Below are 288,358 nucleotides of genomic sequence, written 5' to 3' on the forward strand. Positions count from 1 at the left end.
TCCTTATTCAGAAAAAGATAACTGCATGTATCAGTACAGGTTGCGGGATGCTTGACAGGAGCCCTTCAGAGAAGGACCTGGGTGTTCTGGTGGACAGCAGATCAGCCATGCAGCCAGCAGTGTGCCCTGGTGGCCAAGGAGACCCAATGGCACCTTCAGGTGAATTGAAAGGAGTGAGCTAGCAGGTCAAGGGAAGTGATCTTCACCCTCTACTCTGCCCTGGTCAAGCCTCACCTGGAGTGCTGTGTCCAGTTCTCGGCTTCCTGGTACAAAAAAGACAGGGATCTCCTGGAAAGAGTCCATCAGAGAGCCGCAAAAATGATAATGGTCCTGGAGCATCTCCCGTGTAAGGTTCCTCAGCCTTTCCTGGGTCTTTCTGCCTTGAGAAGACTAAGAGGGGATCTTACTAATGTTTATAAATAATTTAAGTGTGGGAGTCAGAGACATGGCCAACTTCTTTTCAGTGGTCTGTGGAGTCAGGACAAGGGGAAACAGCCAAAAACTGGAACATAGGAAGCTCCACACAAATATGCAAAGGAGCCTCTTCACAGTGAGGGTAATGAAGCACTGGAACAGGCTGCCCAGGGAGGTTGTGGAATCTCCTTCTCTGGAGATATTCTAGACTTACCTGGATGCCCACCTTTGCAGCTTGCTTTAGGGAGCCTGCTTTGCAAGGGGGTTGGATTCAATGATCTCTGGAGCTCCCTTCCAACCCCTACAATTCTGTGATTCTGTAGCAGTTGGTATCATTGAAGAAATAGAGAGGTTTTGGCACATTCATTTTTCCCAAACCTTGAAATCTTTCCTTGCTGAGAAAATGTTGAATTTAAATTTGAAAGGAATTAAAATTTTGAATCTTTTCTTGATATAACTGCTTTAACAGAGTTGGCTGCTTAGAAAAATAATGAAAAGAATCATATGAAGCTGTGTCATAAACTGAAACAACTTCAGGAGCAAAATTCTTCATGTTCAAAATGCCCGTAGGCTGAGATTGTCAACAGGGATCCTAAAACAGCCTAGAACTTGATAACTTTGCATTCTGAAGATTTCTGGAAGCTTCTAATTTTACTAAAATGGACATGAATTTGGTCACCCTTACGGCAGACCGCTTTGTGTGCTGGGCCTACCAACATCACGGGCCTGACAAAACTACTGCTGTGGCTGCAGCTCCTCTTTCTTGGCAGGATGCTGTGTCAAGGGAGCACAAAAAGCATCGTACATTGGCAGAGAAATATGAGAAAATGCTCTGTGGTACAGGCAAGGCTTTCAGCACTGCTCTCATCAAAACTTCTGGAAGGTAATGGTTGTATTGACTTCAGACTCTTGGACTAGAGCCTGAAATGTCCTTCACGTGCCCTTGGAGGGTCTCCTCATAGGAAGACAAGCAAGATGTTTTGCCAGAAATGGTACCGCTGACTTTTGCAGATGTTTGGGAAATACAGAGTGATAGAGGCAAGTGTATATAATACATGAAATTCAAAAACACTTGATTGCACTGTGCTGTTCCTTGAGCCAGCTTTGGACCAGGTCTTCTTCTGCCCCTCCAAGTCTAACCAGAAGGGACACTGTTGCCTAAAACCTACAGACAGTGAAGATTTTGTAATTCTACTGTGTATTCCAGTGAGGAAGAAAGCAAAGTAAAATGTCCTTGGTAGGATATGATGAGACTTCTAGGAGAAGGTCTGAAATTTTCTAACTTCACCATGGTCAAAGACAAAACAGGGAGACAAGAAATGCATATGCTTACTGATTTGTGTGAAGAAACTAAACAGTAAAGGCACGTGTGTACACGGTTTGGGTTTTTGTACTTTTTAAATAAGAAGGCCTGATCCAGAGAAAACAAACAAATCTCTTTTTCCATGTTCATAATCTCTCAATATGATATAAATACCATGCCACAATTCAGCCTTGTTAATTAATATGTACTTTCCATTACCTTCCTTCTGGAGAGTTCATTATCTTGAGGAATGTAACTCTTCATTCAAACATTTCATTCTGTTGAAGGAGAAAGAGACAGAGGCGCAAAAGAAGTGCTTTAACTGGATTGTGTAACAATGACTGTGATAATAATTGTCTGGGAGAATTATATGGAGGTAACAAAAGGCCTCACAAAATGAGTACATTACAAAGACTTTTACGACTGAAAAATACTGATGTCCTTAAAAAAAGGAGAGAGAAAGGGAGGGAGGGAGAAGTAGGAGTTGGGCGATTTTGCAGAGAAATGCAAGGATTACACTGAAGTTTCTCTTTGCACAGGGAAAGACATATCCTCAGGATTTATAGAGGAATTATCACATTTTTCTGTTTCCCCACCCTTGTTTCCACAGTTCATTTTTTCACATTCTCTTACTGTACTCTCACACTTCTCTAACACTAGCGAGAGGCTGATGTGGTCAGCCTGACCCGGTCTCCATCAATTTTGCATCCACTATATGTGCATTAAGCTGAGCACCTATGAGACTTTGGTTACTATGCCAGTGTTATTTATCTCTGCACAGACAACCTGTGCTCAGTGTATTTTGATAATCTAGACTCAGTGTTGGTATGTCACTCTTTAGGATCTGGTTATGCAAATAGTGCCAAACAAGGTAGTTTGGTCTGAACCGAATCCCATTGAGTTTAATGAGGAGAGAATGGGGGGATGTATATGGAAAATGCAAGGGAGACTGAGAAGAAAGCAGAGGGAGACAGAGGGGGTATGCTAGTTATTCTGGTCACCTATCTCCATGACAGCTACCTATTATTAGATCTGTCATATACACACTTATTTCCACAGCATGCAGAGGGCTGGTCTACTAGCTGAAAGATGGTTTTCTGCCCCTTTAAAAAAATGTCAGAGACTCTTTACAGGACCCAGATGACAAGTGGATTCAAGCTTGTTAGTTTTTTCTTATCTATAAGTTATAATCACGAGAACTCTGTTTTTCTTATTTTTGCTAAAAGGTTGCACTTGCTGTCACCATTTGGAATGCTGTAGATGTGTGTACTGAACACTGTGTTCAGAAATTCTTATTTTTGTCACCAAAGTACAGCTGTATCTTTAGAATGGTACAGAATTAGAATAAGGTACAATGAAGTACTGTAGGTAGCTAATACATATTACACTTAGCAGCTCTTTGGTAACGTGAAAATGTGTTACCCTACACATCTGGATAAAAGGATCAAACAAGGAAGAGATTGAAATTTCTTTAAAACTAGCAAGAAAAGTGTCTTCTTCAATGTAACAAGTAGTTTCTTCGTGGGTAACTCCTCAGATGGCCATGTTTCCATAGCTCGTATTCATGATAAGTACTTCAAAGAAATGCAAAGGCAGTGGGGAGATCTGCTTTGAAAAACAGTGTTCTTGTTTCGCTGGGAGGATAGCTGTTGGTGGGATCAGCTCTCTGAACTGACTGACCACAAAACCACAAGTACCAGGGCTGCAGAGGAGGTGGTGGTGGAAAACTAGCAAGTGTGTACATATGTGGCAAAGCTTGGCACTCTCAGCCCATGATACCACGATGGAACACTGTTGTCTTACTGCAATATCCTTTTTCCTGAAGGGAAAGAACATCCCAGTTGTGTGCTGCTTCTTGCAGCTTTCTCCTGACCAAAGACCGTGGTTGCAAACAGCGTGTGGAGTGTTTCTGTAGCCCATGGACTTCTGTAGCCCATGCCTTGGGTTTGCACCTCTAAGTGAAACTGTCACTGGAGCTAACTGAGAAACAGGAAGAGAGAGACTAATGATACTGGCTAACAGGAAAACACCTCGTTTAAAGTACACATTAAAAATGACAGCAGTGTTTCTTGATGTATGTGAGGGGGAGAAATCAGGCAGCATAACCTTATTTTTTACTACATGGTTTATAATTCATGTACAATTGGGGCAGTCCTGAGCTGAAGATGGAGCTGGTATCCTCCATCCCTGGAGGTAATGAGACTGGTGGCAGCAGGGCTCTGTGACAAAGTCAGTGGTGGTCCTGATGGCTTCTTCTATGCTCAAGATCTGGGACCTCTGTGATGGTATGGGCTCTCAGTTTCTCAAAAACTGTGGCTGAAAGGGGAGGCTAGTACAGCCCCCACTCGGATAACACAGGGCAGAGATTTTCCAGGGCTGCCTGTTCGTGTTGGCAGATGCTGCTTCGTTAACCCTTCTTTGCTCTCCCTTCCCCCAAGAGCCCCTTTCCCGTCAGAGCGTGTTTTCCCCAGTCCGTCACTAAATCAGGCGGATGTGTCTCCCTTCCCCCCACTGACACAACCATGATGAGTGCCTGCTGATCAGTCCTTTCATGTACTCTCTGCCATTCACTGCTTTGGTTATTAAAAGAAAATAGGGGAAGGGGTTGGAAGATAAAGAAAAAAAAAAAAAAAAAGTAAAGAAAAGAAAGAAAATCCAGCCCCGCTGCTGCTAACACCTTTATGATCGGAGTGGTATTGCCAGGTGCACAAATAGCAGGGATCTGGCGGCACTGCAATGTTTAACCAGCCAATCCGTGCCAGATTGAAGGTTGGAGAGGGGTTGTAAAATTATTCCTGGTGATCTGTAGGAGTGAAGCTTTTCTTTCTCTGCTTGCATTGAGTTACAGCAGTTCTGGGCAAGCCCAGGTCTGCAGTGCTTGTAAAAGAGAGGATTAAATTGGCTGTACTTTGCCAGCCCATTTTTGGGGAGAGAGGGTCCTGAGGAGCGGCAGCCATGAGCCCCCTCCTCTCTTAGTGCCCAGAGTAAGGCAGGAGGCACGGTCCACTCACTGTTCTCACTGTCCAATGTACAATACACATCCTGCCCTCACTGCGCTGCAGTGTCTATGGAGCATCTGTGCCCTAGTGAACAAGCACGACGTCCCTGTGATAAGGGATGAGACCTTGAGAAAAGTCAAAAGCATCTGGGGGAAGAAAGCAGCTTGGACATGTAAAGAGAAAAGAGTTCAAGAGTTTCACCACTGAGCCATGAAATGAAAAGTAACAGCTGATGTGCTGGAGGAAAGGAGCAGGGAGTAATCAGCAGAAACTATGGATCCAAGGTTAACGGAAAGGGGGAGGGGGGGAGAAGCTGAAACTTCATGTAATTATCTAGGCAAAAGAGAAAGCAAGGGAAAGAGATCTGGGCTATTGCCTTACATGTGCTACACTCGCTGTGAAAGAATCACCAGGAAAACTCCCATCTGCACACTAGCAAAAGCTTTTGCACTGTCAAGAGCGAATAATCTCTGCTTTAAAAGCACAAGGCTGAGCACTTGATTTCCTTAAAAATAAAATAAAATAATCTCAGAAGACTTCCAAGAATTTCCATTTTCTACCCCATGGTTGCTTGCTCAGGATGCTAAAAGGAAGAAATTAACTTCACCTTTTTTTCCTTTTTCCTTTCTTTCCCCCTAGATAGGAAATAAATAAATTAAGAGATGATGTGTGATAGTGGTGGTGCACAATGTAACCATGCAACTGGCTGTGTGCTGAAAATACCAACAATAATTAGGAAGACCTCCCACCCTCATAATTTTTTATTGAGAAATATGAATGGCTGCATAAATAAATGTATGTGATGTGTTAAAAGCTGTATTCCTGTTGAGATGCAAAGCTGAAGGCAGATCCAAGAGACAGTTTGTCTTGTTCTTGTGAAAATAAAATCTCTTTAAAAGAAAAAAACAGTGGGAAAGTTTTTCCATTAGGCAGCCCTGTGCTGCCAGATGAAGCAGCCAGAGAAGCAGTTCCTGCTGCTCAAGGCCTCACCCTGTTCCTTGTCCGAGCCCTGGCACCCCACTGTGCCCAGCCCAGGCATCTGTCCACATGTATGCTAAAGGCTCTCTCCATGAAATTGCCCCAAATCCAAGAATAATGAAGCCAAGGTGACCTGAGGAGATGGGCTGTTTGTGGAATCGCTCTAGATCCCCGTGGTCCCCTTGGCCATAACCCCTGCCCACACACTGTGCACAGGGCTCGTATGGTTACACAGAGCTCTGCTCTCTTTTGTTCTAACACAGCTGCAGCTGGACTACACTTCCCAGCAGGCTTTTCTAGCCTTCTTCCTCCCCCATCAGATTCCTTTTTAGAGGAGGAAAAAAAAAAAAAAAAAAAAAAAAAAAAAAAAAAAAAAAAGCCAACACAAAAAAACAAGTGAAACAAATGGTGAAAAAAATACTCATTTTGCTGAGACATCATATGCATTCAGCATGCAAGACGGGCAGGGCTGTGAGAGACAGAGGGCTGAAAATAAGGAGCAATGTTACTTCCTCCAAAATCAAACTCCAAGGACACATTCAGGGGAAAAAAAAAAAAAAAAAAAGAAAAAAAAGAAAGAAAGAAAGAAAAAGGTAAAAGGAAGCCAAAATAATCAAATCCTGGAATAGCAAGAAGGTAGCCCTGAGCTTGGAAATCTTAATATAAATGCACAGAAGAGAGACGATCCTCTCTTCTTTTGTGTGCAGGGATGAGCACTATTGTTGCCAGTCAGTCCAGATACACAACTTACGCAACTATTTCCCCCTCACGATCTAAAACCAGTATATGTCTTGCATAATGCTGTTTGCCATCAGACAAATGCTCCTTTTCTGGCCCCTGTAGAGCGTGCAGATTGCGTTACTGATCTTCTGCATCAGATTGGTTAAACCTTCTGGTAACACATATATTCAGATCTGAGATCTATGTAAATATGTATAAACAAAACGCATATTTTGTAACAGGTTTATTTTTAGTCCCTGTGTTTTTACAGTGGGGAGAAAGAGGTCTGTTTAATTAATATTGAATCCTTTGGTTTGAGAGGAGTTAGTGCTAGCAGAGATTTGGTGGAAGCTGAAACCTTATCGGGGCTTTACAGAACAGAAATGTTAAAAATTGTTGGCATTAAGAGGTCTTCCAAGAAACATTGCCCTCTCAATTATATCTTTGACTTGGGCTAAGTGACACTAGCTTAAATGAAGAGCCGTTGGCCTCGGGTTTCTGAAGAATCTCAGTGACAGAGTTTCTCTGTAATGAGAGATTGAAAGCAGTGATTATAATGAACTAAGGAATCCGTGAGCCAAGCCTCTGCTCCTTAGGGAGCTGATTCAACTTGCACTTGTGCTGCAGCTGTGCATGTGTTTAGCAGCCAGATTTGAATAACTGAAGCAAAACTTTGTAGTAAACCTTACATGCTAGCAATGTGAGGGTGCGCATATATGTCTGTATAGATATGTACGGGTGCATGCGCATGCTTGTAGACATGGAAGATACACAGGTATTTAAATAACAAGTATCCACAGTGCATCAATTGTCTGTGTGATAAAAGACAAATACAAATATAGATGAAATATAGCATTTTATTTTACATGATAATTTCGAAAGATTAACTTCTCTGGCAGAGAAAATTATTCCTCCTCAGCTATAGCTTTCAGTATTTTGCTCTCAACCCTATCATACCTTGTCAAGATTACTTTATTTTAAAGATCATTATATGTATGTATTTAAAAAATAATTGTCTGTGCTGCTGACAGCATGTAAACCATTCTAGAGGGAGTAGTTTTAAATCTATGGTTTTCTCAATAATGTTTTCTCTTTGTTTTTATATTGTAGCAGCTCGCACAAAGGCAACAGTCAAACTTGTGTCACTGTTATACTGTCACTTTTGTTGACTTCAGCCTTACAGAGGATTGTTAAAATATATTAACAAACAGCATCATTTTTACTAAAACCAAAACCCATATGAAAGTACTATTTTGATATGAACTATGCAGGGCTTAGATAGTTGTTATATTTATTACACTTGTTCTAACAGTTTTGAGTCAGCTCTGTGACTTCAAGCACAAACCTGAAAAAGAAGTGGTAAGGAGTCACAGATGGGGCCCTTGGAATCTTTTTTTTGAAAAGCATGTTGTTACCTCCTGCCTTATCCAAATCCTTCCTGGCCTCATCCATTGAGTAGTGAAGGGATGGTAGCAGGTTCTGTTTATTGCCCCATCCCCACTTTTCCACCTACTCCAGTACAGCTGAGCTTCCTATCTGATTTCTAAGCTGCACTGTGTTTGGTGGTTATGTGTTTGCTCAGATTCCTGTGTTTGAGCTGAGTCACAGTCAACTCACCTAGTAGTGACAAAGCTCCATCATGATATTCTCTTCAAGGGCAAGTCTTTATTTCTGAGGTTAGAATCAGGCACACCTCCTCTGTAGGTCCAACCTTAGGGCTTCTTCAACTCTGCTGTAGGAACTGTGGATTGGAGTCAAATGAGAACATTTGTTCACATTTGCTAGAAGATGTTTAGATATTCAAATGCCTTCAGATTAAGTCTAAGTTAATGTATTTATGAGGTTACATTTGCTGATTAGGTAATCCTCAGATTTCCCAGGATGTGGAATTGAGTGGAAGTAGTTTCTCCACTGGAGCTTTCTATACTGAAAGAGGAATTAGATTAGCTTGGCTTACACGTTCTTTTATAGCCTCCTGTTTAACTCCTTTGGCACAAATGTTCTTCCTGTAGCTCCTCTTTCCATATAGCTTCCTCCTATCAAGACATCCATTTTGTTTTTTGCTCATCTAACTCCTTTTGAGCTCCCTGGAAATATGATGTTTCTATGGCATTCAGTACTGGATCCAAATAGAACTTTTTCCATTTCAATTTGTGGCTAAGGAAAACGTTATTCTTCTTGCCTTTTCCTGATGAATTTATCACTTGTTCTGCTATTATTTCATTAATAATTCTCATTATTATGTAGTTAAAAAGGTAATTTTACTGTCTTGTTGGTGCAATGAGTCCAGATCTGACATTGATGAAAATGAAGATCTCCTAGGTTTCAGAAGGATCAGGACTACTGTTTTCATGAAAGGCAAGCTGTAAACCAGATCTTGTTCAAACAAGCTGGACCACTGAAACAGACTCTGCATGTCCTTAGGCAAACCTCATTGAAGTCAGTGTTGTTATGGCTGAATAAAGGAATTCATTGATTTCACTGGTTCTAATCTCATGTGTCAAAATTTATTCCTGTGAGTAGCAGGATTGTGTCTCAAAACCAATGGCATTTCATACTGTAAAGCAGATGTCCAAAGCTGCAGCTAGATCTTTGGTTGCTATTCTGCTTACTGCTTACATACTGCTATGCTGCTGTGCTCCTGACCGCAGTTTATGCTTACCATTTCAGCCAATAACTGAGGATGTACAACATTAGGTAGATAGAAAAATATTGCTAGTGGCAAATCTACTTTGTATTTTCCTTTCACTTCAGAGCAGATGAGTGTGGAACACATTTAGAAAGGTAAGTCATGTGTTTCAGCACCTAACACAATTAATAAAAAAAGATTAACACAAAGTCTTGTATCACTAACACTGCAACAAATCAATGGAAGTTGAGAAATGAATGAGAGGAGTAGAGACCAACAGGTTCATTTCCATTCCCAGAGAACCAAGTGAGAGAACAATCGGATCCCAAGCACACTTGTTTGTTGTTTAACTTGGGAAGCCTTCAGGAACAGCAGTCAGCCGTATCAGAAAAGACCTCTCCAAGTTGTGTTATTTTGCTCCAAATTATTTTTCATAACTCTCTTAATTTTTGTAATCCTCTGCTTGCCTAGCAATGCAAATCAGCTGAGGTTGAGATGTAAGACCATAATGGAACAAAGGATGGAACTTTCTGACAGTGAAAGCAGTATTGCTGAGCCAGGGCACTCAAATGTTATGAGTCAGCCTGTTCCTACCTAATCATGAGACTGAATAAAAAAGTAATGAGATGCTCTCTAAGTAAATTTGGGCTTCCTTTTGCTAACTTTCTGATTCTGATTTTGTCATATGCCTGGGCTATGCTTCCAAGGTTTTCCTTGTAAATAAAAGGACAAAAAGTAGATTTAAGACCACAATAAAGGACATTAAAAAAAATAAAAAAGCTAAATGCTAATCTTAGAATAATAACCAAAGCAAAAGGGAAAAAAGGGGATATGCAGAGATATAAGCAGAGTAAAACAGACATTACAGAATGTTGTCATGTGAATTGCTTGGCATCCTTACACAACTCACCTAGTATTTAACTGGGACAAGGCCAGGGAAGCTGACATTTAGCCCAGAAAAAGACAGGAGAAGCATTTAGACTGGGAATTTACAGTGGAAAATACATAAGAAGTATCAGCACACTGGTACCAGCTTTTTGCTCAACTTGGGTGAGCTGCAGCTCAGAGATTTGCATCAGCAAGGTTGTGTGTACTTCAATCCGTATGTTCTTATGTATGCTGCATGGTCCTGGCTGGGGAAGTATATTCCCATAGAAGACACATCTATATCTAAGACTTACAAAGGTACTTAAGGCTTTTTTATGTTCACCTGGGAAAGGACAGTGAGCATCCTCATGTATCTACTCCCTGCTTTATTTTGACAGCCCTGGTGACTTTTAAAAGCTTTTTCTTTCCTCAGCCTTTGAGTGAGATGAGAGCACCTGAATACCCTTGCAGAACACTGGTGGTCAAGATAGAAAGACTCTTAAACACAAGTGTTTAAATCTATTTTTTTTCTGGTGCTCTGTTGTGTTTTGCAGTCATTGCATATTTTTTGTTGCACTCGTGCTTAGTGCAGAGAGAACTATTTAAAGAACCTCCATATGTTTATTTAAAGAAGAGAAGAAAACCTTGAGAATGCAGACCGTATATTTTAATATTCTTTGGAGGTGTTTCCTGTGATTATGTGTTAAGTAAAACATAAAGAAGAATAATTTCACTGGACATGGGGTCTTTGTGGGGTCACAAAAACGGAACAGGTCCAGAGGAGGGCCACTAAGATGATCAAAGGGCTGGAGCACCTCTCCTAACAAGAAAGGTTGAGGGAACTGGGCTTGTTAAGCTTGGAGAAGAGAAGGCTCTGGGGAGACCTCATTGTGGCCTTCCAGTACTAGAAAGGAGGATATGAACAGGGATGGGAACAGCTGTATACGAGGGTGGATAGTGATAGAACAAGGGGGAACAACGGGGAATGGTTTTAAACTGAGACAGGAGAAGCTTAGGTTAGATATTAGGAAGAAGTTTTTCACAGAGGGTGGTGACACAGTGGAACAGGTTGCCCAAGGAGGTTGTGGATGCCCCATCCCTGCAGGCATGCAAGGCCAGGCTGGATGTGGCTCTGGGTAGCCTGGTCTGGTGGTTGGCAACCCTGCACATAGCAGGAGGGTTGAAATTAGGTGATCTTCGAGGTCCTTTTCAACCCAGGCCATTCTATGAATCTATGATTCTATGATTCTATGAAAAAATTATTTTATTTTTTTAAGTTCAGAGTGTACAGCTCCTGGATCTGGGGAGGCTAGGTTTTGCACTGCTGCGATACTAGGAGATAATTAGTATCCCCTGCTTCTGAGAATGAGTGCATGGACTGCATGTACAAATATCCTGTTGCTCAGTGCTTCTCATTTGGCTTTCTCAGACTCCCTATTTTGAAGATGATACTCCCAGAGCCTTTCTGTGGTGCTGTGCAGCGTTACTTTCAAGTGATATTAACAGGGATGATATTGATCTGAATATATTCCCAGAGTGATCCTTGGAGCAAAATTTGTTGAACGAGTGTTATTTACAAATTCACCCCAATGTACAAAAGAAATTCAATTCTTTTTTCAAAGCAGAGTGATAAAAGGATTCTGGCAGTGGGATCAGCCTTGCAAATCAGAGCGAGGCTGTAAGTGCAGGACAGTAGTACCAACAACAAAATTGAAAGAGGAGGTGGGGAGGTAGATAGAAAACGAAATACAATATCTAGGAGAATCCTATAATTAAAATCAGATAGAATATTCGTGCTTTGCAAATGATACAAACTGAGACAGTTTTAAAAAGCCATTCCTGGTACTGTACTACAGGAGTTCAATGTATTTTCTGCCCTAAGGCTCTGTTCAGCAGAAATGTTAAGCAGGACTTCTCTGTACAGGAGCCTGAATACAGTGGAATGGGCTTCTTCATCTTTTCATCCTATTCAGCAGAAATTTGACTGTCCCATGAAAATGTTTCTCAGCACTGCTGGGAACTTTTGCACAGAGCCAAAGAGAGGTGAAGCCTTCATTATACTACTCCTCTCAATCCCCGCTGGATCATCATCTATTCATTTCACTACAAAGCCCTGTTGCATCCTGCCACAGAAATTAATTTAATATTTTCATCTGAAGTGAAAGTGGCATTGAATGAAATCACCAGCAGTGCACGGGAAAAAAGCCTAGAGAATACATTTACAGGCACTTTGCGTAAGAGCAAAATATGGCATCAGGCAGCTACATCAATTGGGATGAAGCCAAGATGACAGGTGTCAGTGTGCTTTTTCTTCACTGACCACGAGAAGAAGATAAAGATCAGAAAATCTGAGGTCCCTGCCAGAGCCAAGTCTGGTTCCTTTGGTAGCAGGACAAGCACAAAATTTCCCCCATGGCAGATGATTCATTTGGTAGATGGAAGACCCTAGTGGTACGCGTACCTCTGCCATAAACAACATGGTTGCAATATGAGTAGGTTTGGTCTGATACTTGGTCATTCTCTCCTATCCTTCCCTGCTAGAGAGCTTAAAGAAAAGATTTTTCGGGCTGCCCGAGACATTTAAACTCATAACTATTGTTGGAAAGAGGCCTTAAAATCTCCTTGGTAGGCTGGGAAACCCCAGGCATAGTGTGAGACATTCTTTGTATTACTGTGACTTTCAGCCAGGCTTATGTATCAAGCTGCCCAAGTTTTCCCATGTGCTAATGGGAGTTGAACCTGTTCAGAAAGCATTTCGTAGAAACAGTTGGCTCATTACCTCCTGCCTGGAAAGGAGGTCAAGGCACACTCTAGATAGTGATCTGGAAGGTATGGTCTGCTTGTTCCTGGGAAAGGAGAAAGATCAACTGTAAGTGAGGAGAGGACTTCAATAGCCTGTTAATTTCTTCACTAATTTGAAACTTCAGGGAGCATATGATATTCAGCAGAAGTAGGATTCTTTTCTCAAAGGTGATTTGAAGCCCAAAGCTCACTGAAGGTCAATGGGACTCAAGTGTGAATATACACATCCTGAAAAGGATGGAGCATCACAAGTTCAAGTTACTTGGAAGTTGTAAATTCCTTTTCTAAATCCTTCCAATTTTTTTTTCCTGCTTTACCAACTATACATCCATATTTTTATGCCTGTAGATTAATTTAGAAAAAAAATTGCTAGAGAATATTACTGAACATTATTTTCAGGTGTGTAACTTTATATGCCTCGAAGTGATTTGATCCCTGCTTGCCCACCCCCAACCCTAAAAGCACTCATTTCAATATGAGAAGTGACCAGAATTTGCTGATCAAATTTTAACGTATTTCTTGAGCCTCAAGGTCATGGGAGGGATTTTCAGAAGTGCTCAGCACTAGCATTATTATACCTCATTTGAATTTTACCCTTCACTTCAAAGTTAGTGATGCTAGCTCAGTATGAGAGCTTTTGAAAATCACACTGCATTGATTTAAATCTCTCAGCCAGTGATTATACTTTGCACTGACACCACAGGAGTAAATCAGGGGTGTGTTACAATCTCAGGACTTGCTTCAGCAGTTCAGCCCAGGCACATCTTTTCAGAGAAAGATGCTAGACATACTTTCTGCCCTGGTTACACTGTACAACTCCTTGACATAGCAGTAGTCTCTTTCAGAAAGAATGTTTTCTTTACCACCTTTTTCTGAATGCCTGGTTGCTTTATAATATAGAAACAGTAATAGGGGTTTAGTTTCTGTAGTTTTACACTACGTAGAGTTGTTAACATGAGTATTAAAGTTTATTTAGTGACATTCAAAATGCTGTTCTTTCTAAACAAAGAAATCAAGAGAGAAAATAACTTTAATTCTTCCCAGTGAAAATGAATACCAAAATCTCCAGTGAGTAATCTTGCTTCCAAAAAGTAGCTCATTTACTTTACCAACCACTGTAGAGTATGTGACATATGAGAAGTGGCACACAATAGCTTAAATTTGATATTTATAATAATAAGGAATTGGGCAAAGAATGGAATTGACCTCTTTGCCCCCAGATAAAGAATGTGTACTGAGCTTCTGATTTCAGGGGGAAGATCAGTATAACTTAAGTCAACTCTTTATGATCATGCCTGACAAAAGAGGAAATATATTTTTATTCTTCTTACCTGGAGTTACACTTATTGATACAGTTATTTTCCATTAAAAAAAAAAAAAGACAGAATTGTTGAGAACTGCAAATGTACCATTTTAAAATTTTAATAGATTTTTCTTGCATCAAGTTATCTGCATTTTTCAGAAGTCCTTTCGTATGAAAATATGACAGCACAAGGAGGGACTTTCCAAGGACTGAAGTGAAAGTAAAAGACCAGTTGTTGAATTAGTGTTATGTAACCCATTGATAGTTTGCCCAATGCCCTAAAGACTGATGGCATTTTGCATTTAGGTAGCCAAATATTTTCTGCAGTTGTGATCTGGCTCTTTCTTCTGAAGTCAGTAAGTGCTGTGTGCATATCAAACAGAATTTAGGTCTTTCTTGTGATTCAGTGTGTTTGATTGACTTGATCCTTTGATCCAAATAGAAGGCTAAAATGAGATAGGTGGGAAAAATAGGGGGAAATATATGGAGATACAGAAGGGCAGGAAGAAAGGCAGAAGAGGAATGTGCTTATAACATATCAGGAGAACAAGGGAGAGTGATATAACTGGAAAAAAGCTTTGAGCTGAAAATGGAAAGAACACCATTTAATTGCAAGCAATGGACTTGAGACTCCCAGAAGAGCTCCTTCCTCGGGAGAAAAGTCAGAATCTAAAGGTGTACAGGCTCCTAATGCCTTTTTAAGTCAAATAAATCTGTGCTTTGCAGGATGAGTCAAATATATAAATGTGTTTGGGATCCAAGTCAGAGATACAGGTATATTTACAAACCTAGCTTTCTGGGCTCTTGAGCCATATGTGTTGAGTAAATCAGTGTTCCAGAACAGAGACATGCTTGATGAACGCAGCAATAGGGAAAACTTCCATAAACCAAATATTGAATACACTGCTAGAGCAAGGAGAAGCGATTTTGCTCTTATAATGATACAGTAAGAATCAGGAAAAGCCTCAACATCCTGTCTTCCATTATATTGATACTGTACCTTCTGCAGTTTTTTGATGTGATCCTTGTCTTGCTAAGAAAGCCATGAGAGTGTACTTATACCTACTGTTTGCACATCTTCACTGATATTAAGCATATTTCTGAGGCAGTGTAAATCCTTTCTGTTCATGAGGGAGAAGGAAAGCAAGAAATAAACATTTTCAGAAAAATTTTGATATTTCTCTAAAGTATGAGGACTGCTCCGAAAGTAATGCCTCCTATTTTATTACGTTGGCCTACGACATCAGAGGCAGATGTTGGAAGCATTACAGTAGAGGCTGAACCTTCCCACCAATATTGTTACATTTTGTTGCTGTGCAACAGATGGGAGCAGAGGGGCAGTCTGACAAAATGATGTCTGACATGGAAGTGCATATGAAGCAAAGGTGTATCACTGAATTCCTCCATGAAGAAAAAACGGCATTCAATGACATACATCAACACTTGCTGAACATTTATGGAAGCCAACCAGCGTATGTGAGCACAGTGAGGCAGTGGGTTATGTATTTCAGAGGTGACAACAGTGATGTGAAAGACAAGTCATGTTCTGGATGGCCATTCACAGCTGTCACACAAAGAAATTAAAAGCATCTTGACCATCTCATCCACAACAATCAGCCAGTGCTGTTGACTGTGTTGAAAAACACTGCTTTCTAGCTGAGAATTTGTTCTAACAAATAGTGTTATTGTGCTTTTCATATCCGATGTAGTTTCCATGGAAATAAATAAGAAGCATTACTTTTGGAGTGACCTACTCATTTTAGATTTCTTCAAGTTGTGCTACTTTCTGAATCAGAGGGATAAATGTATATTGGTCCAGAAAAGGTCTCAGAAGGTTGTTTGTCTGTTCAGTTCTTCCAAGAGAGTATCAAACTGTACTCATGTCCTATTGGTAGGTTATTTAACCTCTTCCTAGAGATCTTCAGTAACTTTGTCTCCAAAAGGAACATATATGATCGTCACCTGCTTTCACCTTTAGATACGTTTTTCCCAGTGTCTAGTCTAAATCTTTATTGCTGTAATGTAAATCCAACCCTTTCTGTTCTCTCGCTTTTGATGAGAAGGAACAGTTATTCCTTTCTTCTTTTATATGGATGAGGACTGTTACATCTCTCCACAGTCCTCCTGTTAGCCTAAGTAACTCCAAGCATTTATTTAACTCTTTCCCTTCAGATAAAACATTCTCCAGACCTCTGATTGTTCTTAGTAGTGCTCTTTGTCTTCTCTCCAATTCAGCCAAGTTTCTGGAGGTGTGGTACTCCAAACTAAACTTAGGAGTCCAGCTAAGGCTTTGGGAGTGCTGAGTGTTGCACAAGGGATCATTTTGTCTATCTTAATGTCTTCACCCTTACTCATAGATCTCAGCCTTTTTTACAATAAAGTAAAGGTTTTGACTCTTATTAAACTAGTGATTCATGGTAAACTCAAAACTCTTTCCTGCAGAATCATTATCTAAGCAGCTAGTATCTATCCCTCTGTTTTTAAAGTTAATCATATCTACCTAAATTTAATCCCTCACAATTGTTCATATGGAATCACAGATTACTTTGTTAGAGCATTTTTTTCCAATTTGTCACAGTCATTCTGAACTCTCATTCAAAACACACATTGCCTTCCAAAGCTAAGATTATCTCCAAATTTAATACTCCCCATTTCATCACATAGTTCATAAATGAGAATATCATACAGTCATAAATGACAGTGTGAGAAATCTGGCAAGATGCTGATTTGCTGCTTCTTTTCCCTTCAACCTTTAGAGTAATAAATGTTATTTGGAGTCAAAGATTTTCTAGCAGGAGACAGGAAAGAGAGTAGGTGGAAGGATTTGTCTGTATTGACAGAAGATCACTAGATGTCAGACTGCCATTGGAGACACACTGAAGAATCTTAAATTGTTGCCTCATCTGCAGGCACCTGATGTTGCTGTACCATTGTACTTCCAGAACAACCTGAGTGAGCAGGATCAGACTGGATAAAGTTATGTGAGTTGAGCAACAAGGGAAATGAAAGAGCGATGGAAAAAAAAAAAAAGAGACAAAGAAAACAAGATGAGGAAGATAGTTGCACATGGGGAACAATAGCCTGAGGAATTCCAGTTAAGCGAGGGCTGCCAAAGTTCAGCCACAGTCTTTGTCTTGATAGGTAGGGTAAGCTCTTTTTTCCCCACAGCGGATCTCCAAAGGGATTAAAATGCCTTCTGATATTGCTGTTGTCTATTGACACATCACTAATAGTTAGAATCCCCTCAACTTTGGGGTGCATGATGTAGAAAGGATCAAAGGAGAGTAAATTCTGCTCCTGTGGTACTCAAGAAAAGGAAAGGAAAGGACACAATTTATCTTGCAGTTGCATAGAAGAGGTAACGTACAAACTCAGGCAAAGGAGTTTTTGGAATTTTGGTAGTCTGGTTAATGAGGATGCCAAAGACTTAGAAATGTGCTGAGAGGATCATGTTGCAGCCACCTGCAAATATTAGACAACAGTATTTCATCATTCTTCATGTTCCTCCCCTCTAATAATCAGAGGGAAATTATTAATTTCCTGATTCATTTTGCCTTTCCTGAAAGTTTTTCCACCATAGCCAAGAACTAAATACATCTCAGTCTCACTGAGACAGACATTGTCTCTAAGCCTCCATTAACATGACTTTGTGATGAGAAAAAATGTTACTTCCGTACAATTGATTCCAGTTCTCCAAAGCATCTTCCCAGTTGAGCTGGAGAGATGGTCTTAAAAGGGGAAGGAACAGATTGTAAGATGACAGTATTCAGAAAACACAGGACAAGCTATGTCTTTCAATGTGGCTTCAAGCTCTGCTCTCTTTTCTTACGTGGTCTGCTCCACTGGGTTGTTACCATTGTCTTATCCCACGTGCATCAAGAGGCCTTGCTCTTGCATGAAAGTCAGTATTGGATTGTATGAAGATGGACCTCCATGGCATATTGCTATTCACTCCAAGTACTCTTCCAGCTGCATTGAGCAGCTGCTCCCTTCTTGCTGGGCTGCCCATGATCTTATTATTAGACACCTTTCCTTGTCAGATTGGAAAGAAGAATTTGAAGTGCATGAAATTCACAATCGAGCCATTGGTTGTCTTTAGAAATCACTTTATTCCTCCACATATTTGTAGCACTCTTTGTAGGAAAGAAAGGGAACATATTACACAAAGGTATGTGGGAAGTGGATTTTCCAAGTTAATTGTAATAGAAATACAGCATTGCCAGAAGCAATTAGATATCTTGTTCTCCTCCGTAGCTTTGCAAATCTCTTCTTGAATTAGTGATCTTGGTGAGGGAAGAACATCGTCACCTCTTGTCGAGACTTCAAGTGTGAGATTTTACTCCTTGGTATCGGATTCCTGTCAACCTGTAATTAGATACATTAGAAGTAAGATCTTTGGGATGTTTTGGGTTCTGGGGTCAATGGTCAGGAGTGTCTGTATGCAGGAAATATTGCTACAAAAAGTGCCATGTACTGGTTTTTAATGATACAGCATGTTCTGATAATCCTACAAAGTATGGCAATTTGGCAAATACATTTCTGTAATAATTTTTGCAGAGTCTGATTTGCAGACACATGTTGCATATATAACTTTGTTACCAAGAAATATCAAACTGAATCACAAGCATAAAGTTCTTCACTAGCAAAAGTGTTTGTGAAACTGGCCTCTTTGCTCCTATTCACCTGAAAAACAATAAATAAGTAATATACAGAAGCCAACAACACTTTTGGCAGTAGAGAGGTAATATATTTCACTGTCAAACACACACCTTTACTCCAGGATTGCAGAGTATCTTTGAATATGAAAGTAGCCTTGCAGGTTCTAAACACGATCTCCAATGCAAGGAGAAAGGAAGGGTACAATTTCTTCAGGAGTTCTGAAGTTCCAAAATTTGTATGAATTACATAATATTTGTATAAGCTGTATAATCACAGAATGGCTTAGGTTGGAAGGGACCTAAAAGACCATCTAGTTCCAACTCCCCAGCCATAGGCAGGGTTGCCAAACACTAGATCAGGCTGCCCAGGACCCAACTCAACCTGGCCTTCAGAGATGAGGCATCCACAACTTCTCTGGGCAACCTGTTCCAGTTCCAGCTTTTTACCCTCTGGGTAAGAAATTTCTTTCTAACATCTAACCTAAATCTACCCTCTTTTAGTTTAAAGCCATTTCTCCTTGTCCTTTTACCATCAGGCCATGTAAAATGCTGTACCCTTCCTGCTTGTAAGCTCCATTCAGGTACTGGAAGGCTGCAATGAGCTCTTCCCAGAGTCTTGTCTTCCCACAGCTAAACAAGTCCAGCTCAACCTTTCTTCATAGGAGACGCACTCCAGCTCTTTGTGGAACCAGCTCCAACAGCTCTGCATCCTTCCTGTACTGAGGGCCCCAGGCTTGGAAACATTATTCCATACAGGGCCTCACAAGGGCAGAGTAGAGGAGGAAAATCACCTCCCTCTACATCCAACCCCCAGGTTGTTTTCCTCAGAACTTCTCTCAATGAGTTCCTCTCCCATTCGATACTCATACCTGGGATTGCCTCAGCCCAGGTGTAACACTTTCCACTTGGCCTTGTTAAACCTCACTGGATTCTCATATGCCTACTTTTCAAGTGTCCAGGTCCTTCTGTATGGTGTCCCTTCCATCTATTACATCAGCTGCACCCCTCAGCTTATTGTCATCAGTATGAGTAATGACAACCTTCCCAAGATACAACAAAAAATGTGCTTAATCATACGATAAAATATACTACATGTAACATGGCATTTTTTTTCTAGTTAGCACTGGCTTTCCACATTTAAGTAGATCCCTCTGTCACACTGTATGCAGTTCCACTTGGTCTCCCATTTCCTTTGCGTTCTCCAACTAAACTGTAAGTGTCTCATTTACAGACGCATAAATGGAAGGGAAGCTCACTGAGCTCTAACATCCCTCCAGAAAGAAGGATGACTTTTGCCACTGTAATCTTCGAGTAAATTGCATAAAGCTGTTAACATTTTTATAGGTGACTGCATAATATTATTGCATAAATGAATTTGACAGATTAATGTATTTTACACAACTTCCCTAGGAAACAATATAAGTAGTATCAATAGATGAAAAGCAAAGTACTTCATTATGTTTTATAATTTATAATTTATATTTATATTAAAATCTGTGACCCATCATAGTGTTGTAGACGTATAAACCAATTTTGAATGGCAAGCAGGTTGAAATAAATTTCTAAAAACTTTTCTCCTGGCATCTCACTGAAGTGGGAAGGACGACACAATAATCCTTGCCCCTTGGAGGTAATATCATGAATTGTACATTTCTTGAAACTGTACCCTGGTTTTTTTTGGGTTTTTTTTTGTGTTTTTTTTTTGTGGTTTTTTTTTTTCCCAAGAACGTCAATGAATTAACAATACATAAATAAATCTTCCTTGAATAATTTAGTCAGCTTTAGTTGATGGCCTGATTCCAAACTCACAGAAGTTTTGCACTGATATAAGCAAAGGTTACAAAGGTAATGTTCCCAATTTACAAAAACCTTCAGGTCTCATCTGGTATTTATTTACCTCGCAAAGCCTTACTCTTTTGGGTCTAGCACTACAAAACACTTCTGTACAGAAGGCATGGGAAGTTACTCTGATTTAACACTGAAACATTTTGATATTCATCACTGTCTGTGGGATTCACCTATTTGTCCTTACTCATGCAAGGAGAGTTTTTTTTTTAAAAATCCCCTATGCAGTTAAGCCATTTTTACTGAGCGGGAATTAAACACCTCTCTCCAATATTTTCAATCCAGAGAACAATACACTGACAAAATAAACTGCCTTAAAAATTATCTTTAGAAAAAAATGAAACTAACTTCTTGGTTTTTACTTGTTCAAGTACTTAGGCAATGCTAAACAATGCTGAAAATATGTCCTGTTTATAACTATAATGTAGTCTGTCAACCATTACTATTTCACTACTAACTTAAGTAAGGTCACTGTTATAGCTGTTGTTGCTTATATATATACAGTTTATTTAATCAGGAGGTTAATAGAAATCTTCTGCTTAATTTAAGCTTTATTCCTGATTTCTTCATGTTGTTGTGAATCTTTGTATCATTCATTTAGAGAGGAAGTAGCTTGGGATGTGAATGAGAGGAGGTAGTTGTCATCTGTAATGCAACTTGTCTCCTTCTAGCTGAAAGACTTTTTCTGGAGTTCCTGCTTTTGGGAGTTTGTTGAGCCAAACCTCTGGTTAGTGAAGCAGGAAGTCCTAACTTGACACTTTAAAATCAGGAATTTTACTTATGATCTTGATCAATGTAAGAGTTGCTTCAAAGCTAAGCATTTAAACCCTGAAAACCCTGAAAATCATTATGATTTTGATTTTTTTTATTATTATTTTTTATTTTTTTTAATTTTTTTTTTAATACTGACTGTTGGATTTGCCTTTTAATCCTCAGATAGTATTGCTTCTTTTCATTACTTCATACAGTGGACTCCCCTCCCAGGTTACTAGTGATAGAACCAGAATTAATGGCTTCAAGTTACACCAGAGGAGATTCTGGTTGTATGTTGGGAAAAATGTATTCCCTGAAAGAGTAGCCAAGCTTTGGAACAGGCTGCCTAGGGAAGTGTTGGAGTCACCATCACTAAAGATGTTAAAAAAGAGTGTAGATGTGGCACTGAGGGACATAGATTAGTGGATACGGTGGTGATGGATTGATGGTTGGACTTGATCATCTTTGAGGTCTTTTTAATGGTTTTAAGACTTTAACGGTTTTATGACTCTATGATTTAAATGTAAGAAGTTATTCATGTTTGGACAAAATACGTTTGAGAAATTGAATGTAAATCGAGTTCAATGTTTTGGACTCCCGGCATGTTATACTTCAGTATAGCTTTAATTACAGTATACTTGATGTAAGTTTGGTGTGCACTGGTGTCTTTAATTAGTATTGACATTAATTTGTTATTAAAATTGGCATCCATGCACATCTGGAGTACAGTGGTGTTTTAAATAATTACTAATTACTTAGGGTGAGTTTCAACATCATGTTTTCCTGCTGCTTAAATAAAACACCAGCAGGCAATCACTGCAGGTATGGGAGTAGCTGTGCATTGAGGCTCTTGTCCCCAGCACTCTGCCATCAACATGCATGTTAAGATATGCCCTCAATTTTGAGTGTTATCAGTAAAATTATCCTGAGCACTACTTTTGGCTTCCAACCCCACTCCAACAATGCATCAATGAGACAGTAAACCCAATTCCAGGACTCCAATTACTACTTTAAAAAAAAAATAATAAAAAATACTGCAGCTACACGGCCAAACACTGACATGCTAAAAACTTATACTGCTCGCTTAAGATGTACTTAAAAAGTTGTCAGCAGGCTTGATGCTGGGATCAGGTGTTGACCTGACACTGGCTCATGCATCAACATGATGCATGAACAACGGCATGCGTACGGATCTGTGGAACAAAAGTGTCACAGAGGCGATGCACCCCCTTCCACACAGACCCAGATGGCACTTGTGGTGCTCAGTGGGTTGGTAGCACATGTAACTCCTGCACGGCCTGACTGAATTGGGTGGAATATCGCCTAACACCGACCCTTCCATGTCGGTTTAAAGCTTTATTTAGTCGCCGAGCAGAGGCCGTGGTGCTATCCCGTGGCAGCAGACCTGCTGCAACACGGGTGGGCAGGGAGCACCGTGCCCCAGAAGTTGCGCTCCTCTCTCTGCTGCGCTCCCACTGGGACACGGGGCCCGCACTGAGGGGATCCTTCACAGCCGCTTCCAACGGCTGTCCCGGCGGCTGAGGGAGAGGCGGGGAGAGAGAAAATGGCGGGAGAAAGCGGGGAGAAAAGTCTTCCTCCCCAGCAGCGAAGAGCCGCGTACCCCTCAGCCCCGGGGGACTCCCGGGAGGCGGAGAGAGAAGCTGCCCCACCGATAGCAGCCCAACCCCATCCCCCACACGCAGGCCCTCGCACTTCGTCGTTGCCTCCCCCACCGCGGCGGCGGCGGCGGGGCGGACAGAGCGCATGCGCGGTTCCGAAGCCACCACCCCCCCCGTCCTCTCCTGTTCCATCCGGGTACCGCGGCATTAGCATGAAGAGCCGCCGCACAACTTTTTTTCCCCAGGCAAAGTGAAATCAAGGCGCGCGCGCGCCGCGAGGAAATATAGTCCCTCCCGTTCGCAGCCCCTCCTCTCCCCATTGGCGGCGGGGCGGCGGGGGGCGGTGGCACGGCGCGGGGCGGAGCGGGGGCGGTGGGAGGAAGGGGGGTGGGGGGGGGTCGGGGGGAGCGGGCGGGGGCGGCGGGGGAGGGGCCCCCCTAGTTTGGCAGAAAGTGAGTGATGAGTCTGTGTCCCCAGCAAAGAAGCAACGAACTTGCTTTGCAGCCTGAGTAGTAGTTGTTTCTTTCGGTTGTTGTTGTCGCTTTTTTTTTTTTTTTTTTTTAAATAGATTTTATTTTTATTTTGCATTTTTTTCTGTTTTTTTTTTTGTTGTTGTTGTTCCTTTTTTTTTGGGGGGGGGGGGGGGGGGAGGAGGGAGGAGGTGGCTGCCTGGTTGCAAAAAGAGAGAGAAAAAAAAAAGCCAAAAAAAAAAAAAAAAAAAAAAAAGGAGCCAAAAAAAAAAAAACCAAAAAAAAAAAAAAAAAAAAGCGAGCCAAACAAAACAAAACAACACAAGCAAACCCAACAAACAAACAAAACAACTTCATTCGGAGCTGAAAGTGGCAGGAAAGTGCCCGGCAAGTTGCGGGGATGGAGCTGCACAGCTTGCAAGAGGCGTTAAAAGTGGAAATCCAATGTCATCAGGTAAAAAACGCCACGAGCTGCCCGTGAGCCGCTCCTCGCCCGGCGGCCGGGTCGGGCCGCCCGTGTTGCATGCTGCAGGCAGCGGCGGGGGGCTGCGGGACCGGGGTTGCGGTTGGGGGACCCTCGGCCCCGCGGCAATGACGAGCAGTCGGGCAAAGTAGTTTGGCGGTTTGTTGGCCCGAGTTGCGGGGTGCTTCGGGGGTTGCGCCGTTGTTGTTTTGTCCTCTCCCTGCGTGCCGTGGAGCCGGAGTTAGCATTGCGGCTGGGGCTCGTGTGAGTGTGTGCGGGTGTGAGCGGGTGTGCGTGTGCGTGTGTGTGCTGGAGAGATTAGGACGAGACTTGAATATTTATGAGCTTTGCTTGAAACTGACTCGCAGTGTTTACTTGCCTCTTTGTTCCTTACCCCCCTCCCTCCCCCGTCCACACAAATACATACATTTAAAAAAATCCATTAAACTTGAAACAGTTTCTAATTCCTCCTTTTTCGGGGGCGATTTTTTTTTTTTTTTTAATAGAAACTAATTGCACAGATGAAGCAAGATCCACAGGTAAATGCAGATCCTTTTTTTTCTCTTCTTCAGTATTTTATCCCTGCCGTAATCAGCGCAGTTATGCTGGGACAGCAGGATGAGAAACTTTATCAGTAAGAGATCTCATTTTGTAGTCTGTGCTGAGCTTTCTTACTAAGGTTGTATGTTGTGTGTGTGCATGCTTTTGTACGGCTGTGATGGAACGGTTTTGCCTTTGAACAATTTCTAGATCGTAAGTTTATTCATTACAGGGCTTAGTTTCCACTTTGCCTTTAATATGCGTCTTATTGCCGTTTTTGCAGAACGGGGATCTTAAGAAACAAATCCATGAAAGGCAATCAAGGATAGCAGCTCTTAATGAGAAACAAGTAAGGAACAGATCGATTCAGTTCTGTTTGGTTTTTCTTCTTGTTTGTACGATGCACTTTCTAAACATCCAAAAAGTGTCTGCGTTAGCTGAAAAATACCAACAGCAGTGAATATAGCGTCCATTTTCCTAAGCGTAAAGTAAGAAAATGCATGTTTTCAAAATGAGATTTGATTCTTGCATGTCTTGCTGGGGGAAAGGATGATTTTAGTACTAGTAGTAAAAAGATAAGCAGTAGTTAAAGCTTTAAAAAAAAAAAAAAAAAAAGAGGCGTCCATTTTGAGTTGGTCGACATGTTTTAGGAATATGGATAATTCTCCTGTCTTGGGCTACTTTGTGCACTTACGGGTAATGTGCAGAGCAAGAGTTGGGAGCAAGGAGGCTGGAGCCCAGTTTGGAGCCATTTCTGGGTTTGATTACAAAACTGATTGTTATTGATCACTTTATTTTATTTCTTTTCTTCTTCTTTATTTTTTCCTCCCCACTTGCCTTTCTCTTTCCTTGGTCTGATCTGACGTGTTAGCTTTTGATTCGAGTTCACTTAGGCACTTTCACTCCCCCCCTTCCCCCCCCCCCCCCCCCCCCCCCCCCTCCCCCCTTCCCTCCCTTTTCAAAAATAGGAATAAAAACAGATTAACCTGTTTCAGCTACTGGGGGAAGAAAAATCCGGAGGAAGGGAACAAAACAAACTGGCAACCTGTCTTCCTGCCTCCCCCCACCACTCCCCCCCGCCTCCCCAAACTTTCCGGTCCCCTCGTTGTGCCGAGTGACCCCTGGCGCCGCGGGTTCCCACCCCGCCAGGGAACTTGCTGGGGGCGGAGGGCATTCAGCACCGCGGACAGCGGCCCCGCCGCCGGGAGCGCGCTCACGCTTTCACACTCACACTCACATAACTCGTCTCTTCAACCTCCCCCCTCCTTTACCCCCCCCCCGCTCCCCCCAAGCCCTTTCCCCACTTTCAGCACTTCCAGTGCTTGAAAGGGCACTTGACAAAGGCAGTATGAGATCTGCTGGCTTGATCTGCTGGCTTAACCCCCCTACTCCCCCAGGGGTGAACTTTCCTCCTCCACACGCCCCCCCCCCCCTCCCCACCCTCCCTTCGGCTCTCCCCGCTCTCCTCCCGGCTCCCATGGCTCGGTGCGGCTGTGTTGAGCTCCTCGGGCAGCACAGGGCCAGATCCCCTCCCCATCCCTCGTCTCCCGGTGGCGGGAGGGAGCGAAAGCCGTTCCTCCGGAATGCAGCAGCTCTTTCAGCACCACTGCTGCGGACAGCGCCCGAGGGGGGGAGAGGGGGGGGGGGAGCCTTCCCGGCAGGGGGCTGAGGCAGGGGGCACGTGTGCGACCTCACGGGCTTTTTCTTTTCTTTCTTTCCTTGTTTATCTCTCTTTCTGTCTTTCTTTCTTTCTTTCTCTTTTTCCCTTTCTCTCTTTCTTTTTCTCTCCTTCTCTCTTTCTCTTTCTTTTTCTCTCTTTTTTTTCTTTCTTTCTTTCTTTTCTTCTCCCCCCTTCCCCCCCCCCCCCCAACCCCCTCCTCCTCGTTGTTTTTTTTTTTTTTTTTTTTTTTGTTTGTTTGTTTGTTTTTTTCCCCTGGAGTTTTTCTTAAAGTTGCAAAGTGATCCACGGGTATCTAATCCATGCCCGTAGGTTATGGTGATTATATGACACCCTTTTCCTCCCAGTTTATTGTAATCAGAATTTGTCAGCACTCTCAATTTGGTAGTGGAAGCTTCCATTTTGTGAGGAAGGGGTGTTGGTTTCTTCTAACATGGAGAAAAGTCTGCAGAGTTTGAAGGTGGGGGATGGGGCCCCATTCATGCTGAACATTACCATTTTGATTGCTTTGATGCCATTTTTGGAGGGGGGAGGGGATAGAATACCCTACTCAGCAGAGCACAAAGATGTTTAATCACTGTATAGAATCAAATCAGATACTTTCTTTTTTAAAGCAAATCTGACACTACATGATAGCTAAGGGCTGTTAGTCTTTTTTTTTTTTTTTTTTTTTTTTTTTTTTGGCAGTGTAAAACAGTGAGTTGTTGACTCTAATACAACTATACTGAGTAGAAGATTTTTTTCTAAACAAGGTAACAGTCTTTACTGCAACAATGCATCTTTATGTGTTCTTTCTTCAATATGGAAATAGTTTTACTGTTCTAAGTGGGTATTTAGAACATACATTTGATCATTTTCCCCTGTATTGTAGCAACTGTTTCAAGGCTGTTTAAATTTTTATGATGATAGTAAATGAGAAGCTATTTATTATGTGTCATGTTGGAATTTAGATAAGGCAGAGAGAGACATTTGAAAATACAGTTTGAATGTTCTGATTCAGCTTGGTGAAAGGTTTTTTGCTAAGCTTGCACAATCTATTTATGCTTAATCCAACTAACTAGTAAACAATTGCTATGTTTATGGCTTTACTTTCTCATAGCCTTATAAGTAAATCAATAATCTATGTAGTAATTAAACATAAAATACTGAAATTCTATAAACAGCAGATTTGACCTAGCAGGAAACATGCTATGTTTAGGCAAACCCCTAGTTTTAGATTTCTTTGACTGATTTCAGTATCTTGTGCAACAAGAGCTTATAAATAGAGCCTTGCTGGTGACGTGATGTTCTCTTGCTCCAGACTGCCACCTCTGGAGGTCTAAAATGGAATCTTTCTTAGCTCACAAGTGAAATGAGTTTGGAGATCTTAGCTTTCAACCAAATCACAAAACCGTCATGCAACTTTGCAGATTTGGTATAATTAGTAGTTTCTTCTTGGGTACTGGCTTACAAATGAACTGTCAATCCTTGAGGGTCTGAAGGACTGAGACAACAAATTGGCTACTATTGGAGCTGTTTAGCAGATTCAGGCTCACAGATTTGTGTGGGTGTCAAAAAACTAAGGTAACGAAGAAGGCTGTGTAAGGAGGGAGGCTGTTTTTACATGTTTTTTATGTGTTTATATTCCTTCCCTTCTTGCCCCACCCTTTTCTTCCTTCCCCCCAGTTTGTTTAGGCACAATTAATTCATAACTCAATAATGTATATCTTTGATTGTGCATGCGCTGAATACAAAAGATTCTCAAATTACGCTTCAATTAAAATGCATGTGTGGATGGTGAAACAGACAGTAAAATGAATGGATGATCGCATCATCCACATCTGTTAGAAATATAGCAGGGCTGAGCGATACCTTTCAGTACCACTACTTATCAAATTTTCATTGTAGCTGTTAGCATTTGTAGCAATATTACTTCTCCTTAAAACTTAAATTAAAACCAGAAAGACTCGAATGAGAAAGTCAAATTTTGACCTGAGGTAAATGTATGAAGTAAACTCATGTGCAGAATTGGTTTTTAAGTTGCAGCCTAGTTCAAGATCCCTGATGTATCACTGTTTTTTGTTTGTTTGGTTGGTTTTTAATTGTGATTGTTTAGAGAAGTATGGGATTAAAAATGTGTTTTCATGTTTTCAAGGAATTTTGGAAGCATTATTCTTATTATTGAAAAGTCATGGTCTAAATCAGTACATAACTTGGCATTTTACTCAGAAAGACAGAATTTAGATTTTTGTTCAGAGTCTATTCTTAATATACTATAGATTTGATGAATTGTAATAGCATTTGAGAGTGGGTTACCTTTTCTTTAACAAGATACGATGTGTGAAGACTCCATTAGTTGGTCCAGTGGTTTTACACCTTCAATCTACAGCACATGCAGAGCAGCAGTAACATTTTTATCTAAATTGTCAAGCAACAAGCATTTATGTGTAAATAAAAGGCTATCATAAGAGCCAGCACTGGTCTTAAAATGACACAAGAGGTGCTCTGCTGCATGCGTTTCTTGCTTTCTTTATGTCCTTACAGAGTCATTAAGTGTCTTTTAATTTTAGAAAGTTGTCTCTTACTAATTAATAGGTCAAGATAAACAAATAAATATACCTTTAACCTCCAGTCGGAAGTTAATTGTTACTGACATAAGTAGTAGGTAGGGAGCCAGGTCTTCAAAATTAACAATGAGCGCACAAGGGCTGCTATATTTTCAACTATGATGAACTCTGAATTCAGTCGGCCTATCCTGGAGCACAGTAATAAAAATATGTCTTCCTGAAAGACATTATGTATGTGCCATTCACTTGTGCACTGCCTCATTTCTTTACGATAATTTACTATCTATGCAGAAAATCAACATTAGTTTCAGGCAGACTGTCTCAACCTGTGCTATTGCTGGGCTGTATTTTTGGGTGGTATATCTGAAATTAAATCACTAACTGTATTTTGCCTGTGGTGATCACCACAAAGCCTGTTTGTAGAAAGTGTTGTACTTCTTAAAATTAAAATACAGTTCTTATATGAGTTGTTGGAAAGGATTTAGCTCAAGATGTCTAATTTTACTGATGTTGTATCTCTGTTTTGGGGAAAAGGAGGAAGTAGGTTTTTGTTTGGTTTTGTTTTTAAATTCATGCTGTGCTGTGTGTGGAAATGGCAGCATTGTTTACATGTGTTAGAGGGGAAATTATTGACATTTGCCAAAGCTCAGTATTTCATATGGTTGGGTACCTTCAAAATTGTTGAAATATAATAGGGGTTATAAGCATCACTGAAAACAGATAAGACCTGAAAGACATTTCCAAATCGAGTTGTGCCTAATGTAAAACTGTCCCAAAACACTGCTATTCATTGTGCCATGAATTCTGTCTGCATACGTTAATCCTAGCAGAATTTAGTTTGAAGAGCCTTACCGACCACCTGCCAAAGGTGAGATAGGCAACATGAGGAGCCCCAGGTGAAATATTCTTCAATCACAAGTATTAGACGTAGGCAGTTCTTCTGCATGTTGAGGTCCTTCTAACTTTGCAAGGAAACCCAAACAACTTCAGAATCAAACACACTTACTATATCAAAGTAAGAATTAGCTCTGGATCTTGATTTAGAAAGCTTCAGTTACTTGTTTTCTCCTTCCCTCCCTCCTTCTTTCCTTCTTTCCTTCTTTCCTGCTTTCCTTCTAGAACCAACTAGTAATCTACTGATTGCTTTGCCATCTGTTGAAGAAGGCATGAAACTAGGAAAGAATTCACCTTCAGCTCCTTGGAGGATAAATGTGGGAATACAGTTAGCATAATGGCAAACTTAGCATTCTGCTTTTGCTTTCACTAATACTATGTTGTCATTCCATGTTCACATTGGCTAAAAGGATAATAAGGAACGTTTTCTTAGAGGTGAAGCACAATGGAAGTATGTATACTTCTGGCTTTCTGCCTTCCATTAGGTTACCCTTCTAAGATTCATGGAAATTGCACATCTGTAATGAAAATGTGTACTGGAGGGAGTTAGAATCACCTTTTGTTTGGTAGCTGCTTGACAAGCATGTGAAATGCTATTTTATTCCAGCATTTTTCTTTGCACACTTTTCTGTAGTTGTACAGTATATCACTTGGCATGGCTAAGAGTTGAAAAGTGAACGTTACATTCATTCTAACCATTTTAAAGAGTTCACTTTGATATTTTAGCCACTTAAAACACCTGCTGTCAGAACAGTACAATTGATTTCAATGAACTTTGAATTTCTTCAATAAGATGACTCTTATAATAACTCCAGTAATCCCATGATGCCTCATTAGAGGAGCTGGCTATGATGATTATCCCTGTGATTTGGCAATTTTTTTTTCCTTACAATGCCTTTGTCTATTCAGAAAAAGGAATTATGGCAACAATACCTTCTTATTTCACTTTTGATTTAACACTAACAGTATTTTCTACCTGTTACACAGTGTAAAATATCTTATATATACTTGTAGCAAGCAGGTATTTGTTCAGATGTACAAGGTACATTGGTAGGCAGACCTTTTCAAGGAAACTTTAGTTCTATGTAGGAATTCTGTATTGGAGTTAGAATTTGTTTTAGTTTTCTAGTAGACACTTGGGCAGTTAAAAGCTATATGTCCAAGGGAGTCTTTGTCTAGAGCTCTGGTTTAATGGGAAAAATTCTCAACTTGTTCATGCCTTGTGTACAGCTGATCCAGAAAAGTGTTATCTCGTTGGATATTCGTATCAGTTCACTTTGTTTCAGTATCTAGCCCACTGGACCCTTCTGCTTGTGCAGTAGAAGCAGAATATGGCTCCAAATGTCTCCCCTATGTATCGTGATGCTAGAGAAGGTTTTTTGAATCACATTTCCAATAGGATACTGCATCAATCTAAACACTTCTGGTATGTTCAAGTAAAGAAAATCCCTTTTCATCTCATTCCAGATTTGATTTTCAAGTTGAAAGCGTGAAGGCATATAAAAGCATGTTAATACAGAGTTACTTTTAACTTTTCCTTCTAATCCTTTCTCTTTGTGATCAAAGATAAAAATATGCAGTATTTTTTTACTCGATTATAAAATGATACCTCGCTTTCCTCTCCACCCCTAAAACAAAATGTGAAGTATCAACACAATTTCTAATCAATAGAGTTAAAAGATAGAAGTTTGCAAATCAATAAGACAAGGCTGTGGTAAATGGTGTATGTGTGACCATGATGTCAAAGAGGGCAATTTGTACATGCACGGTAGTTGGAGAGAAGTACAAAAATGGACTGCAAGTTTAAGATAAGAACAAAGAAGAACAAAAAAAGAATTGGACTAATTGAAATGCAAATTTGTCTTTCTGCCATTAAAGTAGACAGTTATTTCAGCCTAACAGGATCATATTTGGTCTATCCACTCCTCGTTAAGTGACTTAAACACACTTCCCCTATGTGCACATATATAAATGTACATATATATTTATTGTTATTATTATTGTTATTATTCACTTAAGGTTTTGTTACTTTGCTCTTTGGAAATGTTTTTCTTGAGCTAAAATGTACTTCCTTTTGCATGCTTTCTCCCTCTCTCTCTTTTTGAATCAGCTACTTATTGTTATGTAGTAGCAATTTCCAAGTGTCATGTGAAATTGCTGATGCGGCTTAGTTCCAGCTACAACCTGCGACTGCCAATGGTAGGCATGTATTGAAATCTAATATGTACTGCAGGGTTCTTTTGCACATGTACAAACAGACCCTTCTGGCTAATATACAGAAACAGTGGAAAAAATAGGAAAATGTATTTTATTTTTTTTTTTTAACCTTGAGGGGTTAAGTGTATGCCTGAGTTTGAAGTGTGAAGTAACTCATTTGACTGAATGGAAGTGAACCAGAGAACTTGCTCTAAATGTGACTTCAGTAAAATCAAAACAAGAAGTATTTGGAACTCTGGAGATATGATGTGTGTTATTAACTAGGGTTTTTTGTGAGGCAGTCTTATTTTCAGAGTTGGATTTTAGCCCTAAGAGGTTGGGCATTGAGGCTGTGGTAAGAACAGTGCATTCATCTGAAAATTTGTCTGATTGCTTACATTTCATCAAGAGAAGGATATAATTGGTCTTGAAACATAAATTAAATCTATACAGTGTTTAAGTTGTTTGCCTTTCCACATTGATTTAACTTGGTCTTGAAGGTACTTTATGATGTAGCTTACTTCTTAGCCAGTGAGAAGGAATGGAATAGCCTTTCTGAGCAAACTCAGGTATTGCTGACAAATCTTATATGGTTACAGAAAGTAAAAATGTGTATTACATTTTGATTAACATGAGCCAAGTGATAATCATTGATACTTTTGACATGCAGCAGAGATTAACCTGCATCTTCTGTGATTTTACATTTTTCTAAAGCGCTTTGAATGAGCTAAGATTGCCTAAAGATTTATTGGCGAGCTGAAGCTTTTCTAAGAATGAAAAAGATTCCATTCTCAGAAATGTACAGACTCGAGCATCTCTGTGTATAAATGTGCTTGTGTGTGTGTGTGTGTTGGTTGAGTGTGAGCATAAGGTCTTTCTCTTTGATATCATTCAGGCAGAAAGCCAATATGCGCATGTAAATGAGCCTGAAAATATAATTAAAAATATATACATACTGGGGACTGTGATACAGAATTTTATGAGATGCAGGTTACAAAGTGACAAGTAACATTTCCTATATAATCACTGATACTAACTCTCATCTGTGATTTATATGTCTCTTGTTATTAAGTGCTGAACAGATAAATGCTGGAATTATTTCTTAAGATATAATTTCACCACAGTGAGTGAATGCAAAATATGCCTCGCCCATTCTTCTCCTCTCAGCCTAAACAAAAGCCAAAATACCATGAAAATGTTACTAGAGAGACTTAAATCGTATTCAAGGTCAGATAAAGACCTCTTTGCTAAAATAACTTTCCTGGATATAAACTGTGACAAAGCAGACTTCCTTTGTCATTATTATGTTAAGATCAAGGAAATTTTGCACTCATTAACGCACATCTAGGAGCTCAGATACAGGTGGAAAAGGATAAAGATTGCCGTGTGAAAAAGCATAAACAATCTTGGCCTTTATTTTAGTGTAGGTAACGAAGGCTTGTACATAAAAGCTTACACAAGAGACGTCTCAGAAAGTCCAAACTTTAGGCAAGAAGCCAGTTTTCTTTGCTGTCTGTTCTAAAAGTTAGGTTAGAGTGCCGGACACAGAAACTGACATTTCTGCTTTCCAGCCTAGAGAGAAGCTACTTTGAAAAGCTTTATTTCTTGTTTAAAAAATACAAGTGGAATCCAGATGTATTTCTATCAGCAGTTCTGTAGCCCATAAATATATACCACCTAAGCCAGTGTCTTATGTACGTTATTTTATTAACATTCTTTGCTGAGTGGGCTTGAATGGAGCACAATCTCTCATATAGAGGATCTAATTATAAACACAAGGGACAGAACCAAATAAGCAATCTTTAAAGGGAAAAGAGTCTGGCAGCTTTGTTTAAAGTGTCCTTTAATGAACTTCTTTAGCAGCTTGTATCTTAGCAACACATTTTATTACATACCAGTGCGGGAGAAGCAGTTTGCAGATGGAGTTGCACACAGTAATTTATTTCCCCCCTTTTTTTTTCCTTTTTTTTTCTTTTTTTTCTTGCTTCTCTGTGGTGACTCAACTGAAATGTGCAAACTAGCTTTTCTAACAGTGATAGCTCACTCGAAATCCCTGATTGGTTCATTTGTATCTTTTCTATTTTGTTAGTTGATAAAAAGGCATTTAGTATGGTAAATGCACAGTGATTTTTGCATGCTCTTAGAAATTCAGATATGACTGTTTTGAATAGGCATGGATTTAAATTAAAAACAATCCAATCTCCTTTCAATGCACTTTTTATTTTATTTTATTTTTTTTTTGCTTGTACGTGTTCTGTGTGGTTCTGGTCCTCATCACACACACAGAATAGTTTCCAGATTTGTAGGTTATTTACTCTCCACTGTTACACGGAGTTGTTTTAATCTGTCACCTTTTGCTCCTCTGAAACTAATTGGAATATGGCAGTGACAGGAACATTTGCAAGCATTTTCTTTCTTCTTAGACAAAACTTGGCACTTAAAATGCAAATACATCAAGAAATAACTGCTGTTTTAAAACCAATTAAAACAGTGCACTCTTGTCACTCTTTCAGATGACCTGAAAGAGTTGAGATTTTCATTGTTGAAATGAATACTTTTTGTGCTTTTCCATTACTAATTGCAGACCAAGTTTTACTTGTATGTTTTGAGTGAAAAACACTTTTCTCAATATATGCTGTTAAGGAATGAGATACTACTGGAGATGTGCATGAGCAGTGGAATCTAGACTTTTTTCTTATAAATAAAAGAGACAAATGAGCAAACTAAATACCATTCGGCTCAATTTGCATTTTCTGCCAGCTAGGCAGGTGTAAATTGAGACACATATTTCTCTGGAGATCACTGAAGTTACCCAGTTTTCACTGATATAATGAAAATCAGAATCTGGCCAGGGGAGGAAAAAAGCAGCCGAGAAGAGGTGAGGGAGGAAGATAATGCAAGTGTTAGAGGAACCTAGAGAAGAGGGAAAAGCTTGTTGGCTTAATGATACTGCTCTTGGGAAAGGTTTCCTTAAACTTCTTTTAGCATATTTCCCTTATGTTAGGGATTGATATTAAAAAGTCAAAAAACATCAATTTCTTAAAGTCAAGCAGTATTTGCCAGTGGACAGGAGTTGGCTTTCGAAAAAGATGGAATTGTTTCTTTGCTTAACATTGGTTAAACAATTGTATGTGCATTAACTGGGCAAACTGATACACTTTTTGAGTCTATAGTACCAAACACAGGTTCCTCTTCATTCCAGAGTATGGATAGATGGAACTGACTCCAGTTTTCTGTTTCCAGTATTTTAGGTGTCAGTCTATCAGTTGACAGCTTTGGATTTACAATATCTCAACCTTAACAGGACACATAAAAGAAGTCCTCTAAGCTAAAAAACAAAGAATCATGTGAGGAGGAGTAAAAGAACACTGCAGCTATCTTTAAAATAGTGTGACGTTAAACCTCAACAGCAGGGTGTCCTCTGGAGCCAAAAGTATTTAAGTTGCTGTGTGACTGACTTACTTTTTTTCTTTTGCAATTCAGCCTATTGTTTATTAAGTTAAATTGGATTGAAAACAAACTCTAAGCTGGGGAATGCATCAGAATCTTGTGCAGTCACAGGATTAATGATGACAGCCTGAACTGTTGAACAAGCTAAATCATGAAATTCACAGTGTCGCTAGACAAAGGTGTTACATGGTTTTCTGCAGCTGTATTGGACGTAACAGAAGGGAGCAGCAATTTCTGGCACGTTTCATGTCCTGTAATGAGAAATAGTATTTGCACCATGCACAACATTTCAAGTCTGTGTCTCAGGGTCATTTTTTTTTTTTCTTTTCTTTTTTTTTTTTTTTTAATGTGTCAGTGCTGGGAATGTTTAAGTGAGATGTAAAAGCAAGAATCTTAACATATTTAGAAATTTCTTCTGCAAGCGCTGCAGTAATGAGGAACAAAATGAAGCATTTAATTACTTTCTGAAACATTTAGGAAACAATTAAGAAACTGTGTCTCTGTTGGCCAAAACAAAATGATCAGTTTAGTTGTTCGTTTTTGTTTCAATAAAGCAAGGAAATATTGCTTTCCAGAAACACAAGCATTTCCAGAAACTTCCTTAACCTCTGAGTGATAGTACTGCACCTTGTTACAGAAGTAATTTTACTAAGAGAAACTTAAAAGAACTTCCATCCCCAGATGTAGCAACGACTCATTTATAAACAATGAGAGCAGGAACAATAGAAAGCTGAGTGCATTCTGCATGAATAATATAACTGAGGGTTGTGAAAAGCCTATGATTTTAGTATGCCAAACTCAGTGTGGGAGTGCAGCATTCAGCTGATTTTTTCGACACTGGAGATTCATCCCTTCTCTCCCCCACGTGTATGTGCCAACACACACAGACAGAGGACTAGCAGTGATGATTAAAGACAGAAGTAAATTCATAAAACTGATGAAACTCAGGTTGAAATCTAGGCCAACATTTAGCTGTAATGCTTGCCTTAGGTGGGTGCAGGAAAGGCCGAAGACCTGATTTAAGAATGGAGCCTGTGTTCTTGGCCTTGAGTCTGATTTCCTTTGCATTCAAGAGTTTTAATTCAGAGAGCTTACGAGGCCTTCAATGTGAACTCACTCATGTTTCTGGTACCTTTAAATATATTTTTATTTATGAGGCTAAATCAGGATTTAAGCTCAGGATTTCAAGGCTCTCTGTTTAAAAAAAAGGAAAAAAAAAAAAAAGCTATAGTTGGTTATTTTCTCTGTACTTCTTATTGCATTTATTTAGTTAAAGTCTTTCTTCTAAAGGTGCTGAACTGTAAGCTCTCTGGATATAATTCTGTCTTTGTCCTGTGTATGTTCAGTGTTTGGCTTAATGAGATTCTTTTCTAAGACACCCAAACAATAAGGTAACGCAAACAGTGAGTAATAAATTGAAGGCAAAAGTGGCTGTAGTTTATCCATACACAGTGATGGGCTAAATGTTCCCCCAAACTCATCTTTGAGTGTCTTTGTCAAGGTTGTTACAAATGCAGAGTAAGCAAGTCTGAATTTTTCTGGCATAAGTTCGCTGGGACAGTTCAATGAATCTACAGTTATGGATTTGTTATCATATGAAGAAGTTCATAGTTTCACAGAAAACAGTGTATGTATTGTTATCTTCCTAAAGTTGAAGGGGGGTTTTCTTTCCGCTTCAGTGCCTTGTTATACTTTTAGTTGCCACCTATTAAAGTGAGCGTTGTCAGATGATAAAGATGGATTTTGTTATATGGTTCAATATCCTGAAATCCATTTGAGTGTTTCTTAAGGAACTTTCTACTGTGTGACACCTTTTAGTTTTACTAGCGTTAGCTGAGCTTTTGTTGTTGTTTGTTTGTTTGCTTGTTTTAAAGAATGAGGAAGAGAAGATATCACTGTTTAATTGGCTGGATTAAGATCTAGTTTTATTCTGTTTGGCTCAGTTGAATCTGTTACTCCCACCAAACCCAAACTACTCTTCATAAAAACATAAAATCTAGATAGACCAACCAAATGTATGATGTATGACTTGATCCTTAAAATCTTACATTCTTACCTTTTTATTTAAGGTAATTTCCACTGAAACCACTGTTAGTTTGCTAGCTTGTAATTTCTCTAAATACTGTAAAGAATAAGTCTAAACCTTCAGATTTTAGTGTCAATTTGATTATTTCTTTTAAAAATAACTTTAGAAATGCTGTTCTTCCAGAAGAAACTTCAAATCATAGCTAACTAAACATTACTACATATTTACTTAACAATTCACTATCACATAAAAAAGATCTTTCAGTCATCAGCTAGCTTTCCAGCTTTACAAACTATGATGTAAATACATTGTTATGAAGTTTTTAAAATGCATATTTCTCACCGGATTGGTCAAATACATGACCTGAGGTTTATTAAGATGCAGATTCTTGACATGACAGAGCTCTTACAGTCCGTTGGGTTACGACTCACTGAAGAAATTTTACCTTCCAGGGTCAAGGATCTATTAGGTAGAAACAATTGCTCCAAAATCATTATGCTATTAGCAGCTTGGAAAGACTTGAAATTAGCATTAATGAAGTACTAGAATTCTATGAGAATTTGGTTTGATATACTGAATGTGCAATGAATCAGTTGTAAACAAATTTATGTGGCTGCTTTACAAGCCCATCCAACCTTACAACCTTATTCTGAACGAATAGCACTTGTTTTAACAGCCAAATATATATAAATTTTTGATTACTGTTGTTTTGGTTTGCTTTTAGTGAAAATGGCGTAGAAGAAGTAAAAACACATTTATGTTTAAGGGCCAGCTTCTGTCAAACTCAAGGGCTTTGGCATAAACATCCTCCTTGTTTTTTAAGGAGAGAAAATCTTCTCTGCCTGACAAAAGAAGTTTCCACACTTCAGAGACATTAAAACACCCTGTGAACTTGATAAACAAGGGTAAGAAATGATGTCAGAGTGAAGATAATAAAGTTTAAGCTTGTAGGTTCCTTGTGAACAAAACAGAAAGGCTCCATTACTGCCGACCCTGTGCATATCAGGGGGGTTAAAAGTAGATGATCATTGTAGTCCTTTTCAACCCAGGCCATTCTATGATTCTATGATTCTATTGTGACAGGGAATTGAGAAGGACAGGTAAAAGTTTGAGCAGACGATTATCTTTCTCAGTTACCAGCTATAACTGGAGGTGCAATTGATTTTCTTTACTGGAGTGTCGTTACTAGCCATTATATATTCAGATGCCTATGTTAAAATGTTTGATTAACACTCTAGTTAGGGTTATGATGTGTCTGCTCAGTGTGGTGATTTAAAGCTAAGTCAATTCATTTACACTTGTTTGTAATTCCCAGATGGGATGAGTTGATTTTCTTTCCCTACCAATGTACCAAGAGATAATAAAAAAGCTGATCTAGCAAAACGAGTAAGAAACCCCTCTTTCTCTTAGTTTATGTAGGAAAAGCTACAGAAAACTCATCCTGGGCTTTCATTGGGCAAGCAAGAAAATATTTCAGTGTTGTCTTGAGAGATTATCTCATCTGATGCTATCCCTTGCCATGACTAAGACAATCTGATTCTTCCATGGATATTTGGAATGCTCTCTGAATAGTGTGAATAATCACATAGTGAAATCTGAATTTCATCTAGTCTCTAGAAGTTGCATTGGCTCCCAAATGGCTTTGTACCTTTCTTGAATGGCTTTGGCTCTTTCACTCTGAAAGATCTTTATGTGGAAACATGACCCTTTTCTTTATCTGAAAGAAATCCACTTGGTCTGCTCCAAGATGATTTTGTGATGTCAAACAAAGCACAGAAAGCATTGAGAACTGAATGATTTGCTTCAGAAGTGAGCTCTTGATTTGGAACTGATAATTAATGTTTATTCAGCCTGTGTGAATTCTGTGCTGATGGGTTCCTCTGACATTTAGCACGTCACCACTCAACTCCTGCTCTTCTGTCTTTATCAATAATGATATCACAGGTCTTGAATGGAGAGGAGAAAGGAAGACAGTTACTCCCTTGTGGGCACGGGTGTATCAACTGTATTCCTCTGTACTCTGAATGCTAGAGGGAAATTGAATGAAGAATTGGGTCCTATAATCTTTTCCCACATCCTTGAGCTCTGGAGCATCTTAGAGCTAATGGACTTCTGAAATTCCACTAAAAACTTTATTTAATTTTATTATTATTATTTTTTCAGACTTAAGGCCTGTACTTCAGTCTGGCAGGGAAAACCCTCCCTCAAGGTGAAAGTCACTTCTTCTATGGAAGCTAGTATTTTGGGCTGCAGTCTGCAATCAATTTACCCATGTTAAGGGCAGTTAGCAGCTATGAATTTTGTTACCTTGCTTGGATATAACATTAGAAGGATGCTTTAGAACTTCTTACATTTCTTGAAGAAAATATCAACAATGCACTTTTCAGTAGAATATGTTGTCTTTTTTTTTTCCAGATTCCTAATGTTTGTATCATTATATAATGAAATTCAGGAGGAAAAAAAAAAAGTGATTCATAAACACAGTTAAAAATTCTTTGGCTTGGTTTGCTTTTCACATTTTGCTTGCTGTAGAAAAGTAGGCAAACAACATAAGTGGAAGAAAGCACACTAGCGCCTTGATTGCTTTAATGTTAAATAATAGCGGCTTTTATAAAACAAAGGAGCAGATGGCAAGTAACCTGGGTTTCCTTTCAAAAAACCGTAACGTTCTTTCAGCCAAAACTTTACTGGTGCAGACCTTCGGTACTGACAGGAGCTGTGTAGCCTGGTCGGGGATCAGAATTTCAGTGGTAATTCTTCATGCCAGGCTGGGGCCTGCGTGGATTGGTTTAGGGTACGCACCAACCTTATGATGCCAAGATTGTGCCATCGTGTAACTGATCACACATTTGCATTTGCTCAGAAGCCAAGGTAAGGATAGGGAAGCATGACTTTATACTATTCTTGCCTGATACACAGTCATGATTTCATCCTGTCAGGGTGTTTTTCAGTGTCGTGACACTCCTCCTCCACAGTAATGAGTCTGCATGGGAACACATGACTATTTCTCACAATTAAGTGGATAATTGTGTATGCCAAGGGATGAGGGTATACTGATGTGTAGCAAATGTTTAATGTTCAATGTGTAACAAATGTTTCTTTAAAACTCTTTGAGATACATAATGTGTAAAGGTATATTGCCTATTGCTGTAGATAGAAGATTGGAACTTCTGTAAGCCTCAAAGATGTGAAAAATGATGCTCTGGAACAACTTTCTAGCAGAGAAAGTTGAAAGAATCAACCAGACTCTTAAAATTGAGGGGAATCTGTAACATGCAAAGATATTGAGGAGATTTGTCTGGCTGTAGGGGGAGATAACATGTACCCACTTGTTTATAAGCTGTAATGTTTGGAAATATTTCTGAAGAATATAGGATAAAAATGTTAAGGGATAAAAGAGTAAATCAGCATGTTAGCCAATCTCTCTTTAGTACGTATGGAGAGTCAGTTCCAGCTGCAATAAGTTTCCTGATGCCCGGGTACTTTTATCATATTAGAAAACTGATTCCAAAATTATTTTCTGGACACTAAAGCATTACTCATAGGAATGTCTTTTATTATAACCTGAACGCGGAGTTTTTTCCAAAATGGATATTGCTGTCTTAGTTTGTAGGATAGATTTGGTATTATGGTAAGTCAGAATGTTTCTGGCGTTTCATTTTTCACTGTCATTTTGATACCTGGTAGAGTCCTGAGGCATTTTTCTGAACTGCAGTGTTGCACTCAATCACAGAAGAGTAAACACGTGGCTCTCTATACATTCAGAGATAGGAGTGACAGTGTAAGTTCTGACACTGGTATTTCTTTTTTTTGCTGCAAGGAAGCACCAGAAGATGGCATGGTTTGTACAGATGTATGCTTGAAAGTGAATGAGCGAGCCTGTGAACATGCTATTAATAATCTTGAGTAGGATGTTAAACACTATCATAGAGAAATAAGCAGCGACATACAGTATTTTAATCCTTACTTTTTTTCTGCCACTGAGGGACAACAGTGAAGTCTAACCTGTCATATCTTTTTCTGGGTTTGGATGGCACAGAAAAGGGGAGGGGGAAGTGAAAAGAAAGAAAATGTGATGTAATCATGGTGCAACAAACTCAGCAAGGTCAACCTGACAAAAAGAGTATTGGTGGTAATAGGTAGAGATGGCAACTTATCACAGTAATTTAGGCAACTTTTTATATCTCCTTAGGAATCTATTGGTCAACCCTGAAAGATGCAGGTTTATCTCCTCATTTCCCTTCCACTCCTGTCAGTTCCCGAAAAACATGCTGTTAGGTAGTAAGGCAGTGCCAGGGCCTGCTAGCTTTTGGGGTTCAGAGCATAAAAGTCAGGTGTTGGTTTCATTTTAGCAGCAATTCTAATGTATTTTAATTGTATTTTCATAAAGTATTTTGGGGGGGATTCTGCAGAGCTCCCCAGTGTTTCAACTGAAGCTTTGCCATCTTGAGCTGCCCTTCTTCATGCAGGACATTCAGCTGTCATCCAAGGGGAGAACTGGTGGAGCCTCGGCTCTTTGAATCACTGTAGCCTGACCGATGCAAATAATCTTTTTACAAACAGAGGCAGAAGTGTATTTGTTTTCTCCCCTGGGAGGAAGAGCAGAACATGAGAGAAGCTGTGTGTAATGTGAAGGGACAATCTGCTGTTAATTTGACATCAATGAACTGAGCAAGCAGATAAATGCTTACATTATTTTTCAGTGCTTGAAAATCTTAAACAGGGAGGCTGCCAGGATGCAGTAATACCTATGGACCTGTTTGAAAGAGGAAATTTTTCTTTTTATCAGATATGGGGAAAAAAAGGATTGCCTGCACTTTACTGGACCCAAGGTTTGCTTTCACACAGCTGCAAATGTATGTTATATAGGTTTTTACCTGTTTAATGCAGGGGATTTCAGTGTAGCAGTTCGCTGGAATTGTGGACTATTTATTTAATATTTATCTTGCCTACAACAAAAAGAAAGCATCATACCAGACACTCTGAAGAAAACAATTCTGTCCCAGTTGAAAATAAGACAGTGAGTACAGGTGGGATGCATAAGCATTCTGTGTTTCAGAAGTGTGTAGTTTAGGTTTTCACAGTAAAGCCAAGTGTGTCTTTATTTTAAGAAGAATCTGTATGTATGTAGAAGCATAAAGAGGCAGTGATTTCTCTATGTTGTTGACTACAGCTTTCAAACGTTGGATGCTTATTCCAAACTTCTTTGGAAAATCTCATCTCAATTGGGATCTCAGAATATCTGCTAAGGGAGCTGAAACTCCATGTTAGATGGCAGGTTAGACATCTGTCCATGCATTTTTGCAGACAGAAGAAACTGTAGAAAGTTTTGCATCAGGCTTTTATTATTAATTGTTTTATTTTTTTCCTCCCCCCTGGCTTTATTGGATAGTTAGTAGTCAGAAGTAAATGTTGTGTTGCATCATTCTACTATTTTATATCGCTGCAGTATAGTCTGAGTCATTTTGTAGATGACATGCTTCCAAGTGTAAGGAATTTATAGATGATGTAACAGAATGTAATTTTCAAACTGAAACTATGCTAACTGCAATGTGGAGAGGAAACACTGTGCATAAAGCTAACATTAGAATTGCTGCCAGGAACTTTGAAGGAGTGCAGGTTCAGTAGTTTTAAATGTAGCTCTATATCCATAGGTGCATTGCCTCTCCAGTGTAGTTTTTGGTGAATTCCTTATGGTGTTCTGCTCTGAGAAGTGTGTGCAGCTAGACTTTGCTTGCCCAACCAATCTGCTTTTTTGCTGTGTAGCATCGAATTTTCAAAAGCTCTCAACAGCGGCCCATACTATCTCTTACTGAAGTCAACAGGAGTTTCACTGTTGACTTCAGCTGAAGCAGACTACTATAGCAAGAGCTTTTGTTGAAACCTCTCTGTAAGTACAGTCCTGTGTGTAGGTTGTCCCAGGAGAGACTGATCACAGCAGCATTTCTGATCCCTGTCCCTGAGTCCTTGATCACTGAAGTTTCTATCAACCCTTGTCCAACAGCCCCTGGGGTTTTCTGACTGCAAAAGGACAATAGATAGTAGGACTGATGCTCATTAAACTTGGCTAAGTTTGTAGGAATCGCTCAAGGAACATGTTCAGAAGAGACATTTTCGCTAATTCAAATATACCACTCTTTCCTCCCCACATTTACTATTAGTTCTTGCTGCCTTCAGGGGACTACGGATAGTTTTGCTGTCCATGAGTGCTGGATACAATAGGAGATTAAAATGGGGAAAACATTTATATTCACTCCTGAAACACCTGAAAGGGTTTGGATTAGTTTAAGAAAAAAGCCTCAGTGCTAATGCAAAAACAAACAGTGATCAGTGATCAAACAGTGATCAAACAGTGACACAGAAAGTTTCAGGTGAGGTGAAGCACAAACCAAAGGGAAGCTGATCTGGGAACCTGGAGTCAGAATTCATTCCACAAACAGATGTTTCTAAAACCATGCATGTGTGGAAATGGAATTGTAATAGGTGTTGTTTTGCTTTTGTAACAGACACTGCAGGAAGCTTTCTGTAATACTGTTGACTTTCAAAACACTTCAGAAACATTGCTTGATTAAGTAAAGCTACCAAAATGGTGTGGATCTCAACTTGCTGTGAATATACAGCTGTGTTTATGTAGGCCTACTGGTCCTATGACATTTTTATGCTATTAAATCTGTTGTTCTGTTAGGATAAACGCTTTGAAAAACTTTTTTTGATTGCTCTATTCCTGATCCTGATACTTTTGGAAGTGCAAACTCAAATTCAAGTCTGGAAGGTGATAGAAGCATATGAAGGTGCTCTCAAATATGGATTTTGTGGTGCCTTGCCTTCAGTTACATCAAATACTACGTCTCATGTTTATACGAAGTTTGCTAGTAACTTAAAACTACTGGATCTCTACCTTCCTGCCTCTTCTTTTTTGAAATTGCAAAGTAGGTTCAAAGTAACACACTTTCTTTTGGTAATTTTAATTTTGTAAGTATAATTTCCTTAGGAAATTAACTTTCAAATGTTTTTATTAAAAAAATTTTGATACGAATTCTTTTTTTTTTTTCATTTTCTTCTCAGTGTTATCTAAGAGTTTCATCTGCCATCCAGTAGGAGCAGTGGACTTTTTGAGCTGAAATTTGTCTGGTTGTTAAGACTGTATGGTGTTCTTTCCTGCTTAGCAAGTCCATGGGAACGGCTGAGGACCTTGTAGGACGATACTTTGTCCAGCATACCTGCTACAGAATGTGTTTCTTCTCATCCTTAGAAGAAGTATAGCTTGTGTTTTGTTCTGTCTATGTTACTGCCTCCAGACTGTGCTAATCAAATTGCATTTTGCACCCTGAATAAGAATTTGTACAAATGGTACAATTTTAAAGTGGAACAGAATGGCTGTAGGGACCTCCTTGCATTGCATTGGCCTAGAACCTTACTCCTCAATGGAGATCCAGGTGTGCTTTGCTTCTCAAAGGCCACTCTAAGACTCTTAAGAATGAGGAAAATGTCTTCTGGAAAGTGTAGGATTTTGGTTTAACGTTACTGTTTACAGGCAGAGTGATGTACTAGCCAAAGTTAGGTCACAGCTGCAATGTGCTGGGGATAAAGGTCTAAACGACAGTTCTCCAGATTTTACTATCTTAGTCCTCTATCTAGCAACTAATTCTGATAAAAGGCAGCAGAACAGCTGACCACATGGTCAGGTAAAACCTTAGTTTAATTGTGACAGTGACAAAGAAAGGGAGTAACAGGAAGGTAAAGATAGGCTCCAGATTTGGCATGTCTTGGAAATAAAATTCTAGCAGCTGCCTTGTTGGCTTGAGTCTTTGGAGGTGTAAGTTCATTCCTTGTTGTGGTGGTTTCTTCCTGTGTGGAATTTAGTAGGTCTCTTAAAGTACATGGGCCTCCTTTCACTTTTCTAAAATGGAAGCAGTAAATCACTCTTTTTCACGTAATCACTATGGTACTTTCAGAATAAATACTTTCAAGATTGCTGCATAACTGAATGTATATACACATATATAAGTACGCATGTAAATGATGCAGCTGTAATTTTGCCATGGTCATATAAGTGTCTGAATTAAAAAATATTCAAATATCTAAATTCAAAGTTGCACAACATAGAAATCACAGAGAAAGTGAGAATATTCTCTCTGTAAAATACAAAGCAAAACACAAACTACATCTTTCCTTCAGTAAGCTGCAACCACACTTGTTCATTGATTTGTTTCTGTTAATGGTCTTGAGAAAAGATTTCAGGATCTGAAAATCTTATGGACTAATTCAGGCCAAAAGAGGTCTGAATTGTCAAGAGGTCTTTATACGCTTGTGAACCTGAAAAGGGCCAAATGTTGCTAGGCTAATTTTTTTTTTTTCATGGCATTGAAAATTCGTTTGTTCTAGAAGCCCTAGAAGAAACCTTGCTTTCATGGTAATTACAATTCTTGCTGTCACTGGAGTTCAGTGGCAAGATTTTATTTTTCTTATACAGTGGTGCAGTTTTTATTAGAAGCATTCGTATTTTTGGGTAATATTTTAAGTGAGAATATGCCCTGTTTCTACCTTTCAGTTGCATGACGCTCTTGCAGTGAGGTGATTAGCCAGCTGAGGAAGCTGATTCAGCCCACATCTAACCTTACACCCCTGAAAATACTGTTATTTATTTCCCCCAGGTTACAGATTGATTGGCAAGACCTCTGTACAGGATTATGTCTGCAAATTGGCACAAACTGTACTTTACGAAAGCAGAATTGGACTGTTCTATTTTATGGTACATGACAGACTATATCACATATAATGCGATGGCAACATTTTACAACTAGGAAACATGTGACATGCTTGATATTATCACTGGTAGGTTTGCAGACTGCCGCATAGTGGATTAATCCCCACAGACCTGTCATGTAAAATCTTTCCATTTGGTTGTTTTCTTTCATACAATGTTCTGTAGCAGTTAACTGAATCTTATTTATACCTGTGTTACTGAAATTATGCTTAATTTTTACGTAATCACAGAAAATTCAAATGAAGTATATTATCCATAGTCTATCTCCTCAGGAGAAAGTTTTTAATGTATACATTGATGCAATCAACATGATAATCATCAATTGCAAAGCACTTCAGTAGGTCATGCAAAATCCAGGGATGTCTCTTGGCACTCCAGTTGTAGCTGAAAATCTGTTAGAGCTGACAAATGTGTATTGTGCAGGTTCATGCTCCTTCCCACACGACTTCTTTGTACTTACACATCTCTGAACCTCTTATCCACAGTCCTGATTCCTTCTGAAAGCCCAATCTAATAGCTTCAATTGCATAGCACCATACGTTAAATACATTCCTGATGTAGTGCAGGATCCTGTACCAGAGAAAGTTTTTACTTCAATTCGGAATTTATATTGTTGAAATGTTACTTGATGCATATTTTGTTGGTGTTGAAACACAGAGACTATGTAAAAAAGCATACGTTGCCTGAAAGTTATGTGATTTGCTGAAGTATAGTATTGGTCTTGTGCCTTGGTTCATAGACTTTAAATGATCTTGCTGAGCTGGAAGCAAGAACTTTATGACTTGATGGAAAGTTTGGTGAAGTTCTGTCTTTGCTTCTTTAGTTCTGGGAAGAAGCTTGTCCACAGCGTTGATCACACACCCTAGTACCTCTCAGCTTTAATTTCCTTCCAAGCATATTCTGGTGATAGCCTGAGAACTTGAATTTTTTGCTTCCTAAGTGGGACCAGCAGGTAAGTGTAGTTGGTAGGTTGAGCAATACACTCAAACTGTTTGGCATTAATCTTGCCATTCAGAAAGCCTCTTAGATACCTTTTTTTCTTCCCTGCAGCTCCTCAAGTTTGTCTGAGACTTCCTTCAGGCATTCCAAAATGCTGAGTTGTAGAATCACAGAATGGTCTCGGTTGGAAGAGCATCTGATTCCAATCTCCTATACTATGGGCAGGGACACCTCCCAATAGACAAGGTTGCTCAAACCCCATCAAACCCTGCCTTGAACACTTCCAGGGCTGGGGCATGGATAACATGTTAGTAAGATATTACTGTGAATAGGATAATAGTATGAGTTGTCACAACTGTCCACAGCCACAGGTTTTATTTTGTTCTTGTCAGTCATGACAATGCTGCATGCCTTATACTCCTGCTGAAAAAGAGGGCATTGAAGATGTGTAGTATCTCCTAGGAAGTGCAGTTAAGCACTTTACAGAATTAGTCTGCAACTTGCCAGGCAATTTCTGCTAGATGGTCTGCATGACTTTTATTTAGTGGAGTGACAGTGCCTCTTGCAGCAGAGACTTGGGCTTCCTCAGATATTTCTAACTCCAAAAGAATCATTTTAAAATAATGTAGGCTCTGATTTTTAAGAGTTCTTACTTATTCTCAGCCAGATCAGTATTTTTTAATGTCTATATGCAGATAATTTTTCATCTCTATTTTTAATGTCTGTGTTCAGCTATTTTTGATCGTGTTATCATGATTTTTACCTCCCCCATCCTCATAACTGTTCCTTCAGTAGCCTCCAGGTGCTTCATCTTGTGTGTGGAAAACAGCATTTAGGAATGTTTATTCCTAATGAGTTGCCTTTGTGAAGATGCATTGATTTCTAGATCAACATCACGATTTTAAATGGCCTTGGTAAACTCTGCTATAAGTAGCTGTTTCCAAAGTTCAAAGACAAAAAATTAATTAAAATCTGAGGCACTCTTCAGTATGAAATATTAAGTTGTTTTCTTTCTTCATTGTTAGGAATGTCAAACGTTAGTGCTAAATTGGCAACTAATGTTAGCTGCAAGTTAATTTGGTTATTGCTTTTTGAGGAGCTGCTTAATATTCAAAGGCAGTTCCATTGTTATAATAACTGTGGTATTTTCTGCATTTACATATATGAAAATAGTGGCTAACGTTTTGCAGTGAAAGCTAAGTGAGTGCATAGTTACAGATGATAGCATTTTGAGAACATTTATTTCTGTTATGACATAATGGAAAAAGTTGTTTTCCCCTCCAAAAGCTAATGGCTTCACACATAGGAGTAGGTGGACTTCCATGCGTGTTCCAAAGTTCCATTAATTTTTATCAGGGTGAAGAAGAATCATATAATTTGCAAATGTAGTTTCACTCCTGAAAATCATATTTTAATTATTTTTTATTAAAAGAGCTTCCAGAAGCCTGCTAGGGTTCTCTTTATGTTAATCCAGGCACAGAAAGACACTGGAGAACAATTTCTATCTTGAAGAGCTTTCAGTTCAGACAAAAACATTTTACAATCCCGCTTCCTTGGATAAGCAACTGAGGCACAGAGGTATTTAGCAAGGCAGACAAAGTTGCACTCAAAAGTTTGCAGCAGAGCTGGCAACTGAATCAAGGGTTTTTATGTCTATTTTAAGAGTTACCCGGAACACCTCCCTTTCTTTCTGTGCTGTTGCCCTTCCTTTGGGCCAAAAGCAGTGGAGGCTGCCAGGCAGTGCAGGGCTGTGCATGTGGCTGCTCACCTGTGCTCTGCTTCTTAAACCAGCCCTCTCACTGTACCAAGTTGTCTTCCTGATGGCATTCCTACTACTTTTGTCGCTGCGTGAAATAAATGAAAAAAGCCACTGGCCTCTCCAGACAGCCATAACAACAACAACAAAAGAGAACAAAGCTTCATTTTTTATCCTTGCTGAAATGTTTATTTGAAAGCAGCACAGCAAGGTGGAATGGTTTGATTTGATTAGCAAGTCTAAATGTATTAGCAGCAAGACAGAAACTATATTACAATTAGTGATAATTAGTTGCACTGATTACTTCGGTCTGCACTACTGTTTGACAGATGTTTTTCTGCGGTACAGTATTGAAATAGGAGGGTGCTTTACCCTTGTGAGGCTTCTTAGTTCTCCTTCTGGTGATATCTTCCTTGTGGCATTATTTGCTAATGAAGTCTCTGCTGTGGCTAGTGTAATTTGTGGCTTTGCAAGACTTTTGCAGTGAAGTTTAAAGTGGTAAAATATATATCTTACTGTAGCTGATGCCTGACAACCCTATAGTAGGCCTCTCATTTCCCCTGGAAATGGTTACAGTTCAGCTCATCATCCCTGGTTCCGCCAATCAGCTCTGTCTTTAAAGTCTGATTCAACTCTCATTACATACCACCAGTCCCTCCCTTGACTTTAGAAGGCTCTGACTGTGGTGAGAGGCAAACCTGGCTTCCCTGTCTGGCCAGCCTCTGATCTCTGTAAAACTTGAGGGGGAGGGCTGGTAGTGTCAGGATTAGTAGCAAAAGGATGCTACTAATCGGGTTGGATTAGCTGCAATAGAACCCTTTGGGGAACTGTGACCCACAGGGAGGAAATGACCTACCCAGATGTGATGCACAGGCCCACCCCACCTGTGCAGAAAAAACACAGAAACTCAGTTGCCATTTGCAGACAGAGTAGGAAGTAGGGAGGGGAGTGAGCATTCAGGAGCTACCATTTATGTGTCAATAAACCACCTCGTATTCCCTGCTTTGTTAGTTAGAAGATTATGAAACGTTCCTGTAAATTACAGGTACCGTTCCAAAGAGAATCACTTTTCATGTTGGGTGTCCTTTTTTATAGGCAGTTGCTGTATCAAACACTGACTGTGAATCCTGTGACACAATCATATCCTCTCATTTTCAGGCACTGTATAGAGCTAACCCTGCTGGTTCAGCCTCATGACAATAAACATATTAGGCTGTGACAATCATTCTGTTCCTTAGGAATAAACCGATACAATTTTGGATGTCTTCCTTTTGGTATGAACAGTAATCCCATTATCAGTCATCCAGAATAAACTGAATTATGATATGTATTAATATAGACCTGTGCACCGTCTGTGGGCTGTTTGGGGACAGATAAGCTAGAAATATGAATTTGTACAAGCCAAATGTTTTGGGGCTTCTCCTAAATGTGCACTGTATGCTATTGTACATGTGTTTTATTTGTTTCAAAATGGGGGTTTGCAGTCTCTACAAAGCGCTTCTATCAGTTGGCGGACATGATAGGCTGCAGCAAAAGGGATCATTTAAAGGTGTAGCACAGTTGCTGACTATTAGAATAGATAGCAAAAGCCAGCAAATTCCAGGGTTGAACCTTTGGAATTGCCCATGAAAAACATTAGATTTCTGGACAGCTAGCTCTGTAAGAAAGGACTTAGTAGCTAATACTGCGTGACCAGTCACTTTATGCCTATCAAGTCTTTTAGGAACGTGTATGTATTTCCAGCCGGCTGGAGTTGTGAGTCAAATATTAATTAGAAAAAAATAGAACGCGGGCACTGGTTTGTCGCTCTGGAGATGAGATGTTTTGTGTCCTGTACCAATAAAGCTGTGTTTGAGGATGTTTCATTTGGCAGATCGCACATCCCTTGCGGCTGCTTTGCTAACATTGAGCGCCGTAGGATTTTTCTGTACTGCGATGTCCCTGAGAGCCTGCTGAGTGACTTGTACCTTGTACAGTTCTCCAGGTCAGCTGTTAGGTTGCAGAGTAAGATGAGGGGAACTGCACAGCAGGTAAGGAAGTATCAGCTAACCTGTGTTGTCAGGAGTGATTTGTTTGCTGAGTTTCTTCTCTGAGGGTGGGATTCTGCCCTTCTGCAGAGCTTGGAACATTCTCAGAGTTTGCTGACTTTTGTGGCCATAGAGCTCAGCACCAGGCAGGACTAGAGCCTGCAATGAACTGCAGCAGGAGCAGCCCTGGCTCTCATCTTCTTCAAGGAAAAAGCAATTACAGAGTTTGGGAGAAGTACACAGAGTATGAAATGAAATAGATCTGAGTAGTACCTGAGATACAGGGAATGTGCAGCAGGAAGGAATAAAAGAAGAAGGCTGAATACTTGCAAGCCTGATGGCAGCTCTGCACAGTGCTGCCTCCCCTTGTGCTCCCTTTCCCAGCTGGGATCCTTCCTTCAGGATTACAGGAGTTGTCCCACTTTTTGTCTTCCAAATGCCGTTAATAAAATGGCACTTGATTTTATGCTTCCCTCTCTTCCTCAGCTCTCCAAGCAATTAATAAAAACAAATTAATACCAAACTCCCCAAGCCCTTGTTGTAGAGAATGCTTGTCCCCCTTTCCTCTGCTCACAGGTAGGTGAGATAAACGATGAGGCTAAGTGATGTGACCAAGGTCATGTGAAGTCTTGGTGTCATAGGTGGGAAAAGCTCTCCTGACTTGTGTGCAGATCCACAGGGACATTTTGCAGCTAATAGCCCCTTGAAATCAAAGGCTTATGGATGTGTTTATGGATCTGGACCTTATTTCTAACAGCTGCACTGTCTCTGTGGTATCTACCTAGTCAGCAGAAGAGATTTCATTGAAATAATTATGCATGTGGCTTCGCAGCTGTAGTGAACAGGAACTGCACAGTGTATCTTTAAATAGTATATAAGCTTTCCTGCATGTTCCCTATGCAAACAGATTATTTTTCTCCAGCTTGAGCCTAACATGCCTATAGTTAGCTGGTCGACATAATGAGTTGAAAGCCATCTGTGAATGCATGGTTTCCTCGGAGCATTAGCATGTAAACTACGTCAGGACAGCAGCCCATAGAAAATTTCCTGGAATTGTAGAAGGTGGGATGTTTATTGATCAGCTGAAACATAAAGTTATAATGAAGGAGAAAAGGGATAGGTGGTGTAAATCTTGTTACGAAGAGCTGAAAATATGGAAAAATTGGATTTGGAGAATTAAAGGTAACTTAAAATGAGACATTAGAAAAGACATACGGCTATGCTGTTGTATCTGTCTTGATTTTGGCAATGCACCTGCATAGACTATTAAACTGATTGTCTCAGAACATAAGCTTGAATTGGAGTAAACTGCCTGGTATTAATTTAAGAAGAGGTGATAATGGTGTCATGCTGACAGTGTACATTTGTAGTGGCAACACTGGCAACTCTTTCTTTGAAAGCTCTCAGATATAAGAGCATAGGTTTTCATTACTGAGAAAGAAATACGAAATGAGGGACATGCCTAAAATTTGAAATTAGAGGCAGCCTCATGCCAAGCTATTTAAAAATGCATTTTTTAAAAACATTACTTGTATTCCAGATTTTTTTGTATTAAGGGCCTGCCATGGCCTGCAGTATTCATTACAGAGAACTGGTGGAATGCTTGGAGAAACCAAACCAGCTCAGTCCATCTTCACAATTATATCTTCTCTTAGTTACTTTGCCAAATGACAGCCCCTCTGCCACCCAGGGCAGTATCTTGGTTGAAGTCTGAAGTTGGATCTGGATTTCATAGCTGAATTATGTATATTAATTTTTGCTTGTATACATGCCTGTGTGTAGGTGTACATAGGCATACATATATTTGTTCTTTATATGTATATAATCTCAGCATGAATATAAAGCACAGTCACCAGAAATTTCTAAGTCTTTGGTACTGATTTATAGAACCTCCTGATAGAATCGTCCTTAAAAATAGAGGCTCCACTTGAGTTAAAATACATACTTCTAAAATGTAAAAGCTTTATTCTTTATCTCCAGCGATGCTTCTAAGAGTCATTTGCCAAGAGGAAGTAAATGGATATGAGCGTAGCAACCAGAGATAGCTGCTGTCTGAGACAACTAATCACAAGTAAAGCTCTGAACTCATCTAGATGCAAACTGCTGTCAAATGTACAGTGGAGCTAACTTAAAAAAAAATACAGGGAATGGTTTTTCTTTTGCTAGTGTAGTTCAGTTTTAACAGAGCTAGTCATCATTTGTAGCTATAATAGATAAAGTAATTTCACTGTTTTTTGAAGCTGATAATATTTCTTTAACTACAGTGTTACAGGTCGTACAGTCTTTTACACAGCTGGTCACCCTCAATAAATCTGTTTTTAAAAATCATTTGGCAGTTGTGGAATATATGACAAGTGTCTTATTACATCTAATCTTTATATAAAGCATACTTAGCAGTGCTCACTGTGCAATACTTGCCCTGTTAAATTTCAATTACTATTGTAGTTAGGAAACACTGATTTAAAATGTCCTTCTCCATGGAATGGAATGGTGCCTAGCATTTAAAAGAACCATTTTTCTCTTTTCCTCTTCCACCTTCTAGTGCTGTTGGATACACAGCGTCCTATGCAAGGTCACACTGAGTGGTACCTTAGATCACATAGAAAGGACGTAGGCTGATGCAGTCAGATGCGTTACGGTATCTGTATGCAGTTGCAGTGGAAGATTGAATGAGGGCTATGTTCAGTGTAGGTTTATCTACCTAATCTCAAAAGAGTAAAAATCTGGAAGTGTCTGGAAGTAGCTGTTGGTAGCAGGCATTTGCTACTGTTCTGGAATAACAAATATTCTGCTGGTGATTATTTTCTAATGCTAGTTACTTCCAGGCTAGTTACTTCATACTTGTGGTTATGAACCCAAAGTCATTAGAAATGATGTAGTTGTGTTTTAACACTGAGAACATCCACGTGCATATCCAAAAGACTGAGTATATTAAAACATTCGCAAAACATAGATGTGTTCTAATATATTACACCTGAGAAGGTGCTTGTTAGAAGTTGTGCACTGAAAACTTTTGCAAATTCTTCCATTTTCTAGGACAACAAATCTGTCAGCTTGCTTTCTCTTATAGCATAGCTACATAGAGTATCGCTGGCTTCAGTTTCTTCCTCTTTAACTTTTATCTTGCAGCCTCCTGCCCTCTCTTGCACTGTTTCCCAGTTACCAAGCAAGAGCACAGGGTCTCCTGGCTTCCCTGAATTTGATTAGTGTCATTGTTATGAATCATTCAGTTTTTTTCATAGCAGCTAAAATGATGCAAGTAGCAATTTGCAAAATCTGATTTAGGATTTAACATCACTTTAAAAAAAATTAATTAATGCCACTGATGAGGGGTCTCAACTTTCTACTTCCATGCTGATGAATTTAGTGCCAGTAAAAAGCAAGATATAAACAATTCTGCCACAAGTCTTTCTGTGTTTTTCTGTGACACAGAGCCCATATTCCCTTTTAGACACCCGATGCTGCAGCACATACATTCCTTCCTCTTATGTTTAAATCTGTCTGTCTTACTGTGTACATGTTTCCTTCTGGAGAGTGAGTTCCTCAAAATGGAAGCTGCTGATAATGGTAGTTGTTGCACTGGCAATCACACATCCATAATTCTTCTGTGGATATATTGTTCTGTAATCCTACCATAAAGTAATTCAGAGGACATTTTGCTTCCTTGAATCTGTAAGAATTTGAATCCTCAAAATTTACCTAATTTGTGACCAGAGCTTAGCTAATGACAGGGGCCTCTGGTATAAAGCAGTGAATTTAACTTAGACAGGAATTTGACACAAGTTTTTTCCAATACTTCACAAGACCTTTGCATGTTTAAGTCAGGTTTGCACTAATTTCAATAAAGAAATGGTTGTAAAAGTGGGACCTTACTGCAGTTGCTGCCCCCCTTCTCCATTTCTATGTCTGCGCTTTTTGGCCACCCATGCATAAAAATCCTCAGAGTTGGAAGGGACCTTTAAGGGTCACCTAAGTCCAACTCCCCTGCAATGAACAGAGATATCCACTGTTAGATCAGGTTGCTTTAAACCTGGTCCAGCCTACACTGAAAGCCTTCAGGGATGGTGTTTCCACCACATCTCTGGGCAAAAGATGGTCCTGCTTTGTGTACACTGAGGATAGATGAATTTTCAAAAATGCAAATTTTTGTTTTTCCTTCACTTTTCTCTTTGGAAACCCCTGAGCGCTCTGGAAGCAGAAGCTTTCTGGCAGAGGTGAGCACAGCACAATCATCTTGAGTCCCAGTTAATGTTAACCAGCATCCATGGGCCTCGATTAAGATGCAGTCAGAAATTTCAATTCCTTGAAAACCTACCAAAAAACAATCGGTAGATCTCTTTTGAAACATAAAGCATCCGTCTGCTGCCAGTGTGCCGTATCTCATGTCTCCAGCAGTTTTAGCAGGCCTACTCGAGAGAGGCCCATCATTGCAGGGCCTCCCACCCAAAGGAGCAGCAGAAGAAGGAAACTATTGGCCAGACATTTCAGAGTTCCAACTCAGATTCTTTTCAGTCACCAAGTTAGGGAGCCACAAGAGCATTTCTAGCTTTCTGCACAGGGCTCGCACTCTGCTGAGCAGTGATCATTTGCTGTGCCCCTTTTCATTCGGTCAGCTGTCAAGCTGACATCTGCTGAGAAAGCCTCTAATCTTGGTCTGTGCTGGTCAGCCATTTGCTCTGCGCTGCAACGAATCTGCCTGTGCAGTGCACATCAAGCAGTGTGCCAGTCTTTATCCTTGTCAGCGTTATGCAAATCCTCAGTGCTGATGTTAATGCCAGTTTGGTTTTTATAGCCTGGTGACAGCAACGGCCCTCAATATTAAACACAAATATACGTACACAGTTACGGCAATGATTACTTTAGATGTTCAGCTAGTCATAATATTTGCACTTGGCGTGATAAGGAGCTTTGAATGATAATAGCACTATAGTAGAAGCTTGTTAAAGTGACAGTAACCCTGGTGTCATTATTGAGTGGTGCACTTGTGCTTGCTTTCCTATAGTGTTCTCAGAGACTGTCCCTCTTCATTTGTATGTGTGTATCACATGAACATGCTCTAATTGTGCTTGAGGATAGCATGTGAAGTCCTCTAAGCCTCATTTAGTTTGGTCTTCTGTAAGATAGCACTGGGGTCGCAAGAATTATCTTAGTTTTTTGGAATCCATTTCTATGAAGTATGGTTCATTAAAACAGCCCACTCCTGATGCAGGATGATCCAGGCCCAGTTGGTGCTGCTTTTATTCACTAACAGAAAGAAGGATCCTGGTCTCCATCTAATTTCTTCAGACAGTACTAGCTGCAGAAGGGAGTGAGTTAGAGGTACGTTGTCACATCATGACAACATTTTGTGCTTCATCTTTCTCTTTTGGCTGAAATGATAATATATCAGAAGGATAGCAGCACCCAAAACATTGTGTCTTTTTCCAAAATGCAGCCATGCTGGCTGGATTCTACTCTGGGAATTCCTGGGACCCCACACTGCAGATAGGTTGAGAAGGCCCAGGACACTTCTGCTCCACATGAATAGAGGCAAGGTGATGGGATCTCACAGAATCACAGAATGGCCAGGGTTGGAAGGGACCTCAAGGATCATGAATCTCCAAGCCCCTTGCCACAGGCAGGGCCACCAACCTCCCCATTTAATGCTAGACCAGGCTGCCCAGGGCCCCATCCAACCTGGCCTTGAACACCTCCAGGGATGGGGCATCCACAACCTCTCTGGGCAGCCTGTTCCAGCACCTCACCACTCTCTCTGTAAAGAACTTCCCCCTGACATCCAACCTAAATCTCCCCCACCAACTTAAAACCATTTCTCCTTGTCCTGCAGTTATCTATCCTTTCGAAGAGTTGATTCCCCTCCTGTTTGTAGGCTCCCTTTATGTACTGAAAAGCTGCAATGAGGTCACCCTACAGCCTTCTTTTCTCCAGGAAAATAATCTCCAGGATTTGTTGGCGGGGACACTTTTTGGGTGCTATCGCCTAGGAGGTTGTTCAGTACAACTGAACCAACAGTTTCCACTTCCCCAAATCCTGTTCTCCTACATATGGATGGTCAGTCACACTTACATGTTTTGTGAGCTTGTATAATGTTTATTGTAAATACAGGTCTAGCCCTATGCACTTACAGTGTTTAGACCAAGAGTGTGACTACGTGAATGCCGCTCTTTGCAGGTAGTTGTACTCCTTTATTTGTTTGGTTTTGCATATGGCTGTAAAAGCATGCCGTACTTGGGGAAGTTGGTTTACAATCTCACCCCTGGGATTTTGGAAAGGGATTAAACATTTCAGAGGCTGAAATATTTTAGTAGCTATGCTGTTGCATCCACAGCATGAGGTCAGTGTGGACACGATCTGAGGAAGCACTGAGTTTTAGGATGCTCAGCTTTTGCATGTTGTGTACAATACTCATGCGTGCTGGCCATAAGGTTGACTGACTGCAGTGCTTGGCAAGGAAGAGAGAGGAACATGGAGTGATGGGAGGAGATGGGCTACATTGGCTGGATAGTAGGCTGTCACTGCAGTGTGAGCTGGTTAGTAGAAATCTGTTTGTATGCTTAATCTTGAAAGGGTAGATACTTGATAGTTTATAAAACTCAGGCCCTGTAATCTTACACCCAAAATAAAGTCACTGAGTAAATATTATTATGTATAGCTTTTGCATGACAGTCCATACAAAGCTTGCATCTTTCCCGTATTTATTGTACATAGCAAGTCTGCACCGGAAGAATCAGGTGAGGTCTAACAAAAGATCTGTCTTTTCAAGCTTCTGCTTCAAGTTCTGACCAGCAATGGTGTAGAGAATGCTCCCTGAATGAAGAATTTAGATGTAGTCCTGGAAACATGTAAATAACAATAACAATACAATTATGTATGTGTACGATTATGTGAAAGACTGGTAACCAACCACACTTGAATTGTTAAATAAAGGTTTTTTCCATTTGACATCCAAGAGACTACACTGGTAAATAACAGGCACTTTCAAATTAGTCTTTAATTTGACCCATCTTCAATAAGATTCACTGGGCACAGGAAGGAAAGCTCTCCCTATATATTAGGAGACGCATATGGAGCACCCAAGCTATTTGCCAGGTATTGTACTACTCATGCCTCCTCTGTGACTACAGCCTCTCAGATGCTTTTAAGAACAAGAGGGATGGAGGCGTCCTGTGTAACTGACTTATGGCAGAACAAACACTAATGAAAAAAGTCTAGTGATTTCAAATGGGTTTCTTGTTAAAGCTGATGTTCTACAAGTAATAATCACATTTGGAGCAGGCTGTGTTGGCAGATAATGTGCCTTTAATGCCATTTTATGACTTTGCCTTCTTTTCATCGCGAATAACTGAGATTAGAGTCCATTATTTGCCCAGGAAGTCCACAAAATTCCCTAACTAAGCATAGTTACATCAGTGTTCTCATCTTGGAGACAGGAGTTGTTGTTATAAAGCCATTCTGTTGAGCATTTAATGTGTATTTTATTTCTATTTCTTCTGTGTTTAATACGCAGTTTCCGTATATATTATATCTATGCTTCTTCTAAAAGATTGGAATAGCTCCTTTTTTAATTGAGTTTCAGTTTTGTTTTACTTTTGCAAACTTAATGCCACTAGAAATCCATTTATGTAAAAATAAACAAAAAACAGAATATGTGAGAGTTTGGGGCGATTTGTCACAAGACAGGGTATTCAGATTTGAGAAAATGATTTGCATTTTTTGTTGTGAAATTTGAAAAACATGGAACAGTTGAACTCTGAACCAACAGATATTTCTTTTTCTAGGGCAGACTGAAATGAAACACTGACAAGATTTCTATTTTATAATCCTTTACTATCTTGAGTGCAGCTACTTAGCTAACGCTAAAGGCTGTGGATGCCGATTCAAATGTTACATAGCTCATTGTGTTCACGCAAATTAATGTTAGGATTCAAGTTAATGTACATTGTTATCTATCTACTGTACATTTCAAAATACATAAAACATTGCATAGTTGTTGCAATTATCCCAGAAATAGCTATTATGCATACACAAAAGTAAAGCTAAAAGATTAAAGTTTAAAAGTGTATGAAGCATGTTTTAGAATATAGTTGCAATATTTAGCCACATAGGTGTTCTGAATTCTACATCCATGAAATTCCTGGCTTTCATCATACTGCTAAGATTATTGCATTTAACTGTTTTCATTGTTACTTCTGATTAATCTAATTTGTTTCAAAACACATGAAGGCATTTGTCCTTTGTTTATTTTTATTTTTGTGTTTGTGTTATCTCTTCAGATAGGAGGAAGAGTGAATTCATTTCCTGTGATATATCTTGTTAGACTATAGCAGTGATACGCAATAGCGTTGACTATGGCATTTAAACACAAATAATGGAAGCTCAGAACTGCTACTTTTTGGTTGTTACTTCATGAATACTGGGGCAACTCCTGTGAATCTTAGTCACAGCCCAGAGTTGAAAAGAAACACAGAATAGAAAGGATACTTCCAGTCCCAAGATGTTACAGTTTAAGTTACCTAAATTTATAATAAGAATTAGCACACACTTTTATTATAACCTGAAATAATGCAGTTAGCTACTTTTATAATGAAATGACTTCTAGACAAGTCTGATAATATACTTTTACATGAATAATAAAATGAATTTTAAACAAAGAAAAATGAACCATATTCTTAGCCACCCTGAAAATACCAATACTGCAACTCCAGTAAAGCCTTAGGTATTCAGGAATCCTTTGTCAGGGAGTGAATGCTTGTACTGAAACCCCCAACTGGTAATTGTGCTGTGTGACATTTTATCATGCCATTTTTTCATTGCGGTGTTTGTAGCCAGGGTGTACTACAGCAATGAATAGGTGGGTCAACTTAGTTGAAACAGTGCATTTTAAGCAAATGAAACTTAATGTCACAAACGTTACCTGAGCACGATGTTAATTAATGCATTTTTGAATAAATGAATAATAGATTAAAAGAGGTACTATGCTGGATGTGTAAGATACAGGGCGTGGGGAGGCCAATCCTATTGATCCCAGAGGTTTTCAGCTCACATTTCGTATCTTTTTTGTCTCTTACTTAGTCAGAAGTCTCACAGAGTTTACCTCTTATTTCATTTTCGTGCTCTGTTGGTCAGCTGGCTAGGGTGGGAGGTGGTAGAGCTGGAAAGAGCTTGACTAGGGGGTGCTAGTGGAAAATGCACAGCCTGACAGAAGGCCTTCTCTTAGGTGCTTTTTTCTCCTAGCTTGTGATACAAAATGATGCTGAAACACAAAAAGTTATGTTCAGTTAGTTTTTGAAAGTCTTTTTTGGTCCTGTTAGAGAACTGTAGGGCTCGAAATGAATGCTAGGAGGCTGGAGAGTGGTTCTGTGATATCTCTAGAGGTACTGTGAGCTGTATGTAGGTTAAGAAGGAGGTCAAGAAAATTAGGGATGGACTTGGGAACTGTATGTAGAAGCATCTCTGTCTTTCAGAGTCTGCAACTGCCAACATCCCTTGAAGATCTGTAGCTTTTTGTTTTCTGCTGGTTTTGTATTGATCTTTTGGTTATTTCTGACACTTGCTCACAGTCAGCCCAGTGAGAGCAGTCCATAGCTTTAATTATTACAACACATCTTATCTTCTTTAGATACTCTTATACTGGTAGGAGCCAGAGTAGAAGATCCTGATTTCCTTACTCTCTTCCCAGAGGGATCGCGCTCAGATTTTGTGAGCAAAGCTCAAATCTGGCTCTGGCTTAAGCTCTAGAAAGTGTGCAGGTATAGATGCGTGTAAGCAAAAGAGAGGGCTCTCAGTGACTTCAGTGGCTCTTATTGAAATACTACCATAAGTGAAACACTGTGCAGTACAACCCAGAGTCCAACTGTGGAACTTCCAGTCTCTCCTCTGTAATTGTATGCAAATTATCACATGTCTCTGGCCTCAGTTTCCCCACCTGTAGTTGAGGGTGGTCCATTTGAGCTTTAGTATAAGAGGTAATATGCAAATGCACTGGGATGCATGCTTGGAAAAGGCTGTCATGTCATTTCCACATGAGTTATTGCATACATTATTTTATTTTTAAATATTTTTTCTGGCCAGAATTTTTCTGGTGGCAAAAAATCTATTGGGAGCAAGGCAATGAATGCCATCATTTATATAGAAGAAAAAGAATAAATGAGAAACAATAAAATATTCTGACCGGGAACACTAGCTGCGCCCACTGAAATCTATTGATTGAAAGTGGAGCAAGATCAGACCGCTTACACTTTTATTAATGATACTGACAGTTTAGTATGAGTGGAGAATGGCTTGTAATTAGGTTTAGAAGCATTATTGATTATTGTCATATTTGGTATCGATTATCTCACTGCTTGGAAAAAAAATAATCCTGAGCCTCTTTAGCAATGCAGAGCAGGGCCTTTTTGGCTTGCCTTTCTGCTGTTGCAGTGATGATTAATCTGCTGCTCAAGATCACATGAAGTCCCGTCAGCCTTGTGGGCTGGGCTTTTAGTTCAATAATGCTGGCAATGCTCTCCTCCTCCTGCTTCGGATCTTCATTCATTGGCTGCCCTGCAAGGAAGGATACACCCATTTTTTTCTGTAATGCCTTCCAATAGACATTTTTGAAGAAAACGAGGGCTAAGTCCTTATGTCTAAGATGGAGAACCAAGATTAATAGTAGTTATTTGTCAGCTGATAACCTCCAAAAAGAAAAGGTATTTGTCACCCACCCCTACAGTCAGTGTTGTATAAAGCCATGCATATAATGACTTGGAACAAATGAGAATATCCATGACATGAGCTGACAGAATGGAGGTGCAAAATATGCACAACTTCTATGAAAAGTCTCTGTGATCCAAATGATGCCTCAAGAAATCACTGTCAGCCCGGAAGAACAGACGCTAACATTAAGCAGCTCCAAAGCCGCTTGATTTCAAAGGCCAGCAGTGCCGACCACTCACAAATCTGTGTGACCAAGGCTGTATAAAAATGGGCTCTGGACTAAAGAAAGGACATGCTTTTAAAATAGTAGCAATGCCTGAATTTCTCTTCAGTTACGTTGACACAGCTTAAAGGAGTTTTTTGGATGGCTGTTTCAAAGCAGAAGAAAACCTGTGTGGCTGAGGTCTGCTGAGGTCACTGCACCTCTATCAGCACTCCCAGAGAGCAAAGCTGCCTGCAGCAGAGGCTCTGGGTTGCGGTAAGGGTTAGAGGGCATTCCAGTGATTGGGCACTATCCTTCATTTGTCTCTTGCATTCAAACCAAACAATAAGATTTCTGAGGGTGAACAAATTCCTCAAATGCCTAGGATTCCTTCCAAACCTTCTAAGCAAGGTCTTTTTTTTTTTTTTTTTTTTTTTTTTGGTAGTGTCAGTTATTGAATTTTTGCCAAATGGAAATTTCTTTGAGTCCAAGAAGATAAAGTGTTTCCAGTGAATGACAAGAGACACAAAGGTGTGCTATTTCCCTGTTGGTTAACTTCTGCTAGATCTTAAGGTTTTGGTTTTTCTACCACTTCTGTTTTTATTAGTATGGAACATCTCATTCTGCAGTGAATGCATTTATGTATTTTGGAAGAATAAAGCCCGCCATTGACCTGGATTTGGATGCATCTGTGACAGCCTACTTCACTGACTGCCAGCTGAGCATAGTGCATTTAATTGATGAAATAATAATGATGAACCGTGCCTGAACTTGCTTTGACGACCACTTGAAGCAGAAGCCGTAGTAAATCAGGCCAGTGAAGCAGCACCCCAGTGGTCATAGTCCATCCTCAGGCTTGGTGCATAGAAGGGATCATGGGATCATTTAAGCACTGCGTTCTGTGTCCCAAGCATGTCCCCACAGGCTTACTTTTTTTCACACCTAAGAACTCACTTCTCCTTGCTTTAATAAAATCTAAGAGAAAAGGATTCATAACTCCTTTTTGTTTTCTTTTTTTTTTCCTTCTTTTTAAATTATTATTATTACTTTTAAAGAGCAACATTTTAATGCACTCTGTTAACTGCACACTGCATTAAGCTGATTAAAAGAGGGCTTCCCATTTCTGAACTGTCTTAATGTAGAGACAGGCTAGGGTAGGACTGCTAAATAGATACAATGGCAAGGCAATATATCTGCCTCCCTTAACAGTTCTTTAGTGTGATTACTGTTGCATGCTCCCTCTAGCAGCCCAAGTCTGCAGCATCTCATTAGCTTCCAGAATGGGACTTCTGATAACTGGGACTACAGTCCTGCAGTTTTTATATGGGTAGTATAATATATAGGTTTGCTGAAAGTGTCAGCAAACTTTGTATGAAGACTTGCAGCCTTTTTTGTGTACGTTCTTAAAGAGCAGCAGTATGTACCAGTGGCTTGTTGATGTAGTTCTTTAATGACGGGGATAGGTTTGGAAGGTTTTTGTGCAGCTTAATTAACATTACCCATTGGTTTGAATTTGTGAAAGAAGACTTTAAGAAGATAAATACTTTGCCTATAATGTCCCCCTAGGTGCTCTTTGCCTAGAAAATTGGCCTTTTGTTTTCAGGACCAGTGTGGAAAGAATAAGTACAGGATGTAAAGACAGAAAGGATTTTCTTAGGCCTCTGTTAGAATTTCAGGTTGATTATCCTTGCTTTTCCCCCTCTGGTGCTCTGACATGGCAAAATGTATCAATTAACTATAGCAAAGAGATCAAAGAAATTTTTTCTTTCCAAAAGGAATATTTGTGCTCAAATATTGTCTTTTAGGGCATGGGATACTGGAAAGGTTGTTTTAAAAAGCAGTAAAATACTTTTCTTTTTAATCCCACATACTGATGGATTATTTTGTTTTCAACACGAGACACTTGATAAAATAATAGCATGGAGTCCGAAAACCATTTACATGTATCCCTAATAAAAGTCACTGTTATGTTTGCAATGAATTTCCAAATTGACTGGAAGTGGAAGAACTTGAGCAGGTAAACTGTAGTCCTTGATTCTTCACCATGATGGTCAACTGATGTAAGACTGTAGAACATAAGGAATTTTGCAAGCAATGTGAGATGTGGTATCCTAGGAGTTTCAGGGGATATCAAGATCAGTGAGAAGTTGATTTGGCCATCTATGGAAAGACCTTCTTTTGCTAGATAACATAGGTAAGATTTGCAAATTTTATTTCATAGCATATTATCTGCTCTTGACCCAACCACGTAAAAGTTATCTTCTGAAAGTCAAGGAAAGACTACAATGAGATTGAGAGAGACCTACCTTGCTATGATTTTGTGCAATGTTTTACTGTGAACTGTTTTTAGTATCTAGTCTTACCGGAGTATGTGCCCATTGACCCTGAATACTTTAAATCCTCTGCACATAAATACTTATAGAAAATGTGTAAGTAGAAGAACACAGCGCTGGGAACCATGTCTCTAAGGCTCTCTGTTACAGCCTTGTGTCTTTTTCACTGTGGACATAAGCTGGTTCCCAGTAAGGGCTTTCTATTGTCTTTAGGGAGAGGACATATATGGCCTTAGCTGCGTCATTCAATATATTGTTTATTAAAAGGAGATCTCAAGCATTGAAAGCACTGATTTGCATTTGTAGAGAGACGAAGAACAACGTGTTGTAGCTATAATGCATTTTTCTCTCTCAAAGGGGAGATGTTTTGCTTCTTCCACAAGATCTTTTGGTCAAGAGACACTGTCACATTTTCAACTTTGAAGTTGTTGATTTGACTGTGGTCCAAGTGTGCTAAACCTGTGGTGCTGCTGTGGAAACAAAAGTTCCAGCTGTATGAATAACCCTATAACTTCTGATCTCTTTCTAACTTTGAAAATCTCCTCTCCAAATCGTTCGTTAGAGCTTAATACTGATTCTTCTGGAGATCTTCATTAGCATTAACAATTGGAAGCACATGCCAATCTAACATTTCATGAATAGGAACTGACTTTGTCTTCTTTTGGTTCACCATATGAGATCTCTTCACAACTTAAGCATAGTGTATTAGAATCATAGTATAAGGAATGATTCTGGTTTCAATTTTCTTTAAGTTAGGAAAAGCTCTATTGATAACAGCAATTTTACCCGTGCAAACCAAATGTTGTGAAGTTGGATTTGCAATCTTAGAATTCCTTCTCCAGCTCTATAAATCTTCAGGAGAAATGGGCATGAATTATATATTGTGGGTGGACATTAATTATTTCAAGGTAGACAAGTATAGGGAGTCAAGGCTTTGTTATCCCTTCAGCTTATATCTGTTTTACTAATCTGGAAGTGAAATGTCGCTAACTACTAGGATTGACATTTCTTCACCTGTTCCAGTGTCCAGCAGCATTATGACAACCTGTCTATAAATGGAAACTGATCAGTCAGTGCCTAAGCTGAGTGAAATAGAAGCAAACAGTAGAATAGTGAATGTTATTGACTTAAAATTACCTTCTTATTGGCCTTGTTATCCTACATGTTGCATTAGGATGAATGAGACATTCGCTATAGTCACGCAGCTTTCAGCTTGCAGCATTTGTTTTGAAAAACATAATTTTACAATACAAATAAATAACTTTGTTCCTCCACTATTTTTAGTTTGCTTCAGATCCTGTAAAAATGCTGACAGCACTCCATTAGGGACGATGTCTCTAATAGCGCTGAGCCTTGACCCTCACACAAAACCCCGAATAGTTTAAGAGCACTTTCCTTATTTGTTATTCCCTTCTTAACATGGTGGTTCTCTAAGCGCACAGAAAGAAACCAAAGGATTTGAGATCCTGCCTCAAGCCTGGATGGTTTTCTGTTAAGCTCAGAAATTCGGAGCTGAAATGTAGGTCACTTGGGCATCTTGCTTATCTGTCTTTTCAGGCTTTGGTGCAAGTTCAAGGAATTACTGGGCCAATGGCCCAGCTGGAAATTGGGAAGCCCACAATATAAAGGCTCTAAGTTTGTCCAGGACATGTCTCACTGAGTTTCCTTGTGAGCTGGAACTGTTGTAGAGTGCTTTCTTTTCAGTACAAAATATGGTATTAATTGGTGGATGAAAATACTATAGGATTGATATCATTTCCCATGTTTTCAGATCAGCAATCTGGTTTTAAATCACCTATAAGAAAAGTCTGAGATTAAAATAAAGGATTAAAAATGGAGAGTTTGGAATGGAAGGGCTGGCAATGGTCTGTGTTGGGTGTGGAGTGGAGCTTCAGCTCCTACAAAAAAGACCATGAAAGTAAGAAGTATGTATGGGAGCAGAAGTGCCAGGATGGGATAGTGACTAGTGAGGTATAAACACCCCACTCTCTTGAGAGGGCTGCCTGATGCTGAAGGAGTTTCACATTTCACATACCCAAGATATGGAACTATCTGCCTGGAACTGAGGACCTGAAAATGTCAGTTTTTGAGTTTTCTGTATAGAGTTCATGCTATGTTGTTGACTAATGGAGGATCTTGGAGAGCAGCGAGGTCTCTTTAAAATCCTTCCATGGTACCTGAAGAGATTGGTTCCCACTTCTCCCCCTGTTAAGCAGGGACGTGCTCTGCAGTGAATGAGCAGCCTTGCAGCCTTCTAAAAATGTACCTCATGGCTTAAAATGCCAAAGAGGTAGGAAAAGTACAGCAAAGCAGATAGTTTAGTCAGATTGAGATAACACAGGAGAGGCAGGGGGAAAAAAAAAAGAAAAGAAAAGCTCCTACTAAAATTGTACCTTAAATGTGAAGAAACGGTGCTTATATGAAGTGACAAGGAGCTAGTTAATGGGATCCATATCCACAAGTTACAATAATGCAGCTTTTAAATTGAGTTTTTGTGGCAGACCGGCTGAATAAAATTGCTCAGCTGTGCTTCAGTTGTGTAGTAAGTGGTGCATGTGGTGTGAAAGACAAGCTGCAGCGTGATAACAGGCTATCTCCTCCATGCACAAAGACTTCTGTATTCTGATCAACTCAACAGCATGCGCCGGTAAATATTGGTCCAAACCATTTGGTCATTAGAATTTATTGTGTTGGTTTAATCACACTGAGTTTAGGCACTTTTTCTGTCAGAATTTACTGATTTGATTTTGAAGAAAATCCTGTGCAATGATTACCATGTCCTGCTGGCACGAGATTCAGGATCAGTGGGGAGTCTGATGGGACGTAGTGGCACATGCAAGAGATTGGGGTCAGTGGGAGTGGAATCAGCCTTTTCTTCTCTTTGGTTTTTCAGGGTCAATTCCAGAAGTGAGTGTCTCTAATCTGAGTTTTTGGCAGGAGCAGAAACAGAACAAATACCTCCATGGTTCACTGACCCCCCTAAAATTTATTTGGAGGGGTTTCAGCTCACATTTGCTAGCAGTGGAGTGGCTCACCCATGCCTCCCTCACCTCCTTCTCTGTGGTAGAGTTGCTGTCTTATAAAAAGATTTTCAGACATTTTCCCCAGTGGTTTTTACCCTTGTAATCTGCAGATGTCAACAACGCCTTCATATTTTTTATTTCAATTTGCTTTTCTGTTTTTTGTAAGATTGGTGAAGTGAAACCCTGGCAAAACCCACATTTACTTCAGAGAGGTTCCTAGCAAGTGTCCTTCCATCTTGGCTGATGTGAGTGCGGAGATGCTGTCACTGTGATTTCAGGAGGCTATTGGAGAGCACTGCTTGTTGTCCCTCTATGGTTTGTGATGTGGGGATACTGATGAACAGGGATTAGGGGGAGATGAAACACATTTTTTACTGCTTGTGACTTAACCCAGGCTTCACAACCAGCTCAATGCTCTCATTTAGAATGCTTGGACTCTTTGAGGTACATGTTGCTGGCAATCATGGTTTTATCACTGGTCTCACAGTGGTGAACACTGTTCAGATTAAGGCTCGGCTCTTGTCAGCGGATGTTAAGCTTTCATTCTAAAAACAGAAGTTTTTAGCTCACTTGATGGTTGAGAGAAATTTGAAAACTCAATTCATTTAAAGAAGCTCATCCATACTATTTTATCCCATCTAATTTCTATTCTTGTGTGTTTTGGAAGGGAACTAAGTCTTGAGTTTCTGAATGTTTGAAGCTGCCAGCGTTGCTTTTTCTGTAGCACTGCAAGGTTGTAGGCCCAGGTTTTCAGATGTGATAGCTTTTAACTCTTGTTGATATCAAAGGGAGCAAATGCACCTAAGTACCTTTTAAAGTTTGATCTCCAACTTTATACTAGCTAGTTCCCACACAGTCCAGGTTATTATTTCTTTGAAAGTAGTCTAGGGATCAGGTACTGTTGGAGAGAAGAAAAGTTTCTAACATCCCTGAAAGAACTTAGAATTATCTGTGTTATCTATTCTGCAGGCTTCCCAGAAATGGGAGTAAGTTAGAGAGAAAACTAAAGGCTTTTATTTTCAAATTGCAGCCACAGCCACAGCAATATACTGGATCCAGCTTGCTATTTTTGCCTGTGATGTTTGAAGAAATAAACTCCTTTTAAGATGTAATTTCCACAGCACTCTTTGTGGAAGAACAGTCCTGTGATCGTTCTGGCTCTGGAAATGCCAGGAAATATTGGACAACGAAGTTTAGGCATTCTTTCTGGTGTTAGTCAACTAGACACCCAGTGTTGGAGTTTGTTGTGTGCCTACCAAATTTGTATTTCTTATTCTGTGTATGGTAACTTGAAACAGTGCTTATGTTGAAAATGCTCAGTGCTCATTTCTTACCAATGCTGGCTTTTTAATAGCAAAAATATCCATGAGAACTTAAGGAGTGGTTTATGAGGTCAAACCAAAGCTCCACTTATCCCAGTATACCATGTCTGATAGTGGAATAGTTGGTAACAGGTGCACATAAAGGCATTAGAGTGGGGCAAGCAAACAGGGATGCTTTCCTCAATCTTCCACAATTTGTGGCTCAGGGACTCCCCAAGCCAGAGATGGTCTTTTCCTAATGTCTCTGTAATGGTCCTGAGCAATGCCTTTATTAGAAATTTGAGTAATCATTTGCCTACTTGGACTTGAAATAATTTTCGAGGCATATTTATATGGAAGACCAGGGGCCCATTGGATAGCCCAGAATATATTTCTAAGTGTGAATCACCACAGGCAGCTCATCTAGCTGTGCTCAGAAACATGAACCCCTATCAGCTGCTTTCATTACAGTATTACACTTGAGGGGAGAAAGTGAGAGGAAGAAATTAAACCCCACAGCCAATTAAGGAAACAAAAGGAGTGGACTGTGGATTTACAGCCAGATTTTCCAAAGTGAAAACCTGAATCTCTCACTAAGGGACAATAGATGGGTTTTCCAAGCCGCTCTGTGCCCAACGTGTGAAGTCCATTCAAAAATCTTTCTTGGACTGAGAGATTTCTGAATTTGGCCTTTAGGTTTGTATCCTTGGGAGCCTGCCCTGGTAGAAACATAGGAGTCATTCCTACTGCTTTTGAGTTCCTTACAGGAGCCCCAAACTGCTTTGGTGGCAGGGAAGGAGTGCTCTCTTGCCCAAGTGTTTTTTCTCTTCCTCCATCTCTGTTCTCCATTCGTGGACTCACTGAGGCATTTGTGTGCCAGCAGGACCATTCTGAAAGCATGAGGACGTCTTGGAGCATTTTAAGGTCACAGAGCAAGGCCTGAGATAAAGTAAACATAAACACTCAACCTGTAGGGTGGCGTGAGGTCAGGCTGCAAATGTGTGTGTGGTAAATGTAGATGGAACTCTTGCTAAATCATCACTTGACCTACAAATTCCCCAGAGCAGTGCCTCTCTCCAGCCATGCAGGTGCAGCATACCTCCTGCATCTTCCCACATCCTCATCCACGGTGAGCTAGATGGAGAAGGGGTGGGAGATTTAACTCGGTCACCTGAGGGCAACAGCGAGTTCTGCTGAGTTGGTGCACTGTAATTTACTGCCACCGTAGATCAGCAGCGAATTACTATCCCTTGAAGCAAAAGGGAGGCAGAGATTTGATTCCTTTCTGATGCCGAGGAGTCAGAGTTAGCCACGGCGCTCGGGGCAAAGATGCAATCTGGCTCTCCTTTTGTTAGCGGTGCGCAGGGGATCATTAACACACATATAAATGTAAACAACGCACCCACGGTTTGCCGGGACTTGCATTCAAAGTTCAGATAAATAAAAATTGATCTCCAGGCGAAAAGAAGGCTCTTTGGCTGTGGGCACGGTTTTATTTTCAAACAGCTACAAATACAAAATTATTCAACTCATTAATTGACTGTGCAGCTTTATGAGAACGAGCATATGGCCGCAAAAATCTTTTTCTCCCTTCTTCTGCTGCACTGCCTCCCCTCCCCGAATGATAATCTGTCTGTGTTTAGACCTGGAAATCCAACGCACCATAAAAACTATTAAAATTTCCTGGCTTTGTGAAGCATAAAAATCTTTGTGGTATCAAGCTTGTTATTCCATTATGTCAATTTAATAAAGATTAGAAATACTTCTGGTCCGGTACAAAAATTTGAAAAGAGAAATTTCTAAATGAAAACCAGAAGGTTTTTTTTGTGCAAATGCTTATGGCAGGACCAACCAGTGGAAGTGTTTGCGATAGAAAATAGGGACAAAATTTCAGAGATATTTTTCTGAAACGCTCTTGTTTCTCAACCAGATCTTTACACATTCACAGAAGGTAAAGTATGATAACTGTGCGTTCCGTAATAACACACACAACACATGGATTTCTAAACAAGTATATGCAAACACATGATTAGCAAAGCAGATTGTTACCCAAATTAATCCCAAAGCAGACTTTTAGCTAAATCACTTACAGGAAACAAAAGCATATTTCCTGAAACTTTCTTTATCAACTATCTAATTGCACAGGTTGCAGTGTTGTTGTAGGGCCAAGCTGTTTCTTGCTTAGCAGGCAGATACAGGGGACAGCTCTTTACCCGCTAGCATCATGGTTTGGGAAGTCTTGCCTGCGAGTGGCTGCTGTCAGCGGAAGGTTTCACGCTTCAAGCTAGTGGGAAGAAACGAGCACTGGATGTGCAAGGACTCCTCCCTCCTATGTGCATTCCTGCAGCTGAGCCCATGTATGGGGGGAAACAGCACACTGCCACTGTTGGCAGTGCAGAAGGGACCCAGTGGCAGGCAGTGCTGGAGAAACTCAGCTGGATTTTTATGCAGGCAGAAATTCACTGGGGAGTGGGGTGGTGGAAGCAATCTTCAGGCAGCCCCCCATAAAGCTCCCTTGACCCAAAGCACAGATGAGCTTCTTTGGGCTTTTCAGGGGCAGAAGGACTGCAGTCTTGTGCTTGTTTGCTGGTGCTCTATACCCACTTTTAGCTGGTGCTTGCTGGCTTCTCCTTCAATAACCTCCTTGCTCAACTCTAGAGTGTGCACAAGCAGATACTCCTGTGAGATGTCCGGAGTAAGGCAAACTTGATCCACTGTATCCTTTCAGCTAGAAAGAGAAAGAAAGTTGAATGCTTAGCCCAGCTGTGCCGTCTTTCTAATTTCTGATCTTTAAACAAACACCAAACTGTTCATAGTGATGAGGTGTGATGAGGTTTTCTATGTTGCATTAGTTGATACATGAAGGACTCTCATTTGTCAGAGTTTCGGTATACAGTCTGTCTCATCAGAGAGCTGGAGCATTTTGATACACCCAAAACAGAGCAAAAAGCAAAAGAATTGTAGCATGCTCATTACAAGGGAGCAACACATGGCTGTTTGTTTTCTCCTCTTGAAAAACCCAAACTGATGAACTTTTGAGTGGTCAAAAGAACAGTAATGAATGTCACCAAAATGTTTCTGGTTGAACTCTCCTTACTTGGGTAGTGGCTTTTATGTGACTAAGCCAGCAAGGTCAAAAGAGTAGAAATTAACCTGAGTAATCCCTGAACTGTCATTGGAATATAAGGCTCTTATAAACCCAACTATTGTGTGCCACTATCTAATCAATGGGAGCTCTTAACCAAAGTATAGGTGCTGCCAGGATGAGTGTGCCAAGCTCCTTCCGATCCGCAGTAGCGCTCTTACTCCACTGACAGTGAAGTGGGGAAAATGAACAAACCCTCTGCATTCAAAACCCACTCTCATAAAGAGTGACACGTAACTTAAAGCTGCATGGACATTTTGTCTAATAAAAGAACCCCATATCTACTGAAGACTCATAAAAAGTGATAAACACCAATATTTCTGTCATTAAATGATATCGTAACTGGAGCTAAATCGCCACCTGCAATGAGTAAATTAAATATTGACTATTTCATTGACTGTTAGATTTAATTTGAGGCAATCATGCAGGAGCTATAATGGCACAGAAGATGAGTGACTATTTAATCTTGGCTGTCATCCCTGTTAAGTGTTGAATAATGAGAAAAATATGCACTTGACAGAGTAAGGGAGTTGACTTCATCTTGGGTTTCTGTGTCAGGACTTCCACTTCATAAATTTGTAACAAAGCTGTTAGGAACAGCTGTTATGGCAGCACTCACCTCCCTTTTAGCGTGGCAGGATCTGGTAACTTCAGTACCCTGTCTACACATGCTCCAGCTTGACTTAGTTCTCAGCAGAACTGTTTGTATGAGCTAGCAAAGGGAATGAGTGCCTTTCTGAGAGCAGCTTGTGCTCTGCTGCAGCACACAGCTGTGCCCAGTGACCAGATCTAGATCTTGTTAACCACATTGAGCTTCTGCAAGCTTATCTTCGGAACTAATGCAGCATTCCATGTTCTGCCTGGGATAGTGTTGTGCAAATCAGATGTGAGTTCTTCTCCTTTTTCTTTTCAGAGATGTTTTCTGCTTACTACTTTGCAACTCAGTGAGAATCCATACCTCTTTAGCAGAAAACTTTGCTATCTCTTGGGGAATGCTGACTCATTTAAGAAGAAAAAAGCCTGGATCCATGGCATGCTGAGCACCCTCATCTCCCATTATAGTCAGCGGCACCAAAAAAGTCATATATACAGCAACACCGTACTTGCATTTTCCAGTTTTTGCTTTCCCAGGATTGTTGCATTTCTAAGGGACAGCAGAGGATGCTCTTTACAAAGAATGGGAAATTGATCTCATACCATGCTTAAAACCCAGAGATCACGTAGAATTAAATCTTGCTTTCCAACATCTCCCTGTCTTTCTCATTTGACTGGATGTTTCTGATGTGCAGAACAGGCAAAGGTTCTTGTTTGCACAGTGCTGACATTTTCCCCTCTTGCATTCACATTTCTTCATGAAATAGAAGTCTCGCAGCAGCTCATGCAAACTAGTAGCTCTGCAGGTGAACACCACCATTACTATGAATGATGAAGAAGTCTGCACTGTGATGATTAAATTTAAAAAGCAGCTGTCATGTACAGGCAAGCACAGAAAAAGCTATTAAAATGACTCTGTTTGCCTTTAATGCCTTCTGGGTTTTCAACTTTGCGTATTATTACTTATTTAATTGTTTTCTCCTGCAAGTAAGGTCTTCAACTGTAGGTAGTTAGCTCCTGACCTCTCTTTCCATGCAAACCACTCTTCAGCTATACAGAAAAAATTGGGATGAATTTAATGCAGCAAATGAGGTCTCTGCTAAACAACCTATGATCTGACTTTGTAATTACAGAGAGTCTGCATTGCTATGCACTGTCTACAGGCTTTCAAGCCTACGCCGTTAGGTCTGTAGTGTGGTTGTTTGTTTTTTTTCGGAATGGGCTCACTGTCTATGAGAAATGACAGTAAAAATAAAGGACAGCTGTCTTGTGAGAGGACAGTGACACTGATATTCCTTGGAACTGGCGTTGCATTAAACTTGGCAGCTGAGGCTACACCTGGTTCCTGGGGTTAGCTCTAGGTGGTTATGCGAAGAGGAGTAATGCCAGGCACAGGCTTTCCATCTCCTGCAGCTAGATGCAGAGGAGCAAGCTGATTTAAAGAAAGTTTTCTGCTTTGCTGTTCCGAGGGGATGAGAGGAATAGAAAAAATCTTTTGTTGGGTTTTGCAGCATTATTGTGGCTGATCACACCTGCTATCCAGAGCTTTGCAGAAGGCTGAGATGCCTTCAGGTCTCACCACAGCATGGCAGACCTGACTCAGATCACTTTGTGCAGTTTGTTGATGGCAGACAGTTAGCTAGCCACCAGCACAAACCTTTGTTCACATGGCTGGATCTGGTAGAGCCAGTACAAGGTGATAGGTGCAACCAAAACAGCCACTCTGACACTGTGCTTGAATGGTTACCTGCCCATGGTGTGTCCCATGAAGGAAGTTCTGGCTTGAAGTTGACTTGAAACTATTTTCCACATGGAAATAGTGGGAAGTGGTAGGTCTGGTAGAACTTAGGCATGTTGATCCATCACTGGGTCTCAGCTTCCAAATTTGCTGCATCCAGCAGCTGTGAGCCTGGTCATTGGGATAGCTTTGGGAAATCATTTGTACCCCACTACCTGAGGGATGGTCCTTCATGTAACCACACATCCTGAACAGTGATTTCAGCAGAATTTTGCCTGCTTTACACAGTGTCAAGCAGCTCAAATTTTGGCCCCGCATGTGCTGGAACAACTCCCTGCATCCTCCTTGGATTGAAATTTATGCTGTAAACAGTAGATTATTTAATACATCCTACTACTTAAAACTGAACTATTTTACATTATCTAGTTGTGTCAATTAAACTAGCGCGTTCACTGAGGTACCATGCTGCAAACTTCTGCGTGTTCCATTGGGAATACTGCAGAGTCCAGTGTGTGAGCCCCATCCTGGTCAGTGGGCAAAGGTGTGAAATGATGTTTGTACTTCTGGGAGATACTTGCTTTGCCAGGCTTTGCTTGCACAGGTGGATTAAGAAATGAAGAATGTGGATCTGAGATCATCCCATCACCACCACCATCCATGTGGTGTGCTTTCTGTGAAGAGGCTTCTAGCAAATGTTTAACAAGCCTTGAGGGGAAAAAAGATTAAAAAAAAAAAAAACACTAAGTAATTTGCTAATTAAATGAATTGTATTTGCAAAGGTAAGTATTAGAGATGACAGCTCTAATGGAACTTAGTGATGACTACAGGAATAAAAGAGAAAGATTGAAAGTTCCTAACTGTAGCAGTTAAATAATTATTCCATGTGTCCAGGTCAAGGTGGGCCAGATTTCTCATTTTTTTTTCCTCCCCAAATTTCACATTTCTACACAAATCTTAAGCATATTGGGCATTTTTGGAATTTGACTGCAATGACATAGTTTAGATTTCTTTTTTTAAGATGATAGTCACACTAATTCAGAGAAATAAGCAACTAGTAAAGTGAGTGGCTGCAAAACTAATTTAGAATCCATACCCGTGACAATCTAGAAATGCTTTCTTTCTTACAGCTTTCTTACCTATATTACAATTCAGTGCAATTTGAAATGCAGTAGTTTTATGACTTAGTGCCTGGGAATTAAAAGATTTGCCATTGCAGAAATGCAGCTATTAGATGACAAGAAGAAAAGTGTGGCCCTGGCAACTATTTGTTTCCAGAGCTGGTGACAACTATGCAGGCCCTGATTTGGAGCAGAAAATTGCTCATCTCCAGTTTCCTACAAGGTGGTACCAGAGGTGAATTTTTATGGACCCATTCTTGATCTCAGATAAAAATTCAACTCAGTGTTGGCCTACCTGCTTGCTGCAGATTATATGCACACTGGCAGTTACATGCTAACTAAAAAGACTTGCTTTTGAGAGACAATTTCACCTAGAGTTTGTGTATGTGTGTCTGGTGACTCATTATATGCAAGTAACAGGCAAAAGAAATACACACAGTACACAACCAGCATATCTTTCCCTTTTCTTTTCACGATTGCTGAACCAACGTGATCCTCATGGGATTGAAATGCTGGACCTGACCTTTGCATGCTAAAGTCAGAAGGAAGTCATAAGAGCTTTGCATGTGGATCAGCAACATCATTAAATTTAGAGTTACTGACTACTGTGAAAGCCTTCCTGAGCCCTCAGTCATGTTGATATATCTGATAAAACATGGGAAGGATTTAATGCCTTGTTGCCTTTTCTTATTCTTAAATACTTTACAATTTAATCCTAATGATTATTATTGTACCACTGAGGCCTTAATCCTCTGCTTGTGACATAATCTCAACACTGTCAGTAATTGTAATATCACAGTATGCTGCTGTACTGATGATTCTTCTAACAGCCACTGGTTTTGTTTGGATGAACATACAGTTTTTTCTTTAAGTTTTGTTTAATCATGGTTCTTCAGGTAAGGAAGCATAATGACATGTATTTATTCTGTCTTTAACACAAGAGTCAAATTCACACTCAGTTCAAATTAAAGTAAAATCTGTGATCAGAAAGTAGACTGATGAAGTAGATTGAAATTGGTGATGGTCTTTTGCACAGGGTGAATTTCACTATTTCCTTACTTATTCAGTTGAAATCCCTTTGAACTCCCTGAGAATTTATTCGAATGTAAATTAAGAGGAAAACGTGAGTACCAAGACTGTGGGAACAAGTTCAGTGAAAGAGCTACTCAGTCACTGAGTAAAGATTTCTGAATTTTATCTATCCCAGAAATGAGTTTCTGTATGGGAAAAGTATCAACGAAAAAAAATTACTCATCAGTGAGGATGGTTTTCTCTGGATTACATTACTCTGAATTGTTTGGCAGTTCCCAGAGGGAAGACCTACTCCATTTGAAAAACATTCCCTCCAGAAAACTTTCAGGGTTTTTAATTGCATTAAAGGAAATATGCTATGGCTGGATTATACTTCAAGACAGCTGATTAATTAATAAATTAGAATGGCTAAAAGGAAATGAAAGTGAAAATGAAACAAAGCATAAAAATGTGAACTTATCATACAATTAGAACATAATGAAATACATTTGCAGTCTTCATTTGAATAAAGTGAGAATGGTGGGTGAGTTTTGTCACTAGCCTGAAATATGTGGATTGCTAAAAGTCATAACATTGTTCCATACATGGGGGCAGCTAGTTCATGACCATGGTTGGGAAGCAAGAGAATGACTGGGAGTATATGAGAACCTTTACATGGAATGTTTCAAACAGCTCCGGCAAATTCCATTTTCTGTTTTTTAGTGAGCAAAGACTTCTTTCTCTTTGGGATATACAGGATAAAGCATTTACATCCCTTAATGCTGCTCCTCGAGTCTGACTACCTTTATAAAAATAACTCTCCTCAGCATTCCCCATACCTTATTGAACCACCTGCCTTGATGATGAGCCCTGAACATTTTGGGGCTTCAGCAGACAGTGCTATTTCCAGACTTCCAGTTGTTTTCAGGATGAAAACAGGTTTCAGGTGTATGGATTCCAAAGCAGCTATGGATTGCTGGTCAATTAGTTGTCCTTTAATTTGGACCAATTTTTAGCGAGCTAGCAACTCAATCAGAAGTTACTGAGCAAATGTGACTTGGTGTCTGCTCTGGAGGTACAAAGCAAGACTAAACAATACCTGCTGATCATTAGCTCTTTGAACCTCAGACATCTTATTTCTAATTCTGTTAAGACTATGATTTCAGCAGTAGGATGAACAGTTGCATATTTGGAAGGAGCTCTGGTATGATTTGTTACGACCAAGCAAACAGAGCAATCTGCAGGAAGAGAAACTAGTTACTAGAGCCTGGTGGGTTGTTGTTTTTTTATTATTATTATTATTTTAAAGGTTGAGGGCACAAACCAGCAAACATAAGACTTTGTAAAGGTAGCCTTCTCTTAAACAGCTCTTTAAGAAATTCTGCCTTTATTTCTGTTAGAGAATGAATTACAAACAATTTGTCTTCAGGGTAAAGGTAGAACTGGCTCTCAGTCCTTTCTGAGCATTTCAAAGCTGATTGTATGTTAAGACACTCCTTAAGAATCACACTTCGTGTGAAATGCTGAAAATGCCAGAGATTATCAAATTCCACAGAAAGCATCCTATTGAGGAAAAACACTGATATATTCCTAAGAGACCTATTTAAAGAGATTAATATTCCAACTCCTTTCAGACATTCCCGGCAGGAAGTAATAACTTTAGACCTAAGCAGGTTTTAAGATTTTAACTGTGGTGGTTGAAGCTGTTTTAAGCAAACATGCTTATCTGTAAACAGATAAAAGTGAAGACAGGCTGGCTTTGGGGTTTCACAGCTCTGCGAAAACATATTAAATAAATCAAGGTCCTAATTTATAAGAGTGAGCCACATCCAGAGCTGATGTAAATTATTCAATTCCTTCTGAGTGAGTGGAATTACACTGATTAACACCATCTGAAGACTTATCTTCCTGTTTCAGAGACTGAACAGATATATTTTTTAAGTCTGTAGCAATTCTTTGCATTTTGATAATCAGCTAGATATGAATAATAATTTAAAAAAAACACGTGTTTTTTCAAAATTGTGAATTAAACTCCTAGTTCCAGAAAGAAAATGTAAGATAGCTTCACTAGAGAGAGAATGGAAAGATAATAATTACAATATTTGATGGCTGTTGTTATTGTCAGTATTCATTTCTTCATGCAAGATAGTGGAAATCAGAACCTCTGAACTGATTGGTTACAATAAATTCATTTTCATTTTAAGATCCTCTTACAGAGTATTTTCCTTTTTCTTTGTGGTTGAATGTTGCTTTTTTTTTTTTTTTTTTTTTTTTTTTTTAGTTCTTCACGTTGAATACTTTTATTAAATTGCTTTCATTTCATAAATTGGTCCAAACCCCAAAATTTCATTGGTAATAGAAAAGTTGAAAACCTTCTGAGCAATTTCCAGAATAGCAGGAATACCTGTTCTGCATGAAGCCTGGTTTAGAAATAATACCTGTTTGAACCGAGTAACCTCTACAGATGCCCGACACGAGATGTCAAATCCATAATCCAAAGAAAGGCAAGCAGTAGCAGGACAGGTTGCAGTGGTGTTATTGCTTTGGAGTGGTTTCTCAGCAAAGCAGAGTTGAAAGTACTGCCCTCTATGAAATGGCTGGAGTTGTGTGAACACCCCTCAGTCTCCAGGATCTGAAGTCCAAAATTTCATTCCTACTAATGATCAAATTTGGTTTTATTTCTTTTATTTTGCATTAAAATAATTAGTGGGAATACCCATATACCTTTCAACACCAATGGAATGGAAGACCTGGGAGAGGACAAGTGAGCACAATGAAGTGTTTGGCTACTAAAGCTGGAGTCACCAGGCTATGCCAGTGCTAATGGCATTCCTCACCTGAGGGTTTAGATGAAGCCAACAAAAGGTGAAGAAAATTTTACCCAAGTCCCCATTTTACTTGGGAAAATGAAGCAGAGAGGTGTGATTTACATTTCAAAAAAGTGATAACACTTAATCCAGATTTCCAGCAAGAGCTCAGCCTACCAGACCTTTAATTAAGATGGAATTTTTTTTTATCTAAATCTGAGTAATTATACACCAGTTGCATGAATTAGACTGACACAAAGTTCCTTCTCTATTCTTGTGATAGTGAGAATTAACTGTGAAATGATAGAGATATTTATACTAATGGTTTTGAATCACAGAAAATGTTTCTCTGTGTGTGAATTGGGAGTGAGCAAACAACACAGCTGAGTCTTGAAGCTCAGGTCCAAATCACATACACTGTTATCACAAAATGCTCTTTTTTTTCTTTGTTTTGGGAGGGGTAGTGACTAGAATGGTGAAAGGTCATGAGCATAAAGTTCTAAAATCCTATGTGCTTGATAGTTACGTCATGATAAATGATACCTCAGGGTAGAAGTGCAAATAAAGAGATACTTGGAGAACAGTTGCCTGTGGATTAGAGATTCAAGACCTGTTCCTCATCTGTGTTACACTGGAATAAACTACTGTGGGACATGATTAGAGGCAACAGAATTGCACAGCTATAGCTTTGGTATATGGGGTGGAGAATCAGTATCTTGCATTTTTAGAGGGCTACAAGTTGCTGAAGTATGCTTGTGTCATAAACTGCTGATAATTTTGAATAAGGTACCCTTCAAAGTATCCATAAAGCCTCTTTTGTTCCCATTGATTTTAGCAGGGGATGAGGATGCTCAGGGTACTGTAGCAGGAGGCCTGATCTGTGCTTATCTACAGGCATTACTTATGCCTAGCTTATGCTTGAAGGGCCTGATCCTGCTGCCCCTGTGTGCATTCTCAACAGCAACAGTACAACCACTGTTGTGTGAAAGGGCTGCAGAATCAATTCCCATCTCCTTCGCTGGTTGCTAATTTTTTAAAATATGCTGGAGGAAAAATAATGTGACTAATTAATTATGCTTTTTTTCCTCACAGCTCTTTAAATGTAAGGTCAGATTTCTAATGATGAGCATTTCCATTGGGAATTGCTCATGAAAACCCAACCAAATGATTTACCCCACTACAAGAAATTACTCTTAAAAGAAACATTAGAAACAATTAAAACATTTTAAAAGTTAATAAAGAGAACTCTGAAGTGGGGAAAGGAAAGCTATGCTCATCTATTGAAGTATTCAGAAAGAATTGTTCTTATAGTATCTTCCAGGGCGTCTTTTAATATTAATATAATTAAAAGCAGAATTTTGCAGCAATTCATTCTGGGGAGGTTTCTCATTGGGATTTCTATATTTTCTTTCTCTTCACCCATTTTATCCTTCTTCTGCCCAGAGGATGGATTTCCAGACTGGGCAGCTCTAGAAGGAATAATCAGAAGGGGAAGGGGAGATATATGAGGAAAAAAGCCCCGAAGACTGCACTTTTCTACAGCAGACCCCAGTGCCGAATGTGACTTTGCTGACTAGTGATGTCCTCACTGAAACAATGCTCGTTTGTGTTGTCAGTGCAGTGCCTTCTTGTCCTCTCTCATGGCTACACATTCATAGATGTGGATATGCATACGGGGTTTTCTCCCCTGTCCTGTTCTCTCCTAAGTGATAATTGGACGAAGAGTCATAGAAAGAAACAGCTGGCAGGTTATACAAATGATTTTAGGGAGAGGTCACCCAGGAGAATGTATACATTCTTGCTCATAAAATGGCAACCTGCAAAGAGATTTACCAAACACATTCTGACAGATGGACTTCTGGTTCCAATTACTGAAGACAGATGCAACTCTAAACAACAAATCTGCAAGTGCTTGTCATTAAAGAATTGCACTTCAGTCATAACCAAACAAAAAAGTCTTTAAATGCTTGCATTCTCATTCGCTTCTGCAGATGGAAGTCTAAATTTCATGTATGTTGTATGAAACTACTTAAACAACAGTTGAATGTAATGGTTCAATACCTCTCCTTCTCTAGTAGGGAGTTTTAACTGATTTCTTTAAAAATTCATTGGGAACATGGCTTTCCATCTGATTTGGAAGAAGCAATTGTGGAGTACTACAAACTGAAACTTGCTGAACTTTAATTGTGAAGCTTCTCAGAGGCAGTCAAGGACTATCTGCAGTGTGTTTCCACAGCTCTGACTCTATGTGTGGTGTCAGAGGAGTGATTTATGGCTCAAATAGGTAAGGCTTTTGCCTCGAGGCAAGTTGAATGTGCATTGCATGTGCAGTCATTCCAAACTTCTTTGTATATCCATCAGTTCTTTCTTATAATTGAGCTCAGCAAGAGCAATTCTACCTGTTTGCAGCTAATCACATCTTACGCTTATCGTTAAGCTGTGTAGCAGTCAGCACCTTATAATATGAAAACAGTATTTCTTTCACTTATTGCCAGTGCTGGCACCTGTGTCTCAGTCTGCTGTGTAGTTGGAATCGGTTTGTTATTGTTTTCTCTCTTTTTAAAATCAAATTTGACATTTTCCCACTCATTCAGTAGCTATCAGGAGATTTACAATGGTCCCCAAGAGAGCCAGTGGGTATGCCAAGCTGCCTGGAAATCTCAGAGCTGAGCTGGGTCAAGGAAGTTCTCATTTACAGCCTCAAAGAAAGTGTATATTTTGCAAGGGACAGAATCTCTCTCTAAACCTATGCTTGGAAAGCCTCAGATTAAGGCTGAAATGTGGAGAAAGCATAATTCCCAGCATTTAGTATACTGAATACGTAATTTACTTCAGATCAAAAGTATCCTGAGTTTTCTTTCTTAACACAAGTGTGCTAAAGCCAGCATGGCAATTATCCAGAACTTTCTGCAACTGGTGTAGATTGCAGGCTGGTCAACTGCACTAGCTTTTCTGGGGGAAAGTGTGAGTGTTTTTGAGTAGAGGGCTTTCAAATACCTCTGGTATTTATTTAATACTATCTGTAGTGGTTCACAGTGTTGCCACGTAAGTGAGAGCTCCTCTAAGTTCATCTTATAAGTTCTTCCTTTGTCTTTCACATCATTTTGGTTTTTCTCCCTTCTTGGTGACAGTATGTTTGCATTGCATTTTCTTGACTTAGCCCCAAGTTTTTCAAGTTGTTGCTTTGAAAGCTTCTTGGACCAAGGCCTACTTGTGTGTGCTTACATGGACCTTGTATCCTCCTTGAACAGCCTCTGAAGAGCTGAAAATTAGTTCTTGTCTTCAGTCAAGTGAGAAAACAATACCTATAAGAACAGCAACAATATTCAGTTTTAAAATAAATGGGACTGGAGTATTCTGCCTGTCTGGAAGCAATCTGGACCATCACATGAACGTGCAATGACGGAAGTTAATTGTGTGTCTCTGGTTTGACAACGCAGAGAACATGTGTGTCATGTACTGCTGAATTCCACAGGCCAAGCACAATTTTTTTTTGTCACCAGATTTTCTGTACTAGGATAAAGAGAGGGAAGCCAGAAGAGTAAATAATCATGGTACTTCCCATTGATATGGTGGCTCCTTTTGCATTCAAAGTGCTTTGAGAATGTGAGGCAGCTAATCTAATTCTGAACATGTCCTTGAAAGGCAGCCAGATAGTCACGTATGGCAAGCACCTGAGGCATGGCAGTGACAAGGCTATGGATATTGGCATGGGTGCTGCAGGATGAAGGGGAATGCTGTGTATCTGCCCTACAAGGGTAGGAGTCTTTGCTAAGGATGTGGTGCTGGGGAAGTCTGGGGAAAAGGAGAGGGCTAATATCATGGCTGATGGGACACATCTTTGGATCTAAGAGCCTCTTACCGTTTGTCAGGAAATCCTCGTGTTTTCTAAATGTAGTGATCCAGAAAAGCACCCGCAAGAGGTGCAAGCATCCTGAACAGGGAACAAGACCTTTTTATATCTCTGAACCTGAAAGGTGTAAGGCAAGCATGTCCAAGCTGTAACCCGCTGGCCACATGTGGCCCTGCACAGCCCATCCTGTAGCCACTCTGCACCCCTCGACATCACTGTAGTGGCTCTTCCTCAACGAGCAGCCCAGCCTAGCCTCCATTGTGCACCCATCACTCACCAACAACCACACATCTGTGTGCAATGAACATTGTGTCAAATAAAGCCAGAATTGGGGAAGGCTCAGTGCAGTGATAACTCAAGTTACGATTGGTCACCTCTGTTGGTGCAGATTTTTATGAGCATGGCATGTATGCTGTTGTAGTTTCCATGGAAATAAATATGAGGCATTGCTTTTGGTGCCACCTACATATATGCGGCCCAAGGCAATTCCTCTTCACTCAGTGTGTCCTGAGCAAGCCAAAAGATTGGACACCCATGGCATATGGTATTACATGTGCTGCCGTATATGCACAAAAGTCTTGCTGCCTCTCTCCCTAGGACATATTGCCATAGTCTAATCTCTCCATGAACAGACCCATCTGTCCAGGCTATTCAAGTGACATTTACACTTCAATGGCTTGCAATCATCACTGTGTAGTGGCTTCCTGTATACTATGAAGAAAGAGGTACAAAATTAGTTTTTCTGCCCTCATTTCCAATTGCTTAGCGTGAAATGATTTTAAGGCCTGTGGAACATGAGGCACTCTTTCACAGAAATGTCTTCTTTCTCTGAGGTGACATCTTGATTGCATCCCTGCTTCTGAGAAAGAAGAGAAGGGGTTTCTGATCTGGCTGGTTTTCTGATATCATCCAGATCAAAAGGTGCTTGACCTCTCTTCAAACTCAGGTCACTATTACTGAGGGGACTGCTCTGATGTTAGTAAAATTCACTTCTGCCTTTAGCCTTGGAGTTAGCACCAAAAGCATTGCAGTACGGATTAATTTACATACATCTTCAACCACTGCTCAGGAGCTTTTAGCTGACTATAAACAATTACAGTGGATCGGGAATCACCTAGATCTTTTATCATCACAGCATTAAATGACACTAATCTCTCAACAGATCAATTGAAATAAATTAATATTAAATTCTTCAGGCATTAGTTTATTCAAAACCTAAAAGAAGGGGGGAGGGAGGAAATAATGCCATCAGTGAAAAGTTAAGGCTTTTTTTCATCTGTATGCAATATAAGTAAAAATTAGAAATAATCACAATAGCTCCAAGAAGTTGAAATATATTTATATTTTAATCTTTTTTACGCTATAGCTGTAGCATAACAAGATGTGACTTTTAATTACTAATGGCACATAAGCCAAGCTGCCAAGAGGAAAAGTGTCCTATGAACAAAACATTGTTTGTTAGCTTTAGTGTGGCACATGTGTTGTTCATTAACAAAAGAAGTTAAAACTTTATTCCAACTCATTTCTTCTTTAGTTCTTGGGAGCAGTAATACTGGCAATTAGTGTTACATCTTACAGTTGGAACTAGACTCTGGCTTAGCCTACAACCAAACAGTACTGATTGAAATAATTTTGTTTCTAAATCAATTTAATAAAATCATTGCAGCCTCCTTGTGTGGACATTCTTAAAACTGAATTAAGCTAATACGATATTAGCTGTTCTTAAACCGATTTATGCGTCCTTGCCTGGGAGCTGCTCCAATTTAACTAAATTGATTTAGAAACTGATTTAAATTGGTGTAATTTCAGTGTGTGTAGACCAGACCTTAAATTCTTAATAAATTACTCAAAGAATCAGTTTATCTAATCAGAATGCATTATAAAATGTTAATGATTGTGAAAATAGACCAGAACAAGGGGCAAAAATTGTAGGTGAGAAGTTTCTAAGAGATAGTTGGTCAAAAGTATCCATACCTACTGGGCAATTACAGCTATCATCCGCTGTCTCAGTAGGGTTGTACTGATTTATTCCAGGCTGAAGAGCTAGCAAGATATCCTAGAAAGTACCAGATATCCTTAAATGGTGATAACCTAATTCTATTCCTTGATAGTATATCATAGAATCATAGAATCATAGAATCATAGAATCATAGAATGGCCTGGGTTGAAAAGGACCATAATGATAGTTTCAACCCCCCTGCTATGTGCAGGGTCACCAACTACCAGACCAGGCTGCCCAGAGCCACATCCAGCCTGGTCTTGAATGCCTCTAGGAATGGGGCATCCACAGCCTCCTTGGGCAACCTGTTCCAGTGTGTCACCACTCTCTGTGTGAAGAGGGTATATGTAAAGTATATGGTTGACTTTCTTTGAATCAGATCTGATAAAGGCAGATTTCCTCATGTTATACCCTTGGTTGACATGATGGCTGGGGATATGTCTGTCCTATCTAAGAATGCAAAGTACAAGTGTGAGAGTTCTGTTTCTTATGCTTGATTTCTGAGGTACTCATGCCAAAATATCCCAAAGGGGAAGTGAGTCTTTAGATCTTCAGAATTCAAATAAAACCATTATACAGGCAGTGTGGCAGCAATGTTCTACATCAGCAACTAGAAAAAAGCATGGTCAGACATTTATTGTTGGGTAGTCATCACTCAAAAGTAGAAATTATGCAATGAACTATGAGAGCCTCCTTTCCAAACCTTGATTTGCTAGGAAGATGAATATATTTCCAGATACTTCATGGCATTCTCTCTATTCTTTCTGTATTGAGTGCTATAGATCCATGTTTTCTTCGGTTAAAAAAATTGTGAATCTATGTGCCAGTAGTCTGAAATAGAAGCCAGTGATATTTTGGTCATGGATATAATTACTACAGTGGGAGTAGGCGCTTACTGCTGTCACTTGGAAAAATAACTTACAAATGGCTGTGATTTTCACTAATATCATCAGGGATTTAGTTTTACCACAAATGGACCTGAATGTGATACTATGATCAACACTTAAGAGTACAGGCATTCAGACCAAGGGAAGTTTTCAATGACGATCAGAAGTTTTTCATTTAAAAAAAATGTTCTGAAATAGTGTTTCTGTTAGAACCATTTTTACTAAAGCCCTTGACCTTGGAGAATGTGCACAAATTCCACCTGCCATTGACTATAGCTGGCTTTTACAGTATGTTAGGCCCTTGCTTTGTTGTAATGCTTGAAACGGGGCTTGCTATGGAAAAAATCCTGCAGGTTTTACAGCATAGCCCTGAGGCTGGTTGCCAGAGTCCTGATGGGCTTGTCCAGAGGTAAGGATCTTTGCTAACTCAGCTATGGCTTGCTATCCCATTGGCAGACACTGGAGAGTCAAGAGCCTGACTCCTAATTTGCTATGGTCCTCCTGAGAACACAACTAACAACTAAGTACTACTGCTCCTCTTTATGTACATTAGAAACAGAAAAGCAAGTGCAAAAGAAATGCCTCAAAAGTAGCTTGTCAACACTTTTTTTTTTTTTTCTGTGAAGGTAAAGTATTTCTTTCATAAGATGAAACAGTGAAAAAGGTAACAATAAGTTTATCTTTTAAATCTTGTAGATGTTTATTTTGTTTCTTAATTGGAAAAAGATTTTTATTTCTTTTTCTTTTTTCTTTTTCTCTAGCAAGAGAGAAGACTTCTTAAGAAAGAACTAATTTAGCATAAAATTTGTTTAGTGTTAGTGCTTAATAGATTGAGTAAATAATAATCTAATACAATAATATCTTAGGCTAGTTAGAAAAATTGTCAGAACAAGCAGTAAGCATTGGTGCTGCAAAATCCCAGCAGAACGCATCAAACATGAAAAGCTGACTAATAAAATGTCTAGCTTGGCTAATAATTTTTCAAAGCATTAATACTGCTGCTAGTATGTGAAATCTTCCACCTTTAGCACCATGAATTATTGGAATTCTGAAAACACATTGTAAATAAGTTATAAATGTGAGCATGTTCACAAAGATCTTTATGTTTCCTTTCATTACAATGAAAAATTTCACATAATTAAGAACCTGACTTCTACTGTCAAGAAGGAATAATGGTTAAAGGTGGATATGAAAAATGATGTTGAGTATGTAAACATGGAAACATACTTTGAGATAAATCTTACTTCCAAATCTATTCCTGTCAGCTACCATTTGAATTCATATTGCACAGGGAACATATGTAGAATGCTGCATTCGTCTCTCTGGAAAAGAGGGAATATAAAGTACCAGCAAACCCAAACCTCATTAGCTATTATAATTTCTTCTGAAGGTATGTAGTTTGCAGTGTTTTAGCAAAGTGCATTAGCTGTCATGCTTTTTAAATGCCTCATAATAAAAGTGCCAGCTGCCGACAAGCTAGCCTTCTCTCCTCCCCCTTCCAGTGCATACTTGTTTTATGGCTGCTAACACGGTTTTTATTAGATATTCTGATTTAACTAGCAGAAATTGAAGTGTGTAAGTTTCGAAAATCTGACACTGAGAGACAAAGAAGGCTGAAGGTTGCATGCTGCCCTGTGTCTTACATTTGGAACATGAAGAAATGAGTGCAGTCATGGAGGGTCTCAAACGCATGCAGAGCAGTGTAGATACACTTTATAGAAAGCAACGAGCGAGCAGGAAAATTACATAAGATGCTTTACTTTTTAAAAATGATTGTGTGTTAGTCCAGCCATAATTTTGAACATCTTAAGCAAAAGATCTTCCACTGGTATTGTTTTGCTTGTAGCTATTGAAGGCACTGGATTTACATGACCTTATACTGGCTGAAGAAAACACTCTCCTTTTTGAAGCTCATTTGTGTTTCTAGCGATGTTAATAAGAGCTGGGTTGTTAAGCATGTGAATGAGAACAAAGCTTTTGTAATTAATACACTTTTATCTCCAACTAGAATCCAAAGTCAGCTCTAATTTAACATAACAGTAGAAAAAATCAGCTTTCACTTGTATTACTTTTTGAATTTTAGTGCAGGGAGAGCACAGATGCTTGCAGATCCTTTTTGGACAATATGTAAATAACTGCAAAACAGCTAGAAAAGAGGTTTAAGTGGGGCTTTCTATGGATAATGTCTTTTTCTCCTTTGCTTTTGTTAAGATGCATTGAAGTGTTGACAGAATTTGCCCCCCTACCCCCACCCCCTTCCCAGCCATAAATTCCAAGAGTTTTGTAATTCCCAAATCAGAGCAGAAGAGTGAAACAGTTTTGTGAGGTGTCTTGAGTTCAGTATGTTTTTCACTGGACATGGGTTTTACAGGTCCATTTTCTGCATTGGATGTATCTTACAAATCATCCTCTTGGCAATGTTACCTCAGTTCCTGACCCAGCTCTTTTTACTAGATGGGAAACAACATGTATGGCTACACAGTGCCAAGCATCCTTAGTTTTGTTTCATCTCATTAGCTATTCAGAGGCTATTCAGGGGTGTCTAGGAAACACATATCATCCGACAGATTCTCTGCTGATAATCCTAAACCTAGTACTCTGTCTCTTCCATAGAACTAATAATCAGTAATATATGGATGTTTTATAAAGGATGAGAAGAGATGCAATTCATCAGTGTTTGAGAAATTCTTTGGGATCCCAGAAAAAATTGGCCTCATTAGGACTCTGTTTATTACAAGTGCTTTATTGTGACTGGTGCTTCTGCTTCCCCGTGGAAAAGGTTATAACTAGATCAATGGTTTTCAGCATGACCTGAGGGGCCTGGGAGAGGTAACAAAAGGCTCAGAAGGTCTGGGGAAAACCAATTGTATTATTGCTATGCTTAAATTTATTGTCCTGCTATTAACATTTGCTCTGGCAAATTTCAAGGAGTACACAAAGTGGAAATGCTCTGTTGATTTTTATTAAGACTGCTCACTGATATTACAAGTACTGTTAGTTAAACTGAGCACTTAGATGATTCTTTTCTACGAAGGTCCATGCTCAGAAAGGTCTCAAAACTGTTGGAAAATTACATTACATTGCATTTCAAGCCTCTTTTCAGTAACAGAGCAAAGTGCAGGAGAATTCAGCTCAGAAAGGCCTTGCATGGGTTTTGGAAGCTGCCTGTGAGCCAGGCGGCTCAGTCTTTGGGATCATTTCTTTAGGATGAGAGAGAAGAATTATCTGAGCCAATCTAAGTGGCACTTGAGTAAGCAGTAGACTTTGCAGCAGACCTCACTACATAGAACCCCACTGCTTTACTGCCATCCTTACTGCCTCCAGTCATGTCCCACTGGGTTTCAGCGTGCCCAGCCTCTCTGCACATGCAGAACAAAAGGCTGAGCTGAAGTGGGAAAGGGAAGGGAGAAGAGGAATATATCAGGGGAAGACAATGCAGTTTAAATGGTGAACAGTGGCATCCGTGAGACTCCTAAATATCATTTGGTGGGAAACAAACAAAAATCCACCTACATAATAGGTAGTGAAACTGCCAGTGAAAATCAAGCTCATTTGGAAGATGATTTGTTAGCATTCTTTGTAAAGGATGATTTGCAACTGCTGTGTACTTTTTTCTTTGCGTTCCTTGAGCTGCTTTTGTTTGCATGAGCTTGAATATGTTATGTTATATATCTGTGATAGTGTTAGTTTTCCCAGGCAGAGGAAAGAAATGAGATACGGGACAGGAGGGACACCAGTAGATTTTATTAATAATATTGGTTAGAAAATAGGAGATGGAATTTGAACACATTCAATATTTTTTTTCAAGATTTTTGAAGTGTACGTATTCTCCCTCTGTTATTCCATTACAGGTGGGAATAGTAAATTGGTTAAAGCCTTGAAAGCATGTGTAAGTAATCTTAAAGTAAAAATTATTACAGTTTGTAGGTCTTAAAGAACAAACCCAGTAAAATCAGCAGAAATCCAAGATTGTCCCAGAGAATACCAAAAGCTTTATTTAGTTGTGAAGATGCACAATTAAAGCAAGCCAAAACAACCATACTTTCTCTCCTCCAATGACATCGCTTAGTAATCATATATTACAGGATATGTGAGAACAATTAAATTAAATGACTTTTTTTTTTTTCTCTTCAATTTTTCCTCCTCCTGATAGCAGCAGTGATCATGTTTATAGTCTTCTGGACTGACCTTTTTGTCTCAGATTGTCAATGACACAATGAGTGGTCCATTAAACCATCCATCCACACCAGCAACCGTGGTTAGATTGAGAATGAGGCCTAAGGACTGAAGTGCATAAAGCTGCTTCAGTGGCTGAACATGCCGTGCCAGCAGAAGCAGCCATGTCAGTGGGGTCAGAAGAGGGGACGTGGATGTGTTTTGATCCAGTGTTCCCTGTCCCCAGACGCGACTGCTTTGCTTGCATGCTACAAGTGACGGGGACAGCTCTGTTCACACCAGCCTGCTGCAATGCGGAGTCACCACAGGAACCGATGGTTCCCCACCTGACAAAGCAGGCCCGCATCAAAGGGAGCAGGCATTTCTCTCTTATTGATGATAGAGGATTTGGCCAGTTCCTTCCACAGAATCTCTTCTTTTCCCCTCTGAAGGATGATCTTATTGTTATATGGCCTTTCAAAGCTGACTTTGATCAGTGCTGTGTACAGTCTGGTTCATGGATGTATGCTGAGAAGCTGTTATGCTTGCCACTCAGTGCAGCGTTCTGACCTTAATAATTTTGTCACTCCAAATCTACAGCCCAGCATAGACAAATTAAGCTTTTTTTTTTTTTCCTGGAAGGCTGACTTTACTCATGTGAACTATAATTTTCTGCTGCTCCTCTTCCCCACTGTAGAGATTTTCAGCTTTTATAGATTTAAGAACTCGCCATGGTGTGGCTTATTTCAGAAGGGATGTTGAGATGTAATGAAAGGAGCTCATCAAGGTAAAAAGGAACAAAATGACTCGGCCTGTTTGTTTTAGGAAGAACATTAACAGTTCACTGCAATAAATTCAGCCAGGGATTAACTGTGTAATAACATTAATATTCCCCCTGCAGTTATACTCTATTGATTTGTACCAGAATTATATTGCCTTTCCTTATTGCATTTTCATATTTGGATTCATACCATAAGGCTTTATTGCCACAAATTCCAGAACAATTTTATGCTTTGTGTCCCTCATCACTTCAGTGTCTGTGGTGCTTAGGAGTGCCCATACGGTAAATGTGTGTGTGTCCTGGATGGTACAGTGGTACAGTTCATGTTCTTCATGGAGTGATCAAGAAACATTATTTTTTTTTTTCCTAATGTCTCCCTCATCTCCCTCATTGGTACAAATCAATAGAGTATTACTAGAAAACCCAAAATTTAAAATTAAAATGTATTATCATCCTACTCAGACCTACTGCTATCCCCCCGTTTCATTATTCTAGTTTACTAACATTAGAAGGCCTGAGAAGAATGCAGCAAGACAGTAGAGGACCTTGTAAAGTGATGGATCCAGTGCAGACACAGCAGGAATAGCTTCAGAAGATTTGAAATGGTAATACTTGTAATTAGAAATTCTGCAATTACTACGTCAAGTAGTATTAGTTAGGAACTCACAGGAAGAATTTAAGCACTCAGGTAATTATTTTCACACCATATAGATAAAAGTCAAGCCAAGAGCTGCACCATCAGTTGAGTAAGGAGACATCAGTGAGTAGAGTGTAGAGTGCACTCACTGATAAAAGATGTACCTGCTCTTCCGCAACTGGAAAGGAAGCAAAACTTCTGAATGCTGGAATTATGGAGTACAGTAACACAGGCAGCCTACCTGTGCTCAAAGTGTAGCAGCACCATAAAACACCATGTGGGTTAAAGAAGTTTTCAGTAGGTACAGGTGAATACCCATTCTTTTCTAGCTGGTTAGTACATGTCATCACCATTAGAAAACTATCAGTTGATTTTCTTCAGTGCTCAGTACATACATTACCTATTCATGTCTCCAAGAGATTTGTGGGCATCGAATACCTTGTTTACGATTTTCTTTTTAGGGAATTTGTCATTGTATAAATCAGTGAACATTGATTTTTGCAAGGATCACAAAAGCAATCACCCTTTAACTAGCACTAGAAATATACAGATTTTGACAAAATCTTAAATGTAAGTAAGTAAGTGAATACTCACTTTTTTTTTTTCCCCTGCTTCAGTTCTCTCTCTGCTCTTAGAAGTTTGGGATCTCTGGACCTGAGTAGGACTTGCTGTCTGACTGCTGGTTTTTTTTCTTTCTCTCAGAATTTTGAAGCATGATTTTGTTCCTCATGCTCATGCTACATGTGTTTCTCAGACTGTTTTTTTTTTTTTTTTTTTTTTTGAGCTCTTAAGACTACAGACAACCCCCACTCAATTCCCATCTGTCAATCCCCACAGATATGGCCAGACTGGTTTTCTCAGTCTTCAGCCACTCCATTGTCCCATGAACCCATGTGAGTTGGGACCACCATGATGTAGCAGCAACTTCTTGTCTGCAAGCAGGCTGGGGCATGAAAAAGTGCTGCGGAGTAGACAGATCATCATGCACAGAAAATACTTCCTTATACTTCAACATTTAGGAATCAAGGGTTTCTTATGTTCTGGCAATTAAAAAAGGCTGCTAAACAACATCAATTCAAAAAAAACAAAAAAAAAAAAACAAAAAAAACCCTCTGTTTTTTGTAAACCATAGGAAACTAGGAGTATGAATTCAGAAGCTGAGGTGGAAAAGGTGGCATATTTGTTTTAATGAGCATTAAAAAGCGTCAGTCATTTAAATTCGACTTGTAGAATCAATCTCTCTAGCTGGGTTAAACAAACATCTGTGGGGGAATGTCTGGCTATGCTCCAATGCATTGGAACCCGCCTTGGAGCAGAAGTGCAGAATGACTGCCTAAAGTCCAGGGGAACAACATTTTCTGTGTTTCTGTTTGTTTGCATAGACAATGTATATTAATCTGAAAACTGTGTTCTAACAGAGCGTATCCAGAATTCTATGCTGGATTATATCCTGGTTTCACTTCCATTGAAGATCGTTATTTTTTTAATACAGTAATTGACATAATTAGAATTATTGATTCAATTTCAAATGAAGCAATTTAACTGTAAATGTGCCAAGAGACAAAAATTAATCAATCTACAGTTGCTTTGCTTGCATGAATGAATCTTGATCCAGAATCAGCAGCATTGTCTTTTTTTTTTTGTTGGTGGTGGTGGTTGATGGTTATTTTAATCCTTTGGGTTGAATGAGTTCCCACTGAGTACTATTGTCAAGGTTTTTTCATTTGTTTGTTTATATGTTTGGTTTTTGATTGCTTGATGTCAAAGAGAAGCCAAAAGTTATAAAATGAGTTCATTAAAATAATCTCGATAATATCCTTGGAGGGGCAGAGCACACTTAAATGGTAGAACAATTTTCTTTTTTTAGTTTTAGTTCATTCTTCCCCAGTAGGTGGTCATCTGGTAGAATTTAAAATACCGTGAGTGTAATGTGAATCACTGAAAGTGAAGTAGAAAGACATTCTGTGTGGGAAAATAAAAATACAAGTTACATTACTTTTTGCCTAAGTGAAGCAGAAAAGTGTGGAACTTATATGGCATCATTTGCAAAGAAGAATACTTCATATGAGTATATGCACATGTTCATGAAACAAGGGCTTTGAATAACTCAATAATATAGAAGGAAAATCTTGGTCTCCAAGCAGAAGGGAAAACATTAAGCCTACAGGTTTAAAAGAATTTAAAAATAATCCACTAGAAACATTTTAATCAGCATATTGATTACCAAACTCTTTTTTTGTACCTGTAGCACAGCAGTATGATTTTTTTCACATAAAGCTTTAGGAAAGTTCCTGGATGACATTTCTGTGTAATACCTGAAAGGAATGGAAGCAGCAGCCAGTGTTACTGTGGGTCTCCCTGGGGAAAATGCTCAATCAATTCATTCTGGCTGTGGAAAAACAGCAGAGGTTCTTTCAGTACAGCTCATATTGTAAAAGTAATTTTTAACTATATAGCAAGGAAAGAATTTTTTCCTTGGTACATTTTAACTGAAAGTCTGAAGCTCATTTTCAACTTGCTACACGTTTCCAGTAGAATTTACTGTTCTTTCTAAAAATACTGGATTGGAGAAGAACAGAGTGTTTAGTACTACTCAACTAGGAGTCAGCTGTGTGCATAATTTAAGCTACAGATCTCTTTCTGAGACTGAGAGCTGCTTGAAGCTGGTGATGTAGCTGGATTCATGGCTCAATAAAGGTTCTGGATGGAATGGTAAACAAGCTCCTGCTTTTTTATGGGGTTAGGCTTCAAGTAATGGATGAATGCTAAAGGAGAAAGGTGAAGTGTGCTAGGATACTTGGTTTCTGTGTCACTGCCACTGCTGCATCACATCTTCTATTGTAATGCTGTCATATACGAACTTGGCATTTCTCTTGGCATGACATTTGGAGGCAGCCTCCCCACCTCCCCTGCTAAATTCATATGGATGTATGGCCAAGGAGAGATTTAAAAGGCCAGAGATACGCTTTGTCATTCTTTAAAATCAAATACTTTTGTTGTGTTATACTGACAGCAGTGTTCAAAGGAAGATTGAGAAGGATAATGACATGCTGCATTGCCTATTTTATGGCTGATGTTTTCCTCAAATTGAATGTTCTTGAAATAGAAACAAGTAGTCCATTTTCAAAACTGTATAAAATCTGGATCAGAAGTTGCATATATGTTGGGTCTTTTAGAAAGGTGGTAGTTGACAAAGAGAAGTGTCAAAAGTTTGTCCGTCCTCAATGGATTTCTGCTTGTCTGTGTTTTGTTTTTCTGCTATCTGTTAAAGGTACTATAGAAACATGGAACATTTTTTTTTTCATGAGTCTCACTGCTTTACTGCACAGATCCAAAGTTCTAACTACTGCAAGACTAAACTAGTAAAAAAGATTTGTATTTGAAGACCAGTTTTTGGTTTTAATTAATAGTATTTAATTAATATAACTACATCAGTTAAAGACAAAAGTGAGGAGATATCTATTGAAGAGCATTGGGGAGCTGATGTATTTATTACTTAATTACAAAAATTACACTTAATGTGTCAGGCTCCATTGTACAATTTACACAATCAAAAGTACTAAAAATAAGAAGGAAATAATCCCTGTCCTAGTACACATCAGTTAAGTGGTTCGTTTTTGCATGTACATGGGTATATGCATATACATGCATACAAATACATGCATATGTGTATTCACAAATGTATGTATGTTTTTCTATGTGTATTCATCTCCTTGCTTTCATTATTTGATATCTGTTACAGTTTTTCAGCTTGTTTATATTTGTGTGAGTTAGAATGCAAATTTCAATTGCAATAGCTAGCAGGAATGTGTAGACAAGAGTTTTGTTTCCTATAGAAATGTTTATGAGAAATGTAATGCAGACTTTTTCACACTTTTCCTTGAATTTCTATACTTTCTGAAAGTCATTTTACTTCACAGATATATACTGATGTTTTTTTAGAAATGTGTCAAGAGAAAATTGATGTGTTGCATGCGTCTGTATAGGATGAGCACAGCAGATGCTGCTAACTTGTTGCTTCTTAGTATGCCTTTTAATATTTATGTTAGGTGAAACCAAGAAATTTTGAGAGTATTTAACTACTAGCCAATGCTGTAGGGATAATATACCTTTGCTATTTCATATATACTCCCTGTATATTTTAATAGTAGACCTAATAATCTAATATGAATTTGTTAGCTTTTTAATGGAATAAGAACTGCCCCTGAAATGTTGCAGTTTTAACCACCCCAATGGCAGAGTAGTGGAACCCTGTCTAGTGTCCTTTGAATGATCGCATCTGTCGCTCTATGGGAGAAAAAAAGCAGACGTAGCTGGTGAGCTTCCCATCTGATTGCAGTAGTTGGTGAAATTCTGACTTCAGAAGAAGCAGAACAGTGTCCAATGGCAGGATATAAAAAATAGCCAGCACTTTAATTGATTACAACCTCCCAATTCAGCTCAAGTCAAACATTTCAGTCTTCCCTGAGCTTGATTTAATTTGTTTAAATGTCGTGTGTGGAAGCGGTGGGGGCTGTTGGCTTCTTGACAATCTCTCTGGCATTTGATCAAAGTCAAATGTTGCTTGCTCTCACTGTGGAAAAAAATGAGGAAAAAATGGAATATTGAAAGGTAGGACTGGTACAGAAAATGTTAACATTTACTGTGTAATTACAAAAGTTTCCCCCCATCTCCTCTGTGCCTCTTAACCCCAATTTAGATGAGGAAGAAATTTGATGTCTGCCAGCTGTATAGTTCAGGAAAGATACTCAGTATTTCTGCTCAAAGACTGTGGACAGCCTACTATGATTTTGACTTCAGTTTCTATCAGAAACAGGAGAGTCTAGTGGGAGAGAAAATGATAACCCCAGTTGAACTGCAGAAGATGGAGGAAAGTCTTCCGAACTTTTGCCTGCATGCAATTACTTTCCCACTCTCAGAGATCTCAGAGAGCAAAAGCTTGAAGCATGGTCTGCTCTCCTACCAAACTCTTGCTGTGTTTTTTCTTTCCAGTCTTGCTCACTGAGGTTAGGTGGAAAGCAGCACAGTAACCACTGAGACAAAATACAGGTTGCTCAGCATTTAGGTGAAAGGAAGGGTTTGGGTTTATTTATTTATTTATTTATTTTCTCCACAAGGAAAAGAACACTGATAATTATATATATATAAGTATTCTAATATATTTTTTTTTTCCTGATTGACTTTATTCAGAAATAAGCCCTTCTGAAAATTTCAGCTGTTGTTCCATTGATTCCAAAATATTTTTAATTTTCATCATCGGTGAGGATTGAACTCTTCCTTCTTCTCGTATGTTTTTTAAATAATCACATTGTTATCCTCAGACAATGATACAGAGTAGTTGGCACCATGAGGTCCTGTTCTTATCTGCTCATGTTGACTGAAAATCAATTTTGCATTTGAAAGAACAAAACAAAACAAAACAAAACACAATGGTGTTCTTAAACATTATAACTTCAAAACTATCTAGCTTTCTGCACATCAAATTGAGTTATTCTCATTTACATGCCATCCACAAAATCAAGTTAAAAGCCAAAGGCTCAATTACTGTTGCTAGAACATAACAATGGTTGCACTGACTCAGAGTTGACATCATCCGTTCTGCATTAGCTGCCAGACATGAGCATGTAGGAACCCAAAGAACATCAGGACGTATATGGAATACTTTCTCTAAGACTCTTCAATCACCAACTATTTAATCTTAGTCTCCATGTTTTTAGCCACCGTCAGTGGCTTTCTGTACCATGAATTTGTCTCTTTTTCCCTGAGCCCATATGAGTTTTCAGCACCAATGGTGTCCTTTCCCAGAGCCCCTTCATTTTGAAGCTGGGTCCCACAGGTTTTGTTTGACAGCTCATACTAGTTGAGACACAAACAATGAATCTTTGCATCCCTTCTCCAAGCTACTCAAGACTTAGTAAACCCTGATCATATTAAGCTCCTTTCCGAACTGTCAGCTCCTTTCCAAACAAGAACCATAATTTTAGTAATTCTTTACACAAACTTTATTCCTTGCTTCTGGTCATGATATCAAACTGTTTTAGTACTGTGTTGATCTCTGATTTTTTTTCTTATCCTGACAGTAACCTTTTGTGATGATAGGATCAAAGCATTGTGCAGTACCTGAGTGCAAGTCTTGCTTCTCCAATCTTGTGTTCTCCTTCATTTGTATTGTACTAATGTACAGAGAATGAAATCTATTACAGAAGAACATTTCCCTTCAATTGGTTTTCTAATTCAGAAAAAAAAATCAGGTAGGAAACATGGAGAACTTTAGAATTCAAATTGTGATTCAAGGAGGAAGAGATTCAAGGTTTCCTAGGAGGAAGACAGAGATATCTGTTGAGAAGAAAGTCACGGTATAAAAATGGGAAAAGTGAAAAACGGAGTTTGTAGATTGCTTACTGTTGCTTACTAAGAAAAGAATACTTTTTCTCTTGTTTACACCTTGCAAAACTTACCTTTGGAACATAAATAGTCTAAAAGCTTTTCTTGAGCATTTAGACTTGTTCCCTTTAAGAACACTCCCCCCCCACCCCCCTTTTTTTTTTAATATGGAGGAACTTTTTTTTTACATCTAGATATTCACAAACGGGAATCTGTGGTTTTTTTCCTAATAGGCAACTGGAAGAACCAGTGGAAATACCCACTAGATAATATGAAATTTAGAAAGTTAGAATTGGAGTGGTTTATTAAAAGAGGAAATAAGCTGAAGAAAAACCTCATAATGTCCAAATTTGTTAGTATGCTAAGATGGCCTCAGTGACAGAAGGAGGCAATCAAATGAAAAAAAAGATCTTCAGATGTGCACAGGTATTAAACATGGGCATATCGGGATTCTCCAGAGTATCTGTTAAAACATAGCTCCCCTGAGCAAAGCCATGGCTCTGTTCTTTGAAAGATAACCATATAGCCAAATCTCCTATTGAATGGATAAACCCTCAAAGATAAAGACATACCTCTAGGTTGGTCTTGCTGAGCTTATTATTTTTCAATTCCACTCTATGTCCTTGTTTGACATATTTAGTCATGTGAGATGCTTTTCCTGATGTCTGGCCTTCCCTGCCAAGTTTTCAGAATTAGGACCACAGTTGGAAGCCTTACGAATAATTTCATTTTATCAACAGCAGTTCCACAGAGCCAATCCACAGCAGAGACATGGTAATCTAAAAGATCCAGTTTACTGTAATTTGTTTTTACGTGCACTTGTCCAACTTTTTCTAAAAGGTATTGAGAACCTGTCACCCAACACAAAAGCACCATGTGCTGTTTGTTAACTGATTCGGCATTTCTGACAAAGTCTGGACCTTATGCACTGAGTCTGAAGTTCGGCTTAGCTGTTCCCACTAGAACAGTGCTTGGAGTGTACCCAACAGAAGTTCTTTCCCTCGTTATTGTTCAGAAGCTGATGCTATTTTTGATGCCTACAAAGATGAGAGAGAGAAATAGAGAGCCCAAAGTATCATTAAGCTGGATATAGTAGGGCGTTTGCTCCTCTACCCTGATTCAAGCATCCAGATACTTTCTAAAATGTGGTATTATGCATGGTGTTAGCTAATTCACTGTATGTCAGATCCACAAATCTTATTTTATGTTCAGATGTGGGAGCTTTTCAGTCCCAACAGTTACTTCTACTGGTGAAAACAATGACACCCAGCAAGAGTCTTGCCGGTCTGCTCCTTTCAGAGAGCAGCACTGAGTGCTGAATGTCACCACTGTGGCATGTAATTCAAGGAGCGTATTGATGACTTTAGTCTATAGTCCTTGAAATAGTCATAGTGAGGAGAAGAGGGAGAGCTTGAAGATCATTACAAGAGTGTTGTAAGCTGTCAAAGTTAACTACTTAAAAAAACCCCACTGAAACAAAAGAACAACACCATAAAGACCCCAGGAGACCGTATAGTGACTTGTAACTCTCTGAAAGACAGTGCTCATATTTATGATGTGATTTGCATTTGAGCACGAATTACATTGTGAAGCAGCCCAGAGAGTTAAAGTATTTCATTAGAGGCCAATCATTAAGACAGAAAGACCTACATGGAGGCAGTCAGGGGTGGTTATTAAACACGCATTTGTGTATGCATGGACTGACACTGGGACATACGAGTTAGTTCTAGTAGCTGAAAAATAAAAGAGCAGTAACAAAGCCAGTGCTTTCTTTCCTGGTGGTTCTAAGTTCATTGTAGAGGACATTAGCTAAGGTTGGGATTTTTGCAGGTTTTATGGAGAGAAATTTTAAAAACTGGTTTGTATTCTTTCTGAGTTGTACTGCAACTAAGAAAAATGGAAAAATAACAACTCTATAATCAAAATGTCATTACTACTTATATTTTTATTGCTGCAGTTCTATTTAATCAAACATACAAAAGTCCCGCAAATAAACATAAGCATGCCTCTACATTATGCTTAGTTGCTGGTAAGAAAAACATTATAATGGTGCATGGATATCTTATAACAACTGGTGATTTGTTGCTTTTGGTGGTTTTGGTTTTGTTTGTTTGTTTTATTGTATACTGTTAGTATTTTATAATGGCATTAACAGTTAATTCTGTGTAGTAAGCACTGTAAGAAAACTTGGACCCCGCATCATGAAAAAGGACTATGAAGTTCCCCTGTTAATCCAGGGCATAGTGTCGTTGCTGTAATGTCATAAGCCAACAAACATGGATAGGCATCGTCTCTAAAACTGTGAGCAGTGTAGGAGTTTTGACTCATAAGGAGTCCAGATTAGCCTTAGTTTACTGAAGTCACCTGAATTTCAACAGATATAGACCATTAACCACATGCATAATCCTTCAAATTTGCACGTGACTGCTGATGATCCAGAGAAACATCAGTCACTGTTACTACTTGCAGTAATTGAAGCCCTGCTCCATTTTGACACGCAGATGTTAGAAGGGTGAAATGCATAAGCCTGAAAAGCTCGTGACTCACCAAGAATGAGTAAGGACTGAAATCCAGGTTTGGAGCAGCAGTGTCAGATAAATGCTGCTGCTGGTAAGTTTAGCTTCATTGTCCACTTTGAATATGCAGCAAATAATTGAAGCGCTGCCAACTGTAGCGCAGTACTGTGTGTCACACAGTGCTTGGCTTTATTTTTAAAGCTCTAGCTTTTGGAGTTGTGTGACTGTGTAAATTCTGCAATCCAGTTTGTGTGTCTTATATTTTTAAAGCTGTTTATGTAATTAGTTGGAGGTACAATATCTGAGCACATGAGCTTTGTCAATATTCTGAATTTATATGAGGTGACCTAAAGACATAGAGTATTTTGGGTGTTTTGTTGTTGTCTGGTTTTTTTATGTGCTCTTTATTATTCACATAGATATTAGCGGTGGAGTCCTCTTAGAAATCTTTTGCAGTCTTTACACTGCAGTATGTGAAGGTGTTTTGAGATGCATCCCGTGCAACAGTGTCTGATAAAATAGAGGGAAGGCTGCAGGTTTCTTTTGCATCCCTATCTCATGCGGAATGACACAGCTGTAGAACCTGATCTCTAGTTTCCACTACGATTCCAGTTACATTAGCACAGCAGTAGGAGGGCATGGAATAATAACAGCTGAACTTCCAACTGTTCCAGGAATACCTGAAATAACCGTATTTATTCACTGAAACATTCACATCAGATTAGAAATTATTAATTAGAAAACTCTGTCTCCTGCCTTTAGGTTCACAGAAGCAATCCTCCAGGGTTAGTGCAGAGTTTTGCCTATTTGTTGAGCATCTTTCCTAGTTTGTGTCTGTACAAATGCAAAAAAGTAGGGGAGGAATATGCAACGTGGCTCATCTTATTCATGCAGGAACACGGGATGATGTTCTCTCAGATTAAAAGCAGACTAGAGCGAGAGTTTGACACTGGATGTGTTTTTTAAAACTTGTTATTTTTTAAAAAGGGTTTGACGGGGACAGCTCATCAGAGCTGACACCAGAACTGATTTAAGGCTGAAAAAAGTGAGGCAATGTGTAAATGTGTGTTTGTGTCAGAGAGTTAGCAAGAGAGCCTCTGGACCTTGAAAGGACAAATAAGTTTTGGTTGCAGTCTCTCTGGAGAGCCCCAGTTTATTTAAAGACTGAAGTGAGCTGTTGGGACTGCTTAGCTTGTTTTTGACTTCAGAGAGCTGAAAGAAGTGCTGAAGGAGTAGGATTTCTCTGTGTGTAGCAATGAACCATATGGAGAGTTTGTGTCATACCTCCTTGCAGGGAAAGGAACAAAACAAGATCGTGATTCGCTGTTCCCTCTTTAGAAAGCCCCTCATTGTAAGACCTCTGCTCCTGGGAAGATTCCACCCTCTGACTTCCAGCATCAACCACCTTCTTAATAGCAGGTACTTCGTTATAGTGCGCACACACACACACACACTACGCCTGGCTTTTTGCCAGGCTGTAATTTGTTTTTGACATCTATCTACTGACTAATGTGACAACCCACACAAGTATTTATTTCCAGGAGGAATGCATAATGAAAGCTGTAGCTCTCCCAACTTCTGAAGAACTGGTTAATGAAAAGGAGGGGGAAAGTGCAGCCTCCCACCCTTCCTCCCAAATGACAGGTTTTTCAAAGCCCGAGCACCAAATTCAACAACTTTGAAGTTGGCCTTTTTTTTTTTTTTTTCTTTTTTTTTTTAGCTAGCTACCATTTTTTTCTCTGCAGTACCTTCAGAGAAGCTGGTATTAGTTCTTTGTCGAATTTGGGGTATTTGGGGACTTAAAAGAGCTATGTTTCCAGAATGTGAATGGCTGAGAGCTAGGTGAAGGGATGGATTGTATGCTGCATTGCACACAAATACCACATGCTCCCACACACTCAACCTGCTTTGGCTTTCTGCACCTGATTAAAATACAAAAATCCTGCAGGAACAGGGCAACTGTCAGAAATTTCAGCCATACCAGAGGGCTGATAGCCGTAGCAACCTAGCAGCCAAAATTCCAAGTAATTCACATTAGAAACCTAGCTGAAGACTTTAAGAGGGGTAGAGAAGAAGGGGGAGATTTAACTGTTTGAAGGGATGACCAAAGGAAATGGGATTTCCTGTTTCGTGAGTGCTTTATACCAAGGCAGGATGCCTTTTCTGGAAGGTCAAGCTTTACCTGAAAATGAGTTATTAGTCTCTAATTGGTTGAATGCTATGGTGGTGTGATGTGAGACTGACTCATCCTTTATAGCTTCAGTATCTGTGAATGGGAATATATTGCGTATTTTTTCCTTTAGCAGTGCTGGGTTTTTGCCTGGAAAGCGTATTGTTAAATCTTCAAAGTCTGGATATCATGCATGTAGCAGGTATCTGGCTGATGTGCTTATATTCTTTTAATTTGCTCCTAGTTATTATTATTACATTAGTAGATTTGAAAGCAAATTCAGTGACCAAAAGGTTTGCAAAGCTATCTTACCAAAGAGTAATGCATCTTACTGGAAGGTTTTAACATGGTGCCACAGGCAAGCTTCCCCCTGACTCAGCTCTCTATTATGAATAACTGTTACCTGAATATAGATTTAGTGTAACTGAAATGGGTTTTATTTGCACACCATTGATTAATATAATGGGTAATTTTTTTTATGAAGCAACCATCTCCTAGGAAAATCTCTGGAATCAAGAAAATTTGGGATCCATATGCAGAATTCTGAAGGCAAAAGGTAACTTTGCTGTTGGGCCCTGTTCATTTTTGTATTGAACCAGTTTTGGGGACTGGTAGAGCAAGCATTGTACTTCCCATGAATGAAAAGAATTGGTTTAGCCCCAAAGCAAGGTAGAAACAATCAAAAGTGACCCTCCCTTTCCACCCAGCTACACTGCCTTCTATGGGTATCAGTGGTGAAGAAAAACAAAATAATCATCTTCTCTCAAAAAGAACTTCTGGGTTAGTAGGTAACTCTTTGTAGCCAAGAAAAGGTATAAGTGGCTAGAAGCTATAGCTAGAAAACAAGATGAGGATTTTTAACAGCGAAAGTCATTAACCTAGTGAAGCAATAGATGCTATTACATGAAATCCTTAAGTTGAAGTTTAACTGTGAGTTCTGGGAAGAAATTGTCAGCTTTGTGCAAGAGTTCTTGAGTTACGCTTTCTGGATAACACTACATGACAGATTAGTTAGATGGTCCTAAAGATTCCTTAATGCATTGCCCTGCACATTTAACAGCATGGAATTGTGTTCAGACCATCATGTGATAACCTGTAAGAAGAGAGCCTGTAAGGTAGAAGCCAATGCTGGTCCAGAGGAGTTTTGGTGTCCACCTATACCAATGACTTCTGTCAGTTTAACAGATTTTCTAGTAGCCATGCCTTCCTGGACACATTTAGTTAAGCCATTTGGGGCTGGAACCTGTCTTGCTTCCTGTGGATTGAGGCATTGATGAACAATGTATGAGTAATTAATGCCCTAAGCATCTGTTATGTTTCTAGCAGTTGTTGTAAACGTTTATTCAGTGGGGCTTGTCCCAAGGAAAGTGGAAGCAGCTCTGGAGTGCAAATGTGACTGCTTTTCAGGAACAACACTTTCTCAAGGTATTAATGAGGGTTGCAGTCTCCCTTCACTCTTGACCATGTATTTTGAGAGAAAGAAATATAGTGAGAGACCGAGGAAAATAAGAATGCTCCTGTCACTTCCTGTGGTCTCCTGTTTTGAAAGCCAGGTGAGATGGCCAGCAGTGGATAAAAGCATTCATATTCCTGCAGACAGACTGTGGAAAGTTTGTTATTGCTCTTGAAAGACTTTTCTGTGTAAGACTGTACTAAATATACTCCTATTGACTGCCTTTAGAAAGAAACAAATCTAATAGTAATAAAAAAAAGAGGTTTCTAATTATAGCTTAGTCATGATCATGTGAGAATAGATTTTTGTTGCCATGAGCCAGCTTTTTCTTGATTATGTCTTCTTGTTGTGCTCTTTGCCAGAACACCACATTTGTCTAAATCATTTTCCTCCATCTCTCCTGCAGTTGTTGAAGTCTTCATTGGTAAAGTCCCAGACAAGCTTTATTACTCAGCATGGGCAACTTTGACAACATCAACCTTCCTCCTAACCAAAATAATTTCCATATTACATTGCAGCTTCTTGAGAAAGGCCAGAGCTTTCCAAGGTTTCTACCTTCCAAGGTTTCTTTCCAAGCCAGGTTGTACCAGAATGCACATGCATACTGCCTGCATTCTGAAGGGAACACATCTCAGACCTATTTTGTCCCTGCCTCAGGGAATGCTGGCTGGTGAGCAGCCCATCTGTGTAGGGGAGATCGTTGCTGCAGGTGCGTGGTGACAGCAGATCCAAACTGGGGATGGAAGGACTGTTTGTGTCAGAGGATGAGATGTGCACTGTCATGGCTGGATCCTGATCACCAGTCTGGATCCTAAGCACCTGGGCTCAGTTGATGTACATACCCAAATTACCTGTCCCACATGTTGTGTTTGGGTTGTCAGGGTCAAAAGCCTGCTTTTGTTTTCCCCTGCATTCCATAAACCACATGAATGTTTAGATGTGTTTATGCACCAGAGCAAGTTGGAGCATGTGTTGCTGAAGCACTAGCTAGAATAAGCAGTTGTTCTGGACAGATTTTCTTGCCCTATTTTCCTTCAACTCCTGCATGAGTATCACTGCAAGTCCTATTACATTCACGGGGTGGTTGTTAACCAGCAATCCTTCTTAGGGAATCAATCAGGTTTTTTGAACAGACAGAAAAGTCTCTCATCTAAGAATATGTGCAACCTGATTTAATATATGTGTCATCTTTTGTTCATCCTCACCCTCCCCATATGAGCAATCAACTAATAAACTTGTATCCTGTTGAGTTTTTGAATGGAAGTGCTGATAAACTCTGAAGTGCAGAGATGCTAATGGATATGTTGAAATAATAAATAGGAGGAGATTCAGTCATGTTCATCACTAGAATACTTAGCCTCATTTTCTTTCCAGCTTGGAAAAGTTTCCATTTACAGATTACTTTTCCTGTTTATAGATTTAGCCACTGCTGAATTCAGCAATCTTTGCCTCTTGCTACTTTGTCGACTCTTGCATTAAGAAAGCATCCCTGAAGTTGTACTTCTTCCTGAAACCTTTGGTTAAAAAAATTGAATGCATTTCCCTTCAGCCTCACATAGCACTGCATTCCAGCATATTGTGCTTTTGGTTCCTGGAAAGAATGCTGTCAAAAATTCTGAGGTTTGAATACCTTTCCCTTAATGTTTCTTGGAAATGGATCTTTCCTTGTCTGCTCTCTCTCTTTCCATACAAATGTGTGGGTTTTTAAAAATCCTTTTTGAAAAGTTGTTTTTTTGGTGGCTTCACTTCTTCTGGTTTGTTTCTGATTTCTCATGTCAGCATAAGACTTGGGGTGGGTCTTGTCTAGTCTATTTATTATTACCTTTATTAGGTCTTGTCTGTATGGGAATGTTGATGCATATTAAGCTGAGGTGTGAATTTGGAGTACACTTTCTACTTTGGAATAGGTTGTCTGTAGGAAGAAATTGTTAGTAGAATTATTAAATATGATTTTATAATCAAAAGATTTATTTTCTTTGAAATGGCTGTTGAGGATAAGGAGTGTATTCCCTAGCAAGCTGTAAATGCTTTAAGACAGGTCAGATTTTAGATCAGAACGACTTGACAGAGACCTATAATCCTCCAAGGGTTGAAAGGGTAATTTACTCATTGTGTCTATGCAGTCTTTAGCCTCTCTGCTGAGTCTGCCTATTAGTGTTGGTTATGTTATAGGCAGCTGTCTGCTGAAAACTGGGCTGTTTCCACACAAGCTGCCAAACAGCCAGCTGAAGAAAGTGAGTGCTGATTACTGCTGGAAGGAACTTGTTGGCCTAGTGGTGAAAGGCATGTGGCTTTTTCCTTTGCACCTTTAGCTAGGTGTACTCTCCTAATGAGCAGTTCTGTGTGCGCAGTATGCTTTCTTTTATTCTTTAATCCCTTCTTTGCTATTTTCCAGTTTTCTCACAGCTGACTGTAAAGTTACCAATGCTCATAGCTGCCCAAACACCACACCGGCTTTTCCCTTCTGCTTCCTGCAGCTGGAGTGTGAGCTGCAGTGGATAACTGTTCTGGATTAAAACCTGTAGTATTTCTTTGCCAGGCTAGCTCTAATTAGTAGGAACTCTTGCTACTGCATGACTACCTGAGTGTTAGTGTAGTTACACAGGAGGAAGATGAAGAAGCTAGAAGATTGCTTCCTTTGGAAAAACTGCCACTTTATATTGGTAAAACAAAGCCTGTACCTCTTAGCTCCTGAAGAAGGCAGTCATTATTGGGCTGTATTTTACTTTTCCACAGTTCTCTTAAAGTTGTTTAGAAAATAAAGGAATTAAAGCAGGGATGAGAGCAGGAGTAGCATGATGTAGTATTGATGGAGAACTGGGCAGAGAGCTATTTCTTCTATGTGCAATGTTATTAGCATTCTCACTTCCCACTCAGCTGGAATCCACTGCAATGAGCAAAGCTTCATTTTGTCCCTTATATGCCCCATTCCTTTTCTACATCACATCTTTGCAATTCACACATCTGCAGGCTAATCTGATCCCAGGAGGGAGGGTTACACCCAAGATGATTCTGGGGCTTGGGAACTGGAACAAGGCCCTCCTTTTTCTTTCCCGCTTAGGGCTTGACCTGTATTTGAACTCAGGTCTCTAGGGGCTGCTGCATAAACCTACATAGAACTCTGTGGAGTGTCCTAACCCTTGCTGTCTGCTCTGAGGAGATGTAAAGTGCTCCAGAAGAAAAGGATAGCTCAAATGGAAATGAAAAAAAGAAAAAAGAAAAAAGAAAAAAGAAAAAAAAAGAGGGTGCACCGCAGAACTGGAGAGCAGAGCTGCAGTTTGTTACTGACCAGCTTGTGAGTTTTTTGTGTTTGGCTTCTTTGCACAATGGTTTTTATCATAAGAAAAGCTATCAGCCATGATAAATGTTCCAGGCAAAGGATCTGAGTGGTTCATTGAGGCAGAGGTTGTAATAAGTTGCTATGATGTTTTGTACTCTGTAGCACACAATGGGAAATAAGGCCAGAAGGATGTTGTTTATTCTTATCCTCAAATGTAGCAAAGTTGTGAAAAAGTTTACAAAGCTTCTTTTCTTGCTTTTTGTGCCCTTGAATCCTGGTACACGCACAGATCTGTGTCACTGTACAGTCTCCTGTCTAGCCCTTGCAATTGAAGTATCTAAGTGCTTTCCACTGCCGTGCCACAAAAATCATACAAAATGTCTTTCTTTCTCATGTCTCTGTTCGTGGGTGCAGTTTAGAAACTAGTTCAGATGCTCTCAACTGCAGACTAACGTTGACATTTTCCAGATAATCTTCGTTTTATCTACGTGTTGTATAATCATCTCTCTTTATTTGTGAAGGTAAATACAGAGTTACTGTGTAGCGTGTCCTTGCCTTCTCCTTACCTATTGTGTTCATGTCCTATTGTTTTGAAGTGGGCCTGGCCTGTTCTTTCTTGTTCTCTCTTCTAAGTTCCGTTTTATTTACTGCCATTGGCATGATCTGCATTATTTATTGCTCGTTACTCTCTCTTTGGCCTCTGGAATAATGGTTGTGAAGGGCCTTAGTTTCATCATAGGATCTACACAGTCCTTCATTAGCAGACTCTTTGTCTCTTTTTAATATTCTTTCCCAACACTGCAGCCATGTACCTTTCTTTCTCTTTAAACATTATCATTTGCATTTCCATTAAGTTAGAGTGAAAGCATATCATTCCCTTGTTTCTTAAATTCACCCAATATTTTCAACATCTGCTAATATATTTGTACAATTCAGTCTTTCTGAATACTTTTTTCATGCATTCTCTGAAGTCTCATTAAAAGAAAAATATTACATGCTGCATCCCCCTCCTATTATGACTAATCAATTGCCCGTATCTACTCAAGAGATATTATTTATGATTCTCAAACTGGAAAAGTTTGCTTTTGATTTTTCAGATATGTACTCATACCACAGTTGCTTTTTGTTTCTTTTTTATCAGACTGGGGGGATTAGGGAGGGGAAGTTAATTTTTTTTTTTTAATCTGTCTAAACCACCCATGTCCCTAAAGGAACTAGGTCATTGTATTTTCCCTATTAAAAAAGTAGAGCGCTGCATAGTGGTCTAAGCACATGACAGATGACCGAGTTCCTCTGTCATAATTTTCAGCATCCTCTACTTCAGTAAGGGGTGATATTCAATCAGGTGATCTCCATTCAGATGGTTTTGAAAATTACCATCTGGTTTTGATAACCTGTTTTCTAATAGTCTGACTATTTTAACATCCACTTCTTGCAAAATAGGAAAAAACAAAACTCACTGCTGCCTCAAAATGCACAGCAGCCCTGTGCCTCTCCATTCATCTGTAAGGCTGGGTAAATGAGTAAATGGGGCAGGGCAGTTTGAGTGTTTGTACCACAAATGAGTGGTGCAACCCAAGCAAAGATTAAGGGTGGAGTGAGGAAGTTGTCTTGATGACTGAAGTTTTGAGTTTATGACATCAAGGTTCAGTTTCCATATTTGACCTGTTATGTTGTGTCAGTGTTCTGTCTTGCTTCTGTTTTAACTCTTGCAGCTTCCTTCCTGGGTGCACTCCGAGCTGCTGCCTCTAAGGCGTTTGTTGGAGGAAAGAGGTTGCTATGAATGTTGTCAGGCTTCCCATAGATCACGGGAAAGGACAGAGAAAGGCATTGAGACTGTCATCCTTTTGTACTGACGTGTGTTAGAAAGTAGAAGGCCTTGGTAATGAAAGTCCATTTTCTGTCTTCCAGTTTATACCTGCAAAGCACCTGCGTGATCCCTCATCATTTTCATTCATAATTTGTCATCTTGACAATTTATTAAGTATTTTCACCTTACCAGTGCAGGAGGAAGATCTCTCAGACTTGCCACTCCAACCCTTTTCTGACCACTGACAGAGCTCTGGAAGAGCTCAACTGTGAGAAATTTTGTTCCGTTTTTCTCCTCTTTCATTTCTTCCATCTTCCCCTAAGCACATTCCCTTCTCACACTTGTAGCACCTCTCTTTATCAGTTGCGTGCTTGTCTTCTCTGGTTCTGAGCTTTTCTGCATTTCTGGATTTCTTTTTATGCACCATATGGGAAGGAAAAGGCATGGAATGAACGTCATGTCTTCCACTTAGTTCAACATGAGGCCAGGCCTGCACAGATGGACACCCTGGAGCTGTGAAGGCTTATCTTTGTCTCCACTGGCATTCCTTGGGAGGTCATTAGGAGTGGTGAACTTCCTTTGGTGAATACAGTTGGATTATAATGGCACTGTATGACTTAATGTGTCTGTAATATCAAACAAGAAGCACTGAATAGATTCTAGTTGGTGACTTTTCACAGTATCTTTGTGAGGAAGACATTATGAAGTTGGGAAACTGAGACGAAGTTTCTAAGTAATCTAAGAAGAGGCTTCCAGTTAGATTTTATGTCTGATGTGCTGAAGGCTAGAGAGAAATGACACAGTGTGTGGCCAAGTCTTATGGGTTCTTTGTTTGCAAGGTGAGAACAACAGCTCTGGAATTAGCCCCCTATGCTTTCCACAAAACCTCTTCATAACACTATCTTCACCTCCAGTTTCCTCAACTAAATGCTCTCTCCTAGGCTTTGCACCAAAATCTAGAGGTTGGTGCTGGCCACTTATCAGCACTTGCTTCTTATCACCACTGTCCCAGGCCAGCCAGCAGCCCTGTGTGTTCGGCTTTGCATTGAGATATCCAAACATGGGCACTCAGTTTGGGCTCATCTTGTGGATGTGCTCTGATTTCACCAAAGCTGTACTTTGAAGTGTTGGAAAATTGAAAGGTTGCTCTAAGCATTTTTGGAAGGAACGTGCAAATTACTGGAAAACAATAATCACTCCTGAGTAATACAGCAGTGCTAAAAGCTTGGATTGTCAGTTTGAAATGTACATATGTGCAAGTCCAGGGGAAATGTCTATATGAGTTCTAGAGATTAGGCAGGGATTTTTTTTTTTTTCTTTTTTCTTTTCTTTGCAACTTATCCAGAATTTCTAATGGGAATACTTCATAACTGACGGGCTGCCTTCCCCTGGGGGAAGTGCAACCATTTAACTTTTTTCTTCTTTATATGTATACTGAGGAACTGATGGGTTAATCCCATGGGAAGTCTATATCTGTTCACAGTTACATTTGCTCATTTGAAGAGGATTCTATGTTATCTGGGAAAAAAAGAGGGGAAAAAAAGGATTTGGCTTAGTTTATTGTTTGACCAGTTCTTTCTGCCACACAAAGAGATATGCATTTCCAAATTTGATTTTAAGAGGGTCTGAAGGAGGGAGAAATCAAAGAAATGGTGATCAGGTCTGGGGTGGGAAGGATTGGGGGAGGGGGATGGAGGAGGGAATGTAGATCAGGAGAAGAAACGGCTTTGAAACTGGATGTAATAAATTACTTGAATTTATTGTTTATTTTTTCTGATTGCATGTAGTTGCATTTCTTTTTGCCTTGCTTGATCATAAGAAGTAGCGCATGCTTAAGCTGAAACAAGAGTCCTCGAGTTCACATCTTGGTCTGCAGACATACTAGTATGCAAACTTAAATGGCATTCATACAGAGGAAAAGAGTGAGTGAGAGTACTGAAACAAAGGGAAATAGGATACCAAGAAATGTAACCATTGAAAAGGGCCTGGGCCCCGTGATTTATCTAAAAATGACAAGATGCCCCTCTAAAAATGCAAATGTCTGCACTGCATCTTGTAGCTGTAATGAATGACTCTTTCACACAATGGAAACATTCAACTTGTTCTGGGGCACTTACTGTGGCTCCATATGCTAAGCTGCATGCTCCTGGCCTTTAATCACACTGCCTTTGTTTTTACAAAACTTAAATTAGAAGCACATTAGTGTTTATATGGTGTGCACTCTGGGTTTGTTTTTTGTGTGTGTTTGTTTGGCAAGGCTTGTTTTTGTGGGTTTTTTTTCCTGTTGTTCTGCTGTGCTTTTGTTTGTTTTTTTTTTTTTTTTTAACATTAAATACTCTGAATGAATACAATCGTCATGAAAACATGGGACATGGCAAATCATGGGAAACTTGAGCTGGAAACTTACAGCAAAAGGATGTAAATTTTGAGCTGCTAATGGCAAGCAGGATTCCAGCGTTGGGGCTAGGGGAGAACCCATGTTACGCAGCGGGGAGCCATTTAAATCCCCCTGTGACCTGCCAGGAGGATGCCTGCATGCTTTCTGCTTTATTCGAAGTGAGATCAAGACTGAGTTCTCCTTTGTTGTAAGTTTGGGTTCAAAAGAAGCGTTCCATAGATCCGCAGGCTGAGCTGAAGTCTCGCTGCTGCAGTCCTGATCCTAAGCACAGTGCACCCATCCTGTCATTAATGGGGCTGCTCATCTCACTATTAGCGGTGTACGGTACAATTGTTCCTGGGAGTAAGGCAAAGAATAGAGGTTTATCTGTCAAATAAAATCTGAAACGAGCCACTATTTTCTTGAAGATTTTTCAGGACAGGTTTCTCCCACATGCAAAATATTAAATTTTCTGTATGTCTGTATGTAAGCTGGCATACATGCATGTGTAGGTAACACCAGTGCAAGTTTTAAAAGCTCTTTTTTTCTGACAGAAAAGCAGGCTAATTAATAGGAGTAGGAAACAAAATGCCAGCTTGTAGATTTGTTTCCCCTGCAGAAATCACCCCCCCTGTTAGACTGCTCCTTCTTGATCTGATGTAACAAGAAGAGAGAGTCAGCTGTGAATCAAGCGCCTTGTTCTCATTTCCTTGATCATTGACATGGTTTGAGAGAGAGAAAGGAGGAGGGATTATTTGTGAGGTTATTAAAAAAAAAAATCCCGCTCCCCCTCCTCCACTTCTTCGAGATGCAGAGACACTTCCAGAATGTTCCATGGCACAAATCTGACTTTTCTCATTAAATATTGGCCTCTCTCCCCCCTACCCCTAGTTAGTTAAAAAGTGCTGTTTACAAGTCACTAAGCGGATAATTCAGAGCTCTGACGAGTGGATTGCCAGTTAGCAATACGCGTTGTTTTTTTCAGTCAGCAAGCTGTTTAATGGCTTCAGAAATTAAAGGATAATTGCACTTGAGTGAGTATGTGCTTTTATAAGCCCACCGTTACCATTATTAGGATTTTGCCATTCTTGAAAATTCTCCCTTTGCATAAATCTGCTAATTCTTCATTCCTGCCCTGCCCTGGAAGGCAGCCACCCGAGGGCTGGGCTTTGTGCAGCTCAGCTGTTGCCTGGGTTTGCGTTTCTTCACGGGATAAGGAACTCGATTGTCTTCAGAGAATAACCAGAAGATGCAAGGGGAGATTGGTAGTGGGAAAAGTTTAGCTCTTGTGCACTGCAGTGTGCTTCTGCAGTGTGTAACATTACTGATGGGTAAAAGAGCTCGGTGAGGCTTCTAAAACAGTTTTTTTTTTAATACTAATAGTGTTAATGGAAGCTTTCCTGAAGAGTGTGCATAGACTGAGAATCCAGAGCCATTGCACTTTAATAGAAAGACTGATTATTATTGCCCGGCATTTGCTTTCTTTCTAATTACTGTCATACGCAGAAGAGGTAATCATACAGCCATCTTTTTAGCTTAGAAAGAGTCAAAGATTAAAAACCAAACAATTACCCCACATAATTAATTGGCGAGAGGATTTTGGGGGGTATGCTGTGGAGGGAGGGCTGTTCTCCCTTCCCGGCAGCATTCGTGGTTCTTTGGCAGCAGTGAGGGATTTATTGTCTGGCTCCTGTCTGGATCCATCGGGGGGGCTTTCATTGCCTCCCTGCCGCCCAAACTCTTCTGATGTGCTGTGTATTTGTTTGGGAGGGGGAAGGGGGAAGGTTAGATGTTTCTGACCTGCTTTTCTGCTTTTCAACTGAAAGTAAATTAATGCACACACTAGATTCCCCTCTGCTGCGCTGATTGGATCCTTGTGCCGATTAAATATTTCACACTGATAGAGGGATGCTGAAAGCACTCAGCTGGTAACATGGGATGTGTATCAGCGGTACAATAACTGACTTTCAAACAAAAGTCAAACAAAACCCCCAGTTTGCTGCAGTTTTGATTAGAATGAGTTTCACTTTGAATTTAAATCCTTGAGCCTGCTGCAACAATGGCTAATTAACTGTGATCTGATAGAGAAAAATGAACATGTTCTTACTTCTAATGACAGGCAGGCAGTAAGTTGTCAAAAAAAAAAAAAAAAAAAAAAAAAAAAAAAGAAGGAAAGGAAAAGAATAAACCAACAGATAAAGCAGCTTTAAAAAAGTAATGCAGTGATTTAAGTTCAGCAAATGCAAACCTCCCTGTCCATGTGTTATGTTCTGTCTGACTTAAACCAGAGTTGGTTGCTGATGGGTAGTAGAACTGGCAACAGGAACTACTCCACCATCTCCTCCTTCTTCTCCTTCTCTCTCTCCTCTGTCTCCTTCTCCACTTTCTCCTCCTCCTCTTCTTCTTCCTCCATGCCCACCCCCAGTTGCAACACCTGCACATTCCTACACAGGAAAACAGCATTTCAGGAATGGTGCATAAAACTTTTCCCTGCCAGTGTCTCCATCCTTGGTTTCAGGGAAACACACCTTAATGTCCTCTCCTTGGGACAGGCAGCCTCTCACTCAAGGGCTGTATGCAAAAGGGAGCATTTCTGAGGGGAACCTTGGGATAAAGAATACCCCACAAGGCCCTTCTCCTCCATTTACACCCACCAGGCTCCTTTCAGTACCCATATATATGTCCACCTGCATGCTCGGCCCCATATCTTTATGCCTTGGTGCTTAAGGCTGGGTAGTTGTTAAATCCTCAGATCAAGCAGCACCAGTAAGTAGCAGCTTGGATGTGTATAGTAAACCAAAATCCTAAGACACGATACCAAAGTGCTATGGCTGGTGGCCATAGGGCCTTTATGTGTTCTCACTCTTGGAATATTAAATATCCCGTTGTTCAAGTGACTGTTGATGTGACAAAGGAGTAAATTAACAGAGGTCATCGCCCATGTGGCCAGAGGAGTCTGCTCAGCTGTTTGGCATGCAGGGTTTTACATTAGTGACCAGTGCTAAATTACTAATTGAGAAGCCGTAATTTCAGTTTGGAAGTGGAGAGCTGCTCTTCTGCGAGCAAACTGTCAGGGTTGTGTGGAGGGTTTTCTCTCATCCATGAGGCTGCTAAGAAGAACCCATATTGCTTTGAAAACAACTGCAATTTTTCACAGCAAAACCACTTTGTCAGGAGAGCATCATTCTAGAGAGATTAATGGACTGAAGTCTCTATCTCCAGCATGGGCGTTAAAGTATAAACATGATGGACAGTGTGTTTTAGGACCTTTCTGAGCATCTCGTATTCTGCTCTGAAAACATGAGGGGCTGTTGGGAGGCACGTGCCTGGGTTAAAAACCCTGCTATGGGGAGGAGCAGCCAAAAGCAGGGCATTCCCCATTGAGGAACAAGAGCAGATTCTTACTTCTCATGTGCATGCGTGTGTGGGAAAGGAGGGCCAGGACTATGTTGGTACAAATAGAAAAAAAGATTCTCTCTGCTTTGAATAGTTGAGAGCATTCCACGTCCAAGATGGAAAGTCATAAACAAGAAGCAGCCTTCTTACACATTGGGGTGGGCTTGCGTGTGACCGGCATACATATTGCAAACTCTGTTTTGCCTGTGGCATCCTGTGGTGAAAATGAAAGTTGTGCTGCTATTGAAAAGGCGCGGCTTCAAAATTGGTGTATTGTGAGGGCTGGGGTGCTGTGGATGGGAAGCTGCAACCTGATTTCCAGCACGTAGAGCCAATCAGTTTTTCCTTTTTCTCCCCCCCACCCCCCCTTCCTTTTTTGACTCTTCCATTTTATCAGCACATTCGCTGCAGCAGTGTCCAAAGCGTGCTTCGTTTCTTATTATCCATTATTCCAAAAATGAAAGAGACTATGTTGTAGCAACTGATTCTCAAAATGCAGATTTTGCCTTGCTTTAAAACACAAGACTATTCTCTTAATTAATCTGGCAGAAATAGAGTGTGGATTTGGAATGCAGGTTGTGTGGAAGATTTCTTCTCATATTGTAACCTTTACATTGACCAATGCATCTTTATCATTGCCTTATTGGGGCCAAGGAATAAAAATGATCATTATAAAGAAAACAGCATAAGATCTCTTCTCCTACTTGCCCAATCTAACTAAAAGGGGCTTTTCTGAACTTTTGGAAGGCACACTTTCAGAAGATTTTTAAATGAGATACAAGAAGAGGCTTTGTAGCTGCATTTCATCAGATAGATGATCTTTCTGTAACTCTTTTGGAAACAAAATTGAAAGACCTGATCTGTTGCCCATGCTTTCATAGACAGTTTCTAAAATGTGCAGTTATTTAAATAAGATCTGCATTGCATGGTTCCCTGTGGAGGTGACTGGCACAGGCTGATATGTCCTTTTAAGCCCATCGCAAGGACAGAACTCTTTCAGTATTTTCTTTATTTCCTTCAAAATGCTCCAAAACCTAAGTAGGTTTTGGAATGGTCAACATTAAAAACATTTAATATTCATCTCAAGCTAGATTTTGAAACAACCAGTAGCCCCATATTATTTCCTCCAGTTTTTTTGTTCTTGTTGTGCACAGATAGACACTTCCGTCAGTTTATTGGGAAAACATTGACACATTACATGCAAAGATGTGCAAAAATAATTCATGGTTAATACATGTAGGGAGAACAGCAGAAAAAGGAAGGATGATAGCTCGAGTAGTGAATTATTCTTTTTTTCCTTTCAAAATTTCTGCTTTGGTACTTCTCATGATGCTTTCCTATTACATTCTGTCAGGCAAGCAGTAACCAACCCCCTACTTATTTACTTGCCTTTTCCACTGAGCTAGCACAAATTGTATCTTTTGTATCTTTTGGGATCATGGAGTTTTGTTTTCTTGGATGTTTTCTGCTTCTGAAAAAAAAAAAAAAAGAAAGAAGTGAAGTTGTATTAATGCCCGTAGGATATTATGCAGTAGAAGTTTTATTGAAATGAAAATATGAATTCAGTGTGGTATGACCAGGCATTTGTCATAAGTTTTTCACTCATTCAGTAATTAAACATTCACATTTCTGGGGACAAACATTAAAAAACACTTTAGTAATATAGGAACTACTCAATGATAGTGAATGGTTTCACTGTTAACATAAGAAGAAATCGTTGGGCCACTGCTGTCAGCAGCAAAACTCTGATGGTACGCGGCAGAGCTGGGATTGCACTCCTAGGCTAACTCTGTTAGCTTCCAGATAATGGGTTTACATCACTGGAACAAGGAGAGTGTTTTTCTTCCATCTGTGAACCTTTAGTGGTGTGCATATGACATAAATCACAGCAAAAACATAACCACAAAACTGAAATATTAACCTGAGAGCTTTGCATTGGCGCTGCAGATTCGTGAGGCGCTGTGCAGGGAAGTTCTCAGTAGGTGGGATGAGGCATCACTCAGCTCTCCTGCACACAGCAGTGCTGCACCTGTAACAACACACCACTCACATGGAACAGATAAACAGTTTTATAGAATTTTGTCATAAGCAACGTTTCCCACGTACCAGTGGAATAGTAGAGGAAACAAATATGAAAGCAAAAGTAAGCAAAATTTAAAATGATTTATATGAAGCCACCACAATCAGTAGAATAATGCTGATATATTAAAAGGAAGATCAGTGTTCCTTTACATTAAAATATGAAGCAGGTATCTGTAATAACGCGATTTCATAAAAATATACTGGCAGTCCCCAGAGCAAGCATATTACACCATTGGGCTTTTAAAGCATGTAGTGAGTTTAAAGATAAGGAGGCAGCAATTTCTGTAAAAGTCAGTTTGGAACTACAGGGCTTCTGCGTTATTCCTAGAAGTGTTGTTTTCAGTCGTGATTCTGAAAGGAACCGAGAATGTCTGTGACTTGGTATCTGCTGGTATACACAGTGTATTTAAAACAGGCTACAAACAAAACTCTAACTGGCATTGCTGGTACAGCAGCAGCCCTAGAAATGTGGGGAGCCCTACTGAAAGGCTGCACACACATCAGATGCAGCCTCTAGCCAACAGCACTATCAAGTGCATAAAGTCAAACATCGGCAGAGGTCTTCACAGGACTTACCTTTACTTCCAACTCTAGAAGAAATGAGATGCTTAGTACTTCTGAGTATCAGATGAGGCTGGGAACAGTCTATATCTGTACGCAGCCTACCTAAAACAGCATTTCTAAGAACAGCTCCTGGGGTCACTCCAAGTGCAACAGCTCCATAAAGCTTTTGCTTTTCAGAATCGAGCATTTGACACAAACACAGACACGTATGGTGTGGCCCCTCCACACGGCTGCACAGACCTCCGACACCGCTCTTAGGTACCATACCTGGGTGCTACAGGTGAGGGCAGCTGCTCTGCTGTGATCTCAGAGCTGTGAAGAGAAACAACGAGACTGAGAGTTAGGACGGATGCTTTAGATAAGAGGTTGCTTGAAACACCTGAAAGGAAGAAGAAAAAAAATTAAAAAACGTAGTTTAAAGGTAAGAAAACATGACTCGCAAGTAAGAGCAAGGTGAAAGAACGAGCACTCAGCGAGCGTTCAGAGTGAGGCAGTGGGTGAGAGAGGCAGGCACAGTTGAGAAGCGGTGCTCCGGGAGTCTGAGAAGCCGCGTTTTGCTGTTTCTCACGCACACCGCAGCACCACGAGCCCCGTGCTGCGGGCCGGAGCGGGGCAGGAACGGGATGGGCAGTGTGAAGACCGCAGCGTCCCTGCAGCTCCCGGGATCCCCGCACCGCGACCCGGCGCCCACCGCCTCCCAGCGGCGAGGCTGCGGGCGGGAGCGCCGCGGGCCATGGGGTGACGACGCTCCTCTCTCTGCTTCCCTCCCGCAGAAGCTGGCGGTGCGGAGCTGCCCCGCGGCCGTGCTGGTTGGCGGCGGCTCCGGCGGCAGCGCCAAGCCCGGCGGCGTCCCGGCGCTCCTCAAGGCACCCGGCGGCGGCGGCGGGAGTCCCGGCGGCGGACCCGCGCAGAACCTGGCCATCTCCGTCGTGCCGGCCAAGGCGCCCATCGCGATGGTGACGGCGCACCTGAACGGCGGGCTGGGCGGCGGCGGCGGCGAGCCCCCACAGAGCGCGCCCATCAACCTGCAGACCACGGGCACTCGCCGCCCGCCCGAGCTCGGCGCCCGCGCCCAGGTAACGGCGGAGGGCGGGCGGGGCGGGCCGCGGGGTGGGGCGGGCAGGGAGGCGGGCGGGGCCGGGTCGCCCCGGGCCGGGGGGGCGCCTGGGTGGGAGGGGGGAGAGCGGCGTGAGGGAGCGCGGCGGGAGGGGATCGCTGTCTGCGGTCAGCGCACCGTCGCAGTGGGTGTTCCTGGGTGTGCTGTGCTGAGAGAGGGAAGTGGTGCTGACGGAGTTAAAAGGGACGTCTGAAACTTTACAGTTTAGAGTGTGGTTGCTAACGTCTTTCCTACTTTCTGCACGTAGGGGCAGTGGTGACGTGCTTTTTGCATCCCAGTGCCTCTCCATAAGCTCAGGATAAGAGTCCCTGATCATAGGATGGCCTGGGTTGGAAAGGACCACAGTGATCATCTAGTTTCAACCCCCCTGCTATGTGCGGGGTAATCAGTACCGAAGAACACAGGGATTGTGTGTGGCACCAGGCAAGCAGTAACTGAACTGTCCATAAGTTAAGGCTGGGCTGGAACCTGTGGGGCTGTTGGATACCCGGGGAGATCCTTCCTCAGTGGCAGAGTGAGGAAGCAGCTCACCTTCACGCAGCTAGCAGAAGGGAAGTGTGCCCAGCTGCTGGGAAACAAGTGCTGTCCCCCTTCTGGGAGGGCACTGCTGTCTGTGCACTTACATTGATGCAGCTGCTTGGGGAATTCAGCTTTGAATCTCTGGTCTGTAACCATGCTGGGTCATTTCCTTTACTGAAGGTGTTGCTTGTACTTCATTAAAAAGATGGTTGAAGCTCTTCCAGTCGATCTTTCTTAGACTTTTGGAGAGTAATCATAAAAGTGGTAAGTGCATAAGTGATGAAAGTTTCAGTATTTCAGTGATCTGTCATTTTATGAAAGACTGTCTTTTCCCATCACTGTTGCATTCTATAGAAAGTAAAGAATGAAAACAGGAGGAGGAAGCTTGAAACACCATGCAATGTAGTTAGGCTGAGCCATCATCTGTAGTTAGGAGTAGCTGCAGACATGGAACTAAAGATTTCCTAACTTGGTTAGCTGGCCTGCTGCTGAATTGCCCTTGGTGCTGTGCTTTCCATTTATCTCTTCCTCAGGGCAAGTAGGTCTCACTGCTGCCGTCCGCCTTCCTGGCACACTGTATTTAGCCCTGTAGGGCAGTGCCCCAGTGATGCTGTGGTGTTTTGCCCCAGTATTGTGTCTTTTTTCACAAAGAAGAGTTTTACTTTAAGCTGAAGCTTGTCGTTATTGAAATAGCATGGGAATATCATCCAACATTTGGGGTTTGCCTTAATTTTGCTGGAAGAAATGCTCCAGTGTTTTTCTTTAGAAATCTCTTCACATTCCCAACTTTTCAACAACTTTAATTTTGTGGTGCAGTATCTCTCATTATTTAGGCAGTGTATGCAGAGTCACGTTAATGATGCAGAGAACTACAGCAGCCTTTGTCTTTTTGAGAACAGTCAGCAGGCATGGATAAAAACAATTAGAAATATTGAATTTTAAGTGTATAGAAACACAGGCTGACCTCTGTCCCTAAGCTGTCAGGGAGCTTAGTGCTGGATTGCATGTTAATTATCACCCTTCTACCCAAATTAAATTTGTTTTGCAAGGCTTCTTATTCTGATCCAAAGGAAAAAAAATAAATCTGTACTTTCTTCATGCTAATATCTTGATTGTATCCTGAGTACTGGTTACAAATCAGTAGCAGTCACTCTTTAGCTACAAGCACTGCAATGTCAGATAGAAATTTCATTGTTGACATTTATCAATAAGCATTTATTTTTTTATTTGTGGCATTGTTGTGGCTCAGAAAAGTATTTTTTTTTCTACTTCACTGTATGAAGTTTGTGAGATGGAGGATAATGACAGCCTTCTGCAAACTGGGTTTAAGGTGGTAAGCTGATAGTAGTAAATTAGATTACTGGTGTAGTATAGCCTATCCCTCTGCATCTGCAAAGTGAGGGCAAAGGCATAAAATGTTATGAGTAATGTTATGAGTTTCTGAACAGTGGTTTCTGCTTGAAAGTATTTAGGGGAATCAGGATGTGCATACAGTCATCTCAAGTGGTATCTAGTAAAAAGAATGGTGTGCTAAATGAAACTCAGTGGAAAAAAAAGGGCATCAAACACTGTCATCTAAATGCATAACTTTTACATGTAGATAGGATGAAATGTCAGTTTGTTAGAGAATTTTCCTTTGGACAGCTGCATGTCAGCACTTTCATTTCAGACTGTTGTTCACCTAGCAGATTTTTAAAGTGATTTTGAAATGCTGGCTGTAATTGAAGCCTTATCTGCATTGAAAAAGTATCTAAATAAATCTGTGTGTAACGGATACTGGAGGATTGTTTAGATATTTATCACATCTTTTATTAGAAACAGGAAATGTTGTGATATTAACCATGATTGAAATCTGTAAGCGTCAGAAATCATGAGCTCCAGAAGCCAACGCTAGGTCTACACTTTTCCTTGGCAGCCTTTCAGTGTTAATCCCATGTATGAAGACATAACTGATAGAGCTACACTGATTAAAGCGTATGTGTGGGTATGTCACAATTACAGCTCTTTATCCAGCACAGAGAAATGAAGCTTGGAGCTTCATTTGGATGAGCTGGAGCAAGTTATGCTGGCAAAAGCTGAATTTTGCTGGCATAAGCTGAATTTTGCTGGCATATGCTGCACACACACTAGGAGTGCTTTGCCTTCAGAGAACAGCTATAGCTGTTCTGTGGAGATTGCCCTAGAGCTATGGAAGAGTTGTAGGATAGCACCATTCCTGCACCTACAAAGTGCTCTTACTGTAAAGAGATTTTAATATAACCTCGCAAATTACATTTTTATTGTATTTGTGTGGTATTTGCTAGTTCCTATCCTAGCCATCATTTCCTCTCTAAAAGCAGGATGAGGTTGCTTTGCTGAAGGGCGGAGTCCCATCTGCTGTACTGGAACAACACACTGGGTAAAGAAAATGCCCCTCTGCTACCTCATCTTTCTCTTCTAAATAGCAAAACTGAGGGCCAGCAGGCATCCCAGAACCTAGTTTGGGAGAAGCAGAAAGCCTTTTGGCTGTTCGAATGCCAGTTGGATCAGCCAGCTCTTGGGAGAGCAAGTAAAGAGGGGGGGAATGCAGCTGTCAGCCCTGTTTTTCTGCTTTTTGAGAGCAGTAGAAGAGAAGAAAGCCCTGGATGAGTGTATCTGTACTGGGCCATGGAGCACCAGTGTGCAGGTACATAGCATTGCTCTGCAGAGGTGCTCTGCAAAGGAGTGATTCCCTGTCCATCAGGACTCCAAATTTGACAGCATAAAGTCTGCCTTCTACTACTTTCCATTCTTCCCTTCTGACACTTGTATTCTTTGAGTCAGCTGGAGGAAAGTTTGGCAAGCTTCCACATGCACATGTGCTGTTGCACCTTGGGGCTTGTGCATACAGGGAGGTTATTTCAAAGTAAAATACAGCACGAGGATTTATGGAGCTATAAATTCTTGGCAGGATGGTAAACTGTTCTCCACAAATGCTTCATTAACTACACAGCTCAAAGAACTTCTTGTATCCTTGTATAGATTGAGAAGGCTACATGGGTATCAATATTTTTTTTTGTGGGTGCTTTATTTTTTTTTCAGGAAAAGGTAGCTTTTATATGTGTTGGAGGAAGCTCATATATACTTCTTACCTGTCTTTTTATTCAATTTACTAGAAAAAACTGCATTCCAGAAGTTTAAGAACATACATTTGACTGTGATGGCCATTTTTCAGAATAATTTATTTGTACAGTGATTTATTACCTTTCTCTTCTCCATCCCACTTAATGTGCTCCACTCTGCTTTCTGTAAAAGTGCTTCCTCCATAATTGGAAATCCACCTGCATGTATGACTAAGTCTTTTTGCCTTTTATTTATTATTTGTATTGAAGGAGTACTTAGAGGCTTTATTTATAGATTTATTTATCTCTAGTGGTTATGTGGCAATATATAGCTTTCTTCTCTGATCCATGTTACCATAATTTCTGAGCATAAGCCAGTTGTTAATATATTTTCCCAGTATGGAATTATTGTGACTAAGGTACTATTTTTCCACATTTTCCCAATGGAAAACTGAAAAATAAAGGATTAATTTATGCTTCATCACAAGAAAATCCCAAGGACTGTGTAGGATCACTGTGTTGGCATCCACACTACTGAACTTTTTGCTCATTTTAAGAATGACTTAGATGCATCCATATTGCACAAGGCACCCTTGGGAATATGAACTGTCCCATGCATCCTTGCTGCATGCCACAGCCCTTTTTTTGTTCTTGACATGAGTCTGTATCCATCTAGGGATCTGTGCCCATCTGGATCTGTATCCATATGCTTCACGCAGGCAGAAATCATAGAATCATGGAATATCACAAGTTGGAAGAGACCTTCAAGCATCACCACTCCTGACTCCGCAGGGGACCACCCAAAATTTAAACCCTATGTCAGAGTGCATCATCCAAATGCTTCTTGAACTCTGGCAGCTCAGTGCCATGACCACCTCTGAGCATCCTGTTCTAGGGCCTGACCAACTTTTCCTAATTCCCCCAACCTGACCCTCCCCTGACGCATCTCTGTGCCATTCCCTCAGGTACTGTCACTGTAACCAGGAGCAGAGACCAGCACTGCCCATTCACTCTCTTACTCCCATTCCAAGGAAGCTGTAGGCTGCTGCGAGGCCTTCGCTCAGACTCCATTTCTCTGGGTTGAATAAACTAAGGGACTTCAACTAGTCCTCATAGTTCTTCTGTTCTAGACCCATTCTCATCTTCACAGCCCTCCTTTGGATGCTCTCTAATAATTTTACGTCCTTCTTATTTTGTGGCACCCAAACTTTCACGCAGTGCTTGAGGTCAGCAGAGCAGCTCCTGATTACAGGCTCCTTTTAAGTACCAGAAGTCTGCAATGAGGTCTCCCCGGAGCCTTCTCTTCTCCAGACTGAATAAGCTCAGCTCCCTCAGCCTGTTTTCATAGGAGAGATGCTCCAGCCCTCTTAGCATTTTCATGGCCCTCCTCTGGACCCGCTCCAACAGTTCCACATCTTTACTGTGTTGGGGGCCTCACATTTGGACACAGTACTCCAGAAGGGGCCTCGTGATGGCAGAGGGAGAGGAACTATCACCTTCCTTGGCTTGCTGGCCACATGTCTTTCAATGCAGCCTCGGTTAAGCTGGCCTTTCTAGCCACAAACACACACTGCTGGCTCATGTCCAGCTTTTTGTCCACCAAGGCCCTCAAGTCCGTTTTGGCAGGACTGTTCTTAATGAGTTCTTCTCCCAGTCTGTACACATATCTGGGATTGCCCTGACCCAAGTGGAGCGCCTTGCATTTGGCCTTATTGAATCACATTCATTTCACATGGGACCACTTCTCAAACTTGGCTAGGTCCCTTTGGATGACATCATTTCTTTTTGTCTTATCAGCTGCACCCCTGACCTTGGTATCATCAGCAAACTTTCTGAGGGTGCTCTCGATCCATCTGTCTATGTTATTGATAAACAAGTTAGAGAGCACAGCTCCCAAGACAGACTCCTGGGGGATACCACTTGTAACCAGCCTTCACCAGACATAGAGCTGTTGACTATAAGACTCTGGTTGCAACCTGACCATTCTGGTTGCAACCTGACTAATTCTTTATCCACTGAACAGCCCAGCCTTCAAATCCATCTCTCTCCAATTTAGAGATAAGGATGTAATGGAGGATCACGTCAAAGGCCTTTCTCAAGTCCATCTAGATGGCATCAGTTGCCCTTCTTTTGTCCACTGATGCCGTTGCTCCATCATAGAAGGCAGTCAGATTGACCAGGAATATCAGCTGCCTAAGTGGGTAAAAGCTAAGTTAACATCTACCTTGTCCTAAATGTCCTAAATTAAAGGCTTTCCTTTCATGAACCCAAGTTGACTGTGACCTATAATTTCATCATCTTTCATATTTTTCAGGTGTTTTTCGGTAACTACCAGAATGATGACTAGTGAGCACAGGGAAGGACAAAAGAAAGACCTAGATGCTCCACATACGTCTAGGCAAGGGGTAAAATGAGGACTTACCATTATGGGTTATGAACACCACAGACATTCTTACAGCCTATGTGAGGACCATGATTCTTGCTGACATCAGAATTATATAAGTCTGTCTATAATACTAAAAAGTGTAGTTACATGTCTGTAATCCATGTCTTCTAGTCTTATCATCATAACTTTTATATTTTTCTTCAAGTACGGGTTGATCAGCAACAGCTAATTTGTTTCAACATGTTGAAGGGTTTTGTTGGGAGCTTCCTTGAGATTCATTTGTTTAGCATTGTGCTGATCTCTGGCTGTCTGTCCATTGGGTAATGTTCATGTGTGGGTAACAGTTCCTTCTGCCTGACCCCATACTATGCTGGTTTTTTTAGAATCTCCTCAAATATGAACAGGAGTTTGGTCTTCTGCTAGGAACAAATTATGTTTGGTGTACAATGTACAATGTACAAACAAATGTATGTTTGGTGGCCCTGCAAGGCAGGGGGGTTGGAACTACATGATCCTTGAGGTCCCTTCCAACCCGGGTGATTCTGTGATTCTGTGTGTGTGTGTGAAATTAGCACCCTGAACTATCTGTTTCTGCTAGTTTATGTGGAGAACTTGATATGGTATTACAAATAACAATACGTGAGAGAACTGCATAAAAAGCCTGACAGTAGGATTTTGAACAGGCTAGCCCAACAGTGAAGTTATGGTGCTGCCCTTGCCATCATGAGCTGTGAACACAGGTTCATGAAGAATTATTGTAGGTAGAGGAATTTGACATACAGGCTAACTAGACAGAGCTAGAAGAACCTGTCAAAAGTGCCTAAGGATCAAAATCCTTCTCTGGGATTCCAGTTCGTAGAGTCATAGAATATTCTGAGTTGAAAAGGACCCACAAGCATCACTGAGTCCAACTCCTGGCTTCATGCAGTACTGCTCTAAGATCCAACCCGTTGTCTGAGAGCTTTGTCCAAATGCTTCCTGAACTCCAGCAGACTTGGTACCATGTTCTGAAGGACAAACACATGGACAGGGAATTTTGCATCACGGCTTTGCTGAGAGAGTTAAGTTCTCTGAAGTATTCACTGTCCTGAATTCCATCGGCAAATCTGCTCACTGTATTTGAGCCCAAATGTCGTGCCTATGGTCACATGGACACCCTGATGGAGCAGAGAATTGAAGGAGAGTCTTAAAATCCTGTTTACCACTTGCTTTGACTTCCTTCTTGGTCTCCATCTGTTGTAAAGCATGTCTCCTAAGGAGCATGTGATGTAAACAGGCAAGGCAAACTTCGAGGAGGAATCAGAGTGTAGAGAGATGAAGCTACTTCCCAAGGCACACAACAGGAGAGAGTCCAGGTTCATCCATCACCATCCTGTGTTTAGGCCACTGCACCACAGCTCTCATGCTTTCATAGCGGTGTTGGACACATTGTGAATACGATTAGGACAAAGACATTGCAATGCTTTTTGTATGGGACCTCAAAAAGTTCAATATCACAAATTCAGTCTCTTTGATAGCTTTAAGGCATGTTATTGTTCGGCTTAAGGCACAACTAATCTTTTCGTAGCTCTAAAGCATTTAATGTTTGAGATGTCTTTGTAAATGTAAAAAAGGAGAGGTAGTTCAACCAAATTAAATTATTAATAAAAGGCAAAATGATGGGAAACTCCAAGAATTCAAAGCCCCACACAACATCTATTGATACACATTCTGTTGTACAGCTTTACTAACTTCCAGCTCTGCCATTAGAATGTTGTAAAAAGCATGGTAGTTTTAGGAAATGAATTATAGAGAGAGTGTGACACATTCTGCTTGCATTTACACCATCTTAGCTGCAAGTTTATTAAGATAGATATGTAAGGAGGCACATGAATTTACTCCATATTTAAATATGGGTAGCCTAAAAGCAGGATTTGGCCTTACTACTCCAATATATACTGTGTAAAAGCACTTTAAAATTCGTATTTCTTGCTAAATAGCATAAAATTACATCCTTTCAGGTTAATTAAACTGTATTTCAGTGCTGGTTGCTGTTGATGGGATATGTAAATGTCAGATTCAGAATAAGCACTTAAGCTTCCTGATTATAAATGGCTTCCTTTCAAATATCCCAGACATATGTATATGGTCACTATATCTAAAGTACATGAATTTCTGCATTTTTCAGTTTGCAATGGGATCAAACACCTACCAGTGTGAAAGACTGAATAAAGACAATCAGCAGCCAAATAAAACTCTATTAGCCACAACGTGGTATTCCTTACCTAGCCAAAAATGTCTAGGGAAGCCATTGTAGTATTCAGCAGGAAAGGATAAGCAGGAATGGACAGACTTTCTGATTGTTTTAAGAATCTAGGAGTAACCTTTCCCAGTTTATTTCTGTGGGGACCAGCAAGCAAACAACACTGCTTTAGACCAAACCAGGAAACAGAGGAAACTCCCAGTTTTGGAGTGTGTACTGCAGTTCTGTTCTCTGCAACATGCATGTCACTGAACATCTCCTCTGCAGGTTCATGTGAACAGGGATGTAGATCTGGATGTGCTGCTCTAGGGTTTTTGGAATAGATTTCCCTCCTGCAAATGACTGGGAAGAGTGCCTGCTGAAGAACATAAGCAGGAAGAGGCAGCTAAAGGTGCTTTCATTCTGTCAGTGATTCCTGATACTGGAGAAAAGCTTTTCAGCCTCTTTGTGTATCATCTAGGGCCTTATATACAGTTCTGAAGTAATTATAGAATTAACCAAAAGAGATCAGGAGAAAGGAGGGAAATGCATTTGCTTGAATTTCATGCTTTTTCCTGGAAGCTGCTTTAACTTCCTAATATAAAGCATAGAACTGCATAGGCAACCCTGTAATGAAAGTTTCTGTGATGTTTTTACACACTGCTGCGTATCATCCAAATAAACAAAGTCCATAGTCCTCTATTCTAGTGCAAAGAGTTTATAGGACATTATTGTTTTGATGCTAATCAGAGTAGTTCCCGTGGAGAGCGTTGATTCGCACCAGAAAACCAAAGAATGCTCTAAAAATTGTAATACACTATAGCTATTTCATTGTAATTGGAGGCTGTCTATGCCTCATAGAAATTACCAGGCAAGCATTCTTGAAAATGTCAGAATTTTTGAGTTCTATTTAAAATGGGGAATCAAGAATGCAAGGGGATGGATAGCAAATTTGAGGGCTGTGTGATTCAAACTTTAAGTGCAGTTCGTAATAATGAAAGATGATCAACTTTGGGGGTGAGGAAATCATCTCTTAGGCTTTCCAAATTACAGGATGCATAAAAACATTCACTTATTCTACATGTACTACTACTTTAATAAAAGGCAGCACTTGAGGGAAATGAAAGGCTTTGGAATACAGCCAAATGTCTTAGTTCTGTTTATCGTCAAAAGATGTTTTTGTTTCATAATCCATGGAGTTTGCAGGGTAGTTGAATGATTTGCAGGAATTTGAGTGTCTGATACCAGACTAAAAACTCTATTTATCTTCTTTCAATGTTTATATTGTAAATACAAACATTATAATATTTCCTGTTGGTGTTGCAACGTATCAGGATTTGGCAATAGGTCAGCTGTTAATCTCATAACGTGTATCTGAGTCTATATTTAAATTAATTGGAAAACTATAACAGAAAATACTGCTTTTAAATTATTTTATGTATAACTAGCAGAGGAAGAGACAGAAAGAGAGAGAGCATAGATGCTGTAAATACAGAATGCTGATGAATACTCAAGTAGTAAATAGAAATATCTTAGAAGTCATTCCTGACAGTAATAAAGGCAGCAATTTGATTTCATCTGTGGATAATAAACTGGTTTCACATTGCAATAAAAGTGGTGCTTATGTTTTATTAATATTTATTAGCACTTATTGATGTTAGGGTTTAGTTGTTATCTTTTCTTCACATCACAGCCATTTTATAAAAAAAATCAAGTTAAATTGCTACACAATAAGCAATTAAAAGTGTTAGTATATGTGTGAGAGAGAAAAATAAAATCTGTTTATGGAGATACATCTATGTGGAAGGCCAGACCTTCACTGTCTAGGAATCTAGAGTTGTGCTCAAAGAAATGGAGTTATGTAGGTTTATAGTAGCTAGAATACTTGCCCCCTGAATGCCTATAAGCATTGTTTTGCTTTTCATGTCATAATTATTTGTATGGGCTTCCTGTTGTTTAACTATATATTTTTGAATTCATTGCTTTGACTCTATGCAGTGCCTGAGATTATGCTCAGCATTCAGTGCTCTTGTGTGACGTGTGAAGGATTGCTACCTTGAAGGATATTGTGAGTCAGAGAGGGATCTGATCCAAATTTAACCAAATTTGTTCTCCTCTAAATTTAGAGATCAGCTGAATGGCAAGACAGATATACTTTAGATTCCATCGGTGACAAGGACAGTGTTGGCGGATTGCTGTTAACAGCTATATTGTGTATTTTTGATACTCATATATGTGTATGTGTGGGAAAAGACTATATACTAACTTTTATTTATCATGAGCCTGTTTCTTCTTTGGCTGCTTTAAATCATTCGTAGGTTTGATCTTGCTTCAGTACAGATAATTCTTGTGCAGAAGGTGTTCTGTAGACTGGCGTCATATTTTTTTGCCCTTCAAGTAGAAAGGTTTGCATTGGACTTGGATTTTTATTAGTATGAAATGTAAATGCTTTTTAAGTAGGCCAGGTACCAGACAAGGTAAGAGAAGCTAAAATTGTTTTTCTTAATGTTACAATCAGGTTTCAATATCCTAATTTCAGAGAATAGGTTCAAATCTTGTTCTGCAGCTGAGCATGACCCCAAGTTTAACTTTACCTTGTGCATAATTTGCATCTTCAGTAGAATTAATCCTGTGCTTGTAACTGAGTTTGTATTTTCCTGCTTTTCTCTGCTGAGATCTTAATCTTTTTGATTATTTTAATTCTTTGCCCAAATATTGTGCTTGGAGATTTGGCCAGCAAAAACAAAAGCCTGTCTCCTTTGCTTTTATACAAGATATTTAGTTAATGGGGATAACTGTTTTTAACTCAGTCAGGTCCTTATTATAGACTTCAGTTTAGCCTGAACTGATTTTATTAAGACTCCAGCAACTGTCATCAAATTTGCACGTACAATGTTGGATTGTGATATTACAAACAATTCGATTGCTGTGTCCCTCACTGAATCAAAGAGGACTGGCTGCATTAGTTAGTTTTTTTACTGAACTAGCGGTGATTGAATTGGTAAATACTAGGAAGAGGCTGACAACTTTGATAAAATTAAAGTAACATTGTATTTCCTGTAGTTTGCTGAAGCAGCAATGATGATTTGAGGATCTTATCTGCGTGTTTACCCCTTATGTGTGTAAAATGATCACACCAGTCATCCGTACTTAATTTAATGTGATACACTCTTCTCTTTCAGGAGTGAGTTTGCCAGAATATTCAAAAAGACAGCTATTTTAGCATAATAATAATGAGAATCTGACAGAAATTTGGCAGGGATACTACAAGATATGACCAGACAAGACTATGTGGTGATTAATTAGCAGTTGCTCTAGTAAAATCCCACTACCCTATTTACTGATTTCAATGTGTTTTCTTCAGAGTGAACCATTACATCACTCTCTTTTCCCTGCCCTTATCTTTTCAAAATATCCAGCCAATAATCTGTGATCTACTGGCTTGTACATCTTCTTAACATTTCTTGTTTTGTGGGATATTGGACACTACATTTGTTAGTATTGCTGGAAAAGTCCAACCTTCCTACGAAGTACAAGCAGTTAAGCAGCTGCAGGTCTCTGCTGTATCTGTATTCTTAATGTGACTTAAAAGCCAGAGTAAGTGGCTTTCAATGACACCATGATGTTCAGAGTGCTTATTCTTAGTTCTCAGGTCTTGAGGAATATGAGATCAAACTGGTTCCTTGTCCAAAATTTTCCTGAATTTAGAAATTATTATGTAGTATCAAAAATCAACATCAATGTGTGTCTTGATAGGCAATCTTTTCTCATTACATACATTAATAAGTTGGAGTTCATAAGTCTGTTCAAGGAAAAAGTATGATTCCACAAAATCTATGAGTGAAGGAGTGTGAATTTGAAATGTCTCCACTGAAGTCAAATAGAGTAGTACCAGATTTGTACCAGAAATCATTCAAAAATTTTCATTGCTATAGGCAAGATTACACGGCTAGCACATTTCTAACCATTTTCCTAATAGCAGTAAAATAGGCTTAGTATATCATTAATAATTATTACATTTTCTTTGAAAAGAAACTTCTCATTAAAAGAAAAATAAGTCTTTGTGACCCGTTCATCCTAATTTTCATGATTTTCAATTTACAGTGTCAGGGTTTAGACTGCACAGAACTTTCTTATCTGCAAATAGAATGTAGACCCACATACGTACCATCCTTTGTCAGCATTTTGCTTTTGGGGTCAAGACCATTATATAAGTAAACTTTTTTTGTTACAGACAGTCATTCTGAAAAATTAAAAGAAAAGATAGTAAAGTTAGCTCCCTGGCAGTTTATGTGGATTTGAGATACCATTGTCCAATTAAAAAAAGAAGTTTTTCCCCTTTCGTTTCTGGGAATGATTATGGATTGATATCCTGATCTTTGCGATGATCTCAGTGTGGATATACACACAGACCTGTGTTGAACTGAATCATGGTTTGTAACGGTTCATGGTGCTGCCTTTATGAAGACTTTATTAGCTAAGTACATAAGCTGAAAACACAGGACTTACTTTCTTCCTTCGTCTTTTATTTTTAGCAAAAAGTTTATACGGGATCTTCAAAAATATTGCACTGCTGAAGTAAATTTAACTATCTAGAGCTCAAAACTCTCATATGTACAGATATATATATCTATCTCATATATATATAACGATATATATATGTATCTATATGTATACATATTAATTCAAGTATAATTTGCCAAATCCTATTGCTATCTGACAAATCGATATAGAAGATCAGGCTTTCTGTTTGGATCCTTGAAGTATCATTTACATTTTTACGTGCTTTCTGTAGAGTGTATCGCCTTCCAAAACTAAAAAATGTGCTGTATTCAGAGTATTTTCTTTTAATTAGAAGAAGGCACCTAAATAACATTACAAAGATTTTGCACAGCTGCAATCCCAGAACTGTGGAATGCTGAAGTTAAGAATTCAATAAGAACGGTAATTCAGCCGTGTTGTACTAAGGCAGTATTTCCCACTGGGTTTGTTGATGGGCAGGTGGCTCAATATTGCTGAGTAGCCTGCCTAAAAAATAAATACAGCAAGCTTATGGGATGTTATGTACATTCAGATGAACATTTCTTGGTAAAATTATTGCTTCCTTTCTTCTATTTTAACAGTAAAATTATAAGTCAAATTTAAACATGCTTAATGTGAATTTTTGGCAAAGACTTCATGCTCCTTCCCCAGGCTTATGCTCAAAGAAGCTGCTTTCGGTAACAACAAGCAGTCATGAGAGCTGAGTTCATCAAATAAATTGCTTTCTCCATGGAGGTTGGCACCATCAGGCCATTTTTCTTTTCCCCTGCTTTTGTGTTTTTCGTCCCCCTTCTCCATCCCTGGCTACGAAACATTGCTCTTCCCCTTGCCTTTATTTTGTTGCTTTCTTCCTCACATATTTCAACCAGCAGAAAACTTTCTTCGTGCTGGTTAGCAAGTTGAATTAGCTCTGCTATGTGTCTGACAAAAAGAACTGTGTGACAGTGAGCAATAAGATCGTCTCAAGCTGTCACTCCCCTCACGTTTCCAGAGTGACTGAAGAATGCATAATAAAAATCAGAGCCTGAACTGCTAAACCAGCTCTGAGCCCTTTGGGCAGAATGATGTGGAAGGCACTCTTCATTTCTTGTAGCTGATGGGAGCCTGTGTGGGCCATTCCAGCAGGCAAGGGTTCCTCAGTCGGTACAGAACAATGGTCATTTCTCCCATTATTTTTCTTCCCACCACCTTCTCATCCCAGCCTTCATATCCTGCAGTAGGGATGCAGCAGCAGTGCCTTTACTGCCATGCCTCTGCTGGAGGTTTTGCTCCTGCTCGATCTAGCTTGAGAGAGTCAAGGCTCTGCTGTACATACACTTTCCCCTTAACTGAAATATGCTTTCAGAGACAGTAAACAGAGAATAAGTAATTTGAAGGCATTAGTCATTAAAAACAACATCGACCTGGAAGAGCTTAGGAGTTTAACAGTAAACCCTATGAATAAGCTGTGTAACAGACTCTAGGTGTGATCACAGTTGCAGAGCAGTGTTGTGCAGCTCAGTGAGACCGTACTCATTTGTGCAGGAGGTGGAGATCATTAATTGGGTTTGATTTTTGAATAAAGCTTCAAGCCGCAGAACAGGTATCTTCATCTTAATGCAGTTTGCATAGCTGAACTTTTTTCTTAAAGAAACTTAGAGTGTGATCTAATGACTGAAGAAAAATGCTGACTCTTTCTTTTGATAAAAATAACAGGGTCTTAAAAAAAGATACTAACCAGTAAATAAGGTGATGGAAGCTGTGTTTAAGGATAGGTATTTGGCGCAGCTCTTCATCCTCTTGTGGAAGGAGGCATGGATCTTCTAAAGCAAGAAAGTCATTAATTTCATGCAACATTCCATTGCCAGAATACTTGTCCACAGTGTCATCAAACTGTGTTTGTGTATCCAAGGTTGCCCAGATGGGGATGCGCAAGCAGCAAGAAGTAAAGACAGTTCTCTGAAAAGTCTGAATGCTGTGAGATAGCATTATATTAAGTGGTGCCCTGAAAAGCCTTGGAGCTGTGGTGACAGCAGAAAATTCTGCTTTCCTTCTGCTTATTCCTCTCTGATACGTCCAACTAGCTTTGCTACCACATGTGGACTTCCTTGTCAATGAGGATGAATAACACAGAAGCAGTGAAGAATTTGGTTGCAGGGTTGTGTTCACAACAGATTTGAGATTTAGAAAGGTGCCTTTTTTTGGTACAAGTTTGGCACAGGGGGGGAAAGAAAAAATACATATGCATATGTCTTGCAGAAACTTCAGTTACATCCATGCACACTGTGATTTTACTGGGTGATTATATGGAAAAATAAAAGCGTTCCACTGTTTAGGTTAGCTAGAGAGCAGTAACTATCCAGGATTATTGAGCTAAGGCGCAGCAAGTTTGAAGTCAAATGAACTTGGAGGTTGCATACAGTGCTTGGCTTTTATATAAAGCAAGCTCAAGGTTGAATGCAGCATTCAAGTTGTAAAATGGATGTAGAACGGGTAAAAAAACCTGCAATTACTTCAGTGACGATCCATTCAGGTTAAGAATTTTCATCTTTGCTGTTGCCATAGCAATCTGTTCCCCTGTCACTACCACATTAAAAATCCATTCTGTAAAACTGTTGTTGCCAATATTGAACACATAACAGACAAAAACATTTTTTTAATAGCTTAGATATCTTATTTGCAGTGGGAAGAAGACCTAGATCTTAAAGAGATGCATGTGTACTTAAAAAGAAAAAAAAGATTAGTATTTCTGTAGTACATTGAAGGAACACAATGTTTGCGCTGCATTATTTATGTCAGTGTAAAATAGTTTGCAAATAATACAGCAATGCAGTGTCAGTTGAACTCAAATAATTTGAACTCTTCTGCTAAGCTACAACAAACCCATATGTTCCCAAGTTAAGTATTTATTTTGGTAACATGCTGTAGGAGCAGGCTTGTGAAACTACATGGCTATTTAACCTTCTGCAAGGTTCAGATCACTGAGTCTGATTCTCTACAGGGATTGATTTTGGAGGTTTCACCTGTACTGGAATAATTAGAGAATGGGAGAGGAGTTGTGGCTGCTTACAGTTCTATGTATGTGATCTAAGCTGAAATTACTCGTCTACCAAGCTCATCAATGACTTCAGATGGGCGTTGAATTGTAGGAACAGGTCCTTAAGCTTTTATTAGTGCATCTAAATGAGGGGTGATGGAGAAGAATTTGTAATTCAAAGCTAACATAGGAAGAGATGGTCTGACAAATCTATTTATTAAAGCTGATTAATATTCAATTATCTTTCAGTAAAAAAAGAGATACATACCTGTGTGCGCATGTACAGATACATGTTTATATGTATTTACTCAGGGCTGAGATGCAGAAGTTCTCTAAAATCACAAATAATAAATGATATAAAATAATAAAAACTCAGGAATTGACTAATGAAGTCGTAAGATAGCAAGCAGTAGAAAATTGAACATACAGCCTTTAGTCTGATCACCAACAATGTAAATCTCATCCCTATTTGTGGCTCAGCATCTCTGGTCTTTGTCCTTTAAATTTTTATGTTCTGTCCATGTTCTTTGTTTCATGTTTTATGTCTTACACTTGCCAATGTCCCCACACACTTCTGCTTCTCAGTTAACTCTGAGAGCTTGGATCAAGGGAGAGTGTTGATTTTATTCAGAAGAAGCATTGGAGAAGATAAAGCCAATAGTTGCAATGCTATTGAGCATTAATAGAATTAATGGTGAGAAATGATTCTATTTTTTTAGCTGCATTTAGCAGGATCTTCTAAACTTTCCCCCTTTTTTTTTAACACAAGCTTAACTATTTTTTGTTCTTTAATGCAACTGTATCCTTCACTTTTGAGGTGTCAGGATTAGTTTTCTTTTAAGATATTATTAATTGTTACATATTGTAGCACTACTCGTTGGGGCTGTCTGAACAAGATGCTTCCTATTTTATTATGTTGGCCCATGACATCTGAGGGTGATGCTGGTGGTATGACAGTAGAAGTTGAACCCTCCCATCAATATTTCATTACATTTTGTTGTTGTGTGACAGATGGCAGCAGAGGGGCAGTCTGGCAAAATGGTGTCTGAGATGGAAGTGCATATGAAGCAAAGGTATGCAACTGAATTCCTCCATGTGGAAAAAATGGCATCCTTTGATATTCATCAATGCTTGCTCAGTGCTGATGGAGACCAAACCATGGATCTTAGCACAGAGAGGTGGTGGGGATTGCATTTCAGTAGTGGTGACAGCAGCATGAAATCCATATCCCAGACAGCCATGGAGATTTTTATGAGCGCAGCATGCAGGCTCCTGTTCATTGTTGGCAAAAATGCATAACTAATGATGGAGAGTATGTTGAAAAATAGTTTTCTGTAGCTGAGAATGTGCTCTATCAAATAGTGTTATTGTGCTCTTCGTATCTGATGTAGTTTCCTTGGAAATAAACAGAAAGTATTACTTTTGGAGCAACCTACATCCATATTATTTAACTTGCTTCTCTTCACCTGTTTTTGCAATTCAAAATGTGACCCTTCAGAACATGCTACTGGGTGACATTTACTCAAGGGCTTAAACTGCAGATCTCGTACACAGTGAACTTGCTTGTTTGTAGGCAAACAGAAACTTGGCTCTTAATTTCCCCCTGTCACTTCTCATTTTGGTTCTCTTTCCACACTGTAGGTATTTCAGGGGGTCAGCAGAAAAACCCAAGCAGACTTAGATAGAAGAAAGATTTGAAGTTATCTTTGACTTTTATAGACCTTTTTTATTAAAATGCTCAGAGCTGTAAATGTAGTAATAAGAAACTCATTTATCTTGACAAAAGTGCTGCCATAAACTATTCAGCACTCATAAAATAACCTTTTAAATTATTGTTTCTGCTGGTATCGATAAATTCATACAAAGTGCTTAAAGGTCAGGCATTGCCAGAAAAATGTCTTTTCAGCTTGTTAATTAAAGGTTTATAAGAATGTGCACCAGCTTGCTCTTTGGACAAATTGGAAAAAGGGAAGGAGAAAATAAAACCCTGCACGGGTGGAAATTAAGGTGTGGGATTAGTGAGTGATGAGTGTTTGATCCTTCAGGCTCACCACGGCAAGCCTGGACAGTTTGGGAGTGAAAATAGTTGTCACTGACCTAAAAGTTGGCTGAGTCAAATGTGGCTCTACATCAACAGACAAGATGACATTAATCAACAGTGTGGATCAGACACTTGAAATAGGAAGTCTGTCTTGCTTTTCCACCTGTACAGAAGTTTAGCCCTTACAACGTTATTTTGCCTCCAAATGTCAGTTTTTTCATCACTGAAATGGAGACAGTAGTACTGAGTTCTCTGAGATAAAAGACGAGATGTGTTCTAGGAACAGTTCAGAGTTTTCTGTTGCTGAATTCTGCTTGTACAACATCTTGACCTATTTATTTTCCATGCTGAGAGACAATAACAAACTAACACAAAGAGTGAATATTAAAATAGATTCTTAAATAGACTCCTGTCTGAATGTACTACAGTGCCATTATTACTGAGTGAGATCAAAATTTTGAATTTTCCCTCAGCCATGTGATTTATGCGCTGACACTGCTTGAATATTAAACAACAGATCCTTACCATAAAAACATTTGTAAACAGTAGGCTGCATCTTTGTCACTGAAAATTTCATAACCCGAGAATGCCGTAATTTGTTTTTGCTCTCTTGAGATGGCTGCAGAACTCCTACTTCAGGAAAATAAATCTGAAGAATTTTTTCAGGGCGCAGGTTACAGAACTAATGATAGTTCATTTCTCTGATACCCACAGACAATACATCCTGCCTTTGTTTTCAGGTGAAGCCAAGAGAACGGCATAGAGCAGTTTTATGGCTTTTTTTTTGGTTTCTTATCATTCATGTTCACAGCTCCAGCGCTGTGTGTTTTTAAACATAACAGAACTGGCACAGCAATGCACCTAGAGGCTGAGATGAGCTCCTTTCTCAGAGGATAGAGGCATTCTATTCCAGACACATTTTTTTTTTCTCCTCGTGATTGATATTTGAAGTAGTACAAAAAAGGAGATTTGTTACTCACGTGAAGTTTCTGTGCATCCTAACAGTTGATAACCACATCTTATCTAACTTCTGAGTAATTTGATTCTTATCTTTATAGTCAATTCCCAATTTCATTCAGTGTCAGCACTTCTGATTTTGATACATGGTATTCTGTTGGACGGTGTGAAAATCCTTGCAAATCCAGTCATATCTGCAGGAATATGAATATCTGAATATGAGTTTTCAAGGTCTGTGGTGGCATGTATAGAAAAGGTAAGAAGCCACACTTTAAGCATGACCTTCCTGAAGGAGGAACTTCTTGTTACAGTTTGCAGTTGTGGGTTATGTGCAGTCCATGAGAAGTTGTGATGTTTGCAGGGAAAACCTGGGCTCACTGCATTACCAAAGAAATCTCATTTTATTAATTAATAGTGCTGGGATGCAGAGAAAATGTACATCATATTGCATGAAATATGTAAATTTTCAGATTATCTGAGTTTGTAAATTCCTTTTTGTTGTCCATTGTAAAAGGCAAAACAACTGAGCTGAGTTAACGTAGCTCATGATAATACAAAACAGGGAGTAGTACTACATCTACTAGGTGGCCATACAGCAAGTGGCTTCTCAAGTTCTCCTTCCCTTCAGGAATTCCTTGTGTCATCCTCCCCAGCGTGTAAGACCATCATATGGTAGAGAGGGCAAACAAGCCATTCACGCAGATAGTTTTTTGTATCCTTCCTGTTTCTATTCTATATGTCCCTCTATAGGGAACGCTGCAGTGGAAACACCCCATTCACTTCCTCACTTTGCTGACAGTACTCATGTGGGAAGGTAAAACTTGCTAATTCCTGTGTCTTGAGGTAGAAATGGTGTTGGTTTTTTTTTTTCTCTCTTTGGTCAAGACAAATTTTGGGGTATATTTTTACTTGGGCAATCCAGGCGGGTACTGATAATCTATGAGCACTCAGGAAAAATGATCTTGCATGCTTACAGATATACAACTCTCCTTGGTGATTGACTCTGGCAATTTTTAAACTTTCTTGAAGATACAAAACCACACAACCAAGTATCTCAAAGAAAAGCGGCGGTGTTGAAACATAAGCTCTGTATGACAGGTTTATTAAAAATATTATGCATGAAAATGCATGGCATTCTTATCAAACACTGTAGTTAAAATGAAGCAGACTATTTTATGACTCTGATTTTGAAGTCTGAGAAGAACACATCAACACGGACCTAACACAGTCTTTCTTTGCTTGAACTGACTTAATTATACTTTCATTTTTATTGACAAATTTCATTATCAGTTTGGGGTAACATCAGCATATTTTATTTTGCTGTCCATGATCCAATATCTTTGTTCTGAGGAGACTTAAGTTCAGAGAAATTCACTGGAACCTGTTTTTCTTTTGTTATTAGTCGTTTCTAGCAACCAAATACATTTTTTCAGGTTTGTTTTGTGTGTTTTTTTTTTTTTCCAGTGACTATGTCTCCCATGCTCTTATAATGGCAGTCATGTTCTTGCATATATTGCCACATTATTCCAACAGCAATTAGGAAACATTAGATAGAAGTTATACAAACTTGTCTTAAGAATACTGGCCAGTTAACTAAAATATGAACTGCATAACAGGGTGAATGAGTGGAAGAAGGTAAAGGGGAAAAGCTAGAAATATTCTTTAGATGTAGGACCCACTGAGTTATCTATCTTTTTTTTTTGGAGGAAAGAAGTACAAGCTATTTACAACATCTCAGATTCAGTATTTCAGAAGCATCTGTGGGTGTCTTGAAAAAGATCTACCATTCAGACTGTCTGAAATAAATGTCATACCTCTATCTACATCACTATAGATGGATGAAAAGCCAGCAAAGTAGTGAGGCTGAACAGTCACTGAGATTTTTTTAGGGGGAGAGGGGGAATTTAAATGTATTTGACAGTATTACAAAAGCATGTTTTACTTGTTCTGTTGATGTCCTTCTGTATTCATAAGTGAGAAAGACATTACTGGGTTAACAGGCTCTCTGCTTAGAAAAGTATCTTTATGAGAAAGACATTTACTCATTGAAGGAACTATATCAGATCTCTTAAATAAGTTTTTAATCAAATTCTTATTTGAGGGAAGGGTGAATACAGTTAGATGGTAATAGCTGCTGCATTGGCCCAAATGGATGCTGTCATGGAATCAAAGAATGGACTGGGTTGAAAAGGACCACAATGATCATGTAGTGTCAGCCCTCCTACCATATGCAGGGTCGCCAACCACCAGACCAGGCTGCCCAGAGCCACATCCAGCCTGGCCTTGAATGCCTCCAGGGATGGGGCATCCACAGCCTCCTTGGGCAACCTGTTCCAGTGTGTCACCACCCTCTGGGTGAACAACTTCCTCCTAATATCTAACCTAAAGGTCCCCATCTCAGTTTAAGACCATTCCCCACCCTCATAAACAGCTGTCCTAGATGAATGTTATGCTACAGTGCGTTAAAGCACATTTATAAGTAGCTTCCCATTTTAATAATTCAGTATTTAATGTTTACTAAACACAGTGAACTTCTCTTATGACCCTGGCAACCATGCAATGCATCACCTTCTAGTGCACATTTTGAAGTCTTGTGATGGTGCATTTCACCTTTCTTTTGAAAACAAGCCTAGACAGTCTTCTGTTGTTGCCACATGATTGTTTGCTGTGTGTACCAAAAAAAATACACCCAATGCACAATAATGAGGCACATCCTTCGCACTCATAGTTAGGAGGTGCTCTAAGAAGGCACTGGCTTTAATGAACAGTTCTTTTAAGTTAAGGAGAAGGGAAAGTAACTCTTTAGTCCAAGTGGATTGGGAAGGGAAGCTCTGTGTAGAGTAGAGCCTGGGCAAGCTATGCCTGTATTTTAATCCTTGTTCTATTGTTTTGTGTTTGTTGGTTTTTTTTCAACAGACTTTGGGAACTATCACTGCAGTGCCCATTAAGGTTCCTCAGGTCAGCTCCTTGCAGAGGTTGGCAGGACAAGGACCAGCAGTGCTACCTCAGGTACGAAATACAGTTCCATGTGTTGTTTAATATGCATTCAGCTGTGTTCCCATCTAGTGCCAAAGTCTGTGTAGGTTTGCACACCCATTTGACTGAACAAATTTAGTAGATCTTGTATGTTACTGGGCAACTCACCTTCAGTGAGTTGAAAAGCAGAGCTATGATTTTCTCCAATTTGTGAAGAAAAGAAATATCAGATATATTTTTGGGAGTATACTGTTAGCACAATGAAAAGTCATAAGAAAAAAAACAACTCAGATGCATTGTGAAAGAACAAAATACATATGGCAAACTGTAAATTTAGGCTTTGTAAAATGAATCACAAATCATGGATGCAAAAATCTGCAAATCTGTAATTAAAAAAGGGAGGTGGAAGTATTAACCTTTCTGTTCAGGATTTAGACTCAAACATTCTTTTTCTAACTTACTTACTTTATCTCTGTTTATCCCAGTATAGAGTTTTGTCTCAACTAACCCAGATGCCAGACTGAGAGTCTGTGTAGACGTGAAAGTATTAGGTCATCTATGCTCACACTTTGAGACCTGAATTTTCTTTTCTGAATATCCAGCATAGTTTCCCTAATCATACACTTTGTTCCCCATTTCAGCCCTTCTTCTCAAAAGCTTTAGATGTCATTTTCAACATGTGTAGTGGTTATTCTTTCTGAGTCATGATTATTAAGTGCAGATGTATTGCTCTTTGTGTAGCCCTCAGAGGTCTATTTTTCATATTTGAACATTTTTCTAACATTGAATTCAATGTTAGGTCTTCCTATTGTTCCTTTATTTATTTTTTTTTCTAATATTTTCTTAGTGGCAGAATCTAGTAGCAGATCTATGAACTAAATCTGCCTGGAGGAAGGAGTATTTGTATTTCCAAGATAAAGTTCTTAAATTCTCTCTTTAAATTACATTTTGTAGAAAACAAAGCTGTGAACATAAAGTGAAGGTCATAGTTTTCTTATCAAGTTCAAGTCTTTGCTTTTCAGCTGTTCTTATGGCATAATGACACATTGATTCTTTGCCATTTTGGGGTGTCAAAGATGAGCAGATTGTTCCTGGAAATAGATGAAGTTCAAGAGCATTGGAAAGACCTGTAACAGGGACTTAAATTATTGTTAAGGTTATGTTTTAGCAGTGATGATGGCATTGCAAATGCTGCACTTAGTGAAGCATCGATGTTCTTATACTTGTGTTTAACAGAAAAATTTTCCTTGTGTTAGATTCAATTTTGAAGAGTTGAAAAAAGTGGAATAACATGTTTTTTTATCTATCTTTCTCTTGAGCTCATGGCAGTATTTGTATTTGTATTTCTCTTTTTTGTTTGTGTTCTAGAACAGTCTTTAATTTCAAGCCTGTTTTTGCAATTGTACTTGGTATTAATGAAATATCAATGTTTCTGCAGCCGCCTTGCACCATAGTTTACTAAATTTTCTATTTCATACAGACAACATTGGAAATAACCACACAGCAATCTCACTTCTATCAGAACTACAACTAAAGTATGCAGCTACATGTAAGACCTCATTATCAGGAGTACTTATGTTCTATGTGTTTTCTGAGTTTTCACAGGCCTAGATCTCCTTCAGCAATAGCCTCCCCCACTTGCAAGCTGTCTCCTCTGCAGCTCATTCTGGTCTGTATGTTCATCTCCTGCTCAAAGCCTGCAGAGAACTTTAAAATTTCCATACCATTTCCTGGAGAAGAACTCTCCCACCCTCCAAAACTTTCTGCTTGATGTTTAACAAAGATCAAGTTTTCATTCTGAAATTATTTTGGAAATGAAGGGATGTTTAGTATCTTCCAGGAGGAGCTGGAAAACATGCTTTACTGAGTCCTGTCACAATCCATGTTCTCTTAGCTATTGTGCATCAGTTTTGGTTACAGGGCAGGCTGGCTACTAACCTTATTTTGTCCCCCCTGGGTGACCTCCATAGCTTGCGTACCTTGTTCTGAGTTGGTGGTGCAATGCCACTATTCCAGGACTGATTTTCTGAGAGGCAGCTTTGTCACTGTTGCCCAAACATATTAACAAGTAGGGCTTGAATGAGTTTGGCATTTGCTAAAACCTTACTCCAGTGCCCTCGTAGCAGCAAATTAAAGGGACAGCTTTTTCACAACAAACCAGAATTCATTACACCTCTAGAATACAACCTATCACACAAAAGGCTGAAGCAGTACAATGTCCATATTCATGCATATTATCCAAGGCTGAACATTGTTCTGCATCCTAACCTTCCCCAACCTCCACCTGTGCAACGTCTGGCTTTACTAATGAAGAGCCCTAAGAGCAATGAAATCATTGCAGCAAAGGTTTCAGTAAACCCAAAGCCCACCACCATGCCTACCTTCTTACTCAAGCAGCTAAGTTTAACTGCAGTTTGTGCTACTGTAGTATCAGGTACAGGGACAATCTCTTGGACTGGCTTAATCATGTCTATATGTTCCTCTCTTCTTATCTATGGAGTGGTTTAAGGCCTGATATGGCCCTTTGTATTTATATTTTGATGCTTTCATTGTTCCTCATCAAGACTCTTGATTTACCTCAATGCAGTCAACCAGAAAATCACCATACAAGTAAACCGAGGCACTTAGCTATACTTACAGGAAACAATACATGCAGCTTTCTCATTCTCCACATTTGTATGGATACAAATTACAAATTTATTTTGATCATTTGAATGGGTTTATGATATGGCCCCCTGGGAGCTCTTCCATATGGGGAATAAAGATTCAAAATTTGCATATTCACAAATGATAGCAAAATCCCATCACTTTTTGCAGTACTGCTATTAAAGAGAGCACAAACAAACATTAATTACAAGTTCATTGCATAATACAAACAATATTTCTTTAGGCATTCATTATTTGCCAAAACAAGATTCTTTGGCAGACTTTTTTCTAAATTTTTTTTTCCAGAATATGCGGTTATTTTTGTTTTCATCAAATAAATACAATTTCTGCTATGGGCTGCAATGTTTGGGATTTTAATTCTATAGAATAATAGAATATTTCAATTTGAAAGGGATTCACAGTGGATCGACAAGCCCAACTCATGATCCCACCCAGTACCACCCAAAGCAAAACTCCTCTGCTCTGGGCTCAAGAGGGACCAAGGAACCTCAGCTGATTCTCATACATCTTCCTCTCCAGACCTTTCACCATCTTTGCAGCCCTCCTTTGGATGCTCTCTAATAGTTTTATGTTCTTCTTGTATTGTGATGCCCAAACCTGCACACAGGACTTGAGATGAGTACATTAAAGTGTAGAGCAGAGCAGGACAATCCAGATTTAATTTTTCATCTTACATTGGCCTTTGAGGCTTTCAGTTGAGTGAGATATTTTTAAACTGCAGACTCTCCACTTCACTCTCAGAAACAACTTGTGGAGTTCTTATACTGAAACACACAGGTGATGCGCTCTAATTCTCAAGCTGTTCCTCTGCTCGATGGCACTCATTAACTGTAAGGAGGGGTGGCCCCTTTGCAGGCTGGGGCTCCAGATTCCAGCTGAGGTGCAGAAGATCTGTTTGTTTGAACCTTTTTACATAGAAATGTCACTCAGTGTATCCACTTGAAGGCACATGAAAAAAAAATCTTAGTTTCAGTTCTTCCAGCGGAGCATTTTCAATAAAGCAGTCAAGGTATTAAAATAAACCTCCCATTTTGTTGTCTGTAATTTGGGCCCAATCCAGTTCTTGTTGAAATTAATAGAGAGATTGTGATGATTTGAAGAGCAGTTAAATCAGATTATAATGCTATTTCCCTGACCTATTTTTCCACTCTTGGTTGAAGGCAGGGCTTGAGATTGCTTTGCTCATGACATTCCTGACTAGAATAGTGCAGAGCTGTGTGGCAGAAGCACATGGTGGAACTATCACATAGATTAATGGTGAACAGAAACAGGAACTGTTTTACATAACATGTGCATGTTTTTCAATAGACCCTAGCCAATTCTGCTGTCAAGTGCTGCCTATTTTCTCTCTTCAGGAGTGATTTTATTGCATGTCATTCAGTAGCATCTGCATTCAGTCACTAGACTGTAGGCTGCATTGGGGCAGAAATGGCTTTGTTACCATACTTTTTTTCTTTGCAGGTACAGCATGAGCCCAACCAGAGGCTGTGGTCTCTACATGTTCCCATAACCTAAAAGCACATTTGCATTTATAACACTTCTTGTCATAGTTATCATCCGCACAGTTCCACTAGCAGCTGCTACTTCTCTTCACATGTGTACCCAAACCAACTCCTGGCTTCCTTGGTGACAGTACTTGTGGAAAATTTCTTGAAAGGAAAACAACCCTTCTAGCCAGCACCTGCGCTGTGCAATAGCAGGAAAAGTGCTCTCACAGACTGGTCTGTGGCAAAGCACCTCACTGTTTGTATCCTAAGTCTAAAACAATCATTACTTTCTAATGTAATATGTGAAGACTGGGCATAGGCATAAAAAAATGGAAAAAATATTATTACTATATGTGAGTTGGCCTTTGTAAAGCTGGGAAAGAAGCTGTCTGATGTGCATGTCTGTATCAGAAGTTAAACTGAATTGTTCAAGAGAGACAAAAGTGTTTTATTGTTTGTTTGAGTATGGAACAATGGAATTGGGCAAAGTCATTATTACAGTGTCAGAGGAGAAAAGGACTATAATCCCCTAAGTCATGTCGTGCACCTTTCTGCTACATAACCTACTGCACTTCAAAAGGGATGTGTTGGAATGCTAGTGGAGAAGGAGGCATAATCTAATTCAAGGTATCTTAATCAGCATGGTGTATAACCTAGCAAAGGGTTTTCCAATAATATTTAATATTCATTGCCTGTATGCATGCAGAAAGCATGGAAACAAAATTGCAAAAAGCAAAGGGAAAGGTTTGCATAGGTCTGGCTGAAAAATGTAGCCCTTAAAAAATATACTGTTAAGCTGTTTTATTCTATATAAGGTTTTATACTGTGCTTGTCACTGTATTTGGAACGCCTTCCAGTAAGCAGAAAGATTAACATCTGTTGTAAGCTATTTCTTCTCTCATGCTTTCCCTTTGGGAAGAAGCATGTGCAGCTGAGTGTTCTGGTTAGCGTTTCTTTTTATCAGTTTGCTGATTTTTAATAGGCATGTTACTATTAATTACATGCCTCTGTATATTTCTGTCAAAGGAGGGTAACACAGAAAATATTTATTGTCAAAATGATACAGTTTATGTTCTGTGCTCTTAGAGAAGAAGGTTGAGTCCTCTCCCTGTGTAAGCATCAGTCTGGCTGAAGAGATTCACTGCACCATGGATGCATGACCTCTTCCGCTTTTCATACAGAGTTTCATGGGAAGATAGAATGGGGGAGGGTGGGATGGTATGGAATAGAATAAAACAGAACAGATCAGAACAGAATGGAATGGAATGTTTGAAGGGACCTTCAGAGATCATGGAGTCGGACTGCCTGACCACTTTGGGATTAGCCCAGTCAAAGTATGTTTTTGAGGGCATTGCTAAAATACTCCTTGAACACTGACAGACATGGGCACCAACCACCTCTATAGGAAGTCTGCTCCAGTGCTTGAGCACCCTCATTATGAAAAAATGGCAATTTGTGGGAATCTTGGTGACCTGCTTATGGATAGGTCTGATAGGCAGGCTGCGTTGCTGATAGAATCATGGGTTTTCTGGAGCATACAGAGTGCTTCATGCTAGGTATTTTGCATTGCTCTAGTGCAGCCAAGATGGAAGAAGATGTGAATAAGGTGCTGTGATTATAACTGTTCCTTGTAGATGAGACTGTGCTGGCAGTTGGCCCTGGCAAGAAATCCAGTTTGCTGGAAAAAGTTGAGTATGTACATGAAGTAAAATGGGCTGTACCCAGATACAAACTTTCCAAAATACCTCCCTCTGTTTTCTCTATCTGATTTTCTGTTCATTATGAGGGAACCGATCTGTGGTAGTTGTGAAGGAGAAGAACTGGATGTTACTTGTCCTTGACTTCTTTAGAGCTAACCAGTGTCATGAGCATTTTGAAAAGAATCTGGAAAAGACCGATCTCCACGATAGTCTGCAAATAAGAACCAAAAATATCCATACAACCTCCAGGAAAGATTGAAGCAGTTCTAACATTCAACATTGTGCCTTCTCCGCTGTTAAAGTCTCATGCTTCTCCAGATAAAGTTTTTTTGGTTTTGACAAGTCAGGGCTGGTCAGATTATTATAACGTGCCATTATTATCTAGAATCACAAAAAGATTTTAATGTGATGGGCAACATTAAACTGTGACATTCCCATCTTTAAAGTGACAGCAGAATGCCACTTAGGGAAACGCAGCTGTGTGGGATGGTCCAGAGCCCAACCCTAAATGTATAAGGATAGGAAGAAAGTGGACAGATGTTCACTGGGTTGTGCCTAAAGTCTTCATGGACACCTTGTAGATAAATTAAAGCAAGTTAATCACAGATGAGTATCTGAGAGAGAAGCAAGCTGGCTTGTGATACTGAAGAGAGTAGAAATAGAAGTGAGTTATTGACTGGTGTGTTTAATCACAGTCTAGCTTTTATATTTCTATTGTAATGCTAAACAATAAGGATTACATTCTTTTCTCAGAGGCACACAGATAACTGTATATTCAAGAACAGGATCACTGTGCAGAAGGAAAAAGCAGAAATCCTTGTCAACTTCAATCCGTACTTGTTAATTTTTTTTTAAATTATATTGATTTTAATTTGCTGGTTTAATAGTAGTTTTCCCCTTTGTAAATGGATAAGAGCTACTTTATGAATCATCATCTCAATAGCTCCAATGCCAAACTAGAAAATACAGTCAGTATAATTGAGGAGAAAATGTGGGTTTCATTAGCAAAAGTCAGTTAAGTTCCTGTGAAAATGCAGTTTGTGTTTGAAATGCTGATAATGTTTTTAATAAAGAACTCCCACCTGACTGCCTCCCACCAACATCTGCAGAAAGCAGAGATGGCAGATTCCAGCACGAACAACACTCTCAGTTTCTCTTTCTGTAGCATCAAGCAAGGCTGAAGGAGAAGAAAAAAATGAGATGAAATACTTTAATTAACCCAAAAATTATGCAGGGGTTATGTTACCTGGGTGTTCCCTTGTCACTAAAGTTGTCTATCCACGACTAACAAGTTGAAATACCAATAAACAGTAGGTGTGTGATCCAGAGGAAAATATCTAGTGTAGAGCATATGATTTGGAAAAAAAAAAAAAAGTCAAAATATAACAGAATGATTCTTCATTTGCATGGCAGGTAGAATGAGAGACTAAGTTTCATTCTCGGGTGCTAACTGTGGTTCTGGCCAACATGAATTTCTGTTGATTTCAGTGAAGAAAAAGACTTCTTCCCTGTTTCAGCCTTTCCAGAGCAGCAAGGATTGGAAATGTGGGCTGCAGAACTTGCTAGAGTTTCACCCTTCATTTCATACGATTCTTCTCCTATCTCAGGGACAGATGAAGACACTAAAGAGAGTCTGATATTTTGTGGGGGTGGGGTTCATTGAGCAGAGTCATCTTGCTCAGCATTTTTTCATAGTACACACTGAAGATAAAACTTTTTTTTTGTGAGGCTCCATCAATGGGAAGGAAGAAAAGTCCATGTGGATCTGCAGTCACTTGTGTTTTTGAATCTTGCCATTGTGGCAAGAAAATAATCTGTGTTTATTTTGACTGTGATCAGACCAATCTGATGACAACAGAAGCTAATCAAGAAAGATACTAAAAATCAATAAAACTAGAAATGCTTTTATTTGGGGCTGCTGGATGTTAGGGTATGTCATTACTGTGAAGTTATGAAGAACCTGTTTTTCTGCCCAATTTTTATTGATTTAAAAAAAAGATGGAGAAAGTCAGTCCTCAGCTGACATAAATAGATACAGCTTTACTGAAGTCACTGTGCATCTGTTCATTCTGGTGAAGGTTATAATTACCCCATATTGCAATCATTTTATCAGCCATAGCTAATGTTTTCTGTGTGATCCTCTAAAGCTTTTCAAGAATGAAAGCTCTGTCTGCTGCTCCCAGCACTTTGCCTCTGTGACATATGAATTGTGCCAAATACATTTTGAGTTTTTGTTTTTAAGCTCCGAGTACAAGGGTGAAGTGAAAATAAAGTGTGAATAATGGTCTTTCTCTCAAAGGCAATGTGATATTGCGTTGAGCTGAAAAATTTGCTCTCATACATATCGCCCCTGCCAGTATGAAGGGCTGATTGATGCTGAGCACGATCCAGCTTATATCTAGTACTGGGAAGGGGGAGGGCTTTTCAGTGCTGCTGACAAAGCTATAGCAACATCCAGGACTGGAGGCTGAACTTAGGCAAAATTCAACCTTGCAATAAAATGCCACTTGCAAGCATGATAAAATATTAGAAGTTTTTGGGGCTGACAATGAATTCATCATTAAGAAGTCCTTCGTATTTTCTGTTAAAATCAAATTTCAGTTTCTGGGATAAATTGCATGGCCATTTCGTGACTTGGAGGATCATGATGATCTCTTTTGGTTTTTGTAATTGAAGTTCTCTTGATATCTTTCCTTTCTCACTGGGCCACAAAGACATTGTATTTGCCAGAATTCTCAGAGAACCTGCAGATCTGCACAGAGATAACAATTCTCATTAAGTCCCGTCCTAAAGGACTACAAATCATTGCCCACAGAGATGTGAATAATTGTGTTTTCATTCTCATCTCTCCCGTACTTGCTTGGGTTGGGTCTTGACGACTTGTTTTGTAAGGGTTTTTCTTTTTTACCTTTTTCTTTACTACAGCACAGGAGTGGTTTACCTGATAGGACATAGATTGCCCATAATCACAGTTGATTCTGTCAGTGGTGACGCATATCAGGCTCTGCCACTGCAGCCACTTAGCCATACGTGCACCTTGTGGTATGCAACAATTTCTGCACTTGAGAACTGGAATGATGTTTCAGTGTAATGGAAGCCTTTGGCTTCACATAGGGGCATCTAAATGGAGTTTAATGATATGGGATGCTCAAGAAGGCATGCTAGTCACAAGAGCTGATTCCCTTCTGATCTCAAACTCTTTAAAATACATGAAATTAGAGGTTGCTGAACAAAAGAGCACTCTGCATCTCTCACTGGATCTGGCTCCCTGTTTTTTGCCAGTCTGAAAAGCCACCTAATGAATTCCCAGGTCTGGAAATATCTGCTCTTGCAGGTTACTTGAGAAGTACCATGGTTGTCTGAATAATGCTGCCTAAAATAAAATGTTGTTATTGAGGTTATTGATCAAACTTGAGAACAACGTGACATTGTGAAATCACTGTATTCAAGCATCAGCTCTTCCTCTACTACATTTATAGCCCTGGTAGTATCACATTCTGTTTTGACAGCTGTCAGAAGTTAAATGAAAGATATTTGAGGAGAGGAAGTGTTGAGCTACAGGAGAAACAGTTGCAGTTTCTCTTTGTGACACACATGCTGTCTGTTACTCTTCCTCTTCCCTTCTCCTCTTCCAAACTTAGGCCCCTTTTATTTGCCATGACTTCTGGTGGGGGCTGGTACCATGCAACCTGTGCTACTTGCAGTGGAAGAGGATTTTCATCATCTTGTATGTAAAAGACAGTCCATACTCTGCTCCTATATTTTCTCCTGTTCCTTGGTGACTCTTAGACGACTGCTTTGCAGTGCAGGGAAGCAATCTGTTAGCTCACTCTTTATCTTTTTTCTTCCCAATTGACACAGTTTATTCTTATTACTGTAGCAGGTAATGTGAAACTCTGTTAGAGATCTTCCCCTTAGCACTACTGCACACTTAACACTCAGTGCTACGATTCATAGGTGTTAGAGCACTGTGGATAGGAAGGGGTTTCTACGCATGTTTTCTTTTTTTGGATCCATGTCTGTGGGCTGTGGAAAGAAATATTGTTTAAACTTTAACTTATTTTTGCTTTAATTTGTGCTAGGAGCACCTTAAACTTTCCCGATATCAACTCTTAATTGCTCTGTAATAAGTGTGCTTTCACAACTATGAATTTGTCAGAGAATTTGCGGAGCCTTGGAATAGGAAGAGCGCTATACCTTCTTTGTATCACAAGGTGGCAGAAAATGCCCGGCTTATCTTCTTCATAGTCTCATAGAGTAGCTTGGATTCTTGTGCTGTACCACTGAGAAATTGTATTGGATACATCAATACACAGACCTTTTTAGGGAATAAGTTACTTTGAAATATTAAGTCTGCATAAGCGGGCAGGAAGATCTTATTATATAGGAAAGTCATATGCAGACATCCACAACTTGCAGAATTTGCATAATTGCATAAAAAGCCTGTATAAAATCTGTTGAAGTATTACACTCAACAATATATATATAGGTAATGGTGTAGAAAAGATAGCTATAGAGTTAGAGTATATATAGGAACTTAATTTTCAGTAGACTTTTGATTAAATGTAAACATGCAAGTGACAGTGACAGATAACAGTAGATCTACATAGACTGCCTGACAGTTTTTGGCTAAAAAAACTACTGAGACGATTTGTTATCAGACTTGATTATTTCTCAGGGACTGTTACATCGAGTCTTTGATCTGAGAGCTACTATTTATTTTCTCTCTCTCACCCTCTGTGTATGTGAGCTTATCTGTTTGTGTGCTTGCAATATTTCTGCTGGTAACTGGTGTTGCATTAATTTACAATTAAAAAACATTGAAGAAGAAATAGAAACATTTAGAAGTTTGCCAGACAGCTTAGAATTAAATTTCGATTTTTTTTTGGCGGAGAGAATACATTTTAACTGTATTTTGCCAAGCGTCTCAGACTTCTTCTGAATAATGGCACTATTTCTGTGATTGTGTCTCTGAGCACATGGGCTTGAACAGCTTGTTAAAGGCTTACATATGAGAGACTTACATAAGGTATAGGAGGGAAAATGGTATTATTATGAAAGTGTAAAAATAGATATTACAATATCTGCTTGTGTAATTGACTGATCCAGACATGAACAAGGTGCATTAAGTGTCTGTCTCTGCTTCATGCTGCGATTGCACTGGGCGGTTTTTCATGTAAGAAGCATTAGTTTTGTGAAATGCCTGAGTGAGGATGGTTTTAAACCAAACCTCTGGGCATTGCTTTTGAAAATTAGATCATTACCAAGTTGTCATAATGAAGTTAAATATAAACTCCTGTCTAAAATATCTTGGACAAGATATTTGTCTGGTATCTTAACTAAGTAAATTAAGTAATCCCTATGTTAAATGTGTGAATGTGAACTCACTGAATAGAGGAAAAATAGAAAAAAAAAATAAAATTGGGTTCTTGTCAGAATATCTTGACTGTGGTTTGTCCTAGTTTAGTGTAGTTTTGAGACATTTTGCATCTGAAAGTCCTTTCAGTGTCAATCCAAAGCTGTGAGTGAACATCCTGGCTTCCAGCTTTGTTGCTTATCTATTGCCACACCTTGGGCATAGCCTCCAGCCTGGCTCGACTTACTTTTTCACTTTCCATTTGCCTTAATTGCTTGTAGTTCATACACCCCTAAGATGGACTGTAATTCTGATGCATATTTGTACTGTTCATTGAATTTAGGACCAAGTGGTAACTGAGGGCTAAGCTACTGAAACACAAAGAGCTGAAATACATATGTCACAAGTATTCTTCTTGAGATATGGGTATGGCTCCTCCTTGACTGAGGCTGATGGCCAGCCCTGAGAGGTGATTTTCCCTACATCAGTACATCCCTGTCTTTTCATTCAGTGGTGTATTAAGGCTGGAGGATGGATGCAGCAGAACTGGAAGGGCACAGGCAGCTGTTTCCAGTGCCTGTCTGCTGCAGCTTGTCATTTTGTTTCACAGTATGGAGGGTGCGAGAAGTGACAGGATGAAATAAGCACACAAGGAGCCAGCTGCTTTATGTGGCCATGTTAACGAATAAGCCAGGAGTGAAGTTAACTTCATGTGAAGCAGTTTAAATTATTTATTTTCAATTCTAGAACTGTAGTTACCACGTTGTTCAGTCAGAGCCCTGTTGACAGGCTGACATTAATTACTCCACTGGAAACACATCACATTAGCTGGAAACTATTGTTTTCAGCTATCATTCATTGTTCCATGTAAAGGTGCAGCCTGCACAAACACTGGCAAATGGCTTCCCCTCCATCCGTGGAAGTGCCTTCTGTGCTCACCCACAACAGTGAATCAACTCTTTACTTACAGCAACAAAATATTAAGTTCAGCAGTTGTGGGCATTTTTTTTTCTCCCTTTCTGCTTTGGATGGAACATCCTTACTGAGAACCAAATGTGGCTCAAGTAACTTGTATGGATGTGTGCTAATAAAAGGGTGGGACTGACTTTTTTCTCCCTTCTTGTTCAGCATTGCAATGAGTTAGGGACTACAGAGTGGCTCAGTTGAGGAGTGGAGGGAATACATCTACAGGCAAATGAATAGCTGTCAACCTGGAGTTGCAGTGTTACGTTTTTGTAGATGCTCTTGTTGCATGGCTAACACAATTTTAGTCTATGGGCAGAGTTTATCCCATATGTTGGATTATGCCCAATAACATCTAATTTTTTTTTCAGGTTAGGCCAAAGACCCTGATTCCAGACAGCCTCCCTATTTCCCCATGCAGAGACCAACCATCCAAGCAGCCTCCAACCTTCCAAAAGGCGACCGTCGTCAGCATCAAAAATCCCAGCCCTGCCCTCCCCACTGCCAACAACACCGTCAGCCATGTAGAGACGCCTAACAGCCAGGCACAGAGCGTCACCGATCCTACCCCTCTCTCATCGCCTCTGAGCAGTGCCGGTGTGGCCTACGCCATCATCTCCACCTCCCCCAGCAATGCAGCCCCTATCAGCACCAGCGCTACTGTCTCTGTGGTCAATGACAGCATCAAAGTGCAGCCACTCCTCATCAGCACCGATAGCAAGGTAGGTTCAGTTTCTTGCTGCCTTCAAGTTGCCAAACAAGAGAATTATGATGCAGATGTGAGCAGGATGTTCACAGAATCACTGAGGTGGGAAGGGATTTCTGCTGTGTCCCAGCTCAAGCTGGGACACCGTGAGCAGTGTGCTCAGGACCACATCCATGTGGCTTCTGGAGATTTCTGAGGAGACTTCACAACCTCTGGGCAACCTGTGCCAATGCTCTGACACCTGCACAGCAGAGAATTGCTTCCTGGTATTCAGAGGGAACCTCCTCTGCTCCAATTTGTGCCCATTGGCTCTGATTCTGGCACTGGGCACCATTGAGAAGAGCCCACTTCCTTCTTCTGTCTACCTTCTCTTCATGGATTTGTGCATGTTGAATAGATCCCCTGAAGCGTCCTCTTCTCCAGGCTGACAAGGCCCGCTGTTTCAGCCTTTCCTCACGAAACTGCTTGAGTTTATTGATAGCCTGTAATTGGACTCTTTCCAGTAAGTGCCTGTCCCCCTCGTCCTGCACAGCTCTGTATGGAATAGTGCCAGTGGTTTCTGAGAAAGGAAATATTCAGAAAGCAATGAGAAAATCCTTAGCAGGACACATGGATGCCAGTAAACATTTATCAGTGTAAATAGCTTGTTTTTAGTGGGATTAAAATGCATCAGTATGTAACTTGACGTTATGATCTTCCCTTTTCTTAAACCATTTCTTATTAATATTTCTGATTTCTGTGCAGGTTCAAATGTCCTATGGACTCCTTCTTCAATTATATGGTGATATCAGTTATATCAACTGGTCCCAGGGGAGTGTATCAAATAATCAAGCATTCCCTTCTACTTTTCCAAGGGCAAGCCGAATGAAATGAGAGATTAGACTTTCAAAACTGATCAACAAATCAGTAGGAAAAAATCAAGTTATAAATTTATTGTTTCCTGTTTGTACAGTTTTTCAGCTTTGAAATACAACAACTTCACCACTCGTGTCCCAGAAATAGATTCAATAAAGTCTGCCAATATAACCAGCAGACATTCATTGTAATTTGCTGCTAGGATCCTGCTGCTCTGGATATTATTGGCAGCACAGGTTCTCATAGAGAACTAACAAAGAATACAGGATGCAGTATGGTTTGTGAATAAATAAAACTAAGCATCTCTTCCATACTTCTCTAAAATTATTTGTTTTTCTTTCTCAAACTAGCTACTGGTTAAAAAAAAATACCTTTTCATGCTATTGAGTCTTTTAGAGTAACTGAGTGGAAATCAAGTATTCATATATGACAGTTAAATAAATTGGTTGAAGGTTAGCAATTAGATGGAAGAGACTCCGTGTTGAAATCCAATAGCTTTCATCAAGAAGGTGACCTTGGGAAACTTCCATACTCCTCTATGAAGCTTTGATTATGGGTGTAAAGTCACATGGGTAGTTCTGGCATCAAAAATTGTCTTTCTTTCCTTTTAATTTAATGCCTTGCGAGGTAATGTTATTTGTAACTGTGAATCTTTATGTAGTAAATCAGACAGTATTAGATGCATGCACAAGAAATCTGTGTAGTAATTCCTATAGCAAAGGTTCTAAAACTCAATTAATTCTAATTTAAAAAGTATATTTTACTTTGTCTATGCAAAACTGGATGTCCACCACTCATAATCCATAAATACTAAGGACTCAACTCTGATCTCAGTTACAACAGTATTATTGAGGTGAGGAGCACCTTCCCTCCACTCCATGTGTACTTACTCTGAAATAACACTGAGATGACTGAGGTCAGGCTTTACTTTGAATGTGTAGTAGTTCCATCTCTTCTATGTGTATGTGAAGTGAATTAAAGGAAACAATTTAGAATCACTGACAACCTGGATAGTAAATTTAGGCCACTAAAACATCTTCAGTAGCCCTCTGAATACAGTGTCCTGATTTGCAGAGATGTTCATGTCAAATGGCTCCCTTAGGCTGCTGCTAGTTTATGATGCATCTATAAAGATTAATTTGTGGAAAGTTTAGTAGAGATTTAGAGACCTAAGCTAGGTATCTAGTTCTTGATACTATTGACTTGTGATTTGCATTTATTATATACATAGGTATCAACTAACCATTCCGTGAAGAATCAAGTTTTAGGCAGAAAATTCCAGTTTCGTGTAGTGAATTCTGTTCTTTTATTTGTATGTTGTCTTTTAGGTTATCATTATTCAGCCTCAAGTCCAAACCCAGACAGAAAGTAAAGTGGAGACAAAGAAACCTCCTGAAGAGTCAGCTCAGGGACCCCCTGCTACCAAAAAGAAAAAGGAGGAAAATCCAGAGGTGATTTATTTTATTATTATTATTGTAATAAATGTGTTACAGTATGGTTGAATTCTAGAGACCATTTCTAAACACTTTTCTGCATGCATATATAATTACTGTATTTGTGCTTGTGATTCATTGCAAATGGAGTGATTCCTGCCCAAGAGAGCTGCTCTGACAGTTTTGGTTTGCATCATTCAAATCTTCCATTGTCACAGAATGTAAGAATTGTAGGTCTTACAATGATCCAGGCACCTTGTATGAATATAGTTGTATTTCTTCTAAAAGACATATACAAGCTGATAATATTTTATTTTATGCTAGCAAATAACTAACGCCAGCTTTACAGGCTGTATATGAGATCAAATTAATATTTCTTTCTGTAAGCTGATCTTTTATGTGTTTGTTCTCTTTGTAATGAATTTTACAATCTAGATTGCACGTAGCAACATATTTCCTTGCATTTGCTGTGTGCTTGCCATCCGACGTGCATGTTCTCTCTCTGAATAAAAGGCAGGCTATAGGGTTAAAACTCTTTCATGAACTGTATTTACTATGTAAATGAAAAATACAAATCAGAAGATGTAGAAATGGAGACTATGTTTAATAGGCATTTTGGTTTTACTAGATATATTCAAATTAGATTGTGTGTACTTCTGAGGCAATTTGAGAAATTATGCAATCTGAATTTACTTCTGATGTTGAAATGCTCAGATCACATGACATCCTAACCTTGTTAGTCTAATATGCTTGTAGCAAGAAGGCATCCTTGGAGCTGTAGGTATAAGAGGACTATTGCAATGTAAGTTTTTAATGTTATGTGAGCAGTGTGAGTGGTAGTTCGTTTTGCCATTTTGAGAGGCTTGTATACTTAAAAGACTGTTAAGGAATAAATATTGTGACTTCTGGCCTGCAATGTCACAGCTTTATGCAGAAGCCCTGCTGAACAACACTTACAAAATCTCCCCAGCTTAAAATCTGGCTTTTTGTATGAATCTTCATTGTTACTGAATGATGGGACCACATGAATCTATTTTCTTTAGAGAAGTGTTTCCAAATTATTATTATTGTGCAGCACCTGGTAGGCAGAAAAATTCAAGCAGAATCTACCTAGTGGGTAGATTCTGCTTTGAAAAAGAATCTACCTGAAGGAAAAACTTCATCTTTTCTTTGCCCATAACTTATCCCCTGCAAAAGTATATTGAGCAAATATCTTCCAGAGGGATGCAGGAAGAGACCACCTGACACATGTTGATATATAGCATTTTTAAATGTAATGAGCTTTCTGTTAAATTGCTAACAAGTATGTCCTGGTGTCAATGGTCTCTTTAGTTGCCTTTTTGTAACCAAGATCACTGTTCCTATAGTACATACAGGAGGCCTCAGCAAACACGTTTTTCTGGTAGGATGCTGAAGCCATGCCCTTAAGTATGACTTTTTTTTTTTCTTTTCTTAGATTTGTTTTAGAGTCATAAATATGTAGGTCTAGAGTTACTTTCTTTTGTTCTTTGAAAGTAAACTTTAGTTGATTATAATGTATTTGAGCAATTAGTGTAATTAGAGCTAACAACATAATTAGTGTAAACACATGTAATGACATAAATAGAACACGCAATTATCAAATGAAATGGTTTTGTAAAAATCTTTGTTTTGCTTTGTGAAAAGACATAATACTGCATATTTCTAAAAGCAGTCGTGGCTATTTAACAGATGATTAAATTTGAGACAAAGAGATACTGTGATCTTTTCTTAAGGAAAACAAGCAATCTAGGCATTTCTCTCCGCACCTTTGTCTTCAAAGCACAAAACTGAGGCAGGAACTCAAGTATGTCTCAATATAAATGTCCGTTGTGAGAGACTGGGATTGAACAAATTGCATTTAAAATTCAAAATAAATAATCCAGAAATAACCAGACCTTCCAGTAGCCAGGAGTTCCATCTGCAATTCCTGAGTTCCTAAGCAAACAAGAGATCGAGGATGCTGGCTGTCTTTTGTTCTTGCCTTGAACTTTCTGCTGGGAAGCCGACCCCAGCTAGAAATTAAGGAATTATTCTAGGGAGCAGTTCTGTTATTTTTGTGTCATTAGTGTGTGGTTGTTGTTGTTTTACTGAGTTTAGTACAGAAAGAGACGGTCAGAATTGCACAAAACATTTTGCATTTCATTTTGTGTGTCAGTAAAATGTTACATTTCTGGTAGATTTCTAGCATTTTTTTATTTAAAAGAAAAATTAATGCCAGAAATGCTGGTTGTTTAGCTAACGGTGATTTTAATTCTATCTAACAAGGACAAAGAGATACTCATTGCTATTTTGGACTAAATGCTAGTGATTAAAAAGCTGAAAAAACTAAAGGATCACTTTAGTGGATTCCTGCGCAGAGAAAAAACAGCATTGCATTGCCATTACTCTGTGGTACTTGAAAGCAAAGCTCTGCAGTGGAAGCAGTATTTTGAATTTAATCCAATGGGCTGCATGAGCATGAAATAGCAAAACCCATTTTAAAGATGCTGTTAATATAATATGCTTGTTAAAATGAATGCAGCTTTTACTGAATCCTTTAAAAAAAATCCATCTTTCAAACAACTATAAAAGCTAATGCTTCCTTTCTTTAATAGTGAGATAATTATCAAGTCCATTTATGAAAGCTCTTCATATGTTAAGCAAGTATGCTGTCATTACTTTTAATTAGATATATATTTGAATATTGTTAGTATAAAGAGAGAAAATTGTTTAGCAAGCATTCCTGTACACAAATAATGTTAGTTTAGATGTCAGAAAATACATGCTCCCTTTACAGCCTGATCTTTGGGTAAGATAGACAATCTATGCTCCATTGGGAAAATACAATTTCACATTAACCATTTCAACACTCTAATTCTGTATTGAAACGTTGCTATCACTTCTGTTCAGAGTGCGGACGTATCCTGCCACAAAGTTACTTTCAGTAGGGGTGAAGAGAAGCTTGTAATTCTACTCAATTGACAAATTTTCTTCTCAGATCTTCACAGTGGGTCTCAGATCAAATATTCATCTTTCCCTTCACATGTGGAATCCCCACTGTGTGTAGCTGGTGTTTTAGACATGTAAGGAGTGAGCATTAATGAAATCAGGGTGTGACATGCATATGTACATGTGCTTGTCATTACCAGAGTTATGGAAGGCAGAAATATAGCATGCGTCCCATCTAAATTGCTGGTGATTAGGTTTTAAATTGTCATTTATTTAATCTACAGGAGGAATTACATACTAGGGGATCATGGAATGACAGTATTCCTCTTATGGCTTTGTTAGTTCATCTCCTGAATGTAGATATTTTCATAGATGGAAGAACAGTATGGATATCCAATCCTCACCCTCTAATTTTTGAAGAACCCACTCCTTAGCTAGATCCTTCATTTCCAAAATGAGAATGTGCTTCCTTATACTGATGCATGAAAGTGACTTACTAGTTGATTTTATCCTGGGTTGAAAGTTGAATCATTGTACTTTTCATCAACAAGATGGTCAAATTAATTTTGACTTGGGACGGTTGAAATGTGTTTTTCTGACATTTCTCTGGTTGAAACAGAACGTTTTGACCTTGTGCTACTTAAACATTCCAGTTAATTCAACCTAAACCTATTCATTTTATTTTGGGTGAGCACAATGATTAAATCCTCCAATGATCTTTGAGTTCTTTGCCATAGTTGGATTGTGAGTTTTGCTTGCCTGTGCTCCTAATAGCTTGGGTTTTCAAGTTAGATCATCTCTGCTGTGGAATAGCACCTGGTGAAAATACCACCTGTGTAACATGCCCAACAAGGCTGTTCAGAACAGCACAGAAAGGAGGCTTTGTGTTATCCTGGGTCTGACTAGAAACCAAGAGTTCAATTCAGTTTGGGCTAGGAACTACATAGCAGAATTTCAGTTTTCCATTTAAGAAAACAGAATGGACAAAAAGGAATTTCTGATTCAGCAGAACTTTTTCTGCCAGGAAGAATTTCCCAATGAGAAATCAGTGACACAAAATGTAAGTCTGTTCTACTACTTGCCCTATTACTGCACAGCTATGTTTTGAAATTTTGTTGGTATTCAAATGTGTTTTGTTTGTATACAATGTACAAGAATTTTAGATCACATGCCCTGCTGTCAAGTGAGTTCACCACTGTTAGTGCAAGGTATTTGTTCACTCCCCAGTGGGGGAAGGTATCAGAGTGTGTATTTGTATTTCATTCATGTTATATTTTTTCTGTAACTTGGGAAGAGCTATTTCTGAACTGTTCTGTTCACAGAATCACAGAATGGCCAGGGTTGGAAGGGACCTCAAGGATCATGAATCTCCAACCTCCCTGCCACAGGCAGGGCCACCAAAACTCCCCATTTAATACTAGACCAGGCTGCCCAGGGCCCCATCCAACCTGGCCTTGAACACCTCCAGGGACGGGGCATCCACAGCCTCTCTGGGCAGCCTGTTCCAGCACCTCACCACTCTCTCTGTAAAGAATTTCCCCCTGACATCCAACCTAAATCTTCCCTCCCTCAACTTAAAACCATTTCCCCTTGTCCTGCTGTTATCTACCCTTTCAAAGAGTTGATTCCCCTCCTGTTTGTAGGCTCTCTTTATGTACTGAAAGGCTGCAATTAGGAAAGACTAATTAGGAGAGTCTCTGTTGGGAAACTGTGCTTCTAATGTCTTCTTGATTATTAACAGATGTACAGTATTGTAAAGTTCAATGAAAGTGTGTGTCATATTTTCTTAGTACAGTTTGCTCATATCCAGTAAAAACAGTGCCAGGTCCAGACAGTGACAATAATACACAATCACTTCTCAAAAGTGTGGAGTAACAATGCAACTAGCAATATGAAATTGAATTGACTGGATTTTGTGCAGCATTAGCACTCATACAGCACTGGCCTTATGTCTCTGAACACTACTTACAGTTCTACAAGTAGAGCATGATTGACCAGGCATATCTAAAGCAAATCTTGAATTGCTTTTTCATATGCATTTAGGTAATAGACATTTCCAAAAGACCTTTATTAGTCTTATTCTATCAGTGCTAGATTACTTACTTCTACCAGGATTGTCACAGTAGCAAATCTAACCCCCGTTTATTTTTTCCATAGAAAATTGCCTTCATGGTAGCATTAGGACTGGTTACCACAGAACATTTGGAAGGTAAGATGGCATGTGTTGTTTCACGTTTCAGATTTTGAGTGATATTTTTTCTCTCTGCTGCTCCACAGCTGAAAGAAATGTATGGTTTGGTCCTCAGAAGGGCAATTAAAGATCAGGTAAAATGTTGCTTGTGCACAGTAGTGCTTTTCAGCCTCAAACTAATGGGTGTCTGTGTTTTGCTCTGTCTCCCATCACACAGGTGTGACAACTGGCTCTGCAGCCAGCAGCAGCATGCCTGGCATAACCTGGTGTTGGGGCTCACTCTGTCAAAGTGGTCTTTTAAAGGCAATTACTTGCCAAGGAAGATAGTGAAGCTAGGCTTTGGCCAACGCTGGTCTGCCTGAAGTGTCAGCAAGGATCATTCAAAGATTGAGGGTTTATCCCAGTCTTCTGTAGTGAGCATGCGCTCCCTTGTTTCCTTGTTGAGAAGGACATGCTGTCATTTCTTGAATTAACTATCTGTCATCTTTAGAGTTCCACAGAATAATGTCTATGACAGTAATGAAATTCTGCTTTTGCTTTACGTGTTTTTAGGTGAATTTAAAAACTACCTCTCCCAAGGTCTTCCTTTTCCCACGCCTTTTTATTTAGCCAAAATAAGCAGATTTTCATGAGCCTGATCTTGCTCTTGTGTGAGAGTTGCTAGTACACCTTCCTATGCCTCTAAATATGTGTTCAGACAGATATTGCATATAATCTAAAAGCAGCCGTCACCTACTGTTTGCTTTTTTTTTCCATCCTTCCAAAAAAGCCTTGCAGAAGTTAGCAGATTTGTACCATTCTTTGTTCTACCTTTGTCTTTCTGAATCAGGTTATAGATGAGAGCAAAAAAACCTGTTCAGCAAATTTGCCAGTTGTGTTAAATGGGTATGGGGGTTTCTTGGTGGAATGGGCACATTCTCATGGAGAGAGGAGTTATTATTAAGAAAAAATCTATAGATTGGTGTATTTTGGTTATGTGCTCAGCCAGTTCAAGTTGGTGAGATTCCACTGATACATGGAGTGCTAATCTGGTGTCTAGCGAAAGAGTGAATCCTGATAACAAAAATGTTAATGATAATTGACACTGCTTATGACTGTTGATGTGCTTTTAAGTTAGCCACATTCTTAGATACCTTGCTGACTCAAGAGTCCAACTTATTTACAGCTTTTTTCAATAAGGTACTTTTTTCTTCTCTTCTCTTGTTTTAAGAGTGGCTGTGAATTCTGGAGAAAATAGTGTGTTAATTATAAAGGCTTCTCCATACATGCGGCAGGTTTTCTGAGCTTTCTTTTTTTCTTTGCTTCTTTTCTGTCTCTTTCCTCTTTAAAACTGCATTTTAGAAAATCATTTGATGTCCCAGTGACTGAGAATTTGAAAGCATTTTAGAGAAACTTTAAGCCATCAGCCTTTTTAATGCCTTAATGATAATGGATTGAAATGGAAATTAAAAAGCCACAGCAATTTTGAGAGAAGATTTTTAATCCAAAAAGTGCAAATGATGACTGGTTCTTGTTTTCTTTGTCTAGAGAAAATAGGACAGCATTGGAAATTATGCTGAAGTGGAAATTATGCTTGCAATAGAGGGAACTTTTCTTTGCTCTTTGATTTTATTGGAACTAATAAATTGTTCACATGGATTTAATGCTTATGTTCAAAATGACAAGAACTGCTCTGCTCTGTTTGTTGTACAGAACACTAAGTGCAGAGATGCACATTTTGAACCTAACTACTAGAATATTTATCCTCCAGAATCAGTTCTTTCAGATATATTCAATTTTTATATTCCCACTATCTTGAAATAAACGGCTCTCACCAAGAGCTATTTACTATGGAAAGGGTATTTTGTCATGATTGTTGGTGATTACAGCTCCCAAAAATACCTTCATAGCTTTCACAGGCGAAAGGTTGTTGTTTCAGTGCTGTGTCATATTTATGGTTAGCAGCCACTGTGATTTACCAAGAAGTTGTGGTCATTACGCGGTTCCGTTTCTCTCAGTACTTCTAATGTATTCCTCAGTTTTACATTTTTTGAATTAGGCTGTGTCAGGATTGAGTCATTAAAAGCCTATTCCCTCAGTAACATCATCTCACGTTACTGATTTTCTTTGTTATATTCATTGATTTTGTGATGAGGAGCTGTGACGCCTTTCTTATAAGGATTTCTCTACCAGCCCAGTCTTTCCACCTGACTTCCAGAGGAAGTTCTTTCCTCTTACTGGAAAAAGAACTCTGTTCTGCAGATTGCCAGTCCTCAACAGTAAATGATCATCAGAGCCCCTTCCTCTAGTGTTTTACAGGATACAGATTGCATTGAAGAGGAAGAGGAATTGTCATTACAGGCCTTATTCAATAACCATACAGTGCTTTTGATGATGAAGGCAGTAGCTTGTGGAAACTTTGCCTCCAACATAAAGCTGTCTTCAACTTTATTTATCTCTGACAAATGCATTACCACTCAGGTTTTTTTCTTTCTGTTTGGTTTATATTTTTGAAAATTAACAAACTAAAGAATAAATCTGTGATGCAGCGTATGGTTGTGACATTGAAAGTTCCAAGAATACTTCTCAGCATTGGCACTGTGTTAAAATAAATAAATAAAATTAAAATCTAGATAGAAAAAAAAAAAAGAAAACATTCTAAATAATTCTTTACTTCAGGTCTTGCTAAAGAAAAAAAAAAAACTGAAATATTTCAATTTATATTATTGGATTGTTTTAATAAATTAAAACAAATTGTTTAGTTTTACTTCTTTAAGCCCTGCTGTGAAAGAGGTGGCAGAGAAAACATGCTCAGTACTTTTTAGCAGAAGTAGCAAGCAGCAAGCAACAAAAAATTGTATCCTACTCTTTGCCTCTGGTCTAACGGGGTGTGATTACTTACAGATATGTTCCTGGGTGTATGCACAAGGAGTTCTGTAAATGAAGTGCTGACATTGTGCCCTTCCTCCCTGGTGGCAGTATAGGGTAGAGTACATCCAGTGCCATTTCAGTTCATTAGTCTCTCTCTATTTCCTTCTATTTCCACTATGATTACGTTTCCCCCCCGGCCAGCTTTTATCTCTTCGCCACACTGATGCCTCTTCCAAAGCTGCGTTCCAGGTCTCTACCACCACATGTGTCGGTCAGGCTCCAGCAAATATTTCTGTTGCCTTGGTGAGAGCATGTATCAAATAAATTCTCTCTTAATCCTGGGACCCAAAAGGGCGGAGAGCTACAGATCCATCATGGGCTTCTCACGAAGACACTCAGCCTACCTGTGCACTCTGACACATGGAAATCTCTGCCATGTTGGGTCCTTTGTTTCTTTTCCCAAACCAGTGATCTTGCATCCCTGTGACAACCTTTGAGAAGCAGTAAGTATGGGCAGCCCTTGTTCCAGCTTTTTACCTACACTGCCATGCAGATACTGAGGTGCTGCAGCCCCTGGATTCACTGACTGGCTTGGAGCTGGCTGCAGAAACTACAGCTCGCTCACACTGCTGGAACCAAAGCCCGAAGTCAGTGGTTGCCTACTTCCTCTCTCTCTACTAGCATCAAGACACACAAGTTCTTCTTCTATTACATCCCTGGCACTTTTGACCTGGAGTGCATTCCCTTTCTAAGACTGAGACCGTCTTTCTTCCCGCAGCTCTGTGGCAGATTAGTGGATCCACATGTAGCACTCAAGCAGCTGCTGACATCATATTCCCATCATGATGTAGGGTTTGGAAGCTTCAGGATGGTGATTTCTTCAAAGCCTGATAATACTTTAATGGTAGGACAGAGCCATTACCTACACAAAAGCCTCCTCTTCGCAGGTGTCACAATGGTGGGAATGTTAACAACATTCTGACAGTGGTTGCAACCAGGGAGTGTGTTGCACATTGCTGTACAGTCTTGCATCACATGTTTCTTATAATGAAATGCTTCATAGTTTCAGGAGGCACGTGGCAACATTTGTCTATCCCATGACATTCTAGGAATCAGACCTGTCTTGAACTGTCCTAGAAAAAGACACCCGAGTGTGAGAGATGATACTCCCATGCCAGTGAGAAAACCCAGCCAGAATATGCAAGTGGTTGTTCCTCTGTTTTTCTTTTCTATATGATTTTCTTCTGCTACATCCATCACCCCAAGAAGTGTCAACTTAGCCAATAGCCCTTTGGGAATGAGAAGTTTCAAATCAATATCCTGGAACTCAGAGCCATAAAAAATCCATGTAGACTGTTGGCCTCATTCCTATTGACACTATGTTCAGGATGTGACCAGTAATACTCATACCATACACGTCCCTTTTTTTACTCAGGGGGAAGGTGCTTGCAAGCCAGAACTGTATGTCAAGAATCATCATAAGCATCCTGAAAGATGGACTGTATCACACTGTTGGGTTGCAAATGAGAGCTAGAATTCAATATTCCGAATTTTGTGGGAATTCTGAGATGGGACTCTTTACCTCAAATATTTACAGGAAAGACCAGACCTTCTGCAGAACCAGATGGTGTCTTGAGTTTTTGTAGGGTGTGCTCCTGGTGCTTTGATGGGCTGCTGGGTTAGTGTTCCTGCCAGTTCCTCTTCTTGGAAAAGTGCTCAAAGCAACACAATGGAAGTGACTACAGGAACATATAGCCTAACAGGATCTCTCAGTGCAGAGTATGAACTTTGCTATAAGATATCATTTGGTAAACATTTTGAAATGGAGCATCAAGCTAGCTGCGCACATAGAATCATAGAATCATGGAATCTTTTGAGTTGGAAGGGACCTTTAAAGGTCATCTACTCCAACACCTATGCAGTGAGCAGGGACATCTACAACTACATCAGGTTGCTCAGAGCCCCATCCAGCCCAACCTTCCACGTCTCCAAGAACGAGGCATCCACCACCTCTCTGGGAAACCTGTTCCTTGCCTTACTACCCTTATTGTAAAGTACTTCTTTGTATCCAATCTAACTCTCCCTTCTTTTATTTTGAAACCATTTTCCCTCGTCTTTTTGCAACAGACCCTGCTAAAGAATCTGTCCTCTTCTTTCCTACAGCAACCCTTTAGATACTGAAAGTCCACTCTGAGGTCTCCTTGGAGCCTTCCCTTCTCCAGGCTTAACAGCCCCAGCTCTCTCAGCTTGTCCGTGTGGGGAAAGTGTTCCATGCCTTGCATACTTTTTGTGGCCCTCTTCTGGACACACTCTAATAGGTCCACTTCCCTCCTGTACTGAGGGCTCAACATCTGGATGTAGGTGCTGGTGAGGTGTCACCAGCACAGAGGAGAGGGGCAGAATTATCTCCCTTGACCTGTTGACCACGCTTCTTTTGATGCAGCCCAGCACACGGGTTGGCTTTTCATGTCACGGAGTGGATGTTGGCCGGTTCTCCTTGTTAATATCTGCTCTTTCTTTATTAGTGAATTTTACTAAAAGTAGGCTTTAAAATACACTCTTATAATCTCGCTGTTCTGAGCTGACGTAAAGAGCTGGAAGAAGAAATTCCATGTGACAGAAATGAAATCCTAGTTCAGATAAAAGCAGCAATAAGCTTGCAGATTTCAGTGGGTCAGGAATTCACTCTTCCTTTCTGTACATGTTTCCAGAAGCGTACACACGACTGATTTTAACTAAGTGCAGTCCTGAGTAAGTGCCGTCTTCAATAGGTGTTGCCCTTTAGTGGGAGAGAGTTATGTATTTCCTCCTTTTCAAGACAGGACTGCAGCTCAGTGAGACCAACTATGTGCTGCTGTTTCCAGTGGTGCAGTGCCATGTATGGCTCACAGCAACATTTTGCTCGGGATTGTGAAGTTGTGTATTTTGGATGAATAAGTCATAGTGCCCTAGTTAGAGCTGAGTCTAGCCATGCAATTCTGACTACTTTTTCTAGCCTCCATGGAGAAAAAGTAATGTCAACAAAACTTAAAAGGATTTCTGTTCTCTCATCTGATATAACTTTCAAGGTTTAACTGCTTTATATATTCTGTTTTGTTAATAGCAGACATTGATAGTATTTTGAAAGCTTGATGATTGCTAAATGTGCGTGTTGAGGGAGCATCATAAAAATCTTGTAGGGAAGCACAAGTCCACTGTGAAGGAGGGGAAAAATAAAAAATGACACGTTCTGAATCTTACAAGGCAAAACTTATTAACGTCAGGCCTTGAACTGCAGCAAGTGTCAGTGCTGCTGCAACCCAATTAACACTTTAGAAACTGAAACTGAACATAAAACCCAAGGGATTGAGGATAAAAGCAGTTTGCTTAACAAGTTAAATTTGAATTTTTCCCCGATGAATGAGAAATACACAATTTATGCTTCTTTCTATGTCCACAGAAATTCAGAGCAAACGTCAGGAAAGGAAGAGAAGAAGCACAGCAAATCCAGCCTACAGTGGACTCTTGGAAACAGAGGTACTTGATCATTCACTTCTTTTTTTTTTTTTTTTTCTTTTGCCACTGTTTTCGTGTCAATAAAATGTTTAAAAGTGCTTCTTATTACAAACATAGATGTGAATACAGAACCACACATTCACTTGTAAAGGGGTATTGATGTGAAGAAAAAAAACACAGATTTTCATCTCAGTAGCTAAGCAACAGATTTTCTCCCCATAACATCATTTGCTTCAGACTTGAACTCAAGTTGATTTTAGTAAAGGCCAAAAGGACCAATTTTTTGTGGGATCTAATTACTCCTTTACCTATACAGACGGTCCTTTTAGATCATACCTGGAGAACAGAAGTGTTTTCAAACTTGCATTTTGTTTTTGAACTGAGAAATACAGATTTATTCAGCACATTAAAATTCCACCTTTAACGTTTCACCGCAGCTCGGGGTTGCTATGTGAGCTTCCTATAAAAATAAAACTGATTCACAGGCAGCTCTCTATTTAATTAAGATCCCTTTGTGTTCTAAGTTCTTAAAGCCTAAATAAAGTGATTTTTTTGTATGTGGTATCAGCAATGTGAAATTTTTGGCATGCCAAAATTTCAGATTTCTGTGTTTGTTGGCAGGCAGCAGACACATAAGACTAAGAAGAAGCCTATCAGTATTAGTCAAGCTTCTTAGTGAACTGACTGTTCTTTTTTGAAAACATTGGAGATTTTTATTCTCCAGAACATCTCTGGGAATTTGAATTATTCAAAACTCCTCAGTTTTTCTCCAGCCACCTCTTCATTGCAAATACTGATGTTCATACATCCGGTGTTTAACACAGCAGAAATTGTAGGCTTGCTAGCACTACATTTGTAGTGTCTTCTCATAAGACTTTTTCTCCCAACAAGTTTATTAAGAAGCAGCAGTTTTGTGATTGTATTCTGATCAGTGTTCAAGAGAAGTTCAATTGTCTTGGAGGAGGGATAGAAGGGGTGATGGAAGAGGCCTGCTACACCCTTAGATTGTACTTCTCATTGTATCTATTCTCAAAAGCATATCCTGAAGTGAGAGATAGCATGGAAAAAAAATGTCTGTGAAAGAGTCCTATATCTGATCAGCGGTATCCTCATTAGGAGCTATCATTAAATACTGACCAGGGGGAATGCTGTTTAAGTAAAATGGAGGCAGATGGTTTTCCTCTGATCAATTAGCTGCTCAGATTGATACGCTAATCAGTGAGTTGAGATATTTTGTGGCATTTCAGGCATTTTGGTGCGGTTTAATTTACGGTTAGTCTACTGAATGATCTTTAATTCATGATTGTTTAAATTGGAATTGCGTATAAATTAGACTTCCTATTTGCCAACGCCCCTCAAAACGGCAGGAGCTCAGCCTCTGTAGTGGTGATGTTGACTTCCTTGATTACAAAAGTGTGATCACAATTTTCAGTTGAATGTTGTGCATATCATTTTTGAGGCTTTCTTTCTTTCCCTAAAAATGTTTTTGAGACATTGCTTTCCCACTGTCAACACCTAGGTTTGTTTGTTTGTTTGTTTCTTGGTTGATTGATTGATTTGGTTTATGTCTTTGTTGTGTTGTTTTGTTGGTGGTGTTGGTTTTGTTTGGTTGGGTGCTTTTTTTTTCTTTTTCTTTTTTTGCATTGGAAAGAGTTAACATTTCAGGCTGGATATTTTGAAGAAATAAACATTAATTTAGAATTCATTAAGAGGCTGCCAGGCATCTGTGTATAAAAGAACAGTTTACTCACCACAGAATAAAACATTTATTAGCAAAAACCTTCTAATTTTCCTTCAAGCAGACTATAACAACATCTAATGGTACTGTTTGCAGTCCTCCTGTACAAGGATGGTGGAGAGGAACAATTAGGTGTTATGTAGACTGTTAATGAAGCCCGAGTAGCTATTGACCAACAGCTTTTACAATCTGATAAGTTGGTGATGGACTGCATTACATCTCTGTTAACATCTCAGTCATGTTTCCAGTGGGCTGTGTTTGCAAATTTGAAGTTCTTTGGTGACCTCAGTAATTGAAAACAACTACCGACTCCTAAAGGACATACATGTTAACTTCTGAAAGAGAAATATTTAACTTGGACAGTAATGCATTGCTTGCAAACAAAATATATTCCAGCTAACTGTGAGCAAGTGTCATAGAAGGTAGTGATGTGTTTCTGCAGCTGGGAAGTCCATCACCGTTTCACCACCTGCAAATAAAGATGTCATCTCACAGCAAGAATTTATTATGCAGTTTTTCCTTTATAGACATTGTTTATTTGTTAGGTTTGGAGTTACTGTTGCTGTTGCCTTGAGCCTCTGCAACATAACCTGAAACGCAATCAATAATATTTGCAATTTGCATTTATCTTGTTAATAAAATCTAATGTACATGAAACTGCTCTGTGAGGAAACTGTTAGAGAGGTAAATAAGGCAACCGTTTATATGGCCATGTTAGGGGTTAGCAATGAATAATCTAAAACACTAACCTGGCTTTTGGATACTTCGTTATGTATGAGAGAGCGCGTGGAAATAATCTGTATGTGACAGTAAGAGACAACTAGAGCACTTTTCAATAATGCTATGATACTGTGTTTTTTTTCCCATCCAGCGGAAACGTCTTGCATCAAATTTTTTGAATAACCCCTTGTTCCTTTCAACAAGAGGTAAGCATATTTTTAAGTCAATATACTACTATTCTAATTACATGTTAAATATTGTTAAATATTAATTACATATTAAATATTTAAATACATGTAGGATTTCATATGAATTGCTACTGGGATACTATAGGGTATTACTTTATGTAAGAACCCTGAACTTTTTAGTGTGGAGTGAATTTAGATGCTCTTCCTGCAAAATAAATAAATAAATGAAATAATAATTATAAAGAATAAAGCTAAAGGTCACAACTGTGTAGAAATGGATCCAAAGTCTCTGCAATCAATGGTAAATCTGGTCTCTAGCACTGTAAGCACCATCCAGTGAGAGGACTGATTCAAGAAGATAGCATTGCCAGCCCCAAATGCTTAAAAACATGTATTGAAAATTGGATCTAAATGTAATTGCTATTCTGGAGTTTTCATTTGCTTCTTTTTGTCAGCTTTAAGAAACTGCTATCTACTTTCAAAGGCTAGAAATTTACCTTACCATTTGCCTTAAAAACAGTGGCCAAAACACACAGTTTTTCTCACTCCAAGAGCTGGAGCAATTAAACTAGATTTGATGGCCTTGAAGATGCCTGCCAATCTTGTACTTAGGAGAACTTCAGATGCTGAAAGTTTCATGCTAAAATCTTTGAGAATGATCAACTGAGAGGAACCACTTGAGATGATAATTAGTTTATGTGAAGAAGCTAATTCCTGGAGAAATGTGCAATATGCAGAGTATTGAGAGGTGGGAGTTGAAACAAAGAGAACGCACAGTACAATTTAATTCTTTAGATGAGGCCCAAATAGGATTTTAAAAGACAAAGAAGCTTGAGCTGCATGTCAAAAAGGAGAGAAAGCCAGTGGAAGCATTTTCGTATTTCCTTGCCCTTGTTTTGCCTTCATAACTTAAGTTTTATTGTGGTGCATTAACGGTAAGGGACAGCATTTTTTTTCTGATCCAATTATTTCAGATTTTGGAGCATTTACGGTAGTAATTTCAATCAAGACATTCAATTAAGACATTTTTTCAGGGTTTTCTTGGTATACCTGTCAAGTGTCATGTTTAGAGCCACCTTTTTGGCACTGCCTTGAATTCCTGCTCCATGAGATCACCAACTAAAATGCTATGGTGCTTCTCTATATCCAAAATGTAATGTTCTAGATGCAGACAATTATATAATTGTTTTATTTTTTTAAATTAAATACTTACCATATGCCTCTAGTGCCTGGGGTCTCAGAGGACAAGAGAGGTTATTATACAGTAAGCTACCATGATGACATGCCTCTTAGAGGACCCATGCTCATGTGAATCCAAGTTGAAAGAATGTTATCCCTTGCTCAGTTTTATTGAAAAATCAACATTATTATTTGTCTTATCCTGGTACTTACTTTTCCCTTGTAAACATGCATCTGGAGAGAACAACAGTGTTAGCACTGGGTGCCGTTGTGCAAGATGAGGTGTAAGCTCTGATCTGAAGTCAGTCACTGTCCCCAGACAGCTCGCAATAACAGAGGTGTAGATGTCTGCCCATAGTGGACTGCTGATTTCCCCTTCTCCTATAATAAACCACTCCTTTAGAACATTTGTCTTCAGTTTAATTGGACATATTTTAAAATGTCAGAAACTTTACATCAAAACTGAACTGAAAAGAGAAATAAACAAATGAAAAAAATCCCTATGAAGTACAGGAAACAACTGTCATTTCCAGAAATGCAGAAGAGAACAATTCTTGTAAATTTCCAGCGAAATGTCAATTAATCAAGATTCATTTATCTGAAAATGTCTTACCTGAAATGAGGTCGCATCCCCTGACATACATCATTTGTAGAAGAGACTCTTCAATTACCAAGCCCTTGTTTGTCTGAATAACATTTATGTCCCCTGAGTAATCATAGTGTCATATAACGAAGGATCTGTGTGTGTGTTTTTGCATATGTGTAGTGACATCTGCAGATTTTATGGAACTCATTGCCAAAGGATGCGACAATTGTTGGAAAAAGCTGACAAATTTATGGAAGAACCCTTCTAAGGTTGTTGAATATAAAGGTGAAGATGCAAATTCCAGTTTAAGGAAAGCCTTAAACTGCTGTTAGTCTCTGGAAGGATACCTCTGGAGAAAAGCAATTTATGCTGTGCATGCCCAGTTCCTGCACTCTAAGCCTGGGCACCAGCAACATGGGATGCTGTTAGCAAAGGATTTTGGTCTCTGTAGGCTAACTGAGATGAAGCTGTTCCTTTGTTCTTATGTTCTTGTTTTTACATATCTGTGAGCATACTGCGTACATGTCTTCACCTGTACATGTACAGCTTCTAAGCTGCTTGGTACATGTGAGTGCACACTGGGGCAGCTGTGTTCCCAGCTGTGATCAGAGAGGGAGCTGAAGAAATTAAGGACAAAATTCTAGTTTGGCTGTCACCTCGTCAATCTGAAGGAAAGCCATCAGCTGCTTGTCACTGAAACACCGCATCAGTTCTCTTATGAGTCAGCAGCAAAAATCACGAAACCACTGCACTTCTCATAAAGCTATTAAAAATGTCTCAAACTTTATTTTTGGATTAAAGCATAATGAATTTCACAAATATTTTTTAATGAAAACTTGGCCTGTTTTCTAGTGAGCTCTGGTGGTTCTTTTTCCTATCAGCCTGTGAATACAGTTCATCCAAAGGTCAAAAAAATCACAGGGATTTGGGTGGAAGCAGATTGATGATAAAGAGCTGATGAAGACACAGAGCTCACTCCCACAAGTGGCTGAGCATTTTGGCTGTGAATCAGCTGAACACCTATATATTTAACAGTAAGTCAGTAGCACCACTTCTGTTTCCCAAGATAAGCAACTGTATAAGTGCCTTGCTGGTGCATGGCCAAGCAGTTCATCACCCAGCAGGCTGAGGTCCTTAAGGAAGGCTTCCATATTGATGACATGTGGAGAAGAGTTCCACAGGAAACTTCTTGAAAATTTCAGGTAGACTCTGTGCTTCTCATACAGTGGCATGTTAGTATCAGACCTTTGGGCACAGGGCTGCTATGGTGTAAATTTGAAAATTTTAATTTGAAAAATACTCACTGGTGCTGAATTGTGACAGTGCCCTGATCTCCCGCCTCTCAGCTTGACTAAAATTCTTTCCTTCCTATAGCTGAGAACTAGCATTCATTTCAGCAACATATTTCCCACTAATCTGTTCTCTGTCCTTTTTCCATATGCTAGCAAATGAGGATCCATTCTGGAAGGTAGGTGTAGCAAACTTTGTGTATTACAGGTGTCTTTTTTCATCACTGTGTAACTCAGTGCTTTCTTCTGATTACTGTAGTCTCCATCAAGGTACAGGATTGCAGGATGCTCTTTGCCTTTCATACTATTTTTGTGAAACATTCCTCACTTGACTAAATCTTTGAGCCTCTGAGTTAGAATTTCAGAGGCAGGATTTTGTGGGCTTGCATGAGCAAGGCTGGAGTTTCATCCCTTTGTAGAATCCCCCCTGAGAAACTGCTGGTCCAGATTTGTGCTTTTAATGACCATTTTAAGAAAAAATGAGTGACCATTATATGTTGTATAGATTAAATCTCTCAATCTTGAGTTCAAACTTTTTGAGAAGATAATTCTAAAATGTTAGTACTTTGGAGAGATGTTTTTTGACAGGACTGATTTAGAATTCGGGATGTAAGTCTAACTAAAATTATCATGAAACATTATAAGGAATATCCCTAAAAATGAAAAAAGTATGCTTTTGGAATTAACAAAGGTGCAATATTATTATTCTTCCTTCTGGAAAAGTACTAGGAAAAATTAGATTTTTTAATATAAAGATTCACAAACCACCAGAGTTTCAAAATCAGCCTCTCCTTTATTAAAATGCACTTAATTATACAAAGAGTAATTAACGTTGCTGCTACATTAGCATTGCAATTTACTACATGACATTGTAACTTTGTTGATGAGTCTTAGTTCATGTTATATATTGCTTCAGACAAAGTGTTAATCAGTCTTGTTGGAGAAAGGTTGTCAGATTCTGAACAGAAAGCAATTGACAACAGGGAGAATAGAGGGCTGGGGGAGCCCTCTAGAGGAGTTCACAAAAGAAGGGTATGTAGGAAAAAGCTGTTCTCAAGCATACAATTTTCCTAGCTGCTCTTCGAGGCAATGTGCATAAAACATGGAACTGTGCTTTTTCCCCAGAAACTTCTGCTTTCTTGCTTCCTTTTGTTTTGGACTTGAAGGACAAGTGAATCACACTTTGACCCATGCTTCAAAATAGAGCTACACGTGGTGATATATGAGTCAGATACACATTATCAAGAACAAGTGAAATAATTCCTGCACTACAATCTGGCTATATTAGTTCATTCTCTGCTCTGTTTGATAATTTGATTCTTATTTTTTCTGTTATAATGTATGGAACTTGCTGCTGGCTCATTTGTTTGTATTTGCTTTCGTACACCATTATTTCTCTTGTATTCTACAGTGCCCAGGGTGTTTCTGATAAACAGATATGTCTTTGAATGAGACTGGCTGCTGTAGTAGTGTCTGTGATTGCTGCCCAGGGAGAAGGCCCTGATGGGTTGACTTGATCCAAGCCATCCTTGCTTTTCTCTTGCAGAATGAGATCCACCATGATGAATACTGCACTGCTTGCAAGCGTGGCGTTAACTTGCAGCCCTGTGGCACGTGTCCTAGGGCGTATCACCTCAACTGCTTGGACCCACCCCTCAAAACTGCCCCCAAGGGGGTCTGGGTCTGTCCAAAGTGCCAACAGAAGGTAAGGTGCATGAAGCATAGTGCACCAAGAAGAGAAAATAGGAGAAACATCAAATTTGTGTACCACTAAGCTAAATTAACCTACATCACAGTTTTGGGGACCACGTTTGATAGAGTAATACTGAGAGTTTTAGTACAGTTTGCAGCATTTATTTCTGGTATTTTTATTGTACCAGACTTAAAACATACAGTGAATGCCTAGACTCACCATAATTACATCTGCTGAGATTTGTCCTGGAAAAAGATTAGAAATGTCTCTTCATTTTCTTTGTTTCTCTTTGTTACCAGAATGCCAGCAACATGTATGTTGCAAAACAAAAAATATAAACATTGTGGGTGAGGGAGACATTGCCAGAAGCATAGGCTTCACCAGTAGATCTGAAAGCTATACGGAGATCACATCATATTCTTTAAATCGTGTTTATTATATGATATTGATCATAGCTATGATCAGGAGTGCTAATTTATCTAATTGCTGTGAATAATGCTGATTGTAAGAAGAGTAAAATAATTACTAAAACAGTACAGTGTCACTAAATTGTAGAGTGGAGGCTTAGATTTTGTGCCTTAGATTTCTTTCTGTTTTGCCCTGGGATTACTGTTTGTTACTTTTTGAAAATATTGAGAGGAAATTCTAGCATGAAGCTGTAGAGAACAGAGCTGTCCTGTGTTAGATCTAAGCCCCCAAACTCTCCCACGAAACTCCCGACAGCATGAAGATCTGCTGATCAGGGGCTGAGAGATGTTTTCTGGTCATGGCAACAAGAAGCAGAGGCTTTGTTACCCTCTTTAGTCCTGGTTGATCAGTTTAGAGAGATATGGAAAGAAGTAAGGCCCAATGGAGATTGCTACACAAGTTTCTACTTCATTATTTTTCATCTTGTGAATTCTGAGACAGGAACTCTAGAGCTGGTCCTGCAGACCTGTGAGGCTGAAGGAATGAAAATATTAATGTGTGCGTTTGTGAAGTCCTAACTTTTTGTTGTTTCCTGGGCTTACAGGTGTTAAAGAAGGATGACAATGTGCCATGGTCTGGAACTCTAGCTATTGTTCACTCCTACGTCACTCACAAAACAGGTAGGGATTGATATGGCTTTTGAGAAGGGATTCTTTGCTCGTGATGGTCGATACCATTTGAATCCTTCATGGCACTGATATTAAAGCAGTGTTGCAATGTGGCTATTTTTCAAAGCGCCATAAGGAGCTGTGGCTGAGAACAGGAGGTGGCTTTCTGTTGCCTTCTCTGTCTCTGCTCCTTCTCTGTCTACTCTGAGGAATCTGAGATCAATCTCTGAGGAATTTCACTCAGTGAAATTTCACTCAGGCTGTCATGAAAGCGGTGACTTCCTGGTAAAAGAAAATGGGATTTTGAGGCACAATTATATACCAAGCTGGGAGGCAGAAAGGCACGATCAGGCTAGGGAGGGGCATACAGCTGGGTCTGCAACACTTTGCAAGATTAATATCTCAGATTCTGTAGTAATATCAGTCTCTAATTACATTGGTATTATTTGGTATCAAAGTCATTTGTATCAAATAATGTATGTGCATTGACTCATTTCCTGCTGCACTCTTACAATGGGCTGTTTAGGGCATTACAGTGTATTTGAGAGGAGCTTTGCAGAATCTGACACTGTTATGGTCTCTGCTTTTCACCCAGAATCACTGAACCTGAGTGATTACAGTTGGCTGACCTGTTCCTAAATATCTTTCACCTTTTTCTTGGCGACTTCAGGGCCATATGTGGTCCAATCATTAATTCTAGCACATTGTAGCTTTTTGGATCATCCCGTGTGCTAGCCTTTGATACAGACACATCCATGCAAACAGAAATTCTAGGTTTATTCAGCTGTATCTGCAGACAAAAAGCTACTGATATCAGAAACTTGCCTTTCAAAATGCATGCTTGGTATTGTCAAGCACACAGTTTTGTTATATTACCTTTTCTTAACTTGTACATCCTTAATGTTGTTGTTCCAGTCAAAGAAGAAGAGAAACGAAAGTTATTGAAGAGAAGCAGCGAGCTGAAGAGTGAGCACAGACAGTTAGAAGAAAAAGATCGACTTCTTAACAATGCAGTGAAGGTAGGACTCCTGACTGGGGACTTAGTCTCCTGCTGAGATGTTTATAAAGACTTTATGGTTGAAAAACTGGTAGTTCGTGGCTAGAAGATTATTTATGCTCCCAAGCTACAAAAGTTCAAGTGTGTTTGTTCTTCTGTCTGAGGAAAAACGTGGGCCTTCTTTATGTGCAAAAGCAAGTTCCCTGGGCAACCTGAGGAGAAGAAATCACCAGTGACTGAATTCCTGTTGTAGGCATAAAAACACAAAATAGGTTTCCCTGTCTTCTTGTGGTGCTGTACACAGCTCTGATCTGTCTGATGACAGTAACATACTTCCATCCCTCAGATGAAAAGATCAGTGTGTGCTCCAGTGGTAGCTGCTCCAGAACTCCTGAGATCAGGTAGAAGTAGCAATCCTGATTTGCCTTTGAGGTTGAATGGTGTAACAACCTCTCCATGAGTGAAAATGGATTCCCAATCATTTCCTCTGTGATTTCATTTCAAACTTAATGTAGGCTGGCGATGTCTCCTGTATGTACTGTGCTATGAGGGCCAGTGTCTGGCAGTAATGACAGGCCTGATCCCTGACTTCCATAGATGAAGGAGCTTATTTGGTATTAGCTCACCTCATGCCCACTCTTAAGGGATAGCTGTTAGTTTGTGTGGCAGGCTCAATAAATATTTGAAACTTCTTTCCCCTGGAAGAATCAAAGTGGCAGCTGCAGGAGTGACTGGTCACTCCTTGTTTTACCACTGCAGTTACCCAGAGGAAGCATGCTAAAATATTTATCACATTCAAAACAGAATGGAAAGGAAAGCAATAACTTATTAAAAGACATTGCAGTGTGGGATATTCCCTCTAAGTGTGCACAGCCACCGTCAGCGCTAATGGAAACAAACATATGTATGGAGAAGTGACCGGGGTAAGAAAGATCTTCAGTGGTTAGGAGAGTACAGTGGCATGAGGTGATCATACAAAGAAAGGCATTTGGGATGGATTCAGTTATTGGGTTTATGTCGGTACTGTCAAAGTAAAAAAATTTCTACATAAGCAGAACTGAGTTCTTTCAGTGGGAAAGAATCTTTTTTAAATAGTAAAATTAGCTGATGATTATATTTACTGGAGATATGCCCACTTGAAAGGAGAAAAACAATTAGAGGCGTTCCAGTGCAGAGTAATTAATTCCTGACATTTTCCTTGATAGAGATTTACATTAAAGAGAGAAGTTGTAAACATATCCCAGGTGAAATGGTTTTATTTGTTCAAAGCAGAATGTGGTGTATCTTTCACCTGAGATTTCATTTGTCTAACCCAATCACTGAGCAGCTCTCACAGTGTCTTTTTGAACTACTTGACTTTCAGGTGAGCGTTTCTCACTTTCCTTGAGCTGTAGGCTCCCACGCTCCAGGTAGTCAAAGGAAAGGAGTATGCAGATGAGTCGCAGCCAGGTCAAGACCAATGGGAGAAGGAAACCAGGAGGTGTCAGATGTTAGAGGCCATCCCCTTCCACCTAGCAGACAGACTCAAGTGTTTGATCAATCACTTAGTCCCTTGCAGGCCAGATGATGTTTAGCGGATGCGATAGCAGCTGCAGCAGTACAGAACTGGAGAGAGAAGGGAGGCTTACGGATTCTTCTTTACTCCCTCTTGGAGATTCAAAATGCTTTTGTTTAGCTCCTACTCTCATTCTCATTTTTATGTAGATTTGCGTGAAATGTTTCAAGTGATGGTGGGGTGCAGTTTGATCACCCTGCAGGTAAAAGAATTTCTTGTGACTGTTGTGGTACAACGTTAGGGTCTTAGATTAAGTTTTCTGCCAAAATATTGACATAATGTTTGAAAAGAACAACTTATCTTCGCAGTACTGGCTCCCTAATATCTGGGCAGGGGCCAAGTGCATGGGACCAGGCTCTTTTTGGTAGTGCTCAATGACAGTGGGCACAAACTGGAACACAGGAAGTTCCATATGAACATGAAGGAAAGCTTCTTTACTTTGAGGGTGACAGAGCAATAGAACAGGCTGCCCAGAGAGGTTGTGGAGTTTCCTTCTTTGAAGATCATAGAATCATAGAATCATAGAATCACTAAGGTTGGAAAAGACCTAAAAGATCACCCAGTCCAACCGTTCACCTACTCCCAATAGCTCCTACTAAACCATGTCCCTCAACGCAACATCCAGTCTTTCCTTGAACACCCCCAGGGTCGGTGATTCCACCACCTCCCTGGGCAGTCCATTCCAGTGCCTGACCACCCTTTCTGAAAAGTAATACTTCCTCATGTCCAGCCTGAATTTCCCCTGGCGTAGCTTGAAACCATTCCCCCTGGTCCTATCACTAATGACACGAGAGAAGAGGCCGACCCCCAGCTCACTACAACCTCCCTTCAGGAAGTTATAGAGAGCAATAAGGTCTCCCCTGAGCCTCCTCTTCTCCAGGCTGAACATTCCCAGCTCCTTCAGCCTCTCCTCATATGGCCTGTGTTCCAGACCCCTCACCAGCTTCGTTGCCCTCCTTTGAACACGTTCCAGGGCCTCAATATCTTTCTTGCAGTGAGGGGCCCAAAACTGGACACAGTACTCGAGGTGCGGCCTGACGAGTGCTGAATATAGGGGAACAATCACCTCTCTGCTCCTGCTTGCAACACTGTTTTTGATGCAAGCCAGGATGCCATTGGCCTTCTTGGCCACCTGGGCACACTGTCGGCTCATGTTCAGCCGCGCATCAATCAATACCCCCAGGTCCATTTCCTCTACGCAGTCCTCCAGCCACACCGCCCCAAGCCTGTAGCGTCGCCTGGGGTTGTTGTGGCCGAAGTGCAGGACCCGGCATTTGGCCTTGTTGAAACTCATCCCATTGGCTCCAGCCCAGCTCTCCAGCCTGTCCAGATCCCTCTGTAGGGCGTCGCTACCCCCAGGCAGATCCACACTTCCAGCCAATTTGGTGTCATCTGCGAATTTACTGAGGGTGCACTCGATGCCCTCATCGAGGTCATCTATAAAGATATTGAAGAGGACAGGCCCCAGCACCGACCCCTGCGGAACACCACTCACGACCGGTCGCCAGCTGGATTTGACTCCATTCACCACCACGATATTCAAAATCCACCTGGACGCTTTCCTGTGTAACCTGCTGCAGGGAACCATCTTTAGCAAGTGGTTGGACTTGGTGATCTCCAGTTGTCCCTTCTAACCCTTTTGACTCTGTTTCTGTGAATCCTGTGCCAATGACATCTCTGAATGCAGGAAGCTTGTTACAGAGCGCAGTCAGAAATGTTCTCTGAATGCACGTGGACATGGGTGAAGGCTGTTAGCTCAGACAGCTGCTGCTATGGCTGCAGTGTGTGTGATCGCCCTGTTCGTTTTGCTTTTGTTATCCTCACAGGAGAATATAACTTCATTTGAGGAGGACGTGCACTCAGGACACAAAAGGATGTTTTGAGAGATGTTTGACACCAATCTGAATGCATTCTCAGCCTTCCCTTCTCTCTCTTTGTTTGACAGAAATGCTTAGAGCTAAAAAGCAGCCTGTTAGCCCAGCAGAAGGGGACTCAGTCATCGCTGGAACGTCTCCGAACCCTCATTAGACTGATACAAAACGAGCAGATGATTCAGGTTACCATGACGACCACCACCACCTCGTCCCTGCTCACCATGCCCTGGATCAAGCCCTCTTCGGCCTCCGCCGCCATGCACCAGACCTTGCAGCACTCGCAGGGCCACAACTGACCGGGCCGCCACAGGACAGCCATGGAAGGGGGACAGACTTTGCACCCGGGCACGAAGAGAAAGGGGACAGACGCAGAAGGAAAGAGCGGTCTCGGGGTTTATACGCATTGCAACTTGCAGGCCCGTCGGTCCCACTTGTAGTCGCTGTGGCGGCAGCTTCCCAGGGAGCGCAGCGCACTGCAGCGTTGTTTGCCGAGACCTTCAGTGCTTATGAGATTTTTTTTGTTGTTGTTATGTTGGCCTTAATGTACTTATGGCAGGATGAGCAGGAAGAGCATGGCCGATAGAAAGGAAGTGGAATATCCTTTTAGCGGGGAGCAGGCGGTTTTGCAGTTCTGCTCTAAGGGGGGAGATTAAAATGCAAAGAGTTAGTGAGCTAGTGGGTATGTAGTTGGGCTGAGAGCTGTTTGTGGGAGGGAAAACGGTGACGTCAAAGGAAACTGAGCTACTTAGGACCTGACATGGATTCTTTATCAGAGGAACGAGGTTGGCCCCATTGACTCGGGCGAGCTGAAGCTGGGGCCGCTTTGACCAGAACGGACACTCACAGAGCCTTCGAAACAAAAGATCCTTTTTTTCAGTATTATTAAAGTTGAGAATTGCAGATATTTAAATAAAGAAACTGTATGAAGTTAGCATTTCTAGTAAAATATTGAAGTATTTTCATGCTGATGCTTCTGTATATGCGTTCCGAAGTATTTAAAAAAGTATGACTGTAAAACTCCTTACTTTTTTGCAGGTCCTTTTTACTTATTTTGCTATTGGTGTATTTTTCTCATGGAGTTTTTGTGCAAGATTTAGCATAAACCATAATAGTGGATATCTTTGGCAGATTGGGTTTCGTTTTTTAAACAGATTGTTTTGGGGTATTTTGTTAGTATTTGATTTTTTTTTTTTTTTTAATTTCAAGAAAAAAGCAAATAAATATTCTGCTTTTTTTGTTTCTTACCAGTACAGATAAAATGCCAAAAAGATAACTTCACTTTTTTGTACTGCGTTTTTATTGTTAAAAATATGTTTGTTTTTTTTAATTATTATGATTTTCCTTTTTGCTTGCGGAACTATCTGCCAAAATGGTACAGGAAAAAAAAAAAAATAACTGCCTCATGGGGTTGTTTCTCATACTGAGTAATATCAAGAGCTTTGGGGGAGGGACGGGCTGTGGCAAATTATAAGAGTTTGTTGGTTGTTTTTTTCCTCTTTTTTTGGAAACTTGACTCCTATTTAAGGTTCTGTTGGCTCTTAGCACACTGGGAAGTGCGTGGCATTGGCCTGGCAAGCCTCGCACGCCTGCTGTTTCACCTGTAGTCTTCCTGACCCCACGGGTCCACCCGTCTTCCCCAGCCTCGTGCTGGACGGGGAGTGAAACGGGCACCCGGTTGTCTCAGCATCACCCCCACCAGTTGCCATCGCCTCTGTTGCTTATGAGTTCTTCATCAATGGGTGCAACAGGTACTTGAGGAAAGCAGGAAGCCACCAGAGCACGGCACAAGGCTAGTCTCTCACATCAGCATATCACATGGTGCCGAATATCTTTTTTATTTTTAGAAAAGCAAAACAAAAAAAAAACAAAAAAAATAAAACAACAACAAAAAAAAACCCCACACGCGAGGGACTGGCTTTTTCCATCGCCCATCACTAGGCAGCACATGGTCCCTTCAACCATTTTCACAACTCCGGGAGAAACTGTGCAGTACTATACAAATCTATTTTAATACACAACACTCGGTTGAACAAGATTTTTATATTCTTTTATCGATGAACAAAGTGAACTAAGTAAAACACAATTGTTATACATTGGTTATTGTATGCCTATTATGCATTCTAACGTGGCTTGCAATGTAAATGTTTTCAGGTTTAATGATTTTTTTTTTTCTTCCTTCTCAGACAAATTAAAAAAATGAAAAGTGCGAATGGTTGAGTATGTGAAGAATTTCTGAAGAAGTGTCTTGGACTGTTAAAAGTAGTTATTTTGAGAAAGGGACTGTCCAGTGGATAGTGTGCATAGAAAAAAAGTGTTTGTCTTAAATATGCCAATGTAGTTTTTCTTCTTTATGATGCATTAAACTTGATTGACAATTTAATAGTCAATGATGTGCTGATTTTCCCGTCCTTCTCCCCTCCCTGGTGCACGTGGCAGGCAGCACAGCCCTTGCTCCTTGCAGGCTGCTGGAAGGAGACATGCTGCGGAACAAGGACATGTCACAGCTCTAATGGCAGCTTGGCAGCTTTGGGCTTGGACCTGTGCTTTTAGAGCGAATGCTCAGATGAGAGAAACAAGCCCATTCTGCCAAGCCATTTCTAAATCCCTGTGTAAATACAGTAATTAAAGAATGATAGATTAAATCCCTTGCAAGAGTTGTCTGGCATCTGGCAGATGAAAGGGGCAGAATTTCAGCAGAACAAACAAAATGAAAGGAAGCCAATGTTAAAGTCCCACAAAACCCACCATGGTGGATAATGCTTACGTAGAGCAGCAGGCACAGCGCTGACACTTGTGCCTGTTGGGTAGGGTTGGGTTTTGCAATAGGAATTGTCATCATCATCATCCTGCCACCATCTTAACCCATAAACCCTGCTCTGTGCTATAGGACAGGAGCCAATTACAGAGCTCTGCGTGTTGCCACAATAATTAATGCAGTTGCAAAGACTTGTAGGCTAATGCCAGCCTTTAATGTTCGAGAGTAATTTAAATTAAGGTTTTGGGGGAGATTTGTACAAGTGCTGATGGCTGCCATGCTCCTTGCTGTGGCCTTGGTCTCCAGCTTTGACAAGAATTAGGAGCTGTGGGGTTTCCGCTCCCTCCTTCCGAGTACAGGTTATTTCTGAAGATACACAACACTTCAAAGCTTCAGAACTCTTTATTTTAACATGATAGACTGTTTTCTGTGCATGGGACCTTTTCATTAGTTATCCTGCAGAGAAGCTGTTCTGCAAATAGCTGTTGGAATGAAACTTGTTGTCGCTGAACTTGTTGCTTTTATATTTGCACCTCTTCAAATGTAATTTTGCCCAATCTTCCCTCTCTCACTGCTGCCCTTTCCTCAGAAATGAGAGGAAAAGGAACTCTCGGGAAGCAGCACAGAGCAGCGCTAGTCCTTTCTGGAGAGCAGAACGATGAGCATCAGCAATTTTAGGCCATGCCAGGATCTTCAAGCTTTGTCATTGCAGGAGAAGCCGCTGTACACCTGGATGCCCCAAGCCATCAAAAATTACGGGGCAAGGATCACTGAGCCAAGCTGTATAGGAGTTCATTTTGCATAGGAATTTGTCCTATATAGTTTATTCTACACTTTGACTTACTGACTTATACACGTTGATTTATCATTGCGTACTGGCTTCTGAGCAGCTTGATGGCCTATTAGTAACACTTAAACTTCTGGAAGGGTGCATTATAAGCTGATGCATGCTTTTTGTTCTGTCTTCGGCAGGTCCTCTGTAGTTAAAGTGAGACGTTATGGTGAAGTGAGTGGCAACAGCCACATCAGATGAAACTCTGCTCACTTTAATCAGATTTTGCCAGCTGCAAAGCTCATTTCCAAGCTTATTTTGCTTAGAAAATGAAGCCTGGCTCCCAAGATCAATCACTAGCAACTGACTGGTGCATACAGAAATGCCAGCCTCTGTTTCTGTAAGCCTCTTTCAAGTTCATCATGGTGCATATCATTAAAGCAAAAGTTTTGTGTTTCTTTTTTCTTCTCCTTTAAAAAAGCAAACAAAAATTAAATTGTCAAGATGGAAAAAAGTACTACAAAGCGTACACAGGCATGTAGTGATGCTAGCCAGGGAGAAGAAAGCAAAAAGCTGCCATTGCTCTTTGAAGTTGTTGTTTGCATTTGTATGGCGCCTTGCAGATAACTTCCATGTTGTTTAAACGCAGCAGAAATGCTACACCCCAACATTTGATTATCAGCCTTGCTCATTAAGCATTTACCACAGAAATTTTAATTTACTTTTGCATTTCATCTCCAGGATGGAGGTGTGGCAATAGCCTTTTCCCTTCAATATCCGTACAGGGAAAGGACTGACTGCTGCCAGCAGTCCGGTTGCCATTGATGAAGCAATCTGCTGAGCTGTGAGCTCTGACATGAAGCTGGTGCTTCATCCACTCTGTGTGGAGACAGTGCTGTCTCATTTGTTCTCATGCCGCTGTTGCCTGCCAGGATGCCGGGCTGAAATCGTGGCCAAGGCACTGCCCTGAAAATTAGTGCCGCACGTGATTTTGTTACTTTTCATTTGAGGAGTTCTGCAGCAATCATTTCACCAGTGAGCCCAACGGATCATCAAGAATTACATCTGTCCCTCCCTCTGCCTATGCGCACTGAAGTACTGAAACCCAAGGCTGCAGCTTAAGCTGTGTCTGCTTGAGAAGAAAGGGCTGTGCCACAGCCTGATACAGGACTGAGCATCCTTCACCTGGCGGCTGCACATCCCCATATGTTGCACGTCTGTTGGCTCCATCTCCCTGCTGGAGCCACTCCTGCTTCGTTTGGTTAGGGACATTTTATTGCTTTATCTGTGCTAAAAGAAAACAAACACACGGGTGGTGGCAACAAACAGAACAACAAAGGCCTGACTTGAATTTAGTGTTGTTTGAAATGCACGTGTGTAACAGAAATTTTCTCGTTGTTTGAAATTGCCTTATAAATAAATGTGTTGAGCCACTGGCTTTGTTTTACACTTTTCTCCTCTTTTTTGATTGCTTCATGTCTCCAAAAATGAACTGAAAGGGTCCCACGGCGGGCTAGCAAAGGTACTCCACCACCATCACCTGTGGAATCATTTGGCGATGTCCAACAGCAAAGATCATTGAAACTGCACAGAATTGAAATAACAGTGAAACAAGAAGACAAATCAGAGCTTTTAATTTCACTCTGTGTGCTTTGCTCTCACACCCAGCCAGCCAGATGTCGTTGCCCTTGGAGGCGTGACATGGTGCTCTCTGATTTGCATTAACTCCACAGAACCCCCTGCAAAGCTGAAGCTCCCAGTGCAGACAGAGAAGTGTGTTCACTGTGGCCATAGCTGGAATTCAACCAGCTGTGTAACAAGAGTTAAGAGCAGCTCAGACTTTATGTCTGTTCCCAGAGCTCTCTGCTGTTTTGGATGACTCGACGTGTGTGGCTTTGCAGCCCTTTCTTATCAGTCTTCTTTTCCTGCTGGCAGTAGACTCAGCCTCTGCACTGCTGTACCTATCCTGTGCCCTTCTTATTTATAAAGAAAAAAAAAGAGGAAAAAAAAGAAAAAAAAAGAAAAAAAATCATTTCAACTAAATACATCTGGAGGAAGAAAAACACTAAAAATGAGAAAATGAGACATGCTCCCACTGTGCTTTTTCTTTCTCCCTACTCTAAAAAAGCTCATAAAGGGGATACCTTGAGGTTTTGCTTTGGTCTGAGGGGCCCAGTCAGGTTAGTGGTTATTTTGCTGTGGAGAGGAGATGGTTGTCAGGCTGTGATCAACACTGCAGTGGCCTTCTGAAGTCACTCTGAAATAAAAACTAATGATAGTTGGCTTCGATAACTCACTTCTGATAGTGCAGCTGGAGAAGATCCAACCACAAGGGGAATACAATTATTTTTTTTTTAATAATGAATTTGATTCTTTACTATGTGATTTCTCAGTATTTTGGTCATCTTTTTAATTTCTCTCTTTACAACAAGGAGGAGGAAGTCTGGCAAATAAAATGCTTGTCAAAATCTTAGGTGAGGGAAAACATGGGAATGAAACGTACCAATGTGTTGATACTAACTTATGAGCCAGCCTTACTTGGGAATGGATCAAAGAGGATTAGGCACAGATGAAATGCCTGGTACAAAGATCAAGACCTGTCTCACAAGGAGGATGCTGGCAATGCCTGCTGTGAAGACCATCAGTGGGGTGTTCTGGGACCACCACATGGTAAGTTGGTCATTCACTCATGAAAATCCAGGCAGCTGTTGATTTTTACTTGGCAATGACTGTGTGCACAGAGGCATCCGGAGGTGTGGGTATCTGAAAGCGGGTGGGATATATTCTGCTGCGTGCTGTTAGCTCAACTGTGACTTTCCTTTACAACTTTGGGACCCCAAGTGGCACGATCCAATCAGGTGTGATATGAGGTGAGCTTATGAAGAGCTTGACACACCTAATGCCACATTAGCCCACTCATACATAGAATCATAGAATAGTTTGACTTGGAAAGGGATTCTTAAAGGTCATGTAGTCCAACTGCCCTGCAATGAACAGGGACATCTACAGCTAGATCAGATCACTCAGAGCCCTGTCCAACTTGACCTTCAGTGTTGCCAGGGATGGGGACTCCACCGCCTCTCTGGACAACCTGTGCCAGTGCATCACTACTTATCATAAAAAACATTTTCCTTATATCTAATCTAAGTCTCTCCTGTCTTTTGTTTGAAACCATTTCCTGTTGCCCTGTCACAACAGAATAAAACCTGGTAAATTCTCGTATTTGGAGATACTAGACTCTAGCTTTGGTTGCCGCTGTGAGGGAAATGCACTTACATTTATCTGTGCGCTCAGTCCAGTGATTGAGTTTGAACACAAGAAATATGAAGAATTTAATGCATTATTGTTGAACTAGTTCTGCACAGATCATGTTTAATCCCAAATTTCCCCACCCCACAACACAGTGATCATGAAGCACAAGGTGTATGACAGGCATAATCTCCAGGTGCTTCCATCTCTATTACAGCACTATCTTCTGTAGTACAGCTGCTTCCTATAGGAAATCTGCATTGTCTCTGCAGCAGCCTCCCACCACTCATTCTCCCAGCTTGCACTTCCAGGCCCAGTGATGGCTGTGGACACCAGGCACGCTTGACTGCTAAAATACCGTCGAGCGGGGAGTAGGGGCCTATTAACTTTCAAGTAGTAATTATACTGAGAAGTTGAGATACTGTGACACTCACAGATTGGGGTGTTTATTGCCCTTCTGGCAGGAGCATGCTGAGTGCCATGGTGGGTGAGTGAGAGCTACAAAGATTCTGATTATGTTCATTCTCTCATTTACATTATTTTGTAAAATCTCTTTTGGTGCAGAAGACAGTGATGTTATCTTCCTGAATTTAAATTGATTTTGAAATGGAACAAATTCATTTTGTTCTTGTACTGAGGCCTTTTACTTACCCATCTGGGCTGCTCACGAGCTTTCTTCTGTAATACTGCCCAGAGTTCAACCACAAGCCAGAGTAAAAAGATTTTATTCAGACATCATAGAGTCATGGAATCATTTAGGTTGGAAAAGACCTTCCAGATCACCAAGTCCAATCATCAATCTGATTTACTGACTCCAGTCAATAAACTAAGTCCCTCAGAGCCACTTCCACACATCTCTTGAATAGGACCAGGAATGCAGACTCCATCACCTTCCTGGGCAGCCCATTCCAACACTTGATCATTTTCTCTGTGAATGAATTCTTCCTAATGTCCAACCTAAACCTTCCCCGGCAAGACTTGAGACTACTTCATCATGTCCTATCACTTGTTGCTTAAGAAAATAGACTAACAACCTCCTTGCTGAAGCCTCCTTTCAGACAGTTGTAGCGAGTGAGTTCTCCTTTCAGCCTCTTCTCCAGACCAAAAAGTACATTTCCCTCAGCCACTCTTCAGAAGGCTGGTTTTCTAGTCCATTTACCAGCTTTCTTTGCTCTTCTTTAAAGAGGACTTTCCTCTCACAAACTCATGTTGGCTGTGACCAATAACTGCATTGTCTTTCATGCATTTTTCAGTAGCTCCCAGAAAAACCATCTCCATAATTTTGCCAGGCACTGAGATGAGACTGACAGGCCTGTAATTACCAGTATCTTATTTTCCTTCCTGAAAATTGGAACTTTGGCCAGCTTCCAGTTGACTGGGACCTCTCCAGATTTCCAAGACTCTTGAAAAATAATTGAGAGAGGTTGCACAATGACATCAGCCATTAGACATTTAGTCCTTCAATCCTTCTGCAAAGGTGGATGTGGTTTGTGATGTTCCATATATGTTTTGTATATTTGTTCTGTGGCAGCAATCAAGCACTTTGTGTAGAAGAGACCATGTGAAGGCTTCTTGGGGGTGCTGGCTGGTGCTGTTTGATATCCCAGTTAGCTGGGGGAGCTCCTGTACTGAGACAGATGACTCTAACTATTCCCCAGATGGCTTTTGTGTTCACAAAAACACAACAAAGACCACATACATGAGGGTAAAGAATGACATCCAATATACGTAGACTGCTTCCACAGACTGATGATGGACAAAAATGGGAATAAGGAGACGGATGCAGCTTCAAGGAATGGGAAAAATATTACAAAAAAGAAGACGACTTTGGCAGGTGAAGTTAAAGAGAATGTGGGATCTTTGGAAGCTCTTTAAATAGGAAATTAATTAATGGTATTATTTCTATATTTCTGGGTCAGGTGAAGTGACAAACACCCACCCGCTAAAGACTCTTATATGAGTGTATCAGAAATTCAGTTCAGAAATTAAAGATGATACAGTTTGCTGTGTTTTACAATCACTTTTTATTGTCTCATTAATTAAGTGGATAATTTTCATGGCAGAAGAGTTATGGGCTGTAAAGTGCTTTCTTGGGTGATTAAACGGGGAAGTGAAAAAATCATCACCGGAGAGCCCAGTCCATGTAATAGAAAGAAAAACCAGAAATCCTGATTTCTAATTAGGTTTGAGAAGGTTGATGTTGGCGTTTGGGCTAACAGTAGCTTAAAATGTGTCAGTTTGGGGCCTGAAGCAGAATAAAACAAACTGGCTGGCACATGGGGCTCAGTTTCTGAGGGGTTCACTTCCCTTTGGCAGAAGAAGCAGCTTTGCCACCTAAGCATTCAGGTCAGGTAGCAGACCTAGACACTGCAAACTGTAGGCACAAATCCTCACCCTGTGACTCATGCTGTGAGGACAGCAGGCAGACCAACAGTCATTAAGGCAGTTTCCATAAGATAATTACACCATGGAGAAATCAGGACCACAAAACTACTTAGCTTTAATGCTCACTCAACTGTGTGTGCCATCTCTCCTGGCTCCAGAGAGCTCCCTCCTTGCTTCTGAGCAGTGACTGCAACACTGTGCACAGCCAAGTGATGCTATCCCAAAAGAGATGGTGATGGAAAGTAGCAGTGCACAAAAAATAAGCCTTGGAAGAAAAACTGCCTTTGTTTCTGTTGAGTTGGTTTTATCTTTGTTGAGTTGGCATTTTTTACTTTTTTTCCATCAGTTCATTATTTTTGTGACAGAACTTCTGCCAGTTGTTCTGGAGAGGAACTGGGGTGGGTAGGAGTCAGGGCAATTCTATGTGCAATTACCGTGGCTTTCCCAATGCTAAAGACAACAGATCCCAGTTAGGAGTAGGAGGTAGGAGAACTTACGTGCCATTTCCACCATGGGTTTGTGCATCTCCACCTCTGAAAGGCAAACCACGACTCTTTCCACAATGTGACAATTCTGGGAAATGCCAACAGGACCATTATGGAAAAGGTTATAGTCTCTGGTTGTATTTGGAAGTTTAGTTCTTTGTCTCCAGGACAATTCGTTGTTGAAGCCACCAAAGACCTAAGAAATCTCCTTGGTGAGTGGAGTGCTTTCACAGGCTTTCCAGTTTGAGAGCAAGAAGGGAACATTTGTGGCACCCCAGTTTTAGATCCCCGACTGTTCTTAGATGATGCTGAAAGACATTGGAATGTTTTGATAAATTAGGTGCAATAAACTGAAGCAGTTTTCCTGTGTGTGCACAGATAAAGACAGAAATCAAACCCCTCTGATGGTGACAGTGAGTATTACTCCAGTGGGAAAGGCAGAATGCCAACTTTCGTATGCCAGCCTCACATTTAATTGGACACATGTGACTCTTACACATCTTCAATGGAGATGCACCTACATAAAGCCAGATGCATCGGCTTCTAGCTTCTGTTTTGTGGGTAAAAATATTTGGAAATGAATAGAGTAAGGGCAGGAATGTGAGCTTCCTGTAGATCTTCCACTTAACATGAGCTTCTGATTTAAGAAATCACAGGTAACTCTGATTTCTCCCTCCAGCACCCCTGTTGCCATTTGAAAAGTGACACATCTGCCAGGGTAATGAAGACAAACTATTCAGGCAATAAAAGGGGAAGATTACACCTTCAATCCCACTGTAAATTCAACTGGCTCTCTTAATTAAGCACAGATTTGACATTAACAAAATATTGGGCTTGTCTATTATCAATATCATCATGACTGGATGAGTATGTTCATGGTTGCAAGGCTCCAAGAGGTTCTCTGATGCTCACAGAGTGCAGTGTGCACTTGCAGATCATTTGCACACATGTCAGGGATATTTATGTACAGAAGTTTTTTGTAAGAACCTAAGGACACCCCTGGTTAACGACATATTGTTCAATCTTGCTACACTTCTTTATAGATCCAGGATAGAAAAGTACACCCTTCCCCCTTCAGTGCTCATTGCTAAAGGCACCATGATAATCAGACTAATCTTGGGACCAATTTTCAGCTCCTAGCAGCTCACTAAACTAAAATGCTTCGGCAATTTATTTTCTGTATATTGTCAGCTAGGTAACACTTGATTTCTCATTCCATGACTGCATTTTATTGTTTTAAGCTGAAATCCAGCGTGTGTGTTTCCAACAGATTATCTCCATAATCACTTCCTTTTTGCTATGGAAATGATCTGAAAATTATTCTTTGATATGAGAGAAGAGTTCAGAAGGCCACACAGTACAAAACCTTGCATCGTGCAATTATCATTTGTAAAGAGAAACTGTTATCAAAGTAACTGCAGGGGACACCTCCAGGACTCCTCTTAGAGTCAGGAAATTTGAAACATATATTTCTCTAACATGAATTTCACTCCAAACCCTGCTGAATAATTCATGAGAGCTGATTTAATGTTGTAGTTATATCTGGCTCTCAGGACAGAGACTGGGGGCTTCTGCAGCAGACGAAGGATATTGCCATTTCCTTTGGGCTTGGAGGGATGGAGTTGGGGCCCCATTGGGAGGGTTTGGTACTTGATTTGGAAAAGTTCCTCCTCTGGATGGACAAGCTGGCAGGGTGGAAGCCACTGCCCTACTCGTTGCTTCTCACTGCTGCCTGCCAGGGAGGCAAGAAGGTGATGTGAAGCAGGGGCACCCAGTCCCCTGGCTCTACTTTGTTCCACCAGGGCTATGGCCTCTATTTTTCCTGAGCAGCATCAAGTTACCTACACCAAGGGATAACAGATGTTATCCGTTCTTTAAAGAAAGAAGGAACTTTAAAATGAGAAATCGTGGCTTTGCTATTTGTTTGGTAAATGAGAGGAACCACAAATCGCTAGGAAATGGTGGTTTACAAGCTGCCCAAAGAAAGACTGACAGTTTGGCATGTGTGGGGCCAATACCCAGGAGGTGACTCTGGTGCTATCACTTAGCATGTCTGCAGGCAGGCACATTTTCTGAAGGGATGTTTACTGCTCACAGTCTCTGCTCTTTCCCTACCTAGGGTAAATTGGAGAATTATGAGGTGCACCCATCTTTCCCACCAAGCAAAGCTGGCTTCCAGGACCTCAGGATTTCATACCACAGGGTGTGTTAAAACTATCCAGTACATACATTCATGTAATGCAGCATAACATGAAGACTGCTACATTCAAAATGACATTTGATATTGCTGGAATTTTGAAAGAGAACATGGGAAATAACCATTTTATGGCGTTTATCAGCATTTCATCCCAAAGCACTTTTCTAATGCCAAGTTTTACCTCCTTTTACAAACAGCAAAACAATGTGTTGCGCATATGTATTTTTACCAAGGCCAGAGAGTGGCAAAATGCTGAAGTTTTGTTGATTCTGGGCCTCAGTCACTGGTTCAAGGCCAAATTCCTCCTCGGTAAGAACACACTGCTTGTTCACAGAGCTGTGCTGCCAAGCCATTGTACAGCACCAAGCAGAACTGTGTCTCTTTTCCATAATACAAGCTATGATGCTGTCACTGATAACTCAGGTATAAAAGAGAGATTAGTTGTGATACAAAACTCAAGGTAGTTCTGTCCTTTGCAATATTCTCTGGCTGAAATGCAACAAGCATGAATACATGTTAATTATTCTTGCATGGCGCAGTATTTTAGATTTAAGTAGAGTCATGCGTGGTTATTACTCACAGATATTCAAAACCCCAAAAAATTGCCTTTGAGAGCACCTGAGGACATGGGAAAATACACAAATGCGATGTGAAATTTAGCCCTCACATCTTGTTCTAAAGCCTGTGCATTTTTCAGTTTTTAATAATTGTCTAATGCTATAGATGACACCCACTGAACAGAAGAAGGCCTGGCAGATCCAGCATGCCACAGCCTTCTGGATGCTTGGTTATTTCCCCAAATTTCTAACAAGAACAAATAATCTTCACCCAGTGTAATAAGGTCTTGTTGCATCTGCTACACAGGGAGGCAACTCATAATGGTTGAGAGGATGGCCAAACCCTCAGCTAGCAACTAGAACCTTCAGGATAAAGACAGGCTTTGTGTTTGCAGAGAAGGGGACGGCTAAATTGTTCTCCAGAGACGATTAGTTTTATTGAAGTCCCACTATTTCTGTAGTTCTATACAGAAGTAGGAAGATCTGAACCCTAGGGAAAATACTGTTTGCCTTTTTCATACCATTGGTTAATTTGCTTTTGCTTTGCACGCAAATATGATGATAACTTCATTACACCAATCCACTACTAACCAATAATGAAAGAGTAGTGTTTTAGAGTTCATAAAATACAAGCAATATTAATGGCACTGTTAGAAAGGAAACACTGCCTTTTTGTTAGCTAATTATTCACATTGAGACTAAGAACAGACTTTAAAGGCATTCAATTGGCATTAGGTATGTTACCCAAGTTGCTGTTGTTATTGCTTTGTACAGAAATCAATGTGAAGAACAAATTTCCATTAACTTAAACAGCAGAAGCAAGCAGCCCAAACATTGGGAGTATTCCTGCGAAAAACAAGACACTTAAATATAGGGAAAAGTAGCTCTAGAAATTTTGGTATCTTAAAAATCAATTCCATCTTTATTAAGTTATTACAGAAATCTCTAACAAACTTGTATTCAAATAATAATATTAATAATAGAAAACTGTACAGACAGGAGTGGTCCAGAACAAAGTTCCGCGTGATCCCAGTAAATAATGCCATATAGTGAGGTGTTCAGATCCTTACACAAATAACAGCATCACCTACTGTCACAACTGTTTTTGTTTGTTTGTTTGTTTGTTTGTTTGTTTGTTTGTTTTAATGTATCAGAACTGCTGAAGTTGAATAAGGGGTTTCACTTTAACTTCTCATATTTAACCTGTACATGGTTCTTTTATGAGAGGAGAATATCTGCAATAGAGTACTTCCCTCACTATCTGAAGATACTTGGAAAGGTATAGAACCGAAAATGTCTTTTGCAGGAACTGCTCTGGCAGTTGAGATGCTCAGACCTTCCCTTCAGGCAGACAAACTTCACCTCCCTTTCTGGGAGCATTAAGGTAAGATCTCACCAGGCACTGTTCGGGAGTTGAATATATTCATGTAGAAATCTATTAGTAGTTCAGTGAAGAGATTCAGAGGCACCAGAGCACTCAGAGAGGCTGTTCCTTTAGATGGCCAGATCAAATTCAAGCCAAAGACACAGGCCAAGCTGGATGCTGTCATTCTATTATATATGCTCTCCTGTGAAACCTGAAAAATAAAAACATAAACTAGTACATTGCAGGCACACACCCTGTGACTGAGAGACAAAAGAGCCTACCATATCAAGAATGAGCCAACGATGAACACAGATGCTAACGACAGGTACATCACTGGCTTCCTAACTGCCTGAGGACTGACCATGCAGCTGAGAGGTAATGGGGCCACCAGGGTCTGTATCCCTCAAGTACAAGAAAAGATGTCAGTAAGTCAAGCAAAAAGCCTGCACTGATTCCTTTTGCTAGGAAAATTAATTGTGTTGGGTTTTCTATATGGAATATTGTTGTTATTTCTGCTAGAGGGCAGGGAAGGATGGCAGAAACAGCTACTCCATCTGCTTGTGCTATGTTCTTTACAGAATAAAACTCCAGAATTCTGAAACTGTTTGCAAGGATTTAGAAATATTTTTTTTTTTTTCCAATGATGCATGACTTTCACTTCTAAGTACCTCCACATCTTCCTAGTTTCCCTGATGCAATGGAGGTGAAAACGGATTGTAGAGAAGACATGCAGCACTGAACTCTGCTCTCTATCTAGGTGATGTGCCCTAAACATATCTGTAGACTTGAACTCTAAAGTGGGCAGCAGAAATAATTTTATTTTCTGTATAAAGTTGGCAGGGCATTTGTGCATGTTTTGCCTCTCCTGCACTGCGTGGTTGGTATCTATGGTCTGGGTGATAAGCTCCCTGTTACTGCAAACAGTCAGCAATTTGAATGTGCTTTTATTCTTCCTGACATTCCTCCTGACATCCTCCTTGATTATTAGGTGGATAAGAATTGGTTGAGTGGTCATAGCCAGAAGGTTGTTGTCAATGGCTCTGTACCTAGGCAGAAGCCAGTCATGAGTGGTGTCCTCCAGGGATCTGTCTTGGGACAAGTGCTCTTCAGCATCTTTATCAATGAGATAGACAGTGGGATCAAGGGTACCCTCTGCAAATTTGCTGATGACACCAAGCTGAGTAGTACAGTTGACACAATGACACAATGAAAGGGAGGGATATCATCCAAAGGGAGCTGGACATGTTCAAAAAGCAGGCACAAGAATCTATTAAGATTTAACAAGGCCAATTGCAAGGTGTTGCACTTGGATCAAGGCAATCCCAGATATAGGTACAGACTGAGAGAAGGACTCCCAGCGAGCAGCCCTGCAGAGAAGGCTTGGGTGTCACACAGAATCACAGAATGGCCAGGGTTGGACAGGACCTCAAGGATCATGAATCTCCAACCCCCCTGCCACAGGCAGGGCCACCAAACTTCTCATTTAATACTAGACCAGGCTGCCCAGGGCTCCATCCAACCTGGCCTTGAACACCTCCAGGGACGGGGCATCCACAGCCTCTCTGGGCAGCCTGTTCCAGCACCTCACCAATCTCTGTAAAGAACTTCCCCCTGACATCCAACCCAAATCTTCCCTTCCTCAACTTAAAACCATTTCCCCTTGTCCTGCTGTTATCTACCCTCTCAAAGAGTTGACTCCCCTCCTGTTTGTAGGCTCCCTTTAGGTACTGAAAGGCTGCAATGAGGTCACCCTGCAGTCTTCTTTTCTCCAAGCTGAACAAGCCCAGCTCCCTCAGCCTGTCTTCGCGGGGGAGGTGCTCCAGTCCCTCATCATCTTCGTGGCTCGCATCTGGACCCTCTCCAACAGCTCTCTGTCTTTTTTGATGGGTCCTGATGGATGAAAAGCTGGACAAGAACCAGCAGTGTGTGCTTGCAGCCCAGAAAGCTAACAGTATCCTGGGCTGCATCAAAGAGAGGGGTGAACAACAGGGAGAGAGAGGTGATTGCCACCCTCCCTCTGCTCTTGTGCAGCCCCATCTGGAGTACTGTATCCAAGTCTGCTGTTCCCAGTAAAGATGCAGAGCGGTTGGAGCAGACACAGAGGAAAGATGAACAAAATCTGGAGCACCTCTTCTATGAAGGAAGGCTGAGGGAATTGGGCTTTTTTAAGTTGGAGAAGAGAAGATTCCAGTGAGACCTTCATGTGGCCTTCCAGTACTTAAAGGGAAATTACAAGAAGAAAGGGAAATAAGTTTTTCCAGGATCTGATAGTGGTAGGACAAAGGGGCATTACTTAAAACTAAAAGAGGGGAAAATTAGGTTAGATGTTAGGAAGAAATTTTTTATTCAGAGTGGTGGTGGTGAGGTGCTTGAACAGGTTGCCCAGACAGGCTGTGGATGCCCCATCTCTGAAGGCATTCAAGGACAGATTGGATGGGTCCTGGCAGCCTGATCTAGTGGCTGGCAAAGTCGCCCATAGCAGGAGAGTTGCAACTAGATGATCTTTAGGGTCCTCTCCTCTAAAGTCTAAGTTACTCCATGATTCTATGACATTATTAGTTCAGCCACTTCTTCCCAGACTGATAGCTGCAGTTTTTCATCGGCAATAAGAATATGGTCTGTAACTGTAATATTGTCTAAACTGTGATGTACAGATTGCTCTGAAGTTGTCAACCTGGAATAGAATGGGGAAGTATCAATTAAATATTCCTGTGTACTACTATTTCAAGTGGAACAGGAAACCAAGAATCCGTGCTTCTCAGCATCTCTCCATTTCTGGCTTTCCCATAGGGTCTCCTGAAAAGACAGCTTAGTAGTATTATGGAAACTCTGATGGTACAAGAGAAAAAAAAAATCTAAGGAATGCTACAATCATGTGAGCAGATATATAAACTTCCCTCTACTCAGTAACACAGGTTTCTTTTCCCTCTGTCTCTGGCTCCTCGGTGTTCTACCTAGCAAGAAGCCTGCTTGGTCAGCCATGAAGGGATATAAAATCCTTCAGACATGCATGCAGGATGCTTTTTTTTTCCTTGGGAGACATGAAGAAACACATATGTGCCAAAAGGTTAGCATTTTCTTCCTAACCACTTTTTTTTGTTGCAGTGAAAGGTATTATTTTTCCTTCCAATCTTTGCCTTAACCACCTAGGCCATTAGAGATACAACAGTGCTACAAATATTAAAGGATTCAATTGATTCTAAGGTCATGAAGCAGGGCTGGATAAAGGAAGGGAGTTTTAATAAGGGCATACTGTTGCCATAATCACCTTTTCAGAGGATTGAGTTCACAACGTGAGAATAAGGGTCATCAGATTAAACAGCGATGCCTGCTCCATGACCTTATGCAAAACCCACATCATTCTCTCTTGAGTGTGAACTGCATAGAGCTTGCTGACCTTCACATAATACTCTCAACACACTATTTAACTATACAGAAAAAAAAAAAAAGCAAACCAGCAAGCTATTTTCATTCCTTTAATATGCTTCAGATGAGATCAGCTTAAAGAAGAGTTCATTGTACTACAGCAGTGTAGCAAACACTAAACTGCTACCAAAGTAACTGATAAGGAAAAATAATTAGGATGATGATAATCATTCTGTTAACAAGCACACACAGACATAAGTGTAATCCTGATGAAAATGGTCTTTGAATAAAGCTAAATGTGATAAGGTTAAGCACTGATGCTTTGGCTTTAAGGTCAAGTGACCCATCCTGACTACATCCATAGAGGGTAATGTTGTGCCAAGCAGTCTCTATGACTTAGAACAAATTATTTTTGGCAGTTCTTTCACCAGGAAGTCTCAAAAATAACATGAGAGCTCTGCTGCAGCCCCTCACATTGGTGTTTTTTATAGCATGAAAACAGACACATTTGCTGCATATCCCGGGGAGGTACTTTAGGTATAGATAAGATAAGTACCTTTGATAGCACAAAAGCTATCTGTATAGTACTGGAGGACAGAAAAAGGTGAAAGGAGCTACACCTGTTGCAGTTGTGTTTTTCCTGGTTTATAGGGGTGTTCCTGGCACACTATCCTGCTGGCTGTGTGCAGGCACTGTCTTGGAGTGCTAGCTGAAACACATTCAGCTCAAATTTACTGTTTCCTTCAAATGCCAGTTCTTCAGCCCAAAGCAACAGCACTGCAACTTGCTGACAGAACTAGTTTTGTGGGGTTTTTTTTTTTTTTGTTAATTCTCAGTCAGCTGTCACATAGAATATTTCTAATCCCAAGATGAAACCACCTCTTTCAGTCCAATATAACTTCATGAACATTTCAAGGAGGCAGACAATGTTGAAACAATCAAGAAAAATACCCATGACACAGCCTCTCCCCTGAGAGTGAAAATACATAACATAAAATGAAACAGTGATTATATCTGAGGCAGAGCTACACTGTCTTTTCTGTGAGTCATCAATTAGCCTGACACTCAGCAATTCAAGGAAGACATAGCATGTTGTTTTATTACAAATTGCAGAGCAATCCTTTCCTCAGCAGATTAGAGAAAAAGCCTGCAACTGAAACCTACTCTCTCTCCACAATAATCTTGCTGGCTCAACAAGAACTGCAAGCAAGGAAGCCCTTTCAAAGAATGATAGAAATCCTGAGTTGGAAAGGATTCACAAGGATAATCAATTCCAGCTCCTAGCTGCAAGTAGGACCACTCAAAATTCAAACCCTACACTGAGAACACAATCCAAATGCTTCTTGAACTCTGGCCAGACTGAGGCCATGATCACTGCCCTGAGGCGCCTGTCCCATCAACAATCACTCCCTGGTGAACTTCTTAATTTCCAAACTGACCATCTCCTGTTGCATCTCCATGCCTTTCCCTCAAGTCCTGTCACTGTCAACAGAGAGAAGGTCTGAAGCATCTCGCCTATGAAGAAAGATTGAGGGAGCTGGGTTTGTTCAGCTTGGAGAAGGCTCCAGGGAGTTTTCACTGCAATCCTCAAATATTTGAAGGGAGCTTATAAGCAGGAGAGAGACCAAATTTTCACATGGTTCAATAATTATAGGATGAGCAGGAATGGCTTTAAACTAAAAGAGGGGAAAAATAGATTACATGCTAGGAAGAAATTATTTACTCAGAGACTGTTGAGGCACTGCAACAGGTTGCCCAGAGAAGTTATAGATGCCCCATCCACAGTGGTATTCAAGGTCAGGTTGGATGGGGTCCTGTCCATGATGGTGGCTGGAACTAGAAGATCTCTAAGGTCCCTTCCAACCTAAGCAATTCCATGATTTAATGATTCCAAAAGATCAGCGCCTGCCCCTCCACTCCCCCTCTCCTGAGAAAGCTGTAGGCCACCATGAGGCCCCCCATCAGCCTCCTCTTCTCAAGGCTGAAGAAAACAAGGGCCTCAGCCAGTCCTCATACATCCTGTCCTCTAAACACTTCACCAGCTTTGTAGGCCTCCTTTGGACACCCTGTAATAGTTTGAAGCCCTTCTTGTATTGTTGTGCCCAAAACTGCACACAGTGCAGAGCAGAGCAGAGCCTGACCAGCTAGTAGTGCTGTGCCTGATGCACCACAGGATATAGTTGGCCTTTTTGGCTGCCAGGGCATGCTGTTGACTCATGTTCAACTCACTGACAACCAGAATCCCCAGATCCCTTTCAGCAGAGTTGCTTTCCAGTTTCTCATCACCCGTTCACAACAATGGTAATGGCTTTATCCCTCCCTGAGGGAATCTGGCTTCAAGCTACTTCAACTCCTCCAGTACTCCAATGCCAGATTTCTTTCTCAAACATCACAATCAAATCTACTTCACTGACAGCACTATCATGAGCAATTAGTATTTTCTTCCCACACAAGACCATCCAGTATCAGCACTTTTTGGTGTCTTCTAAGTAGCTTATAGCCCAGAGATGTGCTCTAAGAAGTACAAATGACATATTTAACATTTGGATTAACCCCCTAGACTCTTTCTTTGATTCCATCACAAAACTACTGTCACCATTTCAAGTAAGAATACGCTTGCTCTATCAATTTCAGAAACTAATAAAAGACAATTCTCTAAGGACCTACATTTTGTCTTTGAAGACATCTGAACATCACAGAAAAGTGACAAGAAAGACCTACACAGTTCCAGCTCGTTGTTCTCTTTAACTAGGACATGTATAGAAAAATCATTAAGTAGCAACAGATTATATTGAAAATAAGTCATCTAGAAATCTTTTTCCTAGCCTTCAGATAAAATCTGCAAATTCCTATGCTAATAATTGGAAGTAAACACTGAAGATTTAGTGCCACATCAACAAATGTAAAAATACATGTCCATCATGCAAGAGTCAGCTTCCTGCAGCAAAAATTGTATCAGTATTTCAATTCCACATACATTCATTCCAGCACCCTCATGAACACTGCAGGAGTAACACTAGTCTGCCACTATTTTACATAATGAAATTAAATAGTGAAATGATAGAAGGTGGAAACATCCAATTGCTATACATTTTAAAATTGTAAGGAAATCATCACCTTTGATTTGAACTTTGTACTCACAATCATCAACAGAACCCCAAAAAACATTTTCAGAAGAAAACTGCTAGATATTAAATATCCCCCAAAACTTACTGGAAATGCAAGTTTCTATCCCCGCTCCCTGCTTGCCTCGTAGAGATGCCAGCTGCTCGTGTCTGCTTCATCACGCTCAGTCATCTAATCTTTCCCAGCGTGACCCATCCCCCAAGCTTTACTGGTGCTAATTACACTTTTAAATTGGACAAGTGATTGCGATAAAACACTAATTCAAAGCAATTCAGAGATTTTTTTTTTCCCTCTCAGCTTGTACTTGGCTTTAACTATGGTGCTTCATTTTCAGCTCTGAAATGTAGCTCACACGCCACAAAACCTTGTTTATTTTTTTCTATTTGCTCCATATTGACATTTTGAATTTGGCAGAGTTTTGCAATAGCTGCTTGAGGCAAGTCAGCCATCATTATTCTTCATCAGGCATGAATAAAGGGACAGAAAGATATAGTAAAGAATGGGGAATATATAAGCTGTTCTGCCCCTCACTCCTAGATGTCTGATTTTGCCTGCAGACCTCAGTCCACGTTGGAGCTTCAGATCCCTCTCTAGCAGCTACATGCACTGCAAAGTGGAGACAGCACAGACCTTTCACAGCATCCTGGGCTCATTACTGGCAAAATAACTGCCAGTTTAAGGTTAAGAAACATGGACGTATTTTTGAAACGCAAGTCTTTTACGTCTGCAGAAGTTGCACTGTCTTGCTGTAGTGCCCTTGGAGTAGAAGTAGTCATTTCATTCAGCTGGGGGGCTGAGACTGCAGAGAAAATACTGCTGTTTTTTTTCTTTCTTCCACAAGCCTGTATCAAACTTACGGTGCTCAAAACCTACATCCAGTGATTACAATTCATTCCACTTCATGAAATTACCACAAGTATCTCTAGCACTACTCAAGGTTGAGCTCAGGAAGAATTAAATTGGCTCATGTATGTAAGAAGGTTGATGCTTGCAGGTAAGAACTAGGATTAGTGGTAGAGCAGTCTACATTTGAATTGTGTCAGCTTGTGCAGTGCACTAATCTGCAGTGAATAGAAATCTCTAGTTTCGAGATTGCTTCACATTCCCTTGACCTTTCCACATGCAAATATTCCCCAAGACATTAAAGATGAAAAGCTATGGATCAGCAAAAATTGCAGAGCTGAGCACTAACATCAATTTGACATGTAGCCTTATATAACAAGGAACACTCAAAAATAATGCTATCTTCTGTTGCCCAATTACAGAAAACACTATGTTGTACTTTTGCACACCTCATTAACATCTCAAGTGCTCAGCTCTTAAGAAATGCATTGAGATGGTCCATCTATTACTGGAATAAAGTCACTTACACAATTCATAATACTGAGGAGACAAATCAGTTGATAAAATAATAGCAAATGACATGAGGATTTTCTTAACAGCATTAGAGTTCAGCTAAGGAGCAGTAAATGAACATGTGAGTATTACAACAACCTTGCCAGTGCTGTCAGTGCAAGGGTCATAGCAGCGTATTTCCTTTGATCTTGCCTTTCTGTAATGTTTCAGTACAAAAAAAAAGTATTAAATATCCTTCTTTTTGAAATACGCTAATGGCTAGAATATGGCAAACATAGTTGTAACCCAATAACAATTAATGAGGAGGAAAATAAATGTCATTCCATATCTGTCATTACTTTGATGGGCTCTTAAGTCTTCTGAAGGCTAGATCCTTTTATTTAGACATCATCTAAACCAGAATTCTCAATTTTAGGCACCTGGGCTTGAAAAATGCAAATTGAAAATGGTAATACATTGAATAAGGTGGGAGGGAGGAAAAATTACACTCTTATTACTGTCTTTTCCTGCACATAAACTAGCAACCACAGGACGGCTGCAGAATGACTATAATTGAGGTTTCCCAAAGTCCCAAACTTGTTGGAATATGAATAACAATTAAAAAATGATTCATTTATTCTGAACACAAAAATACTGCAAAAGGGCTTGATTAAGTATTTTTGTTTGAGAATGTACTGTTACAGAATTAAAGGCTATTTTAAACAGGAGAAAGTTGTTTTTAAAGTAAAATATAAAATATTTTGCTGATTACTTTTCTAAAGGTCACCAATATTTTTTAATAATTTTCTAAAGTGACACAGATATATCCTTAAAGTTTTAGGTGCCAGAATTTACACTTTGGGGAAAAATTCACCTCATATACTTTTTCTGCAGCACTAAAAGATACTCAACTACTACTTTTAATATTTTTCATTCCAAAATAGGAAAAAAAGTCATTAAAACATACATTAGTGAATGGGCAACGGGGGAGAGCAGACTTCTAAATATTCCAGTGAAAGCACAGTTTCAATTAAATTCACACAGTACTACTTCTTACATGTAAAGAATTTCATGGTGACTGTACGGCTGAGACCCCTGTTTAGCACAAAGCTTTATTAGATGTAAAGAAATGATTGGCTGTACTTTTGGAATTTTTTCCTATATACTCACCATATGGAGAAAGCATATCAGATATTTCAGAACAATGTAATTGTGTTCAGGAAGTCCTTGAATGATTTGTTTACATCTGGTTACTCGTAAACAACTCTCCACACCTGCAATATCAAAGTCAGTCTTAAATTAACCCAGAAGCATCAACATATTACCAAGAAATGACACCTTTTTTATATCACCTGGAATTACTTCAGCTATCTGTCTGTAGAGCTGGCCACAAAAATCACCTTTATTAATGTCTATCCCCATGACAGTAGGTCGGGCTGCCTCTTTGGATAAGCCTATCGTATTTAGTATTTTCATATATATGGCTAAGAATATTTTCCCCACTCAGTGAAGTAGCCAAGGTCTTGTTTTGAATCTATTATCTCTTCATGCATTGTATCCAGATGTCTACTTTTTATACCTTGATTTTATTCTAGCTGAGACTCGGTCCTGCAAAGCTCTTTTTTGGCACTCTACTAACTCCAAACACACTTCTGTGATTCGGCTGGAAACTTCTTTCTTGGACAAAGATTTACGAGATGGACATTTGGGTGAGTAAGAATTTTCTAGAGATGAGCCAAATCAGATTCATTAACACATTTCTACAGATGGGCAGAACTGGAACCAGACCCCAGACTCAGTGAGACAATCTGATTAAGAATATGCTAGCACTGGAATACATTTTGAACACTGTTCCAAATGATTTTATTACTATTATTTTTGCTGGAATATTTTAATAAATTCAGTACTGGAAGTTTAACACCTAGCTGGAAAAAGTACTCATGATTACAGTCATATCTGACCTAACCAGCTCATTTGTGCTAATGTTTTTTTCTCCATTTGCTCCATTTTTCTCTCTTTCCCTGACGTAGCTAGAGATTCATATAAGCATGTCTGCAGGCACAAAACTCCAGCATGTTAGAAGTTCCCTTAAGCTGTGATTTAAATACATGAAGCTATGCCCCGGTGAGCTGCGTTGATATTTTTACTACTGCAGAACTATCAGTTCCAGTAAGACAAAAAATGTGAGTCACAAGAATTTTTTTGTCAGCCTTCTGCAGGGTAAATAATTCAGAAAGTGTACCAATGCTGGGCAAAGGAACTCGTTAGCAGCATTCACAGCCCTGTAAGAAGTTCTTTGAAAACTACAAGCTTAAAGTTTCAATTCCCTTTTTTTTTTTTTGGTCAGTCACTCGGCTAATTTATTTCCCAGCTCTTGTCAATAACTCTTGTAAGAATGTTTCAAGTGAGACTAAGGAGAAAAGCTTCACTATAATTCCAAAGTATTGTAAAGCAGTGATAGTGTATTTCTGGGTTTGTGGGTTAAGAGATATAATAGATAAATCACACAGTGCTTTCCAGAAGCCAGAATGAGAATTTTCAAATCATTCCAAGACAGCTGTCTGCATTCACACCTCTTCAGAGCTCCCTTCTGCAGTGTATTCACAGAGAATATAACTTTGCTGCAGCCCAGAATGGCTCTCAGGCTTAGCATCTTTAAAAAGTAGGATGTCACCATAGTATCAAGAAACAATAGTGGACATCACACTGAGTAACAAAAAAGCCCAAGGAGAAATTCTCTTCAACTGCATCTTTCAAAAACAAACTTTGCCAACATTTAAAACACTGATAAAAATAGCATGGATTGAAAGCTTCATAGATGCTTTCCTGTGCAAAAACCCTCAGCATTAGGGTAATGCATTGCTTTCAGGTTCTTTCAGATGTTTTCCTTTTTTTAATTAGCTCTTGCAAAAAGTAACTTACTATACAGAAAGACAGAAGATTAACTCAATAAAAATTACCACTCCCCCAACCCTTTCTTCATCTATTCTTTACACTGTTCTGAATGACTATCCTTATTCCCTCAATTTCTACAACCAACCTGTGAAGAGACTTTTTTTTTTTTTTTAACATGCTGAGATAGTTACTCTGTAGATAGATGAATTTTACTTCATAGGTGTGAATGCATCTGATTTTGCCTACCATAACTCCTTAGCCTTCAGGGTAATTTCAGCTATATTTGATAAAAGAGGTTGGGGGTCCCAACTACAGAAGGCATTAGGTCATCTTTTAATTCTTGCAGATAGTTACCAAACTTCTAATCACTGCATATGTTTTGGTTTTGTTTGTTTGTTTGTTTCATTTGTAAGTCCTATGTGACAAAGTAGCATCCAAAATGGCCAAAATATTCATAAAAATTTTGGACATTTCTTGTTTGAGCAACTTGTGCTTTGGAAAAAAACATCTTTCCAATTTACTGCAGGGTTCACAGCTCTGCCCGATGAAAGCTGTAAGAAAAGTAATTTCAAAACTGGAACTTTTTTGGTGTGTGTGCAAAAGCAGATTGTTATTCTCCCCATACTGCCAGCAGGGAAAATTGATTGAAAAAAAAACAGAGGAGAACAGTGTCCAAAGGACTGATTTTTCAAGTTGCTTTTCTATAGAGGATAGACTTCTGATATTGTGCTGTCATCCATCTGCTGGTAGCTGCCAACATTTAAACTGTTGGGACAATTAGATCAGATTTGAGAGAGGGGCAGGTCAATGTCTTTTATATGCCCATGCATTTTGTGGAATTAGGTAACTGAGTAGAGAGGGCAGGTCATAAAGATGCTCCGACCATGAAAAAATGCTGCACTGTGGTATCAGTTCTCTCTGGGCATTAGAGAAGACAAAAGAAAGCTCATGTTTGAGATGGAAATCCATGGGAATCCAGGCTTTATTAGCTCTTCTAGTCACAGGACTATTTCTTCTTACATTCCTCCGAATGCACAGAGCAAAAAAACACTGAGATTAAAAATTGGTATCAGGCAGTGTAAATACAGGGAATACAAGAAGAATGATAGAGAAGATAACAACTTATTTACTGTAATTATAATAGAGTCTGTAACATCTACAAAAACATTCTCTAAAAATATGTGTTTGTACTTTTGTACTGAAGGTTAAGCCAAACCCCAGAAAAGAATAGTGAAGGTGCTAGATGCATTGTAAATCCAGTATGGAGCTACATGTCAGTTTTCTGAGCCTTCATGATACTCAGCAAAACAGCAGAGATTCTGACTCCCATGTTTCAAATTCCTTGACAAGGTACTTTATTCACCTCTTCTGGGTGGAATCCCACCTTGTAATAGTACAGATTATGTCACTATCCATTAATAGCTGCAGTGAAGGCACTAATACAGTTACATACCCCCAACTGAGCCATGGTTAGCAAGCAGCAGTGAATTAGCAAGGTTCAGTTTAATTAGCTGTATGAATTTTCCTAAAACTGGATTAATACTCACTGGTAATTCCAACAATAGGATCATAACACTCGAAAGTTAGCAATGGCTGAGGAAGTTCCCTAAGGAAGGTCTTTAGGATAACAGCAGGAACATGGATATCATGATAGTCATCAAAATTTACAGGCTTGCCTAAAAGGAAGAAAAAAAGAAGTGTGTTCAATCAGATGTTTTACTTATTCTCTGAACTACTGTACAAAAACTGTTTCACACCACGATTAGATAACTCACTGGCTTTCCAGAAGCTGGTAACTCCTACAACTTTCTCTTCATATTTTTCAAGGCTTTATTAATCTTGCTGTAAGTGATCCTCTCCTTAAACGCATACCATAAAATTACTTCATGGAGAAGTCACTGACTTTCAAAATGACTTCATTACATTTCATAAATTATTATGTAAAATTGTACTCCTTTGCCATAGCCACGGAAGAATACCAGGGGCAAAATGACATGAAGGCACTATACTTGGCATTTTTAACTAACTGCAGTGACTCAAACTGCACAAAGGTAATATGAGTGTCTGAGAAACCAGACCATTTTTTACTCAAACCTCAACAGTCTTCAGTTGCTACAGTTTTTGAAAACTCTGACATCAGTTAATGACTCACTATTCAGTAAGCTTTAAGCTATCTTTTGAGCTCCTGTACTAGTGTTCTTATTGTATTTTAGATTATAAATGACTTTATGATTAACTAATTATTAAAAAAATACCTAACATCTCTGCTTCATTGCTTGAGACTAGATCAATAAAGCCCTCACACTGTTATTAACCTGTGGCAATTTTTATAATGGCAGCTTACCCTGGTTGTAGAGCTTCTGAACATCTTTGATAGTCTGGATGCTGGCTGACCTTCTGAAGAGGCCCTCTACTTGTAGTCCTGAAAAATACAGTTAATGTCCCATTAGTAACAGATGTCACATTCTTGTTTTGCTTCACAGATTCAATTGAAAACAGAGCAGAGGAAGAAGGTTTGGGAACAAACCTGCTTGGTACAGTCATTGTACAAAACATTGTAGCAGTGCCTAAAGCATTTTCTTTAATGCCACTCATAGAAGTACTACGGCCTTTACATAAGTGTTTTACAAGTGTCATGTCAATGATATTCTTTTCTTTAAAAGTACTTTTCAACAGTGCCTCACCCTCACTTGGTTTATCTGCAAACAGCCACACCTGCTGTTCTGCTGTTCTAATTTAAACACCTTAAAGCCTTTAGCAAGCTAAAGAGAGTATTTGCAAAAATTTCCTGAGCTCCTACTACTGTCAGTGCGTGAGACAAGATGTAAGCTAGGGGATGCTTTACAGCATCTTTGGATTGAGGAGTCCTTACTACTGGAGGGATATTGTTCTCCCCGCCTTCGAGGTACTTTTGAGCAGACCACTGCTTCTTCCACCTCCCTCTGGAAACCAATGGGACTTAAGACTCTGCCTGCCCATGGTATTTTGAAATACCTAATTCTAATCTTGCTAGGCATCTCTGAAATACAAATGAAATTTCAGCTACAGAGGAAAAATGTCAACAAGCTGCATACAATCAAGGATTGAAATTGGATAACAGCTTTCAAAGTAAGTTATTTGATTTATAATGCAAAACAGTATTGGGATGTTTTACTTTTTTGAGACGCAGTGCTTCTTGCTTTTGAGTTTGGTAAAATCATCATTTCCTTCTCTGTCTCCCTCTCTGGTTTGTATTATTCCTTCCGCTTAGTAGGAAATACAATTTGGCTCACATGTAGTTGCAAACTGAGATTCCCACTGGAAGCGCAGTCACCTAAAATATTAGGCTTTCTGACAAAACACAGCAAAAATATCAGTCTTTTTGAGAAGGGTGACAGACCACCCACTGACTTGAAGAGGCTGTCGTTTGTTTTCTTTACATGAATGTGGAAGAGCAGATGATTGACTGATATTTTTTCATTCTAATCTTTCAGCTGCTAAGTAGTCAGACTGAAAGTTATGCTTGTGTATCTCAACTGAAGTATGTGCACATCTATTTACAGAATCAAGAGTTGTTATGGTGTTTAAGGAAAATCTGGAGTCATGCACTAACATGCACTATTATACTAGGATAGAATCATAGAATCACCAAGGTTGGAAAAGATCTCTAAGATCATCCAGTCGAACCATCCACATATCACCAATATTTCACACTAAACCATGTCCTTTAGTGCAACATCTAAACGTTTCTTGAACTCCTCCAGGATCAGTGACTCCACCACCTCCCTGGCAACTCATTCCAGAGCCTGACCACTCTTTCAGAGAAGAAGTATTTCCTAACATCCAACCTGAATCTTCCTTGGCACAACTTGAGGCCATTTCCCCTAGTCCTATAGCCAGATACTGTCATTCTTGTAAATTCACATAAGTTGCATACAAAAGTATATTTTATACATGAAAAACTAATAAATGCAAAATTCCTTAATCAACCTTCTCCTGATAGAATGGTGTTTAGCATTATTCATATGATTTCAGATCAGTATACTAGAATTGATAATGTAGTACTGAAGTAATCGTGTTTCAGAGACTTTTGCAAAGAAACTCTAGGTCTACTTAAAAGTGTCCCATTCACTAGAATTAGAAGCTTATCATTACTTACTATGGCACCCTAACTTTTTTCTGAACATGTATGTTCCCACTTCTTAAACTACAGTTTAAATACTAAAACTTTAACTAATGTCTTCAAATCTGGAAGGTGTATGAAATCTCGTACTACACGAGGAAGGCCATGTGTCTGCTTACTAAAGGAACCTAATGGATGGTGATTATGATCTATTTGAATGATTGTTTAACTCTCAACCAGATCATGTTCAATTGAATAAAGTTACTGCAAATGATATCACTGTAGTAAAACTGTTCCATTAGATTTATAGTGCAACCTGTCTAAAGGCATGGCTTTGGAAGAGGCAGCTCTGAAAAGCTAGCTTGTCAAGACATTGCCCTCAGCAAACAACAAATGCAATAATTTTCTTAGAATTTGTAGAATTTTATGTTGGCTGTAAGTGGACTGCAGGTTTTCTGTAGAAGCATGTCTTTCAGAAGATGGACAAATATGGATATATGGAAAAATGCTTAAAATTTGGTTTGCTGGAAGTGGTTTAACAGTTAATGCTTTAATCTGATGTTAGTCTCACTATATAAACTAAGGTGTAATAAATATCCATTTTTAACATGTGTATTCCTTTATTGGCTGCGCTTTCAAGAGTCTAATTAAAGACATGAATCTCCAGTGCAGACAGCAGCTCTCCTCGTCTGGTTCTGCATCCCATCAGTGTTACTGTAATGGCACTATGCTCTTGCTGGATATGTTGTTTGGAAGTCCTTGGGAGGAGAAAACAACTATTTCCTCATTTGCAGAAGTGTAGGATACAGGTGAAATTTGTGGTACTTTCAGAATTAAATTTCCAGAACAGCTGGAACTGGATCAATATACCATAATTTGTTTTACCTACAGGTGGTAATAACCAAATACAAATGCAGGTGTTTCTTCTCCTTACATTCTTCTCCATACACATGAACTGAGTGGGATTCTTTTTTAAGAAGTCCACAAGCCTGTTATTTGCTCTCAGTGCTTTCTGCACTTCAGAAAGGCCTGGCATTTGAATGGCAGTACTGCAAAGCATTTCCCACATCATCTAACCCAAATCCCCCAACAGGAGTCTCCTAATAAGGGATGGGAAAGGGAAAAGGGACCTGAAGCCTCTTACCAGTGATTCAACTGTGAAGGGTAAGTACTCAGCCTGACACACAACCAGGACATACATTTGCCAAGCCTGGCTCTGGCTCCCCCTGTTCAGCCAATAATGGGGAAAAATCAGCCCGTAGTACTACCATAATTAAGCACTGTTTAGCACTAGGTGCTCCCACCAAAGTGAAATTAATTACTTTGTCTTCTTTTTTGCAGAAACAGTTCATGTCAGAGCCACCAGCGTTAAAGGAAACAAATTGACTGAAGACAATCCTGGTCATTTCACTTTAACTCACACTTTTCTATTCTTTCAAGAATGTGTTTTGACTTAGATGACTCAGTATTATGTTAGTAGTATTCTTCAATCAAATTCTATTTACAAATTCATATCAGCTATCTCTTTATTTCAGTTGAATTTTGTGTGTGTGTGTGTGTGTGTGTGTGTGTGTACAAGTTGAACTATTTTGCCATGAAAGGCATGGGTAACCAATTCCATAGAGAATACAAAAATCAGACTAACAATCAGACTAACAGTGCTTGCCAGACCACTGCTAGCTGATGACTGGCATTAACAGCAGTTATGATAAACATGCAGCTGCACATCACTCAAATATTCCATCAGTGCCGCAGAACTGCTATTGAGATAACACAAACTGCTCCATGCCCCTTGTGCATAAAAACAGATAAATAGATGGACGGATAGATGGACAGACAGATATAAAGACCAGTAGAATGTTGCTATCCTGCCCTAAGTACTCTGGACTAAAGTGAGTAAAATTTTATTTTAAATATTAAATGCTAGAGAAAAAAACATAGTAATATGACTGAAGAAGAAACCATCTGTATTCAATGAAAAGTGATTCTGAGATTGAGAACTTAACTGAGTAATTATTTAAATGTCAGTAATCATAAATGAAAACAGACAGGCACTTCATTCCACACTGAAATAAGATGGGTTTTACCATAGTAGACAAAATTTTACAGTGCAGTGACACAATTGTGTCATACTCTGAATTAATAAACTGTTGCTAAAAATACTTAACCCCTTTCTGCCTCCCCGATCAGTTGTTCCAAAGGAAAAACACAGAAAATCAAAACAGATAAATTAAAACAGCACATGCTGACACGTTGCTGAAAACTTGTCAAAGAAAGGGAGACGTGAAAATTGCATTCTTTTTCCTTCAATCAACTGGCATCAAAATTCTTTGTTAATTCGTCTGCTTTCACATGAGAAACAGCAATGAATGAGCATCTGAATTGTTTCTATCCAAAACTGAGTTTGGAAATGTTTCTTTCAATTGTTGGTCCTGCCAAGTTTCAGGAAGCATCCATCCTGATTTGGAATTAGTTTTCATCCTCACTTACACAACTGATTCAGGCTTCTTCTTCCAGATCACCCAATTCTAATAAGAATCCCTTTTAAAAATCAGAACTTGTTTATTTCTACCATGCAGACTGACTAATATATACCGTATTTTAACTGTCCACATGGACCATAATCTCTTAATTGTCTGGTGGTAGGAATTAAGAATTTTTATATTTAATATAAATTTGGGCTATATATTTTTTAAAGTAAGAATACATTACAAGTTTTAGGAGGGGCTTACACAGTGTCCCTATACACTGTGCAACAAATATGGAGCAAGTGATCATAATGTCTGCAGTTTGTAAATGATTTGCTCTGCAAGATGGTACAGAAATTCAAGGATAGAGGGAAAGAGAAAGTACAGTTCCAGTCCTATGGCAAAGCTGCTGCAGCAAGGATTTAGAACAATGTATCCTTCCAAGAACCCAAAGTGTGTTTGCGTCCTTGCAGTTCTGAACAGCATAGCCTAGCCTTTGGATTTATGAATGAATAATCTCAGTTTACACTTGGCACCTCCAAACAGAATTTATTTACAATGTTTGAGCATTGAAAACACAAACTGGGCTTATTACACGGTCCATTTTTATTTGATGACACATGAACCGGTCTTAAGATTTATATAATCTCCATTATCCCTGGGTAAAGACTTTCTCATCAAAACAGAAAGAACTAAGAACTCAGAAATGTTTGTGTGACCAATGTCAAGCTTTCCCAGTGTTGCATTTTTAGAAGATATTTGATTGATTACAAGAAGTGGAAGCCAGGAGGTAAACTCAGTAAGCTGCAGCAATCCAAACGCATTCAGAATTTATAACCATCCATCTCTACCCATTCTGACTCACCATCAGGATGCATTCATTCACATCAAAAAAACTGAACCAAAACTTTGTCCATCAGCAAGATTTGTTGTGTTTCATGAAGAAGATAAGCAGGAAAGATTAACTGCTGTTTACCACTGCTTTTGCTGTCAAACAGATAAAGGACAGCTTTAGTTGCCACCATAATCATACCATAGGATATTTACTGCTTTATTATTAAACTCCTATGGCACAGTTATTATCATTGCATTTAGGAGTTCTTTGTCATCACTCAGAACTCTCCTGTGCTACTATCAGAGAACATGAAACAGAAAGTTTGTCCTACAAAGCACTAGCAGTCGACAAAAGAGATGAGGTAAGAGAGAAAGACTCAGTAATGGGGACTACTGTGACATAATTTTCCTTTAGGGGACAGTTATCTATTTTCTTTCTGTGATTTTGCAGAGCAGTTCCTTCACCGTGACTTTATTGGTCTGTTCCATCACTTCTGAGCTGCTGCTGATCTCAAATGGTCTCTTCAATTTCTAAGTAATTTTCTGTAGCTGTTTCCTTATTTGCCTACTCTTGAGAATATAAATGTTATCAAATTTTGCAAATTTTAGTAGTTAGCTTTGGCTTTAAACTGCTTAAAATACAAACAAGGACAGAGTTTGCATCTCTAAATGCATTGGAAATAATAATCCTACCTTTACATTTCAAACTGGTAATCATTATTAAACCAGTAAAAATGACAGTGTGTTACTACTTCAGACAGGGTTTAGGAATATTTCTGTCCTTTGTAATCTATTTAACACCTTCATAAGAATCAGAACAGTACAGGTCATACCCACCTTTATAACGAATCACATAAAAATTCCCTTAAAAACTGTTCTGTGACTTCCAGATGTTGGGGTGCTTGCTCACAGAATATGGATTTTGCCACGCATCTTCAATTTACTGAGTATCAGTTAGTCCCTTCAAACTGTGGCTCAGTTTAAGAACTAAGGGAATGTACTGAATTGTATTAACACTGGTCTAAACAAGGCCCCAGACCAACCCACACACCACCAAGCCTTTAATTTCTCACGACACACTTAAATAAAGAGCATGTTAACAACTGTTCTTGAACATAAAGACATGTAAGCAAAAGGCATGAAAGGAATTGGTGAGACACCTAACTAAGCATAAAGGAAAAGCACACATCTGAGTCCTACAGCTCTCAGTGCACATGGCTGTGAGTCCCCTCTGTCCTGCTGGGATGCTGCAGGCAGCACCTGTGGCTGCCGCCACTGTCATACCCCCAAGCATCATGGGCATGTAAAGGTGCAGCCTCCATAGCATGGCATTACTTACATTCCTGCTTACAAAAACAGTCTGTTAGAAGAGTCAGCTTCCATCAGCAACTCACTTCAGCGCTAGGTAGGTTGCTGAGGACATGTGGAGACATATTAACCAGAGAAAAAATGACTGCCCTGTGGCATAAATTGGGTTTGTCCGAGAAAAAGGTCCGTGCAAAAAGCATCAAGATCATTACCACCAAAGGAATGACACCAGGTTATGAACACTTATGAACTGTTCTGACAAGAGAGTGAATATTTAATTAAGCAAGGTAATTTCTCAAGGCACAGTAGAGATAAGGTAGTACACAAAAATCTTATTTAGTGTAAGCACAAGCCAAGCCTGAACTAGACAGATGAACAAGTTGTTCAGAGGTTGAGCAGGGAAGAAAGTCCTCTGGTTTGCTGGTTACTAGGAAAATCTGCTCTTAGATGAGCTGTTTTAAACCGATCTTGCCATTAAGGCCTGACTAAATCATCAGCTCACTTTTGAAATGAAGAAAACTTCTCTGTTTTGGTCCAGAAGATGATCAGAGCTGCAAAGGAATTTGTCTGTTAAGATTTTGCAGTATTTGATGACTTTTTTCGTAGGTCACTCTGAAGTAATGCATCCTATTTATTTCCATGGAAACTACAACAGATGCAAAGAGCACAATAACACTATTTGATAAAGCAAGTTCTCAGCTACAAAACCAAAACCTATCCGCTGATAATTCTATGAGGATGGAAACTATGCCAAAAATCAAATGGAAAAGATAATGACAGTGAATTTCTGCCACTTCTGGAAGATGAGCTGAAGTTTTCGCTGCACTCACAGCTGCGTCTGGAGTGCAAAGAATGCTGCCAGTCATCCTGCAGAGCTGTCAGCACCAGAACCAACACACGCTGAGGCTGATGGCAGAACTGAGATACTCCAGATTTAGATAAAGAGTTAAAATCAGAGCAGACAGCAAGTACTACAGATACCTGCACACTTATAAACAAGTGCAAAAAAATGCATGTCTATCACCTACTGCTAACAGCCTCGGCATGGCAGGTACTTGGCTTTCAAGAATCAGCCGGCTGAAAATGTCAGCAAATGCTCTACCTGACAAGCCGTCTCCTAACTGAGAAATCTGGTTAGAGGACATCTCCTTGTGATAGGGAATATGTCAGCTCAGAACAAACCCATGCTTAGCTGGAAGATGGCAGATCTGATGGCCTTCCTTCCTGGGGACACAGAAGGACAGAAAGATGGGGAAAAGTCAGACAGGCTGGCTAGCGAGCGTGAGGCTGATCAGTGCTCAGCATCGCTGTGTTACCAACTTGCACGGATGCACAAAGCAGGACAAGGACTTTTGTTCAGAAATACCATCACATATCCTCAGAGACTATCCTTCACAAACTGTGTTGATATTGCACTGAATGAAGTTTTAGCCAAAAAAAGAGGATGTTTGGAGAAAACCCAAGGATGATTACTGCTTTCAGAATAACAAGCTTTCATCTCAGAGACATTCTGCAGTGATAAGTTTGAGCCAAATCTTCTCTTTAATCACAACCATGAGCTGAAACTTTGGTGGTTTTTCTTTTTTAATTATATGTTTTTGTTTTGTTTTTGTTTTAAATTCCTGTGCAGCAGGAATGGTGGCTTCAGAAAACTAAGCTGTACCCAACAAATGGTGGGATGGAGGTGTCTGATACTGCTGTAGTTGCTACAAGACAAAACAGCGAGAAAAACATCAAAAACAACAAGAAATGGACCTTTTGTGTTCAGTCATAACAACAAGTTACTAATGAAACTTTTGTCACCAGCAAAATACAACTCCTTTAAAATCTTTAAACAGGTGGAAGGAAGGGTAAGATAAGCAAAGTATCCTGTCCCTATACAGTCAGAAGTTTAAATCAATTGACATTTTTAATGATTAAACTTTCACCTTTCACTCAGTCTCTGAGTAATAACAGCTATGAGAAGTAGTGATATCTGTGCATGTTCATCCTTGTTTCAGCTCTCCTGACTCCCATGGATTACTGAGTAAGAGGTATTTGCCTATTAAGATAAGCTAAATGTATGTAAGTATGATTGTTTCATAACAATCTAAAACATTAAAAAACCTGGTTTTCATCTGCAGATGAGGCATGCTCTGATCCACTACACGTGCTCTAATTATCCATTTACAATTATAATTACAGGGATTGTCTTAAGCTGCCAGTCACTTGCCTTCAACATTCTTAGTAGTGAACTATTTACATTCCACCCATCTAACAACAATGTATTTGAAACAAGCTGCATCTGAAAACTTTTCATCTTTAAGGTGCCTGAAGCAGCACATCCAGAATATCAGAATAGTTTTATGAGCTTTATGAGTTTTATTTACTGTAATGCTGAATTAGGACCTAGAAGCCTTCAGTAAAGTTTTTCTGGGGGCTCTTCACATACTGCAGATCAGTAGATACCCTGAATAGCACAAATGGCACCACTCCAATTCTTGGCCTTTGGTTGGTACAGGTATTTTGAAGATAAATCACCAATTTCAGTAAGCTAGCAGCTGGCTGTTCTGTACACAAGGAAGCCTACAAAAGCTGTGCTCTGCTGATGTGAACTGAAAGCAGGTATCCACTGAAATGGATCTCCCTCTTAATCTCCTATACATACCATTAAGTTTCATGCAAGGTATGAAAAGCAAACAAAAATAAAACATACAATAAAATGTTCTTATTTACTACAGGAGAAACTAAAATATGGAGGAGCATAGTCCAGCAATGAGGGAAAGATGCTGTGTAGTCTGTCCTCATTTAAACCAGCCTGATCTTGCACCAATACAAATGAAGACAGGATTGCTCAAGGGAATCTGCAACACAGCTGAAAAGTAATGTTTTTCTTCACATTCCTTCCTCTCTCTTTTCACAAATGTGAAGACTATTCAGTGCAAGTTTAAAAAATGTTTGATATTTCTCTCTTAAGGTTCAAATAAACTCAAATCAAACTCTAGTGACAACAGTTAAAACAGACAGAAATCAACACTGAACACATTTGAACACGTTTAAACACATCTGAAAGGAAAATGTACCTTGTTCAGATTAGGAGCTCAAGAATGCAGTTAAGGATGGGGAATATTGTGGGATGTAGGTTTCGGGTAAACCTCTCTATGGAAGACAATAACTTACTCAACATTTGTATTCTCTATTTGTGTGCTGTCAATAATTTCTTTAAACAAGGAAAACCTCAGATGAAACTGCTATATATAGCAGAAATACAGAGCCATGAGCCTGGTTTTTGTCTTAAGAAAAATCTTGTTAGTCCTTAAAATTTGTTCAAACATTAACCAAAATTAATAGCATGTTAAAGACTAGTGGCATTCAATAAAAAACAAACAAAACAACCAACAACGCCACCTGCATTCCCACAAAAAATACCTGAACCAAACATTCTGGTTTTCTTCACTTGCCCTACTGACACATCTATTAAAAATTCACACTGTACTTTCAGAGATCATAGAAATCAGTTCCAGCTTTAGCATTTAGTGGTGTTGCACCAGTCACATAGCTGTGTTATGCTGTTTCTTTTCTTGCACGTGCAACGTAAATGCAGCTAATATTTGGAGTTGGTACTGTAAGATTTCATTAACATTCATTAACATTCATGAAACTCTAACACCTTGAAGCAGGAGGAGTTATGGAAATAATACTCTCACCACCCTCAAAATCAGGGATCAGAATGTGTAATCATATTATATAGAAAAAAGAAATGTCAGAACTGCAGCCTTATCCCTTCCTCCCTGCTGCTCCTCCATTCCCAAGTTGGAAACACAGCATGCTTGCCCTACAGATAGCATCTGATGCTTCCTTCCTCCATTGTGTTGGTTGGGTGCATGAGGGATACCACTGTATAGACAGCAGTTCAAGGCGCATCCCTCTTTTCCTTGTACGTGAAGGTGATCTGTGAACATAAATTTTAAATGTTCTCATTTTAAATAAAGGTTACTGTAAACTATCCCTATATATTGCAACCATAGATATGACTTGCAGTCAAAGGGTCTGTAAATGCCAGTAAGAGTCTTTTGTGAAGGGAAGACTTCAGGCTTACTCCTACAAAATGCATTTCCTTCAATGAGTTCTATAAATACAGAAGTTTTCATTGATTTTTACTGTGAATTTTATTTAAAAACCACAATATGATATGGGTTGGTGATGTCTGTTACAAGACATCCTCTCTCACTTGCTATTCCAAAATCTTTTTTTTTATTTATTTTTTTAAAATTTTTTGTAGTGAGACAATAATCTGATAATATGCTATTCTCTACCAATCAGAGCTCTCAAGGCAATGTTCAATTGCCACCCAGATTTTCAGGATTTGAATATATCCTTCATTTTGAGATTGCAGCTATAAACTTTGCTGAATCAGGCACTGAGGATTACATACGGCTGCCTTTGTTTAAAAAACACATCCCTTTTTGACACATAACTCACCATTTCTTTTTAGGTAGGACACGGTTTCCTTCATTACTGGGGGAATTAGTTCACCGCTATTTTTGTCCTTGATACTGTTAGAAAGACAGAAAAAAAGAAAAAGTAATAGCCTTTGAGTGCACTGGCAGACAAAGAATCAAACAAAAGGCAGAACAGTCTCAGGAAAAACCTTAGGGACTTTGAAAGCATGCATTTCCTTCTAAAAATCCAGGAGCCTGCATCTTGGCACCTGCACCAAACATGGTACTGCTCCACAATTGCAAGAGGTACAGAATGAGCCTAAGAGTTTGATTCAAAGAGCCATTCCTAAATGTTTTTTTTCCTCCTAGAAAAACTGTACAACCACAAAGGCAATGAATGTAAAGAAGGGCTGTTTTCTGCTCCAAAGAGAAGTTGAAGGCAGAGTGGCAGTAAGGTGTTCCAGGCTGAATTTGCCCCCAGTCAAGGTTGATTTCTCTTTAGTTTTGTTTCCCTGGTTGTAGCGCCCAACGACGTGGTGGTGACACAGCACTGATGATGCAGTCTGGATTCAGTTGCACACAACTGCTGCAACGTGGTTTGAAAGCAGGTCGGATGCAGACAAGAAAAAAGCTTGCATCGAGTGCTTTGTAACAGTCTTGGGGAATGCTGCAAGTTTAGAAGCCTTTTATCATGCAGATTTTCTTTGTCATTTCTCCCATTTTAAGTCACAGAGTATGTATAAATAAAAGGATATTGCACTATTTATTCTGAAGGCAAAGTGATGCAGTGAGATTGAGTTTATTAATGCTTTGAATGATTCTCACAAAATTAGATTTCCTTTTCTTTCACGAGTGAGCAGCTGAGGCAAAAAAATCGAACATAGCATTTTCTTAATCTAGAAACACAGAAAATTCCTCAATTATCTAAAAATATGTCTCCAGTAGTTTCAAAAGTATAACAAAGAGATAGTATTTGTCAATCATTTTGCTACATTTTTATAGTAATCAACAACAAAACAAAGCACAAATCTCAGATTTTAACGTAAAAATCAAATTATTTGTATGAAAAAATTAATGTCATATTTAAAAGGTGACCAGCTTTACTGATGAGCTCTATAGCACCAGCACAAAACAGCACAAAAGCTGCATTATAAGAGGCTGCAACTGCTGTGGTTATTCCACAGAGTGTGTGAGGTGCTCACACAAGCTGATACACACAGCATGTTAAACACACCTCATGCTCCTGGCGGCGGATGTGCCTGTGGATAGGAATGAGTCTTAGAGTTTTTCTTCTCAAGGCAGTGTGATTTCTTCTCCTTCTGCATAGGTCTGCTTATTATTTTATTAATATAAAACAACTGATACTAACTGGGCTGTACTAGATACAGTTTCATAACACTTGCACGGAATGAGCCATCAATTATTTTATCTTGCATTTACACTATACATAAAGGGGTAGGGAAACTGTTGAGTGAGGGGCCCTTGGCCCTTCTACTTCGTGTTTGTTTTCCTTGTGCCTAAGAAGGGAGATAGGAGAGGACATGCAGACTGCTTAATTTTGAGACTCCACCGAGGAGGATGGTCACCCCAGGCTCACACACAGGGCTGGGGGGGGAGCTCCTTGCAAGGGAAGCATCAGGATCCTGACTTAGTCACCAACTTGCCCTGTGTTTTTACCTCTCTTGCTCATAAACTGACAGGGGAATTAATACGCTTAATACGCTTCACACTATTTGGTGTTCAACCACCAAGCAGTTCGATCTCATTCATCACTCCAGAGGCACAATACTGTTGGAAAGGAAGTAAGCTGTTCCTTCAGCTGCAGAACTAACAAAGTTGATGTGTTATGGATTTGTAGCCTGTGCCGTCTGTTTCCTCATCAAGTAGTCCTGGACCATTTTCCCTATGTCATTTCTAACTTTCATGTAGTATTATCATTTCTTCCCGTCACCTCTTTATCTCATATTTCCTTATAATGTTAGGAACAACTCATAATTAATCACCACCTAAATACTCACAGGTGCATCAGCAGACCAAAAGCAACTGATTTTATGCTTTAATTGCTCTCCTTCCAGCCAATGATTTCTAAAAGCTTGTAGTAGCAGTATTTCTAAGTAATAGTAGTATTTCTGAGAGCCCTGTTGACAGGCATCCATAGCTCCCCTATAAAACATGACTAAAAATATTAATCCATTCAACATTTTTTTCCTGTTCTTATTCAACAAAGTTTCTACACCAGACACCTAAGTGTATAAAATTCAATACTGCTCTAAATGTGTGTTAATACTAATTCGTGGAAACATCACTGCATCTACATCTAACAGGAACTATTCACAGGGGTTTTCTTTAATGTAAACAGATACAGGAATTCTGCTAGAAATTACAATCCAGTTTCACATACTAAGTTTATAACAGAATAGTTTTAGTCATTTGACCAAAAAAATTCTGCATATATATGTAATGTACTCGGGGAAAGCAAAAGACCATTGGCGAGAACTGAGTTTAATTCAGATAATCCTGAAGGCTGACCTTTTGTGTATTAGTAATTCTCATAATTTGCTATAGTTTACAAGTAGGAGCTTCAGATCAAATGCGACAACTCGCTGTCTTTACACACTGGCAAGGTGCCATTAATTTCAATCTAAAATACTACTGGACTAGCTGGATTAATCACTCTCTGCTATATCATAATAACTTAGCAATGGCCAGAAGAAAGATTTATGACCTGACTTATAAGACAAAGGCCAATCTCAATCTTTATCATTATCACAGACATCTTATGAGAGCTACTCCAAAGGCCATGAGTATTTTAGGAAAAAAACCTCACTAACTAGACACAGTCATTGCCTGAAATGCTACCTGGGCCATGTGTATGGCCTAGTCCTCAGTGCAGCATCCCCATCTTACCCACGGGGACTATCAGGTGCCTGAGTGAAATAAAATCCCAGCAGTAAAATCCTCCTAGTCACTTTCAGGATATCAGTTCTGCCACTCCCAAAGTACCAAGCCTCTCCTGCTTCCTCTAGCTCTGATATTACCTTCAACAAGGTTAGAGCAGTCTCACATGTTCTGGTGACACTTCAGAGTGGACAGCCAGCCTGAGTGCTACAACCACGCAGAAGTTGTGCAGTGCTCTAAGAACAGCTCTGAGACCTGTGTTGTGCTTCCTTTCCCCCTGCTATTCATATAGACCAAGGGGAGAAAAAATCTAAAAGTAGCTGTGCTGCAATGCTGTGAGCTCTCATCCCCTAAAGAAGGAATGCAGCCTTCTGTAGGGTTTTTGTCACCTCTAAAAGTTTGCAGCAGATCACTGTTGCCTAACAAAACCTGTCCCAAAATAGAAGAGAACAGGCAATTTTTGAACAGCCCACTAATAAAAAACCAGGAGGTTCAGAGGGTTGTTTGCACTGCATGCCAAGTTGAAATTCCCAAAGTTGAAATGATAACCCCCAAAAAATGTCTAAACAAGAAGAGCGTGGGAGAGATGAGGCCAATTTCAAGGTCAAATTTGGGATACCACTGAAGAAAAGCTTGCAGCAAACCAAGACAAGAGGAAAAAATGCTATGTATTTTTTGTGTGTAATATGTATAATATATTTCTAATATGGCAGCTAAGACACATTCTTTGTGCAACACAATCGTGTGTTCAAGTAAGTACCTTAAACTTTTAGGGCAAGTGTTATTAAAATCAGTCAAAAGCCTAAATCACTTAAATGGGGACATCATCAAGACTTTAATTTGCTTGGAAGCTGTTACATTTTTATTATTGACAATTTGAGCTCATGGAACCCATTCTCAGCCCCTTTGAAGTTGCACTGATTTGATTGTTTTTGCTTTCTTACAGCTGCTTACTCCAGAGAAACCAAATAGCAACCCAGCAGATTTTTATAAATGTTTTCTAATTATTATTGTTTCCTATAAATGTGTTTCCTCATTTCAGTGTATAAATAGCAAACTGATTATTTACAGCACTTTCTCCTGCTGAGCACTAGCCTATCTGTCAGAGAAGTGAAACAAATAACTGAGCTATGACTTGTAATAATAAAACCTATGCATCATTTTTCTTTCTCTAGGAAAAAAAAAAAAAATCTAGTTTCTGCACATTTGCCATTTTTGGCATGATTCTTTTCTCTTGAAGAGAATTCCCAGCACATGAAAGAGGACCTCAGGATAAAGCGTATTTTAAAATAGAGTAGAAAATTCACTGAAAGTCACATGCAAAGCTTTGTTCTGTTTTTCCAACACCTGAGAAAGTTGGAATGCATATTTTCACAACATTGTACAAGGTGGAAAATACTGTTCAGCTTACTGGACCTAAGGTGACAAAAAATAATAGGGGCATTACCTCAGCTAATGTAAATCAGAACAGCCCAGAGGTCAATGAAATTACACCTCTATCTTCCCTTCCTGTCAAATAATCTGCATTTTTCTTGCCCCGTTCAGGATGGTGTGATGAGCAGCTGTGCTCTATGATGGACAATGTAAACTGCTTTTAGAGGTCAGGCATTTTGAAATGAGAGATCTCTTATGCTTTTTGCTTAAGAGAGAAAGACAAAACAGAACATTTCAGTGTACAGTATAGTCTTCTGTAACTGATTCGCATATCTGAATCATTGTTGCAACAATATGTTAGATTCAAGAGGGATCTATTTCAGTAAACACAATAGCTAGAGAGAATGAGTACTCTTCACTACAGAATATGTGATCAGTTACTGCAGTGCCATACATTCAATGATTCATTTTTAGACTGTGGACAGTTATCACAAAAGACCTCTACACATTGTTCTGAAGTGCCATTAAGTATTCTTGGTTGATAATCTCTCTCTCTCTCCTCTTCCTCTCCTTTTCATTTTTTCCCTGCTGAGACATGCCGAGATCCAGTTTTGAATGCATTCTTGCTCCGTGGTCATGCATGCCCAGCATGCACAAGCAGAAAGATTATGTCCAAAAGAAAAGCACCCTGAAATGTTTATGATAACAATTTAACAAGCAAAAGCTGTACAGTTGTTGCAGTTTTGTGCATTTTCCTCTGCCTTATCTCTCCATCCATGGCACTAAATACAAAAACAAAGCATTCCCTGTTTCCCCACAAATGATACTTAATTTTAGATTTTAAAACCAATCAGAGAAAACAGAACAATGTCAATAGCTAGTCAAGGTCAGCTCTGTGTTGCGTGCTGGAGCTCAGCTGTAACCATCCTTGATTACAGAGGCAATAGGGTGCAGCAACAGCGGTTCATAGGAGCTTGCTGAATGTACAGCAGAAGACGATGATTCAGCTTGGCTCACAGTCAGTTATTTATTCTTCATACGTTTTGCAAATTTAGGATCCTTTATTTGTGCACTTGAGCTGTATTTTTCTCAGCACCACAAGTAGAGGGTGCCCCATTTTTTCCCTTGCCTTTTTAAACACAAAATTTTACAAATGGCTTTTACAAGAAAAATCCTATTTACACAATACACAAGTAGTGAGGATGTATTCTGAATAGCTAATTCCTGCTGCTCTGCACTTTTTGTGTGAAGATAGCCAGGCAGAATGAACACAAAGCTAGCCCTGCTTTATGACCACGACACATGAGCTTTCTTTGAAATGTCTGGATTTATAAAACTTACAGCTACTGGTGAGCAACAAAGTAATTTTCATAGCACTGCATGCTATCCTTTGCAAGTTAGGAGTGACTACAAACTACAACATTATAGCAGAGGGTGCATCCCTGTACACTTGCCCTTTTCTAACCCTGCTCCTTGCTAGCCTCTGCTATTACCCTCTATTGGAGACAGAATGTGAGGCTTGACAGACCTTTAAACTGACTCATCATGGTTCTATCTGCTTGCTCCCTCTGCACATGAGAAGCTTGAGTTAGCTAAAGCACGTAATTTACAATAAACACACAAAATATTTTACCAACTGATTCTTAAGTGCTTGTCAAAATGAAGCACGGTTTCCCACTAAATTATGTCTGAAAAATCAAGTGTGGGCAAAACTTCCTCAGAAGGAGTGTTCTGCCCAATATGCCCATTAAGATGTACATTAGTTTCAGTTGTGTTATTTTACATTTTCAAGAGAATCACATTGCTTTCAACATGAGATCTAATATTTAAATGTGTTCTGGGCCACTGGAACAGGCAGAATTTGGCACCCAGGAAAACCAGGCTGGAGGCCAAAAATATCTTGGAAAGACATTCAGCCAAGCCAACTGGGCAAGCCTGCTCTGTACACATAGGCGTAAAGAATTAATTCAGGAGAGCACCCCCTTTTTTTTTTTTTTTTTCTTTTTTTGTCTCCTGTGCTTCAGAGAAATCCTATTGCCACTTCTTGATTCTTAATGTAGTTCTTAAGAACTACAGTACTTCCCATGTAGACTTCAGGAGAACTTGGTACCAGATTCAAGTTCCAATTGTGAAGACCAAACAACAGTGTCCTCATAGGAGCTCACAATGATACAGGCTTCAAATTCATGTCTCTGAGCAACAAGTTACACACTTAAATTCCAAAGATCTAAGTTGAAATAAAATTGGGTTAAGATCTTTGCTGAATCACAGTGTGAACGGCTGGCATGGGATAACAAATTTCTGTGACTCAGCCCAGAACAGATACCTGATCTACTGAATCTCTCTCATATCTTTACTGTCTTGCTCTCCTAGGTAAGATTCAAACATACCATGTAGGAATACTTCTAGGTTTCAGAGAATCAGTGGCATCAATCATAACAAACATTTCCCTTTAAAAATAGTTGTTCTCATTAAGTCCACTCCTGCACAAGATCCTGAGTTCCTTCACAGGTGTCTGTTAATAGGCATTTGGAAAATTGGGACCACAGGCAGGTAACTATGTAATCTATCTTCCTTTCTGCATCTATAGCATGTGTTTGATCTGTGCCTACAGAAAGAGCATTGTGTATGCCTCAAGCAGTAAAAACAGTGATTTGACTGTTCAAACTCCTCTCTGCACATGATTCAGAGCTCCTCTTTAGCTTCATTTATTTCATTGCACCATACAACAGCAGCACCTTGACTCACAGAAAAGCTCTTTTAAATAAACTATAATTTCTAAAGCTCCCTCTATTATTCTACACCTATAATAACCAAAGTACATAAAAACTAGTACACACAAATTTTTGAAACACCCTGAAAATGTCTGAAGCAGCTATCTGAAATTATGAGACACAAATTAAATGCCTACGAGTGTGCCGCTATAAAGTTTTCATACACACACGATTGGAATGACCAAAAATTCTTTCTACCCATACTCTTCATGAGTAACATGGTGGCTGCTAACCGTGGTCCAGACAACAGCATTGCCTGATTTTTTACAGAAGAACATTCAAAAAGATGTGGGTTTTTCTACTTTCCATATCCAGAAGTCATTGGGATATCATTGTCTAACATCTGATCAAAATTAGGCTATCTAGGAGGCTTTGGATAATCTCACTCGCCATCTTTTAACTGCCTAATTAAAGATCATTCCAAAGGTGCTGAAACAAATGAAACTTCAGGCTTACGAGTCTTAATATTTCTTTTCTTACATTACAGAAAAAGAAGTCTGCAAGTAATAGTCCTTTAATGGCAATAACTTTCTCTCAATAGCATCACTGATAATACTGTTTCCACTTGACAGTACTGAAACACGTGGCACACAGCACACATATTCCCATAAACCCATACAAAATAAAATCTGGGTCATTCTGCATCCTTTTCAGCAAACAGAAAGAGTCTCACCTAGGAGAAGGCTTCAAACCTGTATCTTTGCTAAATACATGGGAGATCACAGAAATTTTGCCATTACAGACTATAGAACTCATAGAAGGAGAGGGAACAAGTAAAAGCAATTGATTCACCAAGAGAATACTTTTTTTCTGGTTCAGATTTTAGAAGCTCTCAACACATATCATTCTCTTTCCTCCATTAGCTTTACCTTCTTCATAAATATGGCATATATTAATTCATTTATTTCTTATTTTGAAGTCATAGAGGATTGTCATCCTTTTTATATTCAGGAATGCTGAGGCATGTGAGACATTGTCTCCTGTGAGAGCTTAGATAGAACTTATTGGAATTCCAGGATGGACTGGAAGCAAGAAACTGCATGCCCTGATGCCAGTAAGCAGTCCCACTTTTACAACAGGAGCAGCAGCATAAAACATTGCCCTTCTTAATGACCCAATGGAGTCTACCTAAAAGATATCTTCTGAATTAAGGAAGTGACTTACTCATGTCTCAAGTGTTAGGCTGGATTCTAAAAAGGTATCATAAAAGTTAATGCCATAGCAGCTCTTATACGATAGATACTGATTGTTCTAATATCAGGCCTTCCACAGAGGACTAATGTTTAACATTTAGCAGGGGAAAATTATATTTTATATCTCATTTATAGCTGAATCATTAGCACCAGATAAGCAGACTTGGGGGGTGGGAGGAAATCCAAATGTCCATGGATCAGACAGAATAAATTGTTTTTTTTGAATGCGAACATTTGCCAGCTGCTCTTGAAGAAGAAGCCATGGCAAGATAGCTTTCCATGTCTTTGACAGAAATTACTTAGTTGGAAGCTAGAAGAAGATTTTGCAGTTTTCACTGCTGTTGTTACTTTTCAGGTGTCCACATTTCTTTGCTTTTTTGGTTTTGTCCGCTTCTGTGTTTTGTTCTAGCTGTTTTTAGCAAAATTGCCTTTTCAAAGTATATTGCTATCCCATTCCTTGTGCTAAGTAAATCATTTTTTTTATACCAGATACTATGCTGTAATTTACATAAACAGCTGTGGGCCCTTCTGTAAGAGTGATTGTATTCATTTCATAGAGCTCTGATAAGAACAATACTTGGGCAACAAAGCAACAATTTATCAATTTATAAAGGCTAAAACATCCATTTTACATTTTTGCAGCCATTTTTGACTCTGAAGCTTTGCTATCCACAAGTTATCTATCAGTAACTCCAAAACACTTTCCTATCTGCCAGCAACCACCAGCAACAGGTGAGCTTGGGACTGTCATTTATGGGCAAATTTCTGTCCATGGAGAGAAAAATTGTGCAGCAGTAGTAGCACTAACTACCCCAAAGATACTGTAAGCATGAAGACCAGGCACAGGGATTGTAAGACCTGTCCCAAATTGATAAATATTACTGCCTAACCCCGTAGATTTATGGCTTTCAAAGGGAATGAGAAACTAAACATATACTAAAAAAAAAAAAAGTCTGCAGACTTTGTGTCTAGTGAACCTGCATATTACAGAAAGCTGCAGGATATAGAAATCTTCTTTTTCAGAAATCTCATAGCTTACTATTGCAGGCTGACTCCAAATTGCTGGGTAGGTAGAGGTGGTCTTGGTGGAGGAACCTTGACCACAGGTGGCAGTTTTCCCTTGTGTTTCCCCCGAAGATTTTCATCATGTCTGTAAAAATCAAAAAGTCACTGATTTTCTATGCATCACAGCTGACAAGTTACATATATGAACAGCAGCTACCAGTGTTGATGCTGATCACCTGACGACAGTGTATATGCTGTGGGTCTTACAGAATTTACATTTACTATAATTTAAGCAATAGGGAAATTTTTAAGAGATATTTGCTAAAGAATTCTTAAGCAAGACAAAAAACAGCTTTCTTTATTTTTATTTTTTGCTGTAGCCAATGGAGTACAGGAATAAATGTCCAAAGAATAAAGTGTCCAAAAAATAGGAACACTCTATAATTTAAAAGAAAATTCAAGCCTCTTTGCTACTCAGAATACAAATCTCCTCTCTTTTGCAACCTTGCAATCTAATTTATAACCTCAGAGCTCTAAGGTATTTTCAGTTATTCCCTATTTACTCAGAAGATGTGTAAAAACCCACCTGGTGTCAGTAACAGTCATAATCAAAGCTTCCAGTTACTTTCATTCAGCAGTGACATAAAATCATTTCCTGTCAGTATATCAAGGCATTTCCATGTAAAGAGTAGTGTTGAAAAGACTGTTATTGATACTAATATTGGCACTTGATAATCCCAGCCCAATGTACTTCTTAATCTTTCCCTCTCCATTACTCCTCCGTAGCACACATGCAAGCACCACGTTAAAGTAATTGATCTGCTAACAATAGACATATCCATAAAATTCAAAATCAATTAACTCTTTGCTGACTGTGATAGCTCTTCATAAATGGAAGTCACTTGATCCATTACAATATGCAAGCAAAGAGGTCAGGATTGCATTTTTGCTGATGACATTATGCAGTACCCATAAGTAGTAGCAACACATGGATTTTGTTAACACTCACATTGAGGCTGCAATTATATGAAGAAAATGCTTCACAACTGAAATGTAGAAGTTTCAGACCTGTAGAAAACTACATAGGGTTCTCCTGTGTACACATGTGACACACTCTAGCACGTCTTACATGACAATGCAGATTTCAGAATTAGATCCAATCAAGCACAGAAGGTAAATTAAACTTTCAGTCACTGAAGAAATAGGATTAGATTCTGCTTGGAATACAGTGAATGTAACACAAGTGTACCTGAAAAAATGTGAGACAAAGTATTTGAAACTTGACACGTACTGGATAACTTCTTGAGGAATATTAAGCTGGTCATATTTGAGATGTTCTCTCAGGTCACTTAAATAGTTCAAGTAGGTGACTTTTTTCCCAAACTTATGGCTAAAAAAAAATTGGAAAGAAAAAAAGTACAAAAATCAGCATGGGAGAAGCATTTATGAAGGCTTTAGTTTCCATTACAAAAATGTAAGTGCTGATGCAACTCAAAATTAGACTGTAATTGAAGCAGCAGGAGACATGAGATGTATTTCATTTTGTATGATCAAACATATACAGTGCATGCCTGAGAGTCTGATTTGAATAAAAATAACTGACTTTCATCTGAATGTTTTTTGATTTGCATAGATATGAAAAACACTGCTTTAAAAGCCACTGAAAAACAGCTTTTACACAGCATTAGAAAGCTCACTAAAATAATTGTTAACTCTGGAGAAAATGTTGCATGCCCAACACAACGGTTGTGTTATTTAGATATTTGTTCCTACCAAGACACGAAATAACGGGACTACAGACACAAACCATTAAGTATTAAATGACAGGCAAGATTTTCAAAGAATGGATAATATACATCCTTGAAGTGCAGGGCCATCAGATTTATCTGTTTTGAAAAGAGCTGGATAGCTTCTGAACAATAAAGCTCTCTTGATGAGCTGAACAAAACAGATTTTCCAAATTTGGTGTGAGAAGAAAGGCAAGTTAGGTTTTGAGTTTCAGTTACGTACAGTCCGAAATAATGTCATATTTTTCTGGGATACAAAGTGTCTGTCCTGTAATGAATTGTCAATACAAGCAGTAGGTGTTCATGATGAAAACTGTGCCTCGCTGCATGTTACTTTGATATCTGAACTAGAGAAAAATTCTCTCGCAGTAATGAATTTATCACTGAATTGTCAAACACGCATACGCACGCTCCCTCTAGTGGGCGATGACACAAATGCAAGTCACTTGGGCATTTCAGAACTCTCAAGTGGAAAGTGCAAAATTTTGCCATCAGACGAGTGGTTTTATTACTGATAGATATTAGCCCACTGTGCAGAACTTCAGATTTTTCAGCTTGTCTTTTTTCCAAGTCTTTTTTTTTTTTTTCTGGTCTCTGATTTCAACATCATACATAAGCCATGGGCTTACGAAGAATTCTCCGTAATTGACTTTTCAGAATTAATTCATTCCTTCAACTATTTTGTCATAATAAATAGTATTATAATCATTGCTATTATTATTATTACCAGTGTACCAATTTGTTTCTGTTGGTCACTTTTTTTTTTTTTTTTTTTTTTTTTTCTTTTTAACAAGGAGCAAAGTGCTATCAGATTAGACTCACAACAAGTATCCAGGTAAGCAGTACTAAAAGTCAAGCACAACATGAATTGCTCATTGCTATGAAAACAGGGCATTAAGAAGGACAAGATGATCGTGCATCTAAGATGACAAATGCTGGTTTCAATTTTCTGTGCTGGATATGAATGCTTAAATTTATCAGGAGCACCCATTTTGACATCCAAAGTAAATAATGATTTAAATGCCAGCATTTAATAGTAATAATAGTGTTCCAAGAAAGAAAAAGGCATTTATCTTATCTATGCAAACATCATAAGATCCAGGGAAAATGAATGCTTGAAGAGATAACCACGTATATGTACTTTTTTCAAGAATTAGCAGCAGTGTTTATCCACCTGTAGCCCCATTGAGAGCATTAAGACCAAAGGGACATTGAAAATTTGAAGTGCAAGGAGGGTTATAAATACATTCAAACCCTGGAGCCAGCACTGATTCCACACCACAGTGTGATCAGCAGCTGAATACTCCCAGGCAATAGCTGTCCTTCACTATTCTACTTCTTCCTTTAGCCACACAATGCCTGGCTTAACAACTTGGCCTGAAGCTGACTTCTCAGCACCCCACAAATCACTCTCAACTGCCTCTTAGAAAGAAGTTGGCTGTGCCTGAGCCATCTTAGAACAAATCATGACTACTTGTTTGCTGTGTTCCTGTTTTTTGTTGTTGTTGTTTGTTTGTTTTTATTTTTATTTCTATTTTGTTTGTTTTTCCAAAACCTTTTGGATAACTCCTCATAGCCATCCTACAGCAAATCAGGAATAAAAAATATCCATACAGTTCCTGAAGTTGAATCAGCTACTGCACCTCCTGCTTCTGTCACAGTTTTGTCACCGCTGGTCTGTGTCCTGGATTACTGACATTTCATGAATGATATATTACAAAATGAGTTCTAGCTGCACTTTTTTTTAAATTTCACATGCTTCTTGCATGTTCTGACCTGTCTAAAAGTTAACCTTTACAATTAATTAATTTGCTACCCAGTCAGAAAGTGCAAGTTAGCATAACGTACATTAGGAGCTGATTCACTATGGCTTCTAGGGATAAGTTGTTTTATTCTTTCAACTCTAAGGACATTCATAATCTGCAACATGTTGGAATTACTTTGAAAGCAGCAGAAGTTCAGGAGCAAAAACTTAAAGTCCAACCAACTTAGTGCTTGTCAGAATCCATCCATCATTGCTGGTTCCTTGTAGCTACCATTAATTTTTACAGTGAAAAGAATCCACTGGTAAAATATACCCACCATTATACTGTCTATCTCAAATTCTTATGAGCACTTCAGGGCTTATTCATTAACTTTGAACACACTAGTATTATCAGTCCAATTCATCTCAGCACTTGACCATCTCAGACCAAAGGTTAGCCATTTATTACCTGCTTTACCATACCACCTAGAAACTCCAGTCATGGACTTAGTTTTTTTCATGCTAAGTAGTGTTAAACAGAACAAAAAAGTCATTCATGCCCACAGAATAACTATGTTTTGAAGGACTATTTACTTTAACACACCACTGAACCCTTTATTAATTAAGACTTCATAATCTTAGAAAGAAAATACCCTCTACCCTGTTATGCATATTCAAGCTTAAGCTCATCTTATGTATTAGTTCAAGCCAGTTTAAATGGGTGTTGTGCTGTTACTTGGTATATTTTACCTCAAGCTTTTTAAAAGCAACCTGTAAGAGAACAAATCATCTTTAAACTAGACAGGAAAATTGCCAAGTACCTTATAAGAGGTTTAAAAATATTCCACAGAATTTTTATGAAGTTGGTTGGATGTACAACATAGAGTGCTTTGAGGTTTTTCTTATACCTAAGAAAAAAAATGAAATTGTTAAGAAAATTTTTGAATATCATAGACTGTAGAAATGAGTAGGTACAACTGAATGGAAGGTATTATTACAGGAATATCATACAGTGTTTTATTCAAGTACATTAAAAAGGCTTAATTCAGGAGAAACTCAACATAAAATGACTTTTTTATTAAAAAAAAAAAAAGGTTACTTTTGATGATACAACAGTATTCCAAGATAACTATTTTAATCCTAACCAAAGTCTTCTGTCTTAAGGGCTTAATATCTGGAGGGTAGGGGGAAAATTACGAGATGAAGCAACCTGAAAAAGAACTGAGGGGAGAAGGAAGTCTTAAAAATGGATTCCCTCCATTTCTCTTTATTTTCTCCATAAAAGAGCTTCATACAGGAGGAAATTTATATATTTTCAGCTGTAAAATTTAGACCTAATCTTCTTTCTCGCTACTTTTATCTTGTTTTTGTAGTCATTACTAAAGTTGAAGCCAATTATGCATTGTTTTATATCAGATGGTCCTCTTTGTTTAAAAGAAAAACATTCTCCATTACAGCACTGCTTGATTCCATGTTGTCATATAATGGTACATAAACAATAGATTCTAGCAGGCTAAAACCGAAATGGAAACTAGGCACCACAGGAACATGCTGATCTTACTCAACCTTACTGCAAAATGAAACTGAGAAAACCCACAATCAAGTATCTCTTTCTATTCTATACATAAACTGTTGCTTAGGGCTTTGCAAAGTTTGCTTCAAAGCTGGAGAATCCTCCCCAGTGCTGACCATTCATTGTTACGGGAAAAAAAGAAAAAAAAAAAAAAGATAGTCATTAACTCTCAAGAAAAACCTTTATGTAACAGGTTATTATAAGAGGGAAAAGAGGATCAACTTAGCAGTTAAAATAGTTCAATAGTTGAAACAGTTTTTCCTTTTGGGTTTTAAATGGGCCCATGTATGTCTGTGCTGTTTTTACATAGCCAGTATTACATACAAGCAGATAACTATCCTCCTGCACAACAGGCACTGCTGTAAATTCAAATTCCGTGATAAAAACTAAAAAGCAACACAACTGAGCTGCTTTACTGAAATAAGTCTGTTTTGCATCTCAAAGTAGAAGGCATAAGCCTGCATTTCTGTGGAAGTTTACATACTTCATATTTTCTTGAACTACAACTGAATGCCCAGAAGACTACACTGGACTTCTGCCATAAACCTTAAAACCAAGAACTACTACCTTGAAATTATTCCAGTTGAACATTTCCTTTCATGATACTAGCTAATTACAATCTTCCTCTATATCTTTTCTCTCACCCTCAAAATACACAAAAACAGGAACAGGTCTGAAAGGTACTGTATTTGTGTTGTGATTTTGTTTTTTTTCTCTCTGGCTTGTACAGCTAAACATAAATGCTGGACTGTAAATACCGCTGTGAGCTTCTCAGTGACTGCATGCATGAACTTCAGCTGTGAATAAAATGATGGGTGTGAGGTTGCCAACTTTCTAAAGCTACCTGGGATTATCTGCTCCTCTTTGGTTCTCTCGCATTCTGGGACAGAGTGAAAATGGAGAAAACAGATTTCTGGTGTAATTGTGTTCTTGAGATATATGCAGGAGAGAAGGCAACAAAACTGAGGAAGATATAGCCCCTCTTACTGCCTCTTCCTATACAGCTGCTGTAAATTAGGCTTGGAATTGTCTCAGAAGGAAAATAATATGATAGGGTACGCTTCCAATTCCACAGAGTGGTTTATTTTCAGGAACTGTCAAAGCACAGCAAAAAACACTATTATAGCCCAAACCTTTCACCGAAGACAAAATATAGGAGATCCTTTGCCATTTTTTCTTCCTTACCCTGTCTCACAAACAATAAATGCACTATAGCAAACATATGCAGAATCCTACTAGCAAAAATAAGCTTTCTCGATCTGTTGCTGAACCGATATCAATTTCTCATTAAAGCACTTAGATACTTCAAATGACAGCTCATCTCTGCAGCTCGGATGGCTGCTGTTTTCTTGCATAGTGGGTTTTAGAGTTACAGGATGCTATTGGGTGAGATTCAAAAGACTGAGCTCTGGCACTAGATAACCAAATTTTGCATATTTGAATTTCCATTTTCAAAGCAGGCTGGTACACAGATGTGTTAAAGGCTTGTGTATTTATATTGCAGTTTAATCTAGAAATACAGATTAACCTCTTTCACAGTGTCTTTTTGGAGATTTGCTTCTTGATCCAGCTCCCAGATTGGAAAAATCAGGCACATATGATTCATCCCCCAACATGCACACACAGGCACATCTACAGTTCCACTTTGGGAAAAAGCCATTTATGAATGCTTCCACTTCCAGATCTGTTGCCCTTTTTTGGCCAACTCAAAAACCAAGTAAAACAACTTGAAAACAAGTAAAATAACTTGTGAACAAGTAAAAGCCTAACTGATTTCAACAGGAACTTCCAGCTCTATTGACAAGTGCTTGTTTTCAAAGAATAAACTTTAGAACTCAGTTTCCTCTATTGAAAAGCTATCTGCCTAGGAGCTCTGGCCTAGTCAACAACACATCCACTCACCCAAAATATAAGTCAGTAGCAGTCATTGTTACTTGAAAGGACTGACAGGGGTTATTTCTGCACTTTACATATAACAAAAAATGAATATTACAAGTATTTTGAGAAACTGCCTGTTAGGATGTCCTATTTCATATACAACCTAGCCTTCAGAAGATTTAAGGTTAAAAAAAAACCTGTGAGATAATCAAGAATGATGGCTAGTAAGGTGTCACAAGCTTCTTATTAAATAGTGCACAGAAAGATGATGGCTCACGTCTTGCTATCAAGTCTTTGTATAACTTAGGATAATCATTTCAGCACCTAAGACACTAAGTAGTGCACAGAAGACATTTATAAGAGAACCAACAGACTGAGGCCATTACAAGAATTTGCAATGGCAAAATTAACTCAACCATTAGCTACAGACATTTTGCATACACACACAAACCGAATATTCTGGAGACATACTTCCTGTCAAATTCTTTGTAGGCTGTTTGTAACCATTTCAGTGATGGTTTATTCAGACTCTTCAGGCCGTAGTGAAAGTAGACAACTGTATAATCATTCTCTACGTACTGTTCCAGAGTATATTTTAAGTACCTGAAAAGATACCATTTTAGTTTTAAGACAGTGTATTGGATTTTAAAGCAGTAACTGAGAAAGTAAATGCACTGGTTTTGCACTGAACATTCATGACTGCAGATTCATGCTTTCCTCAGTGTATTTATCAAACAAGTTCATCTTGTTTTAGAGGCAGCATTACCAGTAATTCCACCACATTATGAACATATTTAGTTATAAAAACAACGGTACTCACAAATCACTGAAAGATGAAGACAATATATGACTGTGTTGCTCAGCAAATATTTTAAAGGATACATTTTAACTGGCAGCAACTTCTATTTTGCTTTTTTCTTGCCTTTATCAACAATTAGCCAAATAAACATAGACATTTTGACCTTTCAAAATAATAAGGGATAAATCTTCTTACTCTCAAATAAAAAGATCTTAAATTCTTGGAAAAATCCATTAACTCTAATTACTGCCAATTACAACTGGTTACTTTAAACTGTTTTCTTGAATGCACTTGCCTTTCTTTTGTTTGCTTTGCAAGGACTACATTTATAGATCATTTCCTTTAAAAGTAATTTGAAGAACTACACTAGTTATCCCATCTTGAAATAAAAGTGTATGTTTTATAAGCAGATTTCAGTGCATTGATTCTTTTGTGGTATAGTGTAAGACACTTTTCCTTTTCTCCTACAATTGAGAGCACTGCATGGTCTATTACACAGCTCAGTGATTCAAATAAAGCAATGATGGAGGAGTACAATCTGGCCTCATCTCTTGCTGTGTCAGATTTCAACTTTCTCATGTCATTCTCAATGTTATCTTATTATTCTGTGACAGAGTCCCAGATATCGTTCTTCACTCATTCAAGTAAATAGACAGTTTCATGTGACACTTATTAGGCTGTGGCTACCTGAAAGTATCAAGGCCACACTGACTATTCACCTATGCAAAAGCACATAACTTCACTGCTATGCTGTACTCCCACAGTCTTACTGATCCACTTACTCATCTGTGATACTGAAAACCTTAAGACTGCAGATAGTCTGGGACAAGGAATGCTATTGCTATTTACATAATACTGTTTTGATACCTGAATTGAGTATTAAATGGTATTACAATGGAATTACCATCAACAGTAATTCAAGACTTTCAAAAAGAGTGTAATCAAAATATAAATATATCTAAACATATATTCTGACATACAGAGAGCCTCATGTTTTATTTTACAGCATGCAAATTCCTTGGCTCATTGCCTACAGAAAGCCTGTACTTCTAAAAATAATTGAGGGAGCTTTGAAGGAATAAAATAACCAATATTTTTGTACCATCAACTGCTTGTTACAAGGTGAGATATAAGAGATTTAAACAATAGTATTGTACTTGATGTAGGTCATCTTATAAAAGAGGAAAAACAGTAACATAAATAACAAAATGTTATTGCTAGGTGATTAAGGAAATGAAATATAGCAAATTAAGGCAAACTCATCATTCATGAGAACATATGTACACAGCGCTACAATACTAGAATTCCTCTTTCACTGGTCTTCATCATAAATTCTTTGTTTTAAAATATCAGAATTCATTAATAAAATCAAAACAACAATTTAATTTCAGTACACAGTGAATTAGTTTCTCTAGTCAAGATTCCAGGTGAAGAAACCGACAGTTTCATCCACATCTCATTGACTTAATATTAACACCAGTAAGTACATCATTTTTCCATTTCACTCACTGCCTCCTGCTTCTCCCTCTCTGAAAACTCATTCATCTGGAAACAAGCTAAAAGGGGTTCACATATACATGCGACTCTGTGAATGTAAAGCAGTCCACACAGGAGATTGAGAGAAACTTACTCCAGCAATCTGGTGTGATTGAGCTGGTGGGAGGGGGGCATACGGCAGCAACTGAAGGTAATCACCTTTCTTCCAGAATTGTCATCACCTAGTGAACAAAACAGTTAGTGAATACAACACTCATTTACTCATGCAGTGGGACCTCAGTGATCTGAGGCAGCAGCTTGTATTTTCTGGTATTTGGGTAATCTTTGTATTTCTCATCTTTACACAAAACACACTGTGAAACTTCACAAGCAAATCACATGCTGCCTACAGAAATAAATTTGGCAACCATGGCAGTAAAATGATGCAACTGCTGGACAACTGAGGCAAATTAAGCTGAGAAAGACCTATTCAAAGTGTAGCTGATAGTGTGCAGCTCCTGAAAAGGAATGACTAAATCCTCCTGCAGAATTTAACCATGGAAGAAACCATGTCTTTCTGGAGTAGTTGCAGAAACAATGTTTTTAAACTTGTCATCCCTTATTTGCTGTTCCACAACAAAACAATTTAGACATCTGTTCTGTCAAACACTGAAGTCAGATTTTTATTTTACCAGCTTAAGCTTTCTTAGATATTTTTCCAAAAGCACCACTGCATTCAGATCTCATTAAAACACAAGACACAGGGCAAACACCTTTGCTTTTCATAACCTGAAGATCACCACGATTCCATCCCTTAATCCCTTCAGCAAAGCACGTACGGGGGCAGTTGAGTTCATTGCACTCATTGGCTCATGACACTTTCACCCACGGCTTGTAAGGACAAAGCTGGTGATGATGCCAGTGCCCACCCAATGCCCAACATCCACTATCTGGAAACCCACACTCAGAAGATGATCATATTGAGGGTAACTGTACAGAAGACTGTGAGATGTTAAGATCTTAACATATAGGTAACTACTGGGATGAAAAAGCAGAGAAGTAAAAGGGGGAAAGTTAAAGATCTTACACGGTAACTCGACATATGAATCATATGAACATTTCTATGAAAACTGTAGGGTAGAGCAGCTTCAGCTGTTTGAATCAACATCAGTTCTATGAACTCGATAAGCTAAAGCTGATCAAATTGCATCATCTGAATGAGAAAATATTTGCCAGCTTGGAAACATGTATTTTTGATGAAAAGCCTCCAACTATACAAAAATTCTTCCCTTTATTTTGCTTAGGAAAAATTGGCACCTTCACCTGGCAGATTCCACATCAAGAAAAAAAACACACTTGTGTTTGCTTTACTCAGTTTCTATCCCACATGTATACAGAGGTCGTGATGGTACACTGTTGTTTGGTTTTTTGTTTGTTTGTTTGTTTTAATATGGGAAAAGGGATAGAAGAGACGAGATTAACTTCTAATAACTTTTCACTTACGAATGCTGACTGGGAGACATCTTCTGCATCACCAGTTCCAAGCCTGTGTCAACACCAGGAACTGTACCCATAACCCTTCCTGATTTGTCAGGCTCCATCTTGAAAACCAGTTAATTTTTCCAGCTCTTGGTCCTACTGCTCACTGCTATGACAGTATGCAACCTTCTTTCTTCAATTCTGGTCTAAAAGTGCTAGCAAGTCTGTACCAGCTTGTTTGTGTGACAATGATGTGATCCAGGTGGAACAGTTCTCCTCCTCCAGTACTGTTTACAACTCTGATGGAATCTCTAGGCAATAATCACTTCTCAGCCTGCATTTTACTGCTTATAAACATGTTAGATCTTCCATCTCTTTTAAAAATCTCCCTTCTCCAATTCCACTGTTTTCTACACTGATCCAGTCTGAGTGCCTCTTTCCTAAGCATGGGTGACAAGGATTAGATAATGAATTGCAGATGAACATCAAAAATAGGACTTACAGGTTTTCTAATAGTATCAACATCATCTTTACTGAAAACTGGGATGAAGTATTCATTTAAATTGTCTACCTCACTCTGATTTCACAGATAATTTATTTCCTTTTTTTTTTCTTTATACAACCAAAGAACCTTTTATTATTTACTTTAACAACCTTTAAAGATTTAACTCAGCTTGACTTTTGGCAGTTATCACTTTAGTCCTGTATTTCTTACTTCCAAAATAAGTAGTTTCCTCTACTGGCTGTTTCTTTTTTTTTCAATTTCTTTCAGGCTTACTACTTATGTTTGCTATCTTTCTTGAACATGCTTTTTCATCCACCATAGTTTGATGCCCCCTTGCCACATTAATAATAAATTCTGATTCCCATGTTAAATAAGGTGCTTGAGCGCTGCTAAAGGAAGGTTATGCACAACAACATGACTATACATACTCAGGTAAGTGTGTATATTGTTCTTAAACAGGCAATAATTTCATTTCCTGAAGTTATTTAAAGTGTCTTATTTGATGTTCTCAGAGCACTTACAAAGGCATTATAATTTGAAAGGCATTAATATGAACAATGTACTAAAATTAAATTAAAGCATTAATAAAAAACTGTTCTCTAAATCATGACTTGTTTGTGGGAAAACTGCTGTGCTACAGTGCACTGTGGAATATTTTATTTGTTAGACAATCATTTTTATGAGCAAAATAAATCTAATAATGTTTCCAGTTAAATTACTAAATGAGTCACTAATTGTTACTGTTGGTTACATTCCACTGCCTGATTTAAAGGGCAGAATAAAATAACTACCTTTATAAAAGAAGTGTAAACAGATACACTTAGAACACATGTAAAGTGTTCTAGTTCCAATAATCAGAAAACTGGGGGTGCAATAGCTTTGCCAAAACTACCAGAAGAGTGGAGAACAGAAACTTGTTCTGCAATTCCATAGAGCTATACGGGCAACAGCCACAATCAGAAATGGTTAATGAGAACCTCAGCTTGACTAAAGGCTAAATAAAGCAGTGCCAGCTTCCCATTAATGATGACAGCTGATAAAAGGAAAGAGGGTGTTCTTTTTACATAGCCATCGATAATTCTTTGAAAAACATAAAAGTTTTTAAATGGCACATGAAGTGCTGATCTTTCAAGTAGGTCTGCCTAGCCCTCTACCAGAAGGGCTGTGACTGAGCACCCTGAAAAATTCCCATTGCTCTAGATCATTTGCTTCACACTTTGAAACACATTGAAGTCCAAAATTTTGAGGAAATAAGTTATGCCCAAACATGTGAAAGTGTAGTTCGAAGGGTGGGAGTAACAATTATCTACACTTAACAAAGAGCATTACTTGAAGCATGTTGATTTTAAACCAGCATAGAGCAAGTATATAACCCACAAAACCTGTATTACCTTTGGAATTAAATAATCCAGAACTGAAGGATGTCTCTCTTTACAGAAGACAATGCAAAAAAACCCAAAACAAAGCAAAATACCAAAAAACACAATTTCAGTTTTGTTCCTTGGTGATTTACTTTCAGGTAAAAAATGCAGTTTCATATTAACATATTTTATTCCACATTACTCAACAGCTTCAGATGATCACTTGTTCTATGCTTCCATGTTCCTCTTCTTCTCCTTCTACACTGCTTTTGTGCTCTTGTAGTTCCAAAGGATTCCCAAAGACTGGGTTCCTAAACTGCTTGGGCACCTAAACTCCCCAGCCCACTCTCTCTGTGTTCATGCTCTCATCTTCTTCACACTGGCAAATCCTTTGGCTGAAATCCTTCTCTCACAAAGAAAAAAAAGTCTGAGAGATTTCCTTCACCTACGGGTGGAAGGGCACAGCCTCACTTGGTACTCAGTAGCCACATTCATAGGTAAAGTATGTAAATAGAAAGATGATGACAGCCTCAGCATTATCAGCTGTGCTCACTGCTGAGTCACTTCTGTAAACTCATTTCCGTCAAGCCAACCTCCTTCTCTACACCTCATGAGTAAAGAGGGGTGTGTGGAGTGGTGTCCAGAACAGGATTTATGCCCATTAAAATACGAAATGATGGAATATTATTTGTGTGTATTTCTCTGAAGCAGACATGATTCATACATCACTTCTGATATCAAACTTTGCAGTACCAAGGAAAAAAAAGAAGTTATGGTAAGAAACAAAGAAGAGCAAGTGGGAAAATGGATTCTTCTGCTTTTTAATTAAGAATTTGGATGACACAGCACTTACTGCATCTTACAAATGAAAAGTTTTTTTCTAATGATACAGCTTATTCCAATTTACAAATGAGAGATTTTGAATGCTATAATTTTTGTAAGACTTTTCAAAGCCTTTCTTCTAATGATGCTAAACGTTACTATTTTATAAAAGTTAAATATATTATTTCACTGAAGCTTGTCGTTATCACATGAAAGCACAGAATGATCCTATAGTGAACGGAACTTCTTCCTTTGTTTCATTGAGAGATGGGAGTAGGAGCTGGGTCAAAATCCAAGGGACTTGCCACTACAGTGAAAAGACTCACTCCCATATGCTTCTTTCTTAGAATTTAAGTTACTGAAAATAAGATTAAACTTCATTCGCACTGTGTTAAACTTGTCTCAGCAAGTTTGAAGGTCCCTCCTGTTCTCCGTGACTTGGAGAAATCAGGGGTTACAAAAAAGCAATTACTAACATTCTGTGTTTTGCACTGGATGAGTAAATATGCCCACAACTAATGCTAAGTAGGTCTCTGCCCATCCATAATGGCAAACTTCTTAGTCACAAAGAAGCACACAGCCCTGATAACACAGCTGAGTCTCAACACCAGCAGTAGAAGCTAATATCTTTGCATGTAGATATGAGTCTTCTTTTCTAGCACTGATTACCTTGGCCAATCATATGAAAATACATTACATTACAGTGGATATTTTAAGACTTGAACTTTAAAGTGGCCAATATTTGTGATAATGAGTTGGCTGTTCTTCCACTATAATAGACATTAGATTCCCCAAGTAGGTAACAGGAGTGACACCAACTCTATGTGCCAAGTCAGCCTGTTTTGATTTCACACCATTTACTTTTTCGTTCATTACTCAGTTCCCTTCCTGTTCACGCAGTAATTTAAATACCAACTTTCTGTGAGAGGACTGCACCTGTGCTGCACCTGGTTCTGGAAAGTGCAAAAATTGTAATTAAAATCAAGTATATGTTCACACGATTTCTTAAAAAGAAGGAATTATAAGAAGTGAGTATTTCAGCAATTTCCTACATCAAGACGTTTGTACCTTCCCCTCAGATTACTCAGATTCCTTCATGGACTCTCTCTCTTCTCAGTTTTGGCTAAGAGAAATGCTTTGCCACAACACATTTTCTTCAGACCAGCTGAAAGTGAAGAGACAGCTTGCTTTGGTGTAATAAAACGTTTACATTTCTCTATGTTCTTCATTAAGTATACAACATTTGTTGAAATATGGCTAAGTTAAAGCCATTCCTGAAGTCAACCACTAAGTTCAGGTATGCCTGGCTCAATCTCTATTTTCTCAGACTCAACATGAAACCTCCTTCATATTCTTCGATGAAATTAATTACGTTCTTCCTTTGAAAGTAACACTACTGCTTGCAGCCTGACATTCAAAAGCAAGAAATGCCATTAGGATCAATTCATTTCATTTTACATTCTGAAGAAAACAGTTGGAGAAAGAAACAACAGGAAAACTGTCTCCATGTGAAAAATTCAAATTCAATTCCTACCTGAAGGATTTGAACCCATGTTTCTAAAATGACAAGTCAAATGGTTAGGAAAGCTTCCTAAAGTGCAAAGCCAACATTAACGTCTGCTCTTGAGCTGCAAATAACTTACAGAGCCCTCAGTTTCCTTCTTGAAAACTGCCTACAGTCCTTCTTGAAAACTTGTAAGTCTTAGGTCTCTCCAGTCAGTTTCCTGTTTCCCACAAGAAGATACAATTTATGAAATAACACCAAAGCTCCTGATTTCAGGAATATCTTTTGGAAATAAGACTTACTTTGTCCATTTTATTTTCTTTCAAGAATAAAAGCTTTAAACCTTTATCTTTATTTTGGCATTATAATTTACACAGACCCCCAGTGGGTCTGCTCCTGGAGTACTGCAGGAAGTAGCAAAGCTGTCACTGAGATGGACTGAAAGATTTGTGACTTTCAGGAGAAACAGTAGTGAATTACATAATGAGAGTAAGACACAAAAACTACATCATCACTGTTTCTTCCACAGTCAGATTGACATAACATTATTTTAATCATTTTCTAATGCACTCGTCAGAAATCATAAATGAATATGAATGGGAGCTTGAAGAGCATGGACAGAACTTCTCAAATAACCAATCTTTCAAATCCTTGAATATATCTGAAATCTTTAAATATAACTGGGAAAAAAAAAAAGAAAAGCTAAGAAAAATGTAGAGCTAATAAGATGCTTTGCTTCTGTTAGGGAAAGTTTAATCAAACTCATAGGGATATAACTGACAGTTAATAAAAGCACAAGAGTCAGAGACAGACTCCTAAATCAACATATATTCAAAATAGGTACTACAAAAAGCTATCAATAATCAAATTATAGAAACAACTTAGAAAGATCATATTTGCTTGTATGTCCCTTATTTTTGTTAAAAATAATCACAACCAGTTTACTTTCTCTTTAGGCAACAGAAAAACAGGCTGAAATTTCTCCTTCAAAATGGAAATAATAAGAACAAGCATTGCAGCCTTGTTTCCATTTACATGTGTTAACCAGTAGCCAGCTGTACATTGCCATTAGTGAGATAAACTAGTATGTGATTAATAAAAAATAATTGAAGTTTACACCTTTTCCAAATGCTTCTTATTTTTATTTAATTGATTGCATTTCACACTGTATAAGTACAATGCAGAAATCTTCTTTGCATATAGTCAAAGCTATTGTTATGGAAAGCATGTAGAAGTCAATTTATGAGAAGTGAAGAGGAATCATAGATTTTTTTTTCTTTTAAATAAGTGTTGGAAATTAGATCATAGTAAGAGATGGGTAAATCACTGCAAATATTTTCACCTAAATTCTTTTTTCTTCTTCACTTCAAATAATAATCTCATTGTCTTTCAATCACAGAATCAAACCTGAAGGAGCAGCTTTCAGAATTCCTCTAAACCAAGCATTCAAAGTGCTGAAATTACACTTTGTCTTATTCACAGAGATTATTGAAAGCATTATAAACTAGGTACAAATCATTGTAAAGTGACTCATGTCAAAAGCATTGTTTGACCTTTTCTACGATGGGAAGGAGATCTGAAGACCTCACCTTTTTCTCTCTTGAATGCAAATCCAGAAAGCATCCAAACCTGATTCCACTCGTTAACTGTGGGGGCAAGGAGGTCTCCTTTTGTGGAGGTGAAGTGTATCTTTGGATAGTATTTTACCTTCCCCATGTTATGCATTCATACGTTCCCATCTTGCACTCTACCATCAGAATTATTTCAAATGTGCACACACCGCATTCTGAAGAACAGTTCCTGGCATGTGCTTCACATTTTAATCGCCCTGTAGGTTTGCAAAATCCCATCACATGTTTCTGACTGTAAATGGCAGCTGAAGTCACTCTTTTCTACGCTTAGACAAAGGCTGGAGGACCCTTTTTTCCCTACAAAAGACTACAGTAGTAAGGAGAAAATCAACATAGATAAACTAACGCTTCATCCCAGGCTCATCTTGTGAATACTTCAGCAAATTTAGAATACAGCTAATGTTTTGATTGTATTAGAAACAAACACTGGTATGAAGCAAGTTTCAAAAAGAATCAGTGGACACTACCACTACCAGAAGGTCTCTAAAAACCACTGTAGTTTTCATTCCAGACTGCACTGAAGCACATTCCAGTTTTCTAATACAGGAATAAGGAGGGGGAATACACATTAAAGGAAAGCAAATGAGACTGTTTGGGAATGGGCAGGCTGATTATCACTCTGTCCCCACCATGCGTACTCTGTTTCACCAGCAGTAGAAGTCTGGAAAAGATTAAAAATTGCTGTTCCAGTATATTTCACCGTCTAAACAGACAATGAATGAGGTGGTGAATTTTGAGTTCCCCCATTGTTTTAGCTCTTCCGAGACAAATGGTAGTGTAAGTCTAAGACTATCAAAGATACCAGTTTGTATGCCACAGTAATTAGTAAACTTTACTTATTTTCTTTTCAAAATCAGTAGGGTGTGTCTCATTGGTGATTTAGGCTGAGCACAATAAGACTGCCAACTTGTCCTCTTTTCCTCCAGCACACTGGGACAGAAAAGAGCTGTTTCAAAATATAGACCCAGGCTTAGGCTCATCATCTGGCAGCTGCAAAAATCACAGTGATTACTCCAAGCACAATAATCACACAAGGACCCTTTAGAATTAACACTAGCTAAACCAAATGCCAAGTGCTTCTAACTTCCAGGGCAGCTTTGAGTGAATGAACAGCAAGGACATGAAACAAACATTTACTAAATAATCATGCATTTTAACTAAGGTTGAAGAAGTAAATAAATATATGGCAAATCATAATTCAATCTTGTGTATCATAGCACGAGAAAAAAGTCTTGAAGAGACCTCTTTTAAAACATAATCATATAGAAATGCCTAATACAGCAGATGGGAGAGGTTCTTAGATGGACAGTTACAGTAACTGGTGCATCAAGTGTGTCTGTTAACACATCTATTTCACACTCTGTCAGTTTGATTTCAGTGACTTCATTACTAACTTTCATATTAGTATTTCCTTCATTCCCAAATTTGTGCCTCAGTGAGAAACATCCCACTGGATTAGTAGGTAGCAGCTACTGAGTTGCAAAGATGTGAATCTGTTGTTCCCTTGTTTATGGACTTTAATCTTATGTTGCAGAGTTAGTTTTGATGAAGGTAAAATATAATTATTATCCTGTGTATAGCTAGCTTCAAGAAGAGATACTAGTACGAGTAAAACTCTCCTATAATGAGAAGTAATTTACAATGTTTTTCACAAGCCTATTCAATCAAACCTCTTCTGAGGACTGGTTTTTCTGAAGTTTATATTTACCTGAATGGCATACTGTATATGGATCAAATTCAGGAAGGTAAATACATATAACCAGAGTTCACCATTTTCCAGAAAAATCAAAACCTAGGCTAAAAGTGTGCACGATAGAACACAATTTTGGACTTCATTAGGATGCATGATATTAAATATCGTTGTTTACATCTTACTGTATAACTTAATTGTAGTTGAGTATTGTGGTTAACATTACAATAACAAAAGCATTAATGCCAAAAGCAAATCAAGTGGGCAAAACAACATGCAGTATATACTTATACGTATACACCTCATATGTATGCCTTTCATTTCATGTGTCTGCATGTTCTACGTTGCCAAAATGCTGTAAATATAAATAAGTGTAAACACCAAATGAACCAATATGTCAATATATCAAATATGTTATATAACCATAGCTTCTCTCCATATCACAATACAGAGTCAAGTGACAAATGCAGTTAAATTTTTTGTCAGCAGTGTCCTTTTTGCCTTTTATTAGCCTGCATCTCTTCAGTTGCATGCCCTTTCCTGAGCAAACTAGAAAAATGATGTGTGTGGCCTCATAACACTACAGGTTGTTTAAAAAAAAACAAAACAACTTATCACCAAAACAAAGTACAGCTCTGTTACAGCTACAGTTAGGCCTTCAATTACAGTATATTTTTATGATTATGATTATATTATACTTTAAAACAAGATTAAGTTCAAGCATTTCACTCATAAGTCATCTCTAGAAAAGCAAGGGATCACATTTGACTATTCAGCTGTTTTTTGGGATGAAGGCTGAAAACATCAGTACAATCACAATGCATCACCTTGAGGAGTACAGTGAAAAACTGTGTTAAGGGGCTTAGCATGTTGAAGTTATGCTTTTTGTCCAAATATACCTGCTAACTGAATGATGCCATGTCTTGCAACATCATAGTAGGGATGATTGATATCTAGCTGAGGATCCTCAAGTGGTGGAGGCGTAAATGTTTTATCTTGTCCTGACTGTGTATCTTCTGCTTCATCTTTCTGCAGTTCTAAAGAAGCAAAAAAGAATGCTTAAGTGCTAATGAACAAAGAAAAACTTTTGCTTCTGATTAATTACTGAAGACTTAAATTTTAGCTCAGACAAAAACACCAGTTGATATATTTTCAAAACAGTTTCTTCCTCCTTCCCCATTTTTCTGTGTGGGAAAAAACAACCCTTTAATAACTCAAAACAACCTTCACATCTTCCTTAAAAATAGTATCTGCTGTGATAGTCATAAAAATCTTGACAACGGCCGGACAGCTGGCATGCTGTGACCTTGCTATTCACAACTGCTAGTGTTGCCTTGTCATTTCTTACACTCTCACAATCTGCTTCCTTTATCCATCTACATCTCCTCTTTTACTTCAAGGGTGTCCAAATGGGGAAGTCAAAGTTTCAGTATGCTAATGTGCATTGACAGCTGTTCCATAACACTCTCTGAATGCAGACCTGCATGAGGATACCTTGCACAGAGGTACTGAAGTACCAATAAACCTCCATCTTAGTTCCATCAAAATCTATAATTTCCTTGAAGGCAATGTGAATTCAATGTTCAAAACTTGCAGTAGGTGAGGCAGTCAAATCTCCATCCATTACATACACCAGCTAGAGGCCAAAGTAAGATATAAACAGCAGCTCAAAAACCCAATGAAATCCATAGACATCTTTTCACTTCTGAACTAAATTCTCAAGTTAAATCTATTCCACGCTAAAATTAGTAGCTCATTGTTATTCAGTCTTGATTCAGAACTTGGTTTGGTTTGTTTTCCCAAAGCTTTTTCAAATCACTGCTCAGTACAAAAAAGGAAAGAACCAAAGTACCAATCTAACAAACAGATTCTGGAACAATTGCTGCCCTTAGTGCTGCTGAACTACAAAAGAGGTTTTTTTCTAGAAATTGACTGGAATAAAATTATACTGACACACTGTCACACAAATGTCTCGATGGCTTATGAGAGGAAAACATACATGTAAAGAGGAAAACTAATGTTCTGATAGGGTGCAGCACCCCCTGTACATCATCCACCCCTTTTATTATAAAACTTCTAACACTAGGGAATCAAAAAGTTTATCTGTAACACTATTGGTGCCAGTCAAAATTAAGTCCTTCAAGAACTCTTGCATTCTGGTCATCTATATATTTTACATGCCTTGACCAGCACCCAAGATATAGTAGAGCAGAGAGAATATATTAGCTATTGATTTCAACCAGATTTAGTACCAGTAGCTAGGATGAGTTAGAGAAAAAATCTCACTAAATATTTTTGCAATGCTTTTAACTCACAGTTTCCCAGTAGCTTTCCATTCTATAAACAGCTCCATGAAACTTTCATAGCTTCACTTTTATTTCTATTTATACAAATAAATTTGTATATTATATATATATTTATATAATATATATAAATAGATATATTTATATGATTTGTACCAAGAATAACTTTCAAAATGAAGAAAAATGCCACTGATGGCTGGGCTTCTCAAGGAAAAGAATAGTCTGCAAAGTGCATTTTTTCTTAAATTTCTTTATGCTTCAATTCACATTCAGGCTCCTCAGAAAACAAACCAGAAGTCCTATTAATCACTGGTAAAATAATCTGCATTTAATTAATACACCATCAGCCCTCCTCATATACATAAAAGTTAATCTTTAATTAATTAATAAATTTATTTATTTATTTATTAATCTATTATCACCAAAATGTGGGTTTTTCTACCTTTTAGAAGCATATCATATATAAAGAGCTACACTAACCTTAACTGGAGATGTATTCTTTCACCTTAGAGAAGGATTTTTATTTCCTCAAGAGCCAGGAACAATAATACAAATATAACTCCATACCCAAATTTCACTTTTTTTTTAAAATTATTTTTATATATTTAAAGTCATGCTACAGATCCGAAAAAGAGAAGTGCTGTTTTGTTTAGTAAATTTTCATGTCTGAGCATTTATCCACATAAAGTAACAAATAGCAAAAACAGAGAGAGAAGAAAATAGAAAATGTGACTACCTGGGGTTAAAAAGCAAGAAACAAGAACTATTCACTAGAATACATTGAAACTTCACAAGTTTTAATAAAACTGAAATGTACATTTTTATTAAACAGCGGAAACAACAGATATGCTACCTACAGTTTTTTGTGCAGAGAGGTTGGGGGCAATCCCTTCTGTAAAAATTCATTTTCTACTATGCATAGTAATAGACGTGCTTCCGAAAAGCTACCTGGCTTTGACATGCAGCTAAGAGCTAGGGAAGCAAACACATACGCCCATTTCTACTGCAGTTATTCACAGGGACCACAGTAGACCCAGCAGCAGTCACAAACTACTGAAAAGCTAGTTAACACTAACCTAGTAAAATAATTCTTTATTCTTTTTCTTTTCCTCCTTTCCACATGTGTGAACAAGAGGACAGGAGCTCAAGAGACATTTCCTAATATACACAAATAAAAAAGAAGTGTCAGTGCTCCAGACTGAGGGAGATCTGAGCTCTATTTTTCTCACTCAGTGCTAGGAGTTTATTGCCCTGCTTCATGAGCCGTAGCAAAGGATCATCTGTTACCATGCACATTGCTGCTGCTGTTCAGCCCTGGCTGGAAGAGACGACAAAGGACCTGACCGAGAGCTTGCCAAAACTGACTGGAAAATTGCTTGTTGATGAAAGCTGTGGTGGAGATATCAGGGCTAAGTAGAGGATCAGGAGACAGAGGTGGAGGTTAAAAAAAAATTGAAAAAAAAAGGAAAAAAAAATCTTGCTTTGGGATTTAGCCTGGAATCCTCCAACACTCAGGGAAAAAAAAGCCCCACATAACACTGATCTTTCAAAATGATGAGCCTTCTAATGCCACGGCCATATTGCTCATTGCAACTAACATCTTTGGAAATAACATGCAATACAGCAATCTCTATACTCATTCAATACTTGTCTTTTTGGAGTAATGACTCCCATTTGTGCCACAGTATGTGAAGATGGTGATATTCCAATAGCTTAGAATTGCACTGGGAACATCTACCAATAATTCATAAAAGCTGCATGTATTAAACTAACCTTCAACTCTAATGGCTTTAATAGGGTACACATGACTACATTGGCTGTAACTCATACTGGATTGCTTCAAGAAGCATTACAAAACGCTGGTGAAGCTTCTCCCTTACTCAAGATGCTCTATTAAATCACCTGTGACTCTACACAGAAGCTATTTAAAGTATAATAAAAAATATTTACCTATTTCGGCTAACTTCTCATAGTCAATCTCAGACATGATTCCCCTTAGGAAGAAGCCTGTGCAGATCTTGATAGCTGATTCTTGTGGGATGAAACCGTCCTCAGGTCAAGCCTACAAAAATAAAGAAAAGAAGCCGTCACCACAGTGTGGCGCATTTTACACACTCCACGGATATAAAAAGAAAAGAAAAAAATAAAAATGACGCAAATCCTGCTGCCCAGTTGTTGTTGAGGAATAAAGTTGATTGCGTCTGTGCACCTTTTTTTTTTTTATAACACAGAGCATTAGGAAAGTATTTTAAAACAGCAGTTCAAACCACAAAGCTACATATAATAAGATTTTCAGCCAACTGGGGAGTGGGGGGTCATTCTACAAAATACATTAACACATTTTCATGACTAACAACAGAATTTAGGGTTTCCTCACTTCTAGGAACAACATGAATCCTTCCATCTTCTTAATTTTATTTCACTGATGAAAAAGATGTATACTCCATTCTCTCACACCCAGTCACTTCTATTGCAGTCATATGGTTTATTACAGGATTGCGCTGTTTACCTCACATTGCACACGCAACAGCTTCATGAAAATTGCAAGTGAGCATTAACATACATAAAACTGAAAGAAAAAAAAAATAAAGCCAGCACTTCCTGTACCTAATCACTGCTCTTCATCAAATACTTAAGAGGAGCATTTTGTAAACAGAATACTAAGTAACCCAAAGAGTGCATCAGGATCTAAGAGTACAATTTAGAAGATCTGTTTTCCCAAGCAGCTGCTCAAAGCAGACTCAGATATGAGGTATGAGAGAAATGGAGCTTTTCAAACTCATCAAATTTAATTTCAAAAACCTGTTTAATATTAGTTTGATTCCATCCAAGCACTTAAAAGGAACATAGGTGAATTTATGGCTTGGTTGTTGAGAAAATGCATGCACAAATACATTCTTCTCTGCCAAGTGGTTATGTATTGCACCACTGCTTCAATGAACTGAAACTGGGAAATCACCCTAGGCCAAAAACAGAAAAAAAATATAAGGTCAGTCTGCCTGCCTGTGCACTCAGTCCTCAGCTTAAGGATGTTTGTTCCAGAGCCACCAGTCTGAAAGCTAGATGCCAACCATTTTCTTCTAACCAGTGAAAGGATATAAAAGTAGTTTTCAAGAAATAAAACAGATGATCACATCAACAAAGCAAGCAATCATCTGCTTAACTATAGGGCTGTTTTTATCTATTTTGCTGAGGAGGGATCAGTCTTTAAAGTGACAACAGTACATAAACTGGATAGAATCTGGCTTTCACTACATACTGCAAAGTCTATCCTTTGATTTTAGGTTTGTAAAGAGGAAAAGGATTTGCATCCTGTATATGACTGCAACTTGCAATTACTACAGTAAAACAAATACCTGTTAGCAATCACAACCTTTATGAGAGCTTATGATATTTAGAGAAGCTTTTCTATAAATTTTCAACGCATTCCACAGATCTAATGTAATTACACTAATGCAATAGTAATAGGCAACCATGCATTTCCCTAACTTTTTTCACTGTAGATAAAATATGAATACGGTTCTACCACTTCAAAATTTTAAAATACCAGGCAACTATTTTATAATACAGTTATTATTATTTCTTGTTGAAAATAATTATCCTCATTTACAGGAAATGCTCAAATTAAGAGCACATACACAAGAAAACTCCCCATTAAGTTCAAGGGAATTTTTCGCATTTTCTCACTGAAAAAAGAATTTTCTTGAAAAAATGCAAGCAATTCTGGGCCAGATATCTTTTATTTCATGTTAATTTTACCACATGACGTTCAAAATGACAATTCTGTTGTTAATTCTAAATTGTGTTGCAACTAAATACTTCGCGATTAATGTTCCAGTGATTAATTTGTTTACTGCTTCTTGGAGTTGTATTTGGACACTTCTAAAACTAACAATTAGTAACTAGTGTGATACAGTGTGGGTTTTTTTTAGCAAATAATTTGTGACAGGTATTTCAGATAACTTAGTCATCAATGCAGTTTGCTTGTGAGTAACTGGTGTGCCATGAGGGCTGCTCCAAAAGTAATGCCTCCCATTTTATTATGTTGGCCCATGACACCAAAAGCAGATGTTGGTGGTATGGCAGTAGAAGTTGAACCTTCCCAACAAAATTCTACTACATTTTGTTGCCGTGTGACAGATGGCAGCAGAGGAGCAGTCTGACAATGTGGTGTCTGACAAGGAAGTGCATATGAAACAAAGGTGTGGCATTTAATTTTTCTATGTGGAAAAAAATGCACCTATTGACACTCATCAACACTTGCTGAACGTTTATAGAGACCAAACAGTGCATGTGAGCTGAAGCAGTGAGTGGTGCATTGCAGCGGTGATGACAGTGACACTGGATCATCTGCTGGTGCAGACTTTTACAAGCACAGCAGGCAGGCTCTTCTCCACTGCAGGCAAAAATGCATAGCTAATGGTGGTGACTATGTTGAAAAACAGTGTTTTGAAGCTGAGAATGTGCTCTATCAAACAGCATTGTCATGGTTTTTGTATCTGTTGTATTTTCCATAGAAATAAGTAGGAGGCACTACTTCCAGAGTGATCTGTGTATCTGATCATGTTTACCTGTGCTGGCAATGGTGCACAAGCATATTATCTGACTAAACCAAAATTTGTTTTTGCAGCAAAATACAGTTGCAAAATATGGTCATGAAAGTTGAACTTTTCCTTGCCAACTTTTTTTCCCTATGTTTCAAAGGGATGCATAGTATCAACACAGAGAAGTTTTCAGGAAGCTCCGAATCAAAACTACATTCCACTTGCTATTCCACTCATCTTTATCCTCGAACCCCAGCCAGCCTTCTAGCACTCCACTAAAGCTGGACCTTGACTACAAGAAGATCTTTGTAACAACACAAAGGTTGTTATGTTTTTCCATTCCTTCTTCACAGACTACCACTCACACCCAGACAAACTTTCAAAACAAAGAACTGTGAATACATTTTAACCTTTGCAGTCCCTTAATCTCAACCAGATACATCCCAAAGCCCTTATAACACAATGGATCTCTGCAATCTCTGCACTATTTCGGTAGTATCTATGCCAGGCCTTTTCATTCTGTTTAATATTGTCCATAAATCATAAATAAAGCAGTAAATGATAAAAACTAGGCTGTAAGATTGGCACGAGGATGCTTTCAGATGCCATAAGTACCAAAACTCTCAATGAAGGAAAAAAAAAAAAAAGAAAAAAAAATAAATATATATATAATGTTTCTGCTGTTTCTGCTGTGTAGCATGGAATAAAACTTATTTTTTTCCTTCATAATAATTACTAATGCTTCAGCTAAGAGTAGAGGCTTTGTCTCCCAGAACCTTCAGAATAACTTCTGGCTTTTGAGCAGCAAAGTTACTGTACAAGTGAGAGCAACTATGATAGCATTAAGCATTTGCAAACATTTAATGCATAAAGTTACTGCGAAGCCAGAGGTAATGTAGACAGAATCAAAGGAGGGAAAAGGAGGAGAAACCATCTGCTTGGTTTTCAGCTTACTGCTCCCTTGGGGCAGCAATTAGAAAGTTTTCAGTTACAAGACAAATTTACTGTAGCACCCTCGGAAATTGATTTCCCGTTGACCACAGCATTCTCTGTTCTGGGGAGATAACATAATCTCCTTAACAGTGCTTCTCACAACGTCTCCCCGTTCCTAGCAAGCTGTCAGATTTAGTGCCTTCCCTCATCTCACCCCACCAGAAAGGCAATAAAAAAGCCCCCAAAAGAACCAAACTACAAGTCGTTTATTAATAATAGAAATTTGGAAGTATTTTACAAAATACTGGATCCTACATCGCTCCACAGGCAAGTTTTTTACTTACTGACAACCCTAAAAGAACATTACTCTATCCAAAATGAAGGCAGCCACAAGGAGAACTGCTTGGCAATGAACTTGCTTCTACAGAGAGCCCAAACAAAGGTGAGGAATCCCTCACAACACTTGTCAGTGCAGAGATGCCTTTCATGCTTATACTTTTTGTTCATTCAGCTCTCAGAAATGTTCTTCAAATTTAAATACTGGAATTTTTCTTCATATTTTTCCTGATTTTCTTCCCTTCCATGGACATTCTTTATTTTAAAAGGTGTGACAGCACACCATGTAACATCAGGATGCAATTTACATTTTGATGAGACAAGGCATCTGCATATGCTAGTATTTGCTGAGGGATAGAGCCTACAAAATGAAGTGGTGTCAGAAGGTTATTTTATTATTTATATTGCTGCAGCTACTTCGCTATGGAATTTATAAACAGAAAACCACAGGAATTGAGTGCATAACGTACTTGTGGAAAGCGTATTCAAAACATTTTGCTTTCCTTCTTATATGTTATCTGAACTACATAATATTTTCCCTCAGTGTGCTCCTTGCACAGTGTCTACCAAACTCAAAGTCTTTATTTTTAATTAGCAATTAGTTTAATGTATTTTGCATTTTAATTTCATATTCTTTATCTACCTATCATTTTTCACTGGCAATACATTGGAGAAAGTTAGCTAGGAAGCAAACATCAGGAGAACTAACAGCTAGAGCACAAGATGGTATATTTTTGCACAACTTTCATTTTAATCACAGAATGACTGAAGTTGGAAGCAACATGTGGAGGCCGTCTAGTCCAATCTCTGCTCAAGCAGGGTCACCCCGAGCTACTGCCCAGGCCCATGTCCAGGCAGATATTGAAGACACTGCAAAAGGAGACCCCACAACTTCTCTGAGCAACCTGTACCTGCTCCCCATCTCCTCTGCAGCACAGAAATGCTTCCTGCTATACATATGTGTCACGGAGTTGATCAGATCAATCTATGTCCGTGACAGGGGCGACAGGCCTCTGCCCTCCCCCCCCACCCCAGTCCCACAAAAAATGGGAAGGAAGGAAGGGAGGAAAAGAGCAGCGGCAACAATCTATGGAGGAAAACTTATTTTACTATAATATCGGAATACAAGATAACACAATATATACAATTTAATTGAAATTGAGATTAATAAATCAGACAAGATGAGAGAGAGAGTTCCCGGGACCGATTCAAACCTGAAAAGCTTGGAACGGCTAGGAAAGCACCCTCCAGCACCCACTGCAAGGCAGCAAGAGAGCGCCCCCCCCACCCGGAAGGGCCAGATCCCGTGACTGCTGTAATGTACAGGGATAGGTACCTGGGATTGGGGCAGTGACACTTTAATGCCCTGTACACTACATGATGTTTTGATGTGGAATACTGAAACCCAAAAATAAAAAAATAATAAAAAAAAAAACAGAAAAACATAGAACCATGACATTCTACCCCTTATTCTACATCATTACATCATGCTTAAAATATATACACATATATACACAAACAAACAAAAAATGATTAAAATGCATTACTCACACATGGCTATATATATATATATGTATGTATGTATATACATAGAATTAGTAACTGCACTCCCCCAGCATCAAGTTTCCTTGTGGTACACATTGAACATCCCCATTCTTCTGCATTACCCACCAAGTGGATCCTGGTCCCTGGGCAAAAACTGTACCACGGAGAGGTTTGCCCTTTCCAGAAGCTGGAAGAACCCAAACTGCCTTTCCTAACATGTTCTTTACATGTACGACAGGGACTTTATCTCCTTCTACGGTATGTAGGGAACTGGATTGGTTAGGACCATCACGATTGATAGATCCTCTGGTATTGACTAACCAGGTAGCTTCTGCCAAATGCTTCTCCCAGTGCTTAAATGTTCCGCCACCCAGTGCTTTTAGCATCGTTTTTAACAACCCATTGTATCGTTCAATTTTACCAGAGGCTGGTGCATGATAGGGAATATGGTAAATCCACTCAATGCCGTGATCTTTGGCCCAAGTATTTACAAGAGAATTTTTGAAATGAGTCCCATTATCTGACTCAATCCTTTCTGGGGTGCCATGTCGCCACAGGACTTGTTTCTCGAGACCCAGTATGGTGTTTCGGGCGGTAGCATGGGGTACTGCATATGTTTCGAGCCACCCAGTGGTTGCCTCCACCATGGTAAGCACATAATGCTTACCATTGCGAGATCGTGGCAAGGTGATATAATCAACCTGCCATGCCTCCCCATATTTGTACTTTTGCCATCGCCCTTCCTCCCAGAGAGGTTTCATCCTCTTGGCTTGTTTGATGATGGCACATGTTTCACAGTTATGAATAACCTGTGCAATGGCATCCATAGTTAAGTCCACCCCTCGGTCTCTAGCCCATTTGTATGTTGCATCTCTCCCTTGATGACCTGAGGTCTCATGGGCCCATCGAGCTAGAAATAATTCACCCTTGTTCTGCCAGTCCAGGTCTATTTGAGCCACCTCAATTTTGGCAGCTCGGTCTACCTGATGGTTGTTTTGCTGTTCTTCAGTAGCCCGACTCTTGGGCACATGAGCATCTACATGGCGCACTTTTACAACCATATTCTTTGTTCGGGCAGCAATGTCTTTCCACAGTTCAGCAGCCCAAATAGGTTTACCCCTTCTTTGCCAGTTATTTTGCTCCCACTGCTGTAACCACCCCCATAAGGCATTTGCCACCATCCATGAGTCAGTGTAAAGATAGAGCATTGGCCACCTCTCCCGTTCAGCGACATCTAAGGCCAGTTGGACAGCCTTTACCTCTGCAAATTGGCTTGATTCGCCTTTCCCTTCAGTGGCCTCTGCAACTTGTCGTGTGGGGCTCCACACAGCAGATTTCCATCTGCGATGCTTTCCCACAATACGACACGATCCATCTGTGAACAGGGCATATTTCTTTTCATTCTCTGATAGTTCATTGTATGGTGGGGCCTCTTTAGCACGAGCTACCTCTTCTCCTGGTGGTGTTCCAAACTTTTTACCTTCAGGCCAGTCCATGATGACCTCTAGGATTCCTGGACGGCTGAGGTTCCCCATCCGTGCTCGTTGTGTAATCAGTGCAATCCACTTACTCCAAGTGGCATCAGTAGCATGATGGGTGGGGGGAACCTTTCCCTTGAACATCCAGTTCAGCACTGGCAGTCGAGGTGCCAGAAGGAGCTGTGTGTCAGTACCGACTACTTCAGAAGCAGCCCGAACCCCCTCATATGCAGCTAAGATCTCCTTTTCAGTTGGAGTGTAGTGCTCTTCAGACCCTCTGTACGCCCGACTCCAGAATCCCAGGGGTCGGCCTCGGGTCTCTCCTGAGGCTCTTTGCCACAAACTCCAAGTGGGACCGTTCTCTCCAGCAGCAGTATAGAGGATGTTCTTTATACCCTGTCCCGTCCGTACTGGCCCTAGGGCCACGGCACGGGCTATCTCCTGTTTAATTTGTTCAAAAGCCTGCTGCTGCTCAGGGCCCCATGTAAACTCATTTCTCATTCGCGTCACATAATAAAGGGGGCTTACAATGAGGCTGTAGTTTGGAACGTGCATTCTCCAAAAGCCTACTGCACCCAGAAAAGATTGTGTCTCTCTTTTGCTAGTGGGTGGAGACATAGCAGTGATTTTGTCGATCACATCTGTCGGGATGTGACGACGGCCGTCTTGCCACTTTATACCTAGGAACTGAATCTCCTGGGCAGGTCCTTTCACTTTGCTTCGCTTAATAGCAAAACCAGCACTCAGAAGAATTTGGATCATTTGCTCTCCTTTTGTGAAGACTTCTTCTGCTGTATCACCCCACACAATGATGTCATCAATGTACTGCAGGTGCTCAGGAGCACTGCCCTGTTCCAATACAGTTTGGACCAACCCATGGCAAATGGTTGGGCTGTGTTTCCACCCCTGGGGCAAACGGTTCCAGGTATACTGAATGCCCCTCCATGTGAAAGCAAATTGTGGCTTACATTCTTCGGCCAAAGGAATGGAAAAGAAGGCATTAGCAATGTCAATGGTGGCATACCATTTGGCCGCTTTTGACTCCAGTTCATACTGGAGTTCTAACATGTCCGGCACAGCAGCACTCAGTGGGGGTGTGACTTCATTCAGGCCACGGTAGTCCACCGTCAGCCTCCATTCTCCACTGGCTTTACGCACTGGCCATATGGGGCTGTTAAAAGGCGAGTGAGTTTTGCTGATCACTCCCTGGCTCTCTAGCTGACGAATTAGCTTATGAATGGGGAGCAAGGAATCCCTGTTGGTGCGGTACTGACGCCTGTGCACCACTTTTGTAGCAATCGGTACGTGTTGCTCTTTTACTTGCAGCAGCCCCACAACAGATGGATCTTCTGACAGGCCAGGCAAAACAGACAGCTGCTTAATGTTGTCTGTGTCCACAGCAGCTATTCCAAAGGCCCATCGATACCCCTTAGGATCCTTGAAATGCCCCCTTCTGAGATAATCAATACCTAGTATACATGGAGCCCCTGGGCCCGTCACAATAGGATGTTTCTGCCATTCCTTACCAGTGAGGCTTATCTCAGCCTCCAACACAGTCAATTCTTGAGAGCCCCCGGTCACTCCAGAAATATGGATTGATTCTGTCCCTTGGTGACTCGAGGGCATCAGAGTGCACTGTGCACCAGTGTCCACCAGTGCCTTATATTTCAGTGGTTCTGATGTGCCAGGCCATCGAATCCACACAGTCCAATATACTCTATTATCCCTTTCCCCCCCCTGACTGAGGGCAGGGCCCCTCTATTCATTACCTGTGGTAACTGGAGCAACTGCACTGGTGGTTGATCTGCCTTGTAATTCTTTCATCCGGGCTCGTAGTACAGGAGTAGGTTGACCGTGCCACTTCCTCATGTCTTCTCCATGGTCACGTAAGTAATACCATAAGGCAATTCGTGGTGTATTATCCCTTACTTGAGCCAGAGAGCGTCTGCCTCTAACAGCTGAGATTTTTGATGGTGCACGTGAGAAGGAAGGTTCATCATCTCTAGTTAGGTGGGCTCGCAAAAATTTCATCATCTCCTTCACCTCCTTCGCTAGACTAATTTGATTATCCTGATCTTCATCCAGCGTCTCTGATACTGCTACAGGTTTGTCACGGTTAATCAGTTGAGACACTTGTTCCGTCATTTTTGATATAGCAGCCACGGCAGCATGAATTGGGGACAGCAATTGTTCGTAGTTTTGGAGCGTAACAATTAATTCATAAACTAAGGGCGTTCTCTGCTGTTCGTTGAATCTGTCACACGCTAATGTTAGTGTAGAGGCATATTTGTCCGGCGCTGTTGTCACGATTTTCTGCCATATCTCAGGCGTTGTCCTCACTCTTTCAGGGTCGCGGTTTTGTTGTGGGTGGTTAGGAACAAAGTTAGGGTCATACAGCATTTCCACCACGCCTATTTCCCTCAAATACTGGATCCCCTTTTCAACTGTATCCCATTTTTTCATCGCAATCTTCAAGCCATTTTTGAAGGGATATTTTTCCTTCACGGCTATTAACACTCGTTCCCAGAGGGAGGCAGCCTCATCCGAACATCGACTAATTCCTCTATCAATAGCTGGATCTCTGGCAATGGCACCTAGTTGGCGAGCTTCATTACCATCCAGAGACAAGCTATGGGCCCCACTGTCCCAACAGCGAACTAACCAGGAAACAAGAGTTTCATTCGGGCGCCGTGTAAACTCCTTTCTTGAACCTTGGATTTCAGTCATCTTTAGAGGCCGGCGAGTAGTAATAGAGACTTCCTCTTCATCACTCTCTTCTGCATGTCTCTTAGTTTTCCCTTTTGCCTTTCGCGATGGTGGTGGTTCTGAGGAGGGCCCCTCGCCTGGATCTTCCTCCTCCTCCTCCTCTTCTCTTTTACGTTCAAGACGCGAAGACACTCGTTTCCATTTCTTGCCCTCCACAGGAGCAACCGGTATTGTTACTGGTGTCTCCTGTGATTGATTAGATTTGACTTGGGGATTTTCCCCTTTGGCTTGAACCTCAGCTCGGAAACTCTCTCTCTCCAGAATGGTATTATATAAGGCACGGTAAGCACAAGCCAAACCCCAAATAAGTTGTACCTCCTTAGATTTATGTAAGCCGCATAGTCCCTGACTCAAAAACTGGCTTAGTTTCTCAGGGTCCCACAGGTGTTCAAGAGTAAAATCCCATGACACTGCGGGTCCCCATGCTTCTAAGACCTTTCCTAAACCTCTCCATATTCCCTGCCAGTCATCATTCTCTAGTTTTGGAGGAGACTCCTTATTACGAATGCGTTGGAGTACATTCAGGAGAATTGATGACGCAAACAACAACATGAGTATTAATTCAAGATTCGTAAAACGTTTGACAAACCGAGAAGAAAACCCGGAGACTGGTCTGAACATTGTGTTGTTTGTAAAATTAGCTATTCCATTTGGGATGTAGCTGTTTGTGAAATTAGCCATTCCTTCTGGGATGTAGTTGTTTGTGAAATTAGCCATTCCTTCTGGGATGTAAATGTCAAAATTCAAATCATACCACATTGCAAGTAGGTAAAACATAGGTGTCTCCATCAGTGTCATTAGGTACCTATATATGGTTGCAATTCCACAACACATAATTATGAGCTGGATTATTGGCCAGTAGGTTGTGAGTAACACCATTGCTTTAAATCCTTTACACAGCGCCCCCACGATAACGAGTGGGTTCATCAGTGGTGCCTGCTAAAAAGGGGTTAATGAATTGAAGCTAACAAGAGGAGGAAAAAAAAAAAGAAAAAAAAGGCACTACCCAGACTAAGTAGTGCTCAAAGTTTACAAATATCCCAGAACACTGGCAGTACGCCTAATCTTTCAAGGTCAGGTTTTCCAGCACAGAAACCTGAACTACTGATAGTGCTCCCTAACGAAGCTCTCTAAGAGCAGAGAGAAAAAAAGATTCATTCTAAAAGCTAAAAAACAGTCGTGCCCCACGTTGGGCGCCAAAAATCTGTCACGGAGTTGATCAGATCAATCTATGTCCGTGACAGGGGCGACAGGCCTCTGCCCTCCCCCCCCACCCCAGTCCCACAAAAAATGGGAAGGAAGGAAGGGAGGAAAAGAGCAGCGGCAACAATCTATGGAGGAAAACTTATTTTACTATAATATCGGAATACAAGATAACACAATATATACAATTTAATTGAAATTGAGATTAATAAATCAGACAAGATGAGAGAGAGAGTTCCCGGGACCGATTCAAACCTGAAAAGCTTGGAACGGCTAGGAAAGCACCCTCCAGCACCCACTGCAAGGCAGCAAGAGAGCGCCCCCCCCACCCGGAAGGGCCAGATCCCGTGACTGCTGTAATGTACAGGGATAGGTACTTGGAATTGGGGCAGTGACACTTTAATGCCCTGTACACTACATGATGTTTTGATGTGGAATACTGAAACCCAAAAATAAAAAAATAATAAAAAAAAAAACAGAAAAACATAGAACCATGACAATATGGAACATCCTTTTCTTCATTACTTGTTCATTGCTTCTTGTCATCACACCAGGCACTCCTGAAGAGCTTGGCTGCACCCTCTGCACTCACTTTTCAGATATTTGTATACATTGATGGTGTTCCCCCTGGACCTCCTGTACTCCAGCCTGAATAGGCCCAGCTCTCTCAGCTTCTCCTCACAGGACAGGTGCTCCAATCAGTTTAATGACTGACTTGGGCCTAGTTCAGATAATGTCAAAACCCTGCCTTGCTATTCAGAGGCTATCACATCTGCATATATTTCTGAATGATGAAAAAAAAAAAAAATAAAAAATCAAGAGGATCGCTGTATTTTCACATACATCATGGACTAGGTTTTAAAAAGGAAACACATCTTCAGCAGCAGAGTAGCTGTACATCCAGGGGTAGAATATGAGCAGTACAGTTATCATAGCCATCCTTCTCTGCTTCATAGAATCACAGAATGGCCTGGGTTGAAAAGGACCATAATGATAGTTTCAATCCCCCTGCTATGTGCAGGGTCGCCAAACACCAGACCAGGCTGCCCAGAGCCACATCCAGCCTGGCCTTGAATGCCTCCAGGGATGGGGCATCCACAGCCTCCTTGGGCAACCTGTTCCAGTGTGTCACCACCCTTCTCCCATCTTCTGTTTAGGATTTTGTGCAAGTTCTGTGGGGTGCGTTACTCAAGCACGCAGAACACACACACAGACTCAGTTTAAAATACCACCTTCTAACAGTGGAGTTGAGATCTGTACTCCAGGTCAAAATACAGCAAAATCCAACTGCATTGTGCTGACCAGAGCAGAAATGGGAAGTATGGAATAAAAATAAAATAAAATAAAATAAAATAAAATAAAATAAAATAAAATAAAATAAAATAAAATAAAATAAAATAAAATAAAATAAAATAAAATAAAATAAAATAAAATAAAAAGAGGTGGCTGGAATTGCTCTTAAAATCACTTAAAGTAAATTGGGTCTCCTGTTCACTGCAGTGCCTTCTTCCACAGAGATAGCAGAGATGCACCCTGCAGCTGGACTGCAGCTCTCTTCCAGGCTGCCAGTTGCACAGAGAGCTTTTCATGCAGCGAGCAGAGCCGCCTAGTGGTGTCTTGGGCTTTGCACAGCGCTGAGACATCCAGAGCAAAGTGAACGTACTTACAAGACGGGAGAGTCAAATACGTTGTTATTACTTCCACACATCAATATTGACGAAAAGAGTTACCGAACCCTGAAGTTCAGGAAAATTTAAGTTCAGCTTTCATTTTATTATGTTTTCTATTTGGACTCTATTCCCAAATTAATTTTACCGCTGTAATAATTTCCATTGATTTTGGTACAGTAAAAATAAATAAATTCCTAGAGCTGGCCACATTTCTCTGAAATGTCAAAATACTTTCTGTGAAAAATTCATTTTAAAGAAAAAATGTAGTTCAGCAATCTAGAAAAAAAAAATTTGGAGGATGACTATCATACACACAGGTTGCTATATTCTTATTTACAATGAGGAAGATATTACCTTGAAAAGTTCAGTGCAAGTTGATACAACTTGTCCAACTTCCAGATTATCCATGTGAGGATACTCCACTCCACTTTAAAAACATAATTTCTGTCCTTAATTTTATGTATACAAATTGATTTCCATACCACATAACACATAAAAACGTCCACGCTACAATTCAAAGTCAAATACTAGAAATATTTCAGTAACAGGTCCGTGTTTAAATCTGCCCACAAATTTTAATTTTTTGGTTTGGTTTGGGTCCTTAGACCTTAATTTGACACATCTGTATACAGAGCTTTCAAAATTAATAAAAATCAGTTAACAATTTATAACAGTTAGAAACTAGTCATCTCCATTGGAAAAAAAAAAATACATACTATGCTGTTATATTTCTGGGACAGAGAACAGATAATGCATGAATTCACCTATTCATAAGGCTAAGACAAATAAATGAAAAACAAACAAACAAACAAACAAACCTATGTTAAAATAGAAGAGTAGAAAGTAAAAATGAAATGCATATGTTCTTAAAAAGAATCAGAACAGACTCTATCATTTTCTATCACGTTCATTTGGGGGATTCTGAGCTTCTTTTTATGTAATGATCAGAGAAGAAGCACACACAGGGGCTAATTCCTGCAATGGATTGAGACACAGCCTTAAAAATCAGAAAGAAGGGAAGACAGTCATCCTGTCACAAGTCTTTGTGCTCTATCACACCAAGTTACATACTGATCAAACAGTGCTGAATTCTCTGAAAGCAATTTCCTACTAGTCTTATGGTGCTTCAAAAATGGGAGAATGGTGGTTTTTTGGTGATGGTAAATGTCCTAGATTTGGAAAGAAACCCAAGTCCGTGCAGCTGCTTTTTTTTTTTTTTTTTTTTTGTTTTGTTTTGTTTTGTTTTGTTTTGTTCTTTCTGTCATTTTTTCTTTGCAGGATTTACTCCTGGATAAACACTGAATAATTGTTATCAACTATCTAAAGCCTCCATGCCATCTGAATTACTTTGTTTCTTTGGAATTTAATGCCACCTTGACAGTAAGACTGTGCTCTAATGCTCAGAGCACGTCCACGCAACTGTTCTGGATCACAGAAAGCAACTCCACACAGCACAGCCCCCAGCACAGCACACTGCCAAATAGAAATCTCAGCTGACGTCCCAGCTTGGCAGAGCAGTAAGTGTGATGAGAGTGTTTGTTATTTGACACTTTGGTGGTCCTCACCTCCATCATGCATGACACACAGTCTCCTACAGGGCCTGTGCATGTTCAAGTTGCTCTTGATTACTTCTTTAGCTCCCACATCCACCAAGTTTTTCATTCTTTCTTCTTCCCGTTCAGCCTTCATTTTTGCTCATCTCTTTGTTTTCCCTTCTTCCACCATGATCCTTGTTTTCCACGTTTTTCCTAGCTACTTTATCCTGGCCTAATTCTTCTCCACAACTCTTTTCTCTGTTGATGTGCAAGATCTTCCGCCTAGACTCCTCCCTCCTCCTCTCTCCCAACACAAACAGACTTCAAGTTTCTGGGCCGTACATGAATGAGTGAGCTACCAAAGCTGCAGGAACTAAGAGGTAACAAGCCCATTACTGCAAGTAAGATGTTTCTCTAGTTCTCAACATCACTTACAGTTATTCTGTTCTCTGTTAGAACAGAATTCTCTCTAAAGTTTGCAGAAAGATCTTCTCTCATTTTAGAACTTCTTGAACGTTTAAAGCTTAAACATTCATCCCTCTATGCTTTCACTGCTTATGCTGCTAATGGTGAAATCTGACTGAATGAGTAAACGCGTATGTTTATATTTCCTTAGCACTTACAATTATACTGGCAGCCACAGCTGCAATTGTCTAATCAACAAACAGTTTTCATTTGTGATATAGTGTTTGGCGACGCTTGATGGCTCAATAACCTGATACACAAACAGTTTGCATCTCTTATTAGCAGCATGAATATGAAGCTTACTCAACATTCATCCAGTGGGTGTGTAGCATTACAGATAGCAGAGACCAGTAACTGAATAACAGAAACAGCAAACGTTTTCATCAAATATAATAAATGTAAATGTTCTAATCAAATATGGTAAATGTAATTTTGAAACACCCTCTTAACCCCAATTGGTTTGAGCTTGTTTAGAACACAAACTTACTGATGTTGAAGGTGGGAGATGCTTACATGCTATGTAGCACTTGATACAGTGATAAATCAGACTACACTTTTGATGCCTTCAGTGCGTAATATATAACAGCACTGCATTCATTCACAATCATCCACTCTATACAAAATAAAGTAAAATTGTTACACTTTCTTACAGAAAGCAAATTTCCAGCAAGGAGGATGATAAATGCAGGGTAGCACGCTCCTGAAATGAGCAGTTTGGGTGCCATTGACAAGTTTCTCCCATCAGAGAGAAACTTGTGGGAGAGCAAAGTATTAATTCTTTTTTTTCCCTACACATACACACACACACACACACACACACAAAAAAAAAAAAAAAAAACTTAGAACATAATTACTGAAAACAGTACAGATGATGGAGTAGGACAGAGATATGAAACTGCAGGGTTATTGCCTCATGCAGGACAACCAAACTCCTACTGCAGCAATGGTGCAGCTTGGAATACCCTTTACAGGCTGTTCTGGGCCACAAACTGCCCCATTATGCTGCTAGAACAACTCTGTTCACTCCCATCTTTACTCCAAAAAGGAGAACTATTTATAGTTCCCAGTTAATAGGAAAAGATGCCACATAGGTCTCACTAACTTAAGAAAACATCTTCCCACAGATCTACACTAGAGATAGTCCCAAAATGTACTGCAAAAAGCCTGCCCCTATAACACTTGCTGTGACCATCCCTTTGCGAAGTCTTTCCCCCCAACCCTCAACTTCCCTGCTGGAAAAAATTAAGCATGTCAGAATGAAATATAAATTCTTTCTCTACTGCATACAAATATCTGCACGTATCAGCTATTCCCAGTTCTAAAAGCACTGAAATAAAGGGATTATTTCTACCCTTTACTAGCAAAGAGCTTTTGGAAATGCTCTTTTGTTGTTTGAAACACTGCAGCTATTTTCTTATCGCATCCACTCGCTCATCTGGCACAGAGCAAGCACATGGAAAAAAAGTGCCTAATGTGTAACCAATTAACAGAAAGCCATGTATGCTTGCTATATTGTAAAAGCAAAATTATCTGAACGTGGGTAAGTGGCTGCAACGTGACACACTACAACACCATGTTTTGATTCAGTGTAAATGTTTATTGACTAAACAAAATTACTGTAATGTAATTATAATAAACATTAATGATCAGTCATCTATGGAACTTGCTTTCTGAATTAGTAAACGGTAATGCACACTAATGTGGCAGAATTATGTTGGCTGAACTCATGTTTAACCAGAGCTTCTGCCTCAAGGGATTAAACACTTTCAATTGCAGACAAGTATATTTTTAAGACTGTATTTTATAATTACATTAATTTGACAAGTTACTGGACAAAGGGTTGGTGTATTATGATAAAAAGGTTTTGATTTTTTTAATTGCATAATTATTCACCAGGGATTTCTCTAGCTGGAATAAATTAGGGCTTGTAAAATAAATAAATATTATTCCTGTTTTTAAATAACACAGGGCCAGTGTTTCCAGTTCTTGTCAAGATGTGGCTGTAGTTCACCCAACTTACCACCATCCCTCCCATAACCTAGCTATCCCAAAACGAAACAGGACTTCACAGAAAAGGAAAAGAGTTCCAAAAGCCCACGTTTAGCTACAAATCTCAATTCAAAATCAAGTAAAATGGTGATAACAGCACATAACATTCCACTGTTTCTCTATTTACATGGGACCAGCTCTTCATCTGAGCACTAACGTGCTGGTTGCCTGAAATAATTATTTCTCCATTAAGTCACAACTACTAAGGTTAAACGTTTTCCTCCAAGCAAATTTGTAAGTTATCATAACTTACTTTGAAAGGCAGGAAATCTAGAACCATAAGGCCTGGTAGTGTTTCCTAAAGGAGTTCAGTGCCTGATGTCAGCTTAGTTGACCAAGCAGCCTAGTAGATGTTTCTAATGAGAACATTGATCAGCCAAAGAAAGTTACAGCTTTCAAACCAGTTTGTGTATTCCATAATATCAATTCAATCAAGCTGAAAAACAGCTGCTTCAAATGTAACCTTGATCCCAAATTCTTTCTGTAATTTTTAGTCCAACCTTTTAGTCCACCTCAATTCTCCCTTTTACTCACAACAGCACATCTTATCCACAGAATCTTACTCTTCAAAACGTCTCCCCTGCTAGATGTTTTGGAGCTATAACTGAACAAAAACTGAGAGATAATTTAATCTCTCAAGAGTTGCTACTGTTCTCTTCATGTTGGAATTTTAAAGACAACGTTAAAATGTTTCCTAAAACTCACCACAAGGTCACAAATACTCTATTTGCCAATTTTTATGAGCAAAGCTATCAGTTTGTGAGAAGTAACATTTATGGAAGAATGTGAAGAATTGTTGTAGGTGAAGAAGTGCAAAATAATACATTTGTGAAAGACTGTGGAGTAGAGGAGACTAGAAGAAGAAAAAGAAATAGAAAAGGAAAGGGATATAGTGAAGTCAGATCTGTCCACAATAAATTGTAACAGCAGGGTAAAAAAAAAAATAGTACATTTGAAGTTTGAAATGTAGCTAAAAAGCTTCCTGTTCATTTTTCCCTCTTACTCACTATGCCCATACTTCATAGAGATTAAATTCCCTTGCCTGATATGGCATACAGACCTTCAAAATCCTAGTTAAAATCTGCATGAGAAACATCTCATAGCACGGTTCAGTGATGCAGTGTGACCTTCAACTTTCTCTGTACCAGATCAGAAAAATTGAGGTCACATGAAAGAAAGAAATTATCCAGCATAAATGAACTCTATGAATTCAAATTTGCTCAAAAAATTCTGGCAGGTTAACTTTTTATCTGAAAGATTTATGTGATGTCTAGCATCTCCTGCCCTCCCCATGCTGATATAAACAAGAATTTATGCCTTTTTGCTGCCCCCATGTACTTTGACTAACTTGACAGCAATGGGATTGTGCATTACTACATAAGCTAGAGCAAATTCTTATTGCTGGGCCGTCTGCTTGCATGTATATTTAGTAAAAATGATTGTGAGAGCATTGCACCATTATGAAGGCTTCTACCCTGAACACTTAATCATCTTATATAAAGGTTTTTTCTATATCCACATGTCTTTAACTGCACCGCACAAGCATGCACAAAGCATCATCCTGAGACATAATCAACATTTAAAACATCTGAAAGATAAAAAATCCGACTTCTAAGGTACAAAATCTAACAATTGTAAGATACAGAGAGAATGACGCACGCTACTCCATCAGTCTGCATGAAATACTACTAAAAGATCATAAGATGTACTTAACAACATTGGTATCCATATCTTTTTGAATTATATTGGTACTTTCAAATGTATGTTTGCTAACTGCTACACAAATGTAAAGATATAAATGCGTTTACCTCAAAAGGCCATACTGTTTGTTTATTCTTCTTCCCTGTATCACATCAGAAACATTGAAAACTTTGAGAAATGTTACATTACTTCTATGTTGAAGTAGTCTTTTGTGTTGCTATAGTATGAAGTACTATTGCAAGAGTAATGACATGAAGGTCTGAATTTAAGCAAGAAATAGAGGGAATGATAAGATGGTTTTTTTGTGTTTATTGTTGTTGTTTGTTGCTGTTTATTATTATTGCTATTGTTATTACTATTATTAGATGGGGGAAAAAAAATGTACTAAGATTCCAGGCTGTAAGCCCTTCAGGTAACCTCAAAGTTTGTGTACCTATAAACTTATCATTTTATGCACCTTCAAACAATATTCCCTCTGATATGTTTAATAAATATTTAATAAGCAGTATATAAACAAGAAAGTGCAGTTTGAGAAAGATTCAAGAGGACAAAGCTAACATAAGTCAGCTGTGGAAAGCAGAAAGGACATAAGTAGAGGAGGAGAATATACAAATTACCAATAAATGCAATGACAGGACATAAATGATGTTATCAGACAAGAATTTTCTTCTATAACTGCCATAACTTAAATCTTAACCTTTCAAATAAATCTCCATTTTTTCTTTAACAACCCTTCCCAGCAATGGGAACACCTAACTTACCTTGCTAGAAATGCTATGTAACACAATCAACCTGGTTGGCAAGAAAAAATTTGTTTAGATTGGTAAGTATCTGTGCTGTAATTATCTTAGCTGTTGGCCATAATTAATAAATTAATAAAGAAATAGATAAAGAAATAGCTATTCTAGCTGTTTCTCAAACCAGCTTTACCTTTTTTAGTAGTGGCTTAGATGTCAGTTGCCTGGAAAGAACTCAGAGCCAGCATGAGAAGTCCTTCCATTCTCTCAGAAGGTCAGCTGAAACTGTGCAGCACCAAACAAAGCAAAACATGGAACATTCTCCCCCACTTACTAGGTAAGTTTTCACTTACAGTGACACACTACTGTGAAGTCTGGAAATCCCATCAGTGTAGCAAAATATCTGACAGTGTTTACTGCCCCTTCCAGTTGAGCATAAGATTTTTCCTTAGTTTACAATTTCTTAGGTGGTATTTTCATGGTACCTAGTTGGTACTATTCTGTACTTAGACATCTTCACTGTCTCTTCAGTACGTAACTAATTCCTTTGCATGGGTCTTACGCAAAAGGAAGATAAGCCTTTTTTAAGCGATAAGAAAATGAAGCACGAGAAAATCTGCCAGGCTGTCAGAGGGAATAAGAAACAAATTTGATATGTGAAGCTAGTTATAATCAATTGCTTAAAACTTACTGATTTTTTGTTCCTATAAACGCAGTTCTTCTTCCTGATTTAACTGCAATTGTATCATTAAATATTTATAGATGGGAAGCCAGCAGGTAGCAGCAAACAATCAGTGAGGCCACCACATGCAGAACAAAACTTACGACACTCATAAAAAAAGACCTATATCACTTGTATTTATGTAACACCATTATGCAGTATGATACTACATCCAAGCTCTACTTGCAGACAGCTGTTGAATCAAACGGTTTTCTTCTTTTTTTTTTTCCTCTCTCTTTTTTCCCCCCATTTTTCCTTCAGTATTTTCCTTTGTAGATCTTAACAACATATCTTTTATCATGACTTGTAGGGTTCTGACTGCAAAGATAAGGTTACAACTGTGAGTTTGTCAAGTTTGCTTAATCTTTCTGTCAAGCAAAACAGTATGTATAATAAACCCAGATGCTGAGACAAATAAAGCTGCAAACAGAACCTCAACTAATTCTGCTACCCAAACTGTCTCAAGAGAATTTCCTTACCACCAAGCAAGCTCAAAAAAAAACAAAAAACACTGCCAAAACAAACATCACCCAGTGGACACTCTGGAACAGGGAAGATAATATTAAGCCTTCAGGCACTGCTTTTTTTTTTTTTTTTTTTTTTTTTTTTTTTTGCCTTTTTTTTTTTTTTTTTTTTCTGGCTTACAAGTTTAACCTAAAAGCTCACCTACCCGTTTAGTGACATTCCTGCATACACACAATGAGGTTCCATCCCCAGGGAAATCAGTCAGCACCATATCTGACCTCAAGCTGATCTGGGATAGGATCACACATTCAGGTAATTTTTTTTTTTTGTCCCAAGCAGAGCATCAGTTCTTACGATAAAATTCTCTTCTGAAGTATTCAAGAGTTGTCCACATCCTGTTGTGAGTCATCTTTCTTTCCCTGTGGCACTCAGTGTCAGCAGAGGCTGAAACTGTCATTTCTCAGTTTCTAAATACAAGGTAAAAATCCAGTAAACCAATAAAATAGTTTTCAGGAAAAAAAAGGGTTTTTTTCTTCATATTTCATCCAATAGGCGATAATAAGCATGATATCCATGCAAAGGTACATAGCAATATTAAACTGAGTTGTAAATCTAAAGCTACAGTGGTGTCCAGGTTACCATATATCAAAGCCAGAAATAAAAGAGAAGCTGGGATCTTCAGTATTCTCTAAATGTGCAGTGCTCAGCCTGTGTTGTAAAAACATTGCTCAAAGCCTGCTTTGAAGAGCACATGTCAAAATTTGGAATTCCAGCCTCAGACTCTAGTAAGTGGCTTCTCAAGTTTGGGGCAGCTTCCAGAATTGGAGCCTCCAGTGACACTACAGACTTCTGTCAATAAGGAGGGGAGGAGGGTGGGAGTTGATAATGACCTTGTACCATTTTCCTGGCCATCCCTTGTATGAATCTACCCCAAGTTTCACCTGCTTATCTGCACGAGCACTGTGGTAGCCAGCTAAGTGGCACTATAAATGCCTGAGAGTCATATAATCATTTAGGTTGGAAAAGACCTTCAAGACCATCATGTTTTAGAAAGTTGTGGTGAGAACAGACACTAATTATTCCCTATAAGGAATTCCTGGTGAATATTTCTCTTGAAGCTCTGGCCCTTATGAGCATGATCCTGCAACACTGTGCCAAAGGCAACATAATCCTCAATGGTTGTGGCAGCCAGAGAAAAGAGGAAGCCCAAAGCCTCCAGCAGGCTTGATTTCAAAGTTTGAAAAGCCTAGCATAATACAAGTGCTGCACAACACATAAAATGTCAGGCTAAGAATTTACTGTTAAAAGAAATATCTCCAGAATATATTAACATAAAAAAAGTTAGGTATCTTTAGAATGGATGAACCAAAGATACAGCCCTTCAGGCAGACATCACCGTAGGGCAATGAAGTTACACTGCTGTGGATTTTATTTGGTACAGACAGGACTGATATCATAAGTCTAGTCACTAACACAAAGGCTACCTCAGTCTTCCAAGTTAGTGACCCTGTTTTCAGTTCTTCACAACGTTATTTGCAGGCTGAAATCTTCCAGACTCAAAAAGAAGCATGTGAATATGATGCGAGTTCAGGAAGAATTACTGAGAAGGCTACATGAATGCTATCTAAAGGCACCTGGACAAGCTTGAAAGTCTAGTGAGGTTCAACGAGGCCAAGCCTACACTTGGGTCACAGCAATCCCAGATATGTGTACAGGCCAAGAGAATGATGGTCTTTAGATCTCTTCCAACCCAAGCCATTCTGTGATTCTGTGGTCTGCCATTTTCTTTGAATGATGAAAACAAATACAATCTCCAGTTTTGGAATAGATGAAAAAAGTTCTCAAAGGAATGACTGTATATTTAGGGTTTCCAAAAGGGAGAGAGGGGGAGAGATGATTTTTTCTTCAAAAGACTAAAAATACAAAGAGTAGCCTGACATAAAGAATTGGCTTGAGAATCAAAGAAAAATGAGTGTAGTCACTAGTCTAACGAAAACACAAAACTAGTGCAAGAAGACAGAATTCAGAGCAGGCCACTAATTCCCAGAGCTTGAAACACAGTCACAGATTCTCAGAGGCACCAGCAATCTCTGGTATAGTAAATGGCAGCACTCATTTGATCCCAAATTTCTTATGAATATCTGGTTTGACATCATATTCCACCATATTCCACATTTACAGGATTAGAGGATTGCTATTTCTCACATGATCATCTGCTCATGCTACTTACTCCCCATCTGCAGTCACTGACTGCATATGCTGTGAAAATTATTGTCATCATAGATCAAAGATTATGCCTCCAGAAGACAGATTGCAGGAGGAGGAGAAGAAAATCTCAAAAAATATGGGTTGCATCAATATCGCATGAAGTGCATTCCGTAATAAAGAATGAAAGGTTCGCTATGCATGAACAAGGTAAGACTTCCAGTAGAAGCCGAGAAGAAATACTTTTCTTACTTGAATCATTCTTGTTTCTTCCATCAGCTTTTGCAAGTCAGTTATTATATTTGGGTCTCTTTTAAACGTGCCTTATTATAGCAGAAGGGCTTATATTAGTTTGGGTCAGGGCATACTGGCAATACTACCTGCCAGCCTCTCATTTGATGAATCAAAAGCATTTTTTTTATAGTTTTCTCTCTGAAAAGGTGGTTGTCAGTTTTTAAACTGTCAGGCTTGAGTAGTGTACATATTCAATAGAATATGTGCCTTATTACAGTAATTTCCAGCAATGATTCTAAAATGAAGGTCCTTTGGCAATAATTTTATTATTTTTCTGCTTTTCTATTGCCTTTTGGTTAGCCTGCTGACTCCCCAACTCCCACATTTCCATAGTTATTACTTTCACTCACAAATTCTAAAGTTATTCTTTTTATTTCTTATAAAATAATAATAATAATAATAATAATAATAAAAGAGTAAGACCCAAATTTTCCAAATTAATTTTTTGCAGTTTTTTTTTCTTCATTAAAATGTTGATATTGCCCAGACAACCTTTCTTTTTTTCCCCCCTGTGAAAAATCATAGTTTTTTTCTTTTTAATTATCAATCCTAACTGCACTTTTCACATTCCTGGGCATGAAAATATCTGCTTCTGAAGTTCAGCTGCACTAATGAAATCAGGGCATGTGCAGGAAAGCCGCCAGATACAAACATCATTTATTTTTTCCTTCAAAAGCAAAGGGAATTCCAACCTGTGTGACACGCCTGGCTCACAAGCTTGTCAAAGGTGTGTCGTGCTACAATGGCTGCATTGTCTACCTTGAAAAGGGTTATGCTGGTGCAGAAGTTGGCAAGAAATGATGAAAGATTCAATAAAAGCTGGCAGTGTGTGCTTGCAGTCCAGAAAGCCAACCATATCCTGGGCTGTATCAAGAGAAGTGTGACCAACAGGTTGAGGGAGGTGTCTCTGCCCCTCTACTCTGCTCTCATGAGACCCCACCTGGAGTACTGCATCCAGTTCCACAGCCCTCAACGCAAGAAGGACATGGAGCTGTTGGAACAGGTCTAGGGGAGTGTCTCTAAGATGATCAAACTCATCCCATACGAAGACAGGCTAAGAGAGTCGGGGGCTCTTCTTTGGGACCTGGAGAAGTCTGCAAGACGTCATAGCAGCCTTCCAGTACCTGAGGGGACCTATAGGAAAGCTGGGGAGGGGCTTTTTACAAGGGTAGGTAGAAATAGGACAAGGGGAAATGTTTTTAAACTGGAAGAGGGTAGATTTAGACTAGATATCAAGAAGAAATTCTTTACTGCGAGGGTAGTGAGCAGCAACAGCAACGTGTTATCCAGTGAGGTTGTGAATGCTCCCTTCCCGTAAGCATTCAAGGCCAGGCTGGATGGGGCTTGGAGCAACCTGATCTAGAGGGAGGTGCCCCTGCCTATAGCAGGGGGTTAGAACTAGATGATCTTAAAGGTCCCTTCTAACCCAAAGCATTCTATGATTCTATGATTCTAAATCTGAAATCTCAACTGTGGACACAGTAAACATTAAGTTGCCTGGATCCCCTCATTTCCACCTCTCAGAGGTGCATCTGTAGTCACATTAACATTTTGGTCTATCACTCGCACAGTCTGGAGGAGACAATCTTTATCCTATCTTTGAGTTAGAATCGTAGAATTGCTCAGGTTGGAAAAGACCTCGAAGATCATCAAGTCCAACCACAACCTAACCATACTACCTTAACTCTAACAACCCTCCACTAAATCATGTCCCTGAGCACCATATCCAAATGGTTTTTAAACACATCCAGGGATGATGACTCAACCATCACCCGGGGGAGCCTATTCCATTGCTTAACAACCTTTTCTGTAAAGAAGTCCTTCCTGATATCCAACCTTTAAGTCCCATAAAATGTAACACATCTGTAATTTTAAGAAAAAAAAAATTATTAAATAAAATTGGAGTTTTAATTACAATAATGCCTATCAAAGACAAGTGTTCAATTATAGCTGAATTTCAAACTCCAGCCAGACCAGTCAGGACAGCATAAATGCCTACAGCTATACTACACACAAACACTTTTTACCAAGGTCAGTTTTGACTTTGAACAGTTTATCTGAAGGAAAAACAAACAAACAAACAAACAAACAACCCTGTTACATTTAAAACCCATGTAAGCATACAGAATACTTACTCAGCTCTGTGAAACAGTGACTTCAATCCGTACACTTAAAGAAATGCTTAAGAATTAGTAAGAGGAGTACTGCTTACACATCTTCCCAGCTGTACTATTGTTAAACATTTATTCAAACCAGAAGATCTTAAAAACACAGTTTAGATCAACTATGGCTATTTACTTTTTGAATTCCTGCTCTAACAATGAAAAAGGGAAGTCGCTTTCATTTCACATTTTAAAGTCAGTTCCACTGCTTATTTTTATCTGAAGCCACTGGAACAAGCAACTTATTTGTGTTAAAGCAACTTTTAAAAGGAACTTATTTTGTTACAGAATCTTTATCTGTTTTAGCTCTATTAAAAGTCCTCTTCAGCAAACTGCTAAATTTGAGATGAAATGGTACGTTCTTTTAGAAAACGTGCCAAAGATTAGTAACAAGTCTGTGACAAAAATCACACTTTGATCCCAAAATGCCTTACAGAAGCACAGCTCACCTCTCCTCAGAAGAGGTTTTGGGTCAGAAGGGAGGTTCCTTACATCCTCTGTCCCTGAGTGCCATTCAGGAAAGAGCTTTCACTCCTGTACCCAGCCGCATTGGTTGGACTTGCAGCATGGAAAAAAACAGACCAAAGCAGGTCAGTGATCACTCAGCACAGGGACTGAATAACAGACTAAGAGCTCATCTGTGTCCAAAAGAGAAAAATGTAAAAATCTCAGCAAGGCTACAACATCACAACACAGCATAAAGGACAGGAGACTCTTTGCTGTGCGCCCCAATGCATTGGTAGTGTCATCCGAAATCTGTGGGAAGGGGAAAGACATCTGGAAATGGGCTTTTCCCTCAGATTTGGGACAAGCTGTTTAGTTACAGAACAGGCGCACGAAGAGAGGCTTAGCCTCTTTTGTCCCTGCTGAATTTTGGCCTCTCAGTGGATGACTTCTACCAGGATGCATTCCCAAGGGCGGCTGTAGGGGAGGAATTGCAGGAATGCTGGCAGCAGTTCCCAGGCTGGACTGGCTCCAAACTGCACTCTGGGCCACTGCAGCTCCTGTGAGCTTTGGTCAGCCTCTGCTAAACCCTGCCCTGCAAATCCCGCTGGGAAATAAAGTGGCAGGACCACCAACTGGGACAGCTGGACAGGTCAGAATGGAAGAACTCACAAGAGGAGTTCAGCCCCTTGTGCACATGTACAATGATACTGATCTTAATGGCATATCATGTTTTTTGCTTACTCAAGGCGGCGGCCTTTATGGTTGCATAAAAAATATGCTGCAACACTGAAAAATCAAGCTAATCATACACATATTACAACAGCAATGAAGAATAGTCACTTTTTCAACGGGCTGGTAGCAGAGGAGGAAAAGAAAACCCTAAAAATACAGTATGTCAGTATATAGCAGGAGCCATTCGGCATGAGATTTTACAGCTTCTAGTTACAGCGTTGGAGGTTTCTACACCCACAGTTTAAGTGGTATCTAGACAACCACTTGACGCTGCAATCTTTCCAGCGCCTTCCCCCTTCCTAGTGATGTTTGACAGCAACGTGAGCTTCAGGCTCGAAACAGGTCTCACATGCAGAACGTTTGGTCCTCCCGCAGAATCAGCAGGCACGTCCACAAGAGCACAAACTCACCCACCAACCATCAGACAACACATTCTGGACATGCGGAATCCTCCTGAACTCAGTCATATCCCTGTGTAAACAGCCACAGGGCTCAGCACTGGCACCGACAAGCCAACAGCCACATATAACACTGGTCAGGGCATTACCCTACTGTAGGTTAAGGCATAACCCCTTCCCTCATTGCGACCTTTGGATCCTATCATTGTGAGAGCTGTAAAAACGAAAGAGCCCTGGAAGGGATGTGCTCACACCTCCACTTCAGGCTGGCTCAAAGTCAGCGCTCTCCAAGTCAAAGCTCTCACTACAAACATCCCCTCTGCGTGTCTCTGCGGGGCACAGCTCTCTCTCTCTCTCTCTCTCTCACACACACATACACACACACACACACACACACACAGAGGAGGAAGAAGGCTGGAGGGAAGCCCCAAACCAACTGGCCGCCCATCCACCTTCTACCGAAGAACAGCACACTCACTTCAGGTCCTTGGGAAGAGAAGCCCACCCACGGCTTGGCTGAACGCGCGCATAATCACAAGCAGCTCCACAGAGCTCTCTGCGGACCCCTGCAGCTCTACGCGAACAGCCCTCTGCCCTCCCGCAGTCTCGCAGCTGCTTTTGCCCTTCCCGGGGAAAACCCACTCCCGAGGACAGGAGCCAGGCGGGGCCGCTGCTCGCCGCCTCTCTCCCCGTGCCCCCGGCGAAACCCGGACGGCCGTGCCGGCCTCACGTACCTGGCGGCGGCGGTGGGGCCGGCGGGCACCACAGGTGCTTCCCCAGGCCGGGACGAAGCGAGCGGGCGGCGGCGGCGGCGGCAGCAGCAGCACCGCCCCGGGGCCGGCCTCACCTGCGGGCGGCCGGAGGAGGAGCGAGGCCGGTTCGGGGCACGGAGCTTCCAGCCCCCTGGAGGAGGTGAAGCTCGAGGCGGCCGCCTTCACCTCAGGCACGCGGCGGGGAGAGAAGGGAGAGGGGAGAGTCTGTCCCGGGGCGGCTTAAAGCCAGCGTGGCCGCGGGGTAGAGGCGCGGCAAAGTCCCAGATCCTTTCACTTTCCCTTCCTGCCGCAGGACCTGGCAGGAGGCGTGAGGCTGAGGGTGTTGCCGCCCCGCAGGGTCGCTCACCGTCCCAGCTCCACACTCATGGAGCCTGGGTTTAACTGAATTGGTCCAGAGGGGAGTAAAACCGGATGCAAAAATGAGATACGGAAATTAATCTCATTTCAATGCCTCTGTTGATGAGGGGGAAAGAAAAATCAGATAGCAAGTTTCTGAGAGTTGCCGTCTGAGTACTGTATGTTACTGAGTGCTGTAATGGCAGCAAGGCTTGTGAAGGGTTTGGAGAATGTGTCTTGCAAGGAGCAACTAAAGGAACTGAGGCTGTTTAGTCCGGGGAAAAGGAGGATGAGGGGAGAGGTGACCTTATTGCTCTCTTCAAATTGTGATCTTTAAAGATGATTGCAGCGAGAGCAGGGTTGGTCTCTTCTCACTGGTGACAGGTGACAGGATGAGGGGAAATGGCCTCAGATTGCATCAGGATAAGTTTAGGTTGGATATCAGGGAAGTTTTTACAGAAAGGGTTGTTAAGCACAGGAATAGGCTCTCCAGGGAGGTGGTTGAGTCATCATCCCTGGATGTGTTTAAAAACAGTTTGGATGTGGTGCTCGGGGACATGGTGAGTTGTTAGAGTGGTATAGAGTTAGATTGCGGTTGGACTTGATGATTTTTGAGGTCTTTTCCAACCTAAGCTTTTCTATGATTCTGTGATTCTGTTGGCAAAATCAGCCTCTGTAGTTCACTCAGTGATGTGCAGCAGAAAAGCCAAGTACAGCCCTTGTGCAAGGCCTGTGTGGTGGCTTTGCTCCATCTATCAGGGGAGCAAACAAGTGACAGCTGCCCAGTGTAATGTCACAGCCTATACAAGTACATATACTCTACAGATGACTGACACATAACTTTTCACATGGCTTTTTCGCTAGTGTGTGACACCAGTAGCTCCTCCAGGCTACCCAAACATCCCTATACCATTAGGAGTGGTCCAAAGTACCATTAGCATCCTAATAAAGATAAAATACTCCAAATTAGTGTTCTGTCCCAGTTTTGCCTGAACCGTTGTTTTCAAAGTGCTTCCTTGTACTTGTGATGAGAAGTGATCATTGCCAGGAAGAGGGTGGGTATTTGGGAAGTCAGCTGAGATAAATCAAAAGAAAAAAAAAAAAAAAAGAAAGAAAAAAAAAGACACAAAAAAGAGGCACCAAGACACCAATTCACTGAGTCACAAATTGCCGGATGCTTCCGTGATTGCAGGAAAATGCTGCCAGACTTCCCTTCCTTGCTGCCACTGGAGAGGAGAGGCTGGGTACCGCCAGAACAGCTGCCCCAACGGCTCCAGCTGCACTGTGTGTCCTTTATGCCACATTTCCAAACAAAAAGCAGCTCGCTGTGAACTCATATCTGCCTCTGAGTTTCTTTTCTCTCTTCTGTCTGCTTGGAGAAGCTTCCTAATCAGCCCACGTGATTAGAATTAATATGAACTATGTGCTAAATGCACAACTTTGTATTTCTGCCATTAAATTTCATGTCATTTCTTTCTGCTGTCCACAGATTCCTAGAATTCTTTCCACAGGGTATTCCAGTCTTCTCTGTTGTAACAGCAGGTCTTGGCTTCATGTCATCAGCAAATTTCATTAGCTTTCATCGGTTTTTGTGCCAAGGTCACTAATAAAATTTTAACTAAGATTAGTTCTGAGATCAGTCCCTATGGAACTGCATTAGTAACATCCTTCCATCTAGAGCTTCCTTTTCAGCTCATGCTATTGTCCTTACTTTTCATTTCTTACATTCATCCACATCTCTTCATCTTAATTAATATTTTCTCGCATGACATCCTCTCAAATGTTTTATTGAAGTCCAGATAGATTTGATCTATGCTATTTTCATTGTTTGAAAAACTGATTTATCAGAGAAAGAGATGGGCTTAGTCTGGTATATTCTTTCCTTGGTGAAGTCCTGTTGCATTTTAACAAGTTTTGCATTTACCTCCACATCTTTAATTAGTTTTTCATTCAGTATTTGTTCTAAAGCTTTGTGTACTAATAAGGTCAGATAAAAGAGCCTGTAGTTGCTTGGATCACTTTTTTTTTCTCATCAGATCCCCCAAAAAGTCTCCATACTTTTCCAAGTCTTTCCTGAGCTGTGGTGTCCTCTAGGTGTGACCTGAGAGTAAAGCACAACATGCTTGTGATTGATTTTGGTCTTACTCCTCAGGCTGAAAATCCAAATGTTACATATATTTCTTTGCCTCAAAGACTGCTTCAGAGGTCTCTTTTGCAAAATCTTGCAATCAAACTGCATGGTTCCCAGATTTATTTACCATCATGCCTTTGGGGCTTTATGCACGCAACCTGAATGCCCTAAGAGTGCTTTGTGTGTGTTTCAAATGCATTACTTTTTATTTGTATTTTTATCATTTTAATGTTTTGTCTGCAACCACAAAAGAGCACAAAACAGTGCTTCTAGTTTCTTCTTTATTGACACTTCCAATTAGTAGGTGTGGAATAAAACTTATTATTTTAAAGCAAATCATTTTGCTTGTGTCCTGTTGTAGCCAACTGGTGTCTCAAAATGAGGTGTGGAAGTGAAGTTCATGGGTAAGAGAATAGTAGGTTTGTCCTACAGAATCCAGAGTTATTTCTCTTGCATTACTTTGGTCTAAGAGATCTCCTTCCATGGATTTTGCCACATCCTTAGTTACTTCCCAACTGACTCCAGGCTGCTTTCTTCCAGATGGTAACAACTATGGTGAAGTCCTTGCTGAGAGTTTTAATTCCTCAGAGCTGTAGTGCAAACAGGATGGGAGGAAGGCAAATGCAGACATTCAGCTAGACTACCATACTTCCATATCCTTCCCTGAGCATGCAAGTTTCTCTGACTTTACCTTATCTCCTCTATGTCCTTGTGTGTTGGAGTAAATGGGATGTTGAGAGAACTTCAGATGGGCACCGACCCATGACTCTGAGCTCAGTTTGTAGAGAAAGATTATCTAGAAATTTTGAAGAGGGGAACGTCCAGTCCCTGAGATCTCCTGAGCAGCACAGTTCAAATCAGAGCAGTGATGGCTGCAAGGACTGTAGGATCATCACTGAAAGACTTTAGCTCAGTTGTTCATCATCTCCCTCTGGGTGAATGTCATCATAAGGCGTATATCACTTGTGTTGCTTTAACTGCACTGGTAGGTGATCAATATTCTGTAGCCAGGATCTAAAGCAAAATATAGAATTAGTTGCATCAGAGTAAGCAAGTTTGAGTGGTGATGCATTGTAGTAATATCAGACTATAGGATTTTACTTGGTAAAGGATATCCTCGGTTTTCTTTCAAAATCAACACGTTTGCATTGTGGGTCTCTAAGATAAATCTCAGCCCTGAGGGCAACTGACTTTATGCAAACTGAAGGAAAGATCAACAAAGCCAGCAAAGTTATGCTTTTGAGTAATGCTCTGACATCTTGCCAGGCTAAGCTTACTAAGTCATATAGTCTTTTTTCTCCAAAATAAGGGATTATGATATGGGTGAGTGTACCCAATCTGACTCTGAAATGTGTATATATACCCCAGCATGTTATTTCATGTGAACAAGAACAAAATGTATGTTATTTGTCATCTGTAAATCTGTAATTTATATACAAGTTCGCTTAAGGAATATAATTCACTACTGTTAAAATTTCCTTTAGAGAATTTTGCAAATGAGAGCCTTCCAGTAACAAAAAAAAAAAGAAAAAGACTTAATACAGGGCACAGCGTCCCTTATTGTTAGCTATTTGTGATGCGTATTGTATCAGTTACCACAATGAATGTAACACGAACACACAAATCCAGTGTTCAGCAGTATTCTTTGTATTTATTTCCACTTTCTACAATGGCAGTGCAGCGCTACTGTAAGAGTAATAAAGAAAAAAAAAAGTAATTTAAAAAGTGAGAAGAAATTCCTATTATATCACTTCCAGTAAAAATAATATATACATCATTAAAAAAAAAAAAAAATTGCTTTTTTTTCGGGTCTTGTTTCTTCAGTATTTCCCCCTTCCTGCAGCTTGTCAGAGCCTTTCATTGCTGCAGAACAGAACAGAACAGAATGCAAAAAGAAAGCTGCGATTTGAAAGCAAGATTTAAGTGCTGTCTGAATTTTGGTTTTCCTCTCCGTTTGCTTTCACACATGTTTGTGAACTCACAGTTGGATTTCCTCTAACAGGAAATTCCATGATAATTAGCATTAGTGAGCTATGGTGATTGCAGTTTGGTAATTTCACAGGCTCTTTTCAGAATCATTCCCTTTTATAGGAGATGAATGCTAACATGGGCCAAATTCTCAGTTGCTGGGTTAGTGTTACTGAATTAAGCAGTAAAACTATTTATTCTGGCAAATCATTCATGGAATGTTGTGATGCATAGAGTAATTGCAAAAGTAGTACTAGATGACCCACAAATACTGCTGAACCACTGCTGTACAAATACATTTGTTGTTTTAGTAAATAATGTAAACAAAAGGTGAAGTGAGCAGGGCTGGAAATTCCTGGAGGGAAGAGATAAATAACAGTCGAAGAAGAAAGATTGCAGATACTGATTTTTATGAGAAATATGATCTGCAACCATAAGACTTCTGTAAGAAGAACATTGGTCCACCCAGCCAAGGCACTGACTGTCAGTGTAAACCTGATGCGTCAAAAAAGTTGGCTACTTTTTGGTGGGGAAATATGACAAAATCTATCTCTTGTGAAGATTTTAATGGAATCAATGAAAGAGCTGGTTTTCAACCAGCGTGTGAGATTTAAATACCTTTCCAATTTTTTTTTTAATGGCTGATGAATAATCTTGAAGCCATCTTTGTTGTATCAATTTTCATCAGCACTTGTCCAGAAACCTATTCATGAGTTTCTTCTACTTCATATTTAACACCTTTCTAAATTATACATAAGGTGATGACTTTACTTTCTGACATGCATTCATTAATCAGAATTTGTTCCCAAGTTATAAACCATGAAGAGCTGGATTTTTCAGGTCATTAACAACTCGGATCTGAATTTCTACCAACAGTTTTGGATCAGTTTGCATCAAGAGCTCTCTAACCGCAAATTAAAAGTGCAACTCTGAGCAGTCTCTTTTTAAAGGACATTATTACCATCAGAACAGAACTGAGACTGGAGTTCTTCCCAAATCAGTTTCCAATGCAAATAAAACAGCAAAATGTAGCATCAGCACATATGGCAGTAGAGTTTTATTAATTGGTTAACAATTCCAATAACATAGATGCCTACACATCAAAGTCATGTAAACAGAGCTCAATCACCATATGGAACTAGACCAAGATGATAATGGGCAACAAAGCAAGGCAATTCTATTCATGTTCCATATGGCTTCTGTTGACTTCCGTTTATTATGCTGCAACTTCTGTGCATGCTATTATGGAGTATCTTGTTTTGCTTTTTAGAATAGATGTATGGAATTAGGAATCCAAATACATTGTTAATGGATCAAAAGTTCAGAACTAATATAAAAATAACTGAAATTGAAATTTACAAACATATATATACATATCAACGTTTCGCCTGCTTGAACCCTAACTTTTCCTTCTTTTTTGTTTTTGTTTTGGTTTTTTTTGGCTGTTTATTGAAGATGATGAGTAAGCTAAATGTTACACCACAACCAGGACAAATCTGGGAAAGGGCCCTTTGATTAGCTAAACTAATGAAAGATGTCCTCGTATTATAGAATGACTATTACAATCCTTAGGAGAAAAACAAAGGCTACAGCAGCAAATACAAGCATAGATATCTGTTTACACCTTCCTTCATCTGTACCATTCCTAGTGCATACTACAATGTAAATTATTTTCCTCCCTAGCAAGACAAAAGAACATAGATTCTTATTCCCATCATCAGAGGGATAAACTCATTAAGGAATTCACTTGAGAGGAACAAATCACTGTTCTGCAAAGCCCAGTGTTTTTCCTGTTTTCAGCCTGCATGTATACTGACATCATTCGGAGCTAATAACTAACAGAATTGGATTTTTCACACAGATGTGCTAAGTACACCTTTTGAAAATCAGTTGGCCCTTGCAGAGTGACTTGTCAAAGCAACGTAAGTGCTTTCCCAAGTGACATGGGTGTACAGTCAGAGCACAGTGGTTTTCAGGTCTGAGTCTCAGAGAGTAGAAGGAAGAGATGAGGAGAAAGCAGAAAGAAGAGCCTTCCATCTAGTGGAAGCTTTCTTGTTTACAGCTGACTCAGAACTGCAACCTTAACAGTGGATTTAATCTCATGACCAGCACTCACAGAGCCCTGTGGTACTTACTGTATATTGCAACATTTAACTTCAGATTTGGTGCTTCACTCAGACAGGGATCAGCCTCAAAGCATCTTCTGATTCTCCTTGACATGCTCAAACTTCTACTAAGCACTTAGTGTGCAAGATTAAGTTATTTCAGAAATGAGGCATGGAGAGCATGGTGTTGCCTTTGTTTTTCTTCCTTTAATAGGAAGGTGACTTGAACAGCAATACTGGTTTGAATTGTGAGCTAACTGCCCTGCATGTAATTCCTTTTAACTTAGATCTGGAGCCTCTCCTTCTGTAAGGTCAAAAGAAAGTAGTAAAACATTTGCTTGGAAATCTTGTTAACCTGAAGCATGTACCTGCAAAGAATCAGCTCTACCTGGCTAGGTGTGAAGGAGAAAATTAGCCTACACCATAAAGCACATGTCACTTCTTCTTTTCCTGTCTCACATCCATGATAGTCTTCTGGACAAAAGACGGCAAAGGACTTGAGTGCTTCATTTCCCTAAACAGATGTATGTAACCACAGCAGCACCCAAGCAGGTGCTGAGGTTTGAAGCCTCTCATTTGCCTTTTTCTTTTTTTTTTCCTTGAGCAAAGACAGCTGGTAAACTATAGGGAAATTGCAAACTTTTAAAGAAAAGGCTTAATCCACCATCTGAAATTCACAGAAGCATTAAGTCATTATTCAAATGAAAAGCTGCTTTTACCCATTAACATATTTTCGTCAACAACAAAAAGAGGAAGATGCTGATATGAGGGGAGATACGTGCATTCTTATTTATATGGTAATTGAATGGTCAGGGAGTTTGCCTGTTATTTTCCTAAGACATGGTATGCGTCAATTAAAACTATGTTGCGCTGCTGCTATAATGGAACCTGGCACCATTAAGAAATCTTTTCTTCTTCATAAGATGTGATAGAGAGAGAGGCATTGAAAGTCAAGCAATTTATGCAACCTACTTTGTAACATGATTGCTGGCTTTTGCCTTTCTACAGACAATGCAAAATTAATAATTCTTCTCTGTAACAAGTGACAAGAGAATTATTTCTGTCTATCAAACCCATCCTAAATAGGAATAAGAATATTGCTTCCCGTCCCATAAATTTGCATATTCAAAGTGTTCTGAATAAAATTTGTTGCTTTACAATTCAATGGTTCATATACTTTGTCAATCAGGCTTCTTTCAAGAGTGAAAATATTTTTAAAAGCCAGTGTATAATTGCAATTCTCTTTCGTCCAAACAGCACATGCTGTAGATGATGGTGTAAAATACTTGGCTTTCATTTAGTAGGGCAGAGTTCCATTGAAACTTATGGGCCTGTGTTGACTGAAGAAGGTCCTAAACATCCACCAAGCTTCTGTGCAAATGCATCCCTCACAGCAATATCAGTCAAAGCTGAAGAGATACTCTGGGAGCACGCATCTTACTGTTCTATAGGGATCGTTTTAACACCCCAGGTTCATCACTCAGGCTGAGATTACTGCTTAGTGTTCAAGCCAGGGTATCCATTCATCACCATTTAGTGCCTACCTGTCTTCTATTCATGCAAATTCTTCAAGGTGTTACCAAAAATAATTCAAAAAGACAAATTGCTACCCAGTGTGTTGGTAGCATTTCTTGCTGGACATGCTCATGCATACAGAACTAGCTTTTCTAACTACATAACCTCAACCTGAAAGGAAAGGAGTTGAGGTGCAGGATGAAAAAAAATTAGTCCTCTCATGAATTACAGAGGGCAGAAGCATCATATAGAGAGGGTTAGATGGGGGAGTTGTAGGACTTGTAGGGAAAATGTGAACCACTCCAGAAATTTCTAGAAAGTTGAATTACCATACTCTCAAATTAGGGTGCTTAGACAGCAAACATCATATAAAAGGACAAAGCTGAAACTCAGAAGTTGCCCAACACCCCACCTCTCTACTCCACTCCTCTTGAGTTTCCAGCATCCCATGAGGGAGGTACATCAGAGCACAAGCATCAAGTTTGGATCTCATCTGCAATGCCCTAAAGCATTTTGAATTTATTTATCCTTAGAAACAACATGTTTCAGAAGACAAGAAGTATTCGTAGGCCATTGGGATACATATACTTACAGCTAAATATTGTAAGCTGGCCAAAGCAGTGACAGACAGCCTAATTATTTTGTAACTCTGGAACTGAGATAATGGGGAACTTGAGAGTGTGGCTGATAAGCAGTTATAGACAATAACCTGTATAATATCTACAGTTCATCAGTGCCAGAAATAAGGACCAAGGAAAAACCTTGATGGATACCATGGTTCTGCAGGAAGAGGAGGTGCAGAGGAGGAAGGTTTTGTTTGTGGATTGATTTAAAGTGCCCAGAGTGTCTGAAAAAGATAAATGCATGATGAATGGGGTTCATGCGGTACTTAACTTATGGATGGAGTAAGCAGGCAGTTAACAAGTGAATATAGAAGCTGGTACTGCTACTGCTACTGGTGTTATTTGGAGTAACAATGCAAAAGTATTACATATAAATAACAGAATGTGCCCCAGCTAAATTCAGAGGTTTATGGTGTTTTACACTTTACGGACACCTAACTGGCTTAGATTAGATTCATGCACCATCCTTGCACATATCAAAGACCTACTTGCAGTTGCATATACGAAAAGGAGAAAGTTCTGGTATATGTTAAATGACATAGTAAAAACAATAAGAAAGAAATGTACACATTTGCAGTGAGTGGAATTTCTCCAAAGACAGGATTGTAAAAATTTATAACATTTAAATTTTAGAATTTAATCTATTGATGAGCAAACAAGTACCGTGCATTATTCTTAGAAGCATCTATTTAAAGTTGCACAGTATTACAGAAACTATCCCACTTTCAGAAGCTATAACCTTTAATTAAATTAAAAAAAAAAAAATCAACCAAGCAAAGAACAACATGTGAAAGCACTTAATTTCATCCATTTAGTCATGGTCTGAAGATACTGGTCTTGGAGAAAAAGAACAAGGAGAAGCCAAATGTAAGAAAAAAAATAGTAAAAAGGAGTGAAATATGAGTAATGGAGAGAGGAACAGTCATGAAAAACAGGAGATGGTATCTGAAGAAATACAGTTTTACTTCACCTTCAGTTGCTAAGGCAAATAGGCTTGTTACAGGCCCCTTCAGACAGGCAGAGGACCTGTGCAAGAACAATGTTGGGGCTCAGAGCAGAGCTGGTGAACTGGAAAGATGCTGTGATGCCTTCAGGCGGGACAGTGGGGTTACAGGAACACTGTGGGCTCTGATGAAGCTTTCTATGGTTGAAAATAATTTTTTATAACCAAAGACCTCATAGGGAGAAATGGTCTTCTGGACCAGAACAGTGACTGCAGCTACACAGCTTGCCAGAGAACTGTGGAGTGACACTTTATTCATAGAACGTCTGGGGAGATGGAGAAGACAGAATAATGCTGTAAAAGAACTGAATGTTGGAAACCAAGACTTTAGAGGGTTGTTGGTTTGTTTGTTTGTTTGTTTGTTTTTTATGGGCTTTTTTGGTGGGTTTTTATGGGTTTGTTTTTTCATGGGCTTTTATATTTCTCATGCATATTTTCTCTCTAATCAGGCACCCCCAGAAATCTGTAAAGAAGGTAGAAAACAAAATCAACCCCATCTTCTCGGCTCATCCAAGTCTGAGAGAATGTTTTGTCTCTTCTACTGGTATCCCAGGCTTTCCTAGTGACTTATTTCTCTCATTCGTCATGCACACTGTTCTGCCTGATTCAAGTTCGCTTACATGTCTCGTTGCACTGCACACCTTCTTGGACACAGAGGCTGCCAAAGTGACGATGCGTATTTCAAAGGTGACAGAAGAAATCATTCACTCAAATAACACGCCAAACCTCGTACTGAATATTCCCAAACATGTCAGTACTTGGCAGATAATCATTCTCCTTGACAGTTTCTTGCTAAGGATGCACCGAGTGAAGCTTTTTCAGAATGCGTCTGTAAATGCAAACTGAGTTATGTTTGAGAATCAGCAAAGAAAAGGCAGCTTGATAACACATAGTTTGGAATTTCTATACTTCCATGGCCCCACGGATCAATTTTTGGAATCCCCAGCTCCATTATAAATTCAACAAACAATATTCTGCTCCTGGATGTTAACATGCTGAGTGAGGCAGGGAATCGGTTTACAGAAATCCCTGCAGAGAGAGCAATGATATTACAAGCATCTGTTGTATTTTCAAAAGTATTATGCTGTCTTGTCTCTTAGGGCTTATTACTATGAACAACTGCTGTATCTGAAAAAGGCAAAAGCCAATGGAAATAAAGCAGGAAAAACTAAAAAGAAGGTGTGTAGTCCTTAGAAATTCTCTGAAAGCTAGACAGAAACTTCTTTCACAAAGTCTCAAATCTACAAGGGAAATTTGCATGCTCTGTAGATGCTTTTAATTGACCCTTGGGCTGTAGCATTTTTCTCCTTGATACACGCTGTAGGAATCCAAGCCTTGGGCTTCACTGTGCTAGAATTTTCACAAATGCAGAACAGAAGCAAACTGGGTACTCAGTATCTTAAAATCTGAGAAACCTATAAAAACCAGGCAGCAATGCAGGGGCAACAATGAGTTAGACGATCTTACTAGGAGGTCTTCCTGACAGCACAGGCTGAGTGCTATCTCCTGTCTCACTCTGCCAAAAATCCACAAACCAATACAACTGCGATCAAATAACTTGAGCATACCTTACTGCCCAAAGGAAGGCTCACCCATGTGTCATTTTAACATTCCTTATCCTATCTGTATGCCTGCATTTTGGTTCATGGTAGCATTTTATTATTTGTTGAATTTGATTACAGCAATAAAGACATCTGGAGTTTCCAGCAATATCAGATAACAACAAACAGCCTTCCAGGTACTTGAATAGAAGGTTTGATGAAGATCTTTGCACAGAAGAGAAAGGATTTTGCAAATCTGCTTATTGCAATTAATGGTGGCTTTAGAAGCCTCTGTACACTATCTTTGGAAGCTGTAAGCTAGATAAGTTCCTCAGTACTCAGGAAAAAAGGCTGAGATGGGAAGCACGGCTCCAAACCTGCACAAATAAATGTTTGGCTTTGCACTAAAATCTCCAGGCCTATACATACAATCAAACATTGCATGGTAAATTTCAATTAGATTTTCATTCGAGATTTGCCTAGTATGCTTTGATATTTGCGTTGTTTTACTTTATGTTTGATCAGTTCTTGCCAAAGAGGGAATTCTGGGCACAGTTTATAGTTAGTACACTTCTTTGTAAACCCATCAATCAGCATCTATTGTGTCTGCTGCCAATTGGGTATTACTGCTAAATAATATATGCACATAAAATTCTCTGCTCATGAAGCTCATTACATCTGAGATGATCAAAACCCTTCAAAGCAGACCTGTAAGTTGTGCTGCAACATGAGTTGCATCAACAGAACGTAACTGATACGTTGGCTATCTTGCCATCTCATGCTGCCATAAAGCCAGCAGTATGTACTTTCATGCAGCTTGCTGGAGCCTTTTTAGAAGTTATTGGTAGCTTGCCAACTGAAAGCTAAGGTCAAAATCAATGGCACTGCCTGCTTTCTAGGAATTGCTGTTATCCATTGCTGTAAGTTGTAGTCGGTCACCTTGAGAAATGTGCTGAAACTTAAAGTACAGATCAAAAGCATTTTTAAGTAACTCATCATCAATTATATTTAGAAAAAAAAAAAAAAAAAAGATCCCTGGATTTTGCCCATCATTCAAGTACTTCAGGTAATTATGAGCAGAAAGAGGTCTGTAATTATGCACACTGAAGTGCATCCGTCCTTCATATGTTACACAAATTCTCATGAAATAACGATTTTGTCCCAATTGTTTCTGTTAAAGTTTTGTCACATATGAATGCAGGACA

At 39.5% G+C, this 288,358-nt stretch overlaps 2 protein-coding genes across 4 annotated transcripts; one reads left to right on the forward strand and one right to left on the reverse strand.

The window, feature by feature from the left end:
• Positions 1-23,760: 23,760 nt before the first annotated feature.
• PHF21B (PHD finger protein 21B) lies at positions 23,761-179,651 on the forward strand (the record flags this gene model as incomplete). Of its 3 annotated transcripts, XM_079549197.1 has the most annotated exons (15): positions 23,761-23,814; positions 24,330-24,362; positions 24,647-24,712; positions 117,727-118,029; positions 139,749-139,841; positions 152,353-152,703; positions 154,871-154,993; positions 160,082-160,133; positions 166,405-166,481; positions 169,070-169,124; positions 172,317-172,339; positions 173,707-173,865; positions 174,866-174,941; positions 175,845-175,948; positions 179,427-179,651. In XM_079549197.1, 15 exons carry the CDS (start codon positions 23,761-23,763, stop codon positions 179,649-179,651), a joined length of 1,794 nt encoding a protein of 597 aa, XP_079405323.1. The 3 variants fall into 3 exon arrangements, with proteins under 3 accessions (XP_079405323.1, XP_079405324.1, XP_079405325.1); XM_079549198.1 differs by lacking the exon at positions 117,727-118,029; XM_079549199.1 differs by lacking the exons at positions 24,330-24,362; positions 117,727-118,029.
• Positions 179,652-193,134: 13,483 nt separating this feature from the next.
• Positions 193,135-248,759, reverse strand: LOC306953191 (rho GTPase-activating protein 8-like; the record flags this gene model as incomplete). Its single annotated transcript, XM_079544056.1, has 12 exons — positions 193,135-193,332; positions 202,119-202,222; positions 205,391-205,519; positions 206,188-206,265; positions 217,017-217,090; positions 226,255-226,365; positions 227,512-227,610; positions 230,573-230,659; positions 233,674-233,805; positions 235,632-235,719; positions 245,369-245,506; positions 248,723-248,759. 12 exons carry the CDS (start codon positions 248,757-248,759, stop codon positions 193,135-193,137), a joined length of 1,275 nt encoding a protein of 424 aa, XP_079400182.1.
• Between the last annotated feature and the right edge of the window lie 39,599 nt (positions 248,760-288,358).

Source organism: Tetrao urogallus (assembly GCF_951394365.1).
Source record: "Tetrao urogallus genome assembly, chromosome: 1".
Taxonomy (NCBI): domain Eukaryota; kingdom Metazoa; phylum Chordata; class Aves; order Galliformes; family Phasianidae; genus Tetrao; species Tetrao urogallus.